The 245,064-nt window shown below is 51.9% G+C and overlaps 5 protein-coding genes and 1 long non-coding RNA gene across 68 annotated transcripts; 4 read left to right on the forward strand and 2 right to left on the reverse strand.

Annotated features, from left to right (window-relative positions):
- The first annotated feature begins 35,700 nt into the window (after window positions 1-35,700).
- On the forward strand, window positions 35,701-81,904 carry ADGRG1 (adhesion G protein-coupled receptor G1). 5 transcript variants are annotated; one of them, XM_086350827.1, is made up of 16 exons: window positions 35,701-35,786; window positions 43,584-43,652; window positions 44,208-44,460; window positions 66,454-66,547; window positions 67,099-67,521; window positions 69,109-69,241; window positions 70,104-70,251; window positions 70,623-70,754; window positions 71,344-71,460; window positions 71,671-71,716; window positions 71,976-72,079; window positions 72,816-72,934; window positions 75,370-75,638; window positions 76,947-77,055; window positions 78,602-78,870; window positions 80,462-81,904. In XM_086350827.1, the coding sequence occupies exons 2-16, from the start codon at window positions 43,648-43,650 to the stop codon at window positions 80,590-80,592; spliced, it is 2,352 nt and encodes a 783-aa protein (XP_086206953.1). In that variant the 5' UTR covers window positions 35,701-35,786; window positions 43,584-43,647; the 3' UTR covers window positions 80,593-81,904. The 5 variants fall into 5 exon arrangements, with proteins under 5 accessions (XP_086206953.1, XP_086206954.1, XP_086206955.1 ...); XM_086350828.1 differs by lacking the exons at window positions 43,584-43,652; window positions 44,208-44,460; XM_086350829.1 differs by lacking the exons at window positions 35,701-35,786; window positions 43,584-43,652; window positions 44,208-44,460 and adding an exon at window positions 44,561-44,789.
- Window positions 81,905-85,299: 3,395 nt separating this feature from the next.
- On the forward strand, window positions 85,300-111,748 carry ADGRG3 (adhesion G protein-coupled receptor G3). Its single transcript, XM_086350831.1, has 12 exons — window positions 85,300-85,366; window positions 92,485-92,647; window positions 98,267-98,405; window positions 99,930-100,076; window positions 100,885-101,019; window positions 101,546-101,584; window positions 101,741-101,842; window positions 101,999-102,111; window positions 104,683-104,963; window positions 105,172-105,265; window positions 106,580-106,854; window positions 109,338-111,748. The coding sequence occupies exons 1-12, from the start codon at window positions 85,315-85,317 to the stop codon at window positions 109,448-109,450; spliced, it is 1,653 nt and encodes a 550-aa protein (XP_086206957.1). The 5' UTR covers window positions 85,300-85,314; the 3' UTR covers window positions 109,451-111,748.
- Window positions 111,749-116,791: 5,043 nt separating this feature from the next.
- Window positions 116,792-137,826, forward strand: DRC7 (dynein regulatory complex subunit 7). 7 transcript variants are annotated; one of them, XR_015145517.1, is made up of 18 exons: window positions 116,792-116,834; window positions 119,668-119,899; window positions 120,498-120,672; window positions 121,785-121,910; window positions 122,653-122,847; window positions 124,778-124,936; window positions 126,314-126,532; window positions 127,434-127,562; window positions 130,907-130,979; window positions 131,789-131,917; window positions 132,120-132,248; window positions 133,226-133,446; window positions 134,214-134,429; window positions 134,898-135,008; window positions 135,096-135,206; window positions 136,108-136,432; window positions 137,127-137,266; window positions 137,538-137,826. XR_015145517.1 is itself a non-coding variant. In XM_086350838.1 (18 exons), exons 5-18 carry the CDS (start codon window positions 122,734-122,736, stop codon window positions 137,629-137,631), a joined length of 2,040 nt encoding a protein of 679 aa, XP_086206964.1. In that variant the 5' UTR covers window positions 116,792-116,834; window positions 119,668-119,899; window positions 120,498-120,672; window positions 121,785-121,910; window positions 122,438-122,733; the 3' UTR covers window positions 137,632-137,826. The 7 variants fall into 7 exon arrangements, 6 of the variants coding, with proteins under 6 accessions (XP_086206964.1, XP_086206958.1, XP_086206959.1 ...); XM_086350838.1 differs by having other exon boundaries at window positions 122,438-122,847; window positions 136,108-136,302; XM_086350832.1 differs by having other exon boundaries at window positions 136,108-136,302.
- LOC147353305 (uncharacterized) lies at window positions 132,978-136,043 on the reverse strand. Of its 3 annotated transcripts, none has more exons than XR_015145518.1 (3): window positions 135,821-136,043; window positions 135,557-135,644; window positions 132,978-135,157 (listed from the first exon to the last, which is right to left on the reverse strand). It is a non-coding gene; the product is annotated as an uncharacterized LOC147353305 (long non-coding RNA). The 3 variants fall into 3 exon arrangements; XR_015145519.1 differs by having other exon boundaries at window positions 135,860-135,999; XR_015145520.1 differs by having other exon boundaries at window positions 132,978-135,018; window positions 135,821-135,960.
- A 2,977-nt stretch (window positions 137,827-140,803) lies between the features above and the next one.
- Window positions 140,804-158,746, forward strand: KATNB1 (katanin regulatory subunit B1). 10 transcript variants are annotated; one of them, XM_086350895.1, is made up of 21 exons: window positions 140,853-141,913; window positions 142,044-142,330; window positions 146,526-146,656; window positions 148,113-148,237; window positions 149,128-149,245; window positions 152,351-152,451; window positions 152,849-152,890; window positions 153,529-153,612; window positions 153,827-153,942; window positions 154,293-154,364; window positions 154,510-154,660; window positions 154,808-154,998; window positions 155,104-155,234; window positions 155,644-155,694; window positions 156,591-156,682; window positions 156,804-156,923; window positions 157,015-157,164; window positions 157,364-157,440; window positions 157,526-157,600; window positions 157,838-157,954; window positions 158,294-158,746. In XM_086350895.1, exons 6-21 carry the CDS (start codon window positions 152,365-152,367, stop codon window positions 158,424-158,426), a joined length of 1,689 nt encoding a protein of 562 aa, XP_086207021.1. In that variant the 5' UTR covers window positions 140,853-141,913; window positions 142,044-142,330; window positions 146,526-146,656; window positions 148,113-148,237; window positions 149,128-149,245; window positions 152,351-152,364; the 3' UTR covers window positions 158,427-158,746. The 10 variants fall into 10 exon arrangements, with proteins under 10 accessions (XP_086207018.1, XP_086207014.1, XP_086207021.1 ...); XM_086350894.1 differs by having other exon boundaries at window positions 140,853-140,927; XM_086350892.1 differs by lacking the exon at window positions 148,113-148,237 and having other exon boundaries at window positions 140,804-140,872.
- A 1,002-nt stretch (window positions 158,747-159,748) lies between these two features.
- Window positions 159,749-216,834, reverse strand: KIFC3 (kinesin family member C3). 42 transcript variants are annotated; one of them, XM_086350843.1, is made up of 23 exons: window positions 194,233-194,290; window positions 190,674-190,738; window positions 189,907-190,114; window positions 187,443-187,585; window positions 183,587-183,725; window positions 180,459-180,661; window positions 171,858-171,923; window positions 171,245-171,388; window positions 170,864-171,103; window positions 170,170-170,343; window positions 169,547-169,694; window positions 169,331-169,461; window positions 168,053-168,164; window positions 166,568-166,749; window positions 165,476-165,580; window positions 163,482-163,612; window positions 162,848-162,971; window positions 162,490-162,619; window positions 162,172-162,401; window positions 161,629-161,763; window positions 161,125-161,233; window positions 160,610-160,638; window positions 159,749-160,413 (listed from the first exon to the last, which is right to left on the reverse strand). In XM_086350843.1, exons 2-22 carry the CDS (start codon window positions 190,722-190,724, stop codon window positions 160,634-160,636), a joined length of 2,910 nt encoding a protein of 969 aa, XP_086206969.1. In that variant the 5' UTR covers window positions 190,725-190,738; window positions 194,233-194,290; the 3' UTR covers window positions 159,749-160,413; window positions 160,610-160,633. The 42 variants fall into 42 exon arrangements, with proteins under 42 accessions (XP_086206969.1, XP_086206976.1, XP_086206971.1 ...); XM_086350850.1 differs by lacking the exons at window positions 190,674-190,738; window positions 194,233-194,290 and adding an exon at window positions 216,219-216,511; XM_086350845.1 differs by lacking the exons at window positions 190,674-190,738; window positions 194,233-194,290 and adding an exon at window positions 199,684-199,870.
- Window positions 216,835-245,064: the final 28,230 nt, after the last annotated feature.

Genomic DNA, 245,064 nt, shown 5'->3' on the forward strand with positions numbered 1-245,064 from the left:
TAGCCTTGCAGCCCAAAGGCTCGCCGCTTGCTGACTGGCTGAAGTCTTGCTCCGTCACTGAGGTCACTGACTAGGGACACATTTAGCTGAGACTTGACCACCTTGTGGGCACCAGGCCCTGTGCCGTGGGTGTGAGCTGGTGGGAAGTCGGTGTCCCCTCCCAGGCCTGTGGTCCCTGGGGCGGCTCTGTAGGTAGAAGCCGAAAAGCTTCTGGAAGGCGTCCTCCACTGCCACCATTGCCGTAGAGCCCACAGCCGCCATCCTCCCCATTTTGCTGCGCAGCCTCGTCTCCATCTCGCTTCTGAAAAACAATGAAAGTAAGCGTGGCATTGCTACACTTGTGAGTTTTCAGGCTTTTCTTCCTCTGAGCCCCATTCCGCTCACTGGAATACCGGTGAGAGGGAGCCCTTGCTATGTACCCGATACTTCCTACATATATTAGCTCACTTAATTTTCACAGCAATCCTGTGACAGAAGTTTGATTATTATCAGACTCATTCCACCCATGAGGAAACTGAAGCACAGAAAGGTTAAGTGACTTGCCCAAGGTCGCACAGCTACTCAGTGCCGGAGCTGAGATTCAAATCAGCCTCTGGTTCCTTATCAGAACCGTGAAGGGGTGGGAACAAGCCCACCAGACGGTGAGTTCTGTGGAGCCAGGGGCTGGGTGTATTTGCGCTGTGGGCCCACCGGGGATGCTCAGATAGTCAGCCACAATTGTCCCAGCAGGATCTGTCAGGGAGGCAGCAAGCTAGCCTAGGAGGGAATCTGAGACAGTCTGAGTTCAAATCCTGGCTCTGCAACTCACTCACTGTAGACCCTGGCAAGCCTCTCGAGGCCCCTCTGAGACTTAGGTTTCTCGCCTGTAAAATGGGGGTCTTGTAGCTATTTCCAAGGCTGCTCTGAGGGGTCAGGGAGAGGTGAGTGTGACTTGGTCAGGTGTAGGCCCTTCGGTGTGAGTGAACGCCTGGCCTGCTGCCTCGCACACCATCGGTGCTGTGAGCTGTCCGAGAATATTTAGATGGGAACCTCAGCCTATGGGCCAGAAGGTCAGCGCCTGGAATTAGGGTGAAGGTAGGCTCCTTAAGCGGGGCCAGGATGGCCAGAGCTAGGCCCGGGGGCGGTCATTCCTATCCTGACCACCAGGGGTCGCGGTTGACCACTCCTGCCTTCCTCCCTGGTCCCAGAGCCCAGAGGCAGCCTGCAGAGGACCTGGGGGACCCCGACATTCCTGCCAACTGCAAGATGGGAACATTTCCAGCAAGAGTGCATCTAAACTCTGACCTGGCTTTCCCAGCTCTGTTAAAGAAGGAAACTGGTAGATTTCCCCATCCTTCTGTGGGAATGTCTGCTGTTCTTTTATCCACCCATCTGTCTCTGTTCATTCACGTGTCTGTCCATCCATTCATCGTTCTGTCTGTCCATCTGTTCATTATTCCTTTATTTTCCATTTCATTTGTTCATCAATACACTTATCTGTCCTTTTATCCAGCCACCACCTGGCCACCATCCATCAATTTATCCTCCCATCCCCCCAATACCCAACCTCTGTCTACCTGCCCTCTATCTGTCTCACATGCGCAGAGACTGCGTTGGGGCAGGTTTGCTCAGCCTGGGGTTCCCCATGCAGGGAGGAGGCCAGCTGCTGCTCGCACCACCCCTCTCCCCCAGGCTCACCATCTGGTGGGACCAGGGATATACCAGGCAATGGTAACATAAGATGATGTGTGTGGACAAAATTGGGGTAGCAAAAATGTCACATTTCATTATTAATTTTTATATCACATTAGGGTTTTCCCACCTTCTGCATGGGGATTGACATTGGTGGAGAAGGCCTATGAATTAAACAAAAATGAGAGGCTTCTAGCTGAATAGAGTAGGACAGGGGAAGGGGGGAGGGGGAGGTTTGGGGGTTAAAGGAAGAGAGAGAGAGAGAGAGTGCAGACACATGGGCTTAGGGGTGAAGATAGGAGAGGCAAGAGAGAAACCAGAGGGATAAGAGCCCCAGCATGGAGCTTGGGCAGTAGGGAGGCACTGAAGCTCTTTGACCAGGTGAGTCCCCCATCTGAGTGGTGTTTCCAAAGGGCCACTGGCAGTGGATGGAGACAGGTTGGAGGGACATCCAGGGAGGCGTAGCCATCTCTGGTTGTCCTTGGGTGGACCTGAAATGCATCCAGAGTTGTGCTGACAGCAGGAATGGAGGGAGGGGCGAGGCTCAGAGGGGTGTCGGGAGGGGGAGCCCATAGGATGGAAAGCTTGCCTGGCCACCAGGTGGCCGGGAGCCATCAAGTCTGATGGTGGGTCCTGAACGGTGGGGTGGCCTGTCTGTAACTGCAGTGGGGAACTCACAAAGGGAGAGCAGGTGGTGTGCGTGCATCAGTTTTGTTGATGTAATCCTTTATTGGTGAACATTAATAAATTGTGAACTATAGAGAGTTCACAGGATATACACATGATTTAGCCAAAATTATAGAGCAAATTGCCACGTAACTCCCCCCCTCCACCCCTGAAACCTCCATCCTCCTTTCTCCACCCCACACCTTCCTGCACAGGGCAGGAAAACATCCTGATGTCTAGAGGCATCACTTCCTTACTAGCACTGACAGTTTTACCACCTGTATCTGCATCTCTGAACAACATAGTTTTGGTTTTTCTTATTTTGGAAGTTTATATAAACAAAATCCACGTTTCTTCACCTTTCCATTAAATTTGTGGGATTCATCTGTATTGTTGGATGTAAATACGTTTTATTCAAGTTCATTGCTGTATGCTATTCCAGCACGGGACCACACTACAGCTCTGAACCCTTTCTCCTGTGGACGGATGTTTGGGATGCTTGCAGGCTGAGGTACTATAAGCAATGAGTGTTCTTGTATGTACATAGAGGTGCGTATTTGTGTCGCTCCAAGCTATGTATCTAGGAGTGGAATTTCTGGGCTACAGGTCATCTGCGTCTTCAACTTTACTAGACTATGCCATTTTTCTGAAGTGGTTGAACAAATTTTCAGTTCCTCTCTGCTCGGATGAGTATCCCCGTGGGTCTCTGGTGCCACACGTGCGTGCATGTTAAGTCGCTTCAGTTGTGTCCGACTCTTTCTGATCCTATCTATGGATTCTAGCCCACCAGGCTCCTCTGTCCATGGGATTCTCTAGGCATGAAACCTGGAGTGGGTTGCCATGCCCTCTTCCAGGGGATCTTCCTGATCCAGAGACTGAACCTGCGTCTCTTAAGTCTCTTGCATTGGCAGGTGGTTTCTTTACCACTGGCACCACCTGGGAAGCCCTTGCTTAATCTGCTGGGTGTGTAGTGGTGTCTCATTGTTACCGTAAGTTGCATTTCCAAGGCAATTTAATGAGGCAGAGCATCTCTTCATATATTTATTGGCTGGTTGGTTTCGTCCCTCCCCTTTTAAAAGCATCTGTTTAAATCTTTTGCCTAGTTTCTATTGGGTTGTTTGTAACATACGCCCCTGTGTGAGCATCACTCTAACTTTGGCCATTGTGCAGGGTACAAAGCTCCCACTGCTAGAGAGCCAGTCTGTCAACGTTCTACCCAGGGTCTTTTCCAACACTATGGAAAAGACTGGAATGGGGGCATGATAGTTGATGGGTGGGTGCCCCAGCTCCTGACCTTCACGGAGACAGCTCTGACTCTCTCAGGAGTCCTGGAGATCCCACCGCCTACAGCAGTGACCTTGACAACGTCCTGGTATTGGGATGTCTACCTGCCCTGTCTCACTCTCTCTACCCCTCACTCCTGCCTTGAGCATCATCTTCTAGACACCCAAGCCCTTGTCTCAGTCTCCCTTCTCCTCTTGTTCTTATTGATTTTTAGGGGATATTTATGTATTCTAGATATGACTTCTTTGTCGCTTATATTATTGCAATTATATTCTCCCACTCGGTGATCTTATTCACTTTTTCCCCTACAGTCTTTTTTTAAAAAATAATTAGTTTTGGCTGTGCTGGTCTTCACTGCTGCGTGGGCTTTTCTCTGGCTGCAGAGAGTGGGGGCGCTCTCTCGTTGTGGTGCTCAGGTCTCTCACTGTGGGGACTTCTCTTGCGATGGTTCCTGGGCTCTAGAGCTCGGACTCCGTAGTTGTGGCACGTGGGCTTAGCTGCTCCATGGCATACGGGATCAGGGATCAAACCTGTGTCTCCTGCATTGGCAGGTGGATCCCTTATCACTAAGCCACCAGGGAAGCCCCCCCAACCCCACTCATAGTCTTTTGATGAACAGAAATTCTTCAGTTTATTACGTTCTAGTTGATTAAATATTTATCTGATGGCCCGTGTTTTTGTGTTAAATTCTTCCCTGACTCAAAGTCAGGAAGACATCTTTCTATATCATTGCCAAGAAGTTTTGTAGCTTTTCACCATCAGGTCTTTAAATTTACCTGCAATTGATTTTCGTGGCTTGTATGTGTTAGGGTTGAATTTTGTTTTTGTTTTTTCCTCCTGTGGAAACCCAGCTGTCTGAACACCATTCATATAAACGCCAGACTCTCCTTGATGCTCAGAAACACCAGCTCTGTTGTAAATCAGGCAGCCACATATGTGTGAAACTGTTGGTGAGTGCTCTGGCCTATTTCTGCATGTCCCAATTAAATTTTAGAACTGTATCTGAATTGTATGCCTTTCTGGTTAGATTTATTTCTAGCCACTTGATCTATTTTTGAAGTGTTGTAAATGGTGGTGGTTATATTAGTTATCAGAAACTTATGACCAACCTAGATAGCATATTCAAAAGCAGAGACATTACTTTGCCAACAAAGGTTCGTCTAGTCAAGGCTATGGTTTTTCCTGTGGTCATGTATGGATGTGAGAGTTGGACTGTGAAGAAGGCTGAGCGCCGAAGAATTGATGCTTTTGAACTGTGGTGTTGGAGAAGACTCTTGAGAGTCCCTTGGACTGCAGGAGATCCAACCAGTCCATTCTGAAGGAGATCAGCCCTGGGATTTCTTTGGTAGGAATGATGCTGAAGCTGAAACTCCAGTACTTTGGCCATCTCATGCAAAGAGTTGACTCATTGGAAAAGACTCTGATGCTGGGAGGGATTGGGGGCAGGAGGAGAAGGGGACGACAGAGGATGAGATGGCTGGATGGCACCACTGACTCGATGGACGTGAGTCTGAGTGAACTCCGGGAGTTGGTGATGGACAGGGAGGCCTGGCGTGCTGCGATTCATGGGGTTGCAAAGAGTCTGACATGACTGAGCGACTGATCTGATCTGATCTGATTAACATGTAACAAATTATCCCCAAACTCGGTGGCAAAACCTCCAACATTTATCATCTCAATCTTTTGTGGGTTATTCACCTAGCTAGAGGCTCTGCCTTCGGTCTTTTATGAGGTTGCAGTCAAGTTGATGGCTAGGGCTGCGGTCTTACTTTTTTAAGTGTACAATTTCAATAGTTTCTAGTATTGGGTGGGCCCAAAAGTTCATTTGGATTGTTCCCACAAGATCTGGTTGTGCAGAATTGTGCAGCCATCACCACAGTCAATTTTAGAATATGTTCATTACCCCAAAAAGAAACCTCATACCCATTACCTCATTTCCGTTTCACCCAAGCTCCCAGCATCAAGCAACCATTAATCTACTTTCTGTCTGTATAAATTTGCCTATTCAGTACATTTCATAGAAATGGACTTATGCAATATGTGGCCTTTATAACTGGTTTCTTTCACCTAGAACATTTTCAAGGTTTTTCCATGTTGTAGCATGTATTCCTTTTTATTGATGAACAATATATCATTTGGTCACACCACACTTGTATTTATTCTTTAATCTGTTGGTAAATATTTTGCTTTCTTCCACATTTTTAATAATACTGCTATGGGTACTCATGTACAAGTTTTTGTGTGAATATACATTTTCAGTTCTTTTGAGTATATACCTAGGATTGAAATTGCAAAGTCATATTATAAGTCCATGTACTAGGGCTGTGGTCTTATCTAAAGGCTTTGATTCCCATGATGAAAAGCTGGTGGAAGAGGCTTGGTTCTTGTCTTCTTTGAAGAAAGAATTCAGCAAAGAGACCAATACTGTGAAAAAGTTAAAAGCATTGTTTGTGTGGAAGAAGTAAAGTATGTGTGGAAAAAACAATACACGTGTGCAAAGGCACAGAGGCAAGCTCGAGGTGAGTAACCCAATAGAGGCAGCTTAGGTGGCTTATATAGAGGCAGTTTTCATTTGTTTTGTTTTCCTAGTCAATCATCTCCATATTCGGTCCTGGTGTGGCCATGCATCTCTCGGCCAGATGGATTCCAGCAGGTGTCTTCTTCATCCTTTCCCTAGACTGAAGGCCTTCTCTGTGCATGCGTCAGGCCGGGAAATCCACAAGAATGCATCCCATTCAAGACCCAGTCCTCCCACTGGTATCCCATTTTGAAATGTCAGCAGGAGGCCAGCTGCAGCTGCCCATCCTGGGGCCAATCCACCTCCTACCTTGGCTTGACTTGTGAAGGGGACCTGTAGGGCTGCCTCAGGACCTGACAGCTGGCTCCCCCAGGAGGGAAGTAATTTGAGAGGGAGAGAGAGCACCCAAGATGGGAGCCGCAGCCTTTTAATAACCTAATGTCAGAAATGACATGTCATGATTTCTGCCATGTTCTATTCATTAGAATATATATCATTAAGCAAGATGAGCCTGAAGAGTTGATGCGTTTGAACTGTGATGTTGGAGGAAACTCTTGAGAGTCCCTTGGACAGCAAGGAGATCAAACCAGTCAATCTAAAAAAAAAATCAACCCTGAATACTCATCGCAACGACTGATGCTGAAGCTGAAGCTCAAGCTCCAATACTTTGGCCACCTGATGCAAAGAGCTGACTCATTGGAAAAGACCCTGATGTTGGGAAAAATTGAAGGCAGGAGGAGAAGGGGATGACAGAGGATGAGATGGTTGGATGGCATCACTGACTCAATGGACATAATTCTGAGCAAATTCCAGGAGATGGTGAAGGACAGGGGAGCCTGGCATGCTGTAGTCCGTGGGGTCACCAAGAGTCGGACACGACTGAGCAACTGAACTGAAGTTACTAATTGCAGGCCACACAAGAGGAGGGGATTACATAAAGGCACGATAGCAGGAAGCCAGAATCATTTTGGACCATCGTATAATGAATAGAACCTGTTACTGTGACTTTTTAAAAATTTTACTTTCTAATTGTGGCTACTATATAGTATTACATAATGATGTTTTAACATTGTTTTTTGTATCCTGCAAACTTACTGAACTCTCTTGTTATTTCTAATAGTCAAGTTTTTAAAATAGTTTTTCAATTTTTTAAAATATACTCATCATCACATCTATGAATGGTGAGTTTTTTTTTTTTTTTTGATGCTTGTCTGTCTTATCTCACTTCTTTTCTTATTGCACAGGCTAGGTCTTGACAGAACAATACAGAGCTGGCATAGTAATAGCAAGCTTCCTCATCTTGCTACCAGACTCAAAGGGAAAGTTTTTGACAGTTTCACCCTGAAGTATAATATTTGCTGTAAGTTTTTTTTTCAGTATGTACCCTTTATCAGATTTAGGAAGTTCCTTATATTTCTAGTTTCCTAAGATATTTTTTTAAACCATGAATGGATATTGAATTTTGTCAAACATCTCTTTTTCATACTTTGCAGTGATGGTTAGAACTTTTGTTGTTATTCAGTCACCAAGTCACGTCCTGCAGCATGCCGAGCTTCCCTGTCCTTCACTATTGCCTGGAGTTTGCTCAAACTCATGTTCATTGGGTCAGTGAAATTGTTTTGTTATTATCTTTACCTCTAGTAATGCATTTTTGCCTTAAAGTCTACTTTGTCTTTTACAAATAAAGTTATATTAGCTTTTTGAAAACTAGTATTTTTATTTTATTGCCTTAAAATGTTCTCTATTCTTATGTTTTAGATGTGTTCGTTCATTTTTAAACAACATAAATTTCTCCCCATCCAGTCTGAAATTTTTGCCTTTTAACTGGAGCATTTCAGTTCAGTTCAGTCACTCAGTCGTGTCCGACTCTTTGCGACCCCATGAATCGCAGCACGCCAGGCCTCCCTGTCCATTACCAACTCCTGGAGTTCACTCAGACTCACGTCCATTGAGTCAGTGATGCCATCCAGCCATCTCATCCTCTGTCGTCCCCTTCTCCTCCTGCCCCCAATCCTTCCCAGCATCAGAGTCTTTTCCAATGAGTCAACTCTTTGCATGAGGTGGCCAGAGTACTGGAGTTTCAGCTTCAGCATCATTCCTTCCAAAGAAATCCCAGGGCTGATCTCCTTCAGAATGGACTGGTTGGATCTCCTTGCAGTCCAAGGGACTCTCAAGAGTCTTCTCCAACACCACAGTTCAAAAGCATCAATTCTTCGGTGCTCAGCCTTCTTCACAGTCCAACTCTCACATCCATACATGACCACAGGAAAAACCATAGCCTTGTCTAGACGAACCTTTGTTGGCAAAGTAATGTCTCTGCTTTTGAATATGCTATCTAGGTTGGTCATAACTTTCCTTCCAAGGAGTAAGCATCTTTTAATTTCATGGCTGCAGTCACCACCTGCAGTGATTTTGGAGCCCATAAAAATAAAGTCTGACACTGTTTCCACTGTTTCCCCATCTATTTCCCATGAAGTGATGGGACCGGATGCCATGATCTTCATTTTCTGAATGTTGAGCTTTAAGCCAACTTTTTCACTCTCCACTTTCACTTTCATCAAGAGGCTTTTTAGTTCCTCTTCACTTTCTGCCATAAGGGTGGTGTCATCTGCATATCTGAGGTTATTGATATTTCTCCAGGCAATCTTGATTCCAGCTTGTGTTTCTTCCAGTCCAGCATTTCTCATGATGTACTCTGCATATAAGTTAAATAAGCAGGGTGACAATATACAGCCTTGACGTACTCCTTTTCCTATTTGGAACCAGTCTGTTGTTCCATGTCCAGTTCTAACTGTTGCTTCCTGACCTGCATACAGATTTCTCAAGCGGCAGATCAGGTGGTCTGGTATTCCCATCTTTCAGAATTTTCCAGTTTATTGTGATCCACACAGTCAAAGGCTTTGGCATAGTCAATAAAGCAGAAGTAGATGTTTTTCTGGAACTCTCTTGCTTTTTCCATGATCCAGCGGATGTTGGCAATTTGATCTCTGGTTCCTCTGCCTTTTCTAAAACCAGCTTGAACATCAGGAAGTTCACAGTTCACGTACTGCTGAAGCCTGGCTTGGAGAATTTTGAGCATTACTTTACTAGCATGTGAGATGAGTGCAATTGTGCGGTAGTTTGAGCATTCTTTGGCATTGCCTTTCTTAGGGATTGGAATGAAAACTGGCCTTTTCCAGTCCTGTGGCCACTGCTGAGTTTTCCAAATTTGTTGGCATATTGAGTGAAGCACTTTCACAGCCTCATCTTTCAAGATTTGAAAGAGCTCAACTGGAATTCCATCACCTCCACTAGCTTTGTTCGTAGTGATGCTTTCTAAGGCCCACTGGACTTCACATTCCAGGATGTCTGGCTCTAGGTCAGTGATCACATCATCGTGATTATCTACTGGAGCATTTAGTCCATTTATAATTAATGACTGTGTATAGGTAAATGTAATGTACATCTACTGTAAACATTTAGAATTAAATCTACTATCTTATTTTGTGTTTCTTATCTTACTCATCCTATTTTTTTCTTTTCTTTCTGGCCTTGAAAGAATTGTCTGTATATGTTTTATCATTTAACTCATATCACTTACTCTGTTGATAAGTTTGAAATGATATACTCTTTTTCTATTCCTTTAGTGCAGGAGCTGGTAACTTTTTTCTGTAAAAAGCCTGATAGTAAATATTTTAGGCTTTTCGTGCCACTGATAGTCTGTCATAGATTCTTCTCTGATTGGATTTTTATAGCCCTTTTCATATGTGGAAACCATTCTTATCTGGCTGCTGCTGCTGCTAAGTCACTTCAGTCGTGTCCGACTCTGTGCGACCCCATAGACGGCAGCCCACCGAGCTCCCCCGGCCCTGGGATTCTCCAGGCAAGAACACTGGAGTGGGTTGCCATTTCCTTCTCTCTTCTTATCTGGCAGGCCATACCAAAAGCAAGCTGGATCTGATCCATGGAACAGTGTCCTGATCCTTGTTTTAGTATTTACCCTAGATATTGTAACATGAACACTTAATTTATTAAAGCCTGAAATTAATCAAACCTTTATCATGCGCCTGAATACCCCATTGATACTATAACATTCTGATACTATTTGTTTCCCACTCCCAATTCATTTTAGATTGTTTGGTATTTTCATTTTAAATTCCATTACACTTTATGATTACTATTCCATACGACGTTTTATGCATTCGTCCGTATTTTATTCATTTATTTTGGCAGCGCTGGGTCTTTGTAGCTGTGTGGGCTTTCCCTGGTGAGGCGAGTCGGGGCTACTCTCCAGGCGTGGTGTGCGGGGTTCTCACTGCAGCGGCTTCTCCTGTTGCGGAGCACAGGCTCTAGGGCACATGAGTTGTGCTGCATGGGCTTAGTTGCCCTGCAGCATGTGGGATCTTCCTGGACCAGGAGTCGAACCCATGACCCTAGCATTGGCAGCCCTCCACCAGGGGAGCTGGACCACCAGGGATGTCCTTTGTCGGTATTCTTTTAGCCACTTTCTTTAGTCCCTATTCTTTTTTTATACCCTCTACCCTCCCATCTAGATAATTTTCCTTCTGCCTCAAGTACATGTTTTAAATTTTTCTTTAGTGAGGGTTTGCTGGTGATGAACTCTCAGTTTTTGTTTGAAAGAAAATGTCTTTATTTGGCCTTCATTCTTGAAAGATATTTTAGCTGAGTATAGAGTCTAGGTTGGCACTTATTCTGCTTCATTACATTAGGGATTTCATTCATTCCACTTTTCTATGGTTTCCATCATTGCTGTTGAGAATGATTTGTAAGTCTAATCACCATTGCTTTGAAAGTAAACGGTCTTTTCTCTCTGGCTAGGTTTTAACATTTTCTCCTTACTTTTCTATTTCTATTAAATATCAATTTTTTGTATTTGTTCTGTTTGAGATTTTCTGGGCCACTTGTATCTGTGGCTGGGCCACTTGTACCTTGCATCAATTCTGAAAAGATACTCAAGATATTCAACCACCATCTCTTGAAATATTTTCTCCTCTCTCCTTGGGATTCTGATGAAATATACATTAGATTTTTCTCTCACCATATCCTCCGTGTTTCTTACCATCTTATCAGTATCCTCCATCTTTTTGTCTTTATGGAGTACATCCTCAATGATTTCTTCTGATCCATCTTCAAGTTTCTAGAAGTTTCCTTTGGCTCTTTAAAAAATGTGTTATGCCACTTTCTATAGTTTACTATTCCCTGAAGCTATTTTCAGCTTGTTGTTCATTTTTGTACAATATAGTAAGAGTAGTTGTTTAATCCTCTTTATCTGATCATTAAAATATCTGCAGTAACCATGGATCTGTTCCTGCTGATTCTGACTTACACTCCCCCTCGTCTTTGTGTAGTTTGTCATTTTTGACCTGGTTATGCCGTTGGCTTCGAAAAATTATTGTGGGACTTCCCCCAAGGAATGGATGTGTTCCCCTCCAGCTTTGTATTTATTTCTTTTTTAAATTATTAATATTTTTAAAAAATTTAGTTTGTAAGGTGAGCGCAGAGAAAAAGACAGCGAGCTGGGCAGTCAGGCAAGAAAAGGGAAATTTATTAGAGGGAAAAGAGAGGGTGACTGGCTCTTAAGGAGACCAAGCGTCCTCCCTTTCTGATCGGGTGGGTCCTTCTTATAGCCAACAACGAAAAACTCTCTGAAGGGATGGTCACGGAGCCGGAGGTCTGGAATCTGGTGATCTCGCAGCTTTGAGAAGACAGGCACCAGTGAGAAAACAGCATGCCATTCAGGCAGTTTGGTCAGTCAAGCGGATCACTGTGATTTTATTCTTTGTTTGCGAGGTTGACATGATGAACCGTCTCATCGGTGAGGCCCCATGCGGGCCCTATCATAGTTGACTTACAGCGTGGTGTTAATTTCTGCTGCACAGCAAAGTGATCCGGTTATACATATGTATATGTCCTTTTTAAAAATCCTGCTCCATTATGGTTTATCATAGGGTCTTGAATACAGTTCTCTGCACTACACAGTAGGGCCTTGTTGTTTTTCCATTCTATATTTAATAACTTACATCTGCTAACCCAACCTCCCACTCCATCCCTTCTCAACCACCTTCCCCTTCTTGTATTTGTCTCTGATAGGCAGTTGGGACACTTACAGATGGAAAAATGTCAGATGAGTTCACAGCTTGAGGCCCCCCGGTCTGCCCCTGTCTGCTGTACCCGGGGTGATGAAGTGCATGCACACCAGTCTACAGCTCTCGTGCTCAGAGTGGGCCTCTGAGTGGGCTTCTGCTCTTCTCAATCCCAAATTGCTTTCTGGGGCCAAGCGGAGGGGCATGATTCAGTTCTGGTTTACCGTTTTCTCGAGGAGGGGGTCCCAACCTACGTGGGAAGGGCCTGCTTTACATCTCCCCTCCCTGGACTGGTCTTTGGCCTTGACTTCTGTCCTGCTCGCTCCGAAGTCCCCAGACTGAAGCCCAAGTGGGTGGCATCTGTCAATACCCTTCGTACGGAAGTGGCTTTGGTGTTTCTGTCGTGTTGTTTACCTCTCTGGGGTGATATTTTCTCCTCAGATTTAGCCTGCTGCTTCCCCACGACCTTTCTAGCGCTTCAAATAAAATTTTTTTTTTAACTCAACATTTTAAACTGTGTTCAGAGGTAAAAGGAAGTCTGCCGTTGCTGAAAACAAAAATCTCAAGATCAGTTTTAGATCTACTGTGTTGGAGGGTCTGAGGGGACGTTTTGTGTTGGGTCGCATCAAAGAAAATCTGCTCTTTTTAATGATGCCAGTGTCTGCACACATCCAGCCTACCGCTTGTCTGCACTGTAGTGTACCGTTGCCAGGGTCCTGGCATCCTCTGAGACAGAGTGAGCAGAAGTGAGTCAGATACAGCCAGCAGAACTCAGCAAAAGGTCAGATGAACGGAGGCAGGAAAGTGGAGCCTGACTCCTCAATTCCTGGCACATCTCTCAGTGACCTCACCTCTGTCCACTTGTCCCCAGACTGCCACTGTAAGGACCTCCTGCCGCCTCCTCGGTGGACGGTTGGTGAAATGAGCGCAGCGCTGTGCCCGATGACACTGCTGACGGGGCAGAAGTCGCAGCTCCCTCCCATATGAGTTTTGCAACCTGGGAAGCTACCTAACCTCTCCTGGCCTGAGGCGACAGATCTGCAATATGGGATGGGCATAATAGTAACCAGCTTATAGAGTTGATAGGAGAATTAACTAGCCAATAATTGCAATGCCCTTGAGAGAGTGCCTGCAACATAAGAAGGTCTATAAAATCTTTTTAAAATGGGATGAGGTCTCACGCACCTCTCCAGGTCACTGTAATAATAAACACAACATTACTGTTGCATTTGCTTTTTTAATCTCTTGCCACTCTTCAGTTTAGAGGTGAGAAACCAAGGCCCAGAGCGGGCAGGGATTCCACAAAGCAGCCCAGCAGGCCACCACCTCCTTAACCTGGAGAAGGCCACTCAGGGTCCCAGCCACACCTCTGCTCCCTCGGACTGGCTGTGTCGCTGTGGCCTGGCCTGTTCCCTCTCTGGGCTTTGGTTTCCCCGTTGGTGAACCAGGAGGAAAGGCCGGTCATCCCTCTGCCTCCAGTTCCATCTGACCAGCGAAGGGTGTTCTGACAAAGCTCCATGGTTTGTTCTGTGAGATTTTGGGGGGTTGCAATTGCTGAGGCGATTCAGGGATCCAAGCGGGCTGGGAGGATGTGCAGTGGGTCATGAGAGCGCCTTCCAGGAACCCAGAAGCTTGAGAACTTGCAGCCTCAAACCAGCTGCATCTACCACTTATAGCACTTAGAAAGGTGTTACCCAGACACTAACTTGGGTAAGTAGCTTCCCACGGTCGGGGTTGGGGGGTGGGGGAAGGGACGGACAACTGAGGGGTGAGAATTCACAGCAGCTCTCTGGCTGGGGGGCCCCAGGCAGGCACAGGGCCCTACTCAGTCTTGTCTTCCCTGAGCTGGGGCAGGACATCTAGGCTCTGGCTTCTGACTCTGGTTCAAGCCGGTCTCTGTCCCTCTCTGGGTCTCAGTCTCCCATCAGTGAAATGGGGCCAGAGGCAGCACCGATAAGTCTCCAAGGCCCCACGTGACCGACCATCAGGCGAAAGTGTGACTGTCCCTGCTAGTGTGCGGACTCAAGGGCCTCCACCTGGCCCCACCACAGGGGAAAGGCTGCGCTGAGCGCCCTGCCCACCTACTGTCTGACCTCTCTGAGCCTCAGGGCTCCTCATCTGTGCCGGAGGAGAGTGGCAACACCAACGTGACAGGGCTGGGAGGATTCCCTGAGATAATCACTCGGGGCCTGATGCAGCTGTCAGTGCAAAAAGTAATTCCCACTCACAGACATCCCCTGCTGCCGGGCCTCAGGGGCTAGAGGCAGCTCCCCAGCCCTTGCAGGCCCAGGCCTCCATGCCCAGAGGGAGCCAGACCTGGGAAGAGGCCTTGGCTCTGGTGATTTTGAAGCAGGTGCTACAACCCCCACTCCTGAGGCCTGGGCTCCCACACACCCATATCCTGCCTCCAGGCCAACCCCCAAATTGGTTATCATTTAGTTAGGGCCACCAGCCTGCAGGCAGTTAATTGCGCCTGTCAGCAAAACAGGAAGAACTTTAGTGAGCAATTCATTAATAAAACTGGTGACTCCCAGAGCCGCTTCTTTCAGGAAGGACTGATTTCATTAACCACTTCATCACTCAGACAAAGGCTGATGATCTCAGTGGTTTGCATCCTCCAAGATCCTTGGGGGGAATATAGAATAACTGCTTCTCATTTATAGAGAGCCTGCTCTGTGCCAAGCGGTGTGCTTTGCAAATCCCACCAGATTCGGTCCTTACAATATGAAGGTGTTAGTCGTTCAGTAGTGTCTGACTCTTTGCAACCCCATGGACTATAGCCTGCCAGGCTCCTCTGTCTTTAGGATTCTTTAGGCAAGAATACTGAAGTGGGTTGCTGTGCCTTCCTCCAGGGGATCTTCCTGGCTCAGGGATTGAACCCGTGTCTCATATCTTCTGCATTGGCAGGTGGGTTCTTTACCACTAGTGCACCTGAATAAGGTACTATAATTATGCCCATTTTACAGGTGGGAAAATTGAGGCTCTGAAAGATGATTCTCTTCTCCAAGGACACGTAACTATTAATAAGTACAAATGGATCCCAGTCTGTCTGATTCCAAAGGCATTTTCTCCTTGCTGCTGCTAAGTCACTTCAGTTGTGTCCGACTCTATGCGATCCCATAGACAGCAGCCCACCAGACTCCCCTGTCCCTGGGATTCTCCAGGCAAGAACACTGGAGTGGGTTGCCATTTCCTTCTCTAATGCATGAAAGTGAAAAGTAAAAAGTGAAAATGAAGTCGCTCAGTCGTGTCCAACTCTTAGCTACCCCATGGACTGCAGCCTACCAGGCTCCTCCGCCCATGGGATTTTCCAGGCAAGAGTACTGGAGTGGGGTGCCATTGCCTTTTCTCCTTGAGTGGTCCCTAAGATACATGTTTCCTTTTATGGATGGAAGGTCTCAGAACCTGTGAGCTAAGAAACTGTCACAGGCTTGCAGGAAGTGGGTATGTGGACTCAGGTCTTTTCCTAAAGCAATTCCACTGTTTCAGTGCAAAAGGAACCCTTAGGTCCTGAAACACGCTGAGGCTGGCTTGTCCCCCCCCACCCCCCCACCCCGCCAGCCACTCTCCTGCCCCCCAAACCACCAGCCTCCATCCTCAAGATCTGGATTCTTCCTCTGCAGCTCACTTACCTATCCTCTGTCTGCAGCTCTCTCCATAAGAGGCAATCGGGATGGAATTTTAGATGGCACAGGGAAACTAATTTATTTTTTATATTTGTTTTTGGCTGCACTGGGTCTCTGTTGCTCACATGGGCTTTCTCTAGTCGTGGTGAATGGGGGCTCCTCTTCCTTGCGGTACATGGGCTTCTCTCAGCAGTGGCTCCTCTTGTGGATCGCAGGCTCTGGGCATGAGGGCTTTAGTAGTTGTGGTGTGTGGGATCAGTAGTTGTAGCTCGCATGTTCTAGAGCACAAGATTCAGTTGCCTCATGGCTTCCCAGACTAGGGATCAAACCCGTGTCCCTTGCACTGGCAGGAGAATTCTTAACTGGACCACCAGGAAAGTCCCAAGGGAGATTAGTTTTTAATATTAGTCTAATGGATAGCTTTTCGTTAATTGTGACATGTGATCCTGGTCATTTAACACAGGATATTGTATTTTCTTTTAAAAGCAATCATTTGAATTAAGTTTAAAAAGATCCATCAATCTAAAATATTAAGTAAAAATTTGGCAGATTTAATGTCTGGACTTGGAAAAAACTGTGAGAACAAGCTTGCCTTCCTGAGTTGGGGATACCTAGCCTGGGTAACTCCTGCCCCCTTCTTAACCAAACAGATCCAGGGAGGCATTTGTCAGTCTCAAGAGGGTAGTCCTTTCCCGGAGGGGAAGTTGGCCTTCTTCCTCAGCCAACAGACTCGCGGTGCAGCCAGGTTATTTATTTCTCTGAAAATGTTATCAATATACTACACACACACACACAGTTTAGCATCATGGTTGCCTGGGGTGGAAGTGGCGGGGAGGTTGACTGCAAAGGAGCACGCAGGAAGTTTCTAGAAAGATGAAAATGCTCTGTATCTTGATTGAGGTGTTTGCTACACAAGTGGGCATGCCTGTCAAGTAATTGACTTGTATACTTAAAACGCGGAGATTTTCTGCAGGGGGTTAAAGCCGGTTTGAAAACGATAAAAACCAAAGCCACAAGTATTCACTTATATTGGGACCCGCTTGTATTCACTGCTAGTTCTAAATTCTGAGACCTGTGCTTTTTGCTGCATGATAGAATATGCTGGTCTCACTGAGCTGTTATTTTGGTTGCTCCCCTAAATCAGCATTTACAGAGTTCTGCCACATGCTGATCACAACAAGGGTGTTTAGACAGTCAGAGAGTTACATTTGGCAAAGGGACATCACAAGCGATTGTTGGGACAATTGGCTCTCCATTTAGAAGGAAATAAAATTAGATCCCTACCTCACACCATATGCACACATACAAACACTCCAGATAGATTAAAGATGAATGGAGTAAATGTTATTAAAAAACTATAGAAGTATTAAAATAAAATATGAAGATTATTCTTTTATAATTTTTTACATTTTTGGCTGTGCTGAGTCTTTGTTGCTTGCTGCATGGACTTTTCTCAAGTTGTGGTGAGCGGGGGCTACTCTCTAGCTGTGGTGCTTCAGGCTTAGTTGCTCTGCAGCATGTGGGGTCTTCCCAGATCAGGGACCAAACCCACGTCTTCTGCATTGGCAGGTGGATTCTTTACCACTCACTGAGCCACCTGGGAAGCCCTGCTGCTGCTGCTGCTAAGTCACTTCAGTCGTGTCCAACTCTGTGCGACCCCATAGACGGCAGCCCACCAGGCTCCGCCGTCCCTGGGATTCTCCAGGCGAGAACACTGGAGTGGGTTGCTGTTTCCTCCTCCAATGCATGAAAGTGAAAAGTGAAAGTGAAGTCACTCAGTCGTGTCCGACTCTTATCGACCCCATGGACTGCAGCCTACCAGGCTCCTCCGTCCATGGGATTTTCCAGGCAGGAGTACTGGAGTGGGGTGCCATTGCCTTCTCCCTGGGAAGCCCTAGAAGACTGTTTTTAATAAGGTCCAGCCGGTAGGAGCTAAGACATGAGGGTCAAAATTCATGAAAGAACATTATGTTTGACTATGTGTTCAGTGGCTTCAGTCACGTCTGACTCTTTGTGACCCTATGGACTGCAGCCCACCAGGATCCTCTGTCCTTGGGATTTTCCAGGGAAGAATACTGAAGTGGGTTGCCATTTTCTCCAGGGGGATCTTCCCAACCCAGGGATCGAATCCACATCTCCTGAGTCACCTGCATTGCAGGCAGATTCTTTACGGCTGAGCAACCAGGGAAGCCCCATGTTTGACTGTCTAATAATGTAAAACATCCTGTGACCAAAGATACTGAGAATTTAGCTAAAAGGCATGCAGTAGACCACTGGAAAATATTGCCTCATATGTATTAAAGAATTAAAACTTTTAGCATGAAAAGGTGTCCTGTAAACTAGTAAGAAAATAAATTAGTGGCAAAAAGCCCCATTAAAAATGGGTGAAGGATGTATGCATTTGCTTCACACAAGAAGAAATAAAAATGAAAAGTAAAGTTATGAAAAGATGTTCAGACTCCTTCACAATTACAGATAGGCATATGAAAACAATGGCATCAGGACTTCCCTGGTAGTTCAGTGGTTAAGGATCCCTTGCCAATGCAGGAGACACGAGTTCAATCCCTGGCCCAGGAAGATTCTGATGCCACAGAGCAACTAAGCCAAATGCCACAACCACTGAAGCCCACATGCCTTAGAGCCTGTGCTCCGCAACTAGAGAAAGCCTGCTCACAGCAATGAAGAACCAGTGCAGCCAAAAAATAAATAAAAATAAATAAAATTAAACAAACAAACCCTCTTCCCCAAAACCCAGGGGCATCAGCCCCCTCCAGACTGGCATAAAAAAGTGGTAAGAGTATGGGAAAACGGACACTTTCACAGAGTTCTGGAAATCTAAATTGGTACTACTTTTTAAGGAGGGCAATTTAGCAGCATCTATAAAAATGTTAACTGCACAAACTCTGACCCAGCGATTCCCCTCTTAGGAATCTATTCTTCAGAAATAGCCGCACATGTGCCCAAAATATATGTTCGTTGCTGCCAAGCATATTATACTAAAACTTGGAAACTGCCTAAATTTCCTTCAAGAGGAGGTTATGGCTAAATACATTTTATATTGTATGCAATAGAATTCTTGCATCAGTTAGAAAGAATGAAATAGAACTTCAGGTACCGGTCTGGAATAATGTCCATTATATCTTGGCAAGAGAAAAGAAAGCAAGTTACAAAAAACTATGTGTAGCATAATAACCCTATTTTTATAAACCAATTGCATTTATGAATCATAGATGTTGTTGTTCATTTGTCAAGTCACGTCCGACTCTTTGTGACCCCATGGACTGCAGCACACCAGGCTTCCTTGTTCATCACCAATCCCTGGAGTTTGCTCAAACTCATGTCCATCAAGTCAGTGATGCCATCTAACCATCTCATCCTCTGTCATCTCCTTCTGCCTTCAATCTTTCCCAGCTTTAGGGTTTTTTCTAATAAGTCAGCTCTTCGCATCAGGTGGCCAAAGTATTGGAACTTCACTTCAGCATCAGTCCTTCCAATGAGTATACAGGATTGATTTCTTTTAAGATTGACTGGTTTGATCTTCTTGCTCTCCAGCACCACAGTTCAAAAGCACCAATTCTTTGGCTCTCTGCCTACTTTAATAATAATAAAGACTCACAATTATATGCCAGCAGCATGGAGTTATTATTACTCCTATTCAATAGATGAAGAAACTGAGGTACAGAGTGGTTAAATAACTTGCCCAAAGTGGCACAGCTAGCCAGTTGCAAAGCAAGGATTTGAATCTTAGCAACCTGAATCCATAACTTGAGCATTTGACATTATTTTGGCTTCATAGGCCCCAAATACTTTTGTTAAGAGGTGTGTGTGTGTGTGTGTGTGTGTGTGTGTGCTCAGTCACTCAGTCGTGTGCAATTCTTTGTGATCCCTGTGGACTGTAGCTTGCCAGGGTCCTCTGTCCACGGGATTCTTCAGGCAAGAAAACTGGAGCGAGTAGCCACTTTCTCCTCCAGGAGATCTTCCCCATCCAGGGATTGAACCCAGGTCTCCTGCATCTCCTGCATTGGCATGGGGATTCTTTACCACTGAGCCACCTGTTAAAGAGTTATGACCTCCCAAAACAACACTGGAAGGGCTGAGTCCCTTTTTGACAAATACTTTTAAGAGAGATATTTTAAAACATGAACTGGTAAATAGTACTTATCAGAAGGCCGGATTTCCTGCCAACCCCCTCCTCAGAGTCCACCACTTAGCAGTTTTAATTTATGTCGTGGTTACCTCCAGGGGAATAAATAGCATGCTTATACTGCTATTTTTTGATTTATTAACCTTGGACATTTTTTATTGACTTCCGTAAGCACTGGAAAAAAGAAAATTCAGTTTATCTTTTTTTCCCCTCTTCCTGTTATGGTGCGGTTTTCTGCTGTAACTCTAGGCTGGATCCTGGGCTGGACACTTCATTTACCGTATTGTTGGTAGGATTAGGCCCACAGAGGCTCAGAGTTGAAAAGGCAGTGCCCAAAGTCAGTGTGAGTCAGTGATGGTGGGGGGGCAGGACCCCTGGTCTGCATGTCTCCAGGTCCAGGCTGTTTCTGTGACATCCTGTGGCCCACCCCATGGGTGACTGCGGTATATTCCTGGCCCTTAGCAGCCCCTTTTGCTCTGGTAGAGGCTCAGCACGGCTGGGGTAGGGTGGCCCTGGCTATGTGCCCGCGGGAGCCTGGCCTCAGGCCTGCTGCTCCGTGGCGTGTTTGCAGAGCAGCAGGTGCAGCCTCTGGGTGTTTGGCCAGCACGGGTTTCATTCTCTACTTCTGATGGGCACAGACTTTGACCTTCTGGGGCCTCCACCTTTCAGATCCTTATCCCTATGTACCCTATAACTCCTGGGGAAAGGCCGAGCCAGTGAGAAATGGTAACCTGATACCCAAGACTCTCAGGAAGAAAACACCATCCTCCCCCTTAGCTGACGTGAAGTCACTTGGTAGGAGAGGCTTGAAAATAAATGACTAATGTTGGGCATTATCCAGGGCTTGCCCAGTGGCTCAGTAGTAAAGAATCCGTCTGCAATGCAGGAGTCACAGGAGACGCAGGTTCAATCCCTGGGTCAGGAAGATCGCCTGTAGGAGGAAATGGCAACCCACTCCAGCATTCTTGCCTGGAGAATCCCATGGACTGAAGGGCCTGGAGGGCTATAGTCCATAGGGTCACAAAGAGTCAGACATGACTGAAGCGATTTGGCATGCAGAGGCATTATCCAAAATCAAATAATTCAGAATGTGCAGCAGGAGGCCTTGAGTCTGGATGGGGAGGAGCCCAGAGAGGGCAGTGATTGGCCAGAGGCCACACAGCTGCCACGGGAGGAGTCTAGTCTTGAAGGCCACTTCAGCCTGGAGAGAAGCTGGCTGAGTGGGACCATTGAGGGAATGCAGGGCTGGGGCAGAGGGGGAGGTGGCCACCCGGAAGGGCAGGTGAAACAGCGGGCAGGGCTGTGGCCGGTGTGGAGTCCTGCCCCAAGGCTATAGAAGTAGAACCAAGGTCACCTCCGGAACTGACTCCCTTTGTATGTGGGTGTACGCTCAGTTGCTTCAGTCTTGTCCGACTCTTTGCGACCCTATGGACTATAGCCTGCCAGGCTCCTCTGTCCATGGGATTTCCCAGGCAAGAATACTGGAGTGGGTTGCCATTTCCCTCTCCAGGGGATCTTCCCAACCCAGGGATCGAACCTGCATCTCTCGTGTTTCCTGCATTGGCAAGTGAGTTCTTTACCATTAGCACCGCCTGGGAAGCCCCTTTGTCGCCATTGCTGAAAGCCCCTGGTCCTTACAGGCCAGCTCCCTGACCCCAAACTAGGCAAAAATGCCCACCCTTGTGCTCAGCCTATAGTGCCCTAACCAGTCATCTAATGCCACCCTTCCAGCAGGAATTTTCTTTCTCTTGAGGATATAACAATTGGGCACTAACCCACGAAAAGCCTTGACTCTCCCTCGAGCCGGCCTGCTGTTCTAACACTGTCCAGCAACTCTCCCTGCTTTGTTGGTACGTCGGCCCACTGTGCTCGCAGTGTCCACATTATCTTTGCTCTTTGTTCTTAATAAACTCACTCTTTTCTGCGATACTCTGTTCAGACTGCCACAACAGCCGCGTCTGTGTGCAGTGTGGTTGGCCTTCCTAGCCAGGTCCAGCATGACAGAGACGGGAGAGGCAGGGCAGGGACAGCCATGAAGGGAGATACATGGATGGCAATCCAGCCGAACCAAGCCCCAGGTCACTTCATCCTCAGCAGGAGCTGTGTGTGGATGGTGGGTAGTGGGGTGCAGGTGGGCTTCTCTACATGGCAGGGCTCTGAGAGAGAACATGGAAGAGGCAGTGGGATTTTGGGGGTGCAGGTTGGGGGATGGGAGAAATGTGGCCCCCCCAGTCCCAAACCCTAGTGCCTCCTCCTCCTCTTGAACTGTAGGGTCAGCACCCCCAACCCTGACCCTGGGGTGGCCCTATGACTCTGTATTCTGACTCACAGCAGCTGGGGCATCACATGAGCAAACCTAGCAGCTGGGGGGACCAGAACCCCAGGGGCCAGGCAGATGGCAAATGAGGGCAGGGCAGGGCTGGCAACGAGGGGCCTCTCAAGTGGGGTGGGGTCCTGGGTGGGCCAGCCTCCCCAGGCTTGCCCTCGGCCAGTCTGGTCCTCTCGCCAATCAGGAGTTCCTTGGGGCCCCCGGGGAGCCCTGCAGATTTGGGGGTCAGGTTGGGGTGCTGGAGGAAGGAGCAAAGATACACATTTTCTGACCCCTGCCTGGTGGCTGCCCTGGCACAGGTGGGCTGAGACGCCCCTACCCCCTGCAGGCCCCTCAAGCCCCAAACTCTCTCTGGTTCCCTGGGGGCTTGGCTGGACTAGAACAGTCCTGGATCCTTGCTGCCCTTGGACTCTGCAGGACCCTGGGCTCAGCGCTTTGCAGGTACCTTTGTTCCCACCAGTCATAAGCTCCTGATGTGCCCATTTTAGAGATGAGGACACTGAGACACGGGAGGCTTATCCGAAAGTGACCTCTTATCTTGGGGGCTCCAAGTGGACTCTTGTCCACTGCACTCTTCTGCTCCCATCTGTGGAGACAGGACTCCTCAGCCAGGCCAGACTCTGTGCTGGGAGCTAGAGGACATGTGCCCTTGTCTTGAACCCCATCCCTGCCACTGCCATGCCTACACTCTTCTAGGGAGACAAGACCCACAGAGAGAGCAAGGCTGCTTGTCTGGGGAGAATCCTGGCTTTGTTCCTCTTGGGTTGTGTGCACTTGGGCGTCTGCACCTCAGTTTCCTCACCTGAAAAAAGTGGATAAAATAGTATCTGCTGTGGGGCTGCTGTGGAGAAGGCAATGGCACCCCACTCCAGTACACTTGCCTGGAAAATCCCATGGATGGAGGAGCCTGGTAGGCTGTAGTCCATGGGGTCGCTGAGGGTCGGACACGACTGAGCGACTTCACTTTCACTTTTCACTTTCATGCATTGGAGAAGGAAATGGCAACCCACTTTGTTCTTGCCTGGAGAATCCCAGGGACAGGGGAGCCTGGTGGGCTGCCGTCTGTGGGGTCACACAGAGTCGGACACGACTGAAGTGACTTAGCAGCAGCAGCAGTGAGCAGCAGGGGCTGCTGTGAGCATGAAGGGGTTAACGTAGCAAAGTGTTGACAACTGCACGTGGCCCATATCAGTGTTAGCCTTTGTGATCTCCCGGTGGGGGCAGATGAGTGTACTCGGTCACGTGGCCGCATTTAACTGCCAGGGAAACTTGGAAGTAATATCCTTATTCTGGAGAGCTGTGAGCCCTGCTAAAAGTGTGAGGTTCCATTCCACTGAAGGGGCACGGACATCGGGGAACACCCCAAGGCTCTGACATGAGGCCTAAATGCTGTCAGTGAGAGGCCCATGGTGGTATCTGGCCCTGTATATAGGCTTTGACTCTCAAAGGGCTTTAAATCCATTTGAAATCAATCTCAACCTTTTTTTTTTTTTTTAAATAATTTTTAAAAATGTGGACTAGTTTTAAAGTCTATTGAATTTGCTACAGTGCTGCTTCTGTTTTTTTATATTTTGGTGTTTTGCCTGTGAGGCATGTGAATCTTATCTCCCTGACCAGGGATTGAACCTGCACCCTCTGGACTGGAAGGCAAAGTCCGAACTAAAAGTTCTAGCTTTTCTCAAAAGAACTGAGGGATCAGGCCACCCGGGGCCCAAACTCTTTCGAGTGACATTTGGTTGGAGCTGGGCAGCACTCCCCAAGTTGGCCCTTACTCTCCAGTTCACCCCCCACCCGTTCTCCTCTCCCTCCTGCTCTCATCAGCTTTGCCTGCCCGGCCCTTGGTGGCCACTGCAGTTTGTACCTCCTGCTCCATCAGCTTCCGCAGACAGTGCAGCCGAGACACACAGAAATGAAGGGACTTGGTCAAGGGTCACCGGGTGGGTCTGGAAAGAGTCGGGCCCCCAGCTCCAGCCTGCAAACTCAGCTTGGGCTTGTTTCTGCCACGCCTGAGGTGCAGGCAGGTGTCCACGTGCCAGGGAAGGTTTGGGGTTGGGGTGGAGGGATCGGAGAGAATGGCTCAGTGGTTAAGCCAGTGGACACTGGAGCCTGACAAGCCTAGGTTCAGGCTTGACCCTGCTGCTTTCCAGGGTGATTCACCTTGTGCTGTCTGTGGCTTGTGCTTTTTGTTTTGTTTTGGTTTTGAGATGAGATAATAAGAAAGCCTGCCTTGCAGAGTCCTGGGCTCCTGGCAGTGAGCATCTCCTTACATTCTGTACCTGAACTGCCCTTTCCCCTACCCCCTGCCCCACCCTGCACTAGCAAATCTAATATTAGGACAGGAATTCAGAGACGAGGGAGAAAGAAGATTGGGAGAAGAGATAGCTGCCCCTTCTATGAATAGGGAGGGGATGGGGGGCAGACTTTCTTGCCTTGGGGGCCAAGGCGGCTCCCCAAGCTGCCAAGGCCAATCTCTGCAAGGCTCAGTGAGTGCTGAGGGGAATGGAACCCGTGTCAGCTGTGGAGGTGGGCCTGAGATGCGCCGGTGCTGGACTTCCCCAGCAACAACAGACACCCTCTCTGACTCAGGAGCTGCGCCTGCCCGCCTCCGATTTCCTCAGTCTGCTCAGGTTTTTAGTCCTGGCATGGGTTAGCATAACCTCAGAGAACAACCAGCCAGCTGCATCTCCTGTCAGCTGTTCTAAAGATACACCTCCTGGAACGGCACGCTTTGGGGCCAGCCGCGGTGTCCGGGGAGCAGCCCTTCATCATACCCTCTCACCACAGTGTAACATTTGGTTTCAGGCTCTATTTATATCCACCCAGGTACATAGATAGCTCCGGTTTTTGTTTTACTTTGATTGTGTTGTGCAAAACAATTTTAGAACAGCCATAATGGAAACAATTCTAAAATGGAAAGAAATACCCACAATCCTTCCAACTGGCTTTACTTCCTGGTAGCATTGTTTCGGGCTTCCCTGGTGGCTCAGACTGTAAAGAATCCACCTGCAATGCAGAAGACCAGGGTTCGATCCCTGGGTTGGGAATATTCCCTGGAGAAAGGAATGGCAACCCACTCCAGTATTTTTGCCTGGAAAATCCCATGGACAGAGGAGCCTGGTGGACTACAGTCCATGGGACTGCAAAGAGTCGGACACGACTGAGCAACTACCATACATACAGCATTGTTTAAGTGCCAGCTGCATGCCAGGCACTATGCTTTCTGTGATCAATCTCACTGAGGCTGCACAACCGCCCAAGGTGGTAGGAACAATTTACAGATGGAGACACTGAGGCACAGAGCTGTCAGGTCACTTCCCAAGGTCACCCAGCAAGTGTGTGATAGAGCTGGGATTGAATGGGCTCCAGGGTCCCACACTTACCCACCCCTCAGGGTTGGGCCTCCTTTTCCCACATCTCTGCTATTGGAAGCTGGACCCAGAGGCACAGATTTGACACCACCGGCTTTGCAGAGCATTTCTGAGTAGACTCTGGGTACCAGCCTCACCTCAGAGCAGACAAACAGGTCCTCGGGATGGGTAGAGATGCCACGTTTGTTTTCTGCTTATTTTCACTGAATTTATTTTATTATTTATTTTTGGCTACACTTTTGTTGCTGCACTTGGGCTACTCTCTGGTTGTGGTGCATGGGCTTCCCTGGAGGCTCAGACGGTAAAGCGTCTGCCTGCAATGCCGGAGACCTGGGTTTGATCCCTGGGTCGGGATGATCCCCTGGAGAAGGGAATGGCAACCCACTCCAGTACTCTTGCCTGGAAAATTCCGTGGACGGAGGAGTCTGGTAGTCTACTGTCCATGTGGTCACAAAGAGTTGGACACGACTGAGCGACCTCACCATCTTTCTTTCTTTCTTCTACTTGCAGTGCACGGTTTTCCTGTAGTGGTGGGCCTCTCTTGTTGTGGCTCGCGGGCTCTAGGGTGCAAGCTCAGTAGTTATGATGAATGGGTCCAGCTGCCGCATGGCATGGGGGATCCTCCTGGACCAGGGATCAAACCTGTGTCCCCCTGCATTAGCAGACTCTCCACCACTGGACCCCTAGGTAAGCCCCATTTTCACTGAATTTGGTATTTATAAGCAGTTTTGGGGAGGTTGACCTTAAGGTGGGGATGGCCAACTGTCCTGGTTTGCCCAATAGTCAGGCATTTCCTGGAACCCAGAATATCCAGGGCGGAAAGTGGGGACAGTCTGGGGCAAATAGAGATGGTTGGTCACCCTAGTGGGGCAAGCTGGGCTGTGCTTCCTGGCGCTGAGCACTTGGACTGTTTCCAGCTCTTGGCTGGCTGGGTTGGGAAGCCCTGTGACCACAGCTTGTCACTGGCACATCCTTCCCTCAGGACCCTTTCCTGGTAAGAAGAGACTGGGCTCTCAGGGTTCCTCAGAGGAGATGTTCAGGACTTACCCCCAGATTTTCTGACCTGTCCCTCATCTGAGCCTGCAGGGAGGTCAGTCGGGGACTTGGGACAGGGCTGAGGGAGGCAAGGGCCTCCGATGTGTTGGAGCCTGTTCATACTGGCCTGCAAGAGCCAGCTGTTGGTTATGAAACAGTCCTTGTTAAGCATTAAATCACATAAACTTACAATTAAACTATAACCAAAATGGTAATAAATGCTCAAAATACACTACTTTCTAATTATTATGCCACATTTTGCTATTATCTATGGTTATGGGCTGAATTGTATCCTTCCCCTCGATTCATATGTGGGATTCCTCACCTTCAGTACTTCAGAATGTGACCTTATTTATAGATGGGGATCTTTAGGGAGGGAAACAAGTTAATATGAGGTCGTTAGGGTGGGCCCTAACCCAATATGACTGGTGTTTCTATAAAAGGGAGACATTTGGATGCAGACACACACAGAGAATGTCATAAAAAGATGAAGGCAGAAATCAGGGTGATGCTTCGACAGACCAAGAAATGCCAAAGATAGCCATCGAACCACCAGAAGCGAGGAGAAAGGTTTAGAACGGGCCCTTTCTCACAGCCAGCAGAAGGGACCAGCCCTGTGGATGCGGTGATCTTGGACTCCCACCTTTCAGAACTGTGAGACAACCCGTTTCTGTCATCTCAGCTGTTCAGCCTGCGGTACTTAGTCACGGCAGCTTTAGCAAACGAGTCATCTATGTGCTTGTGGGTTTTTACATCCATCGCACCGATACCATAGAAATGCTGTAGAATAAATAGTGAGCCGTGGCACAGCTTTCCTCCGATTCCACGTTCAAGGCATGATACATCTTATGGAAAAACACTCGGACGAACTTTTCGGTCAGTCCAATACCTTGATATGGTCCATGTTGGGAGTATCTATACCATAGAAGTCTGCACATGCTGCAATACAGATCAGGCCTTGATCGCTCGCTTTGTTGGTCGTCTCGCTAGACTTAAGGAAGTGGTGGAGAAAATAGCGATAGAGCACATTCAATGCCGTGTGTCACGTCTGTGGCTGTTAGGTCATGAAAGGCGCAAGACAACAGAAAACTGTTCTCCCATTCAGCAGTATATTCAGAAGCTTATCTGAGTCAGCAAGAATTCCAGGCTTTGAGGACTGTGATCCAATTCAGTTAAAAAAAAGAAATCACTCATGTCACTGATGAACAAGAAAAGTTCCAACATGTCTTTGTCATTTCACTCTTGTCTTAGATGTTGATACAAATAAAAATTTCAGTGTTTGGGACTTTCCTGGCAATTCAGTGGTTAAGACTCTGAACTTCCACTTCAGGGGCCACAGGTTTGATTCCTGGTCAGGGAACTAAAATTCTGCATGCCATGCAGTGTGGCAAAAAAGAAAGACAGAAGGAAAAAAGAAAATATCACTGTTTATGTCTGAACAATACACAGAGAGCCAAGTGTTACTGTTTAGCTGCTCGCTGTTGGTGAGGGGCAGGGGAGGCCAGCCTGGGACCCAAAACTGCAGAGGGCTGTTGGGCAGATAGACAGAGAGACTGCCTGATGGATAGACAGGTGACTACCTGACGGATGAACAGATGCCAGCCTTCCAGCTCTGGGGGATCTAGCTACTGTGGATGGACCAGCCTCAGTGTCTCCCTCCTGGATGGGAAGGGAGGTTGCCCTGCCCTCTGCCCTGGTGAACTTCTGCACAGTTCTTGCTTGATCCCACAGGACCCTTGATCCTTGACCCAGCCTTGATCAACAGCCTTGACCTAGTCAGGGCAGAGACTAGGTCTTCAGCTACTCTCCTTAAAATGTAAATGGATGCCCTCACCCCTTGCCTGAGTCCACCCATGGCTTCCTCCTGCTCTGGGATCAAGATTGCACCTCCCTCCCTGTCTCCACGGCCCTCCTTTCTGGCCTCATCTCTCTTGCCTCTGTGCTCCAGACACATTTACTAGCTGCCTGTTTCCCCAAAGCTCTGAGTTCTTCTCCCACTCTGAGCCTGTGTGCACAAGCGGTCCCTTCTGCCTGGTACTCTGTGCCCCAGGCTCATTCTTTCCCAGACTGGCTCTTCCTCACCCACCAGGACTCTATTACAAATGTCACCTTCTCCAAGAATCCTTCCGCGCTTACCTGGCTAAAAGCAGGTTCCCTGTTGCATGTCATCTCTGCCCTTATGTGTGTGTGTTTTTTTCCTTTTTTTGCCTTCTGCATTGCCCTTACATTATATAGAATTATTTTTCTTCATATTTATTGAATTACTTGATTCATGAATTACTTCACTGAATCTTTTTTTAATCCTTCACCCCATCTGGCTATAAATTCCATGAGGGCAGAGGTGATGTCTGTCTCATGTTCACAGAGCTCAAGGGTGAGGTCTGGCATTTAGTGGGCCCTTGTAAAAATGTTTGTTGAATGAATGAATGAAATACATTTACTGAGAAGCTGCATAAAAGAGACAAATTATGGTCTAACACAGATACGGGTTCAAATGCTAACTCCGGCACTCATGGGCGATGTGTTCTGCGGTAGGTGACTCAATTTCTTTGGGGCTCCATCCCCTCACCTATAATAATAGCATCCCTCCATTGCATTGTTTCCTATGGAGCATCCCATGGAGCATCCCTCCATAGCTTCCCTGGTGGCTCAGCTGGTATAGAATCTGCCTGCAGTGCAGGAGACCTGGGTTCAATCCCTGGGTTGGAAGATCCCCTGGAGAAGGGAAAGGCTACCCATTCCAGTATTCTGGCCTGGAGAATTCCATGGACAGTATAGTCCATGGGGTCGCAAAGTCAGACATGACTGAGCAACTTTCACTTTTGATCTTTCAATAGGACTGTTATGGGGATTAAATGAATCTGTCCATGCAGAGTTTAGGCTTCCCTGGTAGCTCAGATAGTAAAGAAACTGCCTGTAATTCAGGAGACCCAGGTTTGATCCTTGGGTTGGGAAGATCTCTTGGAGAAGGGAATGGCTACCCATTCCAGTATTCTTGCCTAGAGAATCCCATGGACAGAGGAGCCTGATGGGCTACTCATGATAGTCCATGGGATTGCAAAAAGTCGGACATGACTAAGGGACTAACATACACTTTAAAGCTTTATAAAGGAAAGGGCCTGGCACAGAGATGCTCAGGAGAGTTGGATGGTAGTATTCTTGTAGGTAAAGTGCTGAGGACTTTTGAGATGGTGGGACTCACGGCAGGCTGCTCCCAGTAGGCCATATTGGTGTATTGATTATTTTGAATTGAAGTTATTCAAGAATCAGCTGACGCAAGAAGGAAGCTCTGATCCTCCTCTGTCTCCTTGAAAAGCAGGAAACAATTCTCTGATGTGAAAGGTGCCCTTCCTGTGGATGGAGGAGGAAGGACACCCTTATCGCCAGAGACAGGAAATTTGGGCCGAGAAGCTGCATAAACAAACCTTGTTAATTCTTTCCTAATTTACAGCCCCGAGTCCACACTCTTGATTATTTCTGGCTGTGCTGGGTCTTCGTTCCTGTGTGGGCTTTCTCTAGTTGTGGTGAGTAGGGGCTACTCTCTAGCTGCGGTGCAAAGGCTTCTCATTGAGGTGACTTCTCTTGTTACAGAGAACAGGCTTTAGGGTGCATGGGCTTCAGCAGTTGCAGTTTGCGGGCTCTAGAGCACAGGCTCAATAGGCGTGGCACATGGGCTTAGTCGCTCCACAACTTGTGATATCTTTCTGGATCAGGGATGGAACCCGTGTCTCCTGCGTAGGCAGGTGGATTCTTTACCACAGAGCCACCAGGGGAGCCCCCCAAACTCTGTTTAGATTCTTCACTAATTAAGTGATAAGTTTCTTTGTCCTGTTAATTCCTCACAAATGTATTGTTTCTCTGTCCAAAAAGTATAAAACCTGCCAGCTTTGGCCACTTCTTGGGTTCCATTTTTTCTTTCTTTCTTTCTTGGCTGCACTGCATAGCTTGTGGGATCTTAGTTCCCAACCAGAGATTGAACCTGCGCCCCTTGCAGTGGAAGCACACAGTCCTAACTCCTGGACAAGGGAAGCCCCTTGGGTCCCGGTTCTGAGACCTCCCTGCTCACAAATTAAAATTTGTTTCTTTTTCTCCTGTTAATCTGTCTTGTGTCAATCTTATTATTAGTACATCCACAAGAACTCAAGCGGAGTAGGGTTGAGATGCCCCCCTTTCCAACAGAGGTTCAGAGGCTGAATTCCCCTAGGGAAGAATGGGATAACTCCAAGAGGACTGACTATTTGGAAGAGGGGACATTTGAATCAGGCTATAAGGGCAGAGGGTGGGGTTTGTCTGGGCAGACACGGGATGGGAGATCAGGAGAGGTGAGGGACACTTGGTCCCAATAAGGGACCCGCGGGCAGGTCAGGGCCACGCTGGGACTATGAGAGATTCTTCAAGCTTTCCCAGACATAGCCCCGGCAAGAGCTGCCCTGTTCTAGGCCCACAACTCCTGCCCCCACAGTCTCAACAGCTGGTTTGTAACCCATTTCCTGTGTTTGGTTGCTACCCAGGGAGTGCTGACTTCAAGGAGACATGGGGGGGACCCAGCAGAAAATGTGACTCAGTTGTCCTAGAACTCAGTCAACTCGACAGAGGACCCCGGGACCACAAAAGGACAGCCTCTGCAGGGCCACGGAATGCCAGGGATGTGGCCTGACACCACCAACACACTAGGCTATGAGTAGAGTTCTCTCTCTGGGTCGCCCTGGTCTCAGACACTTGGGGACAGACCCTCGACAGGTGTTGGGATGGTGAAATGAGTCTTTTGGTTGGCAGAGTGGTTTCAGAGTGGTTCGCTGCCCTAAGTCTCCTCCTGTGATTCATTTGAAAACACTGTAGCATGGGTCATCTTATTATGTCCATTTCACAGATGGGAACGCTGAGGCTCAGAGGAGGGCCCTGGCCCGTTCAGCCTCACAGAGCCAGTGAGCGGCAGACCCAGGACTGGAACCAGCTTCTTCTGACCCTCAGACTGGGTGCAGATGAAGGAGCAGGTACAGACAGAGCCTGGAACACGTGTGTCCAAGGATGCAGAAGGTGGGGAATGAACTTCTCGTGTGAAGCAGGGTAATTCACTTGGCTCTCTCTCTGCCCATCAGAGCAGGGAGATGTGGTTTGTACACCCACATCTGGCCGGGGAGGTCACTTTCTTCCAAATGTGGCCAAAAAGGAGGAAGAGGCCAATTCTGTTCAATTCAGAGACAGCAGCAAAAACCATAACGGGCTTTGAAACTGAAAGTCAGTCTTGTCTGACTCTTTGCGACCCCAGGGACTATACAGTCTTTATAAGGTCCATAATTTCATTTCCCCCCTGCGTGTGGGTATGGCAAACACTGACTGAGCCCTTACCACATGCCAGCCACTGTTGGAAGCACTTAGCATTTTCTCATTTAATTCTCATAGATTGATACTGATATCACTCTAATTTTGCAGATAAGCAAACCAAGGGTACAGGAGGCAAACTGACCGGCAAGAGGAGCTGGGATGTCCCATCCAGGCAGTCTGCTCTAGAGCCCCACGCCCAATCACAGCGCTGCTGCCTGCCCATCCCAGCACAGTGAGAGCTGTGGGTTTGTTGAGAGCTGTGGGCTGTTTGCTTTTGAAAACATAAGGAAGGTCCTGGCACCTAGGAGTCATTCTGCAAGTATCAGTTTAGTGAACGGATAAGTGCATTAGTAAAAAATGACCCATGTGAATTAACCTGTGATTAGAAAATTATTTTAGAGGTCATTGAGGAGAATTCACTCACAGTTCAGTGGTTAAGAACTCTCTGCTTCCGTTATAGGTGACACAGGTTTGATTCCTGGCTGGGGAACTAAGATGCCACATGGCATGGCCAAAAAAAAAAAAAGTAAAGACCATTGAGTCCTCCTCACAGATGTGGCAAGTGTCTTTTCTGCAACACTTCAGCTTAGCACTCCTTGGTTTCCCCTGGGGATGGGGAGCTCACTCCCTGACAGTGGGTAGCACTAGCTCTCAGAGGGAGCTTGGACTGAGCCCGAAGCCCTGCTAGAGTGTGAGATGTCACAGCTGGGGACCCTTTACACCCCTTCACACGTCCCCCTTACCCCAACAATGAAGGGGTCTGCATTTCCTGAGACCTCTGAGTGGGGGTAGGGTTGAGCAGAGAGAGGCGGGGTTCACCTAGGGTCAGATAAAGGGCCCCAGTCCTGAGTCAGACTGTCTGGGTATGACCTCAGATGTGTTACTTAACAATCCCCCCACCCAACCCCACCTGTATCTGTAAAACCCACATGAAAAAGCAGGTGTAGCGGGGAGTTGAGGGGATAATCTGCAGGTCCTGGATGGGGGCTCCTAGAGACCCAGCCCCCAGCCCCACAAGTTCTTCTCAGACACCTGCTCTGACAGGGCACTTTCCCATCCGTCCCTTCTCCTCCTCCTTTTGCCGCTGGAAGAGAAGCAGGGCCAAGGCCTGTGCTTTCATTCCATAGATGGCCCAAGGCACAGGTGTTAGGCAACCTCCCCCAGGTGCATCCAGCGAATGACGAATGACGGCTCCAGCCCCTCCTGTTGACCTGAAGAGCCTGCAGATGACATCACCAGCCAGGGCCCTGAGGGCACAATGGGGCAGTGTGGAGGTTGGAATGCTGGTTCAGGAGTGGGGGAGTCACCAGCAGGTATACAGGAAATCACAGGGACTCCCCCGGTGTCCTTATCGGGGTGGGTGGCATCTCTGGGGCCACGGGTGCCGCTCTCAGAACCCCAGGGAAACTCCGTGGTTTTAGGGGTCAGGCTGTCTTCCTGCAGGCCTATTTCTCCCTGACACCCCACTGCTCTCCTGGTGCCCCCATCTGTGCTCAACTGTGGGCACATCTTGCTGCTGAGCAGAGCAGCCACCCAAGCTCATGGGCAGAGCAGCAGTCGTATCAGCAGTTAGAAATTTCCCTGGGGTGAAGACAGGAAGGTGATCTGGGGACCACAAACTGCAGTGGGGTATGGGCTAGCCTCCGGAAAGGGGCTGAGCTGTGGCCAAGAGGCAGACCCTCCCTCAGGGAGTTGGATCTCTCCCACACCTCACCAGACCTGCATCCCTCCCCTGTTCCCGTCTGTCCATCCATCCTTCCTTCATCTCCCTGAGCTCATCTCTACTTCGACCCCTTTATTCAGCAATGCCCAGCTCCTCCTTATTCCTCAAATGCATCAAGCAGCCACTCACCCCAGGGCCTTTGCACATGCTGTTCCTGCCCCCAGAATGCTCTTGCTCCAGACATCGCAAAGTCCACCTCCCTCATCACATTCAGCCTGTGTCGTGTCATACTCTTGGAGAAAATCAAAACCAACGCTCCCTCCTCCATCCTTCCCTGCCTCCCTTGCTTTATTTTGCTCCATAGTTCTTATCACTGAAAACATTTCATATTAATTTCCTAATCAATTTATTATCTGTCTCTCTCAGCTCTAGGAAGGCAGAGGTTTTTTGGCTGTGCTGGGTCCTCGTCGCTGCGCGTGGGTATTCTCCAGTTGCAGTGAGCAAGGCTTTACTCTCTAGTTGCAGTGCATGGGGTTCTCACTGCAGTGGCTTCTCTTGTGGAGTACAGGTTCTAGGGCAGGGGCTTCAGTAGTGGTGATGCATGGGTTAGTTGCCCGCTGGCATGCGGAATCTTCCCAGAGCAGGGGTCAATCCCATTTCTCCTGCACAGGTAGGTGGACTCCCAACCACTGGACCACCAGGGAAGTCCAGGCAGAGATTTTTATATTTTGTTTGCTGCTGTGTCCCTCGTGCCTAGAACAGTGTCTGGTACGCAGTAGGCCCTCAATAAGCACTCACTAAATATGTAGCTGAGTCTGTCCACCTGTCCATCTGTCTGTCCATCCATCATCCACTGCTTCTCCCCATATTTGCTCCTTCACCTACCAGTCACCCAGAATTTCTCTGCACCAGGCCCTGTGCTGGGGTGTGGTCATCTGGCAGGGTTCACAGACAAGGAAAGAAATGACTCTGACCCTGGGGGATAGGCCCCAGAGGAGGGGAACCCATGGGAACCCTGTGTTGGGGTGGCGGTGGCAGGGGGAGGTGAGGAAAGGTGCTCAAGGCGTATTTATGTGGCTCAGGGCCTCACCTGGGGCCGAGTCCACAGTGGCTCCTGGACTTTGCCAAATGAATCAACAATGGCCTGGATGGCTTCTTGGAAAAAGTGGTGGTTTAATTCTCAATACTATGGCACTGGGGTGGGGGTGGGCAGGGAAACAAGCCACCTGTGGAAGTGGGGCCAGAAGAACTGCTGGCCTCAGGCAAGGCTGCAAGGGTGATGCAGGGGCCAGGCGGGTAGCACTGGGCGGGGGAGGTGGGGGTGGGCACGAATGGTCCAGAGGCCCAGGCCTCTGTGGGGACCTCCGGGATGGATGGAGCAGAGCCTGCCTGGACTACTCCCCACTGTACCCCTGGAAAGCTGGCGCAGCTGCCCACAATCCCTCCCATTCTTGCCCCCATCCTTCCTCTGTGTCAGCTCCTCTTTGTGCCCCACACGAGGCTGAATATCTGACAGCAGGGACCATGCCCCCAGTCCCCAGGCCCCAGAGCCCCACCCTCGCCTCCTGTCTCCAGCCAGCTGCAGGCTGTTGGCTTGTTCCTACTGCAGGCAGATGAGTCTGGGCCCAGGCTTCAGGTGGGGTCTGAGCTCGGAGAGGAGGCAGGCAGGAGCTGGCAGAGCTGGTCATCACATACGGTGATGGGGGCAGTGACGCCCACCAGCCCTGGGGAAGGGGGCACTGAGACTCAGAGACATTGGGGAACCCCTGGAGGGCCACAACCCAGAAGGCCCCGAACAGAGGTGCAGAAAGCCCATTAAGGGCTGTAGTGAGGGCCGGGGAGGCTTCAGCACCCAAGAGTCCAAGTCAGCCCCTGCAGGGAAAGCCAGGAATGAGAGAGGGAGGCAGGAGCCGTGGGGCCACCGGAAATGGGAAGAGACACGCACGCGGGCGGAGCCATACCTGGGCCTGCCTGCCCAGACAAGCTCCGGCTGGGTGCCTGGGAGCCCTGGGAGAAGGTGGACGGGAGGAAGTCGCACAGGCAGAGTCCGGCCAGGGGCCTGCCCAGACTTGAGGTAAGAAGCGGCTGCTTGGAGCGGAGAGGTTGGGGCAGCGTGGCTCCCAGCCTGGCTCACTTGACCTTGGCTGATTTCAGTCTAATTCCACCCCTGAAGGCAGGTGTGCGGCCCAGCAAGGACTCAGGATTCTGCGCTGACATGAAAGTCCTGGCGGTCCCAGGGTGGCCCCTCGGGGCTCTGAAGGGGGTTTGGCCATGCTCACGTGCTGGTCATCAGGGAAGCTGGCAGGCGCGGTGTGCTCCCTGGGCTCAGCCGGGGAGACTGCGGAAGGTGGGGGGCCGAGGGGAGGCTGCAAACCTCGGTGCTTGGATGGGGAGGCAGGAGGCAGGCACCCAGCACCCAGAGCCTACTTCCACCAGCGATCTCACAGGAAACCGGTTTGGGAGCTGGTTGGCCCAGGTTGTCTGACTTTTGACAAGGCGGGGGAAGGCAGTCTCCCTGGGTGAGACGGGCCAGGGTGCGGGCCTGGGGGCGTGCCTGCCCCTCTGGCCAGCACAGGGTCCTTCCCGCCGCTCCCCAGACCCCTCACCTAGCAGCGTGTCCCGTCCCAGCCTGGAGGAAAGGGCTGATCCCACCATTGCCTCCTGTGGGAACTAGGGCAGCCTGCCGTCTCTGGGGTGGTTCCCTATCTGCCTCGAGGGAGGTGTCAGGAGCGGAGATCTGAAAACAAAGACGGGAGCAGACATCTCCAGCCCCACCTCCACCCACACACACGCTGTCTCCTGGCCCCACACGGCAGCCAGATGGAGGTGGGGGAATGGAGCCGGGAGGGGGCCTGGCGCCCGGCCAGCTCTGCCCCCACGAGCTTGGCTCCCTGGGGCGTGTGGGAAGCAGAAAGGGCTCCCCATGTTCCCTCTGTTAATTAGGCCACCCCAGCTATTGAATGTCTGTCATCATCGCCCCATTACACCTCCTGAACCGTCTGCGCCCCAGCACTTATGGGGAGACCCTGGGGCGCCCTGGCTGCCAGGGCAGAGGCGCAGGCAGGAAGTGGTGCTTCTGGGAGATGCTGGGGGCGTCTCCCAGGATGTGGATGGCCTTTCCACAAAGTACACCTGCCTCTTTATTTATCAAAAGAGGAGTGACGGTAGCCCCGGGTTCCAGGTAAGGACTCTGAGGCACCCTCTTTATGGCTCCCAGGTGCGTCTCCTGCAGCCAACCCCTTCCACACAGCTCTGTGTGTGTGTGTGTGTGTGTGCACGCTCAGTTGTGTCCGACTCTGTGACCCCATGGACTCTAGCCCCCCGGACTCCTCTCTCCATGGGTTTTTCCGGGTTTTTCCAGACAAGAATACTGGAGTGGGTTGTCATTTCCTACCTCAGGGGATCTTCCTGACCCAGGGATCCAACCTGTGATTCCTGCGTCTCCTGCACTGGCAGGCAGATTCTTTACCACTAGCGCCACCTGGGAAGGCTGTGCTGTTGCGTGCGTGCCTGCGTGCGTGCGTGCGTGCATGCATGTGTGTGTGTGTGTGTGTGTGTGTGTGTGTATGTGTCTTGCCGGGGGTGTGGCACTGGCTGCCTGGGAAGGTCAAAGTAGAGAGCCTGAGCCCTGGGGAGCCTGTGGCAGTCAAGCAAGATGGCACCCTGTTACCCCACGATGAAGCGAGATCTGACGTCTTTGCCTGCTGCTGTGCCACCTGGCGGGTAGTCGCTCAACTTCTCTGGGCCTCATTTGCCTCCCGTGACTCAGGAGCGGTGATGCCTCACCCCTGACCAGAGACACCTGGCCCAAGTCTTGGGTGTCTGAGTAGCTGCCACCCAAACCTCACAGGCCAGGCCTGGGGGTGAGCACCGACCAAAGGGGCACAACCATCGAGACATCAGCAGCAGCTGGGGTGGCCAGCCTGGGTCTCCTGTCCAGAAAGGGAGGCTCCTATGGAGGAGTGAGAAGCCTCTTCTGCTCCTCCTAAGAGCCAAATTGCCCTTGAAAAGAGAGCCTGGAATAGTGAGAGCAACTGTGACCGCACTCCCTGGAAGCCCTGGCCTCAGACAAGCCTGTGCAGGCCCATGTTACACCAGTGAACACTGAGGCTCAGAAGCTCGAATCTGGACAGTTGGATGCCAGGTCCTGGGCTATGCTGATTGGAGGACTTTGGGAGCAGTGTTGGGAGGAATCCAGGTGGGAGAGGGGCAGTAGGGAGCCTCCTAATCACCGGGCGAAGAGTCCACTCATTGGAAAAGACCCTGATGATGGGGAAGATTGAAGAGAAATGGAGAAAGTGGTGGCAGAGGATGAGATGGTTGAATGGTATCAGTGACTCAATGGATACGAATCTGAACAAACTCTGGGAGATAGTGGAGGACAGAGGAGCCTGGCATCCTGCAGTCCGTGGGGTTGCAAAGAATCGGACACGACTTAGTGACTGAACAGCAGCAATTACCAGGTCTCCCCCAGGCAAGCCTGCCTCAGAGCAGAGCACCAGAGGTCCCCTTGGGAACAGCAGTTCTCCCAGATGTCAGCCCCCCAACCCCGGAGGAAGGCTGCACCCAGCTCACCAGCTCCAAAACCCTGGGCTGCAAAGGGGTGCCTGATATGTAAAGATAGCATGGGATCTCACCTGTGGAACCCAGGCCTCTGCCTGCCCCACCCTGCACCTACTTCCCGCAGCAAGGGTGGTTCAGGCTGGTGGCCTGGGGAGTAGGATCGTGGAGAGGGCTTGCGGCCCCCGTTTGCTGGGCCTGCCCTTGCCCTGGGTTCAGGGGCTTCTGGAGGCAGTAGTGTGGTCAGAATGGCCTTCCAGGCCTGCTCTGGCTGGATCCAACCTTCCTGGCACGTGTACTTGGGGGGCTGGGCTGAGGTCAGACATTCCGTCATGCCCAGGGAGACGGGGTAGCCGCCCTGTCTACCTTCTGTCTTAGGTAGCTGGTCACCCAGGCGTGCCTGCCTCCGGGGAAGGTCAGCAGGGTGGTCCAGGGAGGCCCAGCCAACCTGAACTTTGTCTAAGGACCTGCATAATGTGTCTAGGCAGGAATAGGGTGACTGCAGGAGGTGGCGGGTGGGGGAGAGGGGTGGCAGTGTCTGTCTGTCTGTCTGGGGCAGGTCCAAGGACACTTCTTGTTGGCACGTGGTCAAGATGCCACTGGGAACAGGAAGAGGGTATTAAGGGAAGATGCTGGCCTTGAAGTCAGATCCTGTGTGACCTCTGGCTGGGTGCCCTCCCTCTCTGAGCCTCCATCTCTCCCTTCAGCAAAAGGGGCAAGACTTCCTCGGCAGGGCTGTGGGAGAAAACATAAGTCCCTTGCTTGGTACACAGTGAGAGCTCAATAGGGGCGCATGGACTCTGAGTCTAAAGCCTTCAGGGGGAAAGGTGGCGAGAGGTCAGTGCTGGGGACACAGGAGCCCAGCGGTTGGTATCCAGGGAGTGTCTTTTTCCCCAGACCACAAGCCCCATGCTTTTGAAAGCTGATGCCAGGTAATCATGGGTGGGGCACCTTCCTGGTGCCTTGGGAGGAGCCAATGGGGTTGAGTCTGTCCTTGGCCCTCCAAATAAGGCCTCAGAAAGCCAGCTTGGACCTGGGTGACCCCTGTCCTTCATTCCAGCGCTGGAGCTGGCACCAGCCTCTTGCACCCCAAGTCTAGACTTGAATCTCCATTAAACCTGTCCCATTGGCTGAAGGATCCTCTAGCTCTCCTGCGTCTTGGATTTGTCAGGCTCCCTGCTCCTTCTCCAGCTGGGGGATGGGTGGTGGAGGCAGGCCCAAAGCACCAGGCACACAGCTCCCTTTGTGAGGGCGGCTGAGTCACATGGCCTGTGCCAACCCCCTGCGCCCTGGGGTGGCTGTGATGGTGTTATCATGGGACTGTGGCTGCCCCCACGCCTGTGGCCAGGAAGCTTTCCCACGGGAATGAACAGGGAGGTGGCTGACAGCATTGGCCACCAAGTACATAGTCTGAGTCACAGGACCAGGGTTCGAATCCTGTCTCTCATGCGGATGCACTGTGAGGCTTTGGAAAAATTCTGAGCCTCCGTCTTCATCTCTGTTAAGTGGGAACAGCCATCACTGTCTGTAGAGGAGACACTGGACATGAAAGAGCTTTGCAAATGGCGGAGTGTGGGCCTGTGGCATTTGCGTTGACTTGGTGATAATCATGATATTGGCCAACATTTGTCAAGCACCTACTGTGTGCCAGGCATGGTGCTCCGTTATTTTCAGGGACACTCAACTTGCAAGGGGGAGAAGCCTGAACTTGGACAATTCTTTTCCAATAAGAACCCACCCATACACAGGCAGTGGTGACTTTCCTGACGGTGGGCACAGTGCTTCACTGTTTGCAAGGCTGCCCAGGCTGGAGGATTAGAGTCGGGAAAGGGTGAGGCCTCCAGGAAGAAGCCCCACTGTACCCTCCTACTTGCCCACGCCTCTGCCACTGTGACCACCACGAATGTCCTGTCCTCCCTCCTGTACTGGGGACCACACGTCCTCCCACCGTGCTGACAGCCTCACCTCTGTCTCCTGTGCAGGCTTCTCTGAACAGCAAAGCCCTTGCAAATACATCAGAGTACGCGTTTGTGCCAGGCTGGGCCAGGAGCTTGACGTATGTGGCCTCATTTATTACTACTGGTGGTGCTGTTACCATCTGCACAGATGGTGGATGGCTAGAGATGCTGCCTGAGTCCCTAGGCTGCCAGACCCAGGAGCAGAAGCCCGTTGGCCTGAGCCCAGAGTCTGAGTCCAGCCTCTCAGCTGTAGCATTACCACCTCTCCTCCGTCCCTTCAAATGAAGCCCTTTTCTGCAACTTTCTGCACTCTCCACCCCATCTCTGGCCACTATCACCAGCCAGTAAAGTTCATGACCTTCCCTGGCCCTGAGGGACCCCAGCCCTTCACCCCTGAGCCCTAGCTATATGTTTCCAGTGAGCTTTCGGAAGGTTCCCCACTATATCACAAGGATACCCCATTCTGCTGTACCCGAGGGCAGCCTCTTCCCTGTCACCCAGGTCTGCAGTCTGTCCCATGCCCCCTGCATTTCTGGACAGTCTATGACATTGTATCCCCTCTCATGTGTGGAGTGGGGGTCCCAGCCTCTGCTTCTCATTTCTTGGACCAAAATCCCTAGCCTCCCACCCGCTTCCATCTCTAAAGCCCCAGCTGGGCTCTGGCCTCCCTTCCATATCCCATCCCCTCAATGCTGGTGCAGCTGCTAGAGCAGACCAAGGTTCCTCCTGCTTGAATAAATGCTGGGACCACCTAGGATCTTGTTTAAATACATACTCTGATTCGGTAGGTCTGGGGCACACCTGAGATGCTGGATTCCTAATGACTCCTCTGATCATGCTGTAGGTCTGTGGACCACCTTTTGCGTGCTGGTCACAAGAAATTTCCTTCCCTGGCTTCTCAGCAGCATTGATGAAACCCCTTCAGAAGCAAACTCCCTGCTTTCAAGATCTTCCTGAATCTGCCTTCACCCACTAATTAGATCCTACTTCTTTCCAAGGATGCCTCCCATGTTGGAGGCTTCTCCCCTCTCTGTTGATGCTGTCCCCTCTGCCCAGAAAGTCCTTCCTGCTGGTCTCTGTTCATTGAAACTGATTCTTTGAGACCCAGCTGCTCTCAAGGGCCAACAAACCTGTTTCAAACCCTGGCTGTGATCCTCAGCCTCTCTGAGCCTTGTCCCTCTTCAGTGGAGCAGGATAACAACTGTCCTGAGACGCAGGGGAAATCATGACTGTGATGAACCTAGCAGGAGCCTGGTGCCTGGCAGGTGCTTGGTTAGAGCCCACGGGTTGGAGACCCAGACACAGGCCATTTGGGTCTGAAACACAAGCACGACCAGCCCACAGGGTGGAGGATACAACGAGAACTCAGATAGAGCTGAGCATTTTGCTCAGAGCCTATGGACACAGCCCTGGTAATCAGTCCCGGTAGCAGTACTAGGAACAGGCAGCATGCGTGCTAAGTCACCTTAGGCATGTCTGACTCTCTGCGACCCCATGGACTGCAGCCTGCCAGGCTCCTCTGTCCATAGGGATTTTCCAGACAAGAATACTGGAGTGGGCTGCTGTTTCCTCCTCCAGGGGATCTTCCCTACCCAGGGATTGAACCTGCGTCTCTTCTGTCTCTTGCATTGGCAGGCAGGTTCTTTCCTGTAGCGCCAGCTGGGAAGCACAGTAAGAGGTAGTGTTGTGATTAATAATAATTTATTTGGTTTCTCTTCTCCGACTCCCAGAGCTCCCTGGGGCTCTATGGTGCTGATAACTGACTCCCCAGTGTTGCTACATTGTGAGCCAGGCTTGTCCCCCAACCCCTGGAGCCTGGCACAGTACCCAGCAGATAGTAGGTCTCTGAGCAGGCTGATGGTGAGAGAGCAGGCAGAGCCTGGTGAGCAGCTCCTGTCCGGCTGAGCCACCTTCTAGGGCCTTTCCTACATGGCCAGGGTGGCAGTTAGCTCCAGGCTTCTGCGTCCCTTGCTTGGACATCCAGCTCAGCAAGTCCCTGCCAACTGCAGAGTGGCGCTGCTGACCCTCCATCTGCGCCCTGCTAGCCAGTACCCTCTGTGGCATGTGTGTGTGTGTATCTGGTTGCTGTCTGGCTGGCCTGGATCCCGGAGAACAGCTGAGGCTGCTCCAGTGACCATCTGGCCTGGCCCTGAAGGACAGACCTTGGGGTAACTGAACCTTAGCAGTGATGATTTGCCCAAAGACATGAATTTAAGAAATCCTGGATCCTTTTCCTGGGTTCTTTCCTCCCTGTCCTTTTTCTGGTGAGGAAGAACATCTTCACCCCTTGTTTCTTGGTCTCCAATGTGGACTGGCCCTTCCTGCCCTGGCCATGAGGCAGTGCTCACTGCAGCCCTGGGAGGGAGCAGCCAGCTGGACACAGACCCAGTGCCCACCTCTCCCAGGCAGGGGCACAGCTTGGTCAGCGGGCTGACTGGAGAGCACAGCACTGCTTTCCAGAAGCTCAGGCCTGGGGACTTCCTTGTACCCCGCTATGTAGCTTTATTGCCCTTCCTCTTCCCTGCAGCTTGATTTATACGAGCAGGTAAGGGATGGACTTCACCGGCAGCAGCCCCTGGCCTCCTGGGCTGCCTGAAAAGCTTCCATTCATGCAGCAGCAGGTGAATGATCCAGGCCCTTCTGCAGATCCCCGTGAGAGAGAAGGGACCTTAGGGCCCTGGGCATCCATTGTGTCCAGGGCCCGCTCCAGAGGCCTGGGAGTCTAAGTTCATGAGCGGTTAGGACGGATGGCTGTGGAGCCAGACCATCTGGGGTCCTGTCCCACCTCTGCCACTTCCCAGCTGTGCTATCTTGTGCAAGTTAATTCCCTTCTCTGGGCTTCCTAGCTCTTCCTTCTGCTTCAGCACATTCATGGCGAACATTGACTGAGGGCTCATCAAGTGTCAGGCGCTGGTCTGAGCAACGAGTTTTCCCATGGTGCAACGGGTATGGCGCCAGGGAAGAGTCTGGAATGTAGTAAATGGTCAGTACATATAATCCTTATTATTAATTATTATTATTACTGTTGTTATTGTTGCTCTCATCACTTGCCCTCATTAGGCTATGAAATCCTTCCAGCATCTGTGACTTGGAAATCATTGGTTCACATTGCAGGGATGAGGGAAGATGAGGGATTCCCCGCCCTCCACAGTGGGGGAGCGTGGGCCATCTGAAGTTTTCTGACTCCCAGGATGGCCGTGAAGGTTAACAGTGAGAGGAAACTGCAGACAGAGGCCAGTGGCCAGAAAGGGAAAGAGGGAGTCAGCCCATTTTCAAATTTCTCTCTCTGAGCTTTCGGAGCCCCCTGGAAGGGTTCCTCCCCTGGGCCTCAGTTTCCCCCTTTGACCCAGCAGACAAACTGGAAGGCCATTTCAAGAAGCCCCTGGAGTCTCAGACTGCAAGACCTGAGTCTGCTGAATGTTGTGAGTGCTTGGGGAGCACTGAGGTGGGTCCCTCTGCTGGGAGGACGAACTGAGGCTCAGGGAGGAGTCAAGGTCAAGTGGCCAGTTGTGTGTGGCCTGGCTGGCCGCATGCCAGGTGCTTGACACCGCCCCCCCCCCCTTTCCACGGAGTCCCTTCCGCTCTGCTGGTCAGCACCGGCTCCTGCCTGCTGCCAAGGAGGCCGGCCTTTCTTTCAGGAAGGGGCAGTTGTTGCCGGGCCCTGGGTGGAGGGGGCGGCATCGGGGCAGACTGTTGCCATAGTAACCCTGGCCTCTCTGCGGGAACTTTGGGGAGAACAGCCTTGGGGAAGTAACAGATGGAGGGCGAGGAGGCAGTTATCTCTGACCAGCATCCGTCCACAAAGCCTGGCACCTGGATGGGGGGTGGGGGGAGGTGAGGCCGAAGTGCCCCCTTGCCCAGTGCTGAGTCATGGGCATCCCCCAATGTCCCCGCCTCGGTGCTCTCAGCCCTGCCCCCTCCCAGCCTCCCTCTGAGAAATCCGTGTGACTCACGTATGGTCCCGTCATCCCCGGCAGAGCTTGGAGGAGGGAGGAGCCCAGCTGGGGCAGGAGGGGGGTGTCCCCCCCCACCCCCTGCAAACACACCCCGGAGCCTCCCCCGGCTCCACACTGGCTGCTTGCCTTGCACTGCCTCAGGAGAGGGAGTCTCCACGCGCACCAGCTCCCTCGGCCCCTGCGGGACCACGGCTGGCAGGTTAAGCCTCAGAGGTGGATCTTTAAAGGTGGTTCCGCTGCCTGGTCCCACACGGGACCTTCTGCTCATCACCAGGTACCGGATCAAGGGCTTGACGGCAGGAGGGAGGCGAAACGGGGGTGTGTGCGGCTGAGGGTGGGGTGGCGGTGGAGCGTGGTTCTGAAGTCTCTAACCTACACATGAGCAGGGCTGTGCCGGGGCTGGAGAGTTGCAGGCAGATGGACAGCGAAATGCCGCGGGAGGGGGTGGAGCCGGAGAGGGTGGAACCTCTCAGAGCCGTTTGTTAGCGGGGGAAACTGAGGCTGGGAGTGGTAGGGTCCCTGGGTCCGACAAGCCTGGGTCTGCTCCGTGGACGGGGAGGTACCGTTGTCTCCTGCTCCTGCCGTTCAGATGATAGAAGCAAGGTTGGTGAGAGGGCAGGGGGCTCACTCAAGATCACAGAACAAGTGCGGGGAGGGAAAGCCAGACTCTGGCTTCAGGGAGGAGAGGATAGGGCAAGGCGGCTGGGCAGGGGCACTTGAGGGGCAGCCTTGCCTGTAGCTGCCCTGGGGCTGTGTGTGGGGACCCCCCCCGCCGCCCACTGAGCCAGGGGCAACGTGGCTCTTCACGGCCCAGGCCCAGCCTTTGGGAGGAGACCAACCTGGCAGTGGGGTCTGAACATGGGGGACCTGAGATGAGAGAGAGCATCCTGGGAACCAGTGGCAGTCAATGGGGAAGTGCCCCCGGCTTGCTAACCGCCAGGCCCCAGGTCCCCGTCTGCTCAGAGTTGATAGGGCCTCCCCACCTGTGGGACTTCTGGTTTCTTTCCCCACCTCCTTCCCAACCAGCCTCCTTCCTGTGGTGCCGTTTCATGGGAGTTAGGGTCTCCCATGGCCCCCACGGAGGTGGCTGGTGCTCATTTTACTGAGGAGGGTTGCGGGGGACATGAGTTGAGGCAGGGGCCCCTCTCACCATGCCGCCACCACTACCATCCTGCTTGGAGCAGCTCTTGCCTGGGTGAGGTGGGGTGGGGAAGAATAGCCTTTGTGGCTATAGAGGGCCCAAGAAGTTAATTATGTAAATAATAATTGAGTGCCTACTGTGTGCCTGGTTCTGTTCTAGGGGTGGGGACTCATTTGAATGAGACAAATGGAGTGTGGGTGGTCCAGAGCCAAGCCCCTGCCCTACCCACCCCACCCCACCCACGCTTGGGCTATGCTGAGGGCAGAGTGTTGATTCCTTGGGATTGAGTCGGGGAGAAGGGTCTGGAGTCAGTGAGAACCATCAGGGACTGAGTTAGTCCCCCAGATCCCAGGCCAGGGTCCCCGTGGGGTCTTCCCTGCCAATGACCAGGGTAGGACTAGCTCTTGGAGCCAGACCTGAGCCCCTTTGCTGCAGGGACCCCAGGGGCCTGAGATGCACCCCCACCTTGGTCTTAGCATCACCACAGCCACCTTGCCTTGCCTCTCTCTCTCTCTGGGTGCAGTTGGCCCTGCTGATAAGTGGAAGTGTGTGTTGGGGTGGGGGGTGGTAGCTGGCCCGCCTCCTCTCCTGGGCTTGGCTCCGAGAGGGTCAGGTTGTGAAGGACACCATTCTGGGCGGGTGTGGTTCTGAGGGAGGCAGAGGCTCTGCTAGACAGCCTGCTCTGTTGTTGCCAGCCTTGGTGGTTCCCTGGGCCACTGGGCAGGACACCCTCAACTTGTCAGGGATACAAACAAACAAGACAATTAGGATCTGAGGCCAAGGAAGGAGATAAGCTTGCTGACGGAGGAGGAGAGAATTTCCTGACCTGGGAGGATGGGAGGCTCCGCAGAGGGCATAGAGGTGGTCTTGGAGGCTGGTGGGGAGAGGGGGAGGGCTGATGGGGTGGCAGGGGTGGCATTCCTGGCTGAGAAACTGCAGTGGGAAAAGGTTTAAGAATGATGAGAACTGGGGGGACTGGAGCAGATGATGGTACTGGAGAGCTGGCATGTGTCATTTTGGTAGCCTGAGTGCCAGGCCGGCGGGTTGCAATCTGCTCGCAGGGGAAGGGATGGTGGGAAGACTTGGCAGTACTGCAGCCAGGCCAGGTGGGGGATGAGGGGGAAGTTTCTGGGGGTGTGGGCTGCCACCCAAGCTGGATGAGAAGGGCAGGATTGTGATTGGGGTGGGAGGGTCTGGCTACCCCAGGCCCAAGGCTCCTGTTTGGAGGGAGGAGTTTCATGGCTGAGGGAACAGAGTGGGGTAGTGGTCGGCCAGTCCAGGAGAAGGACAGGTACAAGAGGCGGCAGAACTGTGGCCAGTCCATGTGCAGCGGGGGTGGGCTTCCTAGCAAGGTCCAGCATGACAAGTGCAAGATGGGCAGGGCAGAGTCTGCCATGAAGGAGGCCACGTGGACGGTGCTCTGGTTGAGTCTAGCCCCGGGTCACTTCATCCTCAGCAAGACCTGCGTGTGGATGGTGGATGGCGGGGGCTGGAGTGAAGAGTCAGGGGCAGGGCTGGTGGGGAATGGGGGAAATGTGACCACACAGCCCCAAATCTCACTGCTGCCACCCCACCTAGAACCAGAGCAGGTTCAGCACCCCCAAGCCTGATCCCGGGGCAGCCCTGTGACTCTGTGTTCTGACTCACAGCAGCTGGGACATCACATGAGCAAACCCAGCAGCTGGGGGGACCAGGACCCCAGGGACCAGGCAGATGGCAAGTGGGGGCAGGGCAGGCCTGGCACCGAGGGGCCTCTCAAGTGGCATGGAGTCCTGGCTGGACCCCAGCCTCCCCAAGCTTGCCCTCTGCCAGTCTGGTCCTCTTGCTCATCAGGAGTTCCTTGGGGCCCCCGGGGAGCCCTGCAGATTTGGGGGTCAGGTTGGAGCTGCTGGAGGAAGGAGCAAAGATACACATTTTCTGACCCCTGCCCGGCGCCTGCCCTGGCACAGGTGGGCTGAAATATCCCCACCCCTTGCAGGCCCCTCAAGCCCCAATTCTGGTTCCCTGGGGGCTTGGCTGGACTAGAACAGTCCTGGATCCTTGCTGCCCTTGGACTCTGCCAGGCCTAGGCTCAGCGTTTTGAACACTCCTTTATTCCCACAAGCTACAAGCTCCTGGTGCACCCATTTTAGAGATGAGAGCACTGAGGCACAGGAGGCTCCTCCAGGAGTGACCTCTTATCTTGGGGGCTGCAGAGTCTGGGCTCTTGTCCACTGTGTTCTTCTGCCCCTCTCCATGGGAAGGGGACTCCTCAGCCAGGCCGGACTCCATGCTGGGGGCAGAGGACATGTGCCCTTGTCCTGAACCCCATCCTTGCCACTGTTAAGCCCATGTGCTTTTAAGGCAACAGGACCCATGGAGAAAGCAAGGCCACTTATCTGGGGAGAGCTTTGTTCCTCTCGGGTTGTGTGAACTTGGGTGTCTGCGCCTCATTTTCCTTATCTGGAAAAAGTAGATAAAACATAACAGTATCTACTTCAGGGGCTGTTTTGAGCCTGAAGGACTAATGTGGTGAATTGCTGACACCAGCGCTTGTCCCACAGGTTAGCCTTCACTATTGTGATCTCCTCCTTGGGCAGAGGGGTGCACGGAGGCCCAGAGACATGTAATAGCTTGAGGGGGGACATCTTCCTGCCTCCCATCCCCCAAGAGACCGAGAGCTACCTGGGCATCAGCAGGAACCGCCCCCCTACCCCCCCACCCACAGCCTGACTTGTGTTTTGGCGGGGAGGCCAGGGTGGTGGGAGTTGGGCTCTTGGGCTGGCGCTGGCTCAGGCTCAGGCAGCTTGTGGCGCACTTGGCAGTTCAGGCAGGCTGAGATAAAAGCTGAGCCCTGGAGGAGCTGGCAGGGCTTCCGGGCACCAGTAGACAGGCTTCTGCATTAGAGAGAGATGGCCTAGGGGTGGGGGCCTCTCTGTCCGGGAGCCAGCCCAGCTCTGGTCCCCTGAAAGGCCGGTGGTTAGACAGCTAATGGCTCCAGCCTGGCTCCCAGGGCCACTCACACTACCTCCAAGATGAGCAGCAGTGAGCGATCAGAGCCACCTCTGACTTCCCTCCAGTCCCGGGTCTTTGCCTTCCTCCTTCCAGAAGCCCTGCCCTTAGCTCTCTGGGCCCAGGGGTGAGAGCAGAGGACTTTCGGGCTTGTATCCTGCTGCCTAAGGTCACAACCTCCCAGACCTCAGTGTTCACACCTGTGCATCGAGGTGACCCCCCCACCCCAGGATTATTGCTGGAATTTGGGGGAAATGGCTGCAAAGCATGTACTCAGCACAGTGTGCAGCATTGATGGGTCTTCCCTAAACCTCTGCTGGAAGTTTGGGCTTCAGGTTTGGTCACACGGTAGTTCAGTTAGAACTGAGTTTACATCCTTGAAAAGTGACCTTGAGCAGGTGGCTTAATTTCTCTAAGCCTCATTCCTTAGGCTGGAGAAGGCAATGACACCCCACTCCAGTACTCTTGCCTGGAAAAATCCCATGGACGGAGGAGCCTGGTGGCCTGCAGTCAATGGGGTCGCTAGGAGTTGGACACGACTGAGCGACTTCACTTTGACTTTTCACTTTCATGCATTGGAGGAGGAAATGGCAATCCACTCCAGTGTTCTTACCTGGAGAATCCCAGGGACGGGGAGCCTGGTGGGCTGCCGTCTATGGGGTCGCACAGAGTCGGACACGACTGAAGTGACTTAGCAGCAGCAGCAGCAGCATTCCTTAGGCTGTCAAACGGGCAGAAGGATACCTGAATCCCTAAGTGAGACCCTGTGGGAATCATCTGAGTCAGCCCCGGGCTGTAGGGGCCCTTGAACAGTAGACCCCCCCATTCCCAGCTGTTCTGGACCTTTGCTTTCCCATTGCCCAGCTCAGTTGTCCCCCTGGGGGAGGCAGCACAAGATGGGTGGCTCTGGGTTGCCCCATTCTGGCCCAGCTGTGTGAACTTGGACAGGTGTATTAGCCTCTCTGTGCCTATTTTTGTTATCTTCAAATTGAGGATAATAATGGCACCTTGGGGCTTCCCTGGTGACTCAGTGGTAAAGAATCCACCTGCCAATGCAGGAGATGCAGGTTTGATCCCTGGGTTGGAAAGATCCCCTGGAGAAGGGCATGGCAACCCACTGCAGTATTCCTGCCTGGGAAATCCCATGGATGGAGGAGTCCATAGGGTTGCAAAAGAGTCGGACACTGCTTAATGATTCAACAATAATAAATAACAGCAATGGCACCTTGAGAGGGTTAAGTGAGCCAAGAAATCTCAACCACTGGGTATAGGGCCTGGCACACCATTAGCGATGTCATCGCCACTCTTCTGGGCCATCACCGAGCCCTTCTCTGAGGGAGCCGCAGTGAGCTTATCACAAGCATTAGCCCTGTCTTCCCATGACATCACTGGGAAAGGACCCAAGCCCCAGAGAGGCCCCCTGGACACCCTCATCCAATGGCCTCTTGATCTGCTGGCCTGAGGAACAGTCCCAGAATGAGGGTCCCTCCTGCCCCTGGAGACCCAAGGCCTGCCTGGCTTGACCACTGTCCCAAACCTGCAGGGGAGACCTGGGTTTGAGCTGGGCTGGTCTCCTGGGGTAGCTGAGTCCCCTTGACCCCTGGGCAGTGAGGGTGGGGGTCCCTGGCTGAGTCTGGCCCTCAGGGGTGTGGCTCTGTGGCTGGCATCCTGGTTTCTGACCCTATGGCAGGGGCACAACTGCCCAAACCCACCTGCCTTAATGGTGACAAATGTGAGGGGTGACCCCAGGGGGCAGCTGAGTCATGCTTGGCCTGGCACCCTCTGCCCACTGCTCCTCTGCTTTGTCACCAGTTCAGTGTGTGTCAACCGCCCTGGGCGACTCCTAACCAACCCCCCAGCCCTGGTGCGTACAGCTCCACTGCCTACAAAGGCCTTCATTCAGTCGTGGTGCAGCTGCCCTCGGAGTTTTGAATCTGTACATTTCACAGATGAGGAAGCAGGCCAAGGTCCCCTGGCCGGTCAGAGATAGTCTCCTGACTCCGAACCTGGATCTTTGCCTGTGGCCCTGCAGATGATGTTCCCAACTGAGGTAGTGAGTTCCCCGCACCTGCTGGTATTTAAGTCTGACAGGGAAGTTGTAGGGGGACCTCAGATACCATGTGGGGATCTTCACGGCTCTTTCCAGTCCTGAGCTTTTCCGACCCTGCCCATTCTAGCATCAGGCAATGTTTGTGGGTAGGTGGCGCCTTCATATAAAAGCCCTCTCCAAGTCTTGCCAGTACACCCACCATTAGAACCATCCATTACATCTTCAGAGGCTCCTCAGTTCAGTTCAGTTGCTCAGTCATGTCCAACTCTTTGAGACCCCATGGACTGCAGTACGCCAGGCTTCCCTCCCTGTCTATCACCAACGCCTGGAGCTTAGTCAAACTCATGTCCATTGAGTCGGTGATGCCATCCAACCATCTCATCCTCTGTCATCCCCTTCTCCTCCCGCCTTCAATCATTCCCAGCATCAAGGTCTTTTCAAATGAGTCAAATCTTCGCATCAGGTGGCCAAAGTATTGGAGTTTCAGCGTCAGTCCTTTCAATGAACACCCAGGACTGATCTCCTTTAGAATGGATTGGTTGGATCTCCTCACTGTCCAAGGGACTCTCAAGAGTCTTCTCCAACACCACAGTTCAAAAGCATCAATTCTTTAGCCTGTAAACAGCTCAGTAAGCTGGATGGGAGGCACAGAGGGCAAGAGGACATCAGGGGAACAGGACAGGCGTGAGGAAGGAAGGTCTGATGGAGGAGTTGGGAAGGGTGGACACCCACCTCCTGAATTATCAGGTACCCCTTGCTCTCCCTCATCCAGTAGGTCTGTGCCTGGTAGGTGTGTGCCTGGCCTCATGGCACTTCCCCTCCCCCACACCTGCATGTGACATCACCTGGTGAGAGCTGCGGACAGTGGGCAAGGCTGAAAGGAATCCTCATGCAGTTTCCTCAAAGCTGTACTTATCCTTTGTCCATGACCACATCTGCCACACCCGCCTGGGGCTCTGCCACCTAGGTACACACCCCAGACCAAATGGGCAGAGTCTATTATTCAGTTCCTTGGCTAGAAGCCGAGAATATCTGGGTCCTAGTACCTGGGCCAGGTCTGGAGGCAGTGCACATTGCCATTTGTGGCGGAAAGGACAACCAGGGTCTCCCCAAGGAGACCCTGCAGTGGGTGTCAGTGCATCTGGGAGTCTGGCCTCTGCTCTCCCACCCGGGTTTAGGGAACCAGAGTTGGGAGCTGCAGTAACTAATGACCTGGAAGGATGGGAGTGCTTGCAAACCCCATGAGCCTATGGGTGAGGGTCTGACTTCTGGGCTGGAATGCTTTGGACACATCGCGTAGCCTCTTGGGTCTCATGTCCACTTCCCTGGAGTGGCTGGCAACTCCTCTCCATGTTCTGGAGATTCCAGGGCTGGGGCTGGGGGCATCACAGTTGAGGGAGTGCATAGAACTACCTGTAAGTTCAGTTTCACCGCCATGTGACCCCAGGAAAGAAGCTTCTCCTCTCTGAGCCTCAGTTTTCCCAGTTGTAAAATGAGCTTAATAATACCTACTCCTCTCAGGGCAGCTGTGTGCATTGCAGAAGGTCAGGTGCACATCATGTGGTTCATGCTCCCTCATGGTTCCTATCTCTGCCCCAGCTCCATCATGAGTCTCTGCAGGCTGGTCCTAGGGATACACCTTCCTCCAGGTGCCTAGACCCCAGGATCCTCCCTGGCCACAGGCACATACCATTTCCCCTCCTTGCTCCACTCTGGGGAGCCCACAGGGAGTCCAGATGGGAGATTTGGCATTTGGAGCAGTGGGTGCACGACCCACCTTCGTTGGTAAATTGCATGCCTGGGCCCCCTCTCTCCTGGGGCCATGGGAGCAGGTGGTGGAAGGTGTAGTAGTGTGTACTCTGCCTCCACGTAGAGAGAAAACTCTAATTTTGATCACAGTTCAGACAGGATCTCAAACATCAAATAATCCAGCACCTGTGAAAGTATGTCTGTGGTCCCACTGGTCTAGGAAAGCCTTGGGCTTCCAGGCTTGTGCACGACAGTTCAGTTCAGTCATTCAGTCATGTCCAACTCTTTGCGACCCCATGGACTGCAGCACGCCAGGCCTCCCTGTCCATCACCAACTCCTGGAGCTTACTCAAGCTCATGTCCATTGAGTCAGTGATGCCATCCAACCATCTCATCGTCCCCTTCTCCTCCCGCCTTCAATCTTTCCCAGCATCAGGGTCTTTTCAAATGAGTCAGTTCTTGGCATCAGGTGGCCAAAGTATTGGAGTTTCAGCTTCCACATCAGTTCTTCCAATGAACACCCAGGACTGATCTCCTTTAGGATGGACTGGTTGGATCTCCTTGCAGTCCAAGGGACTCTCAAGAGTCTTGTCCAACACCACAGTTCAAAAGCATCAATTATTTGGCGCTCAGCTTGCTTTTAGTCCAACTCTCACATCCATACATTGCTAATGGAAAAACCATAGCCTTGACTAGACAGACTTTGTTGGCAAAGTAATGTCTCTGCTTTTGAATATGCTGTCTAAGTTGGTCATAACTTTCCTTCCAAGGAATAAGCTTCTTTCAATTTCATGGCTGCAGTCACCATCTGCAGTGATTTTGGAGCCCCCCAAAATAAAGTCTGCCACTGCCATTGTGTACTACAGGACTTCTTAAAAGCCTTTATCAGGTGGCTCTGGATGGGAGGTGAAGTTTCAGGTCCTGTCCTGGCTCTCAGGCTGTGCACAGTCTTGGAAGCCCCTCTCTGGCCAAGCCTCTGGCAGCGATGTGTGTGCCCCTAACTCAGATAGAAGCTGGGAAGCGGGGACGGCTCAGTGCTGGAATCCCCCTGCCCTAAGCATCGGGAATGGCTCCTTTGGAAACAGGCTTGGAGCCAGCCTGGCCTGGTCAGACTCCCAGCTCTGTCTCATTCACTCATCCATTTATTAACTAGCTGTCATTGAGCATCTACTGTGGACCAGGCTCTGTGGCATTAGGTACTGGAGATACAAGTGCTGAGCAAGATAGATAAGAAAGAGCAAACACAGAGAAATGGATGACAAGCAAATCACAGGGTCATTTCAGACAATGTTAAGTGCTTTAAAGTTTATTACATAAGGTGACATGGAAGAGGAGATGAATGGGGAGGCTATTTTGGTTGGGTGGACGTGGAAGGCTTTTTAGGAGAGGGGAGACTTGGATTAAGACTTGAGAAGGGGGACTTCCTGATAGTCCAGTGGCTAAGACCCCATGCTCCCAATGCAGGGGGCCTGGGTGCAGTCCCTGGCTGGGGAACTAGATCTCACATGCTACAACTAAGAGTTTGCATGCCACAGCTAAAGAGCCTACATGCCGCAGCTAAGACTGGGCACAGTCTAATAAATATTAAAAGAAAAAGAAAAAGTCTTGAGATGGAACCAATCAGGGAAAGAACCCAGAAAGAGTGTTCTATGCTGCGGGGAAAGCAGGTGCAAAGGCCCTGATGTGTGTCTGGAGATAGAAAGAAGGCTAGTGCGCTGGAGCTGGTGTACGTGAGGAAGGGTGGGGGTGGCATAAGGTGGAGGAAATGGAGTGGGGTCACTAGCTTGTTATTTTGGCGGTCATGTTGCTCTCAGAGCATCAATTATCTGATTTATGAGGCTTATCACTTTGTCCCCGATCTCCACCCTGGTCAGGAGTGTTGTGGGTGTTAAGTGAGAATCTTTCCGGCAGACACTTGGTTATGGGCAGCTATGCGCTACTGTAGGTTTTTTTAAAATTCATTTTGATATTTGGCAAAACTAATACAATTATGTAAAGTTTAAAAATAAAATAAAATTAGGAAAAAAAACCAAACAAACAAACAAAAAAATTGTTATTATAAGTGCTTAGTGACTATGGGTGGGACCAGGGATCCTGGGCCTCTCTTTCTCTGCATGTGGCTGCAGTTAGTGAGTACCAAGTGTGTGTACAAGGCCAGGGGTGCCCCATCTGTGGCCCCCTCTCTGGCTCCCTTGAACCACAGCTCCCCGCCAGGTCCTTTCAAGCCTAGGATCTTTTGATCCACAGCGACTGCCTTCTCTGGCCCAGCAGGCCCTGGAATCCTTTCCGGGCGAAGGTTCCACCGAGAACAGCAACTCCTTTCTTTGCTTTCTTTTCCTCTTCCTCTGGGCGCCAAAAATAGTGCCTGAATAGGACACAGCTCTGCGCCGCCAGTGAGACAATAGCCCTGGCTCTGGTCCATCAGTGGTGGGGGGGGGGGGCGATGGGAATGCAGGGGCGCACCATCCCATGGACCCCAGCTCCTGCTGCTTTTCCCACGGCCTCGGCCAGAAGCCAGCCCAGAGCCCCCTGGAGTGTGAGTGCCGAGGGGATCCTTGCTTATTCTGGGGAAGGGCTCTGAAACCCTGGGCTCCTTGGCGCCCTGAGCAGCCCCATCCTGTCTCTTAATCAGCTGCTGGTCTGGAGCTGAAGGCCCTGGTGGGGGCGTCCACAGCCCTGGGCCTCTTCTGGGCCCTGTATGGCACACAGAGGCCATCCCGTGGCTTTGATGTCCTTTTGCCTTTAACTCAATGGCTATGAAAGACTTTTCAGAGGTCAAAGAGATGTGTCCTCTTGAAATGAAGTGAGCCTTCATCAATGGAGGTAATCAAATAAAGTCCGGATATACATTGGATGGGGGTGGGATTAGTCAAGCATCAGAAGGACACTGGGTCTTGATGTCTTCATGCCTCAGAGGAGATCATGGTTTGAATTCCATACATCTCTCTTACCAGTTAGGTGGCCTTGAACCGGTCACATCATGTGCCTGAGCCTCTGTCATTCCATCTGTAAGATGGGTTCAATAGGGCTAATCTTTAGAGTGGTGGAAATGGATTTCCAAAATGCCCAGTGGAGTGCCTGGCACATATGCAGGCTTGCAGAAGCATTGCCTCTGTTCTCTTCCCTCCCCAGACAGGTACTTACTCTAAGGCATAAAAAGGACCCACTCTTGGCCCCTAGGGAGCTCTGGAGGAAAGCCAGGGGGAACCTCGGACTCCAGGGCTAATTCAGGAGAAAGATTCCTGGTGGGCTGTGGATATCTGGGAAGGCTTCCTGGAGGAGGCACTCCTCTAAGACATTTCCAGGGAAGTATTGTACATATTCTGTGCTCTTGGAACCCAGTGGTGGGGATTAGATGGGTATCCAGGGGGATCAAGCCAAGGCCACAGGCTGGCAGCCTCATGGGCAAATATAGCTGATAGCAGACACTTTTGATCACAAGGGTAGACCTCACTAGTGTTCTAAAAAGATTTGGATTTAAAGTAAATGTTGACGAACTTAGGCAAGTGTTCCCCAGTGTTCCCCATAACTTAATGTACTAAACTCTGCCCTTCTTCCTGCCAGCTCCATTCCTGGCCGGCATCTGAGTAAGGGGATATGGGCACAGGACAATTAGGGGAACTGCGCTGTGCTGGGTTGGAGTTGGGTGGTGACGTAGTAGTCACTGCAGCTGCCAATGGTTGCCAGGGCAACGGTTGCCAGGGGTTGCTGTCACCTGCGCCCCTTTTCCTGGGCTGTGGGCTGGGGCTTGCAGCCCATCTTCCCGCTGCTTTGTTTGAGGCTCTGGTGAGGAGGCGGGAGCCGGAGCTGGGGTAGTTCAGCTTCAAAGTGCCCCTCTGGCCTCTTGGACTGGGAAGAAGCTGACCCACCGCCTCAGCAGGCTGCAGCCTGCAAACAAGGCGAGCCCTTAGCCTACTCATTCACGCGCTTTATGTATTGATAATCCGCTTGACGGCACGAAGGAGGAATCCAGGTATGATTCTTGCCCTCTCTCTCCATCCTTCTGACTCCCGCTCCCCAAACCCCACCCCCACTTCTCATCTCTCCCCTTTTCCTTGTCCACCTTCCCTGCCATCCCTCTCCCCCTGTATCACCTTCTGCTCCCTCTGCCTCTCCCTCCCATCCCCACAACCGCCCTTCCTCCCTAAACTGAAAGCTGAGCTGATGGGGAGGGTGGGGCTGGGTGTCCGTGACACCAGGGGCTCAGATGCGACTCTGAGGGGAATTGGTCAGTGAAACAGACAGCAGCCCAGAGTGATGAGGAAGTGGCTGGGGGTAAGGGCCTCATACCCCACATTCCTTCCCTCAGCCACACTCCAGCAAAAATTCAATTTCAGTTTATGGGCTGTACCCCCGTCATCGAAGACGAGCCTCTGCTGGTGCTGGGAGTGGGTGTCCAGAGCCTGCGGCGGACAGAGAGCAAGAGTGTTGCTGGGAGGGGGTCCTGACAGCTCCCAGGACCAGGGCTTCTTCAGAGGAAGGGATTCAACTAATACCAAGCAAACACATTTCTGGAAGCATCTTTTACTGGAAATTTTAAAGAGAAGCCCTTTCTAACAGGTAATGTCAAGCAGAAATGGACTGCAAAATCGAGAGCCTGTGCTCTGGAGCCAGGCCCCAATGCTGCACCTCAAGCCGTGTGATCTCCAGCAGCCAACCTGATCTTCAGGGCCTGTTTCCTTATTTGTTAAATGGACAGAATGGTATTTGTCTCAGATTTGGGGGAGGATTAAATGTGCTCCTTTGGGTGGAGAGCTTAGAATCGAGTCTTGCATCTTCAGAGAGCTTCCTTTAGTGCTAGCTGTGTGGCTGGAGGTGGTGAGCACCCCGCCCATGGGGGTATGCAAACAGTAGCGGAGGACCAGGTGAGGCAGCGCTGTGTGCTCAGTGAGCTGGGGTGGGATCCTAGTCTGTGCCTCCACCGACCATCCCTGGAGGGAGCGGGAACCTCAGGCTCACCCTGGCCCCCAGCCCCTGTTGGGGAGGATGCCTGGCTATGTGTCGGGTTTGCCCCTCAGCCAGGGATCTGGGACCCGGAGGAGGAGAAAGGAAAGGGAGGGCTGGCAGCTGACCTTGGGAATGCTAAGGGGTCCTATGCTCCAAAGGCAGGCATTCTGCCAAGGCCCCAAGGAACTGAAACACAGCCCCCAAAAAATGAACAGGGAGGTAACTGGGCTGACCTTGTATGCCTGGCCTTAGCCACTTTTGGAACACAGATGCAGAAGGGAAACTGCAGCCAGACAGCTGAGGTCAGTCTGTGGTTTGAGAGAGAAGACAGGCTGGGCAGGAGGATGGGATGGCCAGCACTGTTTTCCTCCCCGTTCGCTGTCAACCAGGAGGTAAGCTCTTCCCTTCCCTAGAAGCAACCTGGGACTCTGGTCTATGGAGAAGACAGACGGGGGGACAGGGATCTTGTCACCTCCTCTGTAGAGGAGGAAGCTGAGGCCCAAAGAGGGGACTGGGTGCTACAAGAGTCCTAGGACCAGTTAGGTGTGGCACTAGTTCAGGACCCTATGGGCTTCTCTGATGTCTCAGGTGGTAAAGAATCTGCCTGCAATGCAGGAGACCCAGGTTCAATCCCTGGGTTAGGAAGATCCCCTGGAGAAGGAAATGGCAACCCACTCCAATATTCTTGCCTAGGAAATCCCATGGACAGAGGAGCCTGGCAGGCTACAGTTCATGGTGTCCCAAAGAGTGGGATATGACTGAGCGATTAACACACACACATGTCTAACTCCTGCCACCCCTACTCTGGGAGTGTGCATTCCCTGGGCAGGTGCTGACTGGTGAGGGCCCTGAGGCCCAGCTTCAGCTGCTCCTTGTGGGGAGGGCTGTGGGGAGCCCTGCATGTGGGTTGCAGGCTGCCCCAGGGGCATGGAGCTGTGCTGGGCTGGCACCACTGTCCCAGGACTGCTCATGACAGGTCCTGCTGTCTGAACACCACCCCCAAACTGGGCCTGACCCAGACCTTCCTAATCCCTCCCCTTCCCTGAGGTTCTAGATTTTTTCCATCCTCACTCAGATTCCAAAAAGGTTGTGATTCTCAGCTTCTAAAAGCTCTTGCCTCCCCATCACTTTTCTCTCTCTCTTTTTCTCTCTCTGCTCCTCCCTCATTCCCTTTCAGTCCCAGCATTCTAAGTGTCTCTGCCGCTTGAGGTGACTGTGGTTGACTTTAATGGCAATCTAGAAACATGCTGGCACTGCCCCTTTTTCCAAGAGCTGGTGCTGCCGGCCAAAGGGAGGTGTGATGGGGCTGCCATTACCCCAGGATCCCCCAGGACCTCTGGCCTGGAAGTGTCAAAGATGGTGATGAGTTGCCCTGGGGAAAATCACAGCCTAAATGGCTCCTGTAGCCCATCTCCTGCTAGTTAATGGCCTTTGGGACAGCTCAGAGGGGAGGAGAGGGGAGGCAGCTGGAGGGGGAATGCTGACAGCTTTCTTATCTGTGTGGTGTCAAGATTTCTGAGCGCTCCTCTTTTCATATTGGTAACAGGTGTTCTGCAAAAAAAAAAGCTCGCACCATCACACTGGGCTGGGAAACTAAGCCCAACCAAGCTCTGTGGATTTTCTTTCTGCAGCACTTATCAGAGCCTTTGATATGTTAATTCATATGATCAAGTAGGACCTGCAGTATTTCTCGAGCTTGGGAACTAGTGCTTCTTAGGGAGGAACTTCCCTGTAGCTCATACAGTAAAAAAATCTGCTTGCAGTACAGGAGACCTGGGTTCGATCCCTGGGTCAGGAAGATCCTCTGGAGAAAGGAATGGCAACCCACTCCAGTGTTTTTGCCTGGAGAATCCCACGGACAGAGGAGCCTGATGGGCTACAGTCCATGGGCTTGGAAAGAGTCGGACATGACTAAGTGACTAAGCACACACAGCTTCTTAGGAAGTGCTTGGCTAAGTTACCTCATAGTAAAGTCAGGGAGATAGTTCCAGAGAAGGGAAGGAAGGGGCTCTGGTGACCGTAATGACTGAAATCACGGGCTTTGATGTTTGGTAGACTAAAGTCTGAATCCTGGCTTGGCTACTTACTTGCCTGAGTATCACTTAGCCTGTTTGGATTTCAATTTCCTTTTTACATTGGGGCAATAATAGTATTTGCTTTATAGAGTTAAGGTGAGGATTGAACAATTATTTGTGAAAAGTGCCTTGCACAGTTTTGGGCACCAAGTGAGTGCTTGCTCAATGGGAACTGTCATCCCCCGCTCCCCTTCTTGGATTCCAGCTCCTTTTTGCTGTGCCAGCTAGACCTCTGTTTATTGCCGTCTGCTATTCTGCCAGGCACTGCAAGGCTGGAGTGCAGGGCAGTCGGGGGAGGATGTGGAGGCCGAAGGCCAGTGTATGGTCTGGGATCCCACTGGGGTCTGGTGGGGGCACCTCCTTCGTTTGTTGGGTACATGGCATTTCTAAGTTAGACCTTTACAGATTTGGCACAAGGTTGGCATCCAGTGGGGAGGACCGGTGTGTGCAGAGGTTTGGAGGAGGGAACACTCAAGCCCAGGCAAACCCAGAGCAAAGCAGAGCAAGCCCAGAGCAAACACTCTGATGCAGATAAAGCAGGTGTCAGGGTGGGCGGCTGTGGCTAACTGGCTCTCAGGGGAACCCGGCGTCCTTTCACCTGGGCAGGTGCCCCTCTCCTGCCCTTCCTCGGTCTCCCCCCAGGGCCGGGGCCTGTCTGGGCACGCGGAGGGAGCCGTAGCCCGGGGACCTGCTGGACGGAAGCCGTGGGGCGGCGGGGCCTGCGCTGACGGGGCAGCGCTCCAGAATGTGGGACTCATCCTGGGCAGTGAGCCGGCAAGGCCTTGGCACCCGCCGGCCTCCGGGAGGCAGGCAGCTAGCTTAATTTTTATTCTTTTTAATTGTAGAAAAATTCCTGGAACCTGAAGTCACTCTGTTTTCCCCGGCCAGGCCAGAACACCCTTCCTGGGGGGAGTTCTGTGTGGCCACCTAGCTTGGGCCTCGGTCACCCGGCCTGTGACTGAAGGTGGGGAGAGACGGGCTCCATGTTTGCAAGTGGTGCCCCCTGGAGCCCCGGGCTCTGCTGAGGGGCTGGGGGACCGGCTGAGAGTGAGGTGTGGTCGGGGGTCCCACTGGGGTCTGGTGGGGGCACCGCCTTTGTTTGTCGGGTACATGGTGTTTCTAAGTTAGACTGCATTTATGAGAGTTTGGAAAGGGCTGATGGAGGGTCCTCTCAGCCCCCTACCCCACCCCCGTGGAGGAAACACCTGCTGCAGAGCCTCCGCTCTGTTCTAACGTCCCTCCTCACTCCCCTACACACCCGCACACATGAGCACACACACATGTGCACACCTCATGTGTTCTACCCTCAAGGACTTCATGCTCACCCACCCCTCTCTTGGCCAAATCCTTCTCTCCTAAGGCCCTCTGTCCAGGGCTGGGGGAGGGGGAGCCAGCATCTCCATGTTGTCCCCCATCCGTGTCCCCACCGCCTCCCACACTGACCAGCAGCTGAAGATGAGGGCTGGAGCTGGGAAGCTGGGCTGGGTCCTCCCACTGCTGGCCCTCCCCGCAGGAGGGCAGGACCAGGCTCACACCTGGAGACCCGCTGGGGCAGGGGCTCCCCTCCCCCTCACATCCCCCTGCTCCCAGCTGTGCTTGGGGAGGTCTCTTAAAGGTTCCAGGCACCCTGATAAATGCTAGGTGAGCCACCCAGGACTGTGATTCATCCTCACTACCACTGAGGTGGAGACGAGACGCCACGGGGGAGGCAGGCTGCCCTGGCTCCCGTCCAGAGCGAACTGTTTACCACCCAAGTGATCTGGGGTGGGGCCCCACCCACCTCTGACTCTGTAAGACAGGGCTCCTGGTGGTATCCCAGCCTTGTAAGCCAGTGGTTCTATGCCCGAGGAGTGCTGGTCAACGGGATGCCTGGTCCAGCTGGACTCCCAAGCCCCACACCCGGCCTGGAGCATCTGCCCCTCACATGCTGCTATTGTTTAGTCACTCAGTCCAACTCTTTTGTGACTCCATGGACCGTAGCCCACCACGCGCCGCTGTCCATGGGATTTCCCGGGGAGAATACTAGAGTGGGCTGCCATTTCCTTCTCCAGGGGATCTTCCCAACCCAGGGATCCAGCCCGAGGCTCCTGTCACATCTTCTGCATGGCAGGCGGATTCTCTACTGCTAAGCCCCTCACACGTGTTCTATCACACGTTTGTGTATCCCTGACAGTACCCTGTATGTGTGTGTGCACGTGTTTTCATCCTAATGTTACTACTCTCCTGGCAAAAAAAGGAAAAAAAAAATGAAAAAAAAAACCCATCAAGCTCATAGCAGCTACTGGGTACAAATTCCCCCCTACTTCTGATTTGCTGAATGAAGAAAAAAAATCTTTTGTGCTATTTTCAGAGATACTCAATGTCAGTGTGGAGGGATCTGTGATAGTGCATTTCAGTGAACTTCCTGGGGGTGGTTATGACCCATTGTGGGTTTGGGCACCTCTGATATGAACTCCTTGTGGCAAAGGTGGGCATATAGGGTTGAGTATAGGCTGTGGACTGCCCCCTTCCCCACAACACCAGAACACAGAAGTTAATTCTGTTAGGGAAGTTAGGGAAAGCTTCAAGGGGAGGGCGTGTCTTCACTGAGTTTAGAAAGATGAGTTTGTTCTTGGAAAGAGGGAGGTGATCCAGACAAAGAGGCTGGTCGGGGGATGGATAAGTCTGCGGTCCATGGCGTATGTTACTGGCAGGAGAAGGCCTGGGGGCCTAGGTCATCTTCCTGGGGCGGCGCCTGCCCGGGAAGGGTTAACCCCAGAGCCACCAAGGTCCTGTCCACTCAACTTCCACCTCCATCCTCCGAGGAAATGGGTTTTCCAGGGGCCTGGACTGGGCCAGCAGTGACTCGTGGCTCTAAACGGATGGCAGAGGAAGTGAGTCAGGACTCAGGGGAGAAAGTGAGCCATGAGTCCCCTGCCCGTTACCCTCTCCCCTACCATGAGGATGGGCAGGGCTGGGCCCGTGCTGGAGCCGGGGCATCTCCTCCTGGGCCCAGCCAGCCCAGGGGATGGGCAGCCAGGAGTCTTAGCTTAGATGAGCCCTGGCCCCTCCGCTCTGCCTGGATCCTTGGGACTCTGTGATGGTGGCCCCCATTGTGTCAAACTGGGCCGGATTGTTTTGTTCTCTGCATGTGTTTACGGAAGGCCTGAGGTCAAGGGCAGCTGCTCTAGAAGGGGCGGGGCAGGGAGGGACCTCTTTTGGGGACTCAGCCCCCTAAATTCTCTCTCCCAGGCTGGAGTTGCCTGCACAGCCTGTGGTCTCGGCTGTCACCCACCCGCCATTTCTCTCTCCTTTTGTTTGGGGGTCTCCCCAAACCAGAGGAGCAAGCATCTCTAGAAACTATTGGCTCCAGCTCTCCAAGGAGTTCTCTAGAATGACACCAAGGTCCGTGTCTTAGCTCCACCAGTGGGGAAGCTTAGAACAGACAGCCCTGCCCTAGTCTCAGTTTTCTGATCTGTAAAATGGCAAAGCAGCAGGACCGGCCTCACAGGGTGGCTCTGAGGATCTCATGAGAGTGTAGGTGGTGCCCCCGTCCAGCCCTCCTGTCCCTCAGAGGCTTCTGGGGACAGGCTCACGTCCGTGCTGTGAGGTAGGAAGTTTTCTGGGTGGGGTTTCAGTCTTCCCAGAAAGGAAATTTCATGCTCGAAGAATTTCCGGTCAAGGCGCTTTGGAAGTTGAGCTGGTTGTGGGGGCCATGAGGGGGTGACGTGGAGGGTGGGAGGGAAGGTGTAGGAGTCAGGACCTGTGACGGGCCCAGGGGCCTGGGTGAGGGGCAGGCGTGAGCTGGTCAGGAAGGATACAGAGGTATTGAGCCGACACCTATGGCACCTGCCTTGTGCATATTCCTGCTCTAAATCCTCTATAGATACCAATTCATTTAATTCTCACAATGACCCTTGCGATAGTCTTGATTTTTATACCTGTTTACAGATGACAAAAGTGAGGCCCAGAGAAGGTGAGTAACTAGTCCAGAGACACATGGCCATTGAGTAGAGGAATTGATATTTAAACCCAATCTGGCTCCAGAGTCTACTCTACTAAGGATGGGTTAAAGGAAAGCAGGCCGTCCCTCCCCCTCAAATTCCAAGAAAGTCTATGAGGCTAGAGTTGTTCACTTTGGAGTGGCTGTTCAAGCAGCCAGGGTAGAGTGGGGATGACCCAGGAATGTCAGAGCATGCCATTGACCCCTATCTGTTGGAATCATGGCATTTCACAAATGTAGCCTCACTTGTATCCCTCTGGTGATGGGAACCTCATTCCCTCTTTATGCTTTTTTGTTCTCGAAGAGATCAGTCCAGGAAGATAAACGAAAACAGATGACTCTGCCCTGTCCTAGGCACTGTATACTGATAGCGGTAACTCACTTTGAAAGTCAGTGGGCCAGAGAGATACTTGGATTCTAGCCAGCTCCATCCTTGCTTGCTGTGTAAGGTCAGGAAATCACTGGCCCTCTCTGGGCCTTGAATGCAAATGCCGTAATGAAGAACTGGGGCCATATTTGCAAAGTGATCTGTGAACTCTGAGTTCATAGGTATAAAGCAAAAGTCAAAATAGGGGTTGGGGAGTTGCTTGGAGGAGATGTCGTTTGTATTGGGGATCAGATACAGTGACAGGGACTGGCAGAAAGGAGGAGGAAGGAGAAGGGGTCCAGCAGAGATACACTTCTGTCCCCAGATGCTGGGTTTCCTTCCACCGTTCTAGAGTGACAGTTTCAAAAGGAGTCCAAATGGGAGACACTGCTTTAGAAAGATGCTCGGTGTTCTCCTTACTTCAAGTAATAAATCCTTCATTCCCCCTAAAAAAAAAGAAAACACCAAAACCCAAAAGGAACCAAAATCCTCAGAGAGGATGCAGAGTGAAACATTAAAAATCACAATTTAGGAAATAGCAGCCATTCCCCCAAAGACTTCCACGTCTTTCTTCTCTGGGGTCTTGTGATATCACCAGGGCAGGGTGATGAACCCAGTTGACCAACGATTAGACTGACCAGACCCAAGAAATTAGGATTCCGTTATATATGTTGGGATACTGGAGACTGGCTTGAGGGGGCCAGGTCATTTCAGTGACTTCCTGCCTGGGCCACCCCTTCATTTAATGCTGCCCTCAAATAGTCCATCCAAAAGTCACTTTCTCCTGGAAGCCCTCCTGGGTTCCCCCAAATCAAACTCCTCACATGCCCCATGGATGCCAGGCTTCCTTTTGTCTGGCTTGTGGCAGATGACTGCATCTGTCACCACAGACATATGCAGCTCCCCACAGGATGAGGGTGTCTGTTCATGACTGCCAGCACCCAACTCAGTCACTGGGCCAGATGGCCGTTGGGTGGGCAAAGCCACCCGGCATCTCTCTGTAAGTCCCAGAAACGGAGGTTCCCTGCCAGGCACTACAATCCTGATCAGGCAGGGAAAGCCCTTGGCCTCTGGAACAATTAAATGGGCAAGTCGTTTAATTCCTTGGATCTCAGGTTCCCTATCTGTGAAATGGGTCGAATGGTAGGGCCTATTTCACAGGGTTGGAATGAGGATTAGCATACGTGTAGGGGTGAGGAGGCTGGGTCAGCACAGGCTGGCAGATAGTGGGTACTCAGCTAACAGAGGCTGGGGGAGTGACCCATTCTACACCAGGAGAGGGCTGGAGGGAGCTGTCTCCTCCCCAGCTTGGACCATACTGTTTCTCCCTGCCAGACTGGGACATCCCTCTGCCTTTGCAGCTGCCTTGGGAATGACTCCCCCTGGTGGCCATACCAGGCAGTGCCTCTCTCCTCCAGCCCCTGTAGAAGGCGCTGTGACCGCACTGATCCTTCACTCCAATACCCCTGCGGCCCGGATGCGCAGTAACCTCTGTGAACACTGGGCCTGTGCACAGAGATGGATCAGGAGCTCCCTGTGGAGGAGGGGTGCACCGTCCTGTACCTCCCAGAGCTGGCTAACAGGAGACCCCTGGCTGGAGGCGGGAACCAAAGGAGTCTAGGACCGACTGTAGAGAGGTTGAGGAAGACTTCCTGAAGGTGTCCTCTGAGCTGGGTCTTAGGGGTGATCATGGTGAGGTTCCTGGAGGAGAACCCTGAGAACGTCCTTTTCCTTGTTTCTGAAGGCCCGGCGCGGGCAGGGTCGGGTGGTTCCTGGTGATGCTACCCTGGTTACCCCATCACTGCTGGGTTCCGAAGGGAGGTACTATTCTTAGTCCTGTTTTCCCTGACTTACACAGGATTATGCAGCAAGCCAGAGGTGGAGCTGGGACTTGAACTCAGTCACTGCCTTTTTTTTTTAATTAAAAAAATTATTTAAAAATGTATTTTATTGAAGAATAGTTGATTCACAACATTGTGTTAATTTCTGCTTATAGCAAAGTGATTCAGTTATGCAGTACTTATATACTCTTTTCATATTCTTTTCCATTACGGTTGGTCACAGGATATTGAATGTAGTTCCCTTGCTACACAGCAGGACCTTGTTTTTCATGCATTCTGTGTGTAATAGTTTGTATCAGCTCACCCCAAACTCCCAATCTATCCCGCCCCACCCCCCTACCTCTGGGCAATCACAAGTCTGTTCTCATTGGTGTCATATTGTAGATTTCACATATAACTGATATTATACTGTATTGGACTTTCTGTGACTTGCTCCACTTAGTGTGATCATCTTTAGGTCCATTCATGTTGCTACAGGTAGCATTGTTTCATTCTTTTTTATGGCCAAGTAGGATTTCGTTGCATATATGTACCACATCTTTATTCGTTCTTCTGTTGATGGAAGAATAGGTTGTTTCCATGTTTTGGCTATTGTGAATTGTGCTGCTGTGAACCTAGGGGTGCATATATCTTTCTGAATTATAGTTTTGTCCAGGCATATGCCCAGGAGTGGGATTGCTGGATTATACGACAACTCTGGTTTTAATTTTCTGAGGAGCCTCCACACTGTCCTCCATAGAGCTGCACCAGTTTACATTGCCACCAACAGTGTGGGAGGGCTCCCTTTTCTTCACACCTTCTCCAGGATTTGCTATTTGTAGGCTTTTTAATGATGGCCATTCTGACCTGTGTGAGACACCTCATTGTAGTTTTGATTTTCATTTCTCTAGTAATTAGCGACGCAGAGCATCTTTTCACATGCCTATTGGTCATCTGTGTGTCTTCTTTTGGCCACTGCCTCCTGATACTCCGCTCCTGGCAGCGCTGGGGGAGGTCCACGGACTGTTTCCACACATGCCTCCCTGCCTCGCATCCACGTCCATACTACACTGGTTTGTCCCTCTGTAGGGCTGGCAATCCCCCTGGGGATCAGGACCTCGGCTAACACTCCTGGCCTCTTTCAGGCAGTGATGTCTCGGGTGCCTTGGGGGAGGAAGATGACTGCCCAAGTGCTGCTGCAGATGCCACTGTTCCTGCTGGGTCTCCTCCTGGTTCCAGGTAGGTTTTCCTGGAGGTGCCTTGGGACTTCTGTTAAAATGCCATCCTTGTGTTAAGAACCAGCACATCCACTAACCCCTTTGGGCAGGCACAGGCCTGCAAATACAGCTTAGCAAGTAGACGGTACCTTGGAAAAAAGATAGAGTCTCCCCTTCATCCTGTCAAATGCAGCCCCCGGCCCCAGTACACAGCTTGGGGTGGGTTTGGGCCCCACCCGCCCCTGCAGCCAGAGCACCCCTGTGCAGTGCACAGCCTGCGCCGCTGTCTGTGGCAGGCATGGCCTCATGAAATATTTTATTGCTATTTAAAATATTATTTTGCCTTTGAAATTTTTTTCTTTTCTTTCTTTTTTTTTTTTTTAAACTGATTTTGAGTTTGTTCTTTTCCTATTTTTAAGCCAGCCATCTTGGAACAGGGTAGATTCATATTTTTTGAGACCCTTTGAAGTAGGTCCTTGGAATGTGTGTGGGTCCCAGGCACTGGGCTCCTGTGTTCTGGGCCCAGGGCCTGCCTCCAGCCCAGAGTCTCATCTGCAGTCTCTGCCCCCTCAGGTGCCCATGGCGGGAGCCCCCGGGAAGACTTCCGCTTCTGCGGCCAGCGGAACCAGACGCAGAACAGCAGCCTCCATTATAAGCAGGCGTCCCAGCTCCACATCTCCATCAGGAATTCTGAGGAGGCCCTCACCATCCATGCCCCCTTCCCTGGAGTCCAGCCGGCTTCTTGGCCATTTCCTCTTCCCAGGGGCCTCTACCATTTCTGCCTCTACTGGAACCGCCATGCAGGGAAATTGCATCTTCGCTACGGCAAGAAAGACTTCGTGCTGAGTGACCAAGCCCTTGAACTCCTGTGCTTCCGGCATCAGGAGGAGACCCTGGCCCCGGGGCCCCCGCTGTTTGCCACCTCAGTCAGCTCCTGGGGGAGCCCCCAGAACACGAGTCTGCCCAGCGCAGCCAGCTTCATCTTCTCCTTCCACAGTAAGGTGACTTCCAGGCAGCAGAAAGGGATTAGCCCAAGGCCTGGAAACTGGAAAAGCAAAGTGCACGGGGGCTGGGGGCGGGGGCGCTTAAAGCGGTCTGGGCTGCCTGTCATATCATGCAGTTGGGGGGGCTCTGTTCACAGGCAGTGGGGACTCAGGGAAGGTGTCTGAGGAGTGGAAGAGTGTGATGCAAGGTGTGTTTGTGGGAAGACAGGGGTGAGGGCAGAGGGGTGAAGTCCCATCCTGCGGCTGCAGCGTAGGTCCAGGTAAAGGAAGACAGGAGATGAACAGGGTGGGAGCAGAGAGAATGGAGAGACGGAGCTAGAGGTCAGGAGCTGGAGGAAAAATTCTGCTTCGGTAGCCTCATCTAGACTGTTTCTTCCCATTTCACAGAGGAGAAACTGAGGCTCAGAGAGGCACAAAGTTGCAAGAGTAAGGAGTAAGAGAGGGAGCCAGATTTGAACCCAGCAGCTGACTGGCTTGGGCCCGGGGGACAGGAAGAGAGGTCAAAGGTCAGGATGTGGCAAGGCTCGAGGCTGACCCTGAGGTGTGCAGACTGAGTCTTCTGGCTGAGATGTGACAGGTGTGGCCTGGCCACTGCCTTCTATTCAGTGCGGAGTGGAGGCAGGGAGGAGGGGCTGACCAGAAGGAGCTGGAGGCTTTACTTGGGGTCCAGGATTTCCCTGATTCTGGTTCCTTTCAGGCAGCTCCAGTTTGGGGCAGGGCTCCCAAGAGAGGGGGCACAGGGCTTTGAATATGTTAGCATCTCCAGGCCCATGGAAATGCTAAGGGGTGGTGGTGGGGTGGGAAGAGGGATGGAGGGGGCAGAGCTGGGGCAGGTGGGGGTGGGTAGACGAGGGTCCTGTCCCCAGGCCCGGATTCTGCCCCAACCTGGGAGGGTTTAGGGCAAAGTCAGGAACAGCTGTAAATGGGCCTCCTGCAGAGGAGATCTGGCCTGGTCTTACTTGCCTGTACAGAGTTTTTGGAAAACATGAGCCAGGGTTTTCAAATGACTGAAAAATTAGGCTTTCTGCCTTAAAAATTCAGATGTGACCATGGGGCCTGCCTTATTTGATGGCATAGGGCCTGCCCTCTCCCACTATATCCCTATTTCATCTGCCAACTTCATCAGAGTTCCATCTAATCCCTGGAGATGCCTGAGTCTGCAGCCCTTGGGTGCAGGGTAGCCTGGGTGGAGGCCCTGGAGCCACCAGAGAAGCCCCCCACCCCCCAGCTCCTCCTGAAGGAGGCCTGGCTGGTCCTGGGGAACTGGCCCTCCCAGTTCCCTCTGTGTGGTCAGAAGGTTGCCTGGGGTAGGGGTAGGGGTGGTCTAGTCCACCCTACTGGGGCTGGAGTTTCTGGGAGCTCCGTATGACAGAGGCCCGTCTGGCTGGCTACATCTCTGAGTGACCTGGGGAAGTCTACCCCACTACCTGGAGCCTTAGTTTCCTGTTCTGTAAAATGGGGACAGAAACTGTCAGAGTCACAGGGGGAGTAATTGAGAGTGTGATGAGTGTGGCCTGAGTTGAATGAGTGGAACCTCATTCAACAGCTTTTGGTGGCTCTGTCCATCCCTCTCCCCCAGATCCCCCCCACAAGGCCTCCCACAATGTCTCAGTGGACGTATGTGAGCTGAAAAGGGACCTCCGGTGGCTCAGCCAGTTTCTGAAGCATCCCCGGAAGACCTCAAGGAGGCCCCCCTTCACCTCCATAGGCCAGTAAGTGTGGGTCTGCAGCATGTGGGGGTGAGGAGGAGGCTCCCCCAGACCCGGGCATGGCAGGGATTTGGAGTGGGAGACCGTAGAGACCAACCAGTCCATTCTGAAGGAGATCAGCCCTGGGATTTCTTTGGAAAGAATGATGCTAAAGCTGAAACTCCAGTACTTTGGCCACCTCATGCAAAGAGTTGACTCATTGGAAAAGACTCTGATGCTGGGAGGGATTGAGGGCAGGAGGAGAAGGGGACGACAGAGGATGAGATGGCTGGATGGCATCACTGACTCAATGGACGTGAGTCTGGGTGAACTCCGGAAGTTGGTGATGGACAGGGAGGCCTGGCGTGCTGCGATTCATGGGGTCACAGAGTCAGACACGACTGAGCGACTGAACTGAACTGAACCGTAGAGACCTCCCCTCGGTCTCCATCTTGATTCAGTCCCAAAGGCCAAGCCCCACCACCTGCCTGAGTCAGAAAAAAAAAAGTCTCTCTTACCAGTACCCACGCCCTCCTCTCCACCAATAAGGAAAAAGGATTGACCCATTTTACAGCTCAGCAGACTGAGGCCAACTGATGGGTAGGGCTGTCCAGCGGCACAAAGTGGGTCGGTCCAGGCAGAACTGGACCCAGAGCCTGGTGGCTGAGTCTGAGGATAGGACCCCACCCCACTCCTTTCCTGTTTGCCCTGAGGCCCCAGTTTCCTCCACATCACCCCCACAGGTCATTCTGTCGGGCCCCACACTCTTTCCTGTGTATCAGCCTGAGTCGCCTCTCTGCTCCCTCCGTCTTCCTGCCTACTGGCCTACCTGGATCCACCCCTCACCCCCAGCAGTCATCTCTTCCTCTCTCCCCGCTGCTTCCAGGCAGCTGCAGAGCCTGGAGTCGAAGCTGGCCTCTGTGAACTTCACAGGGGACGCCGTGTCCTTTGAGGAGGAGCGGATCAACGCCACAGTGTGGAAGCTCCAGCCCGCCTTCAGCTCGCAGGACCTGCACATCCACTCCCGGCAGGAGGTCAGGGGTCAGGGTCGGCAGCCAGGGCAGGAAGCAGATGAAGAGGCTGCGAGCGCTCCCTCCCCACACCCCCCCACCCTTCATATCCCCCAGCACACCAAGGGGCCATAGGCAGGGTCAGTGTCTGACACCCAGACACCGCAATAAACATGATTCTCCCAGGCCCTTATCCCCTGGGCTCTAACCACAAGACTCCATAGCCAGCACTGGTGCCAAGGAAAGGAGGAGTGAGTAGGGTTGCTGTGAGTCTGGCTTTGTGAAGGAGGTGGGCTTAGAGATGGCAGCATGCAGGAAGGCGTGTGCTGGGGGGACATGGCAGGGACCTGGAGGTCCACTTCTGGCTGAGCTCCAGCAGGTCCTCTGGTCTGCAGGAGGAGCAGAGTGAGATCCTGGAGTACTCGGTGCTGCTGCCCAGCGTGCTCTTCCAGAAGGCCAAGGGCAGGAGACAGGAAGCTGAGAAGAGACTCCTCTTGGTGGACTTCAGCAGCCAAGCTCTGTTCCAGGTAGGGGGTGGTTGTCCTTGTGCCCTCCCTTGGGGAAAGCAGCTTCTGTCTAACAGAGAGGTGGAAGGTAGGCATTGAAGGTAGCCCTCTCCTCCAAGAGTCCTTGCAAAGTCAGAAATCAGATGGCAACATGCATGACATTTAGAGCTGCTGCTGCTGCTAAGTCGCATCAGTTGTGTCTGACTGTGCGACCCCATAGACAGCAGCTCAACAGGCTCCTCTGTCCCTGGGATTCTCCAGGCAAGAACACTGGAGTGAGTTTCCATTTCCTTCTCCAATGCATGAAAGTGAAAAGTGAAAGTGAAGTCGCTCAATTGTGTCCGACTCTTAGTGACCCCATGGACTGCAGCCTACCAGGCTCCTCTGTCCACCAGATTCTCCAGGCAAGAGTACTGGAGTGGGTTGCCGTGCTGGGAAAGATCTAAATGGTGTTATTCTTACTATGGTATAAATGACTACCTATGCAAGAACTGCTTCCAGAGGGAGACTCAAAATCTGGGAGCAGTGTACTGGGCAGAGACAAGAGTGTACTCTTCTTCTCAGTCCTGAGCCCCCTCCCTCCCCTCTCCTCCATACCCCATATATCTAGGATAAGAATTCCAGCCAGGTCTTGGGAGAGAAGGTCTTGGGTATTGTTGTGCAGAACACCAAAGTAGCCAACCTCTCGGAGCCCGTGGTGCTCACCTTCCAGCACCAGCCACAGCCGGTGAGTGTGAGCCAAGCAACCCAGGGGACAAGGGTCCCTGTTTGCCCATGTGCTCCCGTCCCTCCTCTCTTCTGAAAGAAAACTGATTGACTGGCTGAGGGCACTGGCCAGTCAGGTCAAAATAGGGTGGGGCCCTGGCACTGGCCCCCTCAGCCCGGCGGGGAAGGAGCAGACTGCCACAGGGCCCCCCCTTCTTTCTTGTCCCTACAGAAAAATGTGACTCTGCAGTGTGTATTCTGGGTTGAAGACCTGACATGTGAGTGTGGAGGGGGCTCTGAGCTGGGCAGGTACCTGGAGGCAGGTAGTGGGGGTCCTAGAGGGTGGGGTAGATGGAGTTAATCAAAGAGGGCTTCCTGGAGGAAGGTAGCTTTGAAGAAAGAGTGATGGCAGGTTAGGGACCTGCTGAGGGAAGCAAAAACTCAGAAGGGGGATGCAGTCATGCATTTGTGGGGTACTGGGGATGACAGTGGGGGTGCTGAGCTTGGTCTCAGAGCCTCATGCTGGCCCTTCCTCAGTGAGCAGCCCGGGGAGCTGGAGCGACGCGGGGTGTGAGACCATCAGGAGAGAGACACAGACGTCCTGCCGCTGCAACCACCTCACCTACTTTGCGGTGCTGATGGTACATGAGCCCCTCCTGCCCCACTGCCGCCACTTCTCACATATATGGCATTCATTCCTCACAGCAAGCCTCAAGATGACTCCTGTTGTTGTCCCATTTTATCGCTAAGGAAACTGAGGCTCAGAGAGGTTAGGCAATTTACTCAAGGTCACACAGCTAGTAGTAAGTAAAAGGTCTCTGAAGTCCTTGCTCTTTATCCCCCAATTTGGGTGCCTGATACAAACAGGTTCCTGATCCTAACCTAGGAGTCTGATTCTAAAGGGCTTGGGTGGGGGCAGGACTGTGTTTCTGTAGAACCTTCCAGGGGATGTGGAGGCCCAATGAGGTGGCCCTTGCGGTGCACTTCGGTGGCCCCCAAGATGTCTTTGTGTCTTACATTCCTTCTCCCAGAATTTTAGGACTTCGCATCTGAGGGACCAGAGTGGTCCTCTGGTGCTCTCTGGGTATCAGGAGCTCACTCCCTCCCAGGAGACTTATTTCTGGGTTGAGTGTTCTAGAAACAGAGTTAGTGCCAGGACAAAAAAGGGGTTCTCTGGTGGAGGCCGCTGGACCTTGGTGGGGACAGGGATCCATATGAGAATGTGGTGAAAAAATGCACTCATGGGACCCCACTCTGCTCCGCTGGGGGGCAAGAATGGCTCATAGATGCCCAAGGTCCTGCAGGGACCACGGGTTAGCCCCCGACCTGGGCACACCCTCAGCACGGAGGCCAACCCCGACCCGCCCTGTGGCCCAGGTCGCCTCCTTGGAGGTGGACGCCGTGCACAAGCACTACCTGAGCCTCCTCTCCTACGTGGGCTGCGTCATCTCCGCCCTGGCCTGCGTCCTCACCATCGCCGCCTACCTCTGCTCCAGGTAGGGCCTGGGGCTGGGAGGGAAAGGGGAAGAAGGGAGAGCCTCCATTCCCGGCCCCCGTGCTGGGACCCCACAGTCAGGGAGACCTGCCCTGGAGACGGGCCTGACTGACCCCGACGTGTGTGTGTGTGGTTTGTGGGAGCCCTGGGAGGTTCAGTCAGCTGACCTTCCCTCTTCAGATCTGTGATATTTGGCTAACATCGCACTGACAGTTTATATTAGCTGCCAATATTTAAAATTGGGCGAGTTGACGTAAGACTCTAGATGCCTGTCTTTGAAGGACCAGATGTGATTCCACTGGGGGCATAAGTAATATGATGCATCTGGTGATGGTAACAGTGAACAATTACATCAAGCTTCCCACATGCCACACCCTGTTCTTTTTTTTTTTTTTGAACATATAGAATACATTCCTTTATTTTAAATATCCCATTGTTTCCCTCTATTTTAAATGCATTTCAATACTTTATTTGCTTAAAGGCTACTCAAAGATTTGCAAATTTTTTTTAGTGCAATTTTTTTCTTTTTTAAAAAAATTTATTGATTTTAATTGGAGGCTAATTACTTTACAATATTGTAGTGGTTTTTGCCATACATTGATTTGAATCAGCCATGGGCACACCCTGTTCTGAGTGCTTTAGATGAACGAGGTTCATCCTCACAAGGGTCCTATGAAAGAGTGCTCAGAGAGGGTAAGTGACCTGACCGAGATCACACAGCACGGAAGTGGCAGAAGCAGCCTTGAACCGAAGCCCTCAAGCTCCAGGCCTGCAAGGCCCCAGTTACTGAGCTGTCTGGCCATGGCCTCTGTGGAAAGGCAGAGCCTCCAGGGTTCTCCCCACCCCCATTCCCTGGTGTTTGTTTTGAGGCCCGGCCTCCTGGCTCCATGGAGAAGGCAATGGCACCCCACTCCAGTACTCTTGCCTGGAAAATCCCATGGATGGAGGAGCCTGGTAGGCTGCAGTCCATGGGGTCGCTAGGACTCAAACACGACTGAGCGACTTCACTTTCACTTTTCACTTTCATGCATTGGAGAAGGAAATGGCAACCCACTCCAGTATTCTTGCCTGGAGAATCCCAGGGACCGGGAAGCCTGGTGGGCTGCCATCTCTGGGGTCACACAGAGTCCGACACGACTGAAGTGACTTAGCAGCAGCAGCAGCTCCTGGTTCCATGGAGGAACCTGTCACCCTAGTCGTCTGGATGCCTGAGGAGAGAAGAGGTCACCTTTGGCAGAGTGAAGAACGCCTCCCCCACCCTCAGATGGGCTTGTGTGTGGGGTCTGGATTGTCAGAGCTGGGCTTCGCCTAAACTGAAGTCCACCTGCAACTGGGGCCTGGAGCCATTGCGGTAGAGGGGAGACAGCCTTAGATCTGGAGTGACACTTGGAGTGTGCTCACTGTCCTCGTGGGGAGGAGGGGAGGGTGCAGCCGTGTGCAGGCACGGTCACAGATGCACACGTGGTGGGCTGGAGTCGGTGATGAAGAGAGACGGCTGGCAGGCTTAGTGGAGGGCCAGGAGTGGGGGCACAAGCCCCCCAGCACTTACCCAGGACACAAAAGTGCCCCAGCACACAGGGACGGGAACGCTTCGGGACTGAGATCTTATCTGTGCTGGGTGCTTTATATCGGTGTAACCATCACCACGCGCTTGGGGGGCCAGTCTTCCCACTTCACAGAGGAGTAAACTGAGGGTGAGGGGCGGGGCCAGCCAGTTGTGGTGCCTGAGTCAGGGGCACAGCAGGCGTGGAAGTCCAGGATGGCAGGTGTTCTTCTGCGCCCTCTGGGACAGGCAGTGGATGGTGCCAGGCAGGGCACATTGGGGGCAGAAAGGCTGATGGTGCCCTGGACCACGTAGTATCTCAGGATGGGGGCAGGGCAGGCACACACAGACTTGCAGACTTAAGGGCACAGGCACACACAGCCTGTGCTCACAGAGGTACAGTTGTACAGACAGACATGGAACGTGGGTGGCGTGGATTCTCCAAAACAGCAAAAATTCCAGTCTTTCCCTTCTGACTTTGGGAGTATCTGGTTGATGGTCGTGTCTGTGTAATCGGAGCATCTATGCCTAGCTGAGGCTGCTGTTAAATGCACATACAGTGCCCGAGCCTGTGGGTGCTGGATACAGGGTAGGTGCCGAGGGACAGGTAGGCAAGAGCCTAGCTGCAGCCACAAGAGTAGGACAGGAAGCGTGTGTGTGTGTGTGTGTGTGTGTGTGTGTGTGTGTGTGTGTAGTCTGGGAAGGCTGCCTGGAGGAGGAAGGCTGCCTGGAGGAGGAGGGGTGGGTGGGTGGGGGTGGGCCCTCTGGGGTGGGCCCTCCCACCTCCCACCTCCCACCTCCCACCTCCCACCTCCCACCTCCCACATCCCACCTCCCACCTCCCACCTCCCACCTCCCTGCCTTCCCACACTGACCGCCACCCACCTGTGCAGGAGGAAGTCTAGGGATTACACCATCAAGGTGCACATGAATCTGCTGGTGGCCGTCTTCCTGCTGGACGTGAGCTTCCTGCTCAGTGAGCCGGTGGCCTTGTCAGGCTCCGAGGCTGCCTGCCGTGCCAGCGCCATCTTCCTGCACTTCTCTCTGCTCGCCTGCCTCTCCTGGATGGGCCTCGAGGGCTACAACCTCTACCGACTTGTGGTCGAGGTCTTCGGCACCTATGTCCCAGGCTACCTGCTCAAGCTGAGCATTGTGGGCTGGGGTAAGTTAGTGGAGGGGGTTTGTGGGTTCCCCCCAGATTGGCCTCCTCCTCTTGGCTTTTGACAACAGGTGGGCACTTCATTCCACTTCTCCACCTACCCTTCTGATTATTCCCTCACTGCTTCCTTCACTCAGCCATCCTCAGGGGTTCTTTACCTTGGCTGGATCAAGGTCCTCTTTAGTAGGATGAGGCGATGAGCCCTGTCTCCAGTAAATGCTTACATATTCTCTTCATCTGTTTTACAAGTGGGGTTTGCAGACAGAGCTGCCATGTGCGGATGTGCAGGTTGGGCACTGCTCAAAGGCACCCAGTCGTGGATGAGTGGGACTGTAAACCAGTCCTCACATAATGCGCCTAGGCTGGTGGTGGCCCAGACTGTGCATCCCGATGAACCTCAGATAATGAGGTTCCCAATGGCTCTGGCATTTGTTCTTAGCCAATAGCAACCCAATTCACCTATGGCCTGATCTCTCTTTTGTCAGACCCGAGGCCTAGGGGCACATACCACAAGTCCTTTTGATCACTGCACAGGCCCATCAACCTCCACATGTCCCTGATCCCAACTTGCTGCTCCTCCCATATTTTTCATTTGATTCCTTCTTGGTTCTTATCATTGATTTATATGAAATTCCTTCAGAGTTGGCTGTTTGTCAAAATCCAGGTGTTTAATGGTGGGCAACCCCTTCCAGGGAGCTCTCAGGCTCCACCTAATGGACAGAGTCAAAGCCCAGAACAGACATTCCATTGGAACATAACTCTAGATGTCCCCCATTGAACTGTCCTCCACTCCACCAATGTCTGCTTCTCTCATTTCTCCTGTGACATCCAGCCCCCCAGCAGGGACCTGCTGGCCCTTTCCCTTAGGGCCTTTCAGGATGGCGAGGGGGCAGGGGTTGGGTTAGGGGAGATAGGTCCCCCTTTGGGAAACCAGGAGCTTCCTTCATAGCTCAGTTGGTAAAAAGTCTGCCTGCAATGCAGAAGACCCAGGTTCAATCTCTGGGTCAGGAAGATCCCCTGGAGAAGGAAATGGCAACCCACTCCAGTATTCTTGCCTGGGAAATCCCATGGACAGTGGAGCCCGGCAGGCTACAGTCCATGGGGTCGCAAGAGTAGGACATGACTTGGGAAAGCAGAACTGGAATAGAGAAGGGAATGTCCAAGCTTGGAGGACTTGCCCCAAGTGGAGCTGGCTGGGCTCTGGGAGCTCAGGTCTCGGAGGGAACGTGAGAGGAAGAGGGCTTACCAGAGGGAAGGGGAGGGCAGACCTGGGAAGGTGGGACACGGAGCTCCCTGCTTTGCTGTCCACAGGCTTCCCCGCTTCCCTGGTGATGCTGGTGGCACTTGTGGACGTGAACAACTATGGTCGCATCATCCTTGCCGTGCACAAGACCCCCGAGAGCGTCATCTACCCTTCCATGTGAGTGGCTTGTGCAGTGGGGGCAGGAGTGTGGTCCTCATGGCGCAGAAGTCAGAGCAGCCTGGGCCCAGGTCACACTGACCAGGAGACTCTTGGGTGATGGGTGCTGGGGGTACCGGCCTGGCCTGGCTGGAGCCCTGGGCTGAGAGTGATGCTTCTCTCCGGGAGGGTGAGAACAGGCCTGGATCTGCCACTCACTTGCCAGAGAACCTTGCGCAGGTCCTGGCCCCCCTCTGGGCCTCAGTTTCCCCACTTGTGTGTGGGGGAGTCTGAGCTGGAGCAGATGAACCTCTAGCATGTTCCTTTGCTGCACACTTCTATCTCCCTCCCCATGGAAAGATGGAAAGACTGAGACCCAGAGAAGGCAGGGATCCACATCACCCTGCTCAAAGGTACCCAGCCAGGAGATGAACGGGGCTGAAATCCAGTCCTACATTCAGCTAATTCATCCAGGCTGGCGTGCCCTGGCCTGTGAGTCCCTCTGAGCCTAGAGTAGAATCCAGAGCTCCTGAGCCCTAGGCTAGGAAGGAATCCTTTCCATTCCTTCAGTGTTTTAAAAATTTCAGTTTTTTTGCATCATAATCTTGTGATTTTTGCCTTACCTTGTATCATCCGTATTATTACTGTTTAATGTTTTCCTTTAAATCTTCTGGCTTGTTAAATGTATTTTTTTAAGTCATAGTACACATAAATGGGAAATAAGCATTACTTGTCATAAACAGTGAAAAGTCATGAAAGGAACAAGAAAACCCTGCTACTAAATTCTTGATGAAAGCGGTGAGCCTAAGTCTGGCTCTGTTTGAAAAGGGAGACTAGCAAGTGTTCAGTTCAGTTCAGTTCAGTCGCTCAGTCGTGTCCGACTCTTTGCAACCCCATGAATCGCAGCACGCCAGGCCTCCCTGTCCATCACCAACTCCCGGAGGTCACTCAGACTCACGTCCATCGAGTCAGTGATGCCATCCAGCCATCTCATCCTCTGTCGTTCCCTTCTCCTCCTGCCCCCAATCCCTCCCAGCATCAGAGTCTTTTCCAATGAATCAACTCTTCACATGAGGTGGCCAAAGTACTGGAGTTTCAGCTTTAGCATCATTCCTTCCAAAGAAATCCCAGGGCTGATCTCCTTCAGAATGGACTGGTTGGATCTCCTTGCAGTCCAAGGGACTCTCAAGAGTCTTCTCCAACACTGCAGTTCAAAAGCATCAATTCTTCAGTGCTCAGCTTTCTTCACAGTCCAACTCTCACATCCATACATGACCACAGGAAAAACCATAGCCTTGACTAGCCGGACCTTTGTTGGCAAAGTAATGTCTCTGCTTTTAGCAAGTGTTAAAAGTGTTAAAAACATATTAGCACCAAACTAAGCCTTTCTCTTGGCTGTAGAGAAGGAATATAGGATAGTTGAAAGAAGAGTGACTTTTTGGCCCTTGAATCAGTGGTGTCTAAAGTAACTGCCCTGTAACTGGGGCTCACCACGGTGCTCGCCCACGGCCCAGGAGGCACCCTGTGAGCCCGGCCTTGCCCTGAGCCTTTGTACACTTGCCCACAGGTGCTGGATCCAGGACTCCTTGGTCAGCCATGTCACCAACCTGGGCCTCTTCAGCCTGGTGTTTCTGTTCAACACGGCCATGCTGGGCACCATGGTGGTGCAGATCCTGCGGCTGCGTCCACACGCCCAGAAGTGGCCCCACGTGCTGACCCTGCTGGGCCTCAGTCTGGTCCTCGGCCTGCCCTGGGCCTTGGTCTTCTTCTCCTTTGCTTCTGGCACCTTCCAGCTTGTCATCCTCTACTTCTTCAGCATCATCACCTCCTTCCAAGGTAGGTGTGGAGAAGACCCTAGACCCTGGCCCAGGAAGGGTGCCCAGACATAGAGAACAGGTCACGGATGAGATGACCCAGATGACCTGAAGCCTCCCCTTCTCTGGGCCTTAACCTTCCCGTTTGTAAAGTGGGGGCCTCTGGGCCACAGTTGACAAGTCTCTGTTTGTACAGTAGGTACTGATGAGTACCTACTCTGTGTAGACTCGATGTTAAGTCCTGGTGCTCCAGTTGTGAACTAGCCGGGCAAGAGCCTTGCTCCACAGAGCTCATCTCTAGTGGGGAAGACCAAGTGTGGCCCTGAAGACCAAGGGCCATAGGCATCAGAGGGCATCTGGGAGAGGAAGGAAGTAATAGTGGGCAAGGTGATAGACAGTCTGAGCCTGCTAGGGGACACTTGGAGGGGGAGGCCCCTCTGTTTAGGAGACATCCAGAGACAACAGAAGGATCCAGCCATGGATCCAGCGCGCCCTTCACTTCCCCTCCCTCACACCCCACCCCTGTTGCACGGGGACGCCATGGAGGCCTCGCCTTCCCTGTTTTCCTGCCCAAGTCCTCCTCCTACCCAGCACGGTGAAAAACAAAGGTGGATCTCTCCACCCACAGAGAGATCAAGGGTCCCATTACTCCAAGGGTGTTTCTCAGACCAGCAGCATCAGCAGCATCAGGAGCTTATTGCAGACGCCGCCTCTGGCCCGCCCCAGGCCTGCTGAGTCAGAGTGCTCCTTGTTACAGATGCCCAGGCGCACCTTAGAGGCTGAGGAGACCTGCTCTAGGGCTAGAACGCTCCAGGCAGAGGGAGAAGCGTGAGCAAAGGTCCTGAGGCCAGAAGTAGGGTGTGTGTTGGAGGAACCCTAAGGAGGAGCTGCGTAAGGGGTAGTGAGCTTGGGGGGAGACGGGGAGGAGGTGAGAGGGGAGGAGCAGAGGGGCTGGATCCTGGGGGCCTGGCTTGATGCCATGAGGGTCTGTTCCTGCTCTGCCTGCACCCCTCTGCCCCCACCCCCCCAACATCACACACACACACACACTACACACACACACACCTTTGTTTTTCACCATGTTGGGTAGGGAGGACAGCTTGGGCAGGAAAACAGGGAAAGCAAGGTCTCCATGGAGTCCCCATGCAATGGAGTGGGGTGTGACGGAGGTGAGCCTTTGTTTTCCCATCTGTGAAGTGAAGGGAACTCTGTAAGGATGCCGATCAATTCACGCATTTACTGAGCTATTGCTAAATCACAGTAGTATTATTTGGGGAGAAATACTATCACCTGGTACTTAAGCAGGTGGCTCCAGAGCCCGCCCACTGCTGCTGGACCCCTGGCTCAGCCAAGCCCCTTATCTCCCTGGGCCTCAGTCTCCCTGTTTGTGAAACAGAATGGTAATAACGAGGCATGGTCTCAAGGGAGCTGGAGAGACTAAAGTGACATGATGCACAGAACGTTGCCCAGTGCCTGGCGCAGAGTCGGTACTCCTGGGATCGAGTCGTTGTGGGGAGCCTGTGGTGTGGGCAGACATGGGTCAAAGTGGACGGGAGTGGTGTCGGGGGGGCTGCTCCCAGCCTCTGAGCCCTGTACCCCCTTGCTGCCCACAGGCTTCCTCATCTTCCTCTGGTACTGGTCCATGCGCCTGCAGGCCCAGGGTGGGCCCTCCCCTCTGAAGAGCAACTCGGACAGTGCCAGGCTCCCCATCAGCTCGGGCAGCACCTCGTCCAGCCGCATCTAGGCCGCCAGCGCCCCCCGCCGGTGTGAAGAAGCAGAGTCACCTGTCTCTCTTCACTGCTACCTGCAGCCCCTGCAGCCAGGCCCAACCCTGGGTGGGCCAGCTGAAGACTTGAGAAGGCCCAAGGACCTTGGAGGGATGGGGCTGTTGCCATGGCAGCCAGGAATTCCCAGGCTGGGTCTTCTGACTACTTGCCTCTTGGGTCCATCTCAGGGGACCCAGGAGTGGGACTGAAGGCTGGTCTTAATGCACCACCACTGGACCGGCCCTTGGACCTGGGGGTTGGGAGTCTGCAGGACTTAAACCTTGGAGGCTGGCGGTACCCTTGGTCCTGTGCTCTCGCCCAGGACAGAAATGTGCCATGGCTGCTCTGTCTCTGGTGATCACCACGAGGGTACTCTGTAGCCCCATTCATTTTAACCTAAGGATGGCATGCAGGGAAAATGGGTCGAGGCAGAGCTTTGAGCCAGACCCCTGGAGGAGCACAGCTTCCCTACCTCTGAGCCCAGGGCCCTCCCCCTTTGTCAGCCTCCCCAGCCTTCCCCTTCCTGCTCCTCCCTTCCTCTTCTAGGACCTCTCTAGCCTTCCACTCACAGCCCCAGGGTCCCTGATTCCAACCCTGGACTTTGGGCAGTGGTTCCCAAGAGCCGCCTGGTGCCTGCTGTAAACCTTTATTTACTGTGTGGGCCTTTGCCTGCCCCTGACTCAGGCTTAGTAGAAACATTTCTGGGCTGGGCTAGGTCCATCTTTCCATCTGGGCCTCTCCAACGCTGCATCACCCTTGCTCACCACTGCCGAGCCCACACCTCACAGGGGCCCACAGCTTCTCCCGAAGCCCTCTTGCCTCACAAACTATGGGACATTGCAGTCCAAAATCGTTTCCACCCCAGCCCTCCAAAGACTGAGACACGCCTCACCTGATGATGCTGGTAGAACCTGACGTGCCCCTTAGCGCCCCCTGCAGGCAGTTTTGATCACACCGCAGCCAGTCACAGTTAATTCTGTTGGAACAAATGGTCGTTCCCCTCTGTGAGTTCTCAGTCTAGTGTGGGAACCATGCACAAACACAAGAACTCTTAGAGCTGCAGGCACAGGGTTGGGGGAGCCATCACTCCTAGCTGGGATTCCAGGAAGACTTCCTGCAGGACAGCAACATTTGACCTGGCTCTCAGACTCAAAAATGGGGAGGATTTCCTTTGTAATTACCAGTCCATTTGTCTTTTGATATTAAAAAGAAGTATGTGTTCATCGTAGAGAATTTGGAAGCTGTAGAAGAGTGCACAGAAGAAAATAAAAGTCAGTTGTTGTCACCTAACCAACAAATGCAAACATTTGGGGGCGTTTCCTCCTGAACTTTGTTCTGTGCTTCTCGTAAGGGTCACTGTGGGGGTGGGGCGGGGGGGGACAATGGAGAAACATGAGCAAGAGAAGACGGCCATGTATAAGAGAAACCTACTGGAAGTGTTATCAGGGCAACGGGGAGGAGAAATGGTGACTGGGTGTCAGCAGTGGGAGAAATGGCGACTGGGGAGGCAGTGGCAAGCGGTGGGGTCAGTGGAAGGCTACGAGCCTCACGCTGAGGGTGCAGCTGCTACTCAGCTCGAGCCAATCACCACCTTGCAGGAATGAGGGCCCGTGTAGCCAAACCACACTTGCCTTTTTTGAGGAGAAATCCAGATTGTGCTGGTGTAAAATCCCCTGATTTAAGAAACTTGACTAGGGACTTCCCTGGGGGTCCAGTGGCTAAGGCTCCGCTCTCCCAGTGCAGGACCCCTGGGTTTGATCCCTGGTCAGGGAACTAGACCCTACGTGCCTCAACTAAAAAAATCCCGCATGCTGCTACTGAAGATGCCACTTGCCACAACGATCAAAGATCGTTGATCAAAGATCAAAACCTGTGTGCAGCAACTAAGACTTGGTGCAGCCACATAATTAAATAAAAATAATAAATATGAAAAAAAAACCTTAGCTAATCCAAAATATTCGCCGGTCAAAGAAATCACATTTGAGGGCTGAATTCAACCCTTGGCTGGTCACAGGACGTATGTAACCAGTTTACTGACCAGTGTGCAGTGGGTGGGCTGCAGGAATAAACTGATTGGACCTCTCTCCCATCACTGCCTTCTACCTTGTCCCGTCAAGTCTCCCCTCTCTGTCCCGTGACACAGGTGAGGCAGGTCAAATAGCTTCTCATCCCCCTTCAGTTTACGGAAGCAGCCTTGTTTGATCACGGCTCTTTGTGTCTAAAGGTCCAGTGTAGCTCCAGCCCTGGCCCGCATCTGAGCTTTCCGTCCCCGCAGTCTCCTCCCTCCTGTCCTGGCTGCTCCAGGAGGAACATGGGCTGGGAAAAGTGTCACGGTCTCCAGAGATGGACAGGAAGCGGGGTGAAGCACCCTGGCAGCCAGGGATGGGCCGGGAGTGATGTCACAGGCTTGAATGTGGGATCTTTGGGGACCTGCCCAGACCCACTTCCATCGGTCCCTGCCTCTGCCTTTCTCCAAGTGGTGGGCTCCTCTTGTGCTCCAGCCCCTGAAGGCAGAGGACAGACCTCCTCTCCCACTCCGTTGTCCCGATTGCGCATCTGGGTGGGATGCACAGAGATCAGGGCCATCTCCCCTTCAGGGACCTCTCTGGGAGTCTCTCAGACCAAAATTACTTGGCTAGACCTTAGGAAATACCTCCAGCCATCCTCAGGGAGGGCAGGAAGGGCGACCCAGCCCCTTCCTCCAGGCAGGGAGCACGGCCCTCAAACAAATCCTCCCACTTCAAAGGCCTCTCTGGAGCACCTAGTGTCTATTTACGGGGCCAGCTCAGGTAGTGGGGACCGGGTTTCTGGTCGGGTCTCATCCTCTCGTGACAGCCCTGAACGGGCCATCTGACAGCTCTGCGGTGCTCCTTAACCCAGATGGTTCTTATCACACACGACTCTGGGCTGTGGGACTTTGAACAGTAGGACCACTGATCTCACCAGGCTTGTCTCCCTGTTTGTGTGGGAAATGGGCTGGAATAGCCAGGGGGTGAAAGCTGGCTGGGCCTGTCCAGAGTACCGGAGGCCTTGCACCAGGAGACTCCAAACCTGGAGCCGTTTGGACAAGCCGAGGGTGGGAGATGGTTGAAGGGAGGAGGTGTTCCTGGGAATCCCCAGGGCTCTAAGTAGCTCCAGGCTAAGCTCCAGCCCCCATGGGGCCTAGGAGAGGTGGCCCCTGCTCTGGCTCTGTGGCACCCTCCCTCATCACTTTGCCAGTCCCCAGTCCTGTCTTCCCAGGTGGGCTGCACACTCTGGGTTCCGGTCTGCAGGGCTCAGGCTCTTTACAAAAAAGCATCTGGGAGTCCCTCTGGGAGTCCCAGATGCCAGATGGGTCTCCAGGTGTGGAACCTAGCAGTCATGGTTCACAGAGCCCTTGCCCTGACCTGCGACTGGGAGAGAGGAGGCGGCCAGTCAAGTGGAGGTGGGCGGAGGGGCAGGCCAGTGGCTCCCATTCACCCTCCCAGCCTTCCCTGACGAGGAAGTGCCTGGGGTCCTGTCAGATTCCCACCTGGCCCCTGTGTGGCCCTGACCCTCCCAGGGCCCAGAGGGCCTAGAAAGAGGCTGAGTCCTGTCTAGACACTATGAGTGAGGAAGGGGAAAGAGAGGCCAGCCAGGGCTGGATGGGCCTACCCATCTTTTGAGTCCTCCCTGTGCCTCATAAAAAACTCGGAGAAGAGGTTAGCTCACGCAAGCTCAGGCAGCCGGAAAGTGGCCAGGACAGACGTCAGCCCAGCTCTGACCAAGCCCCAGGGCCCTCGCTCACATCTCTCCTGTTATTCCATCTGCTGGGTGGGGGAGGAAAGTGGCCCCGGGGGCCTCCAGGCCTGGCTCCTCCTCTCCTCCCAGGACCCTAGCAGGCCTGGGCTTGAGCCTTGGTCTTGTTCAAATCCTAGGCCTGAAGGAGGGAGTGTGAACTCTCTCCCCATCTTCATCCCTACAGCCGAGCTGCATGCCTGGCACGTGACGGGTCTCCTCACACACCCGACATAGCCCTAGGAGGCATTGCTGCATTTCTGTGTCTGTTTTGGTGGTTTAGTCGCTCAGTCATGCCCGACTCTTGCGACCCCATGGACTGTAGCCCACCAGGCTCCTCTGTCCGTGGGATTTTCCAGGCAAGAATACTGGAGTGGGTTGCCATTTCCTCCTCCAGGGGATCTTTCCAACCCAGGGATCGAACCCTGGTCTCCTGAGCTGCAGGCCGTCTCCTACAATGCAGGTGAATTCTTTACCGACTGGGCCACCTGGTGTCTGTTTTACAAAGGGGGAAATTGGGGCTCAGAGAGGCCCCTCGCTTGTGAAAGGAGGATCTGAGAAAAGAATTGTTGATTCCAAAGCTTGGGCCCATCATCACTCCCCAGGAATCTGCTCAGAGCTTCCGTGGCTGCTGGATCCCCACACCCACCCAGATATGACCCCAGGAGCAGTGTCCCTGGTGTGGGTTCAGCAACTCCCAGGGAGTCTGGGCCCCTCTGCAGGTGGTCATGGGGCGGGATGAGGCTAGGAACTCTGCCCAGTTCCCCACACTCACCTTTCACAACTTAACCGACGGTGCCATGGCACAGGAAGGGTGAGAAAGAGGCCACAGGAAGTGGTGACACTGCGGGGTGGGTGCCAGGGAGGGCTGGCTCAGCAGAGACTGGGACCAGAAGGACACACAGCTGCAGGGCTCTGGCTGGCGTGGACGAGGCTGGCCCAGGATGGTGGCGCCCAGGGCCCTGGGGATCCTGCTACTCCTGCATTTGGCCTCAGGTGAGCAGTGGGCTCCTCACCCCCTCCTGCCAAGCCTGGGAGAGCCAGGGTCGGGGACGGGGAGGGGGCATGTCCGGAGCGTGTCCTCTGAGGAGCCCACCCTGACGGCCGCCTCACCTCCTCTGACCTCTGGGCCAGTTTTACTGTCCTGATAAACTTGGGTCAGCAGTTGTCTTGGGTCCCCTTGGCTTCCCCACAGCAGCCTGGACATGGGAGGGGGCCATGGAGGGTGTTCCCCGACCCCTATACCTCACACTGTGGCTCTCTGACAGTCATGGCTCTGGGACATGGGGTGAAGGGATGTGACAAGCCCTTCTCCACTGCCTCTGAGCTCCTTGGAAAGGAGTCTGGGACCCTCTGGAGGCTGAGGCCAGACATGGCCTGCACTGCCCTCCCACCACCACCCCCAACCCCTTTCCCCAGCCACACAGGCTCTCCTTCCCTGACCCCACAATAGCTCCACGGTACCCAGTCACCCAAGCTGAGAATTAGACTTTCCATTCCTTCACTTTGGCCTTTTTTTCCCCAAAGATTTTTTTTTTTTCATGTGGGCCATTTTAAAAGTCTTTGTTGAGTTTGATACCTTATTGCTTCTGATTTTTTGACCCCGAGACGTGCGGGATCTTAGCTCCCCAACCAGAGATCGAACCCACACCCCTCACACTGGAAGGTGAAGTCCTAACCACTGGTCCACCAGGGAAGCCCTCACTCCTGGTCTGGCACACACCCACACGGTGGTTGTCCAGAGGCAGCCCGAGGGTGCCAGGCTGTGCCCTTGCTGTCCTCCTTCCTGGGAAAGCAGGCCCCCACCCTGGCCCACCTGGCCAGCTGTCCCTGGCTGCTCTCTGCCTTCTGCAGCGACCCCCTGGGGCAGAGGACGATGCACTCTCCCCATGGGCTGTCTGTTTTTCTGAGCTTTGCCTGCTCCTCCTGTTTCACTCTTGATTCAGTGAGTGGCCTTCATGCCTGTCCTTCATCCCCACCCCTGTGTGTGTCCAGCTTGGGGTCACATGGCTTTGGACTGATCTCTCGGGGCTTCAAGTAATTCTCTTCTCTTCAAAAGTTGGGAAATTCAGGGAAATGCAAAATTCAGTCTTTGGCACAAAATAGGGCTTCCCTGGTGGCTCAGATGGTAAAGAATATGCCTGCAATGCAGGAGACCTGGGTTCAATCCCTGGGTCAGGAAGATTCCCTGGAGAAGGGAATGGCAACCCACTCCAGTCTTCTTGCCTAGAGAATTTTGTGGACAAAGGAGCCTGTGGGGTCACAAAGAGTCGGACATGACTGAGCAACTAACACACATGGACATGGCTCAAAAAAGTGTGAAAAATGGCAACATTGTACCAGAGGTGTGGCAGCAACACTTGAAGGATTAATTAACTTCATAACCAATAGTGGCTCTTGCTTGACCTCATAAGGACTCTAGGCCCCTCACAGAAGTTGTAATTTTCTGGTCAGGCCTCGAAGTCCCCTTGGAGTGACAGAGTTTCCCCTATGGTAAGATGGGTGCTCTGGTTCATCTGTTTAAACAATGTGAGGAGCCCTGAGAGGTTTATATCTTGAGGTCAGTACTCTTGCCTGGAAAATCCCATGGATGGAGGAGCCTGGTAGGCTGCAGTCCATGGGGTCGCTAAGAGTTGGACACGACTGAGCGACTTCACTTTCACTTTTCACTTTCATGCATTGGAGAAGGAAATGGCAACCCACTCCAGTGTCCTTGCCTGGAGAATCCCAGGGACGGGGGAGCCTGGTGGGCTGCCACAGAGTTGGATACAACTGAAGCGACTTAGCAGCAGCAAGGTCTTTTCTTTGTGGGTGTTTTTGGGCAGTTGCCATGCGTTCATTTGTTCTTTTCATTCATTCATTCCCAAATGAATGGAGCCCTCGACACAGTATAAGGCCCTGTGCTCATATACCATGTGGTCCCTACTCTCAAGGGACTCACATTCTAGCAGAGTGACATGGGTGCGTCAAAGGAGTAGGGACCCAGAGGAAGAAGTGTGTGCGTGCTCACTCAGTCATGTCCAACACTTTTGAGACCTCATGGACTGTAGCCTGCCAGACTCCTCTGTCCATGGGATTTTCCAGGCAAGGATACTGGAGCGGGTTGCCATTTCCAACTCCTGGGTATCTTCCCAACCCAGGGATCGAACCCTCTTGCATCTCCTGTGTTGATTGGATTCTTTACCACTGTGCCACTTGGGAGGTATCTAGAGGGAAGCAGACGGTCTCTTTAATAAAGGGTTACCTTCCTGGGACTTCCCTGGTGGCCCAGTGGTTGACTTCACCTTCCAATGCAGGGGATACAGGTTTAATCCCTGGTCGGGGAGCTAAGATCCCACATGCCTTGTGGCCAAAAATCAAAAACATAAAACAGAAGCATTGGGGAGTTTGTAATTTCCTCGGTTTTGTCTCATTGCAACAAAAATTTGAAGTGATGGACAGACCAGTGTTACAGCCCTCGGATGTGCCAGTGTTACAGCCCCATGTAATTTCCTTGGATGGACCTGTGTTACAGCTCCGTGTTACAGCTCGGTTTTTTTTATTCTTCTTCTTTATTTTAATTGGAGGCTAATTACTTTAAAATATTGTGGTGATTTTTGCCATACATTGACATGAATCAGCAATGGGTGTACATATGTTCCCCATCCTGAACCCCCCTCCTACCTCCCTCCCCAACCCATCCCTCAGGGTCATCCCAGTGCACTAGCCCTGAGCACCCTGTCTCATGCATCAAACCTGGACTGGTGATCTATTTCACATACGATAATATACATGTTTCAACGGTATTCTCTCAAAATCATCCCACCCTTGCCTTCTCCCACAGAGTCCAAAAGTCTGTTCTCTACATCTGTGTCTCTTTTGCTGTCTCGCATATAGGGTCATCGTTACCATCTTTCTAAATTCCATATATATGTGTTAGTATACTGTATTGGTGTTTTTCTTTCTGACTTACTTCACTTTGTTTAATGGGCTCCAGTTTCATTCACCTCATTAGAACTGATTCAAATGCATTCTTTTTAATGGCTGAGTAATACTCCATTGTGTATATGTACCACAGCTTTCTTATCCATTCATCTGCTGATGGACATCTAGGTTGCTTCCATGTCCTGGCTATTGTAAACCGTGCTGCGATGAACATTGGGGTACACGTGTCTCTTTCAATTCTGGTTTCCTCGGTGTGTATGCCCAGCAGTGGGATTGCTGGGTTGTATAGCAGTTCTATTTCCAGTTTTTTAAGGAATCTCCACACGGTTCTCCATAGTGGCTGTACTAGTTTACATTTTTTATTTAGAAAGCAAAGGAAAATACATCCTCGAGGTGTGAGGGTGGGCCGAACCAAAAGACGTGACGAGAAGAGAAGCCCCTGGCCCAGTTTTGGTTCCTCTTTTTTTGTTTTTTCTCCTCCCCTTGAGCCTGCCCTTTGTAAACTGGGCTAGCCAGGAGGGCTGTTTGTTTTACCTGAGGTTCTCACTCCGGTGCTCGAATCTTCCTTTGTTCTATTTTCAGGGACTTTCCCTTCTTTGTCTTTGTCTTTTAGCCACTGCCATTCTGGACTCCCTTTTCCTTTCTAACTACCTAACAGAAGCAATATTGTAACAAATTCAATAAAGACTTAAAAAATGATCTACATTAAAAAAAATGTTTAAAAAAGGCGGAGGGGGGATACTTTACTAAGCACAGGTCAGGAACAAGAATTTGTGGCTGTCGGCAGAGAGAAGCAGGCCAGTGATGGGGAGGCTAGGGAGGGGTAGGTACTGTCCTGCCCTCTGACCTCTTTGCCCATCCCCCACTCCCCGTATGAACCCAGTTTGAGGTGGTCTTTGGAGACCAACCTCTGGGTCAGAGCAGGATGGAGAAGAGTAGGGTGGGTTTGGAGGGACCCCACTCCAGTACTCTTGCCTGGAAAATCCCATGGACGGAGGAGCCTGGTAGGCTGCAGTCCATGGGGTCGCTAAGAGTCGGACACGACTGAGCGACTTCACTTTCACTTTTCACTTTCATGCGTTGGAGAAGGAAATGGCAACCCACTCCCAGTGTTCTTGCCTGGAGAATCCCAGGGATGGCGGAGCCTGGTGGGCTGCCGTCTATGGGGTCGCACAGAGTCGGACACAACTGAAGCGACTTAGCAGCAGCAGCAGCCGGCACAAAGGCCTGGGTCAGGCTCTCCCTGTCTGGGCTAAATGCTTCTGATGACGTCTTCCAAAACTAATTGCAAAAAAAGATGTTTTGTAATCTTCTCTGCCCTGGGTACTTGCCAAGAGCTTCCTAAGTCTGAAGTCCCTAAAATCTCATGGTGGGCCAGGAGGGAGTCTCTGTTTACACCTGCGGAGGTACCCTCTGTACCCCGCACCCATGAGTAACCCCTCAGGCACACAGAGGGCTGCCATTAAAAGACAATGTTCCCTCCCCTGGAGCTGACGTGACACTTTCCTTGGCTCCCCTCCTCTTCCTCTCTGCTCTTCTGCCTTCTTTCTTTCTTCCTCCTTCCCTGTTTTCTCTCTCTTCCTCCTTTTTAAAAATTATTCATTTTTATTTTTGGCTTTGCCGGGTCTCATCGCTGCCTGGGCTTTTCTCTAGCTGTGGTGCATAGGCTCCTCATTACGGTGGCTTCTTTTGTCTCGGAGCGTGGGCTCTAGGGAGCGTGGGCTCTAGGGAGCATGGGCTTCAGTAGTTGTGTCTCCCAGCCTCTAGAGCACAGGCTCAACAGTAGTGGCTCCCAGGCTTAGTTGCTCTGCTTCTTGGGGGTCTTTCCAGATCAGGGATCGAACCCATATCTCCTGCAGCGGCAGGTGGATTCTTTATCTCTGAGCCACTGGGGAAGCCCCTCTCTTCCTCCTTTGCTTAAAAAGCAAACATGGATCTTGTTCTGTATATTCTCACCCACCCTGTGCTTTTTCCCCTTAAACAACATATTATGAATATCTTTACAATCTAACAGAAAACTAAAGTTCCTTTATAAGCTACTTAAAACATTGTCACATATAGCCCTAATTATTATAAAATCCACTTGAAAATGTTACTATTTTACCCTACATTTACCCTAACTTTGGTGTGCTTTTGTCTTTACTATGTATTTCATTTTTGTCTTAAAATTTAACTGATTTCATTTAATGTGAGAGTAATACTGTACATAATTTTTAAAAAATCAAACACTGGAGAAGGGTGTGAAAAAATGAAAAGTAAGTGTCTCCCTGCCCACCTCACCCTCAGCTCCTGGTGGGCCAGTCAGAACTTAGAGGCACAGATTGTCAAGATCCAGGCTCACCCCTGTAAAGGAAACAATAAAGCAGTTCATGGAAAAAGACATACAAATAGATGCTCAGACTCCTTCTAAAATAAAAATGAAATCCAATTTTACCCCCAGTCTAGCAAAGATTTGAAAGTTTGGTGAAGTCTAGGACTGTGAGCGTGTGAGTAAGCAGTCACTCTTGCCCATTTGGGTGCAAGTATAAAGAGCTGTAGCCCTTTTGAGAAGGAAATTTGAGGACTTTGAGGACTTCCCTGGTGGCCCAGTGGTTAAGAATCTGCTTGCCAATGCAAGGGTCATAGGTTCAATCCCTGGTCCAGGAAGATTCCACATGCCGCCAGACAACTAAGCCCACAGAGCAAACTGGTCTGTATGCCACAACCACTGAAGCCTGAGTGCGTAGAGAAAGCATGTCAAAGACCAGGCTGCTGACTGGGTCAGCAGCAAAGACCCAGTGTAGCCAAATAAGTAAGTAAAACTGAATACATCTTTTTTTTTTAAAAGAAGGAAATTAAATAATATCTAGCAATTTTCCAAAGTGCGTACATTTTGATATAGAAATGCCGAGGATAGGAATGTTTTCTATGAATTCATAACATACACTGACAAAGATGTAAGTAGCATTATTCAAAATAGTAAATAAAATAAAACAAACCCCCCCTAAATGTTCACCAAGAAGGGGCCAACTGAAGAAGCATTGCAATACCCGTATACTGAAATAGTATGCAAATATATGATGAATGAGATGGATCGGTATGTGCCGACACAGAAAGCTCTTTTAGATATATTGCTAAATGATCCCATTCATGTAAATTTGTAAATTCGCATAAAATGCTTGCATATGCATAGTCATTCCCTGGAAAGTTGTACAATAAACTTTTACAGGTAGTGAATTCTGGAGTGTGACCTGGGAGTTGCAGGGACTTTTACTTTTCATCTTATGTCCTTGTACACAGTTTGTTTTTAAAAACTCTGTTCAGATATTGTTTTTGTTGAGAGATAGGTAAATATATAGACACATCCTTCCATCCAATGTAAATACATAAATATGCAAATAGTCTTACAATGCCTTTCTCACCTCCTGGAATAAATAATACTGACTCTTTGTACCCCTACGGTGAGCTATGTCCTTAACACGTATGATCTCTAATCCTCCCCACAACTAGGAAGGAAAGTATCATCAGCTTCATTTGGCCAATGGGACTGAGTATCAGAGAGTTTAAGTAATTTATCTGAGGTCACACAGCTAGTGACCCGAAGCTTGCACTCCATCCCCTACCAGGTGAAAGCTGACCTCTGGTCCTGGAGTCTCCAACTAGCTGTTGACCTTGCTCAGTCATTCTGCTTCAGGGAGCCTCATTCTGCTGTATTTTCCACCTATACCAGGAGGTAGCCATGAAGGTTGTGCTGGGAATGTGGGAGAATGAGGCAAACCAAAACAGATCATGTCTAAGAGTTACACCATGTGTCCCACTTGTGAAGGCTTTGAAAAGTCTGATGTGGAACAAATGCAAAAAAGCCAGGCAGACTCCCTGGAGGAGGCAGGAAAGGGTACTCGCACTAACATGAACCTTTATCTATAGTCATGTGCCAAGCCTTTTGTATGCACTTTCCCCGAAGTAGCCCACTGGCCCTGTGAGATGTTGGGGGGGTGGGTGGTGCGGCAGGGGCAGGATATTGTCTCCTTCACCTTGAAATCAAGGTCCAGGGAGGATATAAATCCATCTCAAGTTCACACAGTTGCTGTGGATGGATGGAGTTGGGGTTCTAGTCCACACCACTAGACTCTGGACCCTGAACTCCTCTACCCTCTGCCCTTGTGGTGCCTGTTCATGCAGAACATTCACATTTTGCATCCCTCCATTAGGTGAGGAAGATTCCACACCCAAATATGAAGAGCCAAGAAATGTCTGCCAGGGCTTCACCAATATGAACTCGTATGAAGACTTCGACCTTAACAGAACTGCTGGTTGCTTCTCAAAGTGTACACGGTCTCAGAAGAAACTCTGCCATCTGGGAAATTTGCAGAGGTAAAAGGCCCTCTGAGCTGGAGCAGGAATCTGGGCCTCTTCCATAAACATTTGAATTCTAGTTCTTTGTAGACATATGTTTTCATTTCTTTGGGAATGGAATTGCTGGGATATATAGTAAGTAAATGTTTAGCTTTATAAAAAACTGCCAAACTGCTTCTCAAAGTGGCTATATCATTTACTTTCCCATAAGCAGTATAAAAGGGTTGTAGTTTCAACACATTTTAACAATACTGTTGGTATTTTGGGTTATAGCCATGTCACTGAGTATGGATGGTATTTCACTATGGTTTTATTTGCATTTAGCAAATGACTAATGATGTTGAGTAACTTTTCATGTGCTTGTGTATTTTCTTTGGTGAAATTCAAATCTTCCTCTCTTTTAAAAAACTGGGTTGTCTTCTTACTACTGAGTTTTAGGAATTCTGGATACAAGTCCTTTATCAGATGTATGATTTGCAAATATGCATTCTCTCCCAGTATATGATTTGTTTTTTCATTTTCCTAACAATGCCTTTTGAAGATCAAAAGCATTTAATTTTGATAAATTCTAACTTAAATTTAAAACATATCAAAGAAATGTTCATCTAGCAAAGCTATAAAATTTTTCTTCTGCTCTAAGTTTTCTGCTCTAAGTGTATTGTTTGAAGTCTTATAATTAGGCTCAATTAGCATTTGAGGTTCATTTTTTGTACACAGTGTGAGACAAATGTCTAGCTTTATGTTATTGCCGTCATTTTACATTTAGATAGCTAATGGTTTTGGCACTATCTTTTTTTTTAATTAATTAATTAATTTATAGCTGCCCTGGATCTTTGCTGCTGCAAGGTAAGTGGTGGCTATTCTTCGCTGCACTGCGCAGGCTTCTCATTATGGTGGCTTCTCTTGTGTGGAGCATGGGTGTTCCACACCCGTGGAATATTCTGGGTGTTCGGGCTTCAGTAGTTGCAGCTCACTGGCCTAGTTGCCCTGAGGCATGTGTAATCTTCCTGGACCAGGGATCGATCGAATCCATGTCTCCTGCACTGGCAGGTGGATTCTTAACCTCTGGACCACCGGGAAGTCCAGTTTGGGCACTATTTATTAAAGAGATTATGCTTTCTTTATTGAATTGCATTTGCGAGGGCATTTCATTGAATGGCTAAATACTAGCTCCTGGAATGTCTTCTTCCCACTGAGATAGTAAACCAGAAACAAAACAACATCGATGGGGGCAAATATAGAGGTTAATGCATCCATGAAAGTCTTGAAAGAACCAGAAGTGATAATACCTGCCCTAACTCCATTTAACACACCATCAGTCAGGTGGGTCTTGGAGAATGACACGGACTGTCATAAACTTAATCAGGCAGTGAATCTAATTGCAGCTGCTGTCCCTGATGAGTATGTTTACACAAAGAAATCAACACAGACCCTCGCTATTGCTATGCGGCTATTACATGGCTAATGTTTTTTTTCTCCAAACCATTTTTCAAGGACTTCCAAAAGTAGTTTGCTTTTTGAAAAAGTTTTTGAAAAAAATTTTGGCTGTGCTAGGTCTTCATTGCAGCATATGGACTTTTCTCTAGTTGCGGTGAAAGGGCTTCCCATTGTGATATGTGGACTTCTTCTGCTGTGGAGCATGGGGTCAAGTGTGCTCGGGATTAGTAGTGTTACAGCACGTGGACTCTCTAGTGGCAGTGAGGGGGATTTAGTGGCCCCAAGGCATGCGGGGTTTTAGTTCCCCAACCAGGATTTGAACCTGAGAGTAGTGAAAGTGAAAGTTGCTCAGTCGTGTCCGACTGTTTGCAACCCCGTGGACTATACAGTCCATGGAATTCTCCAGGCCAGAATACTGGAGTGGGTAGCCTTTCCCTTCTCCAGGGGATCTTCCCCACCCAGGAATGGAACCCAGACCTCCTGTATTGCAGGCAGATTCTTTACCAGCTGAGCCACAAGGGAAGCCCAAGAATACTGGAGTGGGTAGCCTATCCTTTCTCCGGCAGATCTTCCCAACCCAGAAATCAACCCGGGGAATCCTGCTTTGCAGGATGCTTCTTTACCAACTGAGCTATGAGGGAAGATAGTTGAACCTGAGTCCCCTACATTGGAAGGTGGATTTTAACCACGGGACCACCAGAGAGGTCCCCGAAGTCGTTTCCTTTTACTTGGCAGAGCTAACAGTATATAGCCACAGTGTTTCCTCAGGGCCACATCAAGTCTCTTCACTGTCATAAGATAATTCACAGAGACCTCACTCATCCTGACATTCTACAAATTTCACTACATTGACAACATTGCTGATTAGATATGATGAGCAGAAAGCAGCAAGTAGTGAAGATGCTGTAGGAAGACACGTGTGAACCAGGAGATACGAGACAAACTCCCTAAGAATTCAGGGTCCCTGCACCTCAGTGAATCTCCTGGACATTCAGTGGACTAGAGAATATCAAGATGCCCCCTCCAAGGTAAAAGACAAGCTGTTGAACTTCACACCACTTACAATGAAAAAAAAAATGTACCATGAAAACAAACACAAACAAAAAATTATCTCAATAGTTAATTTAGTATCAGACAAAGAAGATGACCCTTAAATAAGTGTCAGCTTTACAATTAAAAATTCAGGTATACATCTATGGAGAAGGGAATGGCAACCCACTCCAGTATTCTTGCCTGGAGAATTCCATGGACAGAGGAGACAATCCATGGGACCACATAGAGTTGGACAGAACTGAGTGACCACTTTCTTTTCACTTTCATTTATGCTTTAGAATTTCTGAATATATGTTACTTTCACAACTAAAACAATTTTTTTAAAGTGCTCTGAAAACCAGATCAGAAAATCTTCCCTCAAGAAAGTAAATTCATGGTCTGTTTTGTAAGGGAAAGGAATGTTTGGAATGCATGAGGTGAGCTATTTGTATTGTGAAATACAATTCTCTATTTTATTTGGTAACAATAAAAATCACAAAACTTCTTTGTTTAGATTTTTGAAAGATAAAAAGTAGCATCAATTGGTGTATCTCAGTCAATGGATTTGGACAGTCTCATCCCACTGTTTCTGGCTGGATTTCTAGTTGCCTGATTCATCCAATCTCATTTGCACATGTTTTCATGGATTATATTTTACAATATTTTTGTCCTGTGGTTTCCTTGGAGTTTTATTCCTTGGTGCTGTGCTAAGTCACTTCAGTTGTGTCTGACTCTTTGTGACCCTATGGACCATAGCCCAGCAGACTCCTCTGCCCATGGGATTCTCCAGGCAAGAATACTAGAGTGGGTTGTCATTTCCTTCTCCAGGGGATCTTCCCGACCCAGGGATTGAACCAGAATCTCTTATGCCTCCTGCATTGGCAGATGTGTTCTTTACCACTAGCACCACTTGGGTAACTGTGACTATTCAAAAAACAATGTTGAAATAAAATTCTCCCTTTTGTCTCCCTTGCAAGCCCTCCGTAGCTACTCCTTTCCAGTAGCCTTGATCTGGCTCTATCTGCTCTTGTTCCACTTCTCTCTCATTGCTACTTCAGCCTTCACCTGTTTAAAATTACTTTTAAAACATGGGCAACACATCTTAGGACCCCTTGCTTAGGAAAAGGAACTCTGGCCAGAGAAATTTCAGCACCATGGATAGCACCAGTACAGGGACCAGGTTGGGAGGCGGGACTTGCCTCACCCCAACTTTCTAGCCCAATGGTCCCCGAAGATTTTGGCACTAGGGACTGGTTTTGTGGAAGACAACCCCTCACCTCCTGCTGTACAACCCAGTTTCTAATGGTCCATGGACCAATACCCATCTGTGGCTCCCGGGACTGGGGACCCCTATTCTAGCCTATGGCAAGAGGGCTACAGTAAAATAAATGACAATTAAATTTGTGTTCTATGTATTTCCAATGCCAGTTCAGTTCCCATAAGTCAGTGTCCATAGAGCTAAGTCTTCAAAGGCTGAATTCCCTGTATTCACTTAGCCCTTAGTAATAAATGTGAATGAGCTCTCACACAGGGGCTTCCCTGGTAGTTCAACTGGTAAAGAATCTGCCTGCAACGCAGCAGACCCCAGTTTGATTCCTGGGTCAGGAAGATCTCCTGGAGAAGGGATAGGCTACCTGCTCCAGTATTCTTCAGCTTCCCTCATGGCTCAGATGGTAAAGAATCAACCTGCAATGTGGGAGGCCTGGGTTCAAACCCTGGGTTGGGAAGATCCCCTGGAGGAGGGCAAGGCACCCCACTCCAGTATTCTTGCCTGGAGAATCCCATGGACTGAGGAGCCTAGCGGGCTGCAGTCCGTGGGGTCACAAAGAGTCGGACACGACTGACAGACTAAGCACAGCCCTCACACCACACACTGATCATCCCACAGTTTCAACTACTCAGAAGACTTTCTCCAAAGAAGATTTACACAGACCAATGAGCACATGAAAATGTGCTCAACATCATTAGTCACTCAGATCAGATCAGATCAGTCGCTCAGACGTGCCCGACTCTTTGCAACTAGAGAAATGCAAGTTAAAACCGCAGTGAGATACCACTTCACATCCCCTAGGATGGCTATATTTGAAAATGAAACAAAACAAAGTGGAAAATACTAAGTGTTGGCAAGAATCTGGAGAGGTCCAAACCCTCATCCACTGGTGATAGGACTATAAAATGATGCAGCTAATATGGAAAACAGTTGAATAGTTCTGCAGGAAGTTAAACATAGAATTACCAGCAATTCTGCTCCCAGGTATCCACCCAAAAGAATTAAAAGCAAGTCTTCAGGGGCTTCCCTGGTGGTCCAGTGGTTAAGACTTTGCCTTCCAATGCAGTGGGTGTGAGTTCAATCCCTGGTCGGGGAGCTAAGGTCACACATGTCTCCTGGCCAAGAAACAATAACACAAGACAGAAACAACATTGTATCAAATTCAATAAAGACTTAAAAAAAAAAAAACCACCTCTTTAAACAAAAGCCTCTACATGAATACAAGCAGCTCTACTCACAACAGCCAAAAAGTGGAAACAATCCAAATGCCTATCAGTGGAAACATGTATAAACAAAAGGTGGTATATACATATGAAGTATATTATTCATCCATAAAAAGGAATGAAATGCTTACACATACTATAACATAGGTAAGCCTTGAAAACATACTAAGTGGAAGAAGCCAACAGACCTGATAGCACATACTTCCATTTATATGAAATATCCGAATAGGCAAACTCATAGATTAGTAGTTGCCAGAGCCTGGGCGAAGAGAAACTGCTTTATGGGCTCAGGGTTTCCTTTTAGGATGATGGACATTTCTGGAGCTAGATAGCAAAGATGATTTCAAATGTTGTGCATGTCTTTAATGCCACTGAATTGCACACTTTAAAATGGTTAAGATGACAAACTTTACATTGTAATGTATTTTGTTACCAAAAAAGAGAAACATGTACTCAGGGGGACCTCTGACTAGAATCCCTCAGAACCAGCATGAATCCCTCCCATGCACCCCTCTTCTCCTGCAGCATCACGGTCTTCCCTTTGATATCCCAGGTCACCCCTCCTACACCAAGAGCCTGATGATCGCTCTCCATGGTATTCCTCCTCCTGTCATCCAGGTGAGCGGACCAGGTGAGTGAGTGACTCAACCTGCAAGACCCTATTTTTCCTTGTAGATATTGGCTGAACTTCGAGACCTATCTGGTGGAGAGGAATCAGATGGACACATTGAATACGTCTTTTTTGACAGCGTTTGTCAAAAGCATCAACACCAATGTCTCAGAAGACCTGTACTTCTCTCTGACCCCCTCTCAGGTGAAGACTCCCCCATCCCCTTTGTTGGGTTCTGGCCCTACTTTCCTCAGGCATGCTTTTCTGAGAGAATCATGGTCTGTGCTTGGTGTCCATCAACAGCTGTCCTTCCCATGTCACACTGGGTAGTTCTCTGCCACCTGGTTAGTGTGTGCTGGTGAGTTAACTGGGTGAGTGGATCCTGGTAACAGATTGTCCAGGGTGCTAGCATGAGACCTTCGGAAGATCGCCAAATTGAGAATCAGGGTTCTAGTCCTGGACTTTCTCCCACCTGACAAAGTGTCCTCAAGGAAATCCCCTCCCCTCTCTGGGCCCCTGAGTCCTCATCTATAAAATGAGCTTGAAGACTCCTCCAAAGTCTGACATTCCCATGAGAACTTCTAAAGGGTTAACAGGCAGACTCTGGATTCTGCCCCTAACTAGTTACTGTGATCTTGGGCAAAGTACTGAACTTTTCTGAGCCTCGGTTTCCCCATCTGTAAAATGGGGATGGTATTGCCCACTTTCAAGGTTATCAGACAGAGAAAATGTGATAACTTACAGGGAATATTTGGTGCAGTGAGGGCACAGCCTCCCTCCAGGCATAAAGCAGAGGGTGGAAGTTTGAGCAGCAGGAAAGTGGTCTGTCACTGAGAGACTTTTAGGTCAGCCTAGAGAAGGAGAGATGGAAGATGGAGGGGCCTTTCTCAACCCTTTATCACATCACCCTAGCAGCTGAGCCCTCTGCATGGGGTAGGCACCGGCCTCTGAAATCACCCACATGTCCTTTTGACAAGGTTCTGGGCTAGGAAGCAGAAAGTTGAGGCTCTCGGCTACAACACTTAGCTCCCCCTCTTTCCATGCCCATGGGTGCTTTTGAGGCAGGATCCAGTGGGACCAGGCTGCAGCCCCAGGGGAACAGTGAGGTCACAGAATGGACGAAACACGCTTGGCAACTACCCATGAAAATTTATTTTAATATTTTGACCATTCTTAGCTGTTACAAAATGTGTTGTTGGGTGGGAATGGATATCACATTCAATGTGAATTCTTGAATTCTTCCTCTTTGTCCTCACTGTCTCCCTTCCCGATGGCCTTTTGCTTTTCCTTTATATCTGAGTCAGAAACCAGACACTCTCACCCTAGCCCTATGTCAGCACAGCAGGGGTCAGAACGCTGGCCAAAAGCACTACCACTGACCCTTCCTCACACCTGCAAACTGACTTGTCCAGGTGTTTCCCCTTCATAATCCACTTTCAGCCTGCCTGACGGGTGGCCACAAGGACACCTTGCTGGCTCCATTCTCCATATTGGGAAAACTGAGGCTCCATAAGGGCTATGACTTGGCCAGGGGCTCACAGCCTGAACAGAGCATAGGTTGGACTGTGTCGCCAGGTGTCCCACCACTCAGAGCTGTTCTCGGACCCTGGTGCTGTCCCACCACCCAGCATACCTCAGGTTCTCCTTCCAGCTGGGGGAGGGGCAGGAACTGTGTTGGTGACTGGGCTCCTCAGGGAAAGACAGAAGTGGCTGGGTCTGTGGTTGCAGATTCCGAAGCAGGTGACCAAGGATGAGCACCAGCACCCTGACAGAGTCCGGCTGCCCAAGAGCCTTTTCGGATCCCTGAAGAGCGGCGGGCCGATGGTCCGGTTGGGCATAATTGTCCTGGACATCGGTCCAGGGAATGTCTTCAAGGTAAGGAGAGGCACAGGGTGGCTGAGATTCAATGCTGGGTTCACTGGGACATGCTTGCCCCCTCTGGAATCTTTGCTGAGGGACCCAGTGGGGATGAAGGAAGTGATGAACGTCTCCAGCCAAGGTCATCTAGACCCATGTCCTTAGAGTCTGGACTGCAGGGTCATGCTGGTTATTCCCACTTGGTATTTAGACACCACCTGCCCCCCATCAGTGTCTGTGGACTTGTATCTGTATCCCAAGTGAGTTCATGCCCTGTGTGCGTCCTTGTCCGTGCACAAGCATGCATCTCTTTTCTTATTCCTGATTACATACATAATCATGTATGTGCTGGTGTGACCATGTTCACACTAACATGCATGCGCATTCCCTTGCAAATGTGTACCAGGTATGCCCCAGAGGTGTGTCTGCACTCACACAGGGGCTTGTGCATCCCTGAGTGCTGGTGGGCAGGGGCTCCCCACTGTAGGCATCCACTGTCCTCCATCTCTTGTCTCATCTTCCTTCTAACCCTGTGCTCCAGTTAAGAGGGCAGAGGAGGCCTGGGGACCAGAAATAGACAGCTATCAGATAGACAGCATTGTGGCCATTCGGCCTAGAGTGTAGGGCCCGTCCTGGCACAGCCGGTGCAGATTCCAGGGAGCAGCAGGAAGAAGGTCGCCCATGACCCCTTTTCCCCTGGACCTCTGGCTCCAGACCTTTCCCTCCAGGCAAGGTGCACAAGCCCTAGAGGGTCCTAGGAGCCCCCACCAGTGTTGGGTTGGGGGAGCCCCTTGTGTAGCCTGGCTTCCCACGCATCCCTCCACAGGGCTCCCTGCTCAGCCGGGAGGACGGCAGCAGAGTGTTGAACAATCGCATAGTGGGCTTGACTCTGGGTCACATAAACGTCACCGAACTGGCTGAGCCTTTGGAGATCACCTTCTCCCACCAGTACCAGCCCCCCGTGAGTCCCCCACCCTGGCCTGGCAGTTCCCGAGGGGCACATGGGCAGGTGGGCATCCCCAGGCATATAGACAGACACGCAGGGGACTCTGCACCCTCCTACCCTCCCACATCCACCTGGGAGAAGCCATTAGGACCAGACACACAATTGTGCCCATGGATACATGTCCAGCCTATGCATGCATGTCCTCCCAACATGCTCCACTCACGTGCTCCCAGAGGGGCCCGGTGGACCTGGGAAACCCACATGCACACACACGGCTTTGCACATCTGCTCACATGTGCGTGCCCCTAAAGGAGTCCCCAGATATACGCCCCTCCCACCCACACCAATCCACACCCCACACGCTGACCTGGGATACATCAAATGCTTCAAATGTGGTTCCTATGTGACCACAGGCTGAGCCTTGCTTCCACCTAATGCAGGCACATGCTGAGACACGGAGCACCCCCCCTCTCCCCTCACCCTCCTCTCCCCGCTCCCAGTCACCCCTGCCTCGCCCCTGTCTCCCACTCTCTGGTTTTAGAACATGAACCTCAGCTGTGAATTCTGGGATGCGACTAAAGGTAGGGCCTGGAGGACCTTCCCCGGGTAAGATGAAGGGAGGGTAAGGGTAAGTCGGACTCCAACAGCAGGGCCGTCCCCTCTTCCTTTCCTCTCCGGACCTCTCTCTTCCCTTTTCCTGCCCTCCCCTCTGCTGTGCTCCCTCTCCTTCTCCCCTGGGTCATCAGGAGACTGGTCTTCCAAGGGCTGCTCCACAGAGGTCGGAGTCCGCAGGACTGTCTGCCGCTGTGACCACCTGACCTTCTTCGCCCTGCTGCTGGTAATAGTGCCCCCTCCCCGACCATCCCAGCAATTCCAGAAATGCCAAGGCTCCTGGGCCAGGGAACAGGGTGGCTGTGGGCAGGGGCCAGGCCTTTGGGGTGTGCGGGCCTGGCCTCCAGTTGATAGGATTCTCGTTCGGGGGAATCACCCACAGAGGCCAATCTTGGATGAGGCCACCGTGAGGGCCCTCATACACATTTCCCAGGCTGGCTGTGGAACGTCCATGATCTTCCTGGCCTTCACCATCGTCCTCTACGTTGTCCTGAGGTGGGTCACCCTGCCCAGCCCCACCCCCCATCTCCTTCCTGCCCTCAAGGACAGCAGCAGGGTAGGGTAGAAACCAACAGAGCAGTGTTAATCCTGTGTTATACTCATATTTTCTCCAAACCTCAGCTTCCTCATCTATAAAATGGGATTGGAGGCTGAAAAGTGTCTGGCTATTTCAGTTACAGGTGGCAGAAACTCAACTCAAATTGACTTAAAATAGATAACACATGGTTCACGGGATTGAAAAACCCAAGGTGATCTCATTTCAGGTGATGCTGGATCCAGGTGCTCAAAAGACGTCCCTGGGACTCCGTGTCCCTCTGATTCTCACCACTTCGATTTCTCCTTTGTCAGTCATGTCAGGCAACTCCTAGGGGAGCCCCAGGCTAGCATCATAGCTTCTCAGCTGCCTAAACAGCTAATCTTCTGAACTAAGCCTCAGAATTGAAGTCTCTAAAAAAACTTTATTTTGAAATAATTATAGACTAACAGGAACTCGCAAAAATAGTACCTAGAGTCCCAGTTCCTTCATCCAGCTTTCCTCAGTGATGACATTTTCTATAACTGTGAAAGTGAAAGTGAAGTCGTGTCTGACTCTTTGCAACTCCATGGACTGTAGCCCACCAAGCTTTCCATCCATGGGGTTTTCCAGGCAAGAAAACTGGAGTGGGTTGCCATTTCCTTCTCCATCTAAAACTGTAGTAGAGTATAAATCCAGGAAATTGATATTGGCACAGCACTGCTCTTTGGAGAAGGAAATGGCAACCCGCTCCAGTATTCTTGCCTGGAAAACTCCATGGACAGAGAAGCCTAGGCGGGCTACTATCCATGGGGTCTCAAAGAGTCAGATGTGAATGAGCAACTAACACACACACACACACAGCAGCTAACGAGAATACAGAGCTCATTCAGTTTTCACCATTTTCCACATGCATTCAATTGTGTGTGTGTGTGTGTGTGTATGTGTGTGTGTGTGTGTGAGCATGTTTGCACATACTGACAGGACTGGCTAAATCATTTGCAGGGCCCAGTCCAAAATGAAAACACGTAGCCCCTTGTTCAAAAATCATTAAGAATTTCAAGATGGTGGCAACAAAGCATTAAAACAAGCATAGAGCCCTTCTGAGTGCAGGGCCCTGCAGAGATCACACCCCAAAGAAGCTGAGCCTGTGCATGCCCTGTGTGTGTGTGTGTGTGCGTGCGTGTGTATTCAGTTTTGTCCCTGTACTGCAGAGTTGAGTCTCACTGGTGTAATTTAGACCATGTGCCCGTGACTTAACAGGCCCACTGCGGTGAAAGGATGGATGACACTGATTGGTCAGGCCAGATCACATGCCTGCTCTTGGGTCTGAGGTTCATGGCTGAGAGTGGGGAAGGGTACTCCTTGGGGAAACCCAGGGCTGTTCCTGGAAGAAGGAGGAGCAGGGACAGCAGAAGCTGCTGTAGCCGGTCCCAGGCTCTCCCAGGCCCTAGCCATGGCTGAGGGACCCAAAGGAACTTCTGCTGAAGGAACCCGTGGGAGCAGCCCCATGCCTGGCCTTCTGACCCATGACTGGCTTGGAGCAGCCCTTGGTCTCCTGACTCCCAGTCTGGGCCCTCCCATTGCCCTTCTCCACATGCTGGTGCTGCTTTTCTGGGGAGCTGTGGCCCCCACCAGCTCCACCCCCCATCTCAGACCAAACGATGAGTGTAAGTGGTACCACCCCTGCCCCCATCCCCAAGCCCTGGCCCAGGACACTGCCTTCATCCCCAACAAGCTGAGCGTGACTTGCCAGCTGGTTGCCCTGCTGGACCCTGAGAGAAGTGTTTGGAGTGCCAGGAGGAAGTGTCAGTATCTCCCAAGGGTAGGGCCTGGCATCTCAGGTGTGGTGGACGTTATCCCTCATGCCCCCTCCCGGCAGCCCTAAGGGCCCATCCCTCGAGTGAGAGTCCTGCAGGAACTGATTGGCTAGGAAAGTGCAGTGAGCTCCACAGAGCAGGCGTGGAGCCGTGGGCTGAGAGCCTGGAGCCCCTGTCCTGCTCTGTGACTCTGAGTCCCTGTCTATCTCTGAGCCTCATCTCCTTACAATTTCTAGGCCTCGGGCATCCACGTGCCATCCATCCAGTCACTCAACTAATGCAGGGCCTCCTCCTGCTTATTGTGCTAGGCCCAAGGTCACAGCATGGAGAGAGATGGAAATAAGGGTCAGGAGAGTTACACCGCACTCACTTCTGGGAAACTTCCACCTAAGCCTGGGATAAGTGGCCTTTAGAGACAGCCTTCACAGGAGGAAACATCCAAGGAGGGTTTTGAAGGTGGAGCAGGGAAGCTGAGAGCAGAGGGAAGAGCATGGGCAAAGTCTGGGAGCTGTGGAGAAGCAAACGGCATTCAGAGTTTCAAGTTGTGCAGTTTGGCTCAAGCATGGAGTCAAGGAATGAAGCCAGAAAGGTCCAGAACCCACAGGGTCCTGCAGGTCATGAGAGAGCCCCTGGACTTGAACCAGAGGGTGCTCACACTGGCAGAGAAGTGGACCAGAGGTGGTCAGATGGGGAGGTCTGAATAACCTTCTTCACTAGCCCTTCTTGCCCTAGGTTCTCCCGGCAGAGGTTCAAGTCTGAAGACGCCCCCAAGATCCATGTGGCCCTGAGCATCAGCTTGTTTCTCTTAAATCTGGCCTTCTTCCTCAATGTGGGGCAACGCCTGAAGGGGTCCAACACTGCCTGCTGGGCCCGGGGGGCCGTCTTCCACTACTTCCTGCTCTGCGCCTTCACCTGGATGGGCCTGGAAGCCTTCCACCTCTACCTGCTTGTCATCAAGGTCTTTAACACCTACTTCAGCCACTACTTTCTGAAGCTGAGCCTTATGGGCTGGGGTAGGTGTCTCCTGGCCAGGCAGAGGGTTGGCTGGCTCTGTCTGGATGAGGCCAGAAGGGGACCAGCCTTGGGGAGGGCCATGGGCAGTGGCAGCTCCCACTCTGATTAGCTCATAGCTCGAGGGATCGACGGTGAGAGGGGGATGTGAAGGAGGACGTGCCAAGGGAGCCTCAGCGACACCATACGTCCTTCCCTCCTCGCCCCTAGTCCTGCCTGCCCTAATAGTCATCGGTACTGGGATCGCCAACAGCTACGGCCCCTACTGCATCCGTGATGAGAAGAACGTCATCACACTGGAGCTGTGAGTGGTGGCTATGGGAGTCGGGGTGACCTCAGGGCCCTGGGGGCACAAATTAGGGCCAGAAGGAGGTGGGAAGAGGGGAGAATCCCGAGAAGAGAGTAAATCAAGGCCGGATCCTCAGATCCAGCTAGCTCATGGCCTGGAGGGGTAAACTCCAGAGAGGAAGGACAAGGAGAAGGGGCTGAGAAGGGGAGAGGACTGGACCAGGAGGCAGGACGCCCTGCTCCAGCCTGCGGCACCACCAGCCTCTATAGTACCTTTGGGAAATTTTTAAAAGGTACCCCCTTTATCCCTCTGACCTGCCATGCCAGGTGCCCAGCCTGGTGAGTGCAGGGTGAGCTGGATTTCAGCCTCCACCTGACCCCCCGCCAGGTGCCCTTGTGCAGGGCACAACTCTCCAGTGCTTGTAGCAGCTCTGGTTCTATGCAGACTCTGCCTCTGAGTTGCTGTGTGACCGTGGGCAAGTTCGTCCCCTCTCAGAGCCTGCGTCTCCTCGTCTGTACAATGGGGGTTGATCACACCTGCTCTGGGGCCTCTCACCCCTGCAGTACAGGGAACAGTGGAGCCAATTTGAGTCTCTCTCAGGGCTCCCACCTGAGACCCGTGACTCTGTGCTAAGAAGAGTTGGCGGGGCCTTGGTGCTGTGCCCAGGGCCTCGAATGCAGAGTCCCAGGGGCCAGACGGGTAACATAAATGCATGCAGCGGCCTGGGTGGGCACGGCCGCAGACCGGCAATCACACAGCGGCCTAATTGGCAGTTGATTACTGTCCCTCAGGAGGGTGTCCACAGAGCTGCCAGCTGTACGGTTTTATAAGAGAAGCAGAAATTGGCATAGTTAGGGAATTCCCTGGTGGTCCAGTGGTTAGGACTTGGTGCTTTCACTGCCAGTGCCTGGGTTCAATCCCTGGAGGGGGAACTAGGATCGAACCCAGGTCTCCTGCATTGCAGGCCGATTCTTTACCATCTGAGGCTCCAGCAAAGCCCAAGATCCCATAAGCCAAGTGGAATCTGGATGTATATGCCAAACCTTTCACTTTTAAAAGGGTGTTCCTTAATTCAGTTTTTTTTTTTCCCCAATATAAGGTGGGGTGAACAAAACATGCCTTTGGGACCAAATTGGCCTTTTGTGCCCACTGGTCTGAAGGGATAGCAACCTGGAGCCTTATGACATCCCCTCTCCTGGGAGAGCAGGGGAAGGATGGATGGACATGTGGGCGGTGCATCTTAGTCAGAGAAGAACAGGCTGGGGAGACTGCCCGGGGCTTGCTCTCAGGGGACTTCCTCTGGTCCCAACGGCCATCCATCTCCTCCAGGTGCTGGTTCCGTGAGAAAACTGCCCTCTACGTCACCGTGTACGGCTACTGCCTCATCATTTTCCTCTTCAGCGCGGTGATCCTGAGCCTGGTGTCCTGGAAAATCTTTACTCTGTCGAGTGCCACAGCGGGCAAGGAGAAGGGGCAGCACTGGAAGGGGGTCCTCACCCTGCTGGGCCTCTCGTGCCTGGTGGGCCTGCCGTGGGGACTGGCCCTCCTCACGTCCCTGGGCCAATTCACGGCCTATGTCTTTGCACTGTTCACCTCTCTGCAAGGTGAGGCTCCTGGGCTAGGGAGGAGACGGGCTGCCTTCCTGCACCAGAGGGTGTTGGGGGGCTTTGGGGGAGGGTGTAGCTAGCAAGAAACAGGATTCTACTCAGGCTAGCTCAAATCAAGGGTTGTTGTTGTTTAGTCGCTAAGTTGAGTCTGATTCTTTTGTGACCCCATGGATTGTCACCCACCAGGTTCCTCTGTCCATGGGATTTTCCAGGCAAGAATACTGGAGTGGGTTGCCAGTTCCTTCTCCAGGGGATCTTCCTGACCCAGGGATCAAACCCACACTTCCTGCATTGGCAGGTGGATTCTTTACCACTGAGTCACCAGGGAGGCCCAGTGGTACTCAAGGGTACTGATTTTAAATATCCAAGGCTTCCCCAAGGACCCCAGGGTAGAAAGACTGGCTGACTTCATGGGAGCTGATAGCAGGGTCAAGAACAGCCACCAAAACCAAAGCAGATACTTGCTCCATCTTTTTCTCCAGAGTCACAAGAAGTCTCTCACCTTCTCTTTGTGGTAACTTTTTCCCTCCACTGGCCCATTCTTACCCATGGTCTCCAACTGGCTGCCCAAGATGACCACCTCATCCCTATGTCATCTTCCCAGTCTGCTAACCGTGGTCTGGTTCAGTCTTTTCTATGTTCTTAGGAGAGTCAAGGATCTGACTGGGCCATCAGACGTCCATCTCTGGTCCAGTCATCTGTGGCCAGGAGAGCAAGATCCTGTGATGTGATGGCTATGTAACATGAACAGAGTCTGTGGAGGCGGGAAGGAAATGATTAGTGGAGGAAATGGTAGATAAGCCTGCTCCCTGCCCCCGCAGAATTTTTCCTCCCATATCCAGCAAAGGGGCAGGTACTCAGGGTACATGTGGGGCAGGGTTTCCCTGCCTGCACCTGTCCCGTTTCCTCCTCATACTTCTGTTTCATACACACAACTTAAAGAAGTATATCATAGCCCGACTGTGAGGGAAAACAGCCCGGAGAGGAACAGCAAGTGTGGCTTTGACTCACAGTCTCATCCTGTCCAGAGCAGTCACTAGGGACGCAGGGTGTCTAGATCCAGTGGGTGCAAACCCACAGGAGCAAAGCTGGCTCCCAATGCCTCACGAGACTGCATGGCAACATGGTTGGCCGCCGCTTGGGCTCAGGGCGTTGGCAGCATGGGTACAAGCAGTTCTTGTTGTTTAGTTGCTAAGTCATGTCCAACTCTTTCCTGACCCTGTGGACGGTAACTCGCCAGGCTCCTCTGCCCGTGGGATTTCTCAGGCAAGAATACTGGAGTGGGTTGCCATTACCCTCCAGGGGATCTTCCTGACCCAGGGATCAAACGTGCATCTCCTGCATTGGCAGGCGGATTCTTTACCACTGAGCCACCTGGGAAACTCGGGGAGAGGCAGACCTAGGTTCAAATCCTGCCTCCCCTCACCACCTCAACAACTCATTCAGCTCCTCAGATCCTTGTCATCTGTACAGTTGGGATTATCCCAGTACTTTTCTCACCAGATCTCATGATGAATACCTGAGATAATGTGTGTGTGGGACACAGTAAGCCTTCAATATGTGGGAACTATGTTAACAACAGAGTCATTATTATTAGGCCATCAGAGACTGGCCCTAGATGAAGACTCATGAGTCCACATCTGAGAAGTCTCAGGGGTTAAGGTTTGGGGGCAAGTCTTGAAACTGTGGATTGTCATTCTTTCTGAGGTTACCCATTATAGCTAAACCTGAACACTTCACCGCACTGAGGTTTTTCCACTGACTGTGAGTAACTCAGTATTTCTCTCTTTCTCACAAACAGAGCCCTCAGCCTACTTTAACTACCCTTGAAGTCTTTTCAATATATTTTTTAACAAGTTTACTTTTTTTTTATTGTTGCCTGTGCTGGGTCTTCATTGCCGCACACAATCTCTTTGTTGTGGTGTGTGAAGTTTTTTAGTTGTGGCACACAGGCTTTGTTGCCTGGTGGCATGTGGGATCATAGTTCCCTGACCAAGAAACCTGTGTCCCTGCATTGGAAAGCAGATTCTTTACCACTGGATCACCGGGGAAGTCCTCTCAATACTTCTGCTGTTGTATAGGGTTTTAGTTCTAAATTTCTTTTAAAAACCCCAAAAGATTTTTACTTCTCCCTCAATGTCTGTACTTACTACAGTTTTCATACCTCACACCTTCCCTCTTGATGAAGCGCATCCTGGAATAACTGTTTATAAGAAGGGCAGTGGTCGTTGTTTCGTATGGTTGAAAATCTCTTCATTTCGGCCTTTGTTATATCTGATAGATATGTATACAGATTTTATTTCAAGGACTGGCTTTCATTCCCAAGATATTGATTAGGTCCTTTTTCAGGAATAGATTTCATCTCGGGGGCTGATGTTTCTGTACATTCTTGAACTTTTACAGTGGAGCGGTTTCGCCTCTGGGCAGCCGCCAGCCCCGGCCCTGCCCCAGGCTCACTGAGGCTTTCTCCTCTCTGACAGGTGTCTTCATCTTCTGCTGGTTCATTGTCCTCTACTGCCCAAGCCAGAGCACCGTGACCTCATCTTCTGGCACTGCCCGGGTTGACCATGCCCAGACCGTGTCTCATGAATAGAGGAAGGCCATGTGGCCAGGCCGGGCCCGCCCTGCACTCTGGACTCAGCTCTAATTCGCCGTGTGACCTGGGGGTGGTGGGGAGGGGGTGCCTGCCTCCTGGGCCTCAGCGCCTTTCTCCGCACAATGTGACTGGGAAGCCAGGGGATGGGAAATACGTTGGGCCATGTTATCTCAAAGGTCTTATTCAGATACACCTACGGGTCTGAGAGTTCACAGATCCAGGACGGCAGGAGTCTCAAGTCCCTGTGATCCTGAGACCCCTGCCGGTACAAAGTGACACCCTCACCCTGCCCCCACACCCACCACCCGCCCTCAGAGCAAAACGGCCTTCTAGTCTCAGAAAGCCTGAGTTCCAATAAGGAGGTCGGTCCTTCCCAGTCGCTCCCCTTCCTCCCTTCCCCTCATCACTGCCCTCCCACAGCTCCATCCTTGGGCCGCCTGTACCTGAGGGGACACTCAGGGCCACCGCCCGCTCAGGCGTGGGGGGCTCTTGTGAACTGGAGGTTTGTTTTGAGGGGGTGGGGGGGGGTTGCTCCTCCTCTGGTCTCACCTGGCCTCAGCCACTCTCTCCAGGGCCCATCCTCACAGAGGTCCCCTTGCCGCTCAGGGGCGCTGGGAGCCCCTCAGGTGCTGGGGACCCTGAATATCAAGGAATGCCACTTACTCAATAGGTGGGCTACCTCAAGCAGTCCCCAGTTCCACCTCTGACTGCCTCACGGGTGGCCCTGATACCGACCAGGGTCCTTGGCCTTTCTCAATCAACAGACATTGATGGGAGGCCAGACGAGAAATTCAGGCAAGGCTTTACTGGGGCCGCTGCTGCAGAAGGGGAAAGTGAGAATTAACAACAGGTTGCCTTGCTTGCTCACTCCCTGAGGGCAGGGGTGGTGAAGCCGATTCCTTTCATGGGGTGAGGGTAGGGATATGTCCAGGGGTTTGGCTGGAAGCCTAGCTTAGGTGGTTTGCCCATCCTTCTGGTGGTGCTGAGTACAGGGGGCATGCACAGTACCCAGCTTTTTTTCCCCAACACCCTGTTTTTATTCCTGGCTCTTCAGAAGTGGCATTAGGGACTTTTTTAGTTTTTTGTTTTGTTTTGTTTCTTTTGTCCAGAATTGGCCCAACTGCACATGCACGCAGTTATTTCTAGTCCCATATAGCTTCTCTGCATTTTGTTGCTGGAGAAGAGGTCTGCCCAGGTTGCAAACATTGCAGCAAAGGGTCCCAGGTCCCAGCTGGTCTCAGGTGGACTGACCTCTGACCTGCTGTCTTGGTGGGGGTGGAGGGCATAAGGTTCAGGGCTCAGCACACCTGAGGGCCGAGGAGCCAGTGCGGGGGGAGGGGGGTTGTGAACAGAGAGAGGATGGACATTTCTTCTGGCATCCAAGCTCCCATAGTGCCAGGGGAGTGCCTCAGGCCAGACCCAGCTGGGTTTGTCACTTCCAGTGGCTGGGCTTGGTTTTGAAACCACTGGTTTCCTCAGTAGGAAACAAAAAAGAGGCAGAGACAGTAGAGATAGACACGGATATAGAGAGATGGAGAGATAGAGAGAGACAGAAAGATAAACTGAAAGAAAGATGAACAGATAAACTGACCCAAAGAAAGAAAACAAAAGGAGAGATAGACAAATGCAGGGACATGCTGGCCTCCTGGGCCGGTCCGACCAGGAGGGCGGGGCGCTGGCGTCCACCCCTCTCTTCTGCCCTACACTGCACCTCACCCAACTTACTGTTCAGCCTCACTCTTCAACCCCCACCCTCCCCAGTGTGCTTTGCAGAAAGTCTAGCACCTTCCACAGGTGAGAAGTTATTATTATTAGAGCCTCACTACAACCCCTGGCTGCCAGTCAATTTGCTCCCCACAAATGCCCTGGACTTGGATTTCCCTTCTCCCTCCTCCCACTCAGCAAACAGATGAAAGAAAGGAAGCCCAGGACCCTGGCTTTATGCAAATCACTGTGTTCCTAGAAGGGAAATCTTAAGAGTGTGGACACTGCAACAGTTGAGCCACGTTATCAGTTTTTGGGGACAAACTTGGTGGGTTTCAGGGCTTATCTTCATAGACGTCTGTTTCTCACACCGAAGTTCTCAGCAACCTTACCCCAAAGTCTCAGAGCTAGTAGCCTGTCCTCAGGAAGAATGGCTGCTTCAGTGTCTGACAGGCCTGGCTTCAAATCCTAGCTCTGCTATTTAGAGGCTGGGTGACCCTGAGCCTGTCACCACACCTCTCTGAACCTCAGATTCACCCTACGTAAGATGGGGCTTGTTGAGTCTTATGTGTGCACGCTCGGTTGCTCAGTCATGTCCACCTTTTTGCGACCCCATGGACTACAGCCTGCCAGGCTTCTTGGTCCATGGGATTTTCCAGGCAAGAATACTGAAGTGGGTTGCCATTTCCTACTCCAGGGGATCTTCCCAACCCAGGGATCGAACCTGGGTCTCCTACTTTGGCAGGTGAATTTTTTACCACTGAGCCACTTGGGAAGCCCATTGAGTCTTAAGTGAGGTGGTCAAAGTGAAGTGCCCGACATTAAGTCAGCAGGAGTTAGTTTGCTCCATGAGAAACCCCTTGGCCTAAAGAGAAGACTCATTGGAAAAGACTCTGATGCTGGGAGGGATTGGGGCAGGAGGAGAAGGGGACGACAGAGGATGAGATGGCTGGATGGCATCACTGACTCGATGGACGTGAGTTTGAGTGAACTCCAGGAGTTGGTGATGGACAGGGAGGCCTGGCGTGCTGCAATTCATGGGGTCACAAAGAGTCGGACATGACTGAGCAACTGAAATGAGCTGAACTGAAAGCAAATTGTGAGCTTCTGCAACCTGTTTGTTAACTAGGAGGATATGAAGTTCAAAGCTCCCTTTTATCAAGAGGGAGGGGACATATGTATACCTATGGCTGATTCATGTTGATGTTTGTCAGAAACCAATCCAATATTGGAAAGCAATTATCCTTCAATTGAAAATAAATACATTTTTTTAAAAAAAGGCTCTCTTCCAGATTCCTTGCACAGCTCTGCCAAGTGAACCAGCCCTGGGTGGGGAGGAGGAAATTGAGCCCAGAGAGGCCCAGCAATCCCGCCCAAGACCACCCTGAAAGCTGGCCCGACACTAGAGCTGGGGGCTCCGGGGGTTTAGAGTTATTACCTTGTCCCTGACCTCCGAGTCTCAAGGGAAATCCTGGACAGTGGTTTTTTCTTGCCTTTTCCTTGCTTTCTCACTTAAGACATGCTCAGTGGGATGCGGGACGGATAGAACCACAAACCCTGGATGGGCGGGGTTTCCAGGTGCAGTTGGGGAAAGCTGAAGGGGTGCCTAGCTAACAGCAGAGATGTCCTGTTTGCTGATTAGCTCTCCACCCCAGGGCCAGGCAGTGGCAGAGGGGCTGGGGTCCCTCACTGCTTGAAGTCACTGCAAAAGTGGCTCCAAGCACCAAGTTGAGCACATGCTAAGGCCAGGGAGGGCTATGGCGAAAAAACACCCCAAGGTCCACCTAGACAGACGAAGTTCTCCTGTCACTGATACATCCAAAGGACAACCTAGGAGGTGGACAGCCTGATGGTCAAAAGCACGAACTCAGAGGTCAGCCTGCTTGGTCCAGGTTCTTTGCCTTGGACCAATTCCTCACCTACTGAATCTGCAATGCAGGGATAACGGCAGCTGCCTGACAAAGCTGATGATTACATGAGATACCGGCTAAGAGGGCTGCCCACCTAACACAGTGTGACTGTGACTAAGCCGGAACTCGGCTTTGGCTGACACCTTATCAGGCCGTAGGCGGCAGTGGTCATCTGTGTGCTGCAGGAAGGGTGTCCCCTCATCGTGGTTCCCTGCCAGGTTCTCTCTGTTCTGTCCCAGATTCTTCTTTCCTAATACTTTTTCATTACAATGTAATAAATAGGTAGGAAGTAAGAAGACCTACTTGCTTCATGCTTTCAGAGAAGTAATTTAATATCAAAAGATAAAAATTGTTTGCAAATTGATCTACAAATACAGTGTAATTCCAATAAAGGTTCTAAGTCATTTTTTAAGCTTTCTGAAACTTATTATAAAATTTATATGAAAGGGTCTCCTTGGGGGCCCAGTGGTTAAGAATCTGCCTGGCAATGCAGGGGGTGTGGGTTCGATTCCTTGTCCAGGAAGATCATTTGCCCCCTGGTCTACATGCCGCGGGGCAACAAGCCTGTGGGCCACAACTCCTGAGCCTGTGCGCCCTAGAACACGTGCTCTGAAACAAGAGAAGCCACCGCAATGAGAAGCCCACAGACTGCAACTAGAAAAAGTCCATGCACAGCAGTGAAGACCCAGCACAACCAAAAGTAAGTAAATAAATAAAAAATTTTAAACTAAATAAAATAAAATTTATATTAAGGCATATAGGCCTCAAATAGCTAAGTCATCCTTAATGAAAGAGGGCACAGAAGGAAGAACTGACCTGCAGATATAAAGAGTGTACAAGGCCATAGTGGTAAATTCAACTTGGAGTCTGTGCAGGGATAGACATGAAGACCAGTGGAATAGAACAGAGGCCTCTGTGGCAGACACATGTACACCTGGGGACTTACTGTATGACGAGAGTGACATCACGAGAAAGGGACAAATGATCTGATGATGGTGTTGGAAAATTAACTCTTTGTAAGCGGAAAAATAAAACAAAATCCCTACTTAACTCCTCATACAGAGATGGACTTCCAGCAGAATAAAGGTCTAAATGGCATGGCAAAATTACAAAATTAACATAGGAAAATATGTTTTATTGGAGTATAATTGCTCTACAATGTTGTGTTGGTTTCTGCTGTACAACAATGTGAATTAGCTGTATACATATATCCCCTCTCTCTTGAGCCTCCCTCCCATTCCCCATCCCACCTGACTAGGTCATCGCAGAGGGGAACATATTTTTGTGACTTTAAGTGCAAGAAAGGATTTCTTAGACAAAAATTTGTAAGTGTAAAACGTCAGACCAAAACCTGATAGACTCAAATACATCAAAATTAAAGTTTTCTGTTCAATGAAGGTCACTACAGGCAAGGTTAGTGGACCTGTGACAGAAAGGAGGGAGGTATTTGCAGCATCTGGAACCAGGGATTAACACCTGGAAGTCCTGCAAATCCAAACAAGATAATTCTGCAATAAAGCAAAATGGGTTGAGTTTTTAAAAGACAGTTTCAGAAGAAGAAACCCTTGAAGCTAACACATTAGCACATGAAGACAGATTTAAAATCTTTAGTAATCAGAGAGGCACATACTCAAATGACAGTAAGACCTTGTTGTACCCCTACGAAACTGGCAAACATCAGGAAGGGAGTGAATATCAACTGCTGGCGGGGGCAACGGTGCCAGGCTCCCTCAGGCATTGTGGGAGGTGGAGAGAGTGTAGGTTTCACCACCTGAAAAAAAGTGCAGTGCTGCTGCTGAGCCACCTGTCCTGCTCCTGGTTCTTTAGCCCAAAGATACACTTGCAGGTCTAGAAGGGACTCCACCAATGACATGTGTGGCATTATCTGTGAATAATGGGAGTTGATGGCAAAGTGGGGTGTCCATGGCTAGGAGAGTAAAGAGGAAATTAATGTGGGTGGATCTTTTTTTTTTTTTTAGTAAAGTCTGGTACAGCTTTTTGTTTGTTTGTTTGTTTAATATTTATTTATTTTCTTTATTCATTTGTCTATGCCAGGTCTTAGTTGCAGCATGCAGGATCTAGTTCCCTGACCAGGGATCAAACCCAGGCCCCCTGTTTTGGGAGCCCAGACTCTTAGCCACTGGACCACCAAGGAAGTCCAGTGGGTGGATCTTAAATACACAGTTCTTAGCAAATATCTAAGAAACAGAAAAGTATTAATACAATATCATTAACGCCAATTAAAAATGCTGACAGCATGAGAAAGAACGCTCATTTGGTGGGGAGTTGGGGAGTGTCAGAATGATGCCTATGTGGGCTGGGAATGGGTAAAGAGGAATAAACAACTATGCGGAGGAAATTAGGTGTTGCACGAGACAAAAGGAAAAAGGAGACCTATGTTCCATTCCACCGGAGGCGCATATCACATTTTCCTTTTCCTCTTCCCTTCCTGGCCGCCGCCCAGGTGAATTCCCCAGAGAGGTAATTCCAGGCTGAACTCCAGGACTGAAGTCCACACGCCATCTTAGGAACTTTCCCTCCATCTAATTTATCCTTCTCACTTTATTTTATATGACTGCATAATGTTCCAGCCAGAAGAAAAAAAATCATTCTTTATTATCAAGAATTGAGATGATTTCTACATTTTCACCAATAGCAGCAACTATACAATCTCGTCCAGACATCCGCACGATTTCTCTGGACCCCACTCCCCCCCACAAGGCGGCATCACAAGTTCTGTGGGCCCTTTCCTTCAAAAACAAAACAGAAGAAGTTATCTTTTGTGACTGCATTGGTACAAAGACAAATATAATCCCAGGCGGACTCATAATGTGCATTATCGGTCTATTCATTTTTTCTTTGGAATTTAAAAGAAATTAAAGTAAGCATTTTCATGGGCCACTAACCTAACAAGTAAGTTTTCTCTGTGCCATGAGATTTATACTAAATCAGTGGTCCAGCCTTGACTAGAACCAGGACTCGGGCAGCCTGACTGTCCACCATGACAGGCGGCCATGCCAGGACCCACACTGGTTTTTATCTGTTTTGATGAAGGCCATACTGACCATGCAAGCAGAAGCAGTGCTGTCCTGGTAAATGTTTAACAACACTTGATGAGAGAAATCTCTAGGATTCTTGCCTGGAGAATCCCATGGGCAAGCTGCAGTCCACAGGATCGCAAAGAGTCAGACACGACTGAAGAGACTTAGCACGCGTGATGAGAGAAAAAGTCCTTGTCTGCAGCATTTGCCAATTTCTGTGGTATAAATAATCTCATGGACAATTTTAAGCTACCTATGTGATATCACTGAACAGAGTTGGAAAAAGATGGGGCGTAGCTTACCCTAACATAATATTTTCGTTGTATAGATAACAATAGGAATAAATAAACTCTGGAGCTTAGATAACAATAAAATGCAGTAAAATAATTAGGAAGTGATGAGTTTTGAGTATTTCTTACCTCTGCTTTTAATATAGTCTATTTACTTATATGTTTTTGTAGTTTAAATTTTACTAATGACTGTGTTCATCAATGGGTTCACAAACATTCCTAAAGCTTTAACCATCAGCTCTTGCAAACTGGCACACAAGCTGGTTCCAGCCCATCACGGGCTGAGGGACACACTGCAGTGTGTCTCCTGGACCCAGACCTGGTTAGTGACAAAAGACTACATTTCCCAGAAGCCTCCTCTCCCATGACCTGCCCTCGGCCTTGAAAGCTGTTACTATGGAGACAGGCTAACAGATGGTACAGGCTGTCCTCAAGGGTGAGATGGGAGCTGGGGTGTGCAGTGGCTGAACCCCACCTGGCAGGGGGGAGGGCAAGGGTGCTGGTGGTAAGGGGGATTCTTCTGCCTGGGGCCTTTCAACCCCAAACTTTCTGGGGAAGTTTTCAGTGTGTGTGTGTGTGTGTGTGTGTGTGTGATGGTGAAGAGGAGGTTGCTGCTGGGGAGGAAGACGCAGGGAAGGGCTTGTGGGGTGGGGAGAATGCTGGGCACAGAATTGGGGGAACTTTAAGGTGGGACTGCCTTCCCCAAATTGTGCTTTAGCTGAAGGGGCAGGCTGATGCTGGGAATAAGCATTGCAAGTTCTGGCTCAGCTCCACCTCTGATGACGTGTTCTGTGACCTTGGCCCAGAGCCCATTTTAGTGGCTGCCCACTGACACCTTGGCCTCCTCCCCTCCTATGTCTTTCCTTACTCACTCCCCCTCCACTAAACCATCCATTCCTTCTAGGATTTTTACATTTCATTAGGCCCTTAAATGCATGGATTTCAGAGCCAGAAATATACAGGTTCATGTATATTTCTGCTCCTTACTAGCTCTGTGACGTTAGGCCAAGCACTTAACCTCTCTAGGCCTCAGTGTTCTCCTCTGAAAAGTGGGTATCATAATAGTATCTGCCTCATAGGGTCCGTAATGGGAAAACTCAGTCTTCCATCTTCTGTGTGTCTCCTTTACTTCTCAGACAAAACCCTTTGCTTCTGACACTTCTGGTTTCCAAATGCGCAGTTTCCCCCTCACTGAGTAATTCCTTTTTAAAATATTCATTTATTTATTTGCCTGCATCAGTTCTTAGTTGCACTGCACACAGATCTACATTGTGTCATGTGGGATCTTTCTTTGCAGCTCAAGGGCTCCCTAGTCGTGACGCGTGGGCTCAGTAGTTTTGAGGAATGGGCTTAGTTGCTCCACTGCATGTGGGATCTTAGTTCCCTGACCAGGGATCAAACCGACATCCCCCGCATTGCAAGGAGGATTCTTAACCACTCGACCACCAGGGAAGTCCCAAGAAATTCTCCATGACACCATTTGGGTGTCCTATAATTCAACTCAATTCTGACACTACCTACTTGGAGATGGCATCAGAACCCACAGGTTAAGGGCTCAGTCATACAAGACTCTTCCCACTCACTTCAGATGCCGATAGCAAGCAAGCAGTCGGTCCCTGGGTTACCCACAATTTATGTCCAATGTGGCTACCAACTGGGGGTTCCCATGACCCCCTCCTCGGGTTCTATTTATTTGCTAGAGAGGCACAGGGAAACACCTCATTACGTTTACCAGTTTATTAAAGGACACAGTAGAGGACACAGACAGCCAGGCAGGTGAAGAGATACATAGTGCGAGGTCTGGGAAGGTCCTGAGTGCAGGAGTTTCTGTCCCCCAAGAGGACGTTGCCTTTCCAGCCTGGAGGCTCTCTGAACATCCTACTATTGAGAGTCTTATGGAGGCGTCCTCACATAGGCTTGATCAACTATTGAGCCCATTTCTACTCTTCTCTCTTCTCCGGAGAATGGAGGAGGGGCTGGAAATTCCAAGCTTCCAGCCATGGCTTGGTCTTTCTGGTGACTGGTCCCCATCAGGGAGTCATCCAGGGGGTCACCCAGCCTTGCTAAAACAGAAAAAGAAAAAAAGATGTGCCTGGTGTTCTTATCACTTTGGAAGTTATAAGGGGACTGGATCTTTCGTCCACTTTAGTGAGGCTGGGCTCTCTGGCTGCAGACAAGTCCTTCTCTAGGGCACATGAGCATATATGGCATTTCAATGTCCATCCACCCTCCACCCCCCCCACCCAAAGGTCCTCCATCCTGAGAGATGACACAAGGGCTTGGCCAGAAGAGTGTAGGCTGTGTCACTGCCACCTGCCCCTTATTCAGGTGCCTTAGAGGCAGCCCCATTCTTGCCCTCTCTGTGTTCCAAGTTTGGTGATGTTACCTCTTCTTTTTTTCCTTCCTTGCTATTATGAATGGGCTTCCTAGGTGGCGCCAGAGGTAAAGAATCTGCCTGCTAATTCAGGAGACATAGGAGACACAGGTTCCATACCTGGGTTGGGAAACAACTGCTTGTCTCCAGTGTTGCCAACCATGGTGCCACCCAGTCTCGTGAGGCACTGGGAACCAGCCCTGTTAGCAACTCAGTGACTGAGCATATAGGTGTCATATCTAAGAGGCCTAAAAGATAATTATGAATAAGTTTCTTTGAATTTAGACTTCCTGGACTTCATAAATATATTTAATAGGAAACTTCATAGTACTATCCATACAGCACTAACATCACCTGCCAGAAGGAGAAAGTAACTGGCGGAATAAATATACAAAAAGCAAAGCAAGGTTAATAAGTCTCAGCTACCTGCTCCTGACCTGACAACAGTCTCAACATGTGACCTGCGTCGTCTCTGCTTTAAGGGGAAATTTGCAAATGTCAGAAAGGTGTTACAGGTGTGCTCACACCACGTGGAGACTTTCTCTCTGATGGAAAGAACGTTTAAGAGGGTCTTGCCTCCTCCCTTTGTGATCTAAACCAGCGGTCCCCAACCTTTCTGGCACCAGGGACCAGTTTCATGGAAGATAATTTTTTCATGGACCAGGGGTGGAGGGAAGTGGTTTCAGGATGATTCAAGCACATACATTTATTGTGCAATTTATCTCTATTATTATGACATCAGCTCCACCTCAGACCATCAGACCTTAGATCCCGGAGGCTGGGGGACCCCTGAATTCTAAAGCACATCAAAGCACCATCCAGGGACACAGCTGGTGTCATTGACTCCATTCTGGCCTGAAATTGGCCATTCTGAGTGCATTTAATCCTCCTGCAGCGACCTCCTCTCTAGACAGTCATAGACACGCCAGAATGGAGGTCCTAAAGGAGAAAGTGGAGGAGGAAGAGGCGGCGGAGCGAGAAGAAGCAGCTGAGCGGGCCGAGAGGGGAGAGAAAACAAAGAGGCCGATGGAGGTGCGGAGGGAGGAGACCACCATGACGCAGGAGATGCTCAGAGACCTGGAGAGGAAGCTGTCAGAGATTGAGGTCTCTGTCCCAGAGAAGCTCTTGTGAGTGTCAGGGATAGGGAGGGAGGGGACTTTGGCCCAGCCACCCTGGCGGGGGTCAGACCAGGGCTGGGCAGAGAGAGAGCAGGTCAGAATGGTGATGCCTGGGCTGGGAGGCAGCACGGGGACCTAGAAGGAGATGGTTAAGAGTGAGGACCATGCTTTCAGGCTGTCTGGTCCAAGTCTCTAACTCCTAGGGAGTTAACCCTCCCTAACTGTAACCTTGGGCAAGCCACTCAGCCTCTCTGTGCATCATTTCCCTCATCTGTTTAAAGGGGCATCTGATCAACCCAGTGCTCGGTGACAACCTAGAGGGGTTGGATGATGGAGAGGGGAGGGAGGTTCAAGAGGGAGGGGACATATGTATCCTTATGGTTGTTGTACAGCAGAAATCAACACAACATAGAAAGCGATTATCCTCCAATTAAGAATAGATTAAAAAAATAAAAGAGCAGCTGATAAGAATGACACTTCCCTCCTAAGAAGTTATGAGGATTAAATGAGGACGGAGTAGAGCCGGTGGCAGCTAAGGTAGATGGAGGGTTCCCTGTGTGCCAGGCCCAACTCCACACAGGCTAATACCACCCTCTTGTGGGCACAGGGCCTTCACCAAGGACACTATCGACACCTCCAAGCTGCCCCTTTCCTACCAAAGCAACACGCTCAAGGAGGAGCACCTGCTGCAGGTGGCGGACAACTTCTCCCGCCAGTACAGCCACCTGTGCCCGGACCGCGTGCCCCTCTTCCTGCACCCACTGAACGAGTGCGAAGTGCCTGTAAGACCGGGTGGTAGAGGGCAAGGCCGGGGCTGGAGCACAGAGGGTGGAGGGAGGCGGGCCAAGCACAGACCTCTCCTGGAGGGTGGTGGGGGCAGCATATAAACTCAAATGCCCACAGGCCCCAGCAGACCTGGTGTGCGTCATCCCTGGGGTCTGTGGTGGCTTGGAGCCCCCATGCCCCACCTAAGGGGCAGTTGGACAGCCAGTGCGATCTCCAGCCCCCAAGGCCAGCCCTGTGCAGACAAAGGCAGAACCCGAGTGCTGGCCCCCTTCCTTCCCACCCTGGGACCCAGGGCACGTCCCTGATTCTCACTGGGCCTCAGTTTCCCCACCTGTAGGCCCTATGGCAGGAGATGAATGCGAAGTTACAATGCCGCAGCCCATACATAGGTTGACAAGGGGCTTGCAGACCGTTTGATCTGGCCCACCTGGTGATGTAACCCTTGTGTTAGCTGCCAGCACTTGGAACTCAGCTGTTCCCAACCAGATCCCTAGTCCCCTCTTTCCTGGATCTGGTAACCCCGGACCTGCATTTCTGCTACAGCCATCAGTGGGGGCTGCCCCTTAGGTGGGGTCATGTGTGATCTGGTGCTGGTGAAACCTTCCTCGAATTCACAGGGAGGGAGACTCCAGAGGCCTGGCTCCTGGCCCCAGGGCAGCAGAGCAACCCCTCAAAGGCCACAGAAGCACTAGGTCCCCTACGCTGGGCAGCGGTCTAGAGCCACAGACCCGACTCTTCTACTGACTGTGAACCTGAACAAGTCAGCTCACCTCTCAGAGCCTCGGCTTCCTCACCTGTCAGTGGGACCTGCCTCACAGAGTTGCTGGGGGTCAGGAGGTGATGCGGGACTGAGCGGCGCTAAGTGGGGTAGTGGTGATGATGCGGTAGTGATCACATCACTAGCACAGGATTATGCTAGATCTGGGCAAGAAGGGCCTTGAGGGAATCCCTTCCTCCAACTCCCAAGGCCCTGAGTAGGAACCTGCGGCCCAGAGAAGCCTAGAGAGCGGCCCCCAACCCCATCCTGAGGTCTCCAGCTTCCTTGGAGCACCGTGGTTTCCTCCCAAGTGGCACATCGCCCCAGGGCCTGTGGTCTCTCCCTTTGCAGAAGTTCGTGAGCACAACCATCCGGCCCACACTGATGCCCTACCCTGAGCTCTACAACTGGGACACCTGTGCCCAGTTCATCTCCGACTTCCTGTCCATGGTGCCCTTGCCTGACCCCCTCAAACCTGTAAGTACCACCTGGGGCTGCGTCCTTAGGCCACGAAGCCAGAGATGGGAAACCAGGCAGGTCGGGAGAAGGAGGCTTGGCCAGCCTCGGGCCACAGTCTATGAGTCTGTCAGGGCCGAACCCCTCACCGACCCCCTGGCTGGGAGGGAGGATGGGAATAGGCCCAGAAAGAGACAGCCACTTGCCTGAGGTCACACAGCATGCCTGATCTCTGGACTCCCACCTCTTTGACTCCTTTGCCTCCTTCGGCTTTCAGAGTCTTCTTTTCAGGACTTTAGGAGGTGGAAAAGGAAAGGGGGGACTTGCTACCCACGTTTCAAGGCCACATTTTTGGGGTTCTGACCAGCTTAATCTCTTTAAGAATGGAGGGTGAAAGGAGGGAGAGAAAAGGGAATATGTACACAGTGGAGAAAGAGAGGAGAGAGACAGAGGTAGAAGGTAAGGGTAATTTGGAATAAAACCATAAAACATCCAATCAAAGATCCTCAGGCCAGAAGCCTCAACATCCAGACGGTCTTTCCCACCAGGAAGAAGTCCATGGCCCTTTGGAATTACAGGCAAATGTGGATTGCACTTTCTGGATGGGGGCTGTGGTTTTCATCCCATTCTTAGCAGACTCCCTAAACCAGCAAAGGGGAGGAGCCCCATTGGGGTTGAGCCTGCACACTGGCCCTGGCGCCCAGCCCTGGGGAGACTGGCGAGGGGCAGGGGGCAGCTGTACTGACCAGCCTGCTGTGCCCAGCCCTTGTACCTGTACTCCTCGACCACTGTGCTCAAGTACCAGAAGGGGAACTGCTTCGACTTCAGCACACTGCTCTGCTCCATGCTCATCGGCGCCGGCTACGATGCCTACTGTGTCAACGGCTACGGCTCCCAGGACCTGTGCCACATGGACCTAACTCGGGAGGTGTGCCCACTCACCATGAAGCCCAAGGAGGTACGGCCGGGCCCCTGCTGCCCTCAGCATCACATGAGACACGCCATCCTTACGGCAGCCTGTCCCTGCCGCTGAGCTCTACAACTGGGACACCCGCGCCCAGTGAAATCAAACCACTGATGATTTCTCTCCCCTTGGCATCTTCATGCACACAGCCCATTCCTCCAAACTGGCTGCTCCTCTCCACTTGTTGTCACTCAGTTGCAGCTACTGTGTTCCCCACATTAGTGAATGCCACATGGCGACTATCTTCAGCCAAATTCTTCCAAATTTATCCTGTGCATGCGATAAAAAGCCATCCAGTCATTTTCATATACGGAAAAAGCAGACAAATGAACAGATATGTAGTTCTGTCTTTTTTTTCCCCCTTCTCATGTAAAAAGATCCCTTTTTTAACAGCACAAAATTTCACCAAACCTCCACCAAACCACAGCAGGCAGTGGTTGTGCTTGTATATATGCTGACTGAGTACACCATAATGACCCAAGGCAGCTGTGAACACTCAAAACACTTCTTAGTGAATTTAATTGTAGGAATCATTAAAGCATCTCTGTGCATTTGGAAAATAGCCATGCTACAGGCAAAAAGGACTTCCCAGATGGCTCTAGTAAGAACCCACCTGCCAATGCAGGAGACGTAAGAGATGTGGGTTCAATCCCTGGGTTGGAAAGATCCCCTGGAGGAGGGCATGGCAACCCACTCCAGTATTTTTGCCTGGAGAATCCCACGGACAGAGGAGTCTGGCAGGCTACGGTCCATAGAGTCGCAAAGAGTCAGACATGATTGAAGCGACTTAGAATGCATGCACAGGCAGATAATGCTTTTCATGAACTAGATTGATTCCAGGATTTTGTGATCCGGGGTCAAGGCCCCATGAGTATCTGCAGCTTGGGGCAGGGGATCCAGGGGCCTGAGGCAACCAGCATCATGCACCTGTGTTACCTGCGTGAGCAACTGGGGCCCCTGGGGCTGTTCTCTGGTGGAGAAGGAGAGGGAGGCACCTGGTGAGAGCCCAGCCTGCTCTCTCAGGCCCAGCTCCCCAGGAAAGATGGAACAAAAAAAGCTCCATCACTGCTTTTGGCTCCAAAGGCCTATGAACTCACATACAGGCCTCTTAGCTCAGCCAAAATTTTAATTATGAAATTGATATCAATAGCTAATGGGTGCTGAGAACATTCCAGTCTATAAACCACTTACATGTTTCTTGACTTGGTTGCTCCTCTCAAGAGCACTGCGTGGTAGGAATGATTGCTCTTGTGTTTTACATATGAGTGTGTTGAGATGAAATAGCTTTTGTGACCAAAGTCACACAGCTGGTAAATGGGTCCCTGGGGGCTGAGGCCCAGTCTGTCTGACTATGAATGGTGGAGATTCGCTATTTCTCCCTCATACCAGGTCCCCATTCTGCAGCTTCTGTGGTGTCTTTTCCTGGACATTTTCTGGCCACCTAGCACACATTTGTGTACACACGCTCATGTGCACGTGCGTGCACACACACACACACACACACAGAGGCTTTGTTCTTTTTCCGAGCCCAGGAAACTCTCACTTCAAGTCAACATGTGAAGCCCTGCAGTGGTAAAACCTGAAAATCTGATTCCCGACAATTTGCCCCACTTTCTAAATCAGATCCAGATCATAGCTAGTCTAGGCCATGGGGGATGAAGAACAGAAGTCACACCTCCTGAGCTTCGGCCTGGATGGGCAACTCATACAGACATTGTCCTGTCTGCATTTGACAGATCAAGCCTGGGGAAAAGGTTCTCACTGAATTTTGCAGAAGATGCTACAGTTAGGGAAATGGGAGGACATACCCACAGTCACAGGTCTGGAGCTGAGGCTCTTTCTGTGTTTGGGGTCAGAGAACCTGCAGACTCCAGGAGCAAGAGTGTGGGTGGCTGCCGATCCTTTTCCTCTCGTCTCGTGACAGAGTGTCAAGGAGGAGGAAAAGGCACCCCCTAAGAAGTATGCCATCAAACCTCCCAGGGACCTGACCAGCAGGTTTGAGCAGGAACAGGAGATGAAGAGGCAGGAGGCGATCAAGGCTGAGGAGGAGAATCGGCGGAAGCAGGAGGAGGCACGCCTCTTGGTGGGTCCACCATCCTCAGCCCTCAAGCCATGAACTCAGCTCCAGAGAAGGGGCTGCTTGGAATGGGGAAAAAGACGCAGGCCACAGGCCATGTGTTTATGGCCTCCAGGTTCAAATCCCCTCCTCCCTCTTCCAAAAACCCCACCTCCATCCCAGTGGTGGTCAGCCAGATGCTAATACTACAGAGCTGTGCTGCCTGGGCCAATTCATTGTGTGCTGTGCAGTTCTGGTGTCCTCCTTGATCCAGACCAGGAGCTCACTGAAGATATACCTGCATACACTCTACATCCATCCTACATCCACCTTCCCACCACCCTCAACCACCCTCCCACCATCCTCGAAAAACCCTCCCACCACCCTCCCAAAACTCTCCCACCACCTGCCCACCTCCCGTCCACCACCCTCCCAAAACCCTCCCACCACCCTCCCAAAACCCACCACCCTCCCATCACCCTCCCACACCCGCCCGCCACCTTCTCAAAACCCTCCCACCACCCTTGCAAAACCCTCCCACCACCTTCCCATCACCCTCCCACCACCCTCCCACCACCCTTCCAAAACCCTCCCACCACCCGCCCACCACCCACCCACCACCCTTCCAAAACCTGCCCGCCACCCGCCCATCACCCCCCCACCATCCTCCCACCTCCCGCCCACCACCCTCCCAAAACCCTCCCACCACCTTCCCAAAACCCTCCCACCACCCGCCCATCACCCTCCCACACCCGCCCACCACCCTTCCAAAACCCTCCCACCACCCGCCCACCACCCTCCCACCATCCTCCCACCACCCTCCCACCATCCTTCCAAAACCCTCCCATCACCCTCCCACCACCCTCCCACCACCTGCCCATCACCCTCCCACCATCCTCCCATCTCTCCTCCTATCCACCCACCCTCTCATCATCCCTTTCATCTACTTTGCTTCCCTCCCTTCTTGTCTTTCCTTCCATATAGTATTTATTGAGGGTCTACTGTGGGATGCAGTAGACCCTGGTGATGCAATAATGAACATGGCACAGTGACCCTTTTTCCAGAGGGGTGCAGATAGGGAAGCCATATGGTGTCCCCCTATCTTTCTTTGGATGAAATCTCACCCAGAATCACAACACAGAAAGCCAATAAATCCCAGATACCCTAGAGCTCCAAAAGGTCAAGTTTATAAACCACAGATCGAGCTAGATCCTCCCATTTTATGTATAAGCAAACAGGTTCAGAAGTGGGGTGATGTCCTCAAGGTCACGAAGTCAACCAGAGATGCAGTGTGGATCAAAATTCGATTGTTTTGCCAGTTCCTCAGCCCCAGGGAGATGTTTGTACCCCTGATGATCCCCTTCCCATCCATTTGCCTCGAGGTCACCCACCTTTCCCGTGCAGGAGCAGGAGAATGCAAAGACCGACCCCCTGCACGGACTTCGTGTGCATTCCTGGGTCCTGGTGTTGTCGGGGAAACGTGAGGTGCCTGAGAGTTTTTTCATTGACCCATTCACTGCACGCAGCTACAGCACCCAGGACGATCACTTCCTGGGAATTGAGAGCCTTTGGAACCACAAGAACTACTGGGTCAACATGCAGGATTGCTGGAACTGCTGCAAGGTGCTGGGCGGGCCTGGGCGGGTGTGGCAGGCACAGTGGGGGAGGGTGGGTGTGACCAGTGGGGAGAGCTGGCCACCAGCCAAGAGGGCTTTGAGCTTTTCCTGGAGTACCCAGGGCCTACTGCTTTACCCATACATAATCATTCCAGTATGATTATTGTCACTCTGTTAGTTTCTGTATCCTTATAAAATGTGGATTGTTAGTTCAATTGATTTTGAAGTGCAATACACATGCAGAAAAATGCACTTATCCTACACGTCCAGCTCAATGAACTTCCATACATATTTATGTATAAAAACTCAGTGCCAGGACTTCCCTGGTGGTCCCATGGTTGAGAATCCCTTTCAAATGCAAGGGATGCAGGGTCGATCTCTGATGGGGAAACTAAAATCCCATATGCCCTGGGGCAATGAAGACCCAGTGCAGCCAAAACAAAACCCAAAACCTCAGTGCCATTTATAGAAGTTAAAAAATATGTGCACATGTTTGGAGGGAGGTGGTAACTGGATACCAGGGGACTTTCTGGGAGTGTGGATAATGTTCTGTTCTTGAACCGGTCTTTGCCATATAGTGACACCTCATCTCTTCCTGTAAGGACAATGCCAAATGAGCTCCACATTCAGGCCTATCCCAGGCCAGAGAGTCTCCGAGTCTCTCACCCAGAGACCAACACGGGAAGGGAGTCCCAGCCCCCTCAGGGCCTCCGTCCCCCTGTGGGGATGAGGAGGGCGGGCGAGGACTCTCAGAGGCAGCCTGGAGCCACATTCTGGCCCCTTTGAGACCCAGCTGGGTTTCTTCTCACCCTGGGCTTGGCTGTTCCCCGCCCCCCTCCCTGCCCCTTTAGAGTAGGAGGGGGGTACACTGGCTGTGGGGTGTGCTCAGCGACCCCGTTCTCCATCAGGATTTGGTCTTCGACCTGGGAGACCCCGTGAGGTGGGAGTATCTGCTCTTGGGCACCGACAAGCCTTTCCTGTCCCTGACTGAGGAGGAGGATGAGGGGATGAATGATGATGACGACGTGGAAAACCTGGTGAGCCTCCATGGAGTGGGGGGACTTGACACCCTGTCTTGCTTCAGGCCAGCCTGACACACTTCCCCCACAGATATGTGTCTAGGGCGGGGCAGTTCAGATAGACCACTTATAGATTCCTTGAAGCAGAAGGGCCTGGACCATGCCCTTGTTTTACAGATGGGCAGACTGTGGCCCAGACAGGTCCAGCAACCTGCCCGGGACCCCCAAATGGTGCAGGGAAGGTCTGGGATGTGCATTCAGGCCTCCTGCCCATCCCCCACTCGGCCCCCTCTATACACACACACACAGCCCACTTCCTGTTCAGGGGTTGCCCTGCCCTTTGGAGTAGGGCAATAAGACCCTCTCCACAGCCCATCCCTTTCAAGCTCCAGAACCATCCCTCACATCCAGGCCTCTCCTGCATGATCGCCATGATTCTCCACACACGCTTCCAGACCTTGCTTGTCCCTCCTATCAGCCCTTCTGAAGGTCATTGGCCTGGTCATCTCTGATCTCCTACTCGGGGGCAATCCAGGCAGGTCTGCATGAGGCCCTGTGAGTGGAAGTCAGAGGCCCAGATGCCTTCACCACTGGTTCCGACACCTTGAGCAAACTTCCTAACTGTTGGAAACTTCAGTTTCATCATCTGCATGTAAAATGGGGGAATGGGGTCAGTTACATCACGGTAGCAATAACTGGGGTATTCGTTTGCTAAAGTTGCCGTAACTCAGACTGGGTGGCTTAAACAGTAGAAATTTCTTTTCTCACAGCCCTGAAGACTGGAAGTCGAGCTGTCAGCAGGGTTGGATTCTCCTTAGGGGTGCCCACCCCCGGGTCCTCACACTCTTTCCTCTGTGTGCGTCTGTGTCCTAATTTCTCCCTATAAGGACACCAGTAGTATTGGATTAGGGCTCAACTGAATGACCTCAGTTTAACTTCGATACCTCTTTAAAGATCCTGTCTCCAAATATAGTCACATTCTGGGGTTCTGGGTTCTAGGACATATGAGTTTTGGGGGGATACAATTCAGCCCCCAGGTAACACTCACATGGCCCTTTCTAAGTGCTGTGAAGCGGCTCAGTCATGCTTGATTCTGCCACCCCATGGGCTGTAGCCGTCCAGACTTCTCTGTCCACAGGATTTTCCAGGCAAGAATACTGGAGTGGGTTGGGATCTAACCGACCTAGAGATCGAACCTGGGTCTCCTGCATTGCAGGCAGATTCTTTATCATCTAAGCCACCAGGGAAGCCCTTCTAAGTGCCAGAAGGTATTTAACTTGCCAATATCTTCACAGCTACCCGGTGTGATGGGTACTAGTATTGTCATCCATGATTATTATTGCCCCATTTTACTGACAGGAAGGCTTACACACAGAGGGGTGAAATAAATGACCCAAAGTTACACAGCCAATAAGTGACAGCTGGGATTTGACTTGGGATTTGACTGTCCGGCTCCCAAGTCTGGGTTCTCAAAGGCAGTTCTGTTCGGCCTCCTGGGGCTGCATGAGGACAAGTGAGACCACCAGTGTGATGTGTTTGGAAAGACGTGTAGACCCACCTGGAAATGGTATTGAGTGTTCTCAGCCTCTTCTCCCTGGAGACCAGAGAGCCTCCTCTACTGTGCAGTAAATCCTGGACCACTGGCGCCTCCTGCTGGCCTCAAAATGAGAACAGACAAGCCAAGCGGATGTCAGACATCTGAGCAATTTGGCAAGAAGAGTTTTCTTTTTTGAATTTTTTATTTTATATTGAAGTATAGACGATTAACAACATTGTGATAGTTTCAGGTGGACAGCAAAGGGACTCAGCCATGCATTTGCATGTATCTATTCATGGAGAAGTTTCAAACCGAGAAAATCTTATGCAAGTTTCTGTGGTTACCTAACCTGAAGATCGTTTGTCCAATGTAGTTGCTAAGTCATGTCCGACTCTTTGCAACCCCATGGACTGTAGCCTGCTAGGGTCCTCTGTCCATGCGATTCTCCAGGCAAGAATACTGGAGTGGGTTGCCATGTCCTCCTCCAGGGGATCATCCTGACCCAGGATCGAACCCACATCTCCTGCATTGGCAGGCAGGTTCTTTATCAGTGAGCCACCAGTGAAGCCCTTAAACCTGAGTTTGTTTCTGTTTTGCATGTGTATTCATTTGTATTGTTTTTAAATTGAACAGCAGAGAAGTCATACTGGAGAAAGGCCTTATAAGTGAATGCATTCAATGTGAAAAATGTTTTACCCATAAATCCTCTTTCTATCAAAGAATTCACACTGGAGAAAGGCCTTCTACGTGCAGTGAATGTGGGAAATCTTTTATCAACAACTCCAATTTCCATAGACATCAGAGAATTCACACAGGAGAAAGCCCTTATGCCTGTAATGTATGTGGAAAATCTTTTATAACTCTGGCTGACATTTGTTATCATCAGAAAGTTCACAGCAGGGAAGTGCCATATAAGGGCAGTGACTATGGGACCTCCTTTAATCAAATGCACCTCCTCAGTTCTGGTAGGAAAATCCACACTGGAGAAAAGTCTTATAAGTGCAGTGAATGTGGGAAATCTTTTACTGCTAACTCTGGCCTTTGGAATCATCAGAGAATTCACAGTGGAGAAAGGCTTTATGAGTGCAGTGAACGTGGGAAATCTTTATTGCTAGGATGAGCCTTCTCAATCATCAGAGAGTTCACACTGAAGAAAGGCCTTATAAGTGCAGTGACTGTAGAAAATGTTTTATTAGCAGTTTGAGCCTTCTTTGTCATCAGAGAGGTCACAGCGGAGAAAGGCCTCACGAGTGCAGTGAACGTGGGAAATCTCCTGCTAGCTGTGGCCTTCGGTATCATCAGAGAGTTCATTTGTCTAGACTAGGCCTTATTTGCCAGATGGGGAAACTAGGCTCAGAGAGAAAGAAAAACAATAAGGGCAACCAGGCAGTGTCCCAAACCCTTATGTGCATTTATCAGTCAATCCTCCCAAGCAGTTAGAAAACTGAGACTCAGAGCCGTTAAGGGACTTTACCTGAGCTGGTATTGGATGGAGACTCCAGAAGCCCCTCTTTTAACCAAAGGCCTGTGGCTTTGTCTCCTGCATCTGCGGGAAGTGGGGAGGGGGGGGTTCATATGGGACAGGGCGTGGCTGTCCTCGCCAGGTACCAGGTGGGTAGAGGGGTAGAGCTGCTCCTCCTCCTCCCCTCTGTCTCAGGTCACACCAGGTCAGATCTCCAGCACCGCTGGGGAAGCTGACAAGCCACCTTGGGGGGCTTGGCCCTGGGGGGTGAGAGAGTAGCTCCGACCTGCCTGTAAGTCAGCCCTGATCAGAAGGCCCAGTCCTGATCAGAACTACCCACCCCACCCCCACCTCTCCCAACAGGGCAAGGAGGATGAGGATAAGAGCTTCGACATGCCGCCCTCGTGGGTGGAGCAGATTGAGATCTCCCCCGAAGGTACAGCGTCTCTGGACCTTTGGGGGCATCTGTGGCAGCGGGATGCCTGCAGAGGCTGCCTCGACCCCTCATTTCCAAACCCCGGCCCCATGTTTCCTGCTGCACCCTCTTCATCTCTTCCTTCCCACCATACACGCTCAGCTCTGCGGCCGGGGGCCTGACCCTAGTCTGGCACACAGGACAGGGCTCAGTTACCAGACCCAGAGTGATGGAGTGTGGCAGGTGCTGGAGGACTGGGGACCGGGACACAGCTGTTCCCCTCCCTCAGCCCACTCTGCCAGGAGGAGGCTACACACAGTACCCAGGGCGGGCAGGGAAAGCAGGGGGGCAGGGCATGCTTGTGCCCCATGCCAACCTCTGCTGATTGCTGAGATTTCCATCTGGGAGTGGCTGGACCCATGGGGAGGACCTAGGCTGTCCCATCAGGGCGGGAAGGGCTGGAGAGGGTGTCATGGGAACCCGGGGGTTGGAGGCTGGGGAGTGGGTGGGCAGAAAGGGCTTCTGGGAGGAAGGCTCATCTAAGCTAAGTTTTAAGGGGTCGGAAGAAGTCAGCACAGTAAGGGCAGGAGGGGATGGTGTTTCTAGCTGAGGTCTGGAAGAGTGCGGTGTGGTCAGGCTCAAGCTGAGATGTCCTCCAGGGCAGGAGCCGCCCTGGTGACTTGTCCCCTCTGCCTCCCTGGAGTGGGCTTGGGGGCTGGAGGAGCTGAGCAAACAGCACAGTGAACAGAGGCTGAAGAGTGACTGGTGAGGCTGGCCTTCCCTTCCCCCAGTCTGGGGAGGAAGGACCCCAGCCCACTCTGTGTCCTCAGCGTTCGAGACCCGCTGCCCAAACGGGAAGAAGGTGATACAGTACAAGAGGGCGAAGCTGGAGAAGTGGGCCCCGTACCTCAACAACAACGGTCTCGTGTGCCGCCTCACCACCTACGAGGACCTGGAGTGTAAGGGGGCAGCTCTAGCTGCGGGGCTGGAGGGGAGGGGGCAGAAGAGCTGGATCCCCGACATGTTATGTGACCTTGGTCATGTCACCACCCCTATCCGTGTGAGTGTGGGCCCTGCTGGTGTGCTCTGTGTGCTGGGAGTGGTGGGACAGCAGCTGGGGGATCTGGCCTGGCTGCTTCAGACACTGATCGGGCCCCACAGGTACCAAGACTTTGGAGATGAAGGAGTGGTACCAGAATAGGGAGGACATGTTGGAGCTAAAGCACATAAACAAGATCACGGGCTTGAATGTCGACTACTTCAAGCCGGGCCACCCCCAGGCGCTGCGCGGTGCGTGGACCCCGTGACTAGGCCAGGGTGGGAGCCCAGGGTGGGGGCCTCATGTGCTCCTTAGAGCAGCCTCCACGGCAGCTGATGCGTGGTGGGAGGAACCAGCATCCTTATTGCTAGGGTTCTTGGGTGGCAAGCTACCGAAATAGCCCCTGCCTCCCCAAGCAAAGCAGATGTGTGGGAGGTCAGAGGAAGCACAGAAAATCTAAGGAAATGTGACAAGTGTTCCTTCAGGAAAGGTAAAGCAGGGCTGCAGCCCATGCTGTGGTTGGGATCAGGTACCCATTCGGGCCACGTTTACAGGGGTTAGGATGCCTACAAGAAAACCAACAAGCACCCCCACAAGGGCAATGCAGGGGGCAGAAGTGTGGCAGTGAGCATGTGGCGGCAAGCCCAGGAGACTGGGAAGCAGGGAAGGACATATCCTGGGAGAGAATTAACAACCCAATCCAAGAATTCACAAAAGAAAAACATAGGCGCAATATACATCTAAAAACAGGACCAATCTCACTTGGTTGAGACAGGAAGGGGAGGGGAGGGAAGGAAAGGGAAGGGGAAAGAAAGAAAGAAAATCAATAAGGGACCAACCTACAACCCTTCAGTTGGCAAAAATGAAAAAATGGGCCTACCACGTGTAAGCAAGAGACTCCCCTTCATTCCTGGTAGGACAGCAAATTGGCACAACTTTTCTGGGGAGCGGTTGGGCAAAATAATCAATGATAGCTTTCAATTATGTACGTTTTTTGACCAACAGTTCTGTTGCACAAATAGCAGGCAAGAAGAAAACATACATCAAACAGATGTTCATCACGGTGTTGATTATAATAACAAAAAAGCTGGAAGCAGCCTAAACACCTAGCTCTAGGGCATTGGTGACATCACACATGAGGCTTCTCCCCAAGGCCTGGGGTCGGGTTATGAAGCCAGGGGCTCCGGGTGCTCACCTAGGCGTCACCCGGCCCCCACCTACCCCGCAGTGCACTCGTACAAGTCCATGCAACCTGAGATGGACCGTGTCATGGAGTTTTATGAAACGGCCCGCGTGGACGGCCTGATCAAGCGGGAGGAGACGCCCAAGACGATGACAGAGCACTACCAAGGTCGGCCGGACTTCCTCTCCTACCGCCATGTCAATTTCGGGCCCCGGATGAAGAAGCTGGCTTTGAACAGCGCAGAGTCAAACCCCCGGCCCATGGTGGTAAGTACTTGCTGGACTTGGGGATGGGGTGCCTGCCTACTCTGGTGGGCCAAGGTTACCCTGAAGGGGAGGAGCCCCGACTCCGGGGAGCCTTCTTTACTGAGTGACCTTTCCTTTTTTACCATCTCGGGTCTGTCTGATGCCAGACGTCAGCCACTGGGCCACCAAGGTATTATGTCCCTGTGTGGGTATACGCGCTCTTGACTAAACACTTGGAAAATATGTAAAATTATAAAAAGTAAAAAAATCTCAGAATGCCATCTCTCAGCTATTATCACATATTAATAGATTAGATTTTGAGAGTCTTTTCAAAGATGTGGGTGTGTGCATGCATGTAGAATTCCTGTATCACTCTCTTCCCTTAAATTGTGTAGCTTTTTCCTCCATATCATCACAAGTTATTTTGCACCTATATTTAACTTCTGCACACCAAAGAAGCTCTTTTTAGCAGTAAGCATTGTCAAGTGATAGAGCAGGCTGCCTGGAGAGGTGGTGAGCTCCCCATCTCTGGAGGTGGGCAAGCAGAGTCTGGCAGAAGGAGCTAGAGAAGAAATGGCGCACCACACAGGGCTGGAGCGCCGGGCACTGAGAACCCCTGGGGCCTTGAGAGCCACTGTCTAGCTGGGAGGGGCTGTTCTACATAAACCCCCACCCCCCAAATAACCCCAGACCCCAGCGTCCCTGAGGGTCCTTTGCGCCTGTCCTCAGGGCAAGCACAGAAGTCCCCCTTTTCCACCCTGCCTCCTCCGCATGTTTTGGTGTCCCAGAAAATCACAGAGAGATTCTTCCGCAACCCTGCAAAGCCTGCGGACGAGGACGTGGCCGAGCGAGTGTTTCTGATCGCTGAGGAGCGCATTCAGCTGCGCTACCACTGCCGCTCCGACCACATCACGGCCAACAAGCGCGAGTTCCTGCGGCGCACGGAGGTGGACAGCAAGGGCAACAAGATCATCATGACCCCCGACATGTGTATCAGCTTCGAGGTGGGCTTGGGAGTCTGGTGGGCAGGGGCAGGATGGGGTGGAGTGAAGAGAGAGCCCTGGGGTGGAAGGCCCTGGTACCCCGCCTGGAAATTCATCTTCGCCCCTGGGAAAATCAAGACCTCCCATCTGGGAATAATACTCTTTGAGCTCCTCTGAAAATCGTCTCCTTTTCCATCCTGCGACCAAGGCTGTGACAGATCTCAGCACCTCCACAGGGCTGGCTTTCCTAGTTCCAGTCCTGACTTTGCTGGCACATTCCTTGGCCCCTCTGAGTCTCCAGTTTCTCTTCTGTTGCTAGTTGTGCTTTTAGAGATGCAACAGTTTGAGAGAGGTGAAGCAACTGGCTGGAGGTCACACAGCTAGAAAATGGCAGGGAAAGATTTGAACCCAGGAGATCTGGCTCCAGAATCTGCCCACAACCCCAGCCGTTGCTGCTGCTTCTCCAAGTAAATGTGGCGGTTGTTCCAGGTGGAGCCGATGGAGCACACTAAGAAGCTTCTCTACCAGTACGAGGCCATGATGAAGCTGAAGAATGAGGAGAAGTTGTCCAGACATCAGGCCTGGGAGTCGGAGCTGGAGGTCGGGTGTTCTGCGGGAGAGTAAGCAGATGGCAGGTAGCAGGGGTGGGGGGTGTTTAACCATGTCTGCCCCCACTTCCCAACTCAGGTGCTGGAGATCCTGAAGCTTCGGGAGGAGGAGGAGGAGGCACACACGCTGACCATCTCCATCTATGACACCAAGCGCAATGAGAAGAGCAAGGAGTACCGGGAGGCCATGGTGAGCCCTGCTCCTTGGCTTCCCCCCGACCCCTCCCCCACCCACCCCCCCGGCCCCCCCCCCCCACCTCCAGGGTGCTGAGGTTGATAGGGATTCTGGGGAGAAGCCCTTTAGAGGTGATGAAGTTATTGACACCGTGGTGGTCATCTTTGCTGTGAGCTGACCATTTCCCTGGATCATGCCCCAACACATGCTTAGGATACAGGCCAGGTCCCCCCACACCACCTCCAGGAGCTATGGCCAAGCCAAGACCTCCACTTGGGGGCTTCCCTGGAGGTTGTGACCTGGGCTGGTAGCACCAGTGAGCGGACTCTGACCACGGGCCTGAGTTCTCTGGCCCCTGCACATACCTTCACATTACCCACTCTGGTTGCAAGACCCAGCTTGGTTTTTTTGAGGCCAGCTTCTAAATCCCCTTTACCAACCAAGTGGAGATTTCTAAAAAAAAAAAAAAATAGATGAGGTTGGCAAGACAGGACTGGGCACCTGAGGTCTGGTTCTCAGACCCCCAGAGGTGGGGATGTCTGCCCCCACATCTCTAGCTTCACTGGGCTCTGGCGGCCAACACAGCACATAAAGAAGGCCCCAGGGTGGAAGGGAAAAAAGGGACTCACCAGCAGTTTTTAACGTCATTAACAACCATGCTTTATTACCATTTATCGAGCGAGCATCTGCTGAGTGATATGTATGTACTGAGGCTCGAGTGGAGACGTGTGAACTCACAGACACCAGAGTTGGCCGTCACCAATAACCATGATCTCAGGAGACAGCGCAGAGCCCTCTGAGGCCTCAAGCACAGAGGGTTTGAGGTCCAGTTCTGTGTGATCACATCTCGATAGAGCTGGTTGGGGGATGTCTGCGGCCCCTGCTGGTCCAGCCAACCCCCGGCCCCCTCTTACAGGAGCGCGTGCTACACGAGGAGCACCTGCGACAGGTGGAGGCCCAGCTGGACTACCTGGCCCCGTTCCTGGCCCAGCTCCCACCTGGGGAGAAGCTCACACGCTGGCAGGCCGTGCGCCTCAAGGATGAGTGCCTCAATGACTTCAAGCAGCGGCTCATTGACAAAGCCAACCTCATCCAGGCCCGCTTTGAAAAGGTGCAGCCAGGGCCCTGGCAGGGGTGGGGACCTCAGCATCCTCCACCGGAAAACCAGCCCAGGGCTGTTGGCTCACCATCTCTTAGATTGTGAGGGACTATCGGGCAGAGAGGGAGGAGGCCAGTGCCTGGTGTGTCCAAAGGACCAAGCTGTCCTTCCTCATCCTTGTTTATTGGGTGGAAGGGTGGATGGAGGGGTGGATGAGTGAACAGAGGGATGGAGGTGTGGCTGGCTGGCTGGCTGGAGCATTATAACAACTCCTATAGTTTTTGACTCATGTCTGTTGGTCAGGTACACCCATGTAGTTCCCCTGCATTATCTTATTTAATCTTCCCAAACAGCTCTATGGTGGTGGGGGTGGGGTGGGTGCAATGACCCTCATTTTGCAGACGACAGATTGGAAGCTCTGAAAATGTACTTTGACCAGAGTCACGTGGCTCTCAGTCCTGACTCCTGCTCTAACCTTGTGGACATGTTGTTGTTTAGTCGCTAAGTTGTGTCCGATTCTTTCTGACCCCATGGACTGTGTAGCCCACCAGGGTCCTCTGTCCATGGGATTTCCCAGGCAAGAATACTAGAGTGGGTTGCCATTTCCTTCTCCAAGGGATCTTCGCCAGTCAGGGGTCTAACCCTCGTCTCCTCTACTGGCAGGCTGATTCTTTACCACTGAGCCACCTGGGAAGTCCTTGTAGCCATATATCCCTCTAAACAAGGCCCCAGGTTTTCTGCCTCTGCTTCTCTGGCTTCTAGGAGAAGGGGTGACGGGGCTGACCTTGTGGGGCTGTCTGGGTCAGCCCTCCTGCTCTCCTTCCCCGTGCCCACAGGAGACTCAAGAGCTGCAGAAGAAGCAGCAGTGGTATCAGGAGAATCAGGTGACCCTGACGCCTGAGGATGAAGACTTATACCTGAGTTACTGCTCTCAGGCCATGTTCCGCATCCGTATCCTGGAGCAGCGGCTCAGTCGGTGAGGAGGCAGGGGTAGGGGGAGCCGAGAGGACCCACAAGGATGTTGGAGCACCAGCTTTTGTTTTTTTGGTTGTGCTGAGTCCTCATTGCGGTGCATAGGCTTCTCCAGTTGTGGCACGCAGGCTTAACTGCCCTGCAGCACGTGGGGTCTGAGTTCCCTGACCAGAGATTGAACCCATGTCCCCTGCAATGGAAGAAGGATTCTTAATCACTGGGCCACCAGGGAAGTCTCAGAGTACCAGCTTTGTAACCCCTACTTGTGATTTCAGACACAAGGAGCTGGCCCCACTGAAGTACTTGGCTCTGGAGGAAAAGCTCTACAAGGACCCACGCCTGGTGGAGTTACTTAAAGTCTTTGTTTGATGCTCTTCACCCCCTACACCTGTGGTCCTCTGAGTCCCTCCTGAGGCCTCAGCAAAGCTGCCAGAGAAAGAAACCTCCCCCAAAGCCTGGCCCTTGTGTTCCCTATGCTCAGCTAATGACCATCCACTCAGGCACACTACCTTCCTGCTTTGCCTAATTTACCTGTAAATAAACACTTGCCATTTGCCACGTGTACCTCATGTTTCACAGACTCCAGCAGCAGCCTTTTTCTCCTTCCCTTCTTTATCTGTGGCCTGGGACCACCTTTACAGCCTTATCTTATTTAATACAGCAACTGCATCCCCATTCCACACATGGCTAATTAGTGGCTGATAAGAAGAGTCGGTGGAATTCAGTCACTTGCAGTCTAGCGTTGAGAACCCAAGTTCTGGCGCACACACCTTAGGCTTGCCATTCCCACTTTGTGAGCTGGGCCACCCCGGCCATGGTGGGGGTGCAAGACCCTCATTTTTCAGACGAGAAACTGGAAGCTCTGAAATGTACCGTATCCAGAGTTTCATGGCTGTCTCAGCCTTAACCCCGGCTCTGACTTCATAAGCATTATATCCCTTTAAACAATATCCCAGTGGCTTTCTCTCAAGACATGTGTGTGACCCCTGCCTCTGCTCCTCCAACTTCTGTGGGTAGTGGCCCTTCCCAAAGCCCACCCGACCCGAGTCCCAAATGAAGTCGGCCTTTATCGGGTTCCAAATCCAAATTGGTGGTCCCCCTCAAGCTGCAGTGCACTCATCCATTAATCGAGGCCGTGGGGGTAGCACTCCCGGACTCCAAGACTGACTTGGACCCGGAATCAGACTCCGTTTCCCTCTAAGCCTCCTGTGTGGGATTCAAGCTGGGGTCCAAGCCAGAGAAGAGGGACAAAGTTCTCAGAGCACGCCAGCACCGAACCCGAGGAAAAAGAAAAAAACAGCAGTTTCGGTAAAGTGCTGACCGATGCCTCAGTTCAGTTCAGTCGCTCAGTTGTGTACAACTCTTTGCGATCCCATGAATTGCAGCACGCCAGGCCTCCTTGTCCATCACCAACTCCTGGAATTCACTCAAACTCACGTCCATCCAGTCAGTGATGCCATCCAGCCATCTATCTCATCCTCTGTCGTCCCCTTCTCCTCCTGCCCCCAATCCCTCCCAGCATCAGAGTCTTTTCCAATGAGTCAACTCTTCACATGAGGTAGCCAAAGTACTGGAGTTTCAGCTTTAGCATCAGTCCTTCCAAAGAACACCCAGGACTGATCTCCTTTAGAATGGACTGGTTGGATCTCCTTGCAGTCCAAGGGACTCTCAAGAGTCTTCTCCAACACCACAGTTCAAAAGCATCAATTCTTGGTGCCCAGCTTTCTTCACAGTCCAACTCTCACATCCATACATGACTACTGGAAAAACCATAGCCTTGACTAGATGGACCTTTGTTGGCAAAGTAATGTCTCTGCTTTTGAATATGCTATCTAGGTTGGTCATAACTTTCCTTCCAAGGAGTAAGCATCTTTTAATTTCATGGCTGCAATCACCATCTGCAGTGATTTTGGAGCCCCAAAAAATAAAGTCTGACACTGTTTCCACTGTTTCCCCATCTATTTCCCATGATGTGATGGGACCAGATGCCATGATCTTCGTTTTCTGAATGTTGAGCTTTAAGCCAACTTTGTCACTGTCCTCTTTCACGGTCATCAAGAGGCTTTTTGGTTCCTCTTCACTTTCTGCCATAAGGGTGGTGTCATCTGCATATCTGAGGTTATTGATATTTCTCCTGGCAATCTGATTCTTCCAGTCCAGCGTTTCTCATGATGTACTCTGCACAGAAGTTAAATAAGCATGGTGACAATATACAGCCTTGACGTACTCCTTTTCCTATTTGGAACCAGGCTGTTGTTCCATGTCCAGTTCTAACTGTTGCTTCCTCACCTGCATATAGGTTTCTCAAGAGACAGGACAGGTGGTCTGGTATTCCCCTCTCTTTCAGAATTTTCCACAGTTTATTGTGATCCAAAATCACTGCAGATGGTGACTGCAGCCATGAAATTAAAAGACGCTTACTCCTTGGAAGGAAAGTTATGACCAACCTAGATAGCATGTTCAAAAGCAGAGACATTACTTTGCCAGCAAAGGTTCGTCTAGTCAAGGCTATGGTTTTTCCTGTGGTCATGTATGGATGTGAGAGTTGGACTGTGAAGAAGGCTGAGCACCAAAGAATTGATGCTTTTGAACTATGATGTTGGAGAAGACTCTTGAGAGTCCCTTGGACTGCAAGGAGATCCAACCAGTCCATTCTGAAGGAGATCAGCCCTGGGATTTCTTTGGAAGGAATGATGCTAAAGCTGAAACTCCAGTACTTTGGCCACCTCATGCGAAGAGTTGACTCTTTGGAAAAGACTCTGATGCTGGGAGGGATTGGGGGCAGGAGGAGAAGGGGACGACAGAGGATGAGATGGCTGGATGGCATCACTGACTCGATGGACATGAGTCTGAGTGAACTCCGGGAGCTGGTAATGGACAGGGAGGCTTGGCGTGCTGCGATTCATGGGGTCGCCAAGAGTCGGACACGACTGAGCGACTGATCTGATCTGATTGTGATCCACACAGTCAAAGGCTTTGGCATAGTCGATAAAGCAGAAATAGATGTTTGTCTGGAACTCTCTTGCTTTTTCGATGATCCAGGGGATGTTGGCAATTTGATCTCTGGTTCCTCTGCCTTTTCTAAAACCTAGATCGCCGTTTTACCCCAATCCAAGATGGAAGGTCCGCGGCTTCACGCTGCTCCTGATGTCCCCTTCCTGTTGGCTATCCTGAAATTGGTTTTCCAATAATACGGTTGCTGATTGGTCAATTTTGGACGGTTGCTAAAGCGATTGGTGCAACCGCCCTTGGAGGGCGTTTCGAAAAAAAATTAAGTGCAAACTAGTTTTCGTGAGAGACGGAAAGGGGAGGAAAGGGAAAGCTTGAGGCGGAGGCGGAACCAAGAAAACGGCAGCTCGCATTGGTTCACTAGAGGCCTAGGGGCGGCTCTTGAACTCTCCTTCCTCGTGATTAGTCCAATTCAGGAAAAGAGGGCGGGGACTTAGGAGAGGCGGCAGAAGCGCCTGCTTCTATTGGTCATACCCGAAGGGCGGTGGAGTGCTCGCGGCGGCTGATTGGTGCTGGGGGTGAGGAAGGAGGGGCTCTGAGCCGGAGGTTTTGTTGTGAGGGTCGGTTGTCAAGCAGCGGCCAATCAGGCCAGGGGATGGAGGCAAGTGGGGGTCGCGCCTGGAGCGGAGCCTCGGCCTGCCGAACCGCAGCTGCAGGTGGAGTGGGCGAGGGGGCGAAGGGGCGAGGCGGCGAGGGGAGGTTGAGCCCTGGGCTGGGCCGAGCCAGGCGGGGCCACGCCGGGATGCGACGGAGAAGGCCCTGGGCAGAGGGGGGCCGGAGCCAGTACTGAGAGGAGTGGGAGGGTTAGGCAAGGCCGAGGGACCATTTCCAGCTTCGGGAGGGGCGGGACCGGTGTGGAGGCCCAAGGGGAAAATCCTGAGAGGCCGGAAGGAGAGCGGGGGGTCTGCAGGAGGAGGGGGGATGAATGGGGACTCTTGAAGCAGGAGAGTGAATGAATGGGGATACTGATAGCAGAGAGAAAGGGTGGGACTTAAGAGGGTCTGGCGAGGCAGGGGCCAAGTTAGGGAGCCCTGGAGACCGGATGTGCACACATAGGCGGCAGGGAGAAGGAGAGAATGGAGAACTAGAGAGGCAGACCTGGGGAATCCAGGAGAAAGGCTTGGGGGAGCGGATAGGAGACTCCATGAGGTCGCCTTTTAATGCTGAAGAGTCATACCGACTCATGTCCAGTCTGGAGGCCTAGTTCCCAGCGCTGTCCTTGGGAATGGCAGGGACCTGGAGTAGTTCCCTTGATACATACTGGACTCCCAGGGCCCTCTTCAAGACTCTCCCTAGAGAAAACTTAAGTCTCTCTCTCTCTCTCTCTGTCTCTCTCTCTCTCGGGTGCCTCTCGTGGCCCCCTAAACTTAGTCTCTGACTCCGCCCCCTTCCCATACGTCAGACAAAACTGACTCTCTGAGATCTATCAGAACTGCAGACATGTGGTCTTTCTTCCCCGCCCCACTGCAGCATTTCAGCTGCATTTCAGGCAGCCAGCCTCCTGGAACAGAACCTCCTCCCATCATCCTGGCCTCTGAGAGAACCTTCTTTTTCTCTGTGCTTCAGTCACCCTGCCTGAGATAGCCCCTCTCCAGATTCTCAAACCCAGCTTGCAGTGGAGCTCTTGTTTCTGGTGTCTTTGGTGGGTGTCTGTTTTTATCAAGTGGCCTTGGTCATCCAGGGAGCTGCAGCTGCAGTTCTGTAAACCCAGCGACCTCCTGAGCTTCCCCTGAGTGTTTACTAACAAGCCATCACCTCTGTTTGTATTCCAGCCCAGTGTTGAGCTGAGATGGCTCAAGCCTGACATTCCATGACCCAGGATCCCAAAAGGCATGCACAGGGTGCTGCTGTGGATGATTTAAAACCACGAGGTGGTCTGGAGACGAGGCATTCCCTCTGCCTGCATGTGTGGAAACTCCCTGCCAACTTGATTGGTGGATCTGGGGGGGATCCACCCCCACCCCACAAGGAAAGCACAGTCTATTGTGGGTGGAGCTTCAGGTGCCAGCCAGCTGAAGGATGGCCACCCCTGTGGTCACCAAGACAGCCTGGAAGTTGCGTGAGTGGCTTGCTTTCTTACCCCCTTTATCCCGGTAGCTGTTTGTTGGTGGGTGGCCTGGACCCTCAACCTTGTCTCCCATTCTTAGCACAAGGGGAGACTCCCAGGCTTTGGCATAAAAAAGACCAACATGCAAATCATGACTTTGGCACTGAGTGACATTGGCTCAGTGACTTAACCTCTCAGAGGTTTAGTTTCCTGTCTGTACGATGAGATCATCACGCTTCCATGCTAGAACTGCTGTGAGATTCAAGTGAGAAAATGAACATAATGAAGCACTTAACAGGATTTCCAGTTAGGCTAGCAGATGGGGTGGTGCCTCTCAAAGATGTCCTTGGTGTTTTCAGACGTCTCTCCAGTCAAGCTCCCCCATCAGATGAGAACATCTTGGGACTGGGGCGGAGGTGAGAGGGTAGGCAGAGGGCTGCTAATAACCTCTGCAATGTATCTGAATCCAGGTACCACCCACCCCCACCATTACTGTAAACTGACAACTCTAAACTCTTTGATCTTAGGACGCTTTTATATTCTTAAAACTTATTGAGAATCCCAAAGAGTTTTTGTTTATGGGACTCATATCTACCCACATTTACCACTTCAGAAGTGAATATTGAGACATTTGAAAACATAATGCACAAACACACTGTTAGTGATGATGTCATCACATGTCATGTATCTTCTGGAAAACTCCACCATATTCTTGTGAGCAGATGAGAGTATAAAAGTCAAACTCCATCTTAGTATTATGATAAAAGTAGTTTTGTTGTCTTGGATCCCCTGAAAGGATCTTGAGGGTCCCACGGTTCCCTGGATCATCTTTTGAGACCTGTTGCTTTGCACCTGGTGCCTCTGTGGGCCATGTTCCTCTAGTAATAACTGGTTGGCATAGATCTGGTGTGTCCAAACTGGTCATCCTTTGCTATGAGCTGTCCCTGGGCTGTTTTCAGAAGCAGGGCCGGGCTCCTCCACTTTTTAACTGTGAGAACCTGAGCAAAACTCTCTGCTGCGTCTCAGTGTCCTCATTTGTAAATGAGAAGATTGGGCCATGTTCAAATTGCTCCTCAGTCCCAGGGTTTAGGGAGAATCATGTTATGGGCTCCCAGGGAGGTGCACTTTGGACAGAATGGCTCTGTATTTATTGGGGTTATGTATATATATACCTTTAACAGCTGGTTTTTCCTGAGAAACCAGGAAAGAACCAGGCACTGGGGAGCCAGTGGAGGGCAAAATAGGCAAGGTCCCGGTACAGTGGGGCTTAGAGTCTGGGGAGCACAGCACATGGGAATCAGGTAATCACACTCACCTGACTCTCCTTCTCTGATTTCAAGCTGGAACTTGTGCTTTAAATCAGTTCACTACATGATAGAGGGGTGGGAGTAGAGGAGTGTGGTGGGCTACCTAAACAGCATGTGGCAGGAAGCTTGGTGGGTTTCAAGGTCTTGGAGGAGGCCATGGGCTGCAGCACTTTGGGGGAAGAATGTGGTGTCGCATAGGCTGGTAAGGTCTTCTGGGACCTTACCCAGCCCTTCTGAGGCTTTGCCTTTATCTGAAAGGTGAAGCCAAGCCATCGGAGCATTCAGGTGGGAGGCGACGTGATCAGGCATTTGGGCATCTGCTGACAATTTCATGTGCACAGCAGTTTCCGTGGGTATAAATTGTCTAAAGAGCTCAAAGGCCAAATGACCTCTGGCTCCTTGTGGCTCTAGAGTCTGAGGAGGATCAGAAAGTGCTTGTTGAAGCCTAGTTCTTTGCACCTTCTGTTGGCATGCAGGTGCTTAGCACTTCTGACCAGAACACAGTGTCCCCCTAGCTCTGGCTGGGATGTGGGGTCCAGAGTGTGCCCCTGAGCTTGGGAAACCAGCGTGAGCCTGGGGCCCCATGGTAGAGCAGCAGCCATCGGCCTGGCCTGCCGTGAGGACTTCTATTTGTTTGCATTTAAATTTGGTACCCAGGCCCGGGCCACTGCAGGATACCATCCCTCAGGCCAGACTGGGAGCTCTTGGGCCAGTGCCCTGTGCCGAAGCCTTCTCTGCCTGATGCCTAAGGAGTGCCCCCTCTCCCCACCCCACCCACTGGTCCCTCCAGGGGTTCCAGCCAATCCCCTGGTCAGGCTGCTTGCAGGGGAGTAGTCTGAGCCCTTCTAGAGGGGCCCAGTCTTCAAATTCCACTTGCCCTAAAATCTGTGGTTCCTTGGGCTGGATGCCCTGTCCCCGGAGCCACCTGCCCAGGCTGGAGCATGGAGACGAGGACCTCATCACTGTCACTCCCCACCATCTCTCAGCGCAGGGCCTCTAGCGGACACCCAGGAAACGTTCATGCTATGTATTGATGGCTGTCTCTGCAGGCAGCGGTCTGGAGATGCAGAGAGGGGTGACAGTAGGCCCAGGAGACCCAGTGTGGTGGGACCCAGCCCGAACTTTCCCTGGGAAGGCTGAGAGGCAGGGTGCGCAGCTAGGCCTCCTGGTGGGTCACGTGTGGAGGGCGTCACATGTAGGGAGTGTCTTCAGAGAAGGGGAGGGGCCGTGGGCTGGGGGGTCACAGTGCTCAGGCGGTTTGGCCTCTAGCTGGGTTGGGCAGTCAGTCTGGCCCAACAGAGGCTCATGAACAGATAACTCTGTGACCAGAGCCCCAGGGCACCCATACATCTGTGCTACAGTGTCCAGGGGACAGAAGGCTCCTTGCCGAGGTGTGGACCAGAGAGACGCCCAGCTTCCTCGACTCCAGGGGCAGGGTCCCCTAGGCCCTGGCTCACATTTGGGCCTGCCAGGAGCTCTCACCCGGCTGGGGCTGGCCCCGCCACCCCTTGAGGTGGGATGTCATCTGTGAGGTTGAGTTTGGGGCCTAGTCCCCCAGGCAGTTCTGGCATCCCCTGTGAGGCATGCCGCGTGGCCAGCATCCTTCCCCAGCCCAGCTTCCCAGCCTCCCTGCGGTCTGAGGCTGGCACCGCGGAGACCCCCAGGCAGGGCAGAGGCTGGAGCAGGCACCGTAGACGGGCCTCTGCAGAGCAGCTGCACCGCCCTCCCCCTCAGCATCGCCCAGGCTGGCCTCCCAGCTGCCTCAGCGCGTCAGCACGTTTCCCTCGTCTGTGTGGGGACACTGTTTCTTTTCTCCCTCTTCTTAGCAGAAACTACTCAGGCCCTGGCTCGGAGTCCCAAGCAGCCTCTTGGTTCCTTGCCTGTTCCTTCCCTGGCGATGCCCTCTGAGACTTACATCTGCTGCACCCTCACCCCCCCATGCCCAAGCCATGGGCCCTCGGGGCCACCCACAGTGACCTTACCTCCTTCTCTGTCCATTTGGCCCTCACACCTGACCCCTCAGTTCGACTGCCTCCTGCTCCCTCCTCACACAGCCCACCTCCTGGATTTCTCCTGGGCCGCAGTGCCCACTCTCCATGATGTCTAATCTGTAGCCTGCCTAGCAGCCATGAGTATTCAGCCCCTCAGAGAAGCTCACAGGATTGTCCTTAGTGAATCTTCAGCAGTCCAGTGAGCCACGTACCATTATTATCCCCATTTACCCCAGGACGAGTGCAGCACTCAGAGAGGGTGAGCAACTTGTCGAAGGCCACACTGCCTGCAATAGAGCGCAGACCAGAGCCCAGGCCAGGATTGTGACGCTGTGGGCTGAAGCCCTGGCTGAGCTCACCTGGGGACAGCTTGTTTGCCTTCGACCTATACAGTTCTGAAAATGGGTTTCCCCAAGCAGGAACACCAAGCGGCAGTTGAGAGGTTCTTAGGTGGTATGTGGGTCAATATTTCTTATTTCAATTGTTGTTTTTATTTTTCTTTTTCTATCATAGAAAAAATGTAGTGAACATATCAAGCTTGTAATTTTCATGCATGTTATTGCTTAAACGATAGAGCTAAATAAAAGTAGCAAGTCAGTTTTTAAAACTGATCATAGTAACTTAATAATAGTACCCATTCATATGCAGAAAAAGGAAAAAATTCATGAGGCTTAAGGGTAGGATGGGAGTGACTGAAGTTGAGAAATTATTTCTGTCTCAGGCCCAAGCCCTGCACTGTCTCACCGCTCATGGGGTGTGTCTGGGCACCAAAGGGAACCGCAGGGAGCAGGGCCCTTCTTCTGGGCTTCCAGTGCCAGGGATGGGGGCCGAGCAGGATAAGGCCCAGCCTGCCTCCACGTGGCCTGTCAGGCCCCCGACTGTCTTCTCCCTCTGCTCTTCCCTGTATAGAGGAGATCGTGGCCCACGCCAGCAATGTGTCCTCGCTGGTGCTGGGCAAAGCCTCGGGCCGGCTGCTGGCCACGGGCGGGGATGACTGCCGCGTCAACCTGTGGTCCATCAACAAGCCCAACTGCATCATGGTGAGGTTCGGTCGGTGGGCGGGGTGGGGCAGATGGGCAGACCAGGGATGGGCGCTGGGAGTGGGCAGCTCTGCAGAAACCCAGCACATCAGTGCTCCCCCCACACTTGTCTGCTCAGGGAAGTCCAGGACAACCCAGATGGCTGGGACAGTGGCCAGTCCTCAGGAATGAGGAGCGGGGGCGGTCATCTGGTTGTGGGAAGGAACTCTGGGGAGCCTGTATGAAAAGGCTAAAATAAGCCTACAGGCCCGAATCTGAGCCTCCCCTGCCCATTGACCTGTCGGCTCACCTGTCAGTTACATGCAGGGTTATTTTGATTCATTACCCACCTCATTCCACAAAAGGGATTGGAATGCCCCTGGTTGGAGCTGGTTAGAGGACTGGTTCTTTAATAGTGTTAATGAACTCAACTTCACTTGGCTTGGGAGCCAATACATGAGAGGCAAGTGTTGGTTGAAAGGAAAGGTTGCTTTATTCAGGAGGCTGGCAGCTGGTGGGGAGGCGGTCTTGTGTCCAATAGCCAGTTCCCTGCTATTGATCAGAGGGCAAGAACTTTTACAGGGGAGTTTCAGAGGTGTGTAGTTGATGCAAGGGAGCTACGTGCGGAGCAGCACAACCAGGTCTGGCGTCATCTTGAAGTCGGTTGTGCGGTGGTCCACCCAGCAGCACCTTCAGCCCCACGGTCTGTTTGTTCCCGTTTCTTTGAGGCCAGTTCTCAGAACTGTGGCATCTTAGGCTGTGGTGACAGTCTGGTCGTCATGTAGTCAGCTTCTTCCATCTGGTGGGAGTTTCGATATCTACAAGACAGCTCACAAGATAGGGTTCAGATCAGTATCCACAGTCCTTGAGAAGGAACCAAAGTTCCTCAACTTTGTTTAATGACTAAGCTCTTATTATTTGGTCCTATTTGACTGCTTTCCTTTGCTTCTTCTGCATTTTCCTTATTTCTCTGATTAAATTTGTTCTCTGACAAAAGTTTTTCTCCAGACAAAAGGCAGGCAAAGGACATGGAGGTGGGTGGCGTCTGTCCTAGGAAGGCCCTGTAGGGTTCTGCTCCCATTTCATTAGCACTGTCCCCCTGGTTACACAACTGTATTCAATGCCAAAAACCGTTTTCCAAAACAGGAAATCACACAGAAGGGAAACAAATACAGAAATGAGTTATATGCAGTTTGATTATCCAAGGACCATTACACCTGGTACTTGGGTCTGTGTGCTGCTAGGGCCTGATACAGACACAGGTGCGTGCACGTGTGTGCAGACTTGTGCCTGTGTGTACACGGGCAAACATGCCCACGTGCACACAAATATATAACAGCATGTTTCCAGTACACTGTCTTACTCTTCTGTAGCCTGTTTTTTTTTTTTAATATAGCAACAGTGCGAGTGTTTTCCTGTGTCAGCAAATACCCTTTTACAACACGATTTTTAATAGCTTTGTGGTATCCCATTGTAGGGTTGAGCCTGGCTCCCAGCGTGGAAGTCACCGCGAGGTTTTTGGCTCAGCCCAGCCACAGTGGGGCACATCCTCGTCTCCCTAAATCTTCAAACAGATCTGCAATCATAAGATTGAATCTGTGGGTGTGTACTGCTTATAAAGCTTTCAAAACATATTGCCAAACTGCCCTCCAGAAGTCAATTTACATTCTCATCGATGGCACTGAAGCTTGCCCTCTCCCCCTACAATCTTGCCGCACAGGGTGGTATTCTTTTGACTCTTGACCGAGTAAAGATAAAAAGGAGGTGAGGTTTATTAGTAGAAACATAATCAACTCAGTGTTCTTATGAGATCCAGCAGACAGCTGAGATCTGACCCAAACCACGGCCAGGGTTAAGGTCAGAACTGAGATCGGGTTAAGAAGAGAATTGAAATTGTTTTGGGGGTTTCAGATGTGTTTGCCTCTCCCTGAAAGTCCAGAGTAACACACCCTAATTGAAAAAGACTCAACAGAGGCTGGTCTGAATTGGGAAGAGTGTCCGTGTTTCCAGCAGAATCACTCCCGGGTCCTCTGGTTTCCAGAGCCCCTGCCTGAGAGCGTGGCTGGGTCCTCTGGTGGGGGTCAGCCCCTGGGGACCTGGGGGCTCCAGAGGCCGCTGACGGGTCAGACCTCAGTTCTGCCGTGAGGGCTGGGCCAGGCAGAGTAGAGATGAGAGCAGTTCTGCCTCTGGAGGGCTGGGCCAGGCAGAGTAGAGATGGGAGCACAGTCCAGGAGGACAGTGCTTTGGACTTGGGACTGAAGGGTCAGCTACCCCCCCACAGGGCCACTCCTGCAGGTGACGTTCCTGTCGGGAGCACAGCGGGCAATGGTGGAGCATGGCTGGGGTCTGGCCCACTTTCAGCCCTGGGAGCCGAGAGGCCTGGGGGGGCCACAGGATCCCTGCTTGATGAGCTTCCCGGGGATCCAGGATTGGGGGCAGCAGCTGAGGGTCTGTTGACACAGCGCACCAAAGCTGCTACCTTCTCTCCTCAGAGCCTGACGGGTCACACGTCCCCCGTGGAGAGCGTCCGCCTCAACACCCCCGAGGAGCTCATTGTGGCCGGCTCCCAGTCGGGCTCCATCCGTGTCTGGGACCTGGAAGCTGCCAAAAGTAGGTGTCCACGCCTGCCTCCCCCCACGCATGCCTGCGGTTGTGCTTGTCCCCAGCTTTCCTGTCCAGCCACTTTCTCCAGGAGGCCTGTGCTGACTAGGTTGGGTGCTACTCTCCTGGTTCAGTGACCAGATGGTGTGTTTTAGGTTCCAGGGCTGCTTTGGGAGGTCATCCTAGATCCCTCACGCGGGACCTGCTTCTCTCTTCCCCTGCCTCTCTCTCTCTCTGTAGGCTTGTAGGATTTTCCTCCCAGTGTCCTCAGGTTTCACAGTGAAGGGCCTTGGTGGGCATGTTCTCGTCCCTGTACTGGGTCCTCACTGGGGTCTTGGTCTGTAGACTCATGCCCTCAGTTCTGGGCCAAATAGGGAGTCCCACTTTCCCTAGAATGGGAGCTGCCTCTCAGCCTCACTGGCTGTTGCCACACGGGAATGTGGGCGCAGTGTTGCCAGCTCTACAGATTTTTTAAGAGAAGCTGGGAATCTGGGCGTTTATGTGGAATCCACCCATTTCTAAAGGTTGACAGCTAACTCAACATACTTTTCAGAACACTGTGCAGGCTGACACTCAGAGGTCCAAGTAAAACCTGTTTGCTCACTGCTTTTGCCAGCCTCTAGTCTGGACCTCGCAGCATGCCAGGTGGGAGGCCATCTGCTCCCTGAAGGATGGGAGAGGAAGGAGTTGCGTGGTTTTTTGCCGAGTCTGCCTCTCCCAGAAACAATGCCCTCTTTGCTTGGCTGAGACTTAAAGGTCATTCTGGCCTCTCCTCTGGTGCCTGCAGGATGCTCTGCTGCAGGATGGTGGCCAGTGGCCACATATGCCCAGTGGCCACACATGCCCAGTGGCCAGGTTCATTCTGCTCTCGTATAGGTGTTCCTCAAGTTAGGACCTCACTTGAGCCTCTTGGGTGGTACTTGCCCACCCAGTGGCAGACTGTTTCAGAAAGACAGAGCCCCAGGACCTCTTAGATAATAAACAGGGGCTGCGAGCTTAGCATCTCAGCATGCAGTCCCACTGCCTGGCCACACATAGGACCCACAAGGCGGGGGCATCGCTGGACAAGGGGCCAGGGAGGCTGGGCTCCAGCCAAGAAAGCAGAAAGGCTCAGGCAGCAGGTGGTTCACCTCTAGGAAGCCTCTGCCTGCACCCAGATCCCAGTGGAGGGTGCCAGCCATTCGCCATTCACAGAGGAGCAAGACATAAAGAGAAGGCAAGAGCTGTGATTTCACAGCCGTGACTCTCACGCACAAGGGAGCGTGAGGAATTTCTTGAGGTAGGCAAAGAATGGAGACTAAAGACGTCTGGAATTCCTGAGCCCTGGGCTCCCAGGGCTGGCTGTTCTACAAGCAACCTGTGACACATCCCAGACCTCACTCCCAGAGAGACTGACTCAGGAGAGGGATGGGCCCAGGATCTGGCTTTCATAAGCTTCTAGCTGGTTCTGATGCAAAACCAGGTTGACACTGTCTCCTTTTTTGACAGATGGGTAGACAGGCCCAAGGAGGGCCCTGAGCTTGGTAAAGACTCCACGGCTGGGGTGTCTGACCTCGAATCCTGGTGTCAGGACTCCCATCCCAGTGCTGTCTGCCCTGCCATTTGGCAGGGGTGGGTGGGTTTCAGTGACAGAAGAGAAACTTGCCCTCAGCATTCTCGGCAGGAAGAGGACCTCGGGCCCACCTCCACCCCCACCCATGTGGGAATGATACAGAGGCAAACTGGCACCTCTCGCGCAGAAAGGGGTTGGTAAAGGGTTGCCTGGCTGTGGCTTCAGTTGCCCATCACTGTAGGGTCCAACTGCTCAGCTGGAGGGTTTGGAAGTTCCCATGTGGGGTAGACAGGCCCTGGAGGCCCCTGCTCTCTGCAGCTCCTGGATCCCGTGACCAAGTGGGGCATCAGGAGGCTCCAAGAGTCCTCCCAGGACCGAAGAGCGAGGGCAGAAATCACATCAGAAGAATGTGGTCCTGCCTGCTTTCCATGGAGAGCCAGAGGGCGAGGGCGGGTCAGCCCAGGATCCCATAGGAAGGCAGTCTGGGCTTCATGAAGCCGGCCTACGCAGGGGTGGGACCTGCCGCATCCTCTGGGGTGGGGCAGGATTTTAGAAGCCTGACTCTGGGATGCAAAGCAGGTGGGCTGGCAGGGGCGGCGTGGACTGGAGCATGTGCGAGAGGAGTGTGTACCCTCCAGGGCCTGGACTGGGCTTGCATGTGCCCGAAGACCCCTTGGCCAAAAAGGCAGTGCTGAGCCCCCGGTGGCATGTGACAACTACAGTGTGGGGAGGGCAGCTGCTCAGATTGTAGGGTCTTTGAATTTTGTCCTTAAAGCATTATGTCTGGAGTCTGCTTGAACACCTGCTCCAACAGAGCACTCACCACCTCACAAGGCAGCCTGTTTCACCTTGGCTCAAACCTGAGGGTCACTGGACTGCCACACTTCTTTGCGCCAGCACCCCTGGCAAGATCAGTTTCATTCAAACAGCAGAATTATAAATCTTCTAAAAAGCAAGGCGTATGAGGCCAGAGAAAAGAGGCAAATTTGAGTGGTACCAGAGAAAGCTCTGATACAGAAACGCAAGCCTCCCTCATCCACCACCTACTGACATCCTGCTCAGATACCACCTCCTCCAAAAAGTCCCCCTGGATTTCTGTTTTCAACCTAGCAGCTTCTCCCCCACCTTGGACCGCTCCTGCATCCCTCTCCTCGCGCTGTCTCGGGTATGATGGGATGCCTGGCAGTCATAAGTTCCGTGTCCACAGGGCCTAAACCGAGTGCAGCAGCTGCTCGACTCTGCTGACTCCGGGGCTTCACTCTTGTGAGAACACGTTGGCACAAGCCCAGTGGCACAAGCCACATGGCGCTTGCAGGGAGTTTTCTGGGGGCTCATGTAATGGCAGAAATGGCTGGCATCTCTCGGGAGGAAAATAAGAAAAGTTAGTTGTTAGGGTGGTAGGACTCTAGTTGAGCTTCCTCCCCATCTTGAAAGTCTGTGTAACTGTTGTGTTTTTCTGTGCTGTCAGTATGAAAGCACACACAGAAACGAACACTGGAGCTCTTTCTCTGCTCGCCGTCCTGTTCGCCTCTCACACCACTGTCTGCTCTCTCCCTTGTTAGTCCTTCGCACACTTATGGGACACAAAGCCAACATCTGCAGCCTGGATTTCCACCCATATGGCGAGTTTGTAGCCTCGGGTTCCCAGGACACAAACATCAAGGTGAGACACCACTCAGCACCCTGGCTGTCCCAGGACTGGGCCGCCAGTGGAACCAGGCTGTTGAGTCCCACCCGAGGGGGTGGGCTTCGGCTCTGCGGGGGCACCTCCCACTTGTGCTGCAGCATCCATGTCCCCCCAGCCCCACCCAGGCAGGGAGATGTAGGAGCACTGGCCAGACATTTGTACTCGGAATGCCCAGCTTTACTGAGCAGTTTCCAGACCCCTGTCATTTTGGGGTGTAGTGACCTGGAGGTGCTCAGAGCCCCTCTCTGCTCATGGCCGTCTACTGCCCTCTGACCCAAGCTCCAGGACTGAGCTTGGCTAGGCCTCCCCAGCGCAGCCCAACTTTGTTGTGACCTGTCCTGACCCCGGCCCCTTTCTACTCCCCACTTCACAGCTCTGGGACATCAGGAGGAAAGGCTGTGTCTTCCGATACAGGGTAAGTGAGGCCCCTCTGTCCATCATTCCACAAGCACCCTGAGGGCATGGACCCTGGGGCGGTGCCCAGACCCTGGAAGGGGCTGGAGGAGCTGCTCATCCAGCCTGGGTGAGAACGTGAGAAACAAGAAGTCCAGATGAGAAACGTGCATCTGGAGCAGAGCAGGGGTGCGCTGGGTGGCCCACCTGGACACCCAGCTTTCCATGCCTCCCCACAGAACCGTGTTCACCGAACTGTGCTCCACAGTTTGTAGGCTGGTAATAGGTGTTATTAAGTGAAGTGGGTTCCTGTTCATATGAATTTCAAAGCACTGAGTTTAATAATTATTTTTCGAACTTGTTAGACCCTTTGACATAAGAGGAGGCATTTAACTCTCCAAAAAGAGGCACAGGACACATTGCTCCTCAACCTGTAAGACCATGAGGTCTTGATCTCCTGGAGTGTCCTGTAGGACTGGGGGTCCGTGACCACCTGTGGAAAGGCGTTTCTCTGTGGCACCTCCCGCAGGTGGCCTTCTGTCACCTCTCTGCCTGCTCCCGGGAAGCACTTGCTTGTGGAGGGCAGGGAGGAGTAGGGGGTGGGGAGGGAAGCCCACAGGGCCCAGCCCCTCCAGCGCTCATGCTGTGTCCTGTCCTCAGGGGCACAGCCAGGCTGTGCGGTGTCTCCGGTTCAGCCCCGACGGGAAGTGGTTGGCATCAGCCGCAGATGACCACACGGTGAAGGTAGCTCCCAGCCAGACGTGGGCCCAGGGCTGGGGACTGGGGTCTGCTGATTACACCCAGGTTGGGTCTTCACCTCCCTCCCCATCGGGCTCGCCCGCCCCAAGACTGTCCAGAGTGGGAGGTGGTTCGTGGATAAAGAGCACGGGCTGGATGAGAGGGTGATCCGGAGGCTGAGGACCAGGCTGGTCCTGACCTCCAGCCCACCCTGCCCCAGCTCTGGGATCTGACTGCTGGCAAGATGATGTCCGAGTTCCCTGGCCACACGGGGCCTGTCAACGTGGTGGAGTTCCACCCCAACGAGTACCTCCTGGCTTCTGGCAGCTCTGACAGGTGAGGAGGAGGAACAAGGCCTGTGGCCTGTGACTGCCGCACCTCTGTCCTTTGGATGTGTTTCTGTCCCAGTCTGTCTTTGGGTCCTGGGTGTCACATCCTACCTGGACTGAACTGACTGCCAACCAAGCCAGCCTGGGACCCAGTCACATCTCTCTCCTGACTCCAGTTCCCCGGCCCCAGTGTCCTGGGCCTTGCTGGGGTGTCTGGATCTAAGGCAGATGTCCACCTCCCACATGCTTAAGAGTGGCCCTGACCTGGGGGTGGGTGGGCAAGTGTCTGCAGAAAAGCGGGTTTTCCCAGCCACCGGCCTGCGGATAAACCAGCATGGGGCCTGGCTTTCTCTGCAGGACCATCCGTTTCTGGGACCTGGAGAAATTCCAGGTGGTGAGCTGTATCGAAGGGGAGCCCGGGCCTGTCAGGTAGGCGGGCGGTGGGCGGGGCCTCCTCCTGGCCGTGGGGCATGGCTGCGGTGGCCCTTTCCTTTCTCCACTTCCGCTCTGGTCCTGGGTTCCCCGGAGCCTCTCCAGAGGCTTCTGACCCACAGGCCCCTCTCGCCTGGCCCAGGAGCATCCTCTTCAACCCCGATGGCTGCTGCCTGTACAGTGGCTGCCAGGACTCGCTGCGCGTCTATGGCTGGGAGCCCGAGCGCTGCTTTGATGTGGTCCTCGTCCATTGGGGCAAGGTGGCCGACCTGGCCATCTGCAACAACCAGCTGGTGAGAGAGCCACCGCCCACCTTGCATCTTTCTGCCGGGCCGCCGGCCTCCCTCCCGCTCAGGTCCCCAACTCCCTCCTGGCCCTGTGGGGACCCTACCCTCAGAGCCCCATGAAGGGTCCCGCCCCAGCTCTTCCATTTCCTGCAGATAGGCGTGGCCTTCTCCCAGAGCAACGTCTCCTCTTACGTCGTGGACCTGACGCGGGTCACCAGGACAGGCACGGTGGCCCGGGACCCCGTGCAAGACAGCCGGCCTCCGACGCAGCAGCCGCCCCACCCCAGTGCCCCGCTTCGCCGCATCTACGAGCGGCCCAGCACCGCCTGCAGCAAGCCTCAGAGGTGGGGTGCTCGGGGCCTTGGAGGACACTGGGGGGTGCAAGAGGTGAGCCCCCCAGCCTCACCGCCCCCCCCTCCCCGCCTCCCTTTGCTCGGCCGGCCCCCCAGGGTGAAACAGAACTCGGAGAGTGAGCGCCGCAGCCCCAGCAGCGAGGACGACCGGGACGAGCGGGAGTCTCGGGCGGAGATCCAGAACGCAGAGGACTACAATGAGATCTTCCAGCCCAAGAACAGCATCAGTGAGGCTCTCCCCTCCCTTCCCATCCCCGCCTAGCCCCACCATTCCCCTCTGGGACGCAGAGGCAGATGGTCCTTTCCAGGATGGTGTCCACGTTGCTGCGCCCCCCTAGCCTAATTTCTCACCCACATCTGGGCCTGGCTCTGTCCCCAGGTCCTCTAGGCCCCAGCAGAAGCCCAGCAGCCCCTTGGTGCTCAGCTTGCCAGGGGCCAGGGCATGAGGAGGGGCAAGCCTGAGGGTTCAAACCCTAGGAACAGATCACGGTCTACAGCTGTATGTGTACCCTGGAACCACTTGCCCATCTCCTGCATCCTATGGGGCCCTGGGGTCCCCGCTGACTGGGCCCTGAGGGCTCAGACAGCAGCCCTGGGCTGGCCCATGTGAGTCCCCAGCCCCCTTCACCTCTGCAGGTCGGACGCCACCCCGAAGAAGTGAGCCCTTCCCTGCACCCCCAGAAGATGGTGAGTCGGGGCAGAGCCTTGCCTCCCGGGCTCCCCAGTCTTCCTCTTCCAGGCTGCCCCTCCCACAGGACAGTTCCAAGCCTCTCTCTCCCCTTGGGTCTTTTCCCTCCATTCACCCAAAAAGCACCTAGTGTGTGCCAGGTGCTGTGCTAGACCCTGGTAACAGCGTGAAAAAGTAGGCAGGTGCTCACACCCAGTGAGGAAGGCAGGTGGTAGACAGCCGTGTGGGAGGAGGAGCCAGGCGTGGTGAGAGGCACTAGGGCTCGTGTAAATGGGGAACTGTGAAGCTCTGCAGAGGCGGTGCATCAGGCAGGGCTGGGGACCAGGTGAGGAGATGGGAGGGAACAGCCTCAGGTGGGAGGGAGCTAAGAGGAGGGCGGGGGTTTGGGGGGCCAGGTCCCCAGGCCCTGGGAGTTGGGTTTCGCTGCTGGAGGATTTAAGAAGGGGGAAAAACCTGATCTGCTTTATGATTGGAGAAGGTGGGACGGGGCACCCTCATCTTCCAGCCCAGCCTCACCCCTCCCCCGCCATCAGCTTTCTCCTCAAGGGGCCATCTTCCCGAGCCCCTAAAGCTGGGATCCTGAAGCACGTCTCTCTCCCACACTCCTATTCACCATCCACTCAGCACCAACCCCCCCTGCAAAACACACTCCATTCCTAGTGAGGTGTCAGGGCCACCACTCCCTGGGTCCCATCCACACGTGGTGCTTGGTTCCTGCTTTCTGCCAGACCTGTGGTTGAGTAGGTGGAGAGGGAGGGGCCAGGCCCACCCCCTCCGCCAGACCTCCCCTGTTAGAGGTGAGGCGCCACCCAGAGTCCCAGCCCAAGCCCTGCCTTCCCGCCTGTCCCTTCTCCCGACCTGACCTGACCCAGTGATCTTTCCCTTCTATCTCCAGACATGGCCACAGCCAAGGAGGCAGCAAAGCCCAGCCCAGCCACAGACGCACAGTTCCCGGTGCCAAACATATGTCCAGGCGGAGCGGGCACGGTATGAGGCTCAGAGAGGGCCTGGTGTCCTGAATCAGGGCTGGGGTGACCCTTGCTGGAGAGAGGGGCAGAGGGGGAGGCCTTGGGCTGGCTGGCTGCCTGCTAACTCCAGACCCTTCCAGCTTGAGGTCCTATCCCGGCCCCCAGTTGTCACTTCCACCCCTGCACCCAAGGCCGAGCCTGCCATCTTTCCTGCCACCCGCAATGAGCCCATCGGACTGAAGGCCTCCGACTTCCTGCCTGTGAGTGGGGGGCCCAGGCTGAGAGTGGGTGGAGGCCCATGGGGCAAGGGCAGAACTTGGCTGCCAGCATCCGGGCACCCGTCCCACACAGGCCGTGAAGATCCCCCAGCAGGCAGAGCTGGTCGATGAGGATGCCATGTCCCAGATCCGCAAAGGCCATGACACCATGTGCGTCGTGCTCACCAGCCGCCACAAGAACCTGGACACTGTGCGGGGTGTGTGGACCACAGGCGATATCAAGGCAAGTGCCACCTCTGCCTGGGCTTGGAGCTGAGCTGAGAATAGAGCTTCCTGGAGTGGGGTTGGAGGGGTGGCAGGCGGCTCCGGTCACCACACCTTGCAGTTTTATGTACACACCCCAATAAAGCCCATGATCACATCACACCCAGGCAGGGCCACTGTGTCCCTGGTCCCCACTAACAGGTGCTCTGTTTGCACAGACATCGGTGGACTCAGCCGTGGCCATCAATGACCTGTCTGTGGTCGTAGACCTCCTTAACATTGTCAACCAGAAGGCGTGAGTGGCCATGACGGGGGATGGGAGGTGGGGGGCGTGGGCAGGGCCAGGTGCTGAGAGCACGTGTCCCTGGCCCTCTCCCCAGCTCCCTGTGGAAACTGGATCTGTGCACCACGGTTCTGCCGCAGATCGAGAAACTTCTGCAGAGCAAGTATGAGAGGTACGCGTGGGGAAGCCACACCTGCCTCACAGCGGGGCGGGGTGGAGGTGGACCACAGGAAAGACCCCCAGGGCTGGGGCACGTGTGGGGGGGCTGCACCACGCTGCTGTCCCCTCCGAAGTTGGAAGGCCAGTGACCACAAGTCCATGCTGCCTCTGGCCCCGGCTCTGCCCCGCTTTGTCTCCGTGAGCCATGCGCTCTGTGTGTTTGATTCTATCCATCCCTCTGCCCTTGCAGCTACGTCCAGACGGGCTGCACCTCCCTGAAGCTGATCCTGCAGCGGTTTCTGCCCCTCATCACAGACATCTTGGCGGCCCCGCCCTCTGTGGGTGTGGACATCAGCCGGGAGGAGAGGTGAGGAACCCGGGCAGTGGGGAGGGCTGTGTGGCGTGTCTGTGTCTGTGTGTGCATGCCACGTCAGGCAAGAGCACACAGGCCTGCTTGTTGATGGGCCTGGTGAAACAGCCAACAGAGGCAATCACTGTGCCTGGGACAGTCGCTCAGGGCACGCGGTGGGGTTACCAGAGCCTGGGCTCCTCCATGGCCTGGTCTGGCCTGGGCCCTGCTCTTTGGGTCTCAGCCTTCCCCTGGGAGGAGGGCTGGTGTGGTTAGTACAGGAAAGGCCCTGGGGTTGGGCGGGGGTCATGGGACTGTGCCGGCTGGCCACCTCCAGTGCTGACCCTATGCCCACAGGCTGCACAAGTGCCGGCTCTGCTACAAGCAGCTCAAGAGCATCAGCAGCCTCGTCAAGAGCAAGTCGGGTTTGAGCGGCCGCCACGGCAGTGCCTTCCGCGAGCTGCACCTGCTCATGGCCAGCTTGGACTGAGGGGCCCAGAGAGTGGGGGCACCCTCAGGCCTGGCCTTGGCCCCCACTCCTGTTCCCTGTACGCCCACCAGCCCATAGAGCCTCTGCCCGGCCCCCACTGCTGCCCTGTGGCCATCCTGGAGGCAGCAGCGCTGGCCCACTGGCTACTCCTCAGCCCTGAATTCTGACAACTTCTCTGCAGCAACAGTTGCCCAGCTTTGTCCAATTCCTGCTTCCTGGGGTAGTGAACTGAGCCCTGGGGCTGCTGCTGTAAGGGGCTGCTGCTGTAAGGGGCTGCTGCTGTAATTTATAAGGTGAATTTTATTAAATTTGTAACTATTCCCTGCTTTCCTTGCTGGGAGGTGCATCCTCGGGCAGCCACAAGGCTCTCCTGGGCCCCTGATGGCTTCTTCAGAGAGCAGACCGTTCCTTCTCCCAAGACCCAGAGGTGGTGCGCCACGCTGGGTGGCCAGCAGGGGGCAGCAGAGTGATGGGCCGGTGGGAAGGGGTCAGTTCAGACTAATCTGGGGGAAGGTGGGCACAGCAACTCCCTGTTTCATGGCTAGAAGAAACAGGTGAGGGGTGGGCTCAGGCTCTCCAGCCCAGCCCCTCTGTCTTAGCCACTCCCACCTGTCCAGTGGATGCCTCTGAGGCCAGTCAGCAGCTGTACCCTGCAGGGGGCTGGGACTCCAGCCTTGCAGTGGGGCCACTTACTGTGGTGGCTGATCCAGAGCTCACCGCCCTCCCTCCACCCCCGGAGGCCTCCAGGGATGGGACCAGAAAGGCCACTACCCCATGCTCTGAACAGCTGCCCCTCCCTGCAGGGCCCCTAGTGCTGGCTGGCCAGAACAGCTCCCCTGACCCAGAGGTCACCCTGCTTCTCCTCCTGAGGCCACTTCAGCTCATTTGGTGCAAGGACCCCACAGAGCCCTGCACATGTTTCCCCAAGGCTGGGACCAGGTGCAGACCAGCACCACTTCCACGGTGGGGAGCCTGGTGGGCATGGCACCCATGGTTGGGGTGCTGTAGGCAGAGGGAGGAGGCGGGTAGCACTGACCTATGGCCATTCACCTAAGGGGGCAAGGCCAGGGCAGACGGCAGGCAGTGGAGTAGGGACCACTGTGGCTAGGTTTTTGGCAAGCCTTTGGAGAGCTTGAGTTTCCCGTTTATTAGGTGAAGGTGCCAGTACTTGTATGGGTCAATCATGATAAGGATGGGGGGAGGACACTTGATCCTGACTTAGTGGGTGACAAGCCAGAACTGGGGAACCACCCACAACATGCCAACACCCTGCTCCCTGCATCTGATCAGGGGCTCACAAGACCAACTCTTCCAGACAGTGCTTGTGTAAAAAGGTTATTTAATAAGTAAAAATGGCTAAGCTTCCAAAAGTTCTTAAATAGGATTTCAGAGGGAGGAAAATGTCAAGAGGCTAGTGAGCAGGGAGACAGCCTGGTGCCAGGCAGAAGAGGGGAGCAGCAAGATCCCCACCCACTGACCTCCTGCCGGCCATAAATAAAGCCCGACCCGCCGCGGGAGCGGGCCTCCTGTGTACATCTAGGAACACTATACATGCCTGGCGAGATGCTCTACTCCCGGAGAAGAGCAGGACAGGGCTGCCCACCAACCGCCCAGCTCCCACAGTTCCTGTGCCTTCTGGAGAGGCCCTGCGGGCTGGGGAGGGTTGGGCCAGCCCAGGCGAGGGCCCACCCTCCCACACGACACACTTGCCCTCCCCGCAAGGGCCCACACTGATGGCCTGGGCCTGCCCTTCCAGCCCGTGCCACCTGCACCCAGAGCCACAGCCAAGAGACGTGGTTTCCTTCTGAACATGTTTCTCATCTCTAAGGGGAGATGGGGTCAAAGAGGCGCCTCCACTCTGGCCTCTGCCTTCACAGGCTCCAGACGCTGCAGCAGGGGTGGGCCAGCCACGCATGGAGACCCAGTCGCTGGTCCCTGGTCCGGCAGGGTGGGCATGTCCATCACACAGGCAATGGCCTGGACTTCCCTATGGGAGGGGATAGGTTTTGTCAGCACCGGGACTGTCAGCCTCTGTCCTAGAGCAGGAGGCAGCCGGGCAGAAGCACACAGACAGCAGGCAGCGAGCCCCAGACCCAGCCAGCTTCCCGGCACAGCCCTGCAACCCGAGGCGGCCAGGCAGGCGGGTGGGCGGGCAGCCCTGGGCTGCTGGCCCCCACACTCACCTGGAGACTCTGCAGCCCTAGCCGTCAGGCTGAAATCAAAGCAACAGGTGTCTCACTGGTAGGCTTCCCTTGGGCTGGGACCCACCCCCCAGGACCCTGCTGCCCATACCCCCTTTAGACTCAAAACATTTGCCAGGCCCTTCTGTGAGGGGGTCAAGCTGGGGACTGGAGCCCCGGATTCTAATCACCCATCCACGGCCTAGTTGGGAGGCCATGTCTTTCATGAACCCAGCCTCAGAGAATTGCGCCCTGGGCCTCACATCAGCAGCCTAGCTAGGAGTCCAGAGGGCTGGCCTCCCCTCCTGACACTCCATCTCCAAGGGGCCTTCAGTTTCCCATCAATAAAATGGACCCAGCACTGTCTGCCCTGACTACTTCCCAGGGCCAAGGAAGGTTGTGAAAGTGGTCTGCAGAAGTTTTATAAATTTAAAGCCCACTCCAATAAGGGCAGCCCAGTGGCTGTGATCAGCCTATGGGGGAGGCTCCCCACCCTGGCTCACTCCCTGAAGACTCACCTGAGGGCTGCAGCTTCCTTCTGATGGAGCCTGGGCGGCTAGTGGTCCCAGAGCCGGGGGCCGAATGGGCTCGCGCTGAGGGCTGTGGTGTCTGGCAAGCTGACTCCCACTGTGGGCAGAGAAGGGCAGGTGGGTGGGTCCCCTGCCACCCATGTGTTTCCCTCCCCAGCCACCCCAAACTGTTTTCTCATCTGCAAAATGGACATGACAATGATACAATAACTATGGGAAGACGGAATTAATAAAGAAGTAAACACTACTGAGCATCTGTGTGCCAGCCTGCACCTCCCTGCCCCACGTCCAACCAGCTGATGACCCCTAGGTACCTCTGAGGTCAACAAAAACGCCTGGACTGAAGAGACTACTGGGTTTGGGTTCAAGTTCTGGCTCCACCTGCTCTGGTATGTTCCCCTCTTCCCCACTCCAGGCTGTCCTCCCCGCCACACCCTCCCTTCTGCCCATGACCGGAAGTCTTTGACCCAGTGCCGGCGGGGGTCCCTGTACCTCTAGGTGCTCCTGGCTGGACCATGACCCGAGCTCTGTCCTGCGGGACCCAGGGCCCAGCTCCACAGAGCGCACCCTCTCAGCAAACTTGAGGGAGTAGAGCGTCTCACTGGTGTTCTTCTCCACAGGGGACACCTAGGGGACACACGAGAGCTCACTCTCCACCTGGCTGGCCAGCTGTCCTCACGGAACTGGAAGGGGCATCAGAGGGAGCTCACAACCAGGGGATTCTAGAAGGCTCCCTGGAGAAGACGAGAAGGAGGGGAGCTGGGGTGGGGTGGGGGGGGCAACTTCACCAAGGTGGCTGAAGTGGAGGAAGCTGCAAGCAAAGAGTGACTGTGGCCAGGTCTGTTGGGAAGGCTATGGGGTGGGGGGCACATGTCACTGACTCTGAAGCTGCTGAAGACAAGAGGCTTTTCTCTGCACAGCCTGCGGGCTACCTGGGCTGCAGGGGAAGGAAGGGGGTGGGAACCCCTGTTCTTGGAACTGGCCAAGTCTGTACACACTGATGGCCACACTGTCCGGCCCACCTGAGGCCCTCACCTGCACCACCATGAGGGTCTTGCTGTCCCCGCTGAGCGAGTCCTGCAGCAAGTAGGTGAGCTTGGAGTTGCGGAAGGGCACGTGGCCCTGACGGGAGCGCAAGGCGGCAATGACATCGCCCAGGGCTGACAGCGACTTGTTGATGTGCTGCGCCTCCCGCAGGCGGCTGCCCTCCGCCCCCGACTTGCCCACGCGCTCCGAGCCGGCCAGGTCCACCAGGTTCAGCTTCCCTGTGGGGAGGGCGCGGGCAGGTCAGGGCCGCCCCGGGAGAGGCAGAGGTGGGGGTGCTCAGGCAGGGCGCTGGGGGTCCTGGCTCACCTGTGGTGCGGAGGCCGGTGCTGCAGTCCACGCCGCGCACCGTCACGATGAGCAGGGCGTGCGAGCGCGAGCTGTGCTCGTTCAGGTTGGTGAACTCCGTGGTGCGGTTGGTGTGGCCGAACTCGAACACCTGGAGGTGGGAAGGCCGACGCACCGGCTTTAGAGTGGGGTCTTCGAAATCCCCAGTCCTGGGGCATCCCTATCAGGGGGCGTCACCCGCTAACCTCCTCAGCGGGAGGAAACAGGCTCCCAGAGGCCTGCGGACCCAAAAGAGCCTGCATCTGAGCCCTATCCCTTCGGGCGGAGCCGATCCGCTGTGGGCGGAAGCCTCCCAGCGTTGGCCCGCCCAGCTCCTCACCCTGTTGATGTCCTCCACGCTCTGCACCTGGAACTCGGTCAGCCCCGGCACGTATAGCTGCCCGCTGCCATCTGGACACAGCCGGATTTCCAGTTTCTCCTGGGGCTCCTGTCCCAGCAGGTCCCTGAGGGCAGGAAGGACGGTCACGCCCTCCTCCCAGTCTGCCTTCTGCTTACACTTGCACCGCCCCCCGCACCCCCCCAACCAGCCTGGAATGTTCTCCCAACCATCACACTTCAGGATGCCTTCCTGGACACCAAGGGGCTCAGCCCTTCTCCCTCCCCAGCCCCAGCTCCTCTCGGGCACTCAGTTTGCTGAAGGGCAGAGGCAGGAATGTTCCCCAAAAGTCCTGGGGTGGTGGTAACTCCAGTCCCCATGCTGCACTGAACCCCTGGAGGCAGGTTTCCCCAAGACCCCACTCTCACTTTTCACCACCCAGTGCAGCCTGCAGGTAGGGTGAGGGCACTTCCAGAGGAAAGGAGGGCCTTGGTCTGGGTGTCCCAGGTGGGCTCAGTGGGCCTCCCCCCTCCTGCCTGCTAGTGCCTGGAACCGGTGGATTCTCTGGGCCTAGTCACAACATTCAACTCCCACCTGAGGCCCCCATCTGAGGGCCCTTCACCTGAGGGCCCCTCACCTGAGGACCTCATTGTAGATCTCTGCGGCACTGACGGTGATGGTGTATTCCCAGTCGGACGCTTTCTCCTGCACCTCAGAGAAGAGCAGCCGCAGGGCCCGCTGGTTGATGCCTGGGTTCTCAGGGGTCCCCTGGGGTAAAATCAAGGCCCCAGTGAGCCAGGCCTCTCCCCTTTCCCCACAAAGGCTGACCTGTGCAGATACTCCCCACCTGCTCTGGCTACCCCTCCCAGGCCGGCCTCCCCAACTTAAGCTGTCACATGCCAGCCTGCCCCCTAAACACCCTCCACCAGCTACAAGCCGCTTCACCTCCTTGGGCCTCAGTTTTCTCACCTTTAAAATGGCCCCACCCTGCCAAGATTGGGCCTGAGACTTAAAGCAGAGCACCAGGTGGAACTTGGCCTGGGCCCTGCACACAGGGCCTGCTGATGGACACCTGGCCCTGCTGGGCCCCCTGGGAGGAGCCACTGGGAATGTGTGACTTCCCTGCTGCTGCCCAGAGTTGGGGCTCAGTGTCAGGTGGGCCGTGAGCCAGGTTCTGCGGGAGAGCTGGCAAGTGAACTGGGGCCGGACAGGCTGGCTGGCCTTTCTAGAAACAGTCTGGAGTCCTCACCTGGGCCTCCCTTTGGATGGCACCTTCCACCCCCACTTCCGCTTCTGCCACTGGGGCCTCAGTGTCCTCCCCACACCCTCCAGCCCCGTGGCCTCTGCCCCGCTGTCCCCTCTGCCCCACATTCCTCTCTGACTGGCTTCGGTGTCTGCACCAATGTCACCTCCTCAGGGAAGCTTCCTTTCCCTCCAAACACCAGATCCCCCCCCACCTCACTGTTGGTTCCTTGTTCCTGGCTGAATTTTCCTCTCTAGCACCTGGAGGACACATGGTGACTTGCCGTGGGCACTGCCATCTCCCCATGGGTGGGCCAGCTCCTCAGGGCAGGCGCTCTGGTCACGGCTGAGCCCCAGGCAGGGTGCCTGATGCACGTGGAGCCTCAGCCTGGATGAGTTGGAGGATGGGTGCCCCTGGTGTCACCTCAACTCTGGGCACCCCAGACAGAGCTGGGAGCCTAAGGGTGTTGCACACACTCCCCTCAACCACCCCCTCCCCCTTCCCATCTTCTTTTGGCCTGCCTCTCACTAAACAGTCTAATCAATCCCTTCTTGAGGGAAAAGAAGGTCCAGATTGGGGAAGAAAGGCCCACCACGGGAGCCTTCCCAAAGGGTGTCCAACAGCCTGGGCCAGCAGGGCCCTCTCCCAGCCCTTGTTGGGACACCAGGTCACCTGCCCTCCTCCTCTACCTGGAGAATCCCGTAGCAACCCTCAAGAGCCAGGGAAATGCTAACAAACCAAAGACACGCCCTGTGACCAGCTTTCCATTTTTGTCTACAGTCAAAATTCTTCCTCCTCTCAACACCCCTATTCCAGGCCACAGTCCATGGAGGCATGGGGCGTGGGGGGGGGAGGGGTGGCACATGCGTGGAGATGAGGCCCTGCAAGCTGCAGGTAAGAGCTGGGCACCCCACAACAGCCTCCATTGGCCAGTCTCTCCCGCTGCCCAAGGATCTCCTTGAGGGTCGAGGTCCCCCCTCATTCATCCCGACACGCCCAGAGCCCAGCATGAGCAGCCATACAACAGGAGCCCAATACATGTGTGTGGTTGAAATGAGGGCAATCCTGAGATACGTCACAGCAATCTGCCCTGGACTCTTAGCCCAACCCAAGACACCTCTGGGGCCAGAGGCTGTTGTCAGCACACCTTCCCCTCCCCCGTACCTACTGGGACCACGCAGGTGTGCTTAGGCAGGGCACCCCCACTTCAGGCCTGGTGCCTTAGGGTTAACACAAATAATTATGGGCTCAGCTCTAAGGCTGTGAAGCCCAAGTGAGGCAAAACATGCCCCACACAGAACCTCAAGACCAATGAGGGGCACCCCCATCAATAGCAGCAAGGGGGCAGTCTTCACTCTGAACCCCTGCTCCACCCAGTGGGTACCCACCTCCATTGTGTATGTCTTGCCAGCACCCGTCTGGCCGTAGGCGAAGATGCAGACATTGAAGCCATCAATGCAGGAGGTGATGAGGGCCTGCACCTCCTGGAACACCTGCAGAGAAGACGTAGGATGGAGGATGTGGAGCTGCCAAGGCTGCTGGCCGCCCCCAACCCCAGCCACCTCCTCCTGACCACTCCCCTTCTTCAGCTACAATATGGCACATGTTATCATGGGCAACCAGCTCACTGTGGAGGAATTTGTGACTAATGAGTCATTTACACTAGTCATCAGTGGGCAACCTCATTGCCGAAAGACTGAAAGGAAGTCAGGGTAGTAATTACTGCCCACTGGCACCTGAGGAAGGGGCAACCTGGGCCAGGAGCTCAGGAGCCCTCCCCCAGCTTTTCCCCCTCTCAAGGGAGAGGCAGCATGTGCCTGGCACCTCCACTGGCTTGCCTGCCAGCCAGCAACAAAGGACGGGGGCAAAGATAAAGCCTAGCCTGGGCACAAGCAAAACAGGCCTCTCAGGTTGGCCCTTGCAATGTGAGGGAAGAGCAGATGCTGAAAACACCTGGCTCACACAGGCTGCAGGCTCCTCCCTGGGGTCTGCGCGAGCAGCATGGAATCCCTAGAAAGGCCCGTGGGGCTGATAAAGGTGGTGCTCCTGGCTGGAGAGGCCTGCCTCCACACAAGCCAGGGTCCAGTGGGTGGGCGGGGCCATGTGAGTGGGAGGGGCTGAGAGTGGGTGTGGTTGATTATGGGCGGGGACGGTTGGGTGGGAGGGGCTATGAGGGTGGGTGTGGCTATAAGGATAGGAGGGATCACCCGAGTAGGATGGGCCCAAGAGTGGGTGTGGCTGAGATGGGCGGAGCCACGGGGGGGTTGCTCTAGCTTATACATGCATCTGCCCTTCCGAAGCCCTTTTTGCCTTCCCACCCTCTTCTCTCCTCCAGAGGTAAAGAGAGGGACCTTGTAGCCCTAGGCTTCTCCATCCTGTCTCCCCTCCCTTACGTTTATTTTCGTCCAGCCCTCACCCATCTCTCCCCCTTCATGTGAGGTGTGTCTCTCTGTCCCTCTCTCGGCAGGGGCCACACTCACGTCCTGCTGTGAGGCCTGTGAGGAGAAGACCTTGTCCAGCTCGAAGGAGACAGGCTTTCCTTTGTGCAGCAAGTGAATGATGGAGTCGTCGTCGGGATCAAAGGTCACAGCATTGGTCGCCTCAGGTCCTTCCCCGTCCTCTTTGGTGACTGGCCGGACACGGGCAATCACCCGGATGTTTCCTAGATTTGATGGGGCAGGAGAGATGGGTACAGGCCAGGTCAAGACCAGATTGCCTCCACACTGGTGTCCACTGGTGTCTGGAGCAGGCCAGTGGCTCAAGAGATCCTACCTTCTTAGTAAGGCCCCCAAGGGCAAGGTGGCCCACAAAGCTGTTCTTAGTCATTCACACTATACTATGAATTCATGTATCAATACATTTTTTGCTAAGCAAAGCAACTGAGGGTGGCAGCCTCACCTTGGGGACATAGAGGAAAGGTCAGTTTTCAGAGTTGAGACTTTGCACCTTGCACCCAGTTTGAGTGGGATACCAAAATGGACAACTCATTACACATCTGGACTTCAGTTTCCTCACACACACAATGAGGGGCTTGGATCCCACTAAGCCTAGGAGCTTGTTCTCATTCTAGAAGGGCACTGTGAATGCCAGGACAGAGTCTGGGAATCAGATGGGCTGACGGGACCAGGCAGAAGATGGGCACAGGCAACAGAGCAGCCCCGGGGTTGACTGGGGCACAGATTCAATCACGCCACCCGCCTTGCTTCAAGCCCTTAGATGGGATCCCAGAGGCTTGAATGAAGAGAATGAAGAGAAAACTCCCCATCACATCTAGCATGGCCCCACCTCCCTCCACCTGTCCACTGCAGCTCACAGTCCAGGTCTCAACCCTGGTTCCACCTCCTACAAGAAGCCCCCTCGACACCCTCAACTCTCAGATATTTAGGAGCTCTGAGAACCCCTCCCCAGCCCAGGTAAAGGGGCACTGATGGGGTTCTCAGGGTGATTAATGATCACTGTCTGCTCCCCTCCACTGAAACTGAAGGGAGCACCATGAGGGCAAGGGCAGGTTCTGTGGGGTCCAGAGACATATCCTCAGTGTCTGGAACAGCATGTGGCACAGGGCAGGTGCTCTCTGGACCGCTGGGCAGTGAACGGGTGCTCTCTCAAGCTTGACCAAGCCCTACATCAGAATAAGTGACATTCTAGCCACCCACCACCCAGTACTTCAATGCCCTGCTCCTCCAACACCTGGCAGGCTGCCATGGGCACGAGGAAAGGCTTCAGAGTTGGATGGATCCAAGGTGCAAAGTTTGTTTACTCGCCATGAAGTTTTGAGCAAATTCCCTGTGACATTCCTGTGCCTCTGTACCCTTATTTACAAAGAGGGCATCACAACAGTCCCTCAAAATGACAGGGCACAGCTCCAAGGACTGGCACTGGGGGCCAAAGGCAAGGGCAGGAGCACCCCCGAGGCAGGTCAGGGCCCCCTCTGCTGGGCACCCCCTAACCCACACGGCAGTCACCTTTCAGCCGCACGAGCTCATTGTGGCACTTTTTACGCAGCTGCAGCTCCCGGCGGTACTTGCGCAGCAGTTCCTGGTTGTTGCTATTGACCTCCTCGATGGCCTGGCCAATCTGGTGGGGGAAGGGCAGTGCCATCAGGGGGCCAGTTCCACCCACCTCACATGCCCGGCCGCTGCCCCCCCACTGACAGCCTGCTCATCGCTGCCTGCCCTGGACTGGGCACCTAAGCTGAGCTGTCACACGTCAGATTTTCCCAATAACCCCTCTGGGTAGGTACTGTGACCAGACCCATTTTACAGAGCAAGAAACTGAGCCCCAAAGAAGCTAAGCCAACCTCAATGTTGCCCTGCTGATGAGCAAAGAGCTGGGACTCAGCCCTCACTCCACAGCACCAGCCCTTGACTACAGGATTCAGTTGGACCCAAATCTCAGCTCTATTCTGAAGAGCTGGGAGACCAGAAGCAACTGGCTCAATGTCTTCGAGCCTCAATTTCCTCATCTGTAAAATGGGAATTCATAGGAGCTGGTGATAAAGATTTCAAGTTCCATTCATAGGGAAAAGAAACAAGATGCAGGCTACACTCACACCTGTTCCCCTTTGTTGGGAGAAAGGGAAGTGCGTGTACATGCACATACATGTCAATAGTTTTCAACATGCTCAGGATACCCTTTAGGGGACATGCTGGGAGAGGTTTCTTTTGAGGAGCGGGCTGGGTGGCAGAGAGAGGCCTTTCCTTTTCATCCGACGCCCATCTGTGAAGTCTGTAGTTGCAACATGTCCATGTATTATTGACATGATTTTTTTTATTAAAGGAGAAGAACTATTTTCGAGTCCCCAAATATATGTCTATCCTGCGGAGCTGTCACACAGACTCAAGGAGCTGATGGCTATAAAAGGCTCGGCATGTAGGAGGCACTTTAGAGACGTTGGTTATTCTCATACTGCACAAGTACAGCTTGAAAAAATTAAATTAAACCTAACAGATGTAAAGATATGTGTAGCATGTTTGAGATATAAAGATATGTGTAGCCCATATGGAATATAAAGATATATGTGACGTGTTTGCTTTACAGACTCATAACAAGACAAATATCCAAATACCTACCCCTGATCAGACTGTTTTTCCAATGGTCTGAGGACAGCTGTGTGTGTGGTAGGGAAGGGAGCTGCCGTCTGCGGGTTTGTCTGAGTTTGAGAAGGGCGTGGTAGGGGATGCTGTGTCCACCCAGGGGCTCCAGAGCCTCTCCCAGCCCCGCCACCCAGGGCCTGCACTCACCTCGGCCTTGACACTCTTGAGGGCCTCCTGCAGCAGCAGCGGGAAGCCGCGCACCTGACGCTTGAGCCCATTGTAGTCATTGGTCAGGGTCCGCAGTGCTGGCTGCAGCGTCAGCAGGTTGGTCCGGACGCCTATGGGGACACAAAGGGGTGAGAGGCAGATGGGGTGAAGGGCCGTGGTGTGAGGAGCAGGCTAGCGCTCAGCCGGCCGGCTTACCTGCCAGGTTCTCGTGTACCGCCTTCATCTCCACCTGGGCTCTGGCGAAGGCCTCCTCGATGGCCCGGTTCTTGTCCTCCTCCAGGGACTGCATCTCTTCCAGCATCTGCCCGTGGGCCCTCTCCAGCTCCGACTCGTACATGGCGATCTGAAGCCAGGGTCAGGAGCTCAGTGCAATGCCCCACGGGAAGGTGAGATGCCCCCCCACACACACACATGCACGAAGGAGGGATAGGATGGCCGTCTCTCTCCCCAAAAGGGCTGCCAGCTCCGTGCAGCTACTTCCCAGCATCAGCCCAGCACCATCCAAGGTCCCATAGGCCCTGGGAAGCAGGGGAGAGGATCTCTCATCAGTTATGATACGGACCAGGGTACCCTTCCAAGAGCGTTGTGTGCCAGGCCCTGAGTCAATCTTGCAATGAGGTCAAGCCTCACTGGGAGCTGGGTTCTGCGATCAGACCATTTTACAGATGAACAGAAACTTGCCCTTGGTCACGACGGCCAGCAGGGAGAGGGGGACTGGAACACGGGTCTGTGGGACCCCAAGTGCTCAGCCTCTGCACTGTGCCAGAGTGCGACCCCAGCGTCATGCCGCCCCGACAGCCACGCGATGACCCACACACCTGCGCCCGGAGCTGTGCGGTCAGCTGGTGCGAGCTCTGCAGCTGCTGCTCCATCTCCTTCAGCACCTGCCTCTGCATGGCCACCTGCTCCTGCAGGTGCTGGTTCCGGGCCTGCGACTCACTGAGGGCCTGCTTGGTCTTGGACGACTCTACCTCCACTGTCTTGATGACATACTGCGAGGAAGGGGCGGAGGGGCAGGCACACAGAGGTGTGTGGGTGCCTTGCCCTCACCCTGGGACCCTGAGGGGACCCTCAGGAGCATCCCACTAACATCCCGCAGAAAAAAACTAGAGGAGCCCTGAGGTCTTGGCTTTCCAGAATGCTGCAGGGGCCTCCTGGAATCTTCTCATTTTCACGAACCCACGAGGAGCCTGGCTGTGGCCCAAGACTGGGCACAGAACAGACAAGGAGGGCAAAGACGAGAGCAGAACATAGTGAAGCATCACATCCATGCCTGGCTCATAGCAGGCACCCCAAGCCTCGGTTGCTGGACGCCTACATGGCCTGACCCTGGGCAGCAGGAAGGGGAAGGGGCCAGGCTGAGTGCAGACCTGGAAGGATTCCTTCAACCCCTTGCACCTACTTATTCACCAAGACAAGCCTGTTCTACGTCTGGCCGTCCTGGGCTCCAGAGACCAGTGCCGAGGCACAGCCCAGGTGCATACAGCAGGCAGCCACCCAGCCCCAGCTCACCTTGATGGGCGGTGACTGGGCGCGCAGGCTGGCGATGGTCTCGTGGCTGTCTCGCAGGCGCCGGCTGAGCCTCTCCTCCTCCTGCGCCTTCTCAGCCAGGCAGTCCTTGAGCCGCAGCTCCACCTCGGCCAGCCGGTCGGTCTTCTGCTGCACCTCCAGGTTCAGCTCTGACAGCAGGCCTTTGTTCTCCGCCACCTCCAGCTGTAGCTGGGACAGTCTGTCGCGGAGCTGGGCGCTCTCCTGCAGACGGACAGCCACAGAGGCATGGGAGGTGGGGATGGGTCAGGTGTGAGACCAGCAGGCAAGAGTCAGCGTGAGGAGCTGGGGTGACTGCTGGGAATCAAGCCCCCTGTCCCCTGACCACACTGGTCCTGGGCCCACCTGGCTGTGCTCGCAGCCCGTGCAAGGGGCCGCCGGCTTGGCCCTCAGCTCCTGCAGCTCCGCCTCGCAGCGCCGCATCTCCTGCCTCAGTCGCTCATTCTCCACCATCAGCAGGTCCCGGTGCTTCTCCAAGTCGGTGCCTCCCTGCAGAGAGCCAAAGTCGAGGTGGGGGCATGTGGCCAGGGCAGGTGGGGGGAAGGATGGGGCAGCGGGGAGGCAGAGACAGTACAGGGTGCAGTGGGCAGAGGGCCAAGATGGGGAGGAAGAGAGAAGGAGTAAAGAGAAAGAAAGGCCGGTGATGGACGGAGAGAAGAGAGAAGGGGCTCCAGAGAAGATAAAGACAAAGATGAGGGCAGAGGAGAGAAGAGATGGAGGAGGGTGGTGAGATAGGAACGGCTCCTGGCTACACCCCAGCCCTCTCATTCTATTTTCCTGAGTGTGAAAGTAACAAGGAAAGTCATATTTATATACACAGAGATCACACTCCTGCTTTACACCAGCAAACAAGTATTAACCTCCCTCCCATTATGGGTCATGCAAGCTCGTGGTGATAAGTACCCTGGAAGCTTCTCCCCACCCCTCAGCCCCGTTAGGATGGCGTTGTTGGGCTCACCAGCTCAGATCGAAGGCGGCTCACTTCCTGGGCCTGGCTTATAAGCTTCTCCTTCAGATGTTCCACCTGCCAGCACAAAGCCGGGGTGGTAAGCCTGGTTCCTCACTCCCAGGCCTCTCGCCCAACCCCATGGCCCCAGCCCTCCCTGTGTTCATACATCAGACCACACCTGAACTCCAGATGCAATGCACCTGACCTGGTCCTGACAGCTCTCAGCACACTCTCCCATCACAGAACCGGCCAGCTTGGGCTCTCAGGAGTCCAGGGAGCAAATGCAGAGAAGTGACCCCTGGGCCCACTCCAGGGGCAGCTTGACAGGGGCCTCAAAGGGCTGACCCTCAGGACACCTGCCTTGCCCAGACCCCTGCCCAGGCCTGTAGCTACTTTTGTATTTGTAACTTTATATCTTTTTTTTTCTTAAAAGGCCTCCAAATTGTATAAACTCCAGGTACTACAAAATGTGGATTGGTCCTTGTCCAGCCCCTAGAATTTCCCACTCTGAGTGGTTCCTGGGGAGTCTGTCTATGGAGACACCAGCCTGCCAGTGACCAGCACAACTTTAGGATCTGCGTCCACCCTGGCTTCCAGTCTGCCTTGCCGGAGAGCCGTGGGATGTGCACTCCATCAGGAGGTGAGGGTGACCTGGTTCAGCCAGAGCCCAAGGAGGAGAAACCAGCCCCCAGAGAGCAGGGTTCCAGGGGGGCTGCCTGTTCTCCCCGCAGGCCTAGACCCTGGTTCCACATCAGCCTGCCCCCAGGAACTCTCCCCTTGGAAATAACCCAAAATGCAGATGAGGACTTTGGCACCAGCATTCATCAGAGCACGTGTAGGGATTTCCCTGCAGAACATTCTGTGATGACCACAGGGAACCTTGGGAAAGGTACCGTGAGAGAGTCAGGCTTCCTCCACGGAGATAAGGAGATGCAGTTTACACAAGCAGGCCACAAAGCCTTGGGCTGGCTATTACTACACACCAGGAGACAAAGCCTACTGCCTACAGGGTTCACCAGCCAGAAAAGCAGGTGAAAGGCAGAGCAGGAGCAGACGCCCAAGATCCAGCTGAAGAAGGTGGGAGTGCGGCGTGAGGTGGGGACACAGGCCCAGTGTTGCCAAACTTCTGACCTTTCAAGCGAGGCCAGACATGGGGATTTTCAGGTTGTGCATATTAAATCTCCCCACTACGTATGGCTGAGATGTCATCAACAATCGGTTGAGCACAAGCTCAGAACCAACCATCTCCTGGGGCTGGAGAAGGCAGCTGAACCACAAGTTGGTCTCTGCTTCTCTGAGCGGGTTGGGGGAGGAACTGGGTAACAGGCGTGACCCCACCTCCGAGGAAAAGACCAGTGACACCAGCGAGCTGCTTCCTTATAGTTGAGGAGGTGGAGTACAAGACCCAAGACCCAGAGAGGGGTTGGGAGGACCAACCTGGCTGCCCAAAGCCTGCTGGCTGGCAAGCAGGTGACTTAAGGGAGGGCACCCAAGAAGGTCACCTCTGTCACCTGCTCCACCAGCACATTCCTTCCTAGCAATGCACGGGACGTGGACCAAGGCAGGTAGCAAAGCCTATGCCACTTCTCTGCCCACTCCAGCGCCCTCTTCTGTTAAGAGCCTGACACACAGAGCGTTCAGTCCCTTTGCCCTAGAGGGGAGTTTGAATAAAGCAGCCTATCATTCCTTAGTCATGAAACTGGCAACAACCTGAATGCCCAGCATCAGGGGACTGCTTAGGTGGGTCACGGTAAATGCACTCATACACTACTGTGTAATTGTTGCTTATATGCTTATCATGAATTTGAAATGATGTAGGGAATGGCTCCTCAATGTATTAAGTCAAAGAAAAATACAAAAACAAAATTGGATTTGTAATACAAGAAAGTAGAGGGTGCTGGATAGCAGGATTATGTTTGACAGGCGTTTAGCACTTTGCAGTAATTTTTAAGTCTCAAAGAATATATATTTCTCTTGTACTCCTCCCACCCTGAAATAGGTGGGAGTCCACCTCGTTTTGAAAGGTTGGGGTCTCCCACCTCCCTTCCCTTCCTCAGAAATCACCCAGTAAGATCCACTTGCACAGAGTTGGTGCCCCAACAGACTGCTTCCCTGGCGCCGGGCTGGGGGTGCTCAGACTTCGTGTGTCCCCGACACCACTGGCACTCAGATCCAGTGCAGAGAAAGTGGGGGTTTCCAGTGTTTACCTGAGGGGGGTGGTCAGGATGCTTACCTGCCACCTGCCTGCAGCCCAGTTCCTATTCTCTTCTTACATCACAATCGGAACTCTAGGAGCACCAAGCCTCTGTCTGGAATTTCAGAGGGGTACCCCCAAAAGGCAGAGGCTGCCCTGGGGGCCCAGGCTAGGGGTGAGGTGGGGCATGAGGAAGAGGCTGTAAAAGGCCCCTCTTGTCAGAGATGTGAGACCCTCGTCCTCTCCCGGCTTGTGTCGGGCAGTGGGGGACACACCAACACCTTTGGTCAGGCAGCAACCACCCCATGGCGTGCGGTGGCTGCGCCCTAGCTGGCCAGCTCCACTAGGGGCCTGGGAGTGAAGAACACGTGCTGCCCAGGCGCAGGATCCCTGCCCACCACAAAGAGGGCTCAGCTTTAGCGGGGGGGCCACGGGGAAGATGGCAGCTTTCTCCCAGCCTGGGAAGTGGAACAGGTGAGTCCCTCAGAGTCAGGGAAAACAGTGGGCAATGGAGACAGCGACAGGAGGCAGGCTCAGAGCAGAGACGGGGAGCTGAGGGTGAGCCTGACCCAACAGGAAGCAGAGCTTCCTGTTGGAGGGGGCCCCACAGGCCCCCCCGCCCACCCACCCAGCACAGCTCTGAATCAGCCACCATACCAGCATCTGTACACAAAGAGGGTTCAAAGAGTCAGCCAGAAGGCCAAGCAGGCTCCTAATAGGCTGCCATGACGACCCCCAGAACAGCACGCAGGCAACCCCAGGCTGAGAAGGGACCAGGCTGAGTTTGTGCAACATTCTCCCTGGGGCTTCCCAGGTGGCACCAGTGGTAAAGAATCTGCCTGCCAGTGCAGGAGACATAAAAGACACAGGTTCGATCCCTGGGTTGGGAAGTTCCCCTGGAGGAGGGTATGGCAACCCATTCCAGTATTCTTGCCTGGAGAATCCCAGAGGAAATACAGTCCATGGGTCATAAAGAGTCGAACATGACTGAAGCGACTTAACATACACACACTGCCTGAGCTCAGTCTCATCATCCAGAGAAACTGAGTCACAGGCCTGGTGCAGGGCAGCCTCAGGGGAGACCTGGGAGATGGGGCCCGTCTGCTGACCTGACGCCAACCCATAGTTACATCTCCCAGCAGAAGCAGGCTCAGCAGAGGGTGGGGCTGCTCGAGCTGGTCTGCGTTTTCCCAGTTGTCTGCTCCTCTCAATGCAGACAACCTACTGATTACCTACCCTCGACCTCCCACCAAGCCTGGCCCTCCATCATCAGCTGTCTTCGGAGGAACGGAGGGCTGTCCCAGTGGCGAGACCAAGGGATTCCTGAGCTGGGAAAATGAGAGGGCCTGCAATCCAGACAGCCCCAAGGAAACAGTCCAGAGGCCTGAGGGGCAGCCCCGGGAAGCATACTGTCTTGCCCCCAACACACTCCCCATTCCACGAGACCTGACTCCTGGCTGCCTACATATGTGACCAATGACCAAGCCTGGCTGGCTACGTCCACCCACCCTGCCTCTACTGCTGGGTTTTCACATGTGAGTTCTCTGCCACCAAGGGTCACTGGGATTATGGACTCTCAGGCCGGACTTGCCCAGCTTTGTAATACAGACATTGCCCTAATGTGCCGGACAACCATGGATATGTCTCAAGTCCATCATGCCTCTCTCCATATCCTTGGCTGTAGAGTGAGGCTACCTTACCGAGGAGGTCTGGAGGATTAAGTCAGATTACAAGAGATAACATATATGCAAAGTGCTTAGGACAGGGCCCAGCACCGTAATGAGTTCTATTAACAGAATGAAAGTTCAGATATGCAGAGATATTTGTCTATTGTGTCAGCGGTGTACTCCCAGTGCCTAGAATGGCACCTGGTATACAGTAGGTGCTCAGTAAACACATATAGAAGAGTGTTGAATGCCTGAGTGAGCTGAAAGGCAGGGCACGGGGCAGCAAAGGTGGCACAGGCTGGGGCTCACTGAAGGATGCTCCCTTCCAGCAAAGGCAGGAGTGGCTACTGGGCTGCAGGCAGTGGCTGCCATGTGGGAATGTCGGCCCAGAGGTGCCACATCTTCCGATATTTTATGACAAAAAAAAAGGAAGCTGAGGTTTTTATACGAACTTAACTAAGATTTAAATGGTGGCAACTAACTTGAGCATTAAAAAAATCAGGCCAACTGGAACTAATAAATTCAGCCAAGTTGCAGGATACAACACATTAAAAATCAGTTGTGTTTCTATGCACGAATACTGGACAATACAAAAAGGAAATTAAGAAAACAATTTCATTTACAATAGCATCAGAAAGAATAAAATATGTAGAAATAAAGCAACGATGGAGGCAAAACCTTGTTCACTAAAAACTATAAAACGTTGCTGGAAGAAATTAAAGATGATAATGGTAATGGAAACACATCTTGCATTCGTAGTTTGGAAACAATATTGCTAACATGTCAACACTACCCAGAGCAATCTATAGATTCAATGCAATCTCTATTTAAATCCTAATGACATTTTTTGCAGAAATAGAAAAGTCCATCCCAAACTTCATATGAAATCTCAGAAGATTTCAAAAAAAAAAAAACAATTTTGAAGAAGAATAAAGTTGGAAGACCCACACTCCTTGATTTCAAAACTTACAACAAAGCTCCAATAAACCAAAAAGTGTGGAATTGGCATAAAGACAGATATATAGACCAATGGAGTAGGACAGAGAGCCTAGAAATAAACCCTCATATATCTGGTCAACTGATTTTTGACAAGGGTGTTAAGATTTCTAATGAGGAAAGGATAGTCTTTTCAACAAGTGGTGCTGGGAAAATGATATCCACACACAAAAGAATGAAGCTGGACACTTACTAACACCATATACAAAAATTAACTCAAAATGGATCAAAGATCTAAACACAAAAGCTAAAACTATATATAAAATTCTTAGAAGAAAACAAGGAGAAAGCTTCATGACATTAGATTTGGCAATGATTTCTTGATTAGATCTTTACTTTGAACCCCTCAATCCTCTGAGGTACATACTATTATTATCTCCATTTTACAGGAGGAAAAACTGAGGTCCCAAGAGATTAAGCCTTGGTTAATCTTGCTCAAGGTCACTGGACTATTAAGTGCTGGTGCTAGAATTGGAGCCCCTGCAGAGCCCTCAGTCTTAACTACTAGGCCACGTGGCTTTTCAGGAAGAGCAACATGGCAAAGCCAGTTGAGTTCAAAGACAAGTCTGGACAAGAATGGGAACCAGGAGGCATCCTGAGAATGAGGTGGAGGGTACTCCATGGTGGGCTTTTCTTAGAGAAGCAACATATAGAAAAACCGAGAAGGTCAATCTGTGTCAAATCACAGTGAGGCTGACAGGAAACCAGAGCACACAGATGTGACACCTCACGAGGCACAGCATTTTACAGTTTATGGTCCACTCTTCTGTCCAGTTTCACAACTGAGCTGCTCAGTAACCATGAAGCAACATCTATTAGACCCAGTTTAGAGATGGGTAAATGAAGACTCAGACAGGAAGTGACTTACTACAGCTGCACAGCCAGTACTCAAACCCTGCGCACGTGATTCCAAATCCAACACTCCTCCCAGTAACAGTGAGGGTACTGATGGCAGTGACACCAATAACACTGGTCCTCTCACCAGATACTGTTATTATGTCCATTTTACAGATGAGGAAACTGAGGTGCAGAGTGGTAATTAACTAACCCAAGGTCACACAGCTGATGAGCAGTGCCAAAGTCAGGACGTGGATGGGACTCCGGGCCTCTCAGCTCCACAGGGTCAGACCCTTCCAAGAGTGGTTCAGAGACCTGAACCTTCAGGCGCACCTCCTGAGATACTTTTTCAGACAAGAGCTTGCAGGAATAAAACATGACCCAAGACCGGGAACCATTCTGAATTCTCCAGATCATCCAGAGGAGTGGAGGCTGGGATAAGGGAAGGGGTCAGGACTGCCTGGAAAGCTGCAGCTCAAAGACACCAAAAAGGCTGAGATGCTTAACACTCAGCTTCCCGTCTAAAAAGTAAGTCAATTTTGCTAATTAAAGGGAAAAAAAAATGTTTCTTAAACATTCATTTAGGGGCTTCCCTGGTGGCTCAGTGGTAAAGAATCTGCTTGCAATGCAGGAGCCACAGGAGATGTGGGTTCGATCCCTGGGTTGGGAAGATCTCCTGGAGAAGGGCACGGCAACCCATTCCAGTATTCTTGCCTGGAGAATCCCAAAGACAGAGGAGTCTGGTGGGTTACAGTCCATGAGAGTCACAAAGAATCAGACATGACAGAAGAGACTTAGCATGCACACACACAAACATTTGTTTAAAGTCACAATAGGCCACATATTATTTCATTTATATGAAATGTTCAGAAAATATCAATCCATATAAACAGAAAGCAGGGCACAGGACTTCTCTGGTGGTCCAGTGGTTAAGATTCCATGTTGCCAATGCAGGGGACACAAGTTTGATCCCTGGTCAGAGAACTAAGATCCCACATGCCATGCGGTGAGGCCAAAAGATTTTTTAAAAACCCAGAAAGCTGGGCAGTGGTTGCCAGGGGTTGGGGGAAAGGGCACATAAGGAGTGACTTAATAGGTCTTTGAAGGGTGACAAAAATGTTCTAAAATTAGACAGTGGTGATGGATGCATCATCACCTTAATATACTTAAGACCATACATTGTATACCTTAAACGGATGAGTTCTATGGAATGTGAATTCTATCTCAGAAAACTTCTTCAAAAAACAAAACTTGTTTCAAAAGTGAAGTGCCCAGACAAACTAAACCAAGGGAAGTCGGGGAAGGAGGAGCTCTCCCCGCTACAGGTCCTGATCTCCCTGACAAAGGCATCTGGTAAGGGCCCGCATGCCCTCTGTGTGCGCCCGCCAGCAGAGACTTCGTTACTCTCCCACCTTTACATAAATGCAAGTGACAAATGTCTGTCCTCCCCTAGACTGCAGCTGCCACAGGCCAAGGCATGCCTGTCCACCTGGGCACCCCCACTGCTCAGCTGGGTGCCTGTACAGACCAGGCACCCAGCAGCCATCTGAGGCAGGAAGGCAGGAGGTAACGGTGATACAAAGTTGGTGTGTTACACCTGCCATGAAGAGCTCCCACGAGTGGGGCACACCAGCCCAGGGCAGCAAACAGTGGGGTCAATGTACGAGGAGACAGACAGACTGGGCACCAGGGAGGCCCCAGGGAGGCCCACCCAACTCAGCAAAGGACAGGTGGTCAGGACAGAGAGAGCCTGAGGATACACTTATAAGCATTTTTCCAAAACGCTGCATCTGGAAAGTGCATGAGGACTTCCCTGGTGGCGCAGTGGACAAGAATCCACATGCTGCAGAGTAACTAAGCCCGTGGGCCACAACTACTGAACCTCAGCGCACCTAGAGCCTGTGCTCCGTCACAAGAGAAGCCACCACAATGAGAAGCCTGTGCACCGCAAGGAAGAACAGCCCCCGTTGGCCGCAACTAGAGAAAGCCCACATGCAGCAACGAAGACCTAGTGCGGCCAAAAATAAAAAAATAAATAAAAGTGCATGAAAATAATCCGCTGCCCCCGGAACTGAGAACAAGTCACGGCATCCAGTAATGAGGAACAGAAGATCCACAGGCTGGGCAATCACAGAGAAAGAAGCTGGTCCACCTGAAGGCAGGGCGTTCTACAGAGAGTCAGGCCCGGGAGCGCAGGCACAGGTTCCAACACGGAGATGGTGTGCAGACAGGGCTGGGGAGCTTGGGGAAGTGGGAAAGGTCAGACTCAGGCCTGAGAGACACTGACGATTAGAGTGGGGAGTTGAGCCCTAGGAAAGGGGCCTCGGGGCCCACATGATGGTGGGAAGGAGTGAATTGGCCAGGCACTCGGGGGAAGGCCAGGGGGTCAGCCCAAAGGGCCTGTGGCATCCCCAGCATCCTCCTGGCCAGCTAATGCAGGAGACAACACTGGCTAGCATGAACCTTTGCTTTCTCTGGCTCCCAGAGATTTGTGAGCTCCCTTCTCTCCCTGGTACACACCCCAGCCTCTCTTCTCCTGCCAGTTTTCCATGGGGCGACCTCTGCGATGAGTTTGGTCCATGTGGGCTGCCCGAGCCAGGCCAACTTAGAAGATGGAGCGGACTCAGCACCAGCCTCAGAGCAGGAATATCCCTGCGCCTTCCTGCTCCGCCCACGTCTACACATGCTGCCTGTCACTCATGGAGATGCGGATCTGGCCCCCTGGTAACCACGAGGAACGGCACGTGGAAGACCAGGACGGGAGGCCCAGGCCTCCATGTGTTCCCAAGCCAGGGGAGGAGACCCCATCTGTCCATTGTGCGGGTGGCCTGGAGGGTCCCAGGTACCCTGGGCGATGTCCTCTGACCTGTTCCACGGTGGGCAGTGGCCTCAGCCCGTCCCACCCTCCCCAGATACCTGGTTCTGCAGCTGCGTGGACGCGGCTTGCTGCTCACTGTCGCGGACAGCCAGCCTCTCCCGCAGGGCCACCAGCTCCTCCTGCAGCTGGGCTTTCTCCTCCCGCAGCTGGGACATGGCCTCCACCATCCTATGTACCACGGGGGCGGCACTGGGTGACCCCGACAGGCTTGAGCACCTCCCGCTGCCAAAGGGCCTCCCACCTATGAGCAAAGTAGCGGCTGATCAGCGGGGCAGCAGAGGCCTCAGCCTGGCTGAGGACAGGGGGCCTGTCATGGCAGGATGGACCATGGGGATGGGGAGTGGATGTAAGCAGAGGGGACAAAGGAGCTGGGCAAGGGCTGGGGCAGCAGCGGGAGTTAGCGGGTGCTGGTGGGTTAGTGGGGGGGTCTCCAGGGCCTGCCTTGGAGGAAGCCACTTTAGTGGGAAGTTTCTGGTGGGTAGAACTGCCTGGACCAGGAGTCAGGAAAGCAACTTCCACTCATTACTCCCCCAAAGCCTATGTTCTAGGTTTGATGGGCAATATCCTCTCCATGGCCAGCCTGCAGGGACCTGCAGTTGAGAAAGATGTGCCTCTGGCAACCGCTGTTGTCTCCCCGGAAAACACTATCCTTGGTGGAAAATGATTTCTTTACGCCCCAAACCTTCTCCAGAGTAGAGAAGAGAGGTGGGGGCTCACCAGCCTGGCCCCTGCCCTCCGCAGGGAGTGATCACTGCACAGAGAGAGAGAGCAGGCGGAGGTGTGCGTGCGCAAGGGACAGACAGACCAGGACACAGGAACAAACGCAGCAGCATACAAGCAGAAACATCACCAAGCGCGCTCCCAGGCAACCCCTGTGGGACTGAGTGCAGGGACCACACAGGCAAGAGGGAGGGATAAATACTGGGGTGGGCGGGGGGTCTCCGCCTTCCACCATCCTGTCACCAGCAGAAGAGACACAGACAGACGGACAGGACAGAGACACAGAATCAAGGCCTGGGACCTGCTAATGGGGCCTGGCATGCCCATCACAGCCTGCTTTGATGGCACCAAGAAGGACCACTGTCTCTGCAGGTGGGGAGCTGGCAAGGGGGTGGGGCAGTGGACAGAGGAGAGGCTGGAAGGGCAGGGATCTGCCTCCCACCTTGGGCAGCCTAATCCGGGTCCTGGCCAAAGTAGGTGAGGCAGGATGAAGTGTCCAAGAGAGGCGTGAAGAGTTGCTGCAAGCCTCCACCCTCACGGAGCACCAGAGCGTCCAGGCTCCCTCACATGAGGTCCCAGAAGCTGCAGCCCTGTGTGGGCAGGACAGCGGGGAGACCCCAGACTCCAGAAACAAAGCCATCTGCACCTGAAGTCACACAGCCCAGCTTCAACCCACAGGAAGGTGACAGGTGTGTTCAATGAGACGGCAGAGAAGCTGAAACGGCAGCCTGGCTCTTGGACTAAGCGGGAACGTGGGGCACAGATGGCACTGATTCCAGGCTGGACAGAACAGCTCAGCACTGGGCCCAGGAGGGGTGGACAGTGAGAAGACATCCACTATTGAAGGAGCAGGCCCTACACACACAGACTCCCTTTCCCTTCCTCCCAACCCCAAGGGTTGGCTCTGACTCAAGGCCTTCTGGAGAGCCGGAACGGGGGCCAACGCTGGTTGGCCAGGGGGCTCTGGCCAAGCGGCCTGCATGTGACACAGCATGCATGTCACACACAGCTGGCCAGGCTTCTGCTCTCTGTTCTAGAGAGCTCGAGGTCAGATGGATGCTTCCAGGCCAGCACCCAGAGCTGCCATAGACAGCATGTGACCAGCACAGCCCTGTGCTCTCTGCAGATTGCCATGGGGTGGCAGGAAACGCTCTCAGCTCTAGGTCCAAGAGTTGGCACTGCCACTTCAGAGCTGGGTGGGAGGATCCCTCTGGGGCTTCCCTTGTGAAACAGGGACCATGGTCCTTGTCCAAAGAGGCAACCTTGGGCAGGCACCTGGAACCCATGAGGGGTGCACGGGTGTGTTGCCCAACAAGACTGGAATAGCCCTCCTTGCTGGAACACGGCTCATCTCACCCTCAGCCCACAGCCGGGGGGCTTCATCCTAACCTTGGCATGGTGCCCATGTGCCAAGGGAGCCGCAAGGGGCCTGGAGAGCATTTACTGGGGAGGAAAAGACCTTGAGGAAGCTAACAGAGAACAGCAGAGAAGGGAGAGATGCGATTAAAGGAGAACTTAAAAGGGGGCTAAGGGACCACTGCACCATCATAGTAGGTCAGCTGTCCATCCACATTCTCAGAAGACAGTTTCTTTCTCTGAGACCCTGCCTGGACACTGCCCCTCAAGGGCACCCAGGCTCGGGGAAGCTCAGCCCCGGACCCACAAACCAGAGTCAGAACTCTGGACTGGCTGGACAATGGCCCTGCTTCCACAGCCTGGCCAGACCCCAACACCCGGCCCCAAATGAATGCTGGGCCCAGACAGGTGAAGGAGGCCCTGGATCAACCTCAGAGAAGGGGGTGGCTCCTTCCACCTTGCAAGTTCAGACACAAATCAATCTCTGGTGACAGGAGAAGGCAAACAAGAGGACGGCCAGCTCCTTTCCCCACTCACTCTTGGCCTTCCCCTCGGGCTTCTTGAGAATGCCCTTCCCCAATAGCTGCTGGGCTCTGGGTTCCTGCTGGGGAACTCCACAAAGGGGGCCCACAGAATCTTCCAGAACTGTCAGCCTCGCCGGAAAAGACTGGAGCCATCAGCTCCTCTTTCCCAGCCTCGACACAGCAGAGCAAATCCCCGTCCTAGGGCCTCTGGGTCCCTGACGGACCCACAGATACACAAGTGGAGGGGGTCAGGCCTCTCTCTGCAGGCGGTGGCGTCTTCGCGGCTGCCACCCTTGCCCTGCTTTTGACAGGCGCTGGGGAAAAGACAAAAAAGCAGGGAAATTCAACCCCAGCGTGTGCTGGCCAAAGCTGCTTATCACCGGCTGGCGCCCAGCGGCACCGGGAGGAAGGTGTCCCTGGAGTCAGGATGAGCAGGCTGGGGTCTCCGAGTTCCATGTCAAGGCGGCCACTCCAGGTGAGGAGGACAATGTCTGGGGACAAGAGCCTCCCCTCCGACACCAGTGTTAGCCAGGGCTGTGCCAGGCGGGTGGGCAGACTTCCTTTACCTGTTTTCTCTACATTCATGGTGCCACCAGCTTCCTGGGCCTCCCGGTCCCTCCTGGGGGCCGGCGCCTGCCTCTTCAGGGGCTTCTCTTCTTTCGTCCCCTGACTCTTGCTCTCGCACCCCTTGTCCTGCAGGGCTTGCTGCCAAGACACAATCAGAATCCTCACGTGAAGAGGGGGGATCGCAGTGGGGAGGGGACCCCAGTGGAGCCTGAAGATGGTGCATGCTCCCGGAGCTGGTGAGGTCCCCAGACCTAGCCGGTCCACCCCTCACTGTGTGGGTAGATGGGAACAAGGAGGCCCGGAGTCCGGAAGAAAATGCGCCCAGATCTCACAGCGAGAAAGGGCAGTGAGTTCCCCTGGCCCTCATTGGCAGCCGGCCCTCAGGACCAGCAAACAAGGTTCTTGGGCACATAGAAATCCTCAGGTGAAGTTCAGCTGGCCGACCTGTGAGCCCTGAGTCACCAGTGCAGTGGCCTGCTTGCTTCAGGTGTACCCTCGACCCACCATTCACAGGCCTGTCCAGCCCCAACAGGCACACGGCAGTCTCAGGGCAACAACCCCAACCCGTGACGTCAGCTGCCTCCATCCCCCTGCAGACAGCACCAGCCTGGGACTGCCAAGGAGTGGGCACACAGGTCCACACGAGCAGGGCAAGGCCATGGTCCACGTGCAGGCATGGCTATCTGGGACCATGAGACCTTGTCTCCAGGAAGGAGGAATCAAGGCAAAGAAGGCTGGAGAGAAGAGACCAGTGAACTGGCAGGGAGATGAGGCGAGAGGCAGAAAGAGGCTTTCAACCAGAGAAAATCACGTGCAACTCACACAGGACAACAGGTAAGGTGTGAACAGAACCACAGGTAAGGTGTAATCCCATTTAAGGATAATGGAAATAAAAGAGGCTTGCCCCTCCCTCTCCAAATCTGGTTTCCTCTGGAGGCTGGGTGATGTTACAGGGGTATCATCTAAATTTGGGGGGTGGGCTTCCTTGGCGGCTCAGTGGTAAAGAATCCACCTGCCAATGCAGGAGATGTGGGCTCAGTCCCTGAGTCGGGAAGATCCCCTGGAGGAGGAAATGGCAACCCACTCCAGTATTCTTGCCTGGAGAATCCCATGGAGAGAGGAGCCTGGCAGCAAAGAGTCAGACATGACTGAGCAACTGTGCACACACGCAAACTCTGGGGAAATCAAAAGAAACTTGTTGCAAGAGAAAGTGGAGAGAAAGGAAAGGCTTTATGTTTCATTCTGAACCTTTCTGGCATTTGCATTTTTAAGCTTGTAAGCATCTGTGGTGTTCTGCTTTGTTATCTTTGATAACAGAAACTATCCAGAACGGGAGATTACAGGCACTTTTTGGTGTGTCTTTGTGCCAACCTTATTCAAAACAAAAAGACAACTGCTATATTTAAAAAATATTCCAAATCTAGAGTCGGAAAGGCCTGGGTGTGAAGCCTGACTCAGGTGAGCTGTGTGACCACGGGCAAGTTACTTAACCCTCCCTAAAGCTTCATCGTCCCATTCTTAAAACAGAAACTCCACTTTCTACTCCAGAAGGAACGGTCGTGATCATGTCTCGTATTTAGGAAAATTCCCGCCGACTTAATTTTATCCCCACCCTCTGACCAACTGCCACACCAGCACGAGCAGCCTTGTCACTGGCGGCGGCAACAGCGGCAGCTGGAAGTTTCCATTTGCCGTCCAGAGCAAAGGTTACACTATTTCTGGCCGGTTGGCCAAGCCACAGGAAGGGCAGACAGGCCCCTGGGGGTTGGGAATTTCTGCAGCCTCCAAACGAAGCAACTCGGGTTTTAACTGCTTGAGAAGCTGGTGGGGGAGGTCACCAAGCCCACCAGGTCACTTCACTGGGTCTGGGTCCCTGTTTGAGCCTCACAACCCCCATCTCGAAGCTCCTATAAACATAACGAAGCTTCACCAGCCCAGAAGAACACGCATGTGGAAACTGGTGGCTGGCGGCAGCGTCTCACATCCTCAGTAGATCTGCTGACCCCAGGACTCAGCAGCAACCACAACCCAACAGCCCATAATCAAAATTCAAGAACAGAGCCTCCACCCAACTCAAGGCTGCCTGTTTCTGACCACCTCCCGATTTAACTACCAATGGCTTGAGTTAGATTAAAAAAAAAAAAAATGATTCTCCAGTTTTTTTAACTGTTCCTGCACCAGACCTGCATTTCTAGCAGAACTTACAGTTAAAAAAAAAAAAAAACAAAAAAAAACGGACCATTCAGTTCTATCTTCAGATGAACCACACCAGAGGGGATGAGAAAAACCAGGAAGCCCAAGACTATCTCTGAAGCAACAAGCAAGGGGTTCATGTTCAGATCAGGACTTGAAGCCACACGTTCAAAGGGCACCTATCTCCCACACCCACCCTGCCTTCCATCTGCATGGGTCCCTTCAAGGTAGCCCCTGCCACACACAATCTTTCTTGTGGGGAGGGGCCTTGGCAACACCTCCTGATAACTCTGATCCTTCATCCTCAGCCATTATGTCAATGTTTGCCCATCCTGGCCTCTCTGCTAGACTGCCGGGTCTATTTCTCTTTTTGGCTGTGTGCCAGCACAGTCTTCTAACATAGAGTAGGCACTTGCAAAAATATCTGTTAACAGATGCATCCATTTAAAAAATTACAAGGACTTCCCTGGCAGTCCAGTAGTTAAGACTCTGCACTTCCAGTGCAAAGGCCTCAGGTTCAATCCCTGGTCAGGAAACTAAGATCCAACATGCTGTGTGGTACAGCAAAAATAAAACTGCAGAGCCTGTGCTATCCTGAAATTGCTCAAAGTTTTAGGTGCACAAATGCATCGGTATTTGTTTAAGGAGCTCTTTGCAATCAGAAACCATACAGAAGATCAGTGAGATAAACCCTGAAGTAGAATATTATGCGGCAGTTTAAAAGAATGAAACAGTTCTCTATATATTGACAGGCATGAAGAAATCACCAAGACTCACTGTTGAGGGAAAGAGCTAATCACAGAATAGAAGGCAAAAATAAAGAATAAAAACTGTATAAACGCAATCAAGTAGTTGTATAGAAAAGATAAATAAATTAAGAGTGGATTTCTCAAAGACACAGGACCACAGGAGACATTCAGTTTCTAGATATTACATGCCACATGTGTGAGTTCTTTATACCATTTTTAAAGCTGATCATGTTCAGACCCCAGCTTGCTGTGTGACCAGTAGCAAGTCACTTAACCTCTCTGAGCCTCCTTTACTTCACTCATAAAACAGTAACTATGTCTTGGACTGATGTGAGACATATAATATATGCCACAATGTCTGGTATAAAGCCAGCGTTCAGTAAATATTATTACTGCTATTAGGACGTCTTCATTCTACAACCAAATACTATACATATAAATGTAAAGTCAGTGTTTTGAAAGTCCCATGATAACTGACTTGCAGTGATGACTGCAAGAGAAAAGAAATCAAGTTTTGGGAAAGTCCTCACTTTAAATGAGGAAATTTAAGTATCGCTGCCCCCATGGACTCATATGCCCCAGTGGGAATATACAGCTCCCCTAAAATCCTGCCCATCTTTCTAATAGCTTCTCACTGAAGGCCCCACATTTCCCACTTTAACACTTCAGTCAGGGCGTGGCTGAGAAGCTCCTGTCATCTCCTGTGAGATTTCCCGCCAGATAACCTAATAAAGCAAATTGTCCCATGTAGGCAGGCTCCCAGTGGGTGTGCTATGAGGAGCTTGGCAGGAGGTGTGAGACCCATCTCCTTCGTGGCCTCCTTCCCCAGAGGAGCCCAGCGGCTGGTATTCAAAGGGCCATGGCATACCTGCCCGGCTAGACACCTGGCTTTTCTGACAGCCCCTGGACTTACCTGCAGGGTCAGGTAGAGCCTGTGGGGGCTCCCGGGGCCAGCCCAGTCCACGCTGAGGGCTCGGCACTGAGCCAGGGCCGGGCGAGCTGCACTTCGGGTGCCCAAGTCCTCGTCACCGCCAGCCGGGCTATCTTTTCCACGCCCTGTCCCAGGACAAGAGGAGACGGGTGAGATGCCGGATGCTGGTTGGAGGCTGCTGGCCAGGGATCAGTGGCCAGAGCTGAGGCTTAGCTCCCCTTTCACACACTCAGGGCGGCCCAGGCACCGCCAGGAGGGACTCACACGCCCTCACATGCTTGCCTGGCACAGAGGGAAGGCCTGGCGCTGAGCAGGGGCTGCGCTCTTTCTTCACCACAAACCGCCAGGGGATCCTCTGCAGGAGGTCGCCCAAGACCTCCCCCCGGAGGTGGCGGCTTCCTCTCCCTCCACGGTGGCCTCAGGGCTGGCACGTGCCCACCAGCAACCCACTACAGAGAGCAGCAGAAGGAAGCCGACGCCACCCCGGCTGTGCTAATCCTCACAGGAGGTGCACCCCGGGGCCGTGACCTCATTACCAAAGCCGCCTCTAGGTGGCAATTTCTCCCCTGCCTTCAAAAAGAGCAACCCCACACTGGGTGGCCTGGTCCTCGCGGCCTTCAAAAGCGCATCCAGGACCAGTTAAAGCACATCCTCTCGAGTCTCTGACACATCGCCTCCCTCACGGGATGGCGGGAGAGGGCTGACTGTGGCTTCAATACCCCATTCACCCCTAATCCCCAGCCCTCCACCGCAGCTTGTGGGGCTGGACGGGATGGGAGAGGGGACACCCTGAGAGGTGTGAACCGGAGGCCCGGAAGGGTTAATAATATGCCCAGGGTCACCTGAAGCCAGTGTTCCAATCCCATGTGCTAACCCACCTTGTGCTTGCTGTCTCTTCTCAAAGTGGCAGTAAGTGGGGGGGGGGGGGCGGGTAGAGGGGCCTAGGGACACCCATACTGGCTAAAACTCTACCCAGTAGCAGGCACCATGATTGGCATTTCACACACAGGATTTCATTGGACCTTTGTCTTAAATTTTAAAAGTGGATAAAAGTCTGTATGGTCATATAAGCCTCATAATACTAATTTAAGAGAGCAATATGCACATGCAGGACTGGAAGGAACTATATAAAATGTTTAGTGACAAGCTTCTAGGTGAGTCTTCTTTTTTATACCTTTCTGTGGTTTTTTTTTTTTTTTTTTTGGCTTTCCAAGATAACATGTTTTTGTTTTTCAATTCTTGCTTTCTTTTTTTTTTAAGCCAGAAAAGCAATACTATTCATTCATATTACAGTCTTAATCCTTTGGACAATCTGGTGGAGTAGAGACCATCTTCAGCTCCTTCCAGACAACTGGGGCCACCTGATTCAAGAGCCCAAGCTTTCCCAGGAGGACTCCAGGGTCAACCCCAGCCTCACTGTCCCCGAAGAAGAGACAGACCGTGGAGGGCAGCGCTTTGGCTGCCACTGATGGTACAAGTGAGGTGGGAGACAGGGAACTGGAGCTTGCTATGTGCCCACTCTGGGCCTCGGTTTTCCCTTCTGTACATGGAGGGGCTTGGCCTTATGTCCCAGAAGGGCTCTGCTAACTTAGACAGGCTGGCCTTCTACAGCCCTCTCCCAGTAGGTCAGGAGCAGTCAGACAGCAAACTCCTGAAGGCCCCCTGCCTGAAGACACACCCTCTGCCCCCACACTTCCAGGAGGACCTGCCCAAGCCAAGGCTGGCAGACACCCAAGGGCAGCTCCCCAGGCCTGATGATCTAGCCCCCACCGGGAATCACAGAAGCCGCCCACTTCTTGATGTTGGCAGCGCCAGGGGACATGACCCAGAAAGGAGAGCCCGTGTTGACAGCTCCCCCAGGGGGAGGGAGGGCCCAGACTCGGGGACTCCCTCACTACCCACCTGCTGTCGGGGCCACCTTGGATGGCACCTAAAAGGAGCGCATGGCACCCACCCTCTGCCAGGCCACGCTGGGGAACAGCCTTTCGTCCACTCCGCGCTATCCGCCGGAGAGCCCCGGCGGGATCAAGTGTCGGCACCGCGCAGGGCGCCGGGCAGCTCTGTACCTACCTTGTTTACCAGCTGCGGGCAGAACCCGGGGCGAGACCACGAGTGCTCGGCCGAGGACGGGCGGATCACAGAGCCACAGCGACCCGGCCGGTCAGGGAGCGCGTGGCTGTCCGCCGCGTTCTCCGCTCCGCGCTACAGACTGCGTTAACGTTTAACTCGGCGTCCCGGGCCGGTCTTTACAGACGGGCGGGCGCGGGGCAGGAGCGCCCAGAGAAATTGACACCCTGACTCCACGCCCGGCTCGCGGGCTGCCGGTACCCTGTAATTACCTGACAGCTCTGACTGAGTCTAGGAACTTGCGAGAAACCCCAGTCTCATCGTTGGTATCTGGAGGAAGGAAGGGAAATAAAGAGGCATTTTAAAAATGCGGACTCACCAGTTCTCAACCTCCCCGGGCCGGTGTGTGGGAAAGGGCGGGCGGCCGGGCTGGCTGGGGCGGGGCGAGCCATCCCCGGGTCGGGCTCCCCGGCCCGGCCCACTCGCCACAGGCCGCGCAGCGAGGGCGTGGCTCCCAGGTTCCACGTCCTGCGAGACGGGACCATGGCCCGGCGGGGCTTAGTAGCCTCCTCCGGGCACCGGGCAGCCTGCGGAGAGAGCAAGAAAAGCGAGATTGAAGCCCGCTGGCCGGCACCTTCCCCCGCCTCAACCCCAAGCAGATCGGAGACTGCCATCTGCAAGGGTCCAAGGGACTGGGTCACCTGTTAACCCAAAGCCCCAATTCCAGCGTCCCCCAGGGACCCCCCTGGGCTCACGCAATGAAACAGGCCTAGCACCATTTCAGGGTGCTCATTAAGGAGAAGGGAGGCTCAGAGGTGGGCAAGCAGCCCACCAGGTGCACCTGCAGCACAGTTGGAGACCCCACATCTCAGCCCTCCCCTCGGAGCCTGGCAGCATACAGACAGGGCACAGCCCCACATGGAGGCACCACCAGGGCCTCCAACAGCATCTCCATGAATCTATTATGAGGGGACCCTGACTGTGGCCCTGACAAGTCAGGCTTATATACATCAAAATTCTCTTTAAATCAGCTCATTCATGTATTCAACTAGCCCTCACACTGTACTACGACTGGCAGACACCCTGCTAGGACTCGAAAATACAAAGATTCATTCATTCTTCATTTAATACTTATTTACCCAGTACCTGCTGTGTGCCAGGCACCTGCCTGGGGTCCTCTTTGATCAGCAGAGACATGGCCTCAAAGCTCCCTGTCAGGAGGGAGGTAAACACTTCAACAAACCTTCACAATCAGAACAGGAGGTAAGGGGGCTCCAGGTGGTATGGAGAATGGGGCTGGGGGTAGGAAACACTGGTCTGGGTAGAAAGCCCCATAGGGCCCTTATGCACTGAGCAAATGAACAAGACAGACATAATTTACTTTACAAGTCTATGGAACACCTATTGCGTGCAAAGTGACTCTGAAGGCATTTAAGGTGATACACCAAGCTACAGTCCCAGACTCAGACAGTAAGTGGTGCCATGTTTGAAAGAAGCCAAGTCAGCTCGGAGAGGTAATGTGGAGTTTGCTTTGGGTTTAAAATGGAGTTGGAGGCACCCAAGGATTTCCTAATGATGCCACCTGGGCTAGAGACCACTCTCCCCATCCCTCACTGCACTGATTGCTTTCTACCAGACTATTTAAAGCTATTTAAACAGTGTCCATTCCCCCTGACCTTCTACGGTTCCCCAGGGTGAGTCCCATGGCACCCAGCCTGGAGCAGCAGCTACATCCACACCAAACAGCTGGTGAAGGCTTACTGGGTGAATGCCTTGATAGGAATGCACACGAAAGCCTGAACTGAAAGCTTGGAAGACAGCAGGGCTAGAGATGAAATCACTGAGTTGAGAGGCTGATGGGGGTCACCGTGCTACAGGTGAGGATCCAATCATCAAAGGTAGTGCAAGATGAAAGGCAACCAGGGAGGACAGAGGTGACTCCGAGTGGGAAGGAAAGCTGGAGAAGGAAGGTCAGAGGTGGCAGAAGCAACAGACAGGTGCAGAGTCCTCAGAGGTGACCAGGAGTGAGGAGAGGATGGTCAATTACCAGGGAACCATGCCACGGACAGATCAAATTGGAAGAAAGGTCAATGGAGCAGAGCAGAGGGCAGGCCTGGGAAGGTCTAAGGTGGGGTGAAGGTGGCTAGAGGAAGCTGCCACTTCCTTCTCTTTGGAGAAGTTGGCTAGGACGGGAAAGAGAGGATGTGGACTTTAGAAAAGGAGAGATCTGCACATTCTGGGTCAACAGAGGAACAGGAACAACTGAAGCATCGAGAGGCAAGAGAAGGAAGAGCCCAAGGATGGGTTGCGTGAGGTTCGCAGAGCTGAGCCCTGGAAGACTGAAGAAGACCCAAGAAGGCTCTTGGCTAGGGAGTCCTGGTCTCTGCCTTCCTTGATTAAGGAAGACACCTTGGAGGAGGAGTCTCCTGGGTGCCCTCTCCCTGGCAGGGGTCAGGACTGCGGGCGCAAAGGGTAGAATGGACGTTAATGCTGCCTATAGGCAGCTCCGCTGAGGAAATGGAGATAGACCAGTGTGGAGTGGAGATGTAGCCAGACATCCCCTTCTCCAGGCTACTCAGCACAGAGCTGGGCACACAATCTGCCCTGAGGATCAGCTGCCCAGTGGGTAAAGAAGGAGGGAGTGAGACAGGCTCCACCTGCATGCTGAGCTGCTGGAAGGTGAGATGGCAAAGGGCACTGAAGGTCGATTCCATGGTTGAAGGAGACTTTCACGTGCCTCTGGGCTTAGTTGTGTTGGACTCTTTGCGACCCTTTGGACTGTAGCCCACCAGGCTCCTCTGTCCATGGGAATTCTCCAAGGAAGAATACTGGAGTGGGTTACCATTTCCTTCTCCAGGGGATCATCCCTACCCAGGGCTCATCCCAACCTAGGGATCGAACCTGCGCCTCCTGTGTCTCCTGCATTGCAGGCAGATTCTATATGCGCTGAGCCATCAGGGAAGCCCCTAGAAGACTTTTAAGGAGATCAGCTAAGCCTGAGGGGCAGGGACACAAGGACACATTATTTCTTGGCTTTCAGGAAGGGAAGTTGGGAGGCAGGAAGATATCAGGAAGAAAGAGGAAGGGTGTGTGCAAGATCCTGAAGAGGAAAAAGTAGCTGAATTTACCAGTCTGTGGGATGTGAGAGTCAAACGCATCAAGGACTTTCAAACAGCCCAAGACTGGAGACTCAAAGACCTAGGTCATAGGACGGGGTGATGGGGGCACGGTGTGGTTACGACCAAAAGCTAGTTCAGAGCCCAGCTGCGCCACTTAGTAGATGTGCAACCCTGGGAGAATGACTTTGTCTCTAAGCCTCAGTATTTCCATCTTTGAAATGGGAGAACTCTACCTTAATAGTGTTGGTGTAAAGTTTGGACAATACATATACACAGCATTAAGAACAATACTGACATATACAAAGAACCCTCCCCCCCACAAATTTAATGTTTCAGTGACCTATGTCCAGCGGTGGGTGAGCGCAGGGGCAGGCTGCAGGAGAGCCCCATCGACCTCTCCATGTTTAGGCCAGGGTGGCAGAGGTGCAGCCCCCTTCCCCCAGACCAGGGTTGCTGCAATGATTGAGGGACAGACTTGACAACTGCCCAGAGACCACTGCCCAGGAAACATAGTCTCCGTCTTCCTGGGAGAGGGGGCAGAAGGTCTGGGAGGGTGGACAAGGGCTGGACCTCCCCTGCGCACAGTCACACATCCTGGGTATCGCAGGTCAACCCAGATTTCAAAGCCTCTGTTCCTTGGTGCCCAGAAGGAAAGCAGAACTCATTACCCCCACATCCCTCAAGTCCAGTCACTGCAAATACAGGGCCCCATTCTCAGACTGCATTCTTCGCAAATGACGCTCTGGCCAAGGAGAGGGCTACTTTTATCAAGGGCATGGGGAACAGCCTGGGCCAGCAGAGTTGCTCGCTCAGCCTCAGGCGCACAGAAAGCCAGAGAAGGCGAAAGGCCAGGTGTGGCCAGGACCCCCAACCTTGAGACAAATGTGTGTGGGGGGGGGCGGGGGGGAGCTGGTGACAAATCGTACTTGAGAATTTAAATACAGCTTCCTCTTTAAAATCTGCCAGGACCAGGCCCTTCACTGCGCCAGAGTTCCGCTCTAACTCACAACAGGGTGCTGACAGAGGTGGCTTGGGCTGGCCCTCCCAGCTGGGAACCCCTCCCCAACCAGGCTGCAGCTGTCAAAGGCTCAATTTCCCCACTGCCCAGGGGGACGCCGGCCCAGGCCCTCCTTCCTAACCTGCGGCTAGCCCACCCCATCCCGGCCCTGCGAAGGGGAAAGTCAACTGCCCAAGGGACCTACGCGGTGGGAGGGCTGGAAACTGCAGCGTTCAAGGGAGCCTTGCGGACCCGGGGACCTCGGCCCGGGGAGGGGGCGGCGCTGACCGGCACGCGGTTCCCCGGCAATCTCCGGCTTTCCCGGGCCATTGAAATCGGAAAGGGGGTCCCGAGGCTGCTCGCATTCCAGGGGACGTGTCGCCCCCATGCTCTGATCGGCTCCGGCTGGACAGCGCTGGGGGCGGGGGTTGGGGCGGGATAGCGCAGGTCTGGGTCTCCCGGGCCCGGCCCTTCCCGCGCCCCACCTCGGGATTGGGCAGGGGGATCCCGGACGCGACACCCCGAACGACGGGCTGGGCGGAACCCGAGCGCCCAGCCCTCCCTCTTCCCGCCCGAGCCCCGGACTCACCGGCCTGGCGGAGGCAGGATCCCGGCGTCGCCGCAGTGCCCGGGGCTCGGCCCGGCCCGGCCCGCCGGCGGGAGGCAGCTCCACGCCACCGCCTCCTTGGCCCGCCCCGCTCCCGCCCCGCTCCGGCCCCTCCCGCACACTTTCCACAGGAAATGATTAACTCGGGCCGCGGCGCGTTCCCATGGCAACCGGCTCAGACCCCGGCGGGGGGCGGCGGCACGCGCGCGCGCTCCCGCGTGCACACACACAGAGACTCACACTCTCACGCGGGGCCGCCCGCTCCTCTCAGACCTTTCTTCTGGGTCTCCCGGCGCTCCGCACAATCCCGTGCACACGGGCGCGCTCACCCCAGACGCACACGAGCCGTCCTACGTGCTCACATACAATACAGGCGGCTCTCACAGGTTTGCACACACGCTCTAGTCAGTCCACATGAACACATTCACAGTTCTCACACACATCCCAACGTTCGTTCCTACGTGCATGCTTTTGCACTTAAACTGACATTCTCATCCACACCTTCTCAAACCCTAGTACAAAACTTTTGCACACACTAGTTACTACTAACACACAATTCTCACAAGTGCTCCTTCGCCACCTTTCACAGTTTCTCACAAACAGTAGTACACTTTTTTTTAAACTTTCTAGCACACACACTCTAGCTAGTATGTGTGCACACTTGCACATTCTCACACACTTCCAATGTGCACTCACATTCCTGTATGGAGTTCAGACTTTCCCCCTTGTTTTCCCACAAATGCTGTACATGCTTCTTCACATGCTCTTGAACTCTTCCTCACATTCCACAGAGCAACATTCCTATGTTGTTAACCCCACTACAGACTTTCATGGGCTTCCCAGGTGGCTCAGCTGGTGAAGAATCCACCTGCCAGTGCAAGAAACTTGGGTTTGATCCCAGGTCCAGGAAGAGCCCCTGGAGGAGAAAATGGCAACCCACTCCAGTATTCTTGCCTGGGAAACCCCGTGGACAGAGGAACCTGGCGGGTTACACTCCATGGCGTTGCAAAAGAGTCGGACTTGACTTAGCAACTAAACAACATACGCTTTGGTGAGCACACATGCACATGCATGCACTGTCACACATCAGCACACCCGTTTTCACACATACATTCTCACTAGCTCTAGTAGGAGTACACAGGCCAGGTTGCCTCCCTAGCCAGGGCACCACCTGCTGCCCCCTGTTCCTCCCTGGCCCTGTTCCCCTCTCATACCCCCTCTCAAGAGATAGATGTCTTGCAGAGCAGGGAAGCTGTTTGGGATTTTTTAAGGTAAAATAGTCCTTTAATCTCCAGTGAAAACACATTCAGAATGCCGGCTCGGAGCAGACAGCAGCTCCTGGTGTAGACCCAGACGGCCTTCCTCAGAGGATGTCCCAGAAGCAGCCTGGGGGAGGCAGGGAGGCAGGGAGCCTGCCAGCCAAGGAGAGCCAGCTGACCCGGAGGAGCCACTCTGTTCTTTGTCTCCCAAACAGAGGCGGCATTTTATTCCAGAGTCAGCAGCAATATTCCCCCTCCAGGGTGCGGAAGGAGGAGAGAGCAAAGAAATTCAGGAGCCAGCCCAGTGCAGGCTGATGGTTCCCGCAGATAATCCCAGGAGGGTGGGTGCTCTCTGCCTCTTCCTGTTTAACAGGAGGGGAGGATGAACCGACTGGAGGGGGACGTGCAGCTCCAGGTGGATTCTGTCTCGTGTTGCTGAGCAGGCACTGGGCTGGCGGTCAAGAATCTCAACCAGAGGCAGAGCCAAGGTCCTGGGCCTCAGATGGTCCTGGATGCTAGACCAGGACACTCCCAATCTCCTACTAAAAATGGATTCATGTGTTTTATCTTCTCACTGAGATGTCCCAGTGCAAGCCCAATAAAGGGTGCCTGTCACTCTTCTGGTTTTTGTTTTTATATTTTTGTCCAAGCCACAAGGCATGGGGGATTCTAGTTTCCGGACCCAGGATCAAACCTGCGTCCCCTGCATTGGCAGTGCGGAGTCTTAACCACTGGACCACAAGGGAAGTCCCGAGTCGCTCTTGTGGAATGGTTTCCTATAGAGTTGGATTTCTAACTAAGAACCCCAGAAAACCCTCCCAATAGGAGAGCCGGTCATAATTTGAGAGGCACTTTCTCTTTGACTGCCCCGCAGACAGCAGTGGTCAGGGGGACTGCAAGGTCAGATGAGGACAAATTTTCTCTAGATCCTTGACCAAGTATCTCCTTTCATTATAGACCCTAATGTTTGACTGGGCAGAGGGATCGGGTGGGAGTATCTGTCTTTCCAAGTCCTGATACAGAACCGGATGCCCTGTCTTACTTACAGCCGGCACGTTGACATTAACTGCAGGTTCCTTTCGACAAAGCCGAAGCCAGATTTTTAAATTAATAATAACATTTATTGTTCGTTTCCTCTGATTACAAAAGTAATAGATGTTCATTGTAACCATAATCCCACCCACTAGAGATAAGTGCTGCCAACATTTTAGTACAGTTTTTTTTCCTCTCTGCACATAATAGCTACCATTTATCACAGTTATCACTGTGCCAGGCACTGCGCTGAGCTCTTTAAAAACAAGATCTCGTTTAACCCCAAGCACCTATGAGGTGGGTACCATCATAGCCCCCATTTTCAGGAGGGGAAACTGAGCCTCCTAAAGTTCATTGACAAACCCGGTGTATGCTACTGCTGAGATATGAACCCAATAGGAGTGTGTGTGTGTGTGTGTGTGTGTGTGTGTGTGTACATGTTGTTGTTGTTGTTCGGTCGCCAAGCTGTGTTTCACTCTTTGCAACCCCACGGACTGCAGCCTTCCAGGGTTCTCTGTCCATGAGATTCTCCAGGCAAGAATACTGGAGTGGGTTGCCATTTCCTTCTCCAGGAGATCTTCCTGACCCAGGGATTGAACCCATGTCTGCTGCATTGGCAGGTGGATTCTTTACTACTGAACCACCAGGAAAGCCTGCGTATATATACATATACACAAACATACAGTATAACCATATATATATTGGTGCTGGAGTTTACTAAGTTCAAAGCACCAGTGAAGGAAAAAGAAAATTGAGATGGTTGAGGAAGCATTTGCCAAATTCCAGTAAAACTCTGACTTGAAATGCAAAACCAAATTGCTTTATGATTGCTGGAATTTAGTTTAAGGTTGCACAATGTCAGAAACTACATATCAGTGACTTCGGGGTATATTTCTATCCCAGAAACTTCACTGATGGTTTGATATGGAGGCTGCCAATTCTCCCCAGCCACACGGAAAGTGAAACTTGGCCACCTCGATGCTGAGGTCCTGAGCCCACGAGTGAGGACTCTTGGGTTCAGCCTACCTGCCCCCTGGCAGAGGCATAGATGCCCCTGGGAGGGCCATAAGAATGCAGTGGCCAGAAGCTGAAGCTCCAATACTTTGGCCACCTGATGCGAAGAGCCGACTCTTTGGAAAAGACCCTGACGCTGGGAATGATTGAAGGCAAAAGGAGAAGGGGGCAGCAGAGGATGAGATGGTTGGATGGCATCACCAACTCAATGGGACGTGAGTTTGAGCAAACTCCAGGAGACGGTGAAGGACAGGAAGCCTGGCATACTGAGTCCATGGGGTCACAAAGAGTTGGACACGACTGAGTGCCTGAACAATGGAACGCTGCAGGCTCGTATCCACACTGACCCATCCTCCAGGAAAGAGGGGGCAACACCATTGTTGTTCAAAGAGTCTGAAAACCCTTAACTTCAGGCACCCATCTGAGAGGTAGTCAAGGGCTCAAGGGGTTCTTCTGCATAGAGGGCAGCAAAAAGGGGGTGATAATAAGCCAGTTCTGTTTGATCTGATTCTTATAGCAATCAGAGTTAAGCACACCTAAGATGTACACGATTTTCCAGTTCTAATGACTGAAGTTGAGACTCAGTCACCTTCAGGCCTTTGTAATGCTATTCTCTAGAGGCCTCTCTTCTCACCTCATTCCTACCAGCCTCCACCCACCTTCACCTGGGCAGCTCCTGTTTCTCCTTCAAGCTTAGAGGTCACCTTCCTTGACCCTACCAGGCACTACAGTCTCCTGACTGCTCACTCCCCTGCAGCACCCCCCATGCTGGATTGTAAAGGTCTCTCCTGTCTACACCATCATCTCCTTGAGCTCAGGACTCATTCCTAACTGGATTACAGGGAAGGCCTCTGCTACAGACTCTGGTCCAACAGGCAGTAGGTGCCTGGCATCACATCAGGTAAATAAAGAACGAGATCACACAGGGATCACAGAGGGAAAGAACAGGCTGCGCTAAACATGTATGAACAGACTTTCTTCCCGTGTAAATAACATAAAAGACTTAATGAGACGCACACTGCTGTATTAAACATGGATAACCAACAAGCGTGATCGAAAGATTGAAGGCAGAAGGAGAAAAGGATGATAGAGGGTGAGATGGTGGGATGGCATCACCAATTCAATGGACATCAGTTTGAGCAGACTCCAAGAGGTGGTGAGGGACAGGGAAGCCTGGCATGCTGCAGTCCATGGGATCTTGAAGAATCAAACATGACTTGGTGATCGAACAACACAGCCAAGGACCTACTGTACAGCACAGGGAACTCTGCTCAATGTTATGTGGCAGCCTGGATGGGAGAGGGGTTTGGGGGAGAATGGATACATGTATATGTATGGCTGGGTCCCTTTGCTGTTCGCCTGAAACTGTCACAACACTACTTGTTAATTGGCTATACCCCAATACAGAAGAAAAAGTTTAAAGAAAAAAAGGAGTAAGTGAAAGGATTCTTAGGGAATCATTCCAATGTGATCAGTTAGGAGCCCCCTGCCCCTGTGAAAAGCGTGATCAGTACATGTTCCTGTAACAAACAGCTTCTTGAAGTCAGAGGGTACCTCCCGGAGCTGAGTCACACAGTAAGTAATTCTGACTCAATTAGCTGCTGTTTTGAAGCCTTTTCAGTAGACTTGATACATCCCGTCATGGACAGTGCAGAAAGAGCTTGGAGGATCCCAGGAGGGCACAGGCAGGGCTCTGCACCCAGCCCTGCAAGCACGAGTTTGACTCCTCACCAGCAGCAGGACTCAAGCCTTTGATCTCTGAGCATACTTGGGGGCTGGCCCTTTGCAGGGGTAGGGGGGTGCTGGCCTTTGATTCACACCTCCCAGCTCTGAGGAAGTCACGCTTCTCAGTGGACGTGAAGGTGTGGGCTCTTAGATGACCCCGGGGCTGGACTGTTAATCCTGACTCTCCTCTGTTACAGGCTCAGCTTAGCACTCAGTGCCCATCGGGTATTTGAACAAATGGTCCCCGCCTCTCCCCTCTCCCCTCCCCTCTGGGCCCTCCCTCCTTCTAAAAGCTGTATTAACGAGGAAAAGCTTGTTCCCACTTCCAAAGGTCTCTGCTGGGAATCAAGGCAACCTTCCCCCCAGACCACTCTTGCTCTAAAATATTTAGACAGTGACTGACCTGCTGCATTTGCCAGGGAAGTTGGGCTCAGCAGTGCTTCCCAGCTCCCAGGTGAGGGGAACCTGAAGCCTCTTGATGATCTGAGGAAGAATTTGGCAGATACCCCTCTCCTAGCATTCCAGGGCAGAAAGGAAACAGAGAGTTTTTTCCCCTTATCATTTCCTGTAGTCTAAAAAATGAGAGGAATGCAGACATTAAGGAGATATGTACTTAAGTATACCAGGTAATAAAGAGATGGAGGAAGGGTGACCGAGGGACATGAGCCCTGCCTCCACGGCTTCCCTCTGAGTCAGCCCTTTCCTTGGATCATCCAGAAGCCCTGGACTTCCTTTCCCAAAAAGCTCCCTCCCTGGCTCTCTTCTTGTTCCTAAATAGTTCTCTCTCTCCTTGTTCTAAGCCAAGACATGCATTATTCACATCATCCCTGCTTTTTTTCAACTTCCCCATTCATTTTTCCCCATCTGCTGCAAATTCTAGATTGCTGGGGTAGGGGTTTGTTTTTTAACTTCAATTTTTATTTTTTCCTGCACAAATGTAGTAGAAATCAAGAGAGGACAAATCACCCATGCCCCCAAACCCCACCACTCTTCACTTATTGTCATTGGCCCAGATTTTCTCTCTAGTGAAAGTGTGACAGTGTTAGACGCTCAGTCATGTCTGGCTCTATATGACCTGTGGACCATAGCCCTCCAGGCTCTTGTATCCAGGCAAGAATACTGGAGTGGGTAGCCATTCCCTTCTCCAGGGGATCTTCCGGATCCAAGAGTCGAACCCGGGTCTCCTACATTGCAGGCAGATTCTTTACTGTCTGAGCCACCAGGGAAGCTCAGAACACTGTTAACTTTCAAAAGACATTATTTCTGTAGTAAAGGGAGACAGTAGAGAGCAATGGTTAACACTAGGTTTGAGGGTCAGGTGGTTGGGGGTCTGAACTCTGGCTCCTTCACTTCCTCTGTGCCTCAGTTTCCTCCTGTGACAAGGTAACTAACTCATTGGGCTGGTGTGAGAAGTAAATAAGAGCAAACACGTTACACCCAGAGCCCGGCATCTGGTGCACCAGCTGTGGTTATAGTGGGAGGCAGACCGTGGAGACAATTTTCTACTCTGCCTTTTTCTCACGTTACATCATAGAACAAGGGATTTTCCAAGTGACTTTTTCCTACTAAGGTCTCCCCTTTTCTGAACTGCAGGACCAAGACTGAGGATGAGGCCCAGGGCCCATTCGACCTTGGGCTTGCACGGTGTGGGGTACACCTAGCACCCTGTAAAAAATGACTGAAAAGAATAAACATTTTAAATGGCTGCATAATATACCTCTGAACGGCTCTGCCACCACTGAACTGGCCGTTCCATGGGATCAGATATGTGAGTAGCTCCCATTTTTACACATTTATAAACAGCATTGTTGTGACATCTCCCTACACACAGCCTGTTCATGCCCTGGGGACAGGGTAGGAGACAGGAGAGGGGGAGTGGGGTTGTTAACTTCATAAAATCTGAATAAAGAGTCTGATCATTTTTTTTTTTTACACTTTCTAAACATGTTGCCAGATTGCCATCAGATGGGCTGTACCAAATTTACACTTTACGCTGTCACTGGCAGCATTTAAGACGAGAGCTACTTTTTGTACTAATTTACAGTTTTTCTCTTGGATCTGGAATTCTCGCCTGGGCTGGTTCCCCCGTGAGGCATGAGGCACATTAGACGCCTGAGCAATGGCTGTCAGGGAGGGGAGTGTCTGGTTCCTTTGCTGGGTTTCTGTCTGCTGGGCTGGCCTAGGCCCGGCTAAGAGAGCTGAGTCAGCGCACCCCCTTTCTGTCTGCTCTTCAAGCCCCCAGACACCTTCCCAGGTGGGTTCTGGAACATCCCACAACCTTGGCAGACTGCTCAGGTGGCCATCAGCATTACTAAGATTGTCTCTGCTCTGACCCCAGCCTGCAACCTCATCCTGTGTTCTCGCGAGAGCCACTCATATGCTCAGTCGTGTCCAACTCATGTGCGACCCCATAGACTGTAGCCCTCCAGGCTCCCCTGTCCATGGGATTTCCCAGGCAAGAATACTAGAATGGGTTGTCATTTCCTACTTCAGGGGATCTTCCCAACCCAGGGATCCAACCCATTTCTCCTGCATCTCCTGCACTGGCAGACAGATTCTCTACCACTGCGCCACTTGGGAAGCACCTATCAGTCACTCCTGGAAAGTAAATCACTCGAGAGACCCTGGTATCTGCAATCACTTTTCATTTCTCAGGGGGCAGGAGCAGGTACGCAGAGGCAGCAGCCGGGTGAGGGAAGCTATGTTTTCCGGACAACCACAACCCCGGCTCCTGACCACCTGACAGCCTCTTGGCGCTGCCAGCATGGCTCACCCAGCTTCTTCAGCAGCCCCATGGCCTCTCCCCTGCCTCTGGTCCTCCTCCTCTGGGGGTGGCCCTTGTTTGCAAACAGCCATGGGAAGTTTTGATGCTGCTGATTAACCAGACTCCCACAGCTCTGGGTTGTTAGTCATCATGACAAGTCTCAACCTTCCGCCAGCCCTGCCGACATCACCAGCTCCCAGGTGACGGGGAAGCAGTGACTAGGACCTGGGAAGTTTCAGTGGCTCCCATCGTCATCTTCACGGGGTGGGGGAGGACAGCCACCCATCCCAAACAACCAGAGAGTGCAGGGCCTGGCATTCCAAGCTAAATCGATGTGATTTAACTTGCTTCTACCCAGGGATTGCCATGTGCCAAGCACTGGGCTAAACTCTACATACAGGATTGCTTTAGGTTTCATTTAATCCTCACAATGATATGTGAGGTAGGTGTTATAATTCTCATTTTACAAGATGGAGAAACTGGAGTACAATGTTATAAGAGTGACTGGGCCCAGGAATGTGTAGGGGGCAGCTGGGGGAAGGCAGCTTGGAGCTGAGAAAGCAGAGTACTCCAGGCCAGGAGTTGTGTTCCCAACCACTGCATGACTTTGGGCAGGTTTCTTCCCTTCTCTGGGTCTCCTGTCACCTCCCTGGATAAATGAGGAGGATGAGTGGGTGAACTAAAACCACAAGGGAGTGAGTAGGCAAGTTGGAAAGAATGACTGTGGGATTCTGAGGTTCTGCCGCCTGAAGTCCTGGTCTGAGGGAGGGGTAATTCCAGCTGCGAACCTGGGGCTCTGGCCTCACTGTTGACAGTTGCTTGACAAATGAACGCCAGGAGAAGAAAGGAGAGGAGTGATTGCCAGGGGCTGGGAAGGGAGGGGGAAATGGGGAGTGCTGCTAATGGGGCTTCTTTGAAGGGGTGATGAAATGTTCTCAAATTAGGTTATGGGGAATGGTTGCATAGTTCCGCAAGTATACTGAAAACCACTGAATTGTACACTTTAAATGAGTAAATTTTATGCTATGTTAATTACATTTCAATAAAGCTGTTTAAGAGAGAAAGGAAAGAAGAAAAGAAGGTAGGAAGGGAGGGAGGGAGACCACACAGAGGTTGGGCCAGAGCTCCCTCTGAGATTTGCCTCCTGGAGGCCTCACACCCAGCCCCTCCCAGTCACCCCCTCCTGCAAGCACCCCAAGCCTGGGAAATGTATGTACCAAGACACCCAAGTGGCAGGTGATGGTTCCAGATTCCAACCAGTAGTGATGGGAGCTTCTGACCTCCTTGGAAGCAGAAGGAGCCATGAATCAAACAGCAGGTGCAGGCCTGAAGGGATGGGGAAGAAGACAGATGGAGGCCAAGTCAGGGCACGTGGCTAGGAGGAGACCCTGAGCATCAGAAGTGTGGCTCTGATGGGAAGGCCCAGGAAACAGAGAGCCTGGGCTGGCCAGGGTCTCTCTTGGTGGCCTAAAAACATCGCAGCATCCCAGAAAGTGAGCATAGAAAGTACCTTCTGCTGCTGAGGGCCCCTCAAACTGGTACAGTCTGGCACTAGTGGGGTCCCAGACAGATGCAGCCATTCCAGAGGCAACATCGACCCAGACTTGACCCCGAGCCAGGTGCGCAGGTGCAGGGGGACCCAAAATGAAGGCAAAATTGGCCAATAGGAGTCAGGAATTCATTCTACTTCTGCTGTTCGGGCAACTTAACTGCTGCAAGAGGAGATTCCCAGAGGGTCTTAGAGGCACAGTTTTCCTGTCTAGATTTCCAAGGGCAGACGACCCAGAAAGCACCTTCCCCCAGACAAACCTCCCCCGTCCACGTAGGCACATCCTCTTGCACCCACCTCTTTGGGCAACTGGCCGTGGACAGTCTGGCCATAAGGGAACAAAGGAAGCTCTATCCTGGAGATTGTAACTGCCTCTGAGCGTCTCAGCACTGGGGTCAAACCCACGTGCCTGGCAGCCAGGCTGACAAAGGCTGAGGGGACATACCCTGAGGCTAGGGGCTCCTGGCTTATTCCTCCAGCCCTGGAGTACATGTGCTGCTATTGGCCCTGTTCTGTGGAGGTGACCCCAGGCAGACTGGCTCCAGGGCCCAGGTTTGTTTGGTTGGTTGGTTGGTTTTTTATGGCTGCACTGGGTCTCCATTGCAGCGCATGGGCTCAGGAGTTGTGGCATACAGGCATGTGGGATCTTCCCAGATCAGGGATCAAACCCGTGCCCCCTGCATCAGCAGGTAGATTCTTAACCACTGGACCACCAGGGAAGTCCCTTATTTATTTGTTTATTTATTTGGCTGTACTAGGTCTTGTGGTGGCATGTGGGTGCTCCGATCTTCACTGTGGCATGCGGGCTCTATAGTTGTGGTATGTGGGATTTAGTTCCCTGACCAGAGACTGAACCCGGGCCTCCTGCATTGGGAGCACAGAGTCCTCGCCACTGGATCACCAGGAAGGTGCCAGAGGCCTGGTCGTAAACCATTGTACCATACAGCCTCTTCAGGGTACAGTTGGTGGGGTCCTTGTCGCCCCGTGTCAGTCCTCCGCATACATTCAAGGCTCTTTGCCATCTGCCTGCAGCCTCCCTGCCCAGCCCTCTCTCCCAGTGCTCCACCCAAGGCACTCTCCTGTTCTGAGTTTACTATGTGTCTGCGCCTCCCTGCATTCGCACATGCTGTTCTTTCCATGATGACAGCCCATTCACCAAGTGAGGCCCTGGAGAAATATCACCTCCTCGTGGGACCTTCCTGCTACTGCCTAGCCAGAGTGCCCCCAGGACCATCTGCCCTTCCCTTAGCTCACTCAGGACACTGAATTGGAGCTTCTGGAGAACTAGTCACCCTCTCCCATTACCCTGGAGCTCCCTCATCCAGGCTCCCAAGCTGTGTGATCTTAAGCAAGGCACTCAAACTCTCTGAGCCTCCATGCCCTCATAAATGGCTGTCTTAATTGTAATAGCTATTATTCGTATGGGTAATATTTACTGTGCACTTACTATGTGCCAGGCACTATGTGCTAAGTGCCTTATGGGGAAGATCTCATTTAATCCTCACAGCACTCTAGGAGGTGGATGTTATTATTATCCCTTGTTACAGATAAAGGAACGATCACTTGTGTTAGGACAACTGCCTTTATCACGATTGCTATTCTTTCTTCTGCCGCAAAGCTTAACATGTAGCAGATACTCAAATCCTGTTTGTTAAAGTCAAGTGTGGTTAAAAATAGGAGGGGACTTAGATAGGAAACGAGTTCCAGAAACATGGCCATGCACACGCTCCAGAATGTTGAGGTCTAACCTTGTCCTGGCTGAAATGATGCCATCTCTGGAGCCCGATGCTGGCTGACAGTGGAGACCGGGGACTGGGCGGCCCACTTTGGATTCTCCCATCAGCCCTAGCCTTACCTGTAGAAACAGATGCTGCCCACACCAGCCCTGCAGTGCTCTGAGCCCCACAGTTAACAGGGGTTTTCTGTTGTTGTTTAGTTGCTAAGTCATGTCCAACTCTTTGCGACCCCATGGATTGTAGCCTGCCAGGCTTCTCTCTCCATGGGATTTCCCAGGCAAGGATATTAGAGTGGGTTGTCATTTCCTTCTCCAGGGGATCTTCCCCACTCAGGGATCAAACCTTCCATGTCTTGCATTGCAGGCGGATTCTTTACCACTGAGCCACCTGGGAAGCCCCCGCCCATCCCCACACTGCAAACAAGCCTCCTAGGTAAATGGTGACTGAGGCTCTGGGGGTCCCAGGTGGTTGACTGAGGGCAGAATTTGTGCATATTCATAACTAGAATAGCCTCAGAGTTGACTTTGCCAAGCTCAAAGCCAAAGGTGCAGAGCACCCTGTGTGTCCATGCACCAAGCTCCAGATGTCACAGTGTTTCCTAGGGGTCCTCTCCACCACTCCACACATTTCCTGAAAGCCTCAGGGGCTGCTTGCAAGGTCTCTGCCCATCACTCCCACTAACTGACCAAGGACCACATCAGCATCTGGCCTAATTGCAACCAGGATGTTCTCCATGACCAACGCAGATCCCTGACCCCACAGCACCCAGAAGGCTGCACCCAATGCTGGAAACATAGACTCAGAGAAAGTGAGGGACAAACAGCTGAGAAACACTCCACTCAGGGAGAAATATCTACTGTCTTGATCAGGCTCAGACACGCAGCTCAGATGGTAAAGAATCTGTCCACAGTGTGGGAGACCCAGGTTCAATTCCTGGGTCAGGAAGATCTCTTGGAAAAAGGAATGGCAACCCACTCCAGTACTCTTGCCTGGAGAATCCCATGGACAAAGGAGCCTAGTGGTCTACAATCCATGGGGTTGCAAAGAGAATGACACGACTGAGCGACTAACACTAACTAATGCTCATCCCTTGGCAAAGATACCTGGGTTTGTGGTATCACAGAGTCCTTTTGACTCACCACCAGCACCTCCAAGACACCAGATTCCTCTCCTGGTCACTGCTCCACCTGGACACACATGCAGTCCTCGGTGCCTCGATTAAGTCTGTGCCCTGTGGTAAGCTCTGCTCCAGGGGACCCAGCATCCATTCATACAGTGGACTCAGCTGGGCTACCCTCTGTCCAACAGACAGGCTTTTACAGCCTTGACCTTCAGCTGGGGCAGTCAAGAGTCCTGTCCCCTCTGCCTTTGAGGCCTCCTTGGCCCTAATGTAAGTTTGTGGACATAAGCAGAAGGAGAAGAGGGCGTTAGAGGATGAGATGGTTGGATGGCATCATCGATGCAATGGACATGAATTTGGACAAACTTCAGGAGATGGTGAAGGACAGGGAGGCCTGGTGTGCTGCAGTCCACAGGGTCACAAAGAGTTGGACATGACCAGGTGACTGAACAACAAGAAGCAGGAAACACCATGTTCAAACCCTCCCACCATGCGACCTGCTACTCACAGTCACTCACTGTGGGGCCCATTTGAGGGAGGGCACCTCCACTTCTTATTATTTCTCAAGCCCTCACAATATCTCCATTTACAGAAGTGAAAAACGAAGCTCTAAAAGATCAAGTGGTCTGCCCAAGGAAAGTGCCAGAACCAGGCATTCTGTGGCTACTTCTCTCCACTGCTCACTCTTACCTGGAACCCATACATCGACACCGCTTACCACAAACCCAGAAGCAGCAACGGGCCCCTGAGGGAGGCAAGAGATGAAGTCAGTCTGTCCTGGGGTGTCGGAAGGATTCCAGAGGCCCGCGCGTCCCTGCCTGCCTGCCTGCCGAGGGAGGGCCTCGGAAGATCTGCCTCCAGGAGCTGAACAGAAGCCAGGCGGAAGGCAAAGGATCTGAGCACCACGGGGGAAACGCTGGGCTCGGAACTGCCCAGTGAATCGCAGCTGATGCTCTTCGTCTACAAGTTAAAAAACCACAACGAGCTGTGGAATGACAGCCGGCTGCCCAAGTGTCGGAGGAATGTTGTTGCCAGACAGGTTGACGAGGTGTCTGCCAAGACAGGCTCCAGAAACCAGGCCTGGGCTGTTGCCACGCCAGGCGGCTCCTGGGAGGCCAAGGCCACAGGGGCAGCTGCCACCCTTCCCACAACAGGGGCCCCTGGAGATTCACCGCAAACCTCAGTAGAACCCCTCTAGATGCATGGGGGCCAGTCATTGCCCCCAGGGGCAGCCACCTTGTCCAGGCAAGGCTCACGGAGACCAGAGCTGGGGCAGCCACCCCACCCCACCTGACTCCTAGCAAGGTCTGAGTTGGGAAGGCTACAGGGCTTTTCTCCAACCAAGTCTGTAGCCATGACAACCTACCTTGAATCATTAATAAAGATAATTCCAGGAATAGTGGGTTTCTCTGGTAGCTCAGTGGTAAAGAATCTGCCTGCAGTGCAGGAGACACAGATGTGGATTCAATCCCTGGGTCAGAAAGATCCCCTGGAGAAGGAAATGGTAACCCACTCCAGTACTCTTGCCTGGAAAATTTCATGGACAGAGGAGCCTGGCCGCCTATAGTGCATAGGGTCATAAAGAGTCAGGCACGATTGAAGTGACTGAGCACGCACAGGCATGATAACAGTGGCTAACTTTTCTAAAGCACTTAGCCATGCCAGGGATCACGCTGGGCACTTTTTCTGGATCTTCAAACTTATTAGTTTCCTGTGGCTGCTGTAACAAATGACCACAGACTGGACAGCTTAAACCAGCGGTCCCCAACCTTTTGGGCATCTGGGACTGGTTTCGTGGAAGACAACTTTTCTGTGGACAGGGGATAGGGTGGGGGTGGGGAACTCAGGCGGTCATGTGAGCAATGGGTACCAGTCTGTGACCTGGGGGTTGGGGACCCCTGGCTTAAACAACAGAAGCTTACTGTTGCCCAGTTCTGGAGGTTAGGGGTCAGAATTCAAGGTGCAGCAGAGCCACACTCCCTCTGCAGGCTCCAGGAAAGAAACCTTTGCCTCTTCCAGCTTTTGCTGGTTGCTGGCAGTCCTTGGTGTTCCTTGGTTTGTAGACGAATTCTTCCAAACTCTGTCTCCACATCATGCTTTCCTCTCTGTGTGTCTATTCAAACTTTCCTCCTCTTATAAGGACATCAGTTGTATTGGATCAGGGCCCATTCTAATCCAGGATGAGCTCATCTTAACTTGACCGTCTCTGCAAAGACCCTATTTCCAAACAAGGTCATGCTCTCAGGTGCCAAATGGACATGAGTCTGTAGGAGACACTGTCCTACCTCCTGTATCACATATAATCCTCCCAACAACCCTGGCACTGCTCTTATCCCCATCTTACAGGTAACATGACTGAGGTTCAGGGAGGTTAAGCAACTTGCCTGAGGTCACACAGCTGGATACCCTGTTTTACTGATTCTAGAACCCACGTTATGTTGTCCCGAGCACCATGTTCATCACCACCTCCTCCGGGGCCCAGTGGTTCAATGTTCACAAGGCTTTTCCTGGCCGTTGTTACATCTTCCTGCCATCACAACCTCAAAGGACCCTGTTTTCAGTTTACAAAGGAAACAGAGACTCCATTAATTAACCTGGCCACGGAGAAGGCAATAGCACCCCACTCCAGTACTCTTGCCTGGAAAATCCCATGGACGGAGGAGCCTGGTAGGCTGCAGTCCATGGGGTTGCTAAGAGTCTGACACGACTGAGCGACTTCCCTTTCACTTTTCACTTTCATGCATTGGAGAAAGAAATGGCAACCCACTCCAGTGTTCTTGCTTGGAGAATCCCAGGGATGGGGGAGCCTGGTGGGCTGCCGTCTATGGGGTCGCACAGAGTCGGACACTACTGAAGCGACTTAGCAGCAGCAAGGTTTCCCTGGTTGCTCAGCAGTAAAGAATCCGCCTGCCCATGTAGGAGACGCAGGTTCCATCCCTGATCTGGAAAGAGCGAAGGAAATGGCAACCCACTCCAGTATTCTTGCCTGGGAAATCCCATGGACAGAGGAGCCTGGCGGGATACAGTCCTTGGGGTCACAAACAGTCAGACGCGACTTAACGACTAAACAGCAACACAAAGGTCAAAAAGTGGCAGTCTCTCAAACCCAGGTCCAGCCCTGTCCACAATGTAGACTCCAAATGGGGAGTTAACGGGAACATTTCAAGGCTTTGTCAAGGCAGTCAAGGCTATCTCCCCGGTGTGATCAACGGCTGCGCTGTGTTTACTGATAATACCAACTTCAGCTACACCTGCCAAGCTCATAGAAGGTATTGTAAATCTGCGGCTTAAATTCACCTCCTCAGGTTTCAGCCCGTTGCCCAGGACTGTTCTCTGCCAGCAGTAAGGCCAGCTGTTTCAGTGGTTACAAAGCAGAGAAAAACCAGGTCAAGAATCCACGAGGCTCTCACAGCTCACATTTGAGCCGCAGAGCTTGGGCCACAGCAAGAGATCCAACGGGCACCGTTTGTCCAGTCACTCCTGGCCCAGAAGGGCAAGACTCAGACACAGGCCCATCAGCCCAATGCCAGGCATGGCTCCGAGCACCATCCAGCTTTTTGCCACTAAACCACATAAGTACCCATGCATATGTGCATGCTAAGTCACTTCAGCTGTGTCCAACTCTGTGCGACCCTATGGACTGTAGCCCGCCAGACTCCTCTATCCATGGAATTTTCCAGGCAAGATTACTGGAGTGGGTTGCCATGCCCTCCTCCAGGGAATCTTCCCGATCCAGGGATTGAAGCCGCTTCTCTTATGTCTCCTGCATTGGCAGGCATGTTCTCTATCACTAGCACCATCTGGAAAGCCAATATCCATGAAGTAGGTGCTATTGGTACCCCTATTTTTCCAGAGGAGGAAACAGGCTCAGAAGAAGTACATGCTCTGCTGGTGAGTGGCTACGCCAGGACTGGGCCACAGGTCTGCTTGAGTCCAGAGCCCCAGTCTTGGTCTCTAAGGAGGGACATCCATGGAGGCCCGGAGCCTGTAAGAGTGACCACTGTGATAGAAGTACCTTAGAACATGCAAGGGACAGAGTGGGCCAGAGGGGATTTTGAGGGAGGGAGGCCAGGCCTAAGGACCAGAATGCCTAGCAAGCCAGTGTGCTATGGAGCCATGCAGGGTGTGAGGGGATGCAAACAGGCACAAGCAGGAGGGTAGGACCCTGGGGGACCGCCCTCTGATCCACTGCAATAGCCAGAGAGGTTTAACATGAAAAGGAGACCACATCATCTTCTGACTTTAAAAGCACCATTGGTGGGACCTCTCTGGTGGTCCAGTGGTTAAGACTTCACCTTCCAATGCAGGGGGTGCAGGTTCAATCCCTGATCAGGGAACTAAGATCCCCTGTGCCTCACAGCCAAAACATAAAACAGAAGCAATGTTATAACAAAGTCAATAAAGATTTTAAAAATGGTCCACATTAAAAAAAGAAAGAAAGCACCAGTGGCTTCCTGTGAAGCTTACAACAGAATCCAAACTCCTTATTGTGGCTGATGACCCTAACCCCGCGGCATCCCACAGCTCAGTCCTGCTCGAGCTGCACAGGCTTCCTTCTTGTTTTCCAAGCATGACACTGAGCCTTAGTACTTGCTGTTCCCTCTGCCTAGAATGCTGTTCCCTGAACTCTGCATGCTGGCTCCTCGTCCTTAGATTCTTAGCTCAGCTGTCCCCTCTTCAGAGTGGCTTTCCGTGGTCGCCAGTCCAGAGTCAGTAGCCCCCCATTCTTCTCCAAGTAATCCTCCTGTTTTCTTTCCTTCTTAGCACATACTACATCCTGCAATTGCTGTTTGTGATTGTTTGCCCTTTAATCTTCCTCCCATGAAGCCAAGGACTTCCTCTTGTTCCCTGCTGACCTCAGCACCTAGTACAGTGCTTCACCCATAGTAGGTGCCCAGTGGATATTTGTTGAATGAATAAATTCACTAGAAATATGGAGTCATAGATGGATCACCCAGAGAAAGACCTGGGAACAGACTGGGCCAGCAGTTGTGATGGGATGAGAAGAGCAGCCCAAGAGCAAGGCCCATGTGGAAGCTGCTGGGGAAATCCTGGGGAAAGAGAGAAGTATAAGCCACAGGGGCCAGCCTGGCCACAAACAAGGGCAGAAATGCACAGAAAAGAGGTAGTTTTCTTAAGAGCAATGCAGACAGAACTCATGCCAACCAACGGGCACATGCCACAATGGAAAGGCTAGTGAGAACTTAAGGGTGATTTGTCAGAGTGACAACAAAAGGTAGGTCCCAAGGCATCCTACATCCATTCATTCATTCATAGGTACTGAATATTTACCATGTGCAGTGAGTGAGGAAGGCTGTTCTAGAGGGCGCAGAGTCAGGGATGGGGTCAGAGTAAAGGACATAGGGGCTACTTTGGGTTGCTGGGCCTTCAGCTTGGAAGACTTCCTGGAGGGGGGTGACCAGGCCCTGTGAGAAGATGCCCTACCTCAGGCTGTGGCACGGGGCACGGGCAAAGGCAGAAAGTGGAGCCAGGTGACTCTGCCACTTCAGTTCCAGCCACAGAGAGACCAGACCAGGGAGGGTTCCTTGGTTCATATCCTGTTCCAACCCATAACAGGGACTCAGATCAGAACACAGGACAGGGACTCAGATCAGAACTCAGACCAGGAACTCATGTCATGGACTCAGATCAGAACCAAGAACAGGGACTCAGATCAGAAGGCAAGGGTTTTTAACCTCCCAGAATATTGGAAATAAAAAAAAAAATAAACAAATGGGACCTAATTAACCTTAAAAGCTTCTGCACATCAAAGGAAACTATTAGCAAGGTGAAAAGACAGCCTTCAGAATGGGAGAAAATAATAGCAAATGAAGCAACTGACAAACAACTAATCTCAAAAATATACAAGCAACTCCTACAGCTCAACTCCAGAAAAATAAATGACCCAATCAAAAAATGGGCCAAAGAACTAAATAGACATTTCTCCAAAGAAGACATACAGAGGGCTAACAAACACATGAAAAGATGCTCAACATCACTCATTATCAGAGAAATGCAAATCAAAACCACTATGAGGTACCATTTCACACCAGTCAGAATGGCTGCGATCCAAAAGTCTACAAATAATAAATGCTGGAGAGGGTGTGGAGAAAAGGGAACCCTCTTACACTGTTGGTGGGAATGCAAACTAGTACAGCCACTATGGAGAACAGTGTGGAGATTCCTTAAAAAACTGGAAATAGAACTGCTTTATGATCCAGCAATCCCACTGCTGGGCATACACACTGAGGAAACCAGAAGGGAAAGAGACACGTGTACCCCAATGTTCATCACAGCACTGTTTATAATAGCCAGGACATGGAAGCAACCTAGATGTCCATCAGCAGATGAATGGATAAGAAAGCTGTGGTACATATACACAATGGAGTATTACTCAGCCATTAAAAAGAATACATTTGAATCAGTTCTAATGAGATGGATGAAACTGGAGCCTATTATACAGAGTGAAGTAAGCCAGAAGGAAAAACATCAATACAGTATACTAACGCATATATATGGAATTTAGAAAGATGGTAACAATAACCCGGTGTACGAGACAGCAAAAGAGACACTGATGTATAGAACAGTCTTATGGACTCTGTGGGAGAGGGAGAGGGTGGGAAGATTTGAGAGAATGGCATTGAAACATGTAAAATATCATGTAAGAAACGAGTTGCCAGTCCAGGTTCGATGCACGATACTGGATGCTTGGGGCTAGTGCACTGGGACGACCCAGAGGGATGGTATGGGGAGGGAGGAGGGAGGAGGGTTCAGGATGGGGAACACATGTATACCTGTGGCTGATTCATTTTGATATTTGGCAAAACTAATACAATTATGTAAAGTTTAAAAATAAAATAAAATTAAAAAAAAAAAAAAAAGAAGTAGAGAAACCAAAAAAAAAAAAGAAGGCAAGGGTTTTTAGACTCAGAGGTGAACTTTCACCCCATAACCCTCTGCACCCATCTGCTCACAATCTCAAGGCTCTCACGGTTAATTGCCCCCTCTTTTCTTACAAGGGAAAGTCCACAGGTCAGCCACCTTATCTCAGTCGGTATATGGAGAGCAGTTCTGGGTAGAGGATGGCTGGTGACCTTGACGACAATTTGCTGATGTTAGAGTTTCAGAAGTTAAAAGAAACAACACTTGCAAATAAAACAAGAAAACTCTCCGGGACACAATGGCCCAGCAGTTAGGAGGTTTGACTCCTGAGTTAAAATCCAGGCCTACCTCTCTCTGGCTGAACCACTTCAGGCAAGCGCTTTAACCTCTCTGAGTCTATTTTCCTTGAGTGCGCAATGAGTATAATTATATCACTTGTCTTTCCAAGGGTGGTTGAGGAGATGAATGAGATATTGCATGGAACGATCTTGGTACATGGTGGGCGACATGGTAGCAGTTATACAAAGCCAGTTACACCCCAGGCACTGCTGGAGGGCCCTGCAATCTACAAAACACCTGGCCTGTCCTCTTCAAAAACATCAACATCATGAAATACAAAGAAAAGATCAGGGCATTGTTGCAAGTTGCTGTTGTTTAGTGGCTAACTCCTGTCGGACTCTTTGCAACCGCTGGGACTGTAGCCCACCAGACTTCTTTGTCCATGGGATTTCCCAGGCAAGAATACTGGACTGGGTTGCCATTTCCTTCTCCAGGGGATCTTCCTGACCCAGGGATCAAACCCACGTCTCCTACACTAGCAGGTGGTTTCTTTACCATGGAGCCACCAGGGAAGTCCAAAGTCTGTAATTATAGAAGGGAAAAAAAGAAAGGAATGCATAATCCCTGCCCTTGAAAGGATGCAGAGAGCCCTGGCATGTCCCTCTGGTGGCAGACTTCCAGGGAAGGTGATCAGCCATCCGGGTTTGCCCGGGACTGTCCTGGTTTTAGCGCTGAAAGTCACCCATCCTGGGAAATTCCTCAGTCCTATGTGAACTTGCATAGTGGGCCACCCACTTCCAGTATTCCTGTATGGAGGAATACTGTGGGCCCCTGCGGGTCCAGTGAGCTTCCCTGCCCTGGTGGAGGCCTCCCCTGGGTTGTCTCTTCAGTGGGGGGACAGGTTTGCCATGAGTGGGCAGAGTGCAGGCTAGAGACCTCATCTCACCCAACAAGAGCCAGGCCAGAGATTTACAGGCGAGTGAGGTGTTTTCAGAGAACAAGATTTCAAAGCTCTGTGCTGTGAGGCCCCAAGAGTGGAATGAGGCAGCTTGGTGAGGCCAGTCCCACCCCATTGACATCTCTTGACTGTTTGCTCACTCTGCCTCAGGCAAATAGTTAACCGGCATCTGAGGCCTACTCAGCTCTCACTGTGATTGGAAATCTGTGAGAAGGATGGATGGACACCAGGCCTCTGGCCTTGTCAACCAGGTGCTTCATGGCTGAGGAATGTGACCTACAGCTCACACAGCCTGGCTGGCCTAGCAGGTTGGCAGCTGCCTGGGGCAGGCCCGTGGGCAGTCCAGGCTGCTCATGACCTCCTGATAGGACTCCCTTCCTGGGTGAGGTGGAGCAAAGGCACCCCTGCCAGTCGTCCTGAATCACAGCCCGGTTCCCTCCCTCCCATCCCTCCCCAACAGATGTCGAGGGTCTGTGCTATAGCCCCCCAGCCTCGAAGGACTCTGAGGAGAGTAAATGGGGTTTGCACATGTGCTTTGAGCCCCAGTGAAGAAAGCCCTAGGTATCATGATTACCACGAGGATACCAGCTTGCATGTAGCAGGCTCTCAGACCCCCTGCAAGGAGGGCGCCCCTCCATTGAGCTTGGCCGCTGTGGGGCCAGCTGTGAGTCAGCCTTTGACCTTGGCCACCTTCTTAATTTAGAAGAGTAGCAGCTGCCCACCCAAATTAGCCGCTCCTTGCTCAGCCCCCAGTTCTGCCATTCACAGGCCTCTCCTCTCAGGTCCTCTTGAAAGTCAAGTCTGCGTATTGCCCTGTGGCGTTGTTCTCTGGTTGGACTGTTTTGACACCAGACGAGTTCAAACAGTACAGACTCTGATGAAAGCAAGCCTTCCTCTCACGCCTGAACTCTGTCCCAGAATTCACTTCCTCCGAGACGATCACTGTGGCCAGCGGCTGGTGGATCCTTCTGAGAGATAGTCCCCGCATACCGGAAGTGCCCAGCTCACCCACAAGTGTCAGCACAGCACACACTCTGTCCGGCACCTTGCTTTTCTTACTTCACTCTCCCAGAGAGCCCTCCAGATCACAGAGAGACTTGCCCCCAACTGTTGTGTAAAGGGTGAACACACCCAAATGATTAACCACCTCTGTTGGCTGATAATTGAGTTATTTTTAGTCTTTTGCAACCACAAACAATGCTTCCAGAAATGTTTCAGTCCCTGGATCTTTGCTGTCACTTAAAAGTAGTTGTAGATATTCCCAAAAAGTGGAATGGTTAGCATTAGCATTTTTAATTCTGGGGTAGGGACCACTGACTCCTTTGAGAATCTACTGCCAAATAAAAAATCCTCCTCTCCAGAAAAAAACAAACAAACAAACAAAACCTATACAATGATTTACAGAAATTCAGATTTCTGAAGGGAGATTCACAGATACCATATTAAGAAGCCATTGCAAGGGGAACAGAATATATGTAAGAAAATTGCATCTGACTATCACTTCTGTGTGTGTCTATGTATATAGATTTCATCACGATATAGGAAGAAACCAATTTGTTGCACTGACAGTCACAGAAATAGCCAGCAAATTTCCAGTTCAGATTCCAGAAGTCAGATTCCTTATCACACTTTGTTCACCAGGGCACATACCTCTCATGGCTGTCGTGCTTCTTGACCTCGGCTCCCCGGAACCTGGCTGTGGAGCAGCTGCGCTGGGCCAGGGCTGCGCCTCCCGGCAGGCGCGGGGCCTCTAGGCCCCTCAGACCCTGCCTGCAGCTGTCGTCTCGCCTCGGGATGTGAAACCAGACCCTGCCCCTGGAAGGCTCCAGAGCTCGCACACTCACTTAGGTATTAATATTTTATGCCGGTAGCCAATGAGCACTCGGGTTAACAACAGTCTCTCCAGGAAAACACCATGCAGAGAGAGTACAGACTTTGTCATCTCTCAGTCGGGATTCACGCTGGACTAAAGAGGGACTGCCCTGGTGGTCCAGTGGCTAAGGCTCTGTCCTTCCACTGCAGAGGCTGCAGGTTTGATCCCTGGTAGGGGAACTAGGATCCCACATGCTGGGATATGCAGCCAACAATAGCAAAGAAAAAGAAAAGAAAGGGAATCCACTAGAGAAAAGCTAAAAGGAAACAGAGCTGGGAGCAGCCTGTGGCTGGTCAGAGTCTGGCACCAATGAGTTCAGGGTCTGAGTCTGGGACCCTCAGAAGCCAGAAGCTCCCCTTGGGCCCATCCTGGTGTCCAGCTGGCCCTGAGACCAAGGGCCCTGCCCACAGTGAGGACAGAGAAAGAGCTGAAGCCAGAGAGCCAAGGGCCTTGACTGACTGTCTCCCAGGCCACTCCCCTGACAGAGCTTCATGCAAGACTGTTTCCACAAATCCAGAGCAGAGCCAAGGAGCCACCTGGAGCCTGGCTCTGAGGAGGCATTCAGGACCTGTTATCCCTCCCCTTCTTCTTCCTTTCCTTCAAAGTTCCTGGAGTTCAAACTCTCTTCAGGCCCTCCTGCTGCCCACACAACCCACTGTGGTTATTATCAGGGTGACAACACCCCCGCCTCCGGTACATGGTCATTTCCTGAAGTGGAGAAGTCAACAGCTTGAGTCTCAGCAACCAAAAGGCCACTGATTTAGGGGAAACTCCCGAACACTCCCTGAACGACAAACCTTCCAGTGGGCAATTTGGAGAGGAAGGAACTGAGGACTCTCATTTCTGGAAGCCCATGTAATTTCTAGAAGGTTCTGTCCTGGAGGCTGTAGCCACCTTGCCATCTGTGGCTTGTGTGTGGGTGTGTGAGCACGCTTAGTAGTGTCTGATTTTTTGTGACTCCCATGGCTGTAGCCTGCCACATTCACCTGTCCATGGAATTTTCCAATTGGAACAAGTTGCCATTTCCTTCTCCAAGCAATCTTCCCAACCTAGGGATCAAACCCATGTCTCTTATGTCTCCTGCATTGCAGGTGGATTCTTTACCAACTGTGCCACCTGGGAAGCCCCTTTGCCATCTGTGGCTTGTGTATTGAGAAAAAAAATTACCCAACATCCACTGAGCAGTCACTGCAGACCAGGTAGCATTGTAAGTGTTTTCAAATGTGTTCACTTTTATTCCTCCAGCGGCCCCTTGATTTTGATTCCAGGATTATTCCACTTGGATCTGTAGCCCAAGTGGCTCTACCCTGGGCCGCACCCCGCCCCCAGGCATGGGCTTTCCCCTGAGCGGCTTCCTGAAGGAGATGGGAGGAGAGAGCAGCTCCAGGACCTCCTGCTCCTCAGGATGGAGCCCCGTGTGTGTGTGTGTGTGTGTGTGTGTGTGTGTATGTGTGTGTGTGTGTGTGTGTGTGTGTGCGCACGCTGTCACCTGCGTCACGTTTACAATTGCCTCTTGAGGTAAGACGTGTGTTTACATCCCTTTCTCAAGTAAGCCAGCCGATGTGACGCAACCTGCCCGTCACTCAGTGGCAGAGCGGGGATTTGGCCCCAGGCTGGGCCGTCAAAGATCAGGCCCTCTCTGGGCGCTGCCTGTGGCGGCCCACGTGGGCACGTGGCCTTGAGGAAATGGAGCGGCAGCGGGGAGTGGCGGGGTGGCGGGGGCTGAAGCCTTTGCAATGTGGGCGGCAGGAGCAATGTTTTCAACAAAGTCTGGTCTGCATCTTTGCCTAGATGTGCTTGTGATTGTCTCCCTGAGGAGGTAGCCTGGGGTGGGGCCTGCTGGCTCTGGGCTGGAGACCGAGCCTGGGTTTCTCATCCCAGCTTTGCCCTGACAGATCCAATCTCTCCACAGGCCTGGGCAGAGGGTGGGCTCTGCTCACTCTTCTGGCCATGATGCTTTGTGAGGCAGGAGTGGGAAGCAGAGCTGATGGCATAAACCCTCACCCATACAGACCTTTGACTATGTGCCTCAGAAGCAGCCCACCCGAGGGGAGCACCCAGTCCCCCTAACAGCAAGCCCATCACCCCCCAGCAGAGGGCAGTGACAGCAGCCTTCCCAGCTGAGCACTAACTAGATGCCAGGGGCTGGAGGCCACCTCTACACAAGCTGATTGCTATGGACCAAAGCAGATGCTGTCACTACACCCATTTTACAGATGAGGAAACTGAGGCTTAGGAAAGTCAGTAGGTACAGTAAACACAATGCCCAAGGTCTATAGTATTTGGGGGGGGGGGGTCCATGAAAATATTTTAATATCACTTAAAAGCAGAAGGAAAAAAATTCAGGATGAAGAAAATGGCTTTACACATAACAAAATATTTATCTTTAGTGCCAACATTGTGGTAAATACATTTTTAGAGTTTTCTTTTTAAAGAAAAAGAGAAAGGGCTCCCCAAAGGCAAAAGTGCTGAGAGGGCTTCTGAAACTTGTCATGCTAAAACTTGAACCTAGATCCATGCCCTCTGAAGGTCAGAGCTGTCAAAGAACTGCCCAGCCTCTCCCCTGGTGTCAAAGGAACAGCACCACCCAGGAATTCCCTGGCAGTCCAGTGGTTAGGACTTGACCCTTTCACTGCCAGGGCCCCGGGTTCCATCCCCGGTCAGGGAATTAAGATCCTGGTGTATCCAAAAAAAGAAAAGGAACAGTACCAGGGTCTTCCCGGGAACTGCAGTATGCACCTGTCCCTGAGAACAGAATGGCCACTCGGCCTTGGTGCCACGCTACCTGCTGCTATCGCTGGTGTGCAGGCCACCCGGGCTTTATTCCTGGCCTCCAAGAAGCCACTGGAGCAGAGCAGTCATAGCTCTGAGGCCGGTTGGTTCATGGGGAGAAACTAAGGAAAAATGTGAGCCCCTGGAGGTGCCCACCTGGGAGAAGCAGAAGAATGACAAAGATCATTCAGAAAAACACTCCCGCTTTCCTCCTCACCTGAAGAAAAGAATAGATAGATACCCTGGACTGTAGGAATTCTGTGTTTGATAGACTCACTATAGCCCGGGTGGACAGAGAGCCCGGTGGAGTAACACATGCCTGGATTTGGGTCCACAGTCTGTCATTTAATTTACTCTGTGACCTTAAGAAAGTTACTTTACTTCTCTGATTTTGTTTTCCCTTCTGAAAAGTGGAATAACAACAATACCCCTTCCTCTACTCATACCCCTCCAATAGGGTTGCTGTGAGAATTGGTGGAAATAAAATGCTTTCTATAAGATAGACATTTCAACTAGCAAAAGACAGAAGAATACTCATTTGTTTGGGAAAGAAAAAAAAAAAAATTGATCCCAGCATCCCTAGAGTCTTGGGTAATTGTGGTGCTGTGCACTTGCCTGAGATGTGATGAATTTGGAGAAGCCGCCAAAACCACCCTAACTGAGGACAGAACATGAGGTCGGCCTCCTTGTCCCTCCGATAACCTGACCCACGAAAAGGGAGTGTCATCTCCGATGAAGGCGTCACCGGAGCGGGGAGTTCATCAGCCTGGTGACTTTCGCCACATTTGAGCCTTGCAAGCCCAGGATTACACAACCGCAGGCAGAAACCGTGAAATTAGAACAGAGGCATGAGTAATGAGCAGACCCAGGGTTCCCTCCAGGTGAGCAGCGCTGTTGCCTAGCAGGTGAGCCTGTCTTACACGAAGGCTCAGGGCTATAGTTAGAACCACAGCTGTTCATGGCAGGGAGGCTGAACCCTGCTAATCCAATACAGAGCTTCTCAAGGTTCTAGAAACCCGTGGCAGGAGGCAGCCCCCTCCCACAAAGCAGCACTTCTCAAACTGCACTGCACACACGAATCACCTGGGATGTTAAGACGCAGCTTAAGATTCAGTGGCGGCTCAGTGGTAATAAATCTGCCAGGAGTGCAGGAGATGCGGGTTCGATCCCTGGGTGGGGAAGATCCCCTGGAGGAAGGCATGGCAACCCACTCCAGTATTCTTGCCTGGAGAATCCCATGGACAGAGGAGCCTGGCAGGCATACAGTCCATGGGGTCGCAAAGAAACATGAGTGAGCACACACGCATGCATACATTAAGATTCCGTGGGGCTTCAGATCCTGCATCTCTGACAAGCTCCTAGGTGATGCTGATTTCAGATCCTGCATCTCTGACAAGCTCCTAGGTGATGCTGATGCGATTGCTAGGAGGAGGACCTAGTCGTTCCTCTGGTCCCATCGACACCTGAGGCTGCCCTTCACCAGGAGGACCAGGGCCCTGAGCAGTTTGCACTCCAGAACTTGGGATTCAAAGAGCCAGTAGCATTACCAAAAGTGAGATCCCTCACAATTTCTTTATGGGGGGGTTGGGGTACAAAATGAATTAAATGTAAGCATCTGTGGCAGCATAATTTGTGAAAAGTTAATTTTCTTTTCTCCCAGCATACCCACTCCCTTTTCGGGCAGGTAGCAAGACCTTGCGCTCTCTTGCCACTGGGATTTTAAAGGACAGCTAATTGCAGCCATATGATGCTTTCCTTTTAAAAACAGAAGGCTCCAATAAAGCCGAATCCTCTGCCATTACCCCTTCTCCTAACTCCTCCCTGCTTAGAACTCCCCTGCTTATGTTTATGGAAAAGATTTTTGCAGAATCATCTTGGACTGTCTTTTTTCTTTTATAAAAATATCAGCCCAAGGACCCATGATGGGGGAGGGGACTGTGGCTCCTTCTTCCCATCTTGCGTGAGATGTGGTAGCAGGAATAGTGAAGCTTGGGGGTTGTCAGCCTCCCCATCAGCTCCACCAGGACCCCCTCCCCTAACTCTTGAACATAGACATTTAGCTATGATACTCTGGGGATGAGGGTCTGAGCACCCTGGGCCTTTCTCACCAGTGGGGACAAGCCTGGCACTGGGGAGCTGAACTGTGCAACCACTGAGCACCCATACAGGATTGACCTCAAAGTGGTGCTTCCAGCCATGTCCTGGGCTCCTGGCTCCAAGCATGTTCCAAATGGAAATGGCCCCCAGGGACACCCCTTTAGGATCCAAAGACCAGGACACCCCTGGTGTCAGCATCAGAGACCAGAACATCAATGGGCAGGGGCCTTCCCCCCACCTATGGTTGAGTTCGCCTTTATGATGACACCTGGGAGGAGAGGAGGCCTTAACAACATTGAAAAGGAATTTGAGGCCACCCCCCTGCTCCCCAGGGGAGCCTGGAAATAGCACCAGAGCGCATCCATAGCAAGTTTTAAAGCAGTGCCATACCCACTGCATATACTTAGTTTAATGATATTCAGTATTTAGGAAAGCATTTACCATTTTACTTTTAAAGTAATACACGTATGGTGGTTTAGGCACACATGATCAAATACATTGTTTGATTAAAAATCACTAAAGGTTACCATCTGCTAAAATAATCTTAGTGCTGTTTCTTAGTGGAGCTCTCCTCATTTCAACTCTTCCAGGCCTAGGGAACATCAGTTGGTTCCCGAGTAAACTGTGCTCCCTTTCGTTTTCTAAGCAACTAAAAAAAAAAAAAACATCGCAAAGGTTATACACATTCTACAGTTCATTTATTATTCAGTAAAATATTCACCTTGAATTTTTTTCTTTTAAGTGTTCAAATTTTGAAATTTCTGTAAAAGAAAAATACCTGCGATGGCATCTTTTGTGTCTCTACCTCACTCCCTTCGGCAGAAGCAGCAGTTAATTAGCGATGCTCAGGCTTTCTCTCTCCCTGCAGCCCAGTCCTTCCCTAAGGAAGTAGATCTAGGAAATGGTGGTAGATACCTGCCTCTGATAGTGAAGTTCAGGAGGGTTAAAAAAAAAAAAAGCAACCACCAGAAACTTCCTTCTTTGGCTTTCCTCTTTGCTAAGACTGGATTCCTGCAGGGCCTCTCCACCCTCTGAGTAAGACCGGACACGGTCTTTTTCCAGGCACGGTCATGGGAGAAAGACTGCCTGTGCCCCACAAGGCACTTCAGCCCTTGAGATATTTGAGTTGGTGAAAGGAGATTTCATCATCAGGAAGTTTTGGCATCAGGGAAAAAATAAACCTTTCAAAAACAAAATTTTTAAATTACTAAATCAAATCAAATCATTTATCAAGAGGGAGAAAAAAATGAGTCTTTGCTTATTGCATCCCAACTGGCTCTGAAAGAAGAAGCTGGAATGTATTCTAAAAAACAGCAAAGACACACATATGGAAAGTTTAAGCACACGTCTTCCAGTGATGACAACTGGACGGTGCACTTTTCCTTTGTGGATTTCTGAAAGTGATCGGCATGAATAGAATATGGGCCTAATCTAATGGGTCCTCGTTGGTCGTTAGTCCCTCAGTTGTGTCTGACTCTTTCGAGACCCCATCGACTGTAGCCCACCAGGCTCCTTCTGTCCACAGGATTCTCTGGGCAAGAATACTGGAGTGGGTTGCTATTCTCTTCTCCAGGAGATATTCTGGACCCAGGGATTGAACCCGTGTCTCCTGCACTGGCAGGCAGATTCTTTACCACTGAGTCACCAGGGAAGTCCATTGGGTCCTTACCCCATGCCAACAATTTCTATGGCATTTCATTTAATTATCAGAACAGCCCCATGAGGTAGCACTCCATTTGTCAGCCCCATTTCATAGACAAACAGAGGGATTAAGCAACTAACTCAGGGTTTCGTAGCTAATAAAACTTGATCCAATCCAGGTATCTGTCTCCAGGCCTTTGCTCCTCCTCCAAGCTGAGCTGGACTCCACAGTGAAGCTGAGCCATGACCAGCATGCAGGTCACTCTTCAGGGGAGTGCAAAGGTTGCAGGCATTTTCTTGTTAGTCTTTATAAGGCTGCCCTCCTCTCCCCTCCCCTCGTAGGGCTAAGAGCATTATGTTCTCTTGATCAAGAGCTAAAACCCCCTGCTCAAGGAGTTGAAGAGCTCATGCAAGGTCAAAAAGAAAATTCTAACAGGAGAGTCTTTCTGGTGTCAGACTGGACATTCTATCTCTTTGAGCTACCCCCAAAAGTCACAAAAAGAACACAGGAATGTGCCCGCTTGCTCCAAAATAATTTTCCTGGCTTTTATCTCAGCCCTTTAAAATGCATCATATGCTCTGTTACAAACCATTGTAAACAGTGTGTGAGTACTTGTGAGTGTGTGAGCATGAGTGTGTGGTGTGTTGAGAGGGTGACAGAGATGGGGCAAGAGGCAACAACTGAGGAATTCAATCAACCCAATGGGAGGAAAATAATCACAACGCTGCAAATGTAGCCTCAAACATGAGATGGGGTTGCCATAGCAACCATTTAATTGACATTTTCATTTTCCCAGCATTTGTTCTGGGCAGGTGTGGGCAGATACGTGTCCTCTGGGATATATGAGGAGGAGGGTGAGCCCATTTGCCACTGTCAGTGTTCACAACTGGGGAAGGGTACTGCCCCCCAGGTAAGACCCTTGGAATGGGGGTCTTGGACAGCAGTGCACAGAGCATCCATGCCACACACAGCATCATTACTGTGTAACAGAGGTGGAGATGATGATGTTCCCATACTTCATCACTGCAAGATGGGACAACGGGGCCCAGGCTGAGGGTCATTCAGAGCGGCCACGGCAGAGCCCGGCTCACACACAGGTCCACTGACTCGTGGTGGCCGTTCCATACTGGCTTGCTGAACCAGGGTCAAGTAGGAAGGGGGGTGGTGATGGGGAATGAGGCAAGGCGGCAGCACAGCACAACTTAAATCCACCCACAGAGCGCGGTCGTCTTTTCTCTTCTCAAAGAGCAGTAGTTTTCTGCACTAAGCCATGCATGGCCAGCGAATCTGCCTCCAGAGGACAAAGAACAGAGAAATGGGGGTTGGGGATGGGGGTGGCAGCATCCCCAGGCTCAGTGATCCAGGATGGAATTAAACTCCGATGTACCTGGAAACAGCTTATGTTTTAGCTACAAGCCTCCTCCAAGCAGCCTCAAGATTCTGAACTCCCGTGCTTCGCAAGCTGCACAGCAATCCTAGAGGCAGCCCTGGCTGGGTCCTCGAAGCCCCGACGCGTATGGAATACTAAACACACCCTGCGTTCCCGATGCAGCCACCTGGTTACAGCCCTGCCCCAGCTTGTCTGCAGCAATTTCTCCGAAAGGCGAAAGGCGAGGCTTCACGCGTGTTTGTTACCAAGCACCCAAAGACAAGACGGTGTTCCAAAAGCACCGCGCCGCGTGGGAAAATATGAGCCGTCAGCCCATCATTTGGCAGGGCCAGGAAAGTCTCTGGGTGGAAAATACTGCTTTTATGATTTCCCCGAGAGGAAAGAACCAGCTGAAATTGCTATGTGCTAGAGCTTCCATTTTCCAGAAAGCAAAATGCCTTCAAAAGCCCATCAAGGTTGTACTGTAGCATAGCTTTGCTTAATCCATTTCTTCCCAGGTTTGTATTGTCATATTGGCTTCCTGAACCATTCCTGAATTTTTTTTTAGGCTCCACTGTGCGGCACGCAGAATCTTAGTTCTCGACTGGGGGTGGGGGTAGGGGGTTGAATTCCTGTCCCTGGCATTGGGAGCTCAGAGTCTTAACTCCTAGACCTCCAGGGAAGTCCCACTCCTGCATCTTATAGTGATCACAAGTTTTGCATCTCTGTGTGTGAAAACCAAACGACAAAAAGGCACCACTGTAGGAGATGCACTAAACCCTAGGTGGTATGGTGACTTGGTTAAAAATTATTTTTAATTGTAACTGAAAGGCTAAAAAGAAATCCTATATATTGGGGACCTTCCCCATGGTAATTCTCTTCATTGCATTTTAAATTCCATTGAAATTTATTTTTGAGCACTTCTTGTGACTTAAAATATAGGCATTTTGGCTAATAATATTATCATTATTGTTACTGGCTGCACTCACAGCATGTGGGATCTTAATTCCCTAACCAGGGATCAAACTGGTGCCCCCTTGCAGTGGAAGTATGGAGTCCTATACCACTGGAACGCCAGAGAAGTCCCTGGCTAATACTATTATCTGATGCTTTGTGCTTGAATGTAGTCAAAGCATCAAGTTTATTTACCCAAACTTAGATCTAGGTTTTGGATTTTTTTTTTTTCTGGATCTAAAATTTCAAAATACTTGAGCAACACATATTTGTCAGTTTGACAATTTCTCCACTATTTTTAAGCACTATTTTTTTAATCACCATCTTTGTGCCATTGACATTGCCACTCTGCTGTCTAACAGACTTCTCAAGTTGACTCTTCCAACTAAGTTGTCCCCTCTCCTCTCCTGTTCTCCCCCTACCTGTCCCAGTAAATGGCCCCAGTTGCTCCAGTCAAAATCCTAAAGCGGGTCCTTTGATTCTTCAAACACTTACTCCAGCCATTAGCAAGTCCAGTGGGCCCTACCTGAAAGGCAATGTCAAACCACCTCCATACCCTCATCCGGGGGCCAAGAATGCCATCTCACCAGGCTCTCCATATACCCCTCCACGAGGCAGCCAGAGGGACCTAGTAAAAGCAGAACCTACACCATTCACTTTATCCAGTCTTGCATTTAACAAATATCTTCACACCTCTGGGCCAGCACTGTTCAACACTTTCTAGACCTTGCTAGACATTGCATCCTCATCAGGAAGAGGATAACCAACAAAATTAAAGAGGGAAACGTAGAGCGTGTTAGAGAATGTTAGAGCTGTGGACAAAAAATAACAATGGGGCGGGAGGACATAGAGTGTGGTGACTGGCTGACTTCATTCCAGTCCTTTAAACAGAGGGTTGCCATTTTACGTAGGGTGGTCAGGGAAATCTCACTGAAAGGGGAATATGAGACCAGAAGGAGGTGGGAGAGCCATCCGTACCACACCTGGGAGAAGAGTTACAACCCTTCAAGGGTTCCCTATTACACCAAAATAGAACCCCCGTCCCTTAGAAATTTATTTAGTTTTGGCTGTGCTGGATCTTTGTTGCTGTGCACAGACTTTCTCTAGTGGCAGACAGTGTGGTCTACTCTGTGCAGGCTTCGACTGCAGTGTTTCCTCTTGTAGAGCATGGGCTCAGTAGCTGTGGTGCACGGGCTTAGTTGCCCCATGGCATGTAGAATCCTCCCCGACCAGAGATCGAGCCTGTGTTCCCTGCATTGGCAGGCAGATTCTTTACCACTGGACCACAAAGGAAGTCCTGCCCTCTGTTCTTCAGCCACCACCTCTTGGGTCTGTCACCATGCCAGCCAGGTGCTGCCCTATTTCAGGGTCTTTCCTCTGGGTGCTCCCCTGTCTGGGACACCCCATCCACCACTCCACACATACTTCATGCCCCTTTCCCCTTCTCTCAAGACTGGTTTCTGTCCATCCTTAGGTCTTAAGGATGTCACTTCCTCCAAGAGGCCTTCTCTGACCACCCCCAGCCCCCCACCACTCACCCTCTCGCTATCTTTTATTGTCATCATGGTTCTTATCGATGTCTGAAATCATCTGGTTTCCTGTCTGCCTCCCCTACCAGGAATACCAGCTCCAAGACAGAGAATCCGGTCAGCCTGTTTACGGCCTGGAATGGGCCCTGGTACTGAGCAAACATTCAATACATATTTATCGAGTGAAGAAATCAATCAGTCAAGTGAAGCTAGATAATGAACTTGTAAATAATTAACGTGACTCAGGGCAGCAAATCGAGAATCACCCAAAACAAATCAACCCTCATCCCAGACTCCACCATTTTATCAGCAATAAGAACAAATAGCAATAGCAATAAACAATAAAACAGTTCAACAATAATTCAACAATTCCATCTCATAATTCAATTCCATAAGACAGTTCAACAATACTAAAAACGTGAACCTTTATTGAATTCCTTCACCTCTACCATTTTTTTTAATCCTCATGACAACCCAGTGAGAGATGGATAGCCCATTATTCCCACCTTAGTAAGTCCAAAAACTGAGGTCAGGGGATATTTTGTGACTTGTCCAAGGTCACTCAGCTAGTATGGGGCAGAATCAGCATCCTATCACCAGGTCACACAGTGGTACTCAACTTCCTCTAAGTATCACGGGGCATCTACTGTGTGCAAGGAATTGTGAGAATTTCAAAGGCTAATTATCTCACAGGCAAATTGAGATGTCTTAAATAAAAGAATTTTCAGCTAATTCTAAACCACTTGAAAGAGATCCAACTATACTATAGGGAGAATGTGAATACCACATATTGAGCATTTACTGCCCACAAGGCCCTGGGTGATGCCCTTTGCATGCATTACCTCATTATGTTTTATTACCCTACTTTACAGATGAGAAAACTGAAGCCAGAGTAATTAAGTGGCTTGCTCAAGGTCCCATGACCAGGAAATGTTGGAACTGGGTTACCGAACTCAGACAGGGAAAATCTAGTACTCTATGGGTTAGATCTGATCCATTACTAGAGCTTCTGTGAATATAGAAGATACTAGAAAAGTCTAAATCTGGCACCATCAGACATGTTTGCAGGACTTGAAGGAAAACATTCATATATTCCATTTTCGGAGAAGGTTCTTTCCTTTATCTAAAAGCAATGTGAGCCCCTGGGCAAGGTCTGGTTCCTCAGCTCCTTACCTGTAAGCCATGGCCCACCATTGCCAGCATGCCTCCTAGGGAGGGGGCTTGGAGTTTGGCAAGAACAGCTCCTTTGGAAGTGCAGGGGCCAGACCAGTGGCACCCGTGACAGCCCAGGGCCTCCTTCTGGCCTGTGCTAGGGTCTTTCTTCCATCGCCCTCTCTGCAGGGCCCAGCTGTTGGAGCCCAGTCTTAGTAGGGCTGGAACCATGAACATGATGGCCTGGTCCAGCTCACTCTGTCAGGCCGTGGAAGCAGAAGCTTCCAGACTGGAGAATGCAAGAGCCTGTGCCCTGGAATGTTCTGCCAGGCAGCGGCTTTGGTGGGGAACAAGGTACGTGTTCAGTCTTTAGCCAAGCAATTAAAAGGTTTTGAGAACAGGATCTTCAGCTTCCAGGGGGATGACCCAGGCTATAAGTAGAGGTCTTCAAATATCACCTGTTGAGTTTTCTACCCAGTGCCTCTCCTCTGTGGTCCATTCGGTCTTGAAAAGACTTAGAATTCTAGGGCAGGGGGAGCAAAAATAAAGTAAATTAGGCTCCCAACATTCCAGTGGGAACGCAGGATGTCCAGAACGGAACCTTAGTTTTCATCTTTTCAAAATCCTGCTTCATTCCCCAGTCTTCCCAGCCCAGCTAAGAACAATCACCTTCTTCCAGGGACCCAAGTGGAAACTGCAGGCGTCCTGGACTTTCATGCTCTTTCACACCCCATAGCCTCTCAGTTACAGCTCCGGGCAGTCCCACCTATGAATATCATCCAGAACCTGACTGTTTCTCCCCACCTCTACTGCGCCCGCCATCTTTGTCTGAGCTCCTGCAAGGCTCTGATTGGTCTCCCAGCTCCAGCCCTTAACGTGTTATTGTCACTCCTCAACTCAACAGCAGAGCTACTGGCCATATTAAAATTAAAGTCGAATGTCATCACCTCCTGCTCAGAGTCTTCAGTGGCTCTCATAACACTCCAAGGAAAAGCAAGACCTCTCTGCTCCAAGTCCTCACTACTCCCCAGTCCTCCTGAAATTCTGAAATCCAGTCCTCCTGAAATCCACCAGGCACCCCCAGGGCCTCTGCACAAGCCTAATGCGTTTCCTCTGCCTGATACTCTTTCCCCATGGAAATTATCCACCTAGCTTCCTCCCTCCCTGCTTTCCCATCTTCTCAGATGTCTTCTCCTCAAGGAGGCTCACCCTGACCTTACTGGAGGTGCCAGCTTGTCCCTTGTCTTCCACCTCTGCCCCCAGCTCTCCTGCAGTCCCTATGCGCTCTGGTTTTCCTCTGTTCTTTCACAGCACTTAACACTCCTGAACCACTAAATGATGCACTTCTGCGTTGGGCCTGTTGCTCATGATATGTTTTCCTCTGTGACAGGGGTCCCCAGCCTCTGGGATCTAATGCCTGATGACCTGAGGTGGAGCTGATATGATAATAATAGAAATAAAGGGCGCAATTAACATAATGCTCTTGAATCATCCTGAACCATTTCCCACCCCTGGTGTGTAGAAAAATTGTCTTCCACGAAACCAGTCCCTCGTGCCAAAAAGGTTGGGGACTGCTGCTCTGTGAGACAAAGTCCTACCAGGTGAAGCTCTTTCTCTGTTTTATTTGCTAGCATATCTTGGGCAGTTGGACTGAGCCTGGCATGTGGAAGGAGCTCAGTAAAGATTTGTGAAATGAAGGGGAGGCCCTACAAAGCACAGAATTCCCGCCAAACAAAGATGAGAAAGAGAAGAGAGAAAATATTTTGGACTTTCGTGCCCCTTGGGGAGATGAGATGGAAGAGGAAATTGGGGTGGGGCCAGAAAGACCATGCAGGCACCTCCCACAGCTACTCATAAACCTGTGCCCACCCCCACCCCAAGAGAGAGGGCAGGCCCTTGACCACTAAGGGCTGGGTAGGGGAAGACCTCCACCCACTGGGTCCTCAGCTGCTCTGAGAACACCATGACCCCGAAGTCAAGCAGGGAGAAGCAGGGAGCTCTGTAGGAAGCCTCTTTCTCTACCTGTGGCCTCCCAGCTGTCTCCAATCCGGTGGAGGACTCTTCGAGGCACTCAGCTTTCTAAGTTAAGATGTCGATTGCTGAAGAAAGTGAAGGGCTAAGAGTGATGTTAAGAGACGCAGCCTCTCTGCAGATACTGGCGTGCCGAGTCCTGCTGGGACACCCGCCTCCCAGGCCGAGAGAGGATGGCACTGCTCCCCCCACACAAGCACAAATTCAGTCCATCCTTGGCCCCGACTCTTTCACGAATCTGGTCACAGCCTGTCCTTCCTCTCTCTCTCCCTCTCCATCTGGGTGTTAACAAGAAAAGCAGATTAGAACTGTCACCTCCATGACCGATTCAGAGCTGCACCACTGGTCCGCATGTGTTCCATTCCAGCAGGTCCAATTTCCTTCCTCAATCAAACACTCAGATATTGGGTTCTGAGAAACTTTCTACTTGTTTGGATTTTGTGAGCTTGACTATGACCTGGGGTCAGTAGCTCTTTTATGAACAAAATATAGAAAAGGCCAATAAAAAGGAGTTTGGTTTCTTTGTGACTGCAGATGGAGTCCGTGCATGTCCAGAACACACAGGGCTGCCCAATTTTTATTATAATCAGGGGAGGTGAGTCCTGTAAGCGGATTTGCAAATAGTGTGGGTGAAAAAGAGAAGATTCTTTTTCATCATCTTATTGTTTAAAAGTGCATACTTTCAGTAAGTCCCGAAGCTAGACGAGTCCTTTACAAAACAATTTTTAAATACTCTGAAAAACTATAATTGAGGCATCTTGGTTGTTAATTAAAAAATAAATCGGAAGCCAAAGTTTTACCGTCATTATTTTATATAGAATGTCCTGAAATAGCCATGTGTTTAAAGGCGTCTACTAAAGCTATAAGCTCATTTTATCCACATGGGTGTTCATGGGTTATTATGATGCCCTTGGGAAGTAAGAGGTGTCCTGGAGTGATTGTTATTTAGTCATTGTTTTCTTTAGCATGAAGCTGAAGATGAACAGGCGTGATTTAACTGGGAAGGAGGACCACACAGAGAGCTGAAATTCAGGACCAGCGTTAAGATGCCTCACGAATCTCATTCAGTTCTACTGACCACTAAAGCGTCTCTAAACAGAAGCCCAGGGAATGACCACATAGTGTGTTTAACAAAGACTTATCATAGCTTAGGACTCTCTGCCTGTGATACACTCAGCCAGCCTTAAAGAAAAACTGCAGAGGTTTACATACTTTTTCAAAGTGTTTCTGTAAAGAAGAAAAACTCAAGAATTTAGATTCCCTGGAAGCAGTGACCTTAAACTTTGTTTTGTTTTCAACCTGGAAAATAATCACATAAAATTAAACTTCTCAAGAATGTTTCTATGATGATTTAATTTCAACTTTTTCTCCCTTCACTGAAGCACTAACTCTAGAATCTGAATAATATTCTCCCCTTAGATGTAATGATCAGTAACCCACTTTTTAAGGGCTTTTTCTTAAGCAGACAAGGGCTTCCCTGGTGGCTCAGCAGTAAAGAATAATCTATCTGCAATGCAGGAGACTCAGGTTCGATCCCTGGGACGGGAAAATCCCCTGGAGAAGGAAATGTCAACTCACTCCAGTATTCTTGCCTGGAAAATCTCATGGACAGAGGAGGCTGGTGGGCTACAGTCCATGGGGTAGAGAATAGTAGGACATGACTTATGACTAAACACACACATAATAAGCGGACAATAATAGTATTGAGTGATCAGGTGGTACAAGGGATTAACAGAGAGGTTAGCAAGAAGCTTTAGAGGGTTATGTACCTGGAGCTCCATTATCAGAAATTGGGCTGCACTCTTGGAAGCAAAACCCGTTAGCCAATGAAGGCACTTAATCATAGCAGTTTCTGTAATGGGTGATCTTGGTAGAAAGGGTAAGTTGTAAATAAGCACATCAGATACCCAGTTTTCATGCATTAATTTATTCCCGAAAGACCAGTTTAACTGTGATGAATTACCTTGTAGATAATAACAATAGAACTTACACACACCAAATCAATTGAGATCAACCACTGTGTGTGTGTATCTGTGAAAGCATTTACTTTGCTGATCCTGAGAGAATTGTCTTAAAGCACCGACCCAGGAGACTGGAGGGCTGCAGTCTATGGGGTCACAATAGAGTCTGACATGACTTAGCAACTAAACATCAGCAGCTTAGTCAAGTGCTTATTTGAGGCACAGTGTAACTTCCCCAAGAATCTGAAAGTCAGTGTAGTCTTTTAAACCACAGTGCTAGCGTCCTGTTTTTTGGGAAGGGAAGGACATAAACCCACTGCTTCTAGAATAGATGTTGAATAGAGGTGCTTAGGATGAGTGCTTGATGTTCTTCACGGCATGATGCTAAGATTCAAAGGATTTCCAGTGATTCACTCGTGTTTGTAATGGGAAATTTTTGAAGGAGGAATCTTTATTCAGGGAGAGAGAAACTACTTTTCTTCTGCCTCTTAATAGTGGAAATCTCTGACTAACAAACACACTGAAAATCCCTGGACAAACCTGAGATCTATGACTCCTTAAAGAGTCTTAGCAACTACACTGTATTGCTTACTCTTAGCAACTGCGTGTTGGGAGTATAGCAGGAGACCTTCCATCTAGAAACTCCTGTACTTCAGGGGTGGAAACTTTCCTGTGTTATTTCTTTGCCATTTTCCTCCCCTCCATTTTTATTGGTTCTCCCTAGAATTCCTTTGGCTCCATTTTTTGTTTCTTAATTTCTGATTGGTTCTACCATTCTTTTTTATTTTTCATCTGTCTTTTTGCTCTAGCTCCTGAGAAATTTCCTCAACTTTATCTTCCAACTCACCTACTGATCCCAGCACACACATTATATTTTTAATTCCCCAGAGGTTTTTATTGTTTTTTTTGAATATTCATTTTTAAATAACATTTCAAGAGTGCATTTGCATCTCATCTCTCTGGGATTATTAATTATAGGATTTCTTTCCCTCTTTTCTGATGCCTAGACTGTCTTCTCTCTCCTGTCTCCTGTTTGTTTTATTGTGGTATCTACTTTTGAGTTAGACTTCCTGTGAGATTATCCTTGACTTTCTGTTTATATTTAAGGACAAAGCACTACAAAGTCCAGGAAACTGCTGTGTGGGAAGAGCTTGTGACTGGAGGACTTCCTGTAGAAGGATGAAGTGGGGAGGGGACCTTTCATTGGAAGGCTTTCATTGTCAGTTTCATTAGGTCCTTTCTCTTGAGATGATTAATTTCCCTGGAAATGAATAATCCTCTCTCCTGCCTAGGTTGGATAATAGTGCCAATTTTCTGAGACCTAAGAGAGGAACGAACGCCAGGCGCCTCATTGTTCAGACTCTCACTTGATCCCCAAACCCTCACCATCCCACCCCTCGGTGCTAGGTGATTCCAAGTCCAGATTCCTGGACATCTTTTAGCCTGCCGTTGTTTCCTTTTCTATTATCTTCATCCTCATGGGGTTTTACTTTTAAAATCCTAGTACAGTCATTTCACTTGGGTTCAGGAAGGGATGAAAATAAATGCACACGCTCTCGCCTCCAGGCCTAACTAGAAGTCCTGCCCATTCATCTTTCACTTCAAGAGGTTTAATGCAAAGCACATTCACAGTCGGGTCAATAGTTGTTCTCTGAGCTCCAGTGAGCCCAACGGGGGGAGAGTAAAGAAAACCATATGGTGCAAAGATTTCCACATTCCACTGAGGCGGTGGAACGTCACATCACAGGTGGCCAAAACTGTGGTCTGAGCAGCTGGCACTTCCCAGTGGACACGCATGACAATGTTCACAGCAGAGTGGAGGGCAGAGAGGTGCCCTGTGATCAAAAGAACCCTTTTCTACAGGTGAAATATTTTCAGGCTCAGGGAGTAGGAAGACTAGTCAGTAATGTGTTTAGATCATCAAAGAGTGAGGACAAGCTTCTGGGTACGATGCTGGCAGGGTGGGCCTCCTCAGGACAGCCCATGCCTGAGAGCTCCACTGTTCCTTCTGTGGTGGCTCCCTCCCACCCTTCAGCTCAAGCGCCCCCTTCTCAGAGAGGCCTCCCTTAACTGCTCTGTTTAAACTAAGTACGTGTTCAGGCTTCCCTAGTGGTTCAGTGGTTAAGAATCCACCTGCCAATGCAGAGGACATGGGTTCGATCCTTGGTTGGGAAGACCCCTCTGCTGTGGAGCAAATAAGCCCAGAAGCCACAATTACTGAAGCCCGAGCACCCTAGACCCCTGCTCTGCAACAAGAGAAGCCACCGCAATGAGAAGCTGGAGCACCGCACGTAGAGAGTAGCCCCCTGTTCTCCACAACTAGAGAAAAGCCCACCTGTAGCCTTGAAGACCCAGAACAGCCAAAAATAAATAATAATAATAAATAAACTAAGTACGTATTCAGTGTACACATGAGTAATGGAGCGGAGCCCATAACCCAAGTTGCAGTTTCCTCCTTTGTAATGAGGAGGGTCAACACTCTCTGCAGACCTGCCCAGAGCCCCAGCACACGTGGACAGAGTGAGGCCTGGGCGTGAGAGGGGAGCCAAAGAGGAGAGCAGAGCAGGGGAAGATCCCGGAGGATTAGAGACAAAATATAAAAACACCTGCCACGGGGTAAGCCCTCAGTAAATGGGAGCTTTTACTGCCTCTTAAAGACAATCCCAGACTGGGAAACCTATGTAAACAAAACAAAGAAATGATCACGTGCTTCGGACTTTTAAAGGTTCCTCATTCTACCCAGGACTTGGCTCTCTACTCACAGCTCCCCTCCCCAGGCATATTTGAAATAGGATTCAGTTCACAGGACTTTTCAAATTTTGGACGCCAAGAGATCTTAATCGTAATAATAAACTCATGAGTGCTTGAATGGGACAAAAGAGAAATAGGGTGATTCTGGACTGGGAAATTCTTAAAAAGACAAAACCCTCCAGTGGCAAGGGGCAACTCAGGGCCTGCTCAGAGAAGCCCCTTCCCCCCGCCCCAAATTGTGCCAAGCCTACTACAAGGAAAGGCACAGCTCCCCAGCAAGCAGCCCGCTTAGGCTGCTCAGGAGAGAGAGATAATGCCCTCAGCCACCATCAGTGGTAGCAGCTGGAAGAAAAGTGCTGTGGTGAAAACAGAACTTGGACAAATAAAAGGGAAACATCAGAGGCATGACCCAGAAGAGGAGGAGCTTGGTGGTGGTGATGAGGCGAGGTCTGTTTCTTCCTAGTTCTAATTAGTTGGTGCGGAGGGAGGGGGATGGGGAGGTGTGTTCATAATCCCATTAAATCTGGTGGGGGAGGGGTTGCTCTACAGGAGGATTTTCTGTGTATCAACTTGGAACACCCTTGAATTACATTCTAAAAATAATTTCAGAAATGTTATCCAAGTAATATGTGTGGTTAATTAAAACAACTTCTTCAATGCTTTATAAATAGTTCAAGCACCAGAGTCGTCACAACCCTCTAAGGATATCGACAACAGACCCGGTCTCTGTTTTTCAAAGAGAACACGGTGGTCAGTCCCACTCCTGACATCTCCCTCGCAGCCCCAAGCCGCCCCCACCCCGCACTCGCGTCTCTGGGACACCAGCCACCGGCCTTCCTTGCCTCAGGGCTTCCACGCAGCTGCCAGGGTGCTCTTTCTGGAAAGCACATTTGCCCACACCATTCTCTGAGCTCTCCTCCTTCCTGGGCCGTCCCACCAGATCGAGCAAATCCCTGAGCCCAGCACTTCAGATGAAACCTTCAGACACCGGTCCCCTCCTTCCAGGATTACCAGCTGTCCCCTCGCCCTGTGCCCTCTGGCATCAGCCACAGCAGCTGCTTCCAGCAGCCTCTCCTCCTTCACCCATGCTGTCCTCTCTCTGGAAGCCCTTCCTTCCATTTCTCAGCCTCCATGACCCTATGTGTCCTCGGCCTCTAACACTATCTCACCGAAACCTTCCCTTTAAAGTCCTCATGCAGCTGATGGTGAATTCCTCCAAGTGATCAGACTGTATTGTCATCACCGCTATTAATGTGACTTTTTTTTTTTCCATTTCTGTATTCCCTAGGAGAATGTGAGTTTGTAAAATCTTTATCTGATTTGTTGGTTTTTAATTATTCCCAGTCCCAGGCTCTGTGCAAAGCAAAAAGTAAGCATTTGATACCTGTTTCTTGGATGAACAAATGAATGAATGAATGAATGGTACCTGGTCAATGGTACCCTGCAGTTGCCAGAATGCTCCTTCTGGAAAGCAGATCTGATCATCACTCCCTGAGCTATATCCCTCCTCAGGTGATGAGGTTATAGAGGGAGCTAGTAATAAACAGGGGGAGAAGGCGATGGCACCCCACTCCAGTACTCTTGCCTGGAAAATCCCATGGACGGAGGAGCCTGGTAGGCTGCAGTCCATGAGGTCGCTAAGAGTAGGACACGACTGAGCGACTTCACTTTCACTTTTCATTTTCATGCATTGGAGAAGGAAATGGCAACCCACTCCATTGTTCTTGCCTGGAGAATTCCAGGGACGGGGGAGCCTGGTGGGCTGCCGTCTATGGGGTCGCACAGAGTCGGACACGACTGAAGCGACTTAGCAGCAGCAGCAGCAGTAATTAACAGGAGGAGCAGACAAGGAGGCAAGGGAGGAAGAGAGGAAGAGACAGGAGAGGAAATGGAGAGAGAGGGGAGGAGGAGGAGAATAGGAAGAAGTCTATGTGACTTTGACAAATTACTCATTTTCACTGAGTTTCGGTTTCCTCATTTGTATGATAAAACGGAAGTGCTGGCCAGATTACCTTTGAAGGGATCTTCCAGTTATCAAATTCCAGCCCTCTGAACTCCCAACTAGTCCTGAGTCCCTGGCGGCTATAACCCTGGTTTTAGCGCCATCTAGTGGTAAACAGAAGCAGCAGTGAGGAGAAAGGCAGAGGGGCTCGGTCATGTCCGACTCTTTGTGACGCCCCCGTCGACTGTAGCCCACCATGTTCCTTTTCCATGGAATTTTCCAGGCAAGAATACTGGAGTGGGTTGCCATTTCCTACTCCAGGGCTTGAAGCCACAGCTTCTTCGGCTCCTGCATTGGCAGGTGGATTCTTTACCACAGAGCCACCTCAAACTTAATTATTTTATGAGGCAGCAAGAAACGAGATCAAGTCAAAGTTGCTCAGTCACGTCTGGCTCTTTGTGATCCCATGGACTACACAGTTCATGGAATCCTCCAGGCCAGAATACTGGAGTGGGTAGCCATCCCCTTCTCCAGGGGATCTTCCCAACCCAGGTATCGAACCCAGGTCTCCCGCATTGCAGAAGGGTTCTTTACCAGCTGAACCACCAGCAAAGTTTAAGAACACTGGAGTGAGTAGCCTATCCCTTTGCCAGCGAATCTTCCCAACCCAGGAATCGAACTGGGGTTTCCTGCATTGCAGGCGGGTTCTTTACCAGCTGAGCTATCAGGGAAGGGTATTAACCAGAGAATTCCATTAACCTGGTAATGGAATAATTAATTAACCTCAGAAAATATATGAAGCAGCCAATTAGGAGGTCTGAAATGAAGACAGCAACAAAACAATTCCTGCGTACTCCTGTTTTCTTTTTTAAAATCAGTTTACTGCTTGCCATCCTGATTAAATCTTTACTTTGGGAGGAAACATACTTTTGAAGCACCTGTGGTGTGGAACTCTAATACCTCAATTAACCACATGCTAAATATTTAATTTAAACTGTATTTGTTTCAAATTTATTTTTTTACCTTCACTGAAGTGTGATAAGAAATGTCAAAATCCAAATATTACCAATTGACACTGTAGAAAATATTAGGGACAATTCTGAGCGAGGCAGCAGAATAGCAAACTCCAGGGTCTAAATAATGCTCATGTGTAAGTTCCAATAAAATACACTGACCTAAAATTTTTATCAACCTGGTATTTGGTTTCTAAATTACTTTCTAGTTGCCACAAATAAGAATCAACCAACCAACTTGAACTAATACATAATTTTTTTTAATTGAGCATATATTGAAGAATGACACTCAATTTTTCTATAATCTATCCCCAGAGCTATGCTCCTGAAATGACTTTCTGGGCAAAGCAAACATTTAAAAGCGTAGGTATTTTATAGACTCTTAAGTACATCTTTGAGTGGGAAGGAGACAAATTGGTCCTACATTTAAACCATCTCTAAAAGGGAGATCCCACTGCAGTGTGTAATTAGCTTTGCGAGTAATACTAACCTATATCTGCAGAGCACATTACTTTATAAACCTGTTCCTATTCATCCTACCTTATTGTGTTCTGATAGAATCTTGCTAACTGTTGATGAATACAATACACATGCAGGAATTATTTTTGTGTAACCCCAGAAATGCATATAGTATGACACAGAAACTGAGCCATTGCACTGCACTGACTATATTTTCCAAACGAAAATTCAGGCTGCTTGGATTTGTTTTTAACTTTTTATTTTATATTGGAGTATAGCAGGTTAACAATGCTGTGATAGATCCAGGTGGACCACAAAGGGACTCAGCCATACATATACATGTATCCATTCTCCCTCAAACTCCCCTCCCATCCAGGCTGCCACATAACACTGAGCAGAGTTCTCTGTGCTGTACAAAGGCCACTTGTACTGACAAGAATATATGTGCCCATGGAGATGGAGGTGAAACTGGAACTGCCAGTATGTATCACCTGCAGACTACTGCTTCCTTGAAAAATTTATAATCTAGAAGTGTTCGAAACGATAAAAGCTACAGAAGTAAAGTCGGGCAGTCTTTTTATGACTAGAATCAGAATCCAAGTCTCGGAGACAGCTTTGAAGAAAGGTATGACTCTGGGTATTATTAATAACAACATGAAAGAATGTAGTGAGTTATGGATGATGGACTTATGAGGCAGGTCTGTGCCTGACTTCTATATTTTATCTGCCATTACATATATGCCTTAACCTGTAAGCTTAAAGATGTACCTCGTTTATGCCTAACATAGTTACATAAAGGAGGATATGTTTTGTTTGGATAGGCTCAATTTATTTGACAAAGTCCAAGAGAGTTTCAAACATACAGAGTTAAAAAACAAACTTGCCAGAAACAAAATGCTAATAATGCTTAAATGCTTCCCTGGTGGCTCAGTGGTAAAGAATCCACCTGCCAGTGCAGGAGATAGGGGGTGGGGGTTCAATCCCTGGGTTGGGAAGATCCCCAGGAGAAGGAAATAACGACCCACTCCAGTATTCTTGCCTGGAGAAGCCCATGGACAGAGGAATCTGGCAGACTATAATCCATGGGGTCGCTAAGAGTTGAACTCAACTGAGCAACTGAGTGCACACACACACAATGCTTAAATAAGTAGCCAGAACACTTGGGGAGAAGGCCCGTTAGCCCAGTGAAAAGTCATCAGCTCCACAAAGCCAAACAAGGAAAACACCTGCGATTCATTTCATGGTGATTTAAAGCATATTAGGTGATTGCAAACAACTACCTTCCTGAATAGGGCTTCCCTGGTGACTCAGTTGGTGAAGAATCCGCCTGCAATACAGGAAACCTGGAGTCAATCCCTGGGTTGGGAAGATCCCCTGAAAGAGGGCATGGCTCCACTCCAGTAACCTTGCCTGAAAAATCCCTATAGACAGAGAAGCCTGGCGGGCTACAGTCCATGGGGTCACAAAGAGTCGGACATGACTGAATGACTAAACACACACACCCCTTCTGAATTGGCATCCATTGAAATGTAAATATTTCTCATTCTCCCCCCTCCCCATTATTTTCCATCCTGAAATTCCATTTGGAAATCGTATACCCATAGATGTCACAGTCGTTGCCTCTTCTTCGTTGATAAGGATGCTCTGCTTAGAGGTTTTTATAAGTGTTATTTTTCCTGTAATGAATCCTCAGCAATTCAAGCCTGTCTTTTCAGCTTGCTGCATGTAAGTGTCCCTTGATTAATGGACCTGTCACCTCCACGAGCTGATATCCAACAACAAAGGCTCAGCTGAAAAACATCATTTCTTATCCTGGTTGCCCAAGCACTTCTGGTTTCCAAGCTTTGTGCATATAACATATGTCCCCAGTATTTCATTCTGGGTTCTGTTAATAATAAGGAAAGTTACATTCACACAGATAATTGAATTGTTTAATTCAATAGAAATAATTTCTTTTCTTCAAATTATGTGCTTCATATGATGGAGGTTTATTTCCCCCTTTCTGTTTTTTCACTACCATCAACTGAACTGTGACGTAGCCATTTAAATCAATGTATAGGTCAATATAAACATTTTTTTTTTTTTGCTTGATTCCCTCTGGAGGTAAAAACTTGCAAGAATAGAATTGTTTGAGGTGGGGGTGGAAAGTAAGTCTGTAAATAAAAATATTTTGCTTTAGTAACAAAGGCATCAGTTCAGTTTAGTCACCCGGTCATGTCTGACTCTTTGTGATCCCATGAACTGCAACGCACCAGGCTTTCCTGTCCTTTGCCAACTCCTAGAGCTTGCTCAAACTCATGTCCATCGAGTTGGTAATGCCATCCAACCATCTCATCCTCGGTTGTCCCCTTCTCCTGCCTTCAATCTTTCCCAGCATCAGGGTCTTTTCCAAGGAGTCAATACTTCGCATCAGGTGGCCAAAGTATTGAAGCTTCAGCTTCAGCATCAGTCCTTCCAATGAATATTCAGGACTGATTTCCTTTAGGATTGACTGGTTTGATCTCCTTGCTGTCCAAGGGACTCTCAAGAGTCTTCTCCAGCACCACAGTTTAAAAGCATCAGTTCTTCGGCGCTCAGCTTTCTTTATAGTCCAACTCTTACATTGATACTGACCACTGGAAAAACCATAGCTTTGACTATTCAGACCTTTGTCTGTAAAGTAAAGCAAAGGCACAGACTCAGTTAAAAGTGAAGGCTGTATGCTTAGCCCATTTTGGTTGTGCTTTTATGTTGTCAGATTCCATTTCAGTGGAAGAATCAGAACTCTCAGATTATAAACAAGCAGAATCATGGGCTACACCAAGCTTCTAGATAGACAACATCCTGAAAAATGACATAATTTGGGGGGTAGGATAGATATCAAGGGGATTACCAAGACAAGTGGCCCCAAAGTTATAAATCAATGGACTACCTCAAAAAATGTATTTCATGATGTGAATGAAAAAAAGAAAGGACAGAATGCCATGCTGAAGCTCACTGCAAGTAGGAAAATGAAAAACTTCTTTGAATGCCTGGGGGTGGAGGGAATATATATAAAATGCAGGCCTCAAAGAAAACAAGGACCGGAGTATAGGTCCATGCACATATCATTTCTGTAGCCATAAAATCCTAAAACATTTTCTAATAATAAGAAAGGAGGACTTCCCTGGTGGTCTAGTGGTTAAGAATCTGCCTTGCGATGTAGGGGATGCAGGTTTGATCCCTGGTCAGGAAACTAAGGTCCCACATGCCAAGGAGCAACTAAGCCCATGATCTACAACTAGAATCCTCCCATCTCAACAAAAGATCTGGCATGACGCAACAGATTCCTCCCGGGTGCTGCAACTGAGCCCCCGACACAGCCAAATTAATTAACTTTAAAAAAAGAAAAGAAAAGGGATGTAAACCTGGAGCGAAGATGGCTGAACACAACATCCAGGGGAAAGGAATCAGAGGCTGGCATTCCCAGGGCTGGCAGGCACGCAAGGACAAGAAGGCTAAGATGAAGCAGCGACGCCCAGGAACGCACACACCACACCTAAGCAACACTAAGACCAAAGGCCAAACACCCAAGAAAGAACCAGTGGCAACACAGGGGGCACAAGCGTTCGAATGGCACTGAGGTCAGCAGCTGTGTGCTAAGTATGAGTAATAAGACACTCAACTGATCACAGTATAAGAACGCCCATTGAAGATCCCGGAAATATGCAGCTTACTAACACATGGGATACAAAGAGAATTAAGGAAGCTTTCAGCCGAAACCGAAGTTTGGGATGAAACAAAACATGAAAGAAACACATGCATGTTCTATAGCTGACCACTTCCTTATTTTGTTCTCTTTTTCCAAAAGAGTAAATTGCCTCTTCTGTTTGATGCTCTTCAGTAGTAACAAGAAATCGCTGAGTAGAACAACTCCAAATCCCCAAGCAATACATAGCTTTGGGTGGTTTGTTAGTTGTGTCATTCAACATCATATCATTAGCTGACGAATTAAGAGAAATACCCTTTTTTTTTCATATTGGCAATCTCATGCAGGTATTATTAGGGTTCTGCCATTAAAGGTGTGTGTGGGGGGAGTTGCCCTTAGACTTCCTTCTAACCACGTGTGAGAAATGCTGATTCAACAAGCATTATTATTTGTTTCAGTTTCTTGTTTTCAGGGCTATTACTCATATCTGGAAGAACTACCCTAGACTGAAATGAATAATTCAAATCTGAATCACACAAAGTTTCTAATCTCCTTTTTCAGTCTTCAAAAATTTCTTTTCCACAGTCATCATGTAGTGATCCAAACGAGTAATATTAAAAAGGATCTACCTACATCCTTAGCCCTATCCTTTTAAGTACATTTAGACTCTGATAGTGACTGCAGCCATGAAATTAAAAGACATTTACTCCTTGGAAGGAAAGTTATGACCAACCTAGATAGCATATTCAAAAGCAGAGACATTACTTTGCCAACAAAGGTCCATCTAGTCAAGGCTATGGTTTTTCCTGTGGTCATGTATGGATGTGAGAGTTGGACTGTGAAGAAGACTGAGTGCTGAAGAATTGATGCTTTTTAGCTGTGGTGTTGGAGAAGACTCTTGAGAGTCCCTTGGACTGCAAGGAGATCCAACCAGTCCATTGTGAAGGAGATCAGCCCTGGGATTTCTTTGGAAGGAATGATGCTAAAGCTGAAACTCCAGTACTTTGGCCACCTCATTCGAAGAGTTGACTCATTGGAAAAGACTCTGATGCTGGGAGGGATTGGGGGCAAGAGGAGAAGGGGACAACAGAGGATGAGATGGCTGGATGGCATCACTGACTCAGTGGACGTGAGTCTGGGTGAACTCCGGGAGTTGGTGATGGACAGGGAAGCCTGGCGTGCTGCAATTCATGGGGTCGCAAAGAGTTGGACACAACTGAGCGACTGAACTGAACTGACTGAGACTCTGATAGAATACAAAGTATTACTTTTAGTACAAACTTTTGTGGCCCTTACTCCTTCCTGATGGCTTTCTATCCCGGTGAGTGCTATTTTGTTTTTGTTTTGTTTTCAAATTTGCCCAGTCATTTAACATAGTATTGAAATGTGGTGCTGGAGAAGACTCTTGAGAGTCCCTTGGACTGTAAGATCAAACCAGTCAATCCTAAAGGAAATCAGCCCTGAATATTCATTGGAAGGACTGATGCTGAAGCTGAAGCTCCAATACTTTCCCACATGATGCAAAGAGCCCACTCATTGGAGAAGACCCTGATGCTGGGCAAGACTGAAGGCAGAAGGAGAAGGGGGTGGCAGAGGATGAGATGGTTGGATGGCATCACTGACTCAATGGATATAATTCTGAGAAAATTTCAGGAGATGGTGAAGGACAGGGGAGCCTGGTGTGTTGCAAAGAATTAAACATGACTTAACACTGACAACAACAACATCCTCAGTCTATTTTAAGTAAATTTAGATTCTGATGGAGTGCCAAGTGTTACTTTTGGGTACAAACTTTTGTGGCTTTTACTCCTTCCTGGCAACTTTCTTTCCTAGTGGGTTGTTTCCTAGTTGTTTGTTTGTTTGTTTTACAGATTTGCTTCCAAATCATTTAATATAGTATCCTCCATGGAATTCAGGTCAGTTTGATTTTAAAACCTTTCACGTACTTTAGGCTGATAACATGGAAGCTTTCAGTACAATAGGAATTATTCATTTGGACTATCTGGGAACACTTCAAGTTCTTTGAGCAAAACACTTTGAGTTTCAGAAATCTGGAGGTGTGAAAGGTGGGGTTGACTACCCCACTCTACAGGCACGTTTTTATAGAGACTATGGGGGCTTCCCTGATGGCTCAGTGGTAAAGAACTTGCCTGCCACTGTAGGAGATATAAGAGATTCGGGTTCGATCTCTGGGTCAGGACGATCCCCTGGAGGAGGGCCTGGCAGCCCACTCCAGTATTCTTGCCTGGAGAATCTCATGGATAGAGGAGCGTGGCGGACTATAGTCCATGGGGTCACAAAGAGTCGGACACAAATGAAGTGACCTAGCACACACACACACACGCGCGCGTAGGGAAATAAAGCTACTCTGAATTTCTCAGGGCTCCAGGAAAAGCCCTGACTCCTGAGACTCTTCACATACCAGGATACTTAGATCTGTAGCCATTTGTCTAGTTAATTGCCTTCCTCTGAAAGGATGATCAAGTTCTTCTTATCTCAGGGAGAGGCCAAAGAGCTCCAGTTGGCCCAGACACCAAAGTTAAGCCCCTAGGTGCCAGAAGACACCAGGGCCTTCTCCCCAGGTATTTACTTGAAAATGGAGACGTTCCAGAACTTGGAGACTGTATTAGATGGTAAAAGCAGACACTAAGGGCTGTCTAGCTCAAGGAAAGACTTTTGGTATACAAAATGGTTGGAGTTAGGTTTCAAGCCCATATAAGTTTTCCAAGGAGAGTTTCAAGGGAGGGGGATAATGACCTCCTTCCTTCTTCTTTTTTAAAGCACAGAAAAATGCCTTACCTGTGGCATGTCCCGCTACAAGTGTGGGACTGCTGATCCCTGGCCAGAGGGGAGGCCTGGAGTAAGTGGGAGCCATGTGCTTATTTTTGTTTGTTGTTGTTTTAGTCAGTAAGTCATGTCCAACTTTTTGTGACCCCATGGACTGTAGCTCACCAGGCTCCTCTGTATGGGATTTTCCAGGCGAGAATATAGGCGTGAGTTGCCATTTTCTTCTCCAAGGGATCTTCCTGACCCAGGGATTGAACCATCTTCTGCTTGGCAGGCAGATTCTTTACCACTGAGTTACCTATTTATGCATGCATGCTAAGTTGCTTCAGTCGTGTTCAACTCTGTGTGACCCTATGGACTGTAGCCTGCTAGGCTCTTCTGTCCATGGGATTCTCCAGGCAAGAATACTAGAGTGGGTTGCCATTTCCTCCTCCAGGGGATCTTTCCAACCTAGAGGTCGAAGCTGCATCTCTTGTGTCTCCTGCAGGCGGATTCTT

Source organism: Bos grunniens, chromosome 18 (assembly GCF_055505025.1).
Source record: "Bos grunniens cultivar Pamir isolate PY7600 chromosome 18, Bosgru_T2T1.0, whole genome shotgun sequence".
Lineage (NCBI taxonomy): Eukaryota > Metazoa > Chordata > Mammalia > Artiodactyla > Bovidae > Bos > Bos grunniens.

Excerpts from the sequence above, each read along its gene's own strand:
- ADGRG1 (XM_086350827.1), top strand. Across the intron at positions 70,252-70,622 it reads ACATCCACTCCCGGCAGGAG|GAGGAGCAGAGTGAGATCCT; the intron begins GTCAGGGGTCAG and ends TCTGGTCTGCAG. Across the intron at positions 75,639-76,946 it reads GCTGAGCATTGTGGGCTGGG|GCTTCCCCGCTTCCCTGGTG; the intron begins GTAAGTTAGTGG and ends TGCTGTCCACAG.
- KIFC3 (XM_086350839.1), bottom strand. The coding sequence starts at position 194,031 with ATGGGGGCGACACGTCCCCTGGAATGCGAGCAGCCTCGGGACCCCCTT. Across the intron at positions 161,764-162,171 it reads AGACCCTCATGGTGGTGCAG|GTGTCCCCTGTGGAGAAGAA; the intron begins GTGAGGGCCTCA and ends TGTGTCCCCTAG. Across the intron at positions 161,234-161,628 it reads CCAGCCAGGAGCACCTAGAG|TGGGAGTCAGCTTGCCAGAC; the intron begins GTACAGGGACCC and ends CTCTGCCCACAG.
- ADGRG3 (XM_086350831.1), top strand. The coding sequence starts at position 85,315 with ATGGTGGCGCCCAGGGCCCTGGGGATCCTGCTACTCCTGCATTTGGCC. Across the intron at positions 85,367-92,484 it reads ACTCCTGCATTTGGCCTCAG|GTGAGGAAGATTCCACACCC; the intron begins GTGAGCAGTGGG and ends TCCCTCCATTAG. Across the intron at positions 101,585-101,740 it reads AATTCTGGGATGCGACTAAA|GGGTCATCAGGAGACTGGTC; the intron begins GGTAGGGCCTGG and ends TCCTTCTCCCCT.
- KATNB1 (XM_086350888.1), top strand. The coding sequence starts at position 142,082 with ATGACCCAGGATCCCAAAAGGCATGCACAGGGTGCTGCTGTGGATGAT. Across the intron at positions 157,441-157,525 it reads AACATTGTCAACCAGAAGGC|CTCCCTGTGGAAACTGGATC; the intron begins GTGAGTGGCCAT and ends CCCTCTCCCCAG. Across the intron at positions 157,955-158,293 it reads GACATCAGCCGGGAGGAGAG|GCTGCACAAGTGCCGGCTCT; the intron begins GTGAGGAACCCG and ends CTATGCCCACAG.
- DRC7 (XM_086350832.1), top strand. The coding sequence starts at position 116,813 with ATGGTACAGGCTGTCCTCAAGG. Across the intron at positions 120,673-121,784 it reads TGAACGAGTGCGAAGTGCCT|AAGTTCGTGAGCACAACCAT; the intron begins GTAAGACCGGGT and ends CTCCCTTTGCAG. Across the intron at positions 126,533-127,433 it reads ATTGCTGGAACTGCTGCAAG|GATTTGGTCTTCGACCTGGG; the intron begins GTGCTGGGCGGG and ends GTTCTCCATCAG.